The sequence below is a fragment of the Serinus canaria genome, chromosome 17 (assembly GCF_022539315.1).
Source record: "Serinus canaria isolate serCan28SL12 chromosome 17, serCan2020, whole genome shotgun sequence".
Taxonomy (NCBI): Eukaryota; Metazoa; Chordata; class Aves; order Passeriformes; family Fringillidae; genus Serinus; species Serinus canaria.
The window spans coordinates 9309920-9568809 of record NC_066330.1 but is presented as its reverse complement, the minus strand read 5'-3'; the positions used below and the strand labels follow the sequence as shown (position 1 = coordinate 9568809).

The window sequence follows — 258890 nt, the reverse complement described above, 5'->3', positions numbered from 1 at the left end:
CTCCTCCTCACCACCTCTTTCTACCTCCTGTGAGCGTCAGTTCATTTCAATAAACAGGAATTCATCTTTAGGCTGGGGGTGTGACTTGGATCTCAGGTAAGCTTTCTTTTTAAAGGGGCTCTTTGTGTACCTTACAACACAGCTTTTAAGCTTTTAAATTTTCATGTGAGTTTCCCCTTTCACTTCATCAGACCATCAGGTCTTGAAGGAGGTCGAGGAAACATCTCCAGCTTCATCTGAAAAGTGATTGCCAGGGGAAAGCACTGACTTTGGGAGAGGAAGAGAAGCTGAAACAGTAATTGGTCACATTCAAAATGCAAATGGGAGAAGAATTTAGGCAGCAGCTAATAGGGAAAAGGTGTTTCTGACACAAACTCTGCCTGGGCACCATGAGAAGGAAGACTGTCACTTATCTGAAAAGAGGCTGGGAAGATCTTTTTTTAAAGAAATAAAAGCTGTTGGTGTGTAATACAGAAGTGACTTCAGCTGTAGCCCTCTCTGTGGGGATCAAGCAGTCCCTGCCTGGCAGTAACACACACAGGGGAATGGATAGAGCTGTCTCAGGAACCAAAATAACAGTGCCAGCCCTCATGCTGTTTGTCTCCTTCCCACCCTTTACTGCCCCAACAATTTGATACTTTTAATGACATTGTTCCATTAAAGATTAAAGCAACTACACTAAATATTGGGCTGGCAGAGTTTGCCCAAGCCCAAGCAGCACCAAAATAACCCCCAACCCAACCCTCTCATGATGGGGTCTGTGTGCCAGAGCTGCATCCCAGGCCCGGGAAGTTGTTCTGGCCGCAGGGCTACAACCGAGGGAGGAGTGGTGGTTCATCGAGGTGCTCCCAACCGACCCTCAGGTAAGTACAGACCGAGTTCACACGTACATATATACATATATGTAAGTACATATATCTATATCCCAAACCTCCCCTGACACACCGTTAGGTTGGAGCTCAGGGAAAGGTTCTTCCCCCAGAGGGTGCTGGGCACTGCCCCGAGGCTGCCAGAGCTCCAGGAGCCTTTGGACAGCGCTGCCAGGGATGCCCAGGGTGGGGTTGGTGGGGGTCTGGACAGGGCCAGGGGCTGGGCTGGGCTGATCCTTGTCCACCTCAGGTTATTCTGACTCAGTGATTTCCTCGGGCCCTGTCCCTGGTCAGAGATCAATGCCGTCCCTCCTCCTCCCGTCACGAGGAAGCTGCACAAGGCCATGTCCCTCGCTGGCAGTACCTCCCCGGAGGCTAGGTCCATCTCGGCGATGGTGCGGTCGATGTGGGCTCGGGTGGACCGGAGCCCCGCCAGGCTCTCGCTGGTGTCGGACAAGCGCCGGGAGAGCGTCGCGATCCGCGCCTGCAGCCGGCCCCGCTCCGCCTCCTCGGCCTGGATCCGCCCGCTCAGCTCGTCCCGCCGGGCGCGGAGCTCCGACAGCCCTGCGGGGCGGCACCGTCAGACGGCCACGGCCACGGCCACGGCCCCGGCCACGGCCACGGCCACGGCCCCGGCCCCGGCCCCGGCCCCGGCCGCCCCCCGGCCCCCTCACCCTCCTGCAGCGCCACTTGGTGCCCCCGCAGCGCGGCTCCGGTGCCGCTCATCGCTGCGGCCGGCGGTGCTCCGCCCCTTCCTGCGGCCCGAATGGAGCTCTCGGCCGCCTGGCACACGCTCAGCACCGCGCTGGTGCCGCCCGCCGCGCTGGGGCTGGTGAGCGGGGACTGCGCGGGGACCGCTGCGCTCCGCCGGGCCCGGGGCAGGCCCGACCTGCTGCCCCCGGGATGCTCCGGCCTCGGCTCCTCCCCGGCCGGGCCTCCGGCTCTGGGTCCGCGGGGCGGAGTGAGAGCTGCCGAGGCCGGGGTGAAACGGCCGGAGCTGAGGGAGGAGCGGCCGGGGCGGCCGGAGGAACGGCCGGGGCTGCCGGAGGAACGGCCGGGGCTGAGGGAGGATAGGTGGGGGCTGGGGGAGGAACGGCCGGGGCGGGGAGGAGGGCAAGGGCTCCTGGGTGTGCGGGGATGGTGTCCACTGGGGGCTGTCGGGGAAGGGCCGCGGGCACAGCCGCCCTCTCTCCGTCACCCCAACCAGGAGCAGGTCCAAAAGGCCCCAGCTTGCCCGGCCGTGCTGTGGCTCTGCTCCCGCTCCATCTGAGGCGGCTGGGCTGCCAAGGGTGGCTCGCAGCATTTCCAGCAGCTCCTGTGTCCCGCAGCAGCCACCCGCAGGGACAGCAATGATGTGTGCGGGTGCGAGCCCTGGGAGGGGGCGCTGGGCATCCAGCGGTGGGCTGAGACCCCGGCAGATCGCCATGGAGTAGCAGCATCCCCCCCGGTGCAGTTTGACAGCAGAGTCCCTATGTGCTCCATCAAATGCTTAACTTATGTTCCCTCTGCTTTCCAGGCATCCCCGAGGCCCGAAGCTGCCGGGCCGCTGCAGGATGCCGAGCTCCGGGCAGCCCTGGACGTGCTGCAGTGCTACGACTTGCACTCCATCGTGGAGGAGTGGTTCATCGAGGTGCTGCAGACTGACCTGCAGGCGAATATCGCCCCCGAGTTCTGGAACTGCATTGGCCAGTATGAGAACACGGCCGGAGAGCCCCAGTGTGCTGCGCTGCTCCTGGATGCCTTCAGTCTGCTCAAGTGCCGCCTGGAGCCCTACCTGAACAGCCTGGAGCTCCTGGAGCGGTGGACCAAGGCAGGCCTGCTCCTGGGCACAGGTGCTCAGACGCTGCAGGAAAAGGTCTATACCATGTTCAAAGCTATCCTCTTCTTCTCCACGACCAAGTCCTTCCAGTCGATGATCCAGCAGTTCTACAGCTGCACGTTCAGGATATACATGCGGCAGTGGAAGAAAGGAGAGGATGGAACGAACGAGTGTGAGAGCAGCATGAGTGAGACCGAGGAGAGTGACCCAGAGGAGGGTGGAGGAGAGGGTCAGCTCTGTGCAGGCTGCAGCAGCAAGAGGGAGCAGTGCTGGTGCCCTGAAGCCATGGAGCAGTTCCAGCAGCTCAATGACATTCTGTAGGTATCTCACGGAGTGGTGGCTGTCACTCGGTGCAAGGGGGGATATGGATGGGGAGAAGCAGCAGGTTTTATTGATCCCTGAGAACAGGAGGAGCTGTGTGAGGTCAGGCTGTGTCATGGTGGTGGGTAGGGAACTCAACATGGTCTTTCTGCTTTCAACTGGTGGTTGAAGAAGAGCATATCTTTAGACAGAAAGTTTCTCTCCCTGGATATGAGAACATCGTCCTCTTGCTCTGAGGCCTCTGACCACAAAGAAGCAAACCAGTGCAAGGTGTCCCTGCCCATGTCAGGGGTTGGGACTGGATGATCTTGAAGGTCTTTTCCAACCCAAACCATTCTCTGATTCTATGAAACTCTTCTAAATGAAAAAGCTTTTGATGGCTTTAAATAATGTCTGTAAGGAAGATGTGATAGCAGTAGTGCCATGTGTTACATATGTAGTGCATCTATGTGGGCTATCTGAGCACGTGGCCTGAGCTGGGCCTGCCTCTGTGGAATGTACAGGGAGGGTGGTGCCTTCAGGTATAAGATTTTCTTGATTTGCTGGTGCCTTTTCTCCCCCACGCTCCTGATGTGTCCCCGTGCCCGCAGCCGCCGGCTGAACCTGCTGGAGAGGGTCAGTGCTGAGGCTGTCACCACCATCCTGCACAGGATGATTGAGGAGAGGATGGAGCAGCGCTGCCGCGGGGAGTATGAGCACTCCTTCCTCAACGAGTTCCAGGAGGTGAGGCTGGTGTGGGGGCAGTGAGGGTCCTCCTTGGGAAATCACAGAATTCACAGAATCACTGTGTTGGAAGATACCTTATGAGGGTGTGTTCTTCAGCTCAGGCTACAGCCAACACCTGAGGTCACCATTTGTGGTATTTTCAGGGTCCCCAGGACGAAGGAGGAATTGAGAATCTGACTCCATGTTCTTAGAAAGCTAATTTATTATTTTATGTACTTATATTATATTAAAGAATGCTATACTAAAACTATACTAAAGAATAGAGGAAGGATACAGACAGAAGGCTTAACAAGAATGGAAACTCATGACTGCTTCCAGAGTCCTGACACAGCTGGACCATGGTTGGTCATGAAGTCAAAACAATTCACATGAAAGCAATCATACAATGACCAGTTGGTAAACAATCTCCAAACACATTCCAAAGCAACAAACACAGGAGAAGCAATCAGATAATTATTATTTTCATTTTTCTCTGAGGCTTCTCAGCTTCCCAGGAGAAGAAATCCTAGTGAAGGGATTTTTCAGAAAATATCACAGTGACAACCTTAAACATCATTGAGTCCAACCCAGCCTCAACACCTCAAATAAACCCTGGCACCAAGTGCCACATCCAGGCTTTTCTTAAACACATCCAGGGATGGTGATTCCACTACCTCCCTGGGCAGCCATACCAGAACTTTATCACCCTTTCTGTAAAAAACTTCTCCCTAATATCCAGCCTGTATTTCCCTTGACACAGCTTGAGACTATGTCCTCTAATTCTGTCAGTGCTGCCTGGAGAAAGAGACCAACCCCACCTGAGCACAGTCACCTTTCAGGGAGTTGTAGGGGTGATAAAGGTGTGCAGATGTTGGTTTTTAGCAGCTCAGGCTAAAAGCAGATTCTAACTTAAAACACCTGGTCCAGGGCTATGACTTCCACCATATCTGGCAGGAGAAGTGGCCGAAACTCCCCATTTTGGCTGATGCTGGAGGGGAAGGTTTGCTCTGACCTGTGCATGAAGGACTGTCACATTTCACCTCATGATGTGTGTAGTAATGAGGGAATTTCTGTGGTTCCAGTTTACAAACCACAAGATCAACAAGTGTCACCTGGCTTGCAGAGGGTCTTCCCTCTGTGTAAGTGAGCCCATAATTAGAATTTCTGTGGCTGTTTTCAGTCCTCTTTCCAATTCCCCTGTAAAATTGGAAGCAAGGATGAGAGAGGATACTCTGGTATTGGTCTCATCAGTGGCCACACAGAGAATTAAAATCATTCTTTGCAGCTGTCCAGTTGCTTTGCTGCTATTTCAGCTAAGTTTGTGTTGAGCTGTTTACCCACCATGACTTTAAAACAAAATTCTTCTCCAGGTTATGCCTCCTCCAGGACACAATCCTGAGCTCAGTGTTCCTTGCCCATGATTTTCCCTTTGCCTGTGCTGGAGAACCAGGCCTGCAGCCAGGTTCCCATGCAATCCAGACACCCTGGATCCCTCACTCTTTGCCATGCCAACTGTTTTACTTGCCTGCAAACATCAGGAATCTTTTTGTGTTTACTTCCTATTGGTTGTTGTGCAACACTTTCTTTGCTGCACCTCGTGTGAAATGCTTTTGGATGACCTGGAGATTGTTTAAGGATATTTGGATATTTTCAGGGCACCACAGAAAATACAGCTGCATTCTGCTCCTCAGATGCTGCCCTTGCTTCCACCTCTTGTTTGGCCATAGAATATTGGAGGGTGTCAGGATGAGGAAGAGATAATTTTAAGGGAAAAAAACCCCAAAACACAGGCCTGGAAATCTAAAGGTTAAATCGAGAAGTCTGAGAAACAGCTCACTTAAAATTACAGGTGCTGAGGGCAAAGCTTCTTTGCCAGCACAGCAGCAGCTGCCTGGAGTGTTGGGTCACAATCAGGCTGTAACAGGAGCACTCAGGGAAGATAAACTCAAGGAAAGAATGAGTTGGTTTGATAATAATTCCTTAAAATCGTGTTGCTTTGCATCAGTTATAGTCCTGTCCTTTTGTCCCTTAGAGGAATTCTTTTTTTCTTCAGCTTCTTCAGTTTTGCCCAGAAGTTTGTAGTAGTCAGGTTTGTCCTGGCAAAACTTGTGCATTTCTTCAGTGTTTCCTCAGTCGAGTAATTAAAAATAAACATCAGCAAACCTTGACTTAGCATTTTTGTTTCAGGCTGTGAGAATATATCAAAATATACTAATATCTAGTATTAGAGTGGTAATAGAATGTCTTGTAGCATATTGGTACTCCCAGGAAGTAGCATGTATTTGCTAATTGATGGGGGGAAAAAAGGCAGTTATTTTAAACATCTGGATGTTGTAATTGGATACATTTGAAATTTGGCAATTACATATTTCTCACTAAAGCTCAAATAGAAAAAAAAAAAACCTTTTTATGCTCTGTGTTCAGGTTTTTATTTTATGATTCAGTGACAAGGCTGGTATTTGGATTTCAAATGCCTGAGTTGTGTTGGGTGTCTGTGTCTTCTTGGGATATCTTGTTTGCTTTTCACTGCTTTCAGGAACCAGAGAAATTTTGGGCCAAGGATGGTGTAATGGGCAATTTGCCTGTTTTCTTATGAATGGGACAGTTTTGCAGGTATAGAATGGGATGAAACTCTGCAAGAATGAAATAGACTGCAAGTTTCAGAGCAAACCCTGTCCTTTTTGGAGCCCAGTGCCTGCACACAGTCTATGGTCACCCCTTATCTTCTCACACCCAGCTGCACAGTCCATATCCTGTCTCTTTAGTTAAAGTTCCAGTTCTTTCAGCTGAGCTTTCCCCAGCTATAGCCCAGGCTGGAGCACATTTGAGGAGCAGCTGGGGGTGATGCTGTCCTAGTCCAGCTGCCCCTTTCTGCCAGCTGTGGTGGCTGCCTGGGGTGGGTTGGGATGTGGCTGTGCATCCAGCTCTGTGTTCGCATCTGTTTCTCCCTCTTGTGCAGTGGATAGAGAAGGTGATTGGGTGGCTCAGCAGGGTGTTCCTGCAGGATGGCCCCTTGGCACAGTCCTCCCCAGAAGCCAGCAGCACCCTGAAACGCTGGCGCTGCCACGTCCAGAGGTTCTTCTACCGCATCTACGCCAGCATGCGCATCGAGGAGCTCTTCAGCATCATCCGAGGTTCTTCACCCTTGGGCTGGGACTGGGGGGGGGACAGAGCTCTCTGATGTGCCACACTACCTCCCCCTGCCTCCCCTCAGAGCCTGGCACTGCTCCTGATCACTGCTTGGTTTTCAGATTTCCCAGAGTCAAAGCCTGCTGTGGAGGACCTCAAGTTCTGCTTGGAAAGGACTAACCAGAGGCAGCAGCTGCTCAGCTCCCTGAAAAGTGCTCTGGAAATGAGACTTCTGCACCCTGGTGGGTTTTACATCCTTGTCTGTGTCCTGACACTGTGAGGAGCCTGGGCACAAGTGGGGATCTACTTGGAGCTGGTTTGGTTTCCTGTTTGAGGACTCAGGGGCAGTCACCGTGCCCCATCACACATTATTTGTGTTCCAGTGGGCATGGCAGCAGCAGCTGATCCCAGCCCCCTTTGGCCTCACTTTTGCACTGTGGTCAGGAGCACAAAGTTTATCTTTGGTCCAGGTGGGCAAAGGCTTCTTTGCACTGTTAGGGCTCAGCTCTAAGCCTCTGTTCATGCTCAAAACTGGTTTCTCAGGCACATGGATCTGATCTGCCCCATTGCCTTGGGCAGTAGGGCAGCAAGCCCTCCTCCTCCTGCACCACAGCTAGAACAGAGGGTTTGGACCATCCAAACCCCTTCTATCCAAGCCATTATTTTGTGCTGCTGTGCTCTGACTCCCTCTGCTCCTCTCCTGCAGGAGTCAACACCTCCGACATCATCACTCTGTATATCTCAGCCATCAAAGCCCTGCGGGAGCTGGACCCTTCCATGGTGATCCTGGAGGTTGCCTGTGAGCCCATCAGGAAGTATCTGAGGTAGGAGGTGTGTGGGGCAGTCTGGCACATCCCCTTTCCCTCCCCTTCCTTCACTCACTCTTCCCCTTCCCCTGCACTCTGTTTCCGTGCCACTGGCAGGACTCGGGAGGACACGGTGCGGCAGATCGTGGCCGGTCTCACGGGGGATGCTGAGGGCTCAGGGGACCTGGCAAATGAGCTCTCCAAAGCTGACCCAGTGACCCTGGAGAACGGCCAGGAGAGTGATGATGACATCTCGGAGCCAGGGGACTGGGTTCCTGACCCAGTTGATGCAGATCCAGGTGAGATGCCAAGCCCAGCAGTCCTGGCAGCCAGCTGGTTTCCCTGGTGGGCTGTAGCCTTGAGCAGCTCATTTGCTGGTCCTCTGGGGCTGGGCTGGGGCAGGTCCATGTTAATCTCACACTGTTGTCTGTTGGATTCCACCAGGGAAATCGAGCTCCAAGCGTCGCTCCTCAGACATCATCAGCCTCCTGGTGAGCATCTACGGCAGCAAGGACCTGTTCATCAATGAGTACCGCACGCTGCTGGCTGACCGTCTGCTGCACCAGTTCAACTACAGTGCTGAGAGGTGAGGCCCAGACCCAGGGCTTCCATGGCCAAATCACCTGAGTTTCCTTTTACCTGCTGTCTGAAGGGTAGAGCCTTCAGGCTCGGTCCTGTCAATGCCTGTTTGTGGAGCCAGGCATGCCTTTGGCTATTTCCTTTGCAGCTTTGAGTTTGCCTCTAGAATTCCATGCTCAGTCCTGCCCTTGGCTTGTGCTGTAGAGCAGCTCATAGGAATTTGGAGGCCCTGACACACTCTTAGCTCCATCCCACATGTTGTGATGGTCCCCCAGATAGAAGAGATGGAAGATGTGTGTTTCTGAAACACAGAAAGTTCCACCTGAACGTGAGGAAGAACTTCTTTGCTCTAAGGTGACTGAGTAGTGGAACAGGAACCCAGAGAGGCTGTGGGGTCTCCTTCCCTGGAGATATTCCAAACCCAACTGGACACAACCCTGAGTGACTGCTCCAGGGGACCCTGTCTGAGCAGGGAGGTGGGACTTGATGAGCTCCAATGGTCCCTTCCAGCCTGAACCATTCTGGGATTCTGTCTTCAAAAAGCTGCTGGCCTAGAGGAGGTGGCTGTTCCTCACCTGGGTACCAGGAGCCATCCTGGCCAGACACTGTGCCTTGCAAGGTTTCCTAGGAAGAGCACCTTGTGCCAGGGACTTCTTTTCTTTGGCTGTGTGGTGAGGGGTGGAGGCCAAGCCAGGTTGGTCCATCCAAGGGCCCCATCCCTGACCTGCTGTGTCTCTTTCCAGGGAAATCCGTAATGTGGAGCTGCTGAAGCTGAGGTTTGGTGAAGCTCAGATGCACTACTGTGAAGTCATGTTAAAAGTAACTCCTTTTGTTTTTTAAATTTAAGTGCTGGGTGTTTGAGCCCATTGGGAAAGGGGAGGGACTTGAGGAGTGACCCCAAAAAGGTCTTTTAGGAAAGTGGGGGTTCCAGTATGCCAGTGAGGGGCTGATTTGTGACAGGCAGAAGTGCATTTAAATCATGTCTGTTTTTAAGCCCTGTGGGTTGGATTATCAGCTCTGGGGAATAGTTGCTCTGGAGCTGCTGTCTGTCCTGTCCTTCCTGCAGTACCCTGGCATTGAGGCGCTGGGCTCGTCCAGCTCCTCTGGGGTTGGAACTCTGGAGTTTGATTCTTTTGGAACACTCTAGGGAAAACACAGGTGTGAAGGGCTTCCAGTGAAGGCAGTGTTGAGGTGTAACCCATTCCTCTAACATCCCAGAAATCTTTCTGAGTATGTAGCAGACTTCCAAGTAGACACACATGGTCGTGTCCTTTCCAGTGTCCCCATCATCATTTGGAGAGAATGCTCTTCACCTTGTTTAAGCCTCTCCTTCACTAATGGCTGGCACTGGCTCTGGAGGGAAGGAGCCAGCTCAGCTCCTGTGCCTGTTGCAGGACATGGCCGACTCGCGGCGCATTAACGCCAACATTCGGGATGAGGAAGAGAAGCTCCCTGAGGAGGAGAGGCCTCCCTTCAGCCTTGTGGCCATTATCCTGTCCAGTGAGTTCTGGCCACCACTCAAAGAGGAGAAACTGGAGCTTCCAGAGCAGGTCAAGGAAGCCATGGAAGCATATTCCAAGAAATATGAGAAATTAAAGGTGAGGCCACCTTAACCACCCTTATGAAAGCTTTATGCAGTCCCCTTTAGCTGCTGGTTGGCCCACGCTGTTACAGTGGGGTTTGCAATAACCCAGCACTCAGTGGTTCCTGCTGGGAGATCTGCTGTGAGCAGCTGCCTCCCCCTTTTCCCAGGCCATGAGGACCCTGAACTGGAAGTACCACCTGGGGCTGGTGAGCCTGGATGTGGAGCTGGCTGACCGCACACTCTCCCTGTCTGTGTCTCCTGTGCACGCTGCCATCATCCTGCACTTCCAGACCAAGAGTGAGTGCTGTGGAACCCCTGTCTGTGCTTCCACGGGTGGGAAAGCCACATTCCTTGGGCAGCTGGAGGCTCTGAGAGCTCTGGCAGGAGGACCAAGACGTGGTGCATGGGTTTGGATCTCCCACAGCGTCTCCAGCACCCAGCAGGGCCACAGCTCTGCACTCCTCTGCTTGTTCCTGGCAGTGCCTCCCTGCCTTACCCAGCTTCCTACCAAACCCTGGCAGGCTTGGGGGTGGGAACTTCTCCATCTCCTCTCTGTTCTCCATCTCCTCTCTGATCTCCATGGTCTCTGCAGGCACCTGGACACTGACAGAGCTGAGTGAAGTGCTCAAGGTGCCTGTGACTTCACTGAAGAGGAAGATGACTCTGTGGCTGCAGCAAGGAGTCCTGCGGGAAGAGCCCGAGGGCACCTTCACTGTCATTGAGGAGGAGCAGAAGGACCAGGTGGAGAAGGTTGTTCTGATTGACAGTGATGAGGAGGGGGACTCTGCCATGGCCTCACAGGCTGACCAGAAGGAGGAGGAGCTGCAGGTACATGTCCCTGTAGTGGTGCCAACATCCTGTATTTTGAGTTTGGGCAATCTGATCAAGATGATGGATTCAGTTTGCACTATGAATTCACATTTTCCACTGCAAGTGGCTGAGTCCAGCACAAACATTTGGGTTTTGAAGTGGGTATCTTGTGGTCAGTCTCTCGGTGCTGGATCACAGCCTTCCCTCCAGACAAGTGCTGGATCACAGCCTTCCCTCCAGACAAGTGCCCAGCTGCTGAGTCAGGGAACCTTTTGGAAATCTCCAAATTTGGTTTTTTTTCAGTTTAAAAAAAGAAAAAGTCTGAGACATGATTTCATATTTGAAAATAGTCATAACTTATTTGGATGCACCCGAGCAACACTTTTTTGGCACTTCTGACTGCCCAAAAGACTGACCCAGCACTAACAACTGGATCTCTGCCTTCTCTCTGTTGTGGTTCCTGGACATTTCCAGTGCCTTTCCTGCCTGTGAGTCACATTGTTGTGCCTGTGTGCTGTGCAACACAGCATTGTCATGCTGGTGTTCATCCACAGAGGGTCATGAGTGTGCTGCACGTCAGATCCCACTGTCTAGCTCTGTGTCCCAGCACTTAGCTCTGTTCCTGGATATGCCCTGTTTAGAGACCCCACAGCCATGGCTGAGAGAGAACTTGGTGCCAGCTGCATCCCTGCCTTGTTTCTGGGCTATTTGCTGTATGCTCTAGTGTCAGTCACTCACTGTGGCCTGTGTCCCTCTGCAGCTCTTCTGGACGTATATCCAGGCCATGCTGACCAACCTGGAGAGCCTGTCCCTGGAGAGGATCCACAGCATGCTCAAGATGTTTGTGATGACCGGGCCCGTGGTCACCGAGATCGATATCCAGGAGCTGCAGGGATTCCTCCAGAAGAAGGTCCGGGACCAGCAGCTCATCTACTCAGGGGGAGTCTATCGCCTGCCCAAGAACTGCAACTGATCTGGCAGTGTCCCTGCCCCCCCTGGGCACTGCTGCCTGTGCCTGAGCCCTGCTCCAGAGTGCCACCAGCTCTCAGTGTCCTGCTGGGGGTTCTCTGCCCTGGGCTTTTGCTGTACCCCCTTCCTCAAGCGGGTGTCACTTTCCACATGGAGGCAGCTCAGCAGCAGCCTGGACACCCCACAATGTCTGGGTCTGCTTCCCACATTCCTTCCTCCCCTACATGAGTGCCTGGGCCCACCTCCCTGGTTAATAAATAACAGTAGGCTCCTTTTTCCAATGGTGCCAACTCTATTCTTTCCTCTTGGCCCCTCCCCATGCTGGAAGGGCAGGCAGGAAACTCCCCAGTCTGCCATGCACTGTCCCCCTTTCCTTGGGTCTCTGTGTGCAGCCCCAGGAGGTTTTGGGAGGGGGCTGCTGGCTCCAGCTGCTGTCTGGGGCTCTGTGTGTGGCTAAAGCAGCTGGATGTGATGAGTGAGACCCTGCCCAAAAAGAAGGCTTGGTGCTGTCTCTGACAGGGAGGGAACAACTCCAGGGTGCCCTTGTTTGGGACTCGTAAATTGTGTGGAATAATTTTATTGTGGGATGAAGAATGCTTGAGAGGGATGAGATGCAGCAGTTCTTCAGGGCAAGCTGGTTAGTCCTGGAGGGGATCCAGTAGGTTATCTAGGCCCTGGTGGGATTGCTTTGTCCTGGCACGGGTCTGTGTCCCACCAGCATGGGGTTGCTGTCAGGGACAGCGTCCTGGGGAGCTTCAGAGTTGTTGGCAGCATACAAGGAAATGGGATGGGATAATCCCAGAGCTCCTGGTTAAACACTGTGCCCCCCACCCAGCTATGGAGCAGTTTCACATCACATCACATCCCCCCTCCAGGGTGTTCAGGCTCCCTCAGTCCTGCTTTCTACATGGGTTTTGCTCATCAGGAGGAATATGCTGGGAAAATCTGGCTTTTACTGAAAAGATGTTTCCTGTGAAGCACCCAATGAGTTTCCTCAGCCCAAGGAGTCTTCTCCTCTGCTGAATCTTCAATCCCAGCCTGTGAGTGCTGTGGCAGCTGGAATTGAGCCTTAACGGAGCCACAGGTAAGACACAGGAGCAGCTGTGAATGTAGCCTTCCATCCAGGTGTGTGAGACACCTGTGGAACACAGAAATCACCCCCTGTTTAACACAGCCTTGTTTTCCAGTGCCTAAAGCCCACGAGTCCCTGGGGCATCCCTCCTGCAGCTGCAGACAGCAGGGTGCAGCAGTTCTGTCCCCCTTGGGCACGTTGGTGTTTTCCTCTGTGGATAAAGCACAATTTCTTGATCCCCTGGAGCACTGTGCTCCAGGCTGGCAGGGCTGTGCCACTGGGAACCTGGTGCATCCTGTTGTGAAAGTTCCTTGTGCTGAAGAGGATCTGGTTGATAGCTGAATAAACCCCAGTCTGTGACTACTTCAGGTAAAGCCAAAAAACCCCAAAGGGCAGCAAATCCATGATGGCATCAGCAGGGAAGGGATGGACATCCGTGCCTGAGTGCCCAAGGAACTTTTCCCTTTCCTTCTCCCTCCTCTGACCTCTCTCCACTTTTTTCTTTACATTTTTTCATGAAAGAACACTGAGCACGTGGGAGGATGTGGAAGGGCTGGCAGGGAGGGTAAGTGGGGTCAGTGCCTGCCAGCCCAGGGCGTGCCAGCCCCATCCCACAGAGTGTCCCATGGAGTGTCTGGGTGTGCTGTGGCTGTGATGGGGCAGGGAAAAGGCTCCTTTTGATGTGGAGAGATCAAAGTAGCTGCCAGCTGGGAGCAGAGCTGGCAGCAGGGCTGTGCCCACTCACCACAGAGCCACTGCTGGGACGTGGCCCAGGGTGACTCAAGGCCTTGGCTGCGTCTGCTTTGCTCATGGATGCAAAAATATTGATTTATTTACGTGTTGTGCAGGTGGATTTATTGCTCTGTGGTGCTTCCTCACCCCCAGTGCAGGGACTGTGGGGCAGTGAGTGTGTGTGTCCTGTACCCCATTCCAGCAGCATTCCCAGACTGGGATGAGATGAGGGCACTCCCTGCCCTTCCCAAAGCCATGGCTGTGCCCTGGAAGGGCAGGGGATGGGCATCACTCCCATCCTGGCTTTTCCCAGTTCCCTCATGCTGCCCCAAGGGCTGGACCCATGGGGTGTGATGAGTTTGTCCATCCTGAGCCAGAGGATGAGCAAAGCCACCACTGAGGGGACCTGGAGTCACCTCCTTGCCCATGGGAGGTCCTGGCCTGGCAGAGCCAGAGCCACCAGCTGAGCTGTGGTGTGGTTGTTTCAAAGTGTTACAACAGGAAAAATTCGGGTTTAATGACTGCCTCAGCCTTCATGGAATATAAAAGTCTTAAAGTTAATTGAAACAAGCTGGAAATGTGATTTTTTTTCAAAGTGAACAGAGGAAGCTTGGGGGGAAAAAAAGGCTTTGTGCTGTTCCCTGTGCCACTTGCTGTGCAGCACTGTTGCTTCAGGCTGGAGCTGTGTCTGCTGGCCAGGGCAGTCCCTGTCCCACGGGTGTCACTCCCACTCCAGAGGAAAGGAAGAGAGAGAGAGAGAGAGAGAGAGAGAGAGAGAGAGAGAGAGAGAGAGAGAGAGAGAAAGAGAGAAAGAGAGAAAGAGAGAGAGAGAGGAAGAAAGAAAGAAAGAAAGAAAGAAAGAAAGAAGAAAGAAGAAAAAAAGAAAGAAAGAAAGAAAGAAAGAAAGAAAGAAAGAAAGAAAGAAAGAAAGAAAGAAAGAGAAAGAAAATCAAGATCTTTATAGCTCAAAAAAGCACATAAAATCATAGAACCATAGACTCACAGAATGGCCTGGGTTGGAAAGGACCTTAAAGCTCATCTCATTTCACCCCCTTCCATGGACAGGGACACCTTCCACTAGCCCATGGTTGCTCTAAGCCCTGTCCAACCTGGCCTTGGACACTTCTTTACTCCTTGGATGCTTGGGAATGGCTCCAGTTCCTTGGAGCTGTTTTACAGAGCCCTGCTGGGGACCTTGGGAAGGTGTAACAGTGATTTTCTCCAGCCACCACTTGTGACACGATGGCCCTGGGGGATGCTGGTGGTGGGACACTGTTGGTGACAGGAGGAGTGCTGCAGGCACTCACTGCTGTCCATATTTTCCATATTATTTCCCAAATTTCCCATTGTTTCCCCAGATGTACCCTTTCTGTTTTCCAAAGCAGTGGGAACCACAACTTCCCAGGTGCAGCAGTGCTGGTCCCTGCCCTCTCCCACTGCCTGGTGCTGGGCCTGGATGGTTCCCCATGGCAAGGCCATGGCCTTCCCTTTGGTCAATGCCAAACCCATTTTTCTTAGCTTTTACCTCTTTTTTACTGTTTTAGTGAGGTAGGGGTGGAGCTCAACTGGAGGAGAAAGAAGCAGCAGATTCAACTTGAGTTTTAGGAGTGATCATCTGACCCAGCACTCCTTGAATGGCTTGAAAACAAGAAATGAGATAAAAACCCTGAGCCAGAGCACTCCCCTCATTTACCTTGGTCTATTTATAAACTGTTTGGAAGGGTCATGATAACCCAGGCAGGATGCGGCGTCCCTGCGAGGGACATTCCCAGCCCAGGATAAACTGTTTGGGTTATTCAGGATGTGTTAGAGCTGCTCACACAGGCTGGAAAGTTTTGCTAAGAATAAGATTGGGAAGAGTGAGGGGTCTGGTCTGATGGCCCCAAGAATGTATCCAGGAAATTTACACTGGATTTAGGATTTAGGAGGGGTGACGCTTCAGGGGGAGCCCAGGGATCAGCAGCAGCAACTCAGGGCAGATCAGCACAAGGTGGGTGATGTAAAAGGGAAAAAATCCACCCACCAGCCCAGTGCAGAGCTGATGTGGCCATGGAGCTGGGGGATCACACTGCAAAAGTGCAAATCCGTGCTTGGAACAAAGATCTTTTGGTCTGGGAATGACCCTCCAGGGCTGGATTCTGCACCCCTGCCAGGGGCTGCTGAACCTCCTGTGGGAATCCTGCCCACCGTGGAGCAGATTATTTTATGATATTCTTTTATTCTTCCCTGTCTGTGGCTGCAGGAGGGGCTGGCTCCAAGGTCAGGGCCTGTGGGGGTCCTCCTGTGTCCCATCCCCAGCCCCATTTCCCCTTCTCCACTTGCAGCCTCTCACTTTAATTTCAGGGCTCCCTGCCCACTGCAGGGTTTACATCCTTGGGCCATATTTCTGATCTCTACATCCATTTTCCTGCTGCCTCCAAGCCCGTGACCTCTTCAGCTGCTTTCATTTTCTTTTTTTGCTAGTTTTCCTCTTTTATTGCAGTTTCTGTGGGCAAGGCCAGTGCTGCAAGCGTGGTACACTCCATCCTGGAGCTGCTGGGTCTCACTCTGGTCCCATTCTGAGGGGGATTTGCCCACATTTGGGATGCAGCTGCTGCTCCTCAGCCCTAAAAATGTTCTGACTCAACAGGCACTGTGCAAAACCTTGAAGAAAAACCCTAAAATCATCTCATAAGTTGGTGCCACCTGAGCTCCAGCGATGCCTCCCGGTGGGTGCCAAGCCCAGGGTGCCCAAAGCAGTGGGTACTAGTCAGAGGCTGGCACCAAAATCACAGCTCAGGGCACATCCCCCTCTCCCTGGGACGTTCTCTGGCCTCTCTCCGTGTGAGAGAGGCTGTGTTTGTGCAGGATTTGCATCCGTGGCCGCAGGAGGGGCTGTGTCACCTCTCGTCCCCATTCTGGCCCCGCACCTGCTTCCTCCCCGCGGGGCCCCGCCGGGGGACCCGGCCTCGGCACCCGCAGGGACCCGGGGGACAGGGCAGGTGGCCCCAAGGCCCCGGGGGTCAGGGCAGGTGGCCCCAATTTCCTCCCACATGGCCCCCCCGTGCCCTGCCCCGATGCCCCCGTGTGCCCCCCAAGGCACAGCTCCCCCAGGTACACCCCACACCCCATGGCTCTGCCCCCCCGAAAAACACCCCCCAAAAAAACATTACCTCTGTGCCTGCATGTTCCCCCAGTGTGTCCCCTCCCTACAGGACACAGCAGCTTGTCTCCTCCACTTTGGAGTCCTGGAGGTCCCCAAAGCCCCGTGGGGAGGGGGGACACAGCCCCCACACCAGGGCCAGGAGCAGATCAAGGGGATGTTTGGGCTGGGAACACAAGCAGGTTTTCCATTGACCTGTCCTCCTTGCCCCCACATGGGACAGGCACCTCCTGGTGCCATCGATGCCCCTGCCCTCCCCAGGTGGTCCCCAGCATTTTTTGGCAGCCCCTCCAGACCCAACCTCTGATTTTGGAGTTGGCAGCAACACCAGGACAGTGTCCCCAGCCCTGCATCACCGTGTCCCCTGTGTGGTCACTCCAGTGGCTGGCAGTGGCCCAGCTGCCCCTGCAGATCCTCATCCCCACGTGCCATCCAGCCCCACCAGCACCACGGGGGTCCCAGGCAGGTCAGTCCCACGTCCCCACTGTCACCAGGATCTTGTCACCCTCTGTCTCCAGCTCAGGAGGGGTTTAGAATCCCCCTTTCCAGGGCAGGCTGTCCATTTTCCACTCTCCCTGGGTTTCCTGCTCTGTCCCAAGGGTTTTCTGTCCCCCCTTTACCCCCAGCAGCCCTTGGGGTGCTGAAATGGCTCAAGCTCCTTCCCAGTTAGAGCAGAACAGTTTTTGTTGGGCTGCTGATGTCCAGTGGCAGCCCTTGAGGGGGGTGGCAGCTTCTTGCTTCTCTAATGTTGAATCTTTCAGAGCTTTGGGGGTCACTGTGTTGGGGGGTTTTTAATGGTCACCAACCACTCTGCTTGGGGGAAGCTCCTCCTTCCAAAAACCTGAATTAGCCAGAAGAGCATCTTCCTTCATGGCTGCTGCCAAACCACCGGCCAAGCTCCTCTTAATGGGATTTCTGCTTTGGGTCAGCCCTGCCTGGCTTCCCAACCCCGAGGGCAGCTCCCAGCTGCTGAGTGTCAGCTCCAGCTGGGCCACTGTGCCTTCCTGACACAGAAATCCCCACATTTGCAAGGATTTGTTAGGCAAATCCTGCTGGCCACAGCAGAGGCACATGCAGCTGCCTGGCACAGGGCTGGGGAGACTTGCTCAGAGAATCCCCTCCCCTGAAGTGGGGAGAATAGGGAGCATCACATAGTGCAGCCTCATCAAATTTGGGGGATTTTCCCCCTTATTTTTGGTCCTGTGCAGCTGGGCTTGCAGGGTGCAGGTTCCATCAAAAAAGAGGAGCTTGAAATACCAGCAAGAGCTCACTATGGGCTTCTCTGGCTTTACCAAATGGGCTTGATTTGGGGGAAAAGCCTTGGCCAGGTTGTGTGAGTGCAGGTGAGAGCTGGGACATGCCAGGGCGTTCACTCACCAGGGCTGAAGGAAAGAGGAGCGCAGGTGAGGAGGAGCCCCGTGGTGAACTTTTGCACTGCTGGGTGAGGAAAACCCCGCTGCTTCCTGCTCTGGAGGCAGGCACGAAGTGGTTTTCCCCGGGGAGTTTTTGTGCCCGCACCAGACCTGGTCCCACGGCCGCCTGCAGCCTTGGCCTGGCTGTCCCCATGTCCCCGGGCTGCTTGGACAGACAGCCAAGGGGCCAGGAGCTGCGGCAGCGCCGGGGCAGCCGAGCAGGAGCGGCTGCAGCCAGGACCTGCCCAGGGTCCAACCAACCACTCCGGACTTGCTGCTTTTTCCAGACTCGTTATTTTTTATGGGCTCACTCCTTCCCCGCAGACCGACTGCCTGTTTCTGCTGCTGGCCGGGGGAAGCACCAAGCGCCGCGTCAGCCCCAATTAACCCGGCTGGCAGCGTCACCAGTGTGACCTTTAGGGCGAGGGTTCCGGGCGAGTGACTAACGAGCGACAGCGCCGAGGGTGGGGATGCTCAGCCGGGCTCCGGGGCTGTCCGGACGATGAGCTCAGCCCGCTGCCCGTGCTCGCTCTCACGGTGCCGGCAGCGGCCGGGGAGGGCTCTGGGCAGGAGGGGGACACGGAACCAGCCGGAGCGGCCATCCCATGGCAGGCGAGAAGGAAGTGCCGCCCAGGGCCACTCCTCCTCACCATTTCCTCCCCGGGGCTGGTTTCTGTACGGATGAGAGCGGCGACAGAGGAGCTGCCGGCCCGTCCGAGGCCGGAGGCTGCGCTCGGCGGGCGGAGGGAAGCGCCCGTGACCGGCGCCGAGGGGACACCGCGGGTAACTGCGCTGGCATCGGCTCCCCGTCCTGCTCCCCAGCCCTCAGGGGTCACCAAGGCACCCCAGGGCTGCTTCCAGCTCCATCCCTGCCACCGCCTTCTGCTCGCTGCTTTCCACCAAAAGCCGCCTCGGTTTTCCAGGGATGCTCTTGCTCCCGATGGTTTGGGATACTCCAGGCTCTTCCCCCCCGCTTGCTGTCCTTCCCTTCGGACTTGGCTTCGGGGCCTGGCAAAACCTGGGGCTAGGCTGGTGGGGTTTGGTGGCGAACAGGCTGTCTGGGGGGGCTGCTGGCTGTCCCCGCTGTCACCCTGTGCCGTGCTTGGGAGGGTGGGTGCCGAGCTCCGGCCGCGGATCAAACCGCCCTGCTCGGCTTCTTCCCAGACGGGGCCCCCGGCCAGCTGCGGTTCGGGATGCCGGGCCCGTGCTGGCCTCTGCCGGCATTCCGGGTTTCTCCTCCCAGCCATTGACCCCTTTATCTGCAGCTCCCACAGCAAGGGGCTGCTTTGTGCCACCTTCCCCACGGAAATGCTCATTTTCGGATGGAGGGTTTGGCTGGGCGTGGGGGATATCAATCTTTAGAATTTCCCAGGCGTTCCCTTTTCCCAGCAGCTTTGCTCATCCACAGAGGCTGAGTTTGGGTGCAGCCTCCCCAGCCGGGGGTGCTTTAACCCGGACCGCGGTTCTCCGCTGGCCTCTCCTGCCCCCAGGGCCTTTGCCGCCTGCCCGGGGCTGTCCCCGTCCTGCTCCCCTGTCCCAGGCTGCCTCCAGCTGCCCACACAGGCTCCTCTGTTGTGGAAACGTTGTTTTGGAGCAGCAGGGTGCACGAATGCAAACACTGCAAGAGCTACAGCAGGAGAGCTGGAGGCTTCCCAGGAGTGCTTCCAAGTGCAAGTTTTCCTGCGGTGTCCTGGCTCCGCTCAGGACAGAGATCAGCAGTGTTTACACGAGCACTGGGATGCTGCAGACCGAATTCCTGCCTTCTCTCTCCTGTTGTTTTTACCAAATATGAAATTAAGCTGTCAAAAGTGCACCATTGCAGGCTGGCACAGCCTCCTGCCCAGCCCTGACCCGGCACGGAGTGTGCGAGGGCTGCTCTTAGAAACTTCCAGTGCTGTGTAAATACCAGCAGGTATTAGGGACTGAGTCATGGCATTAACAGTGTTATTATAATCATGAGTCGACAGATTCCTTGCTCAGGATGGGGTTTTGTCCTTCTACCCTGCCTTGCTTGGTTCGTCTGGAGGGCTGGGCATCCCACACTGGTGGGATGGATGGCTGTGCTGGTGGGAAGAGGATGTTGAGCACCTCCAGCTGGTGAGCACTTGGTTCTCACCATTCCCCACGGGTCTTGTGGGGGCTCTGAGCTCTCTGCATGGGCATGGCAGTGGGAGAGCAGGCTCTGGGCTGTGAGCAGCCACATCACTCCATGTTTCAGCTGCAGCAGCACCTGGCTGTGTCTATGGGGAGTGCTTGGGGTGTCCTGTGTTTCCCTGCCAGGAGCAGCCTCCCAGGCCTTGAAGGGAGCCAATGAAAAAGAGAAAAAAATTTAAGCAGGTCCTGTAATGACAGGACAAGAGGTGATGGTTTTAAACTAGAAGAGAGTGGCTTAAGATTAGAGATAAGGAAGTTTCTGAGAATGAGGCTCGTGAGGCCCTGGCACGGGTGCCCAGGGTGGCTGCCCCGCTACAGACCAGGTTGGATGAGGCTTGGAGCAGCCTGGGCTAGTGGGAGGTGTCCCTGCCCGTGGCAGGTGTTTGGAACCAGATTGTATTCCACAATTTTGTGATCCTTCTGTTCTCTAAAACTTCTCCTGTAAATTTCCATAGCCTCTGCCCTGGCATTTAACCAACCCCCTCTTCACCTGCAAGGGCTTGGGGCTGAGAAAACATCACCCTGTGCTTCTGAAGATACTTGTCAGTGCCTGGGGGGTTTTCTGTTCCCTGGCTGAGCTCTGTGGTGTCCCTGATCCCTTGAGCCCAGGCTGGTCTGAGCTCCAGGGGCTGCTCCCCAGAGGCTTTGGGGACAGCTGTCCCTTTGGGGACCTGCAGGCACTGTGTGAGCAAGGTGATGCAGGATGGAGAGGAGCAAGGCTGTGACTGCAGGGGGGTGTGGGGACAGCCCAGGGCTCTCAGTGGCGTCCTTTGGGTGGCATCGCAGTGATGGTGGCATCCAGCCCTTCTTCCTGGTGCTGCCTCAGGGCCTCCTTGCCAGATCCCGTCTGGCTGGTTTTACCTTTGCACACCAAACCCTGCTCAGGGTCAGGAACTAGGTCAGCAATTAGCACTCGGGGTTAATTGCTGCCAGCAGTGGCAGCTCCAGCGGTGGTGGCTGGGCTCACTGGGTGCCCTCACACGGTCCCAAAATCAGCTTGTGCACGGAATGGCAGTGAAGCTTTGCATTTCAGAGTAGCCAGGACAGGTGTGGGGTTTAGCAAGGGGGCATTTCCAGGGCCCGTGGCTCCCCCAGAGCCCGTGGCTCCCCCAGAGCCCCCGGGTGCCCTCGGGCTCGGCGGGAGCCGCTTTGCGCAGGGGAAGTAAAACCTGGCCCAGAGCGTGACTTGGTGCAGGTTGGTGCTTCCTGCTGAGCTGCAGGGAGTTAATAACAAACTCCCCGACCTCCCTGCTCCCCCCGGAGTCCTGGTGCCTTTGGCCAGAGCTGCTGTTGACGTTTTAAGGATGGCTGATGAAAGTGGCATTTCCTGACACTGCCTGTGCTGGCTCCGTGCCCGGGGCTGGCAGTGCCACAGCAGCCAACTGTCCCTTGTGTCAGCACAGCAGACTGTCCCCTGTGTCAGCACAGCAAACTGCCCCTTGTGTCCACACTGCTGCAGCCCAGGGGTGTCAGAAAAATGCCCTCCCACCATGACACAGCTTCTGCCACCTCCAACCTTGTGCCAGGCAGGGCCAGAGCAGCACATGACGCTGCATCCAACCCTGCAGAGCTGTGTTCTCCCAGGGGTTCCCTGCTGGCTCTGTGCCTCTTGTCACATCCCTCTGGCCTCTCCTTCTTGTTTTCCAGCTGAGGTTTGTCCATTCAGATGGTTATCCCAGGATGGCCATGTCCCTGAGCTCTCCTGTGCAGCTCCAGGGTCTCATGTGGCAGCCCCTGTGTCCCTCCTGCATGCCCAGGGGTGTGTGTGGGCACACAGGGCATGGAGGGACCGTAGGGATGGCAGGGTTGGGGTTCTGCTGCCCTGCTCCTCTCCCCACAGCCAGGTGCTGCTGGCAGGCTCAGGCACAGCCATGCTGGCTCTCTGCGGCTCCTCTGAGCCTTCCCATCAGGGCAGCTCTCATCTGAGCTCCCTGCCAGGCACATCCATCAGCACAGCCAGGAAAATACTCCCTGGGAGGTGCCACCACAGGCACGATGGCAACCACAGCAAGTCACTCCCACAGCCCCAGAGGTGTCTGTGGGTGGACAGTGACTTCCCACAGGGTGTGTACGTGCCTGTGTGCATGTGCTGGCACAGAGGTGGGGCTTTGTGTCTTCCTTGAATTTAGCAGGTGTAGAGAAAGAGGACTGGGCAGCTGTGGTTCAGAGTATGGGTCAGTCTGTCCTGCTGTCCTGCCTCCTTTTCACAGCAGAGCCTTTGGCTTTGGCCCCAGCCAGCACTGACCTTCCCTTCTGCATCTGAAGGCAGCGTTGGGTTTGTGTTTTAATATCAATTTGCATTAATTGACATTGAGGAACCCCCGAGGGAGCTGGGGGTGCTCAGCCTGGAGAAAAGGAGACTCAGGGGTGTCCTCATCACTCTCACAGCTCCTGAAAGGTGCCTGTGCTCAGCTGGGCTGGGCTCTGTCTCCAGCAGCACTGACAGAACCAGAGCCCACAGCCTCAGGCTGCCCCAAGGGAAATTCAGGCTGGATATCAGGAAAAAGTTTTTTACAGAAAGAGTGATAAAGTTGTGGAATGGCTGCCCAGGGAGGTGTGGAGTCCCCATCCCTGGGTGTGTTTAACAAAGCCTGGATGTGGCACTGGGTGCCAGGGTTGAGTTGGGGTGTTGGGGCTGGGTTGGACTCGATGATCTTGAAGGTCTCTTCCAACCTGGTGATTCTGTGAATTTCATCTGTAGTTTTGCACATCTGTCCCATCTTCCAGAATGTCAGCTTAGGTCTGAAAGTCTCTGCCACCATTGCTGATTGCTGCAGGTTTCTGCCCATTAGAAAGGGATATCTGTCTAATTCCAGTGTTATTGGTCACTTCCTGATGTTAGGAAGGTTGATTTTGCATCATTCCTTTTCTTTTTAGAAAGAAGATGATGTGAATGGGCTGTAAGAATCAGAAGAGATGGAGGACGAGCTGCCCTGTTCTGAGGTGGATGGAAAAAGTGTTCTCAGGGATCTGGGGGTGGAGGTGCCCTGCATGGAGAGCAATCCCACGGGAGACACATCTGGAGCAGAGGAGGATGCAGGAGAGGTGCCCTGTGCTGAGAGCAGCACAAAAGAAGAGGCTCCTTGTGACCCAGGAATTGTCTTCACTGAGGGCAGAGTGGGAGGAGAGACAGAGGGCAGTGGCAGTGACAGGGAAGGGGACATTCCTGGCAGTGGCAGTGGCAGTGACAGGGAAGGGGACATTCCTGCCAGTGGCAGTGGCAGTGACAGGGAAGGGGAGATTGCCATCACTGACAGCGATGGGGAAGGGGAGATTCCTGTCACTGATAGTGACAGGGAAGGGGAAGTGCCCTGTGATGCAAAAGAAGAGGCCTCTTGCTCTGGCAGTGACGCAGAGGAAGTGCCAGATGCTGTGATCCCTGCTGCTTCCAAGAAAATCACTTCCATTTCCTCTCCCCTGCGGGCCATCGTCCGCCTGCGCCGGCGCTACCAGAGGCTGAAGAAAAGCCGTCTGCATTTAGAGCTGCCTCGGGAAAAGTCTGCTGAGTTTGTCCACACCAGGCTGCTCCAGAGGCAGCTGTCCCTGAAGAGAACTTCCCTGTACAGCCCTTCCATGTCCTTCTTTAATCAGTCTGGCTTTGAGAGCTCCCAGTACTTCACCTTTGACACGTCTGTGGAACATTACTCCGTGAAAAAGTGCAGGCGGAAAAAGAGCCGGAGGAAATCCAGGATGGTTCTCTACCCGGATAAAACAAAAAAATACCTCCCAGCAGAGGAGAAGAGCAAGGCAAAGCGCTGCCTCTTCTTGCTCATTGCCATTATCTTCTTCCAGATTCTCAATGCAATAGAGAACCTGGATGATAACCTCCAAAAATATGACCTGGATGCTTTGGAGAAAACCATGCACCGGGAAGTGTTTGGGCAGAAGGTTGCTGTGGAAAGTATTGTGGAATTACTGAAAGACTATCTGGCTACCCATGTCCACAACAAGCCTCTGGTGATCTCTCTGAATGGCCCCACAGGGGTGGGGAAGAGCCACGTTGGCTGGGTGCTGGCCAAGCACTTTCGCTCTGTCATGGACAATGACTTTGTGCTCCAGTACTTTGTGATGCATCACTGCCCCAGCGGGGTGGCTCCCCTCACCTGTGAAATAGATCTGTCCAAGAAGATTTCTGACATGGTTACCAGAGCTGAAATAGAGGAAAAGACCCCACTGTTTATACTGGATGAGGTTGAGCTCATGTCCCCCGTCCTGCTGGACACTCTCAGCCGATTCTTTGAACCCAATCAAACCAACGAGTTCCTCAATGCCATCTACATTTTAATCAGCAACCTGGGAGGTGCTGAAATCACCAAGTTCGTTATCCAGAACGCATCCACTGAGCTCCTGCATCAGCAACGGGGAGCTGAAGAGCTGCTGAGCATCATCCAGCCAGTCCTGGCCAGTGTGCACCCTCTGTGGAAGGCTGCAGACATCATCCCCTTCGTCCTCCTGGAGAAGTCTCATGTCATAAACTGCTTCCTGGAGCAGATGAGGAGGGAGGGGCTCTATCCTGACCAGAAGCACATTGAAAATTTGGCAAATCAGCTCAGTTACTACACTACAGGGGACAAGCAGTACTCCATTATGGGCTGCAAGCAGGTTGTGGCCAAAGTCAACCTCCTGTAGGGATTTACTGCAGAGAGCAAGCCCTGCTCTCGGGGTTTGCAGACTTCTGTGCTCATGAGGAGTGTGTTCCACCAGGCTGGGCTCAAGGTGTCCTTTCTCAGCCCTGCACTGGCTCTGGCCTGGTCCAGGCAGAGTGGTGGCAGCCTGGACAACCTGTCCCTGTTCACCTCCAGAAACTTCACTTTTTCCTGGTGTTCTGTGGAAAAGGAAGGGCAAGGAAGCTGGAGCCACCTCCCAATAAGTGCAAGACACTTTGTTCCTCATTCTCATTTGGGATTCTTGTCATTAAGGAGTTTTGAGGTGGCATCAAAAGCTGCAGGATAGAAATAGGATGGAACAATCCCTGGGTCACTGCCCCTGCACAGTGTGTCACCTCATGTGTCTCACTCTCTCCAGGCTCACAGCTCTTTGCTTTCCTGGGTCCTGGCTGGTGTGTGCAGAGCAGAGGCAGGGCTGGACACCTGGCCCTGAGGCAGTTTGTGGCTCCTGCCCCCCAGATGTGCAGGCCTGCCTTCCCCAGCTCCTACGTGACCACATCCTCAGGAGAACACTTTTTGGACCTGTTCCTGAGCTGTTGCTCTTCTGAGCTCATCCCTGAGCTCACCTTTGGCACCTGCAGTGAGATTTCTGCCCTGCAGGTGTGTTTGGGCTGGCCTCAAAGACTGCTCAGCTGTGCCAGATGGTGCAGAAATAACTCTGGATTGTTTCAGGTCTGGTGGTGACACCTCATCCTCACAGCTCTTCTGCTTTTTGCCTCTGAGGACAAGTCACTGTGGGCAGTCATTGTCTAGAAAGCCCAAAGCAGCAATGGATGGATATTAAGCAACACACACTGGAAAAGACAGTTTGGGCTGATGGAGTGGGAATCCTGGGCTTGTTCCCAGTCCTGAGAGGCCAAGAAGAGGCTTTGCCATTGAGCCCCAGGTGAGATGTGGCCTGGGAGCAACTTGGGAAGAGCACACAGCCATGTTTTGAGCAAAACTGAGCAGGTATTTATGACATTGTTTTCTCAGGTTGTGGTTTTGTACAAGATTTCTACAGCTTGCTGTGAATTCCCAGACAAGAAACCCTGTGGATGTTTGCACTGGGGTTTTGATTCACCTCTCTGTAATTGTTGGTCTCCAAAGACTCTGTCACATACTCCAGCTTCCAGAGCTATTGTCAGGAATAAACCCAAACTATCCTGAATAAAATAATTGAAAGTGCATTTCTTTCATGTGACTGAAATTTGGATTTCCTCCAGAATTTCCCTTCTGGAGCCATGTACCCCTGGTAAACCCAATCCCAACCCCACACAGTGCAGCAGTGCCAAAAGCTGGGTGCTGCACAGCTCCTCCATCCAAGCTACCTCCTAAATTCATGTGTCCTCAAAAACCAAGGTGTGGGAGCTGGTTTCCACAGCTCAGAGAGCTTCAGCACTAAGCTGAGCTTACTGCTAAGACATTTGGGATGCTTCTATCCTGGATGAGAAACAACTCAAGGACCAGGATTCCCCTGCTCCTCCAGGTGGGAGAAGAGCAGATGTTAGTTCTGATTGTCTCAACAATGTTTTGTTTATAAATGCCACCCACGGGGTGTTTGGTTGTGCCAGAGGTCCCTGGTGCCTCCGCACCAGCCATCAGCCTGTGCAAAAGGGGAGGGTGACCCGAGTGAGCATCTCAGAGTTTGTTCCCACCCCTCTAAGGCTCTCCTGCCCTAAATCAGAGCTCCTGGCCATTCCCTGAGCCTGAGTTTTCCTGGGTGCTCTGAGCACCTTGAAGCCCTGCTGGAGTCTTTGTGTCTCACAAAGCTCCTCAGTGCACACAGGTGGGGCTCAGCTTCCTGCTGCCTGAGCACCACCCCATCCCTCAGCTTCTGTAGGCTCTGGTCAGATAGCACAGGAATCCCCAGGCTGTGGAGAGGACTTTTCCTGCCAGAAGACAGGATGCAGGACTCAAATGGCTCTTTAGGTTGTCCCCAAAGGCTTCCTCAGTTGGCAAAAGCTCTTCCTGAGTCAGGACACCTCTGTGTTGTGCTTGGAGCAGTGGCTGGGGCAGGCTGCTCCCTCCCTGCTGCAGAGCCTGTGTTTGATCCCTGTCCAGCAGCACTGGGGTGGCTGTTCCCTGTCACTGCTGGCTCTGGGGACACGTGCAGGTTCTCTGCACCCTGCAGCTGCATCCCAGAGCCACGCTGGGGTTTGGGCCAAGCTCCCTTTTTGCATTTGCCCTGGGAAAGTGCAGGGTGATTCCCAGCAGCTGTGCAGTGAGGAGGGTGCTGTTACTGCCCAGGGGAGCAGGCAGTGAGGGAGAAGGGCAGGAGGGGATAGGAAATAATTCATGTCTTGGGGGCACAGACTGTGAACCCCTGGCCACTCTGGGCTGCAGCTTTCCCAGGGCTGGTTCAGGACAGGGGGTCCTGTGGGCAGGAGCTCCAATTGCTCTGGTGTGTGAGCTGGGAGGGTTTATTTCATACAATGATTATGAACTGCTCTCCCCAGGCCTTGGAGCACTCCAGGCAGGAGCTGGAACTGGGGTTCCCAGGACACTCCTGGATGGGCCCTGTGCCTCTCCATGGACGTGGCCCAGCTCCAGCCACAGGAAGGTGGGTGGGTGCACATTCTGCAGGAGCTCTGGATAACCTCAACTGCCTCAGGGAAAAGAACTTTGGATTTAAATATTCCTAAAAAGGACCTAATCCCCAGGAGCCTCCCTTAATCAAGGCAGCCTGTCTGAAGCTGAGGTGAGTGCTGGCTAGTGGGGCCAGCCTGGCTGCCAGGCTGAGTCCCCCTGGGATTTCCCTCACCTTGGGAAGGTGTGATGGCCCAGGAGCAGAGCTCTCTGTAACACAGCATCACCCCAGCCTTGCTGGGCTTACCTGGTCCCTGAGCTCCCTGGGTGCTGCTGGGCCTGCTGCCAGTGCTGTGGGCCCACCCAGCAGGACCTTGTCCTCTCTCCTGAGGCTTCTGGCTGTCCCTGAGGATCTGTGATGTTGGCCCAGGGCACCTGAACCGTGTTTGCAGAGAGAGGCAGACAGAGGTGTGCAGAGGGATCTCGTCTCCACATGCAGCAGTGACTTGTCCCTGTGCTAAGGGCAAGAAAAGCTGCTGCCACTCCCTAGAAGGGATTTGTTGCTTTCTTTCCAACTCCTGTGGCTGTCACTGAACAGGTGAGGTGCCACCAGGAAAGCAGATTTTGATCCCAGTGATGGCAGGGAAGATCGGGGCTGCAGCAGAGGAGGAAAGAGCAAGGACAGCCCAGGTAGGTCAGGCTGCAGATCCTGCCAGGTGCAGAGGGAATGTCTGCAGGGGCTTCTGAGACCTTGCAGTGCTGGGGTGAGTCCTGGAAAGGTGGAGGGAGGACAAGGACTCCCTCTCCTTGGGAAGGAGGAGGAGGGACAGGCGGATACAGGAGTGAATGCATTACCTGTGAGCATCCTGGAGAGACAGGAGAAATTACATCCAAGGTTTATCAAAAACAGCCTTAACCACAGAATCTAGTTTCTTCCTCTCACAGGATATTCAGAGAGGAGCTGTTAATAGTTACTGAGATGAACTGGAAAGAGTTTTCCAGAACTGGGGAAATGAAATATTCCATAAATGGTGGGAGAACAGAGTCAGGCTGAGACAGACACGGTTTGTCTGCCCATGGAATTTGGAGGGGAAGGGGAGCTGAGAGGCACCCAAACACTGCAGGAGACAGGCCTGGGATGGAAATCATAAACTGGGGGAAAGGTCTGAAAGAAGGTGCTGCAGAGGAGGGTGTGAGTGAGCAAATGCACGTTCCAGGGTGGGGAAGGTGAACGGCTGAAAGAAAAACAAGCCCGGGGGCATCACAGCACTCACCCTCCACAGGAGGGATAACACCCCGGGGTGAGAACTGCAAACATCTCATTAAAATGTATAAATAGGTGTGTTGCATATGCCAGGGGTGAAGTAATGCCGGGCCCTGCTGGAGCAGTGTGGCACCATATTTGGGCACCTTTTGGGCAGGAGGGAGGGAGAGCTGGGTGCTGTGTCCCAGGCAGCAGGGAGGGAGAGCTGGGTGCTGTGCCCTGGGCAGGAGGGAGGGAGAGCTGGGTGCTGTGCCCTGGGCAGGAGGGAGGGAGAGCTGGGTGCTGTGTCCCTGGGCAGGAGGGAGGGAGAGCTGGGTGCTGTGCCCTGGGCAGGAGGGAGGGAGAGCTGGGTGCTGTGTCCCAGGCACCAGGGAGGGAGAGCTGGGTGCTGTGCCCTGGGCAGGAGGGAGGGAGAGCTGGGTGCTGTGCCCTGGGCAGGAGGGAGGGAGAGCTGGGTGCTGTGCCCTGGGCAGGAGGGAGGGAGAGCTGGGTGCTCTGCCCCCCCAGCATCCTGCCGGGAGCTGGAGAGCAGGACGGGGCAACGGAGCCTGGGGAGAAGTTCCAGGTTGTCTTGGTTTAGGGTAAATTTGGGAGAAAACTTCCAAAAGATGCCTCTCCAGAAAGCAAACCCACACAGCCTCTCCCCCTATCTGGTTCAGGAAGGATTCCTTGGAGAAAAGTGGAAAGAACCTGTTTATTTAACAGGCACAGCACGTCCAGGACACAAAATGAACAATACCAGGTGACAGCACTCTGTCACTGCTCTGAAAAGGATGACAAATTCAGAAAGTCTCTCCTGGGGTGGTCGCTCTGTTATCAGTCCCTCCAGCACTGGGGCAGCTGCTGCAGCCACAAGGTGCAAACTCTGGGTGTTCCTAGGTCCCAGTCTGGATCAGGCTCGAGTGGGTCCAAAAAAGGGAAAGGAAAAACAGTCCAGGGAAAAATTCGGACTGCTCAGCTAAACTAACTAATGAGCAGAAGCAAAAAGCAAGAGCAAAGCAGAAGCAAGAGCAAAGCAAAAAGCCAGAGCTGCACTAGGTACTGCCCCATGTCTGTGTCCCACCAGCCGTGGGGGAGCAGCTGATAACAAAACCAAACCAAAACATTTGCTCTCCAGAGCCAGTCTTGAAGGCACAGAACACAATATCCAGCATGAACAGAACACAGGAATGGGGATACAAGCATCATAACATCACCCTAGAACAGAGGTGAAGCACGATAGAAGCTTTCAAACATGCAAAACACGGGCAGAAAGGAGACAGCAGTGCTTGGTTCTCCCAGCCCTCCTTGGGCAGGGTGTGGAGCTGGCTCTGGAGAGGGAGGTTTATGTAACACTTTGGGGAAACTGCTGCAGCTCTGGAAGTGCAGCATGTTAGGAAAATTAATGCACAAACACCAGAGGTTTATGTCCAAAAAGGAGACAGAGGAGTCCTTTTACTTTATTTCAATAAAGAGAGAGGCCATGAGGCATCCCCTGGGGTCTCTCACAGTTTTGGGGGACACAGCCTCCTTTTAATCCCAATTTCCCAGCACTGGGAGAGAAAAGAAACAATGGGAAGGATTCCACTGATTGATGAATGGAAAAAGAGATTTGCTTTTACAAATCAACTTTAGGTTTGCTGATAAATGAAATTAGACATTGAAAGCTGAAAGAAACAATGGGGAAGAAAAAACCCTAAATTCCATAAGAATTAAAACTTAAAAGGGAGGGTTGTACATTAGAGGGCAATCTCTGCTGTCAGGTGTTTTGGGAAGTCTGAACCTCTCAAGTACCTCAGCCAGTGGGGAAAGAGAGAAGGGAAATGTGGCTGGAAATTGGGATAAAAAGGAGGCTGTGTCCTCCAAAACTGTGAGAGACCCCAGGGGATGCCCCATGGCCTCTCCCTTTATGGGAATAAAGCAAAAGGACTCCTCTGTCTCCTTTTTGGACATAAACCTCTGGTGTTTGTGGATTAATTTTCCTGACACTTACAACTACCCTTTTAACCCCTTTTACAATATGATAACCAAACTAACAGTACAGGCTTAATGACCTATCAACTATTTTACCACAGTTTTAACTTATTTTTAACACCAGGACTGAGGGTGGTTTGGGCAGAGACACAGGGCTCTGCTCAGGGGGCTCAGGAGTTCCCACTGCCTGTTCTCTGTCACCCCTCCAGCTGGAACTCCCCCCTGCCCAGCCCTGAGCAGCTCAGCCAGCAGTGCTCAGCTGGCAAACTGCACTAATTTAACATCATTCCCCTGTAAGAGATGTGCTCAGTGCCTAAAACATCTGCACTGGGTGCAAAGTTTCGGGCAGCTGCATCTGAGAGCTGCCAGGGTGCTGAGCTCAGCGAGTCAGAGCTCAGATGGGATGGTTTCCAGGTGGGATGGCTGAGAGGGAAAGCAGCCAGCACTGAAACCAGAGTGTGCACATTCATGATGTCATAAACTAATCTGGAAACTTCTTCCCCTTGACACTTTCCCCTCATCAATTCAGTTTATTGGTATGTATTAGGTGTTATTTTAGGGTGTGTATCCAGAGCTGCCTCAGGGGGCTTGGAGCCACCCCCAGGAAGTGCCTGCAGAAGGAGCAGCCCTCCCCAGCACAGTTTGTGTTCTCCAGTTGCAGATGTGGAGCTGGTGTGGTCTCTCCCTGGGCAGTGTGGGATGTGACATTAGCTCCTGCTGCTTCTCCAGCTCTGGGGGTCACAGCAGAGCCCCTCACAGCTCCCTGCAGGACACAAACAGCCCAGGATCTTCCCTGGATGCTAATTTGAGTTTTGTGCTTCCTGTGATGTCTTATCAGTTGATCCCTGAGGCTGGAATTCAGCTGCTCTAATTTTGGTAACTTGAGGAAGCCTGAGTAAGTCTGCCTGGGATTTCCCCATCCCTGCCTCCTGCAAAAAGCCTGTCCAGGAACCCAGGCCTGGGAAAAGACCACCTGGAAAACCTCCCCTGAGGTGAGTGGACATTTTTGTGGCCAAAAAGAGACATGTGAAAGAATGTAAAGCATTAATTGCAGCCAAACCTTCTGTTTTTACCTGTACCTTTGCCCCTCTCCTGCTCCTAGCAAATGTTCCTCACTGTCCAAATGCTCTTACTCAAAGCAGACCCATGTGGTATCTTCCCTGTTCTGAGAAAAAAAAGTTAAGAAAATTCAAAATCCTGCAAAAAGACATTCCCAGAATTCATGGTTTCCTTTTAAACTCTCTGAGCCACCCAACACAATTTTTGTGCAGCAGTAGTGGCAGGCTGAAGTCAGGTGCACTCCCACCCAGCCATGCCCAGTGCCAGGCTCTCCAAAGCTGTGGCTGCAGGAGTTTGTGCCCTCTCAGCTGGCACCACCTGGTGTTTCTATCCTGTGCTTTTCCTGACACATCAAACCTACTGCCCAGTTCTTCCTGAGATGATTTCATGTGGGATCAAGGTCCCTGAACCTTGCTCTGCCTTCTCTGAGGGCCTGAATCTCCTGGCTGCCATGGGGGCCTTGGAAAGTCACCTCTGAGCTTCTCCTTCCAGGATAAGCTGGTCCTTGGCTTCAAGGTTGTTTCTGCTCTGTCCAAGTGAAGAAGTGCCTTGGGTGTGCTCCAGCTGTTCTGGATGATGGAATGAGCATTTCTGCCCCTCCCTGCAGATCCTGCAGCACAGACAGCACAAACAGCTCTGCATTCCTGGGAGGCTCGAGGTCAGAACACGATGCTGAGTGTTGCAGAACTCCCTGGCCTGACGCGACCTGGTGTACTCAGCTCCATCTGTGCGTGGCCTCCACCACTTCCAGCTGCAAAAGGCACTCCTTGGTGCTTCCTTCTGCCAAACATCCAGCACTCCCAGCTCTGAGCCCTGCTCCCAATGCAGCCACAGCTCCGTTTTTGTCTTTGGTGGCCAGTGAAAAGCACTGAGGTGTCTGGCTGAGAAAGGGTGGGTGAAATTCAATGCTTTGGATCCAGCTCAACAGGTGTTTTTGTTTCTCCTTGCTCCTGGTGGGCAGATCTGCTGCTTGCAGGGCTGATTCATCTCCTCACCTGAAGAGGATCCAGTGACCTGCTTGGACAAGCTCAGCTGGGAGTTATAAATGCATCCCTGTGTTACACTGGCATGGCAAGAGTGGGTAACAGGGGGTGGAAATAGCAACAGGATTTGTCACTGCAGGTCACCCCCCTCTTCCTGGGGCTCCCTCTGAGGCTGGGTCTGTACTTGCCTCCCTCCAGCTGGGAGTTGGGCAATGCTGGGACATGGATTAGGGGGGTGGGGGGTGGAACTTCACTGGAAACCTCTACGTGATGAACAGCAGGTGATGCCACTGGTGCCAGAGCTGGAGGCACCCCCTGGGTGCTGTGCCTCAGGAGCTGCCTGTTTCCTGCACCAGGGTGACACAGCCCAGGTGATGGGACAGCTGGAAGAAGCTGATTTGATCTGTCTTCCTCCTTGGATATGATCCTGATTGAAATAAAGAGAGATGAATGTAAGACCAAATCTTTGGGTGTAGTCTTTAACATCCACCCAACCCCCAGGTGAGCATTTGGGGCAGTGCCTGTGGCACTTTCTCCTGGCCTGAAACCCCATGGGCTGGGAGGATGTGACCAATCCCCAGGCTGACTCACTCAGGTGCTGGGCCCAGGGTGGCTGTGAGGGCTCAGACACCACAGCAAAGCAGCAGCAATGCACCTGAGTTATTCCTTAACCGTGTGCTCCTTTTAAACCACTGGTGTGCCCTGGCTGCTGCCTGACAACGTTTCACTAGTCCAGACAGGGCTGGGCAGTGCCTGGGCCGTGGTCACTGAGACCAGTGTTTGTCACCAGGGTTAAGGGATGAGCCATTCCACCCCTCTCTAAGCAGACTGTGACCCCTGAGGCTGCCTGGGCCAATTTTTTACATCTTAGGAGCTGCCTTGCCATGAGTGGGGGATTTTGGAAGCAGCAGTTGTTTTCTCCCAGCCCTCTGGACTTTGCTTTGTAGAGGAGAGGGGGAAAAAGATTACCCAAACCCACTGGAGTGCTGTCTGTGAGCCTGGCTGTGCCTCAGGTTTGAGCACTCACCTGGGCAGCAGCAGGGAGAGCCCTGAGGGAGGATTTTTCAGCAGCAAGTGCCTTGAGGGGAGCCCTGGGCTCCAGCTCCAGGTTTGAGTGGGGATTGGGGGTGATGGCAAAAGCCACCAGCAGTGCTGCCACATGGAATTAATGTCCCATCACCTTGGATGTGCTGGATGGCACATTCCCACAAAAGGGATCCCAGGTACTGCAGTCAGTGTTAGTTGTTTTATTTTGGCCTGAGTTTCCAGTGGAATAAGCCCGAAGGGTGAGAGTTCTGCTGCTGTGACAGCAGGTGACAGAGTGGTGATTTACAGTGCTGGGAGCACAGGGGGTTGTGCCTTGTGACTCAAAGCCAGCATCACTTTGGTCTTCCCAGAAGAAAGCAAGAAATGTTAGGGAGCCCAAAGGGCAAGAGGAGATGTCAAAGAATGATTGTTAAATTGTCAAAAGATAGTTTTAAAATTGGAATTTTTGTCCTTTGCTGCTTTGTGGTGGCTAAAGGCTGCCTAAAAAGACTTGGGAGTGATCAAGTTCTATTTATATGATCTGGTGGAAGGTGTCTCTGCCCATGGCACTGGGGTTGGAACCAGGTGATCTTTAAGGCCCCTTCCAACCCAAACCATTCTGGGATTTTATTAAATCTCTGTTGTTTGATTTTGCAGTAGCCATCCAGAGATGATTGCCCAGGGTATTTTTACAGAAATCTTTCATTCCCTCCTGCTCGAGGTGGCCCACAATGACCAAGACACAGGAAGTTTGCAGCTGAATCTTCCAAACTCAGTTCAAAGACCTGAGAGAGCTGTTGCCCTTTGCAGCAGGTTTGTGGGCACTCAGCCCTTTCAGGCTCTGTTTAGTCAGTATAAGGCACAAAGAATCCGAACGTGAGTGCTGTTTTTTTCCTTTTCTGGGCATATCTGAGCTGGAGCTTGCCAGAGCAAGTGCTGAGGTTGCTCATTTTTCTGGGGCAGAGTGCTGAGATTGCACAGGGTCAGAACAGAAACTGCAGTCTCCCCTCTCCATCCCTCCAGCTCAAGGCCGGGTTGCTGGTGGATGGGGTGGGAAGGCAGGGGACAACACAGCCACTCTCAGATTCTGTTCTTTACAGCAAATATGTGAATTTCAATGAAGGACACACTCCCAAAAGCGCTGAAACATCTCGAGGCAAAGCCTTGTGGTAGACAGTGGTAATAAAGGAGAGCAGAACTGGGGAGGAGAAAACTTGGAGCGTGCCCTTCCACTGCTGTTAGCAGAGTGCCCCTGGGCAGATAGAGGCTGCTGGGGTACAGACATTCCAGAGTGATTTCCCAGCCGGCTGAGCTCCTCCCATCAGCACTTCACTCATCAAAGTAAGTATTTATAGCACAGGTATAGCAGGGAAGAGTCAAAGAGGAGCTCCCTAGAAAGATGCATAAATCACTCCAAGAGTTCAGCTCTGGGGCTCTGCATTTTTTGCTTTAATGAGAGTGAATAAAAACTCTGGTGTTATCATTAATATTTCTTAATATTATTATCATTAATATTTCTTAATATTATTTCAGCAATCTGCTTTTTGCATTAAAAAACTCTTTGAGGTATTTCCATAGAGTTCTCCCAGCTCTCAGAGCTACACCTGCAGACTGCTGAGGACATGCTGCCTTACACCAGAGAAAACATTTTCTCCAGCACAGGTCTGCTGAAAAACAATTCAGAAAATCTGTCTGGGCTGATCTTTGCTGCCCAAGCTGTCAGGAGACCTTCAGGCCTCTCAACAAAGCGCAGGAAAGCCAGGAAGGTGCTCTACCCAGCCCACGTGAGAAAATACTTGCCACGTCAGAAGAAAGATCCAGTCAAGCGGTGGCTGCTCTTCTGTGCTGGCATCATCCTCATCCAGGTGTTAACTGAGGCTCCTGAGCAGGAGAGGCTGGCTGGGGGGCAAAGTCCCGCTGAGAAGCTTCCCTGTGCAGCAGCAGCATCACCCCCACGAGCTGCTGGGCTGGCACAGAACTGTTCCAGAGAGCACCCAGCTCCTGCAGGAACCAGCTCAGAGAGCACCCAGCTCCTGCAGGAACCATCTCAGAGAGCACCCAGCTCCTGCAGGAACCATCTCAGAGAGCACCCAGCTCCTGCAGGAACCATCCCAGAGAGCACCCAGCTCCTGCAGGAACACTCAGAGAGCACCCAGCTCCTGCAGGAACCATCCCAGAGAGCACCCAGCTCCTGCAGGAACCATCCCAGAGAGCACCCAGCTCCTGCAGGAACCATCCCAGAGAGCACCCAGCTCCTGCAGGAACCATCCCAGAGAGCACCCAGCTCCTGCAGGAACCATCCCAGAGAGCACCCAGCTCCTGCAGGAACCAGCTCAGAGAGCACCCAGCTCCTGCAGGAACCATCTCAGAGAGCACCCAGCTCCTGCAGGAACCATCTCAGAGAGCACCCAGCTCCTGCAGGAACCATCTCAGAGAGCACCCAGCTCCTGCAGGAACCATCCCAGAGAGCACCCAGCTCCTGCAGGAACCATCTCAGAGAGCACCCAGCTCCTGCAGGAACCATCCCAGAGAGCACCCAGCTCCTGCAGGAACCATCCCAGAGAGCACCCAGCTCCTGCAGGAACCAGCTCAGAGAGCACCCAGCTCCTGCAGGAACCAGCTCAGAGAGCACCCAGCTCCTGCAGGAACCAGCTCAGAGAGCACCCAGCTCCTGCAGGAACCATCCCAGAGAGCACCCAGCTCCTGCAGGAACCATCTCAGAGAGCACCCAGCTCCTGCAGGAACCATCCCAGAGAGCACCCAGCTCCTGCAGGAACCATCTCCCCCACAGCTCCAGGCTCCCAGGCATGGCTGCTGTGCCACAGCAAGCCTGGAGCCATCCCAGCGCTGCCTGCAGGGCCAGCTCCTCCCGGGCACAGATCTGAGCTGCCCTGGCCCTGCATATCATCTGTGAGCTCCTGCACATCATCTGGGGACTCCTGCACATTGGCTGGTGGCTCCTGCACATCAGTTTCAGGTTCCTGCACATCAGCTGGTGGCTCCTGCAGCCCTTCCTGGGGACACTGTGACTCTGCTCGGTGCCACGGGCTGGCAGTGGCCACCAGAGGTGTTGATGAAAGCCCAGCAGCAAGAGCTGGACAGTTTTCCCTGCTGATTTGGTGGTGACTGTGATTAGAGACTGTGGTTTCCACCAGCTGCAACAGAAGTCTGCAAAATTAGAGTTACCCTCCTGGATGGGTTTGTGCTGTGTTGACTTGCCTGTCCCTGCTGCATGACCTGTCTCAGTGCTGTATTTTGGTGTTGTAATTTAGTGTCAGCTCTCAGGAGTTAAAACAGAGTAGCTGAGCTCTCAAACAGAGAGTAAAGCTCCTGCATGCTGCTCTGCCTCAGTAACACTAAGAATAAACTGCTGAGTTCTGATTTTCACAGTGTGTTTTACAATCTAGATTTTAAAATCAAGATTTTCAAAGCTCCCCCATGCTGCTCTGCCTTGGTAACACTAAGAATAAACTGCTGAGTTCTGATTTTCAGAGTGTGTTTTACAACTTAGATTTTAAAACTAAGATTTTCTGTCCATCCTAGGGAAATAAATTTGTCCTAGCAGCAAGGACAGTGAGGTTGGAGCCATGGCATGGCCTGGACTAAGGCACTGGGAGAGGTCCATCAGCCTGGGGTGAATGATATCTCTCTAGTTGGGGAGTTGGGGCAGCAGATGAACCCAGCATTGAGATATCTTCTTGGGAGAACCCTGGGAGATCCCTAAAACCCTGGGACATGCTGAGAGAAAGGGTTGATTGAGGGGTGGTTGAACTAGAAATGACCAGTGGTCCCTTCTCACCCAGATCCACCATTTATTTGTTGGGCAGGGGGTTCTGGGTGGTTCTGTGCACAAAACACAGGAGTGCCCCAGCTCCAGGGCAGTGCAGGTGTGGGTTTTTGGGAGACAGGGATGATGTGTGGGGGCTGCACAGCAAGGGCAGCTCAGGCTGGGGCAACAGCCTCAGGAGTGAAGAAATCTGGGAAGGAAAAGAAAGAAATGGAGCCAGGAGTGAAGAAATCTGGCTCAGGAGCTGCTTCTGCTCCTCAGGGCTCCATGCAGGAAATGCAGAGTGCAGGATTTCCAGTGGATGGTAATTTCAGCTTACTGAGCTTGCTGGGCTGTGTTATCAGACAGCCTCTGAGGCTGGGATTCACTGCCTTGATTTAGGCATCCTGAGGAATGGCTGAGTAAGGCCTCCTGGGATTTTCCCAGCCCAGGCTCCTGGGAAGAGGCTGCCTGGGGAAAGGCACATGAAACCCCCTCTCCAAGCCATGCCAGACTCATGTCTCTCATGTATCAGGGCTTCCCCCATGAAGTTCATCCCCAAAACACCACGTTATGTCTGTGCAGCCCAGGCTTTGCCCTCCAGCTCTGCAGCCCAACCATCCACTCTGCAGAACAGCCCCAAACCTTTGCCAGGTTGCTCAGAGCTGCGTCCAGCCCAGCTTTTAAAATCTCCAAGCATGGAATCTCACCACCTCCTTGGCCAATCTCTTACACTTGCCTGGGACTTAATTCCAATTGACTCCATGCCACATGGGAACAGAGCTGGTGAGCCTCACACAGCTGTTCACAAAGCAGTGTCCCAGAAGGAGGTGTTTTCTTGGGAAAAAGCAGTTATTTCCTCAGGTCTGGATAAACCAGGACTCAGAGGTTTTGTAGTGCCCCACAGCAGGCAGGTGTGACCCAGGGATGGAGGAAGCTGGTGGCACAGGCAGTGATTGCACAGGAGGGGTGGCAAAGCTGAGTGCAGCACTGCAGACCAAGGCAGAGGAGAGCAGGGAGCTGCTGCAGCCCATGGTGAACAAAGAGACCTGTTTGCCTAAAACCAAAACAAAACAAAAAACCCAAACCAAACAAAACCAACCCCCCCCCAAAAAAAAAAATAGAAAGAGCTGCATCACTATGAGATTTTAGCTGCTTAATTTCTACTGGGGAAAAAAAACAAAAGCCAAGGCACTGTCTGGATTAAGGAGCAGCTGGTACACAACTTCTGCAAGTGGTGATTGAGGGGGAGCCCTTCAGAGGATCTCCCCTGTGTAACAAGGGGAGCACACAAACACAAGGAAGGCTTGTGAAGTTTTGTAAAATTCAGGAATTATAAGTGTTTTTGGAAACTGGAAGAACTTTTAACAATGGTACTGGTGATGACATCTCAGAGTCGATGGGGGAGGCAAGGTCTTCCTCCAAGCCCAGCACATGCAGAGGCATCACGAGAGGGCAGCAGAGACAGGAGCTGAGCAGGACACACAGGCAATGGCCTGCAGTGCTCCAGACAGCAAATCTGAGACGCCACGGCGCAGGTACAAAGCATTGCTGAGGATGCTGCAGAGGAAACCAGAATCTGTCAAAATAAATGAGTGTGCTGGGGCATAACACAGCAGAATAGACACAGATCCCTTAAAGAGAACAGCCCCCATCCCTGGGTTCTATAGGTGGGAGGTTTCATTGTTCAAACATCGTGAGATGGTGAGCTGAGGTAAAGCACAGGCTGCCTTCACCAGCTGGCAGACACTGAGAGCTGAACACAACCTCCAAAAATCCATTTCAGACCTGGTAACTTGGATGAGCTCGATAAAAATGGCATGTTTACAGTCAGTCAATTGCATGAAGTCTGGTGGTTTCTGTCATGGCCAGCCCCTCCTCCGGGCTGTGACATCCCTGTTTGCTACAAGATTTGCTTTTGGCAGGGTGCAGCAGGGCCAGGACAGCTCAGGTGAGGGCAGGGGTGAAGGAACTGCTGGGAGCTCACATCCCTCTCCCCAGCTCGGAGCTGGCAGTGAGCCCAGCCCTGCCCAGCCCTGCCCAGCCCTGCTGTAGCTTCTCCCAGGCCTGTGCATCACCAAGGCCATTCAGAGCTGTGTCCCAGCTCCAGCTGCCTGCACAGGGGCCGAGACAGCCCCAGGTTGGCTTTGGGAGCCATGGGATGCCCTGGAAGGATAAGGCATCTGTGCTACACCCCGGATGGCAAAGCCCTGTATCCAAACAGGCTCTGTGGCAGGGACATGCCAGGACTCATTCCCAGCCTTGCTCAAGGCTTGTGGCTCCTGTCCCTTCTCTGTGTCCCTTGTACCCCAGTGGCCTCCACTCCCACATTGGCTCAAAACTTGTTTCTTTTCTTCCTCTCCAGAGCTCCCAGTTCCCTGTTCTGTGCTCCAGCCCCTTTCCAATCTGTGCCACAACCCCTTCTTTCCTCACACAACCCTTCCCTCCAACCTCTTTCCACACCCAAGTCTCCTTAGGCCATCTCAGACCCCCCATCCTGCTGCCCCAGAGCCCCCCAGCCCTGCACCTGGGCACAGAGACCTTGGCTCCAGCACACATCCCTGCTGCTAAAACCCCTTGGCCTTTAGGCAAACAGCATCCAGATGTGTGCTGGGAGCAGCCCTGGGACATTCCCACCTGGAACCACCCCTGGGGAGGGCGAGGGAAGCAATACCCCAAAGGCAGGCCAGGGACCATTCTGGGAGATTGCCATGTGATCACCTTTGCGACCCAGCAGTGTCCCCAGGTGTGGCTTAATTTAGTACTAAAGATGTGTCCTACAGTGGAGATCCTAATATTGGCTTAGATTGGATATCAGGAAAAATTTCTTCTTCTCTTAAAGGATGGTCAGGAATTCAAACAGGCTGCCCAGAGCTGATGTCACCATCCCTGTTCAAAAAATGTGTAGGTGTGGCACTTGGGGACATAGTTTAGTGGTGAACACAGTGCTGGGTTAATGGTTGATTTTGGAAGGCTTTTCCACCCTTAATGATTGTATGATTCTATGCAGCACCCCAGAGATGCTCCTAAAGAGGCACCTTGCTCCATATTTCCCTAATCCTACAACATGAACCCTTGACTGCCCCTGTGCCCATCCAGACCGGACCTGGAGCTGCTCAGTAGTTTTTCCCAGGGAGATGTGAGAAGATTTTTCACACCCTAATTCACATAGGAAGCTCTGAGGCAGCTTCTTGAGTCTCCATCAAATGCAGGAGCTGGGCCCCTTCCCCTCCTGCCACACAAGGGCACCTGCTCCCTGTGGGGGTGTGCCATGGGATTATAAACACAGCTGTTTTTTTCAGGTGTGTGTTTCACCCCCTGGCTCCCTCCCAGCTGCACTGGTGATGTCTCAGGAGCATCATGGAGAACATATTAAAGTGGTTTTTCGTTGCTTTGCCTCACCTAGATATTACATGCTGCTGTACTCCATTGCACAGCTGGCTGTCTGAAAGGAGAGGCTGAAAATGCTGCTGTAAATAAGGCTTAGAGAGGAGACAACAGCCAGGGGAAATGACAAGAATGCAATAAATCAATGAGCAACCCAGTGAAGACATTGCAGAATCTGTGCCTCTCTTTGCCTCTTAGCGACAAAGAGCCACTTGACTTGGACTTAAAAGACATGGTATTGAAAACTAGTTTGTGTACACTTATATAGGAAAAAAGGAGTTACAATTCTTTATGGGAGACAGAAAGTTTGGTTGTTATGACCACAAGATTACCTGAAAACCCAGGGTTTCTGCTTCCAGGAGCAAAACAATGTTCTTCAATGTTATTTGCTATCAAATAGTACCTTCAAAAAGTCCATCTACATCTACTCTACACCCAGAGGGTGTGTAGCTCCATCCAGCTGGTTGCTGGCCCAATGTTTTGGCTCTGTTTTCACCTGGTGTACTGGAAACCTCTGAGCACACCTATTCCCTGGTAACTAGAATTTCTTTCCTTCCCTTTCTCCTGCTTGGGAGAGTTTCCCTCTGCTTCTGCTCTCTTTGGTTTGTTCTTGGCCACATGTCTGGACAGCTCCAGGGAAGGGCCCATCTCCACTGGCAGCAGCACAGAAAGAGGATGGAACCCCATAATTTGATGAGAGGCTGCTGTAATGGAGCCCCTGGGCATCCTCAGGGGCCACCACCAGCACGTGCCAGTGGTGGCCAACAACACCAAGTGCCACCATGGCTTTGGTGATGGGACCCTTGCTGGGCTGGGTGGCAGGGACTGGGCAGCAAGGGGGACTCAGGGACATGGCAGTGACCTGACGTATAAGGGTAAATAGGGAGACATGGCAGGGCTGAAAAATACAGGAGATAACCTGAGAATGTGGCAGGGCCATGGAGGGGGACAGGGGACACAGCCCAGCCCTGGGGCAGGGGGGTCACCTGGGAACATGGAGGCACACAGGGGCCACAGTTCAGCCCTGAGGCACCTGGGACACAGCAGAGCCCTGAGAATTTGGCTGGGGAGTAAACAGAGTGACAGTGAGACACATGGGGACATGGAGGGACCCTGAGAAACGTGGGGACACAGAGAGACAGTGAGGCACATGGGGACATGGAGGGACCCTGAGAAACGTGGGGACACAGAAGGGCTGTGAGCACACAGGGACATGGAGGGACCCTGACAAAGATGGGACACAGAAGGGCTGTGAGCACACAGGGACATGGTCCAGCCCCAAGGCATATGGGGGCACAGCTCCTTAGGCAGCCCTGAGGCACACAGGGACATGGAATCATCAGGCTTGGAAAAGACCCAGAAGAACATCCAGCCCAACTGTGCACCCAGCAGTACCAGTGTAACCCTGGAGCACTAAACCAGCTCACCCAGATCCCATGGAGGCACTGTGAGGCACAGGGGGACACAGCTCAGCCCTGAGGCACAGGGCATGCAGAGGGGCTGTGAGGCAGACGGGGGCATGCAGAGGGGACATGGAGGAGCCATGAGGCACATGGGGGGACAGTGAGGCACATGGGGGGACAGCCATCCCACAGGGTGCAGTGAGCGTGAGTGCACAGCCGTGATGCACAGGGCACATGGAGGGACTGCGATGCACAAGGGCCACGGATGCACAGCCCCTGTCCCCGGGGTACCTGAAAGGACTTTGGGGCACAGGGGACATGGGTGCTCAGCCCTGGGGCACAGGGAGCATGGAAGGACTCTGGGGCACAGGGGACGCGGGTGCTCAGTCCTTCAGCACAGGGCACATGGCTGGCAGTGCTGGTAGCTCACAGTCCTGGCCCTCGGGGGACATGGAAGGACTCTGATGCACAAGGACACACACGGGTGCCCAGCCCGGCGCTCAGGGGACACGGAAGGGCTCGAAGGCCCAAGGCACCGGCGTGTGCCCGGCCGGCCCCGCCGCGCTCCCGCCCCGCTGTCCCGTTGCCGTAGCGACTCCTCCCGGCGGCCCCGGCCCGGCGCGGCCGCTTTAAGAGCGCGGCGCCCGCGGCCGCCCCCGCCCGCCCGCCCGCCGGAAGGGGCCGCGAGCCCGCGCCGCCGCCGCCCGGCCTGCCCTGCCCCAGGTAAGCGCCGGGGCCGCCCCGCCCTGCCCGGCTCCCAGCCCGGCTCCCGGCCCGGCTCCCCGCGGGACGGAGCAGGGGCGGCGCGGCCGCTGCGGTCCCGCCGCGGTCGGAGCGCGGGGCCGCCCCCGGGGCGCCGCTCGCTGAAGCCCCGCGGGGCTCCCGGTGTGCCGAGGGTACCGCGGACCCGCTCCGGGGTTCGGTGGGTGCCGGGGCGGTGTCCCCGCTGGGCCGGGAGGGGCCGGGCCGGGGTCCCCGGGGTGCCCCGGGCTGTGGGCGGCCGCCCCGGGCTCGGTCCCCGCGGAGCCCCCGAAGCTGTGGGGGCGCTGCCCGGGACAGTGCGGGGCTCAGGGCAGGAACGTGCCCGGGAGCCCCGCGAAGAAAAGCGAGTGCGGGGCTTTGTTCGGCCTCTCCGCCCCTCCCGGGGGTTCCCGGCGGGGTGCGGGTCCCCCCGCCCCGCTCCGTCCTGCCCTTCCCGCCGGTGCTTTTGGGTCCCGCAGCCGGTACCGCGCCCGGGCCGGTTCCGCTGCCCCGCCGGCGGCTGCTGGAGCTGTGCGCGCTGCGATGAAACCTCGGTGCGGGGCGGGCGGGTTTGTTAGACTCGGGTCCCGGCATCTGGTTCTTCCTCGCAACTTTGAGTTGGGCTCTTGTGCTGCCTCATGGCTCGTTTGCCTGGGGTTTTTCTCCATGTGAAAAAAAGAGCTTTCCATTTTTCTATTCCTTAAGCAGAGCTCTGTGTGAATACTTTGCTTTTAAAATTTTATTGTAGCCTTTGTTGGTTTATGCCACTGCTTGTTTGTTGGTGTGTTTCTCCATCCATTTTTTTGTGTTGGATGCACTGTTCCTTTGGCTGCTCTGCCTTCTAAATACTCTTTAATGGAGAAATAAGATGCGGAAAAGATAAAATAAGAGAATTCGGGACTGTTTTGTGTCAGCTTCTCTAACTGAAATGTTTTAACCCAAAGGGGAAAGAAAAGAAAAAGTGATCAAGTGGAGCTCAGGGCACTTTGCTTTGTTGGAGGCAGAGAGGAAAAACTTAAGAGGGTATGACTGAGATTTTGTTTCACTTTATTTCTCTTCTTTTGAGGCTGAAAGATAAACAAGCATTTTGAAATGCTTTGGTTTAAAATGCCGAGCTCTTCATTTTCTCTTCAGCTGACTCCATTAAAAAAAAAAATCTTTAAAAAAAAAGTAGAAGCAGCTCTTCAGTTGCAGAGCCAGCAGCAGTGGTGTGTGTGGGCAGAGGCCTTGCTGCTCTTCCATCAGCCGTCCCTGCCTTGTCTCTGTGGACTATAAAATTAGAAAGGCTCCAATGTCCATTCAGGCTGATGTCTGGGTAATGTGGGCTGTGGAAATCAAGAGGAGCTCTCTGTGAATTAACTGCTGTGCTGTTCATGGCTTGCTCAGCCTGTGGGTTCTGGCCTCTGGTGTATAATTAGGAAAGTAATTGTATTTTAAGAAGCCCTAAATCTATTATCCAGGTGTGTGCTTGTCCCCTGGGCAGGTATCAGGTGGTGTGAGCTTTCTTTTGCTGTGAGCAAATGATCTCTATCCTTCTGATGGTTGCAGGCTGCAGTCTGACATTTGCAGCATCTTAGAACCACTGAGTTTGAGTTGGAAAGGATCTTTGAAGCTCTTCTAGTCCAACTCTCTTGCAGTGAGTAGGAATATATTCAATAGTCCCAGGTTTCTCCAAGCCCTGTCCAACCTGGCTTGGAGGTAAGGGGCAGCCACAGCTTCTCTGGGCAACCTGTGCCAGGGCTTCAGCACCCTCATTTCAAATAAAAACCTGCTTTCTCATATCTAATGTGCATTAGAAGCTTTACCCCTTGTCCCACCAAGAGCGAGACCTGAGGCTCCCTGTGCTTTTCCTCCTCTGGAAATGGCTCAGGTCATCTTTTCCTTCCCAAAGCTCTCTCCTTGCCTGTTCTAGGAGTTTTTGTCTTTCCAATTTCAGTCAGTGTCCAGGAAGGCTTTTATTTGTTTCATCTTTCCTGAATTTGCTTTATGTGCACATTGAGAAGCCCGGCCATGGAGAGCACAGGTCTGTGGTGAGGGATGGAGAGCCAAGAACAACTCCAACTGGCTGTAACTGAAAACTGTCAGCTCTGCAGTGAAGGAGGATGTTCAAAGCATGTGGCTCCTTGGATAACACTGAATGGAGAATTGGATCTTTAGTTCTAAAGAAAGTCAGAATGTCCAAATCCTGGGGAGTTCTGCTGGGGAGCTCAAAGGTGAGATGTCAGTAGAGCTCTGGATGGATTTTCTTCAGAGGTGCTGCTTGGTGCTGTCCTTCTGCACCATCTGCTGTGGTTGCTGTTCTGGAGATGTCCTAAAGTGACTTAGAATATCCAGGTCATGGTGCCTTGGAGAAGTCTGCTTGTTCCAGGTTTCTTGCTCTTCCTTCCCTTCAAGCTGGCTGTTTCCTGGGGAGGTTTGGTGCAGTGGGTGTCTGTGCCCTGAGGGACCAGCAGGAGGTTTTTGGGTGACAGGAGAGCAGTGTGCCCACCCAGGTGTCAGGTGCATTGGGAAACTCCTGGCTGGGCTGAGGCAGCATGGGGCAGAAGCCAAGAGGAGGTTGGAATTTGGGAGAGAGGCAGTTCTAACAGGGAGCAAATGCTCACCATAGCAGTAAACAGCACAGAATAGCTGCTTCTGCCCAGTGTGGGTGAACTTCGTGCAGTTCCTCGATGAGCTTTGGGTGAAATTCCGTGTTTCAAACCCCAGTGTGCTGCCATCCTCCTGGGCTGTTGTATCTGCTGGTGTTTGCCAGACATTGCCTAAACTCTGCTCTTAAACTGCAGCTGGTTTTGCAGGTTCCCAGTTACTGCACAGTTGTTCTTACTGTGTTTATTTTAGTGGTTATAAACTGATTTTTAAAAAGGACTTGGAACTTGAGCTGGAAAGTCTCCTTTTTCTTCTTTCATGATTTGGTTGAGGAGCTGCACCAGAGGAGCCAGCAGCTGAGCCCTTCAGTATTACCCCCCTTCCTTGAATTTTCTAGGAATTTGGGGGCAGTTGTCCTGTACCTTGATTTTAGCAGTGGACATCAGTTTGGGGTTGGGGTGAAGGGGGTGTCTGCTCTTAATTTGGTAAAATTAGGAATTTGGCCGGGGAATAAAAAGCTTGAAGAACACTTTTTTTTTTCCTCATAACATTTTGTTTAGCCTGAATGTTTGCAGTCAGAGCTATGTATTTCTTAAAGACACAGAAAGCATAAAGCTTTTTCAAGGCAGTTATTTCAAATTGCTGTGAGTGTCACAGTGTCATTTGGAGCTAGAAGGTGCCACCATTGACCAAAAAAGTTGCAGCCTGTGATCCTGCATTGTCCAGGGCTCACCCTGATTTGCACAGCAGCTTCAACAACTATGGGCTGAGGGATTCCTGATCCTTATATAAAGTAAATTCTTTACAGAAGCTACTTTATGTATATAAAGTAGCTTTTGTAAGCCTACAAAGTGAGGGAGAACCCAGTGTGATTTAACTTTTCTCTCAGCACTCGTGTTAATAAATATGTATTGCCTGATCTTTGTTGCCTTCTGTTTGTTTCAGAGAAGTTACTTCTGCAAGTTGCACTGAAAATAGGTGCTGGAAGTGGTGAATAATCACTTCATTTGGAATAATCCACAGCTGTGAAGAGCCAAGGGCTCAGTCCTGCAGATCTCCTTTGTTAGACACAGGCTGGCTTTCCCCCCTGCCTCCTGTGTTCGTGCTGAACATTAAACAGTGATTTCTATGCAAGAATTTTAAGGAAAGTCTTTCAAAGCACTTGAATGACCAGCGAGGGGCAGCTGGGAAAGGGTTGCCTGGGAGATGCTGCTGGGAGCAGCTGAGCAGGGTGTGACAGCATGGAAGGAAGTGAAGAAGGCAGGATGCTGCTTTGATCTTCCCTCCCTCCCTGCTGAGTGCGAGCGGTGATCCTGCTTCTGGGAGCTCAAGGGATGCAAATGTGACTGAGTGTGTGAGCACAGGACTCATTCTGCTCACCACAGTGCCCTGGAGAGCCAAACTGGGAGTGCAGCTGGGAGCCTAATGCTGTGCTTTGTCCTACACTCTGCAGTGCTGTTTCCTCGGGCTTTTCATTGGGCAGTAAAAGGTGTTGCCATCTGGGCATGTTGTAGCACAGGGAGCGTGTAGGGCTCCTGCAGCACCTCCAGACTCTGGTAAAATTCTGTTACATCACTTTGAACAATCTCAGGACAAAGCTGGCATTCCAGGGAGTTTATTGCTTGTTCCTTACTCCTCTGCAGAGCTCACACTGTACTGGTTATTCCTGTCTTCTGGTGCATGTCTTAGGTCCCTGTGAGAACTGTGAGGAAATGCTGAAATACACATCCAGAAATTCAGAGGATATTCTGGTTTACACATTGAGATGATCACTGTTGCATGTTTAATGAATTGCTTTTCTGGATGCTGCTCAGCTTGCAGCTCTGAGTTTGTCCTTGCACTCTTTCAGTGCCTGCTTGCAATGAGTTTTGCTTGAAAATGTGAGTGTTTTCAGGCTGTGGACAATGCAAATAGGATGCTGCAGTTAGTTGTTGGCAAACTGTCCTGTCTGGAGTTGTGGAGGAGAAATGGTTCCTTGGTTGTGTGACCCCAATGGGGAGAAGAGCAGCTGGGGTTTAACAGAGTGGTTAAAATCATATAGGCCCCCAAATGCTCCAGAGACTTCTCTCCTTTCCTAGAAGCTTCCTTTAACAAGCTGATTTCTCAGGCTGATTGCTTGCAGATGAGATCATGCAGTGTGTTTTGCAGGGAAAGAATCTGAACTGGTGAGCCAGAAAGTTTTAACACGCGAGTCACATGCCCGGTGTCCTCATGGCACACACAGAGCCCCAGAGGCTGTGACAGGGCCAGCTCAGGGTGGCTTTGTGCTCCACCAGGAGCTTTCTGAGCACACAGAATACCCAGGGATGCTCCCAAGTGCTGGGGCTTGCTGCTTGGACAGCAACGGGAGATGATGGCAAGGAAGTATTTCATCTTTCCTGAGCTCTGTTTCTCTCTTTAGTGTGTGTGGGGTTGGGATAAGCCCAAGTGAGGGAAGGCTCTCATCTGCCTTAATTCCACAGACGTTTTGCTGCTGGCTTCAGCAAAGGAATTTATGTAGAATTGATGGTGTTTTTTCTGTTGATGCATGAGAACATTCTGAACAGGGAAGGCTTGATGGTAGTGTTCTGCTGCAGAGGATCCCAGCAATCTTTGCTCTCACTCTCAGGAGGGATGCTGGTTTCCATTCTTCTTGATGGCAACTGGGTTACTCTTCCAAAATAATCACAGCCATCATTTGAGAGTGTTGAAAATTAAGCAAAGCTGTTCTGAGGTGATGTTGGGTGGTGTTCCCAGCGTAGGGAACTTTTGCTGCCAGTAGCTTTAAAGTACAACCTCTTCTCACAGGCAAGGTAGGAAGGTGCCTTTTTGATGCCAGAGCCTCTTTGTGCCCAAAATCACTTCTTGCCAATCACAAAGGCATTAATTATGCACAAATGGATTGGGGGTGGGTGGAGTTTTTATTGGCTATAGAAGTAGGAGCCAGAGCCACTTGATCCAAATCTCTAAAAAAATTAACAATGGAGTCAGACTGGAAAGGGAAAGCTTCAAATCCCAACCTTTAAATCTGTCAGAGTTTTATGCAACTTGAAGACAGGAATGCATAAGACATGTTAAAACCTCTTACTACTCCATAGCCATGTTGTACTTGTAGTGTCCTCTCAGTCACTCCTGTGAGCTTTCCTTTTGAAACAAATAACTGCAAGTAGACTTTACAGATCAGCACAGGCTTCGTGGTATTTTTTTTCTGTCATCTAAACATGTTTGTTCCATGGGAGTTTATCAGAAGCTTCTTCCAGCATTTAATTTCACACAGGTATAAAGTCAAGCATGTGAAAGTGGAAAACTCCTGTTTGTAGATTATCAAACTTCATTTGGCTTCCTTGAGAACACTAAATATCTGCTTTTTATGTGGTATTATTTTATACTTTAGGTAAAATAGTTGTGAACACAAGTTGCTTTGGTTCCATGCCCTTACTGGCTAATAATCCCTTTTTTTTGATGGAAAGGCCTGGTAGAACATTTGTTGCTCTGATGGATGGCAGTGAGGCTGTATATTTTTTTGTAGCAGCTCAACTGTTTCACCCTTCACTCTGCTTCTGGATGGGATCCTGCTGGGTCTGTCCTCCTGGAGCCTGGCTGATGGTCATCCCAGACCTGGCAGGGTACATGTGGGAGGTGATGATGTGTACTCTGAAAAGTGCTGCCTAAACCTTGTTTTGTCCATGAAGCTTCAAGTGTGGAGCTGTTAGAACCCCAGCCCACTCAGAGCTAATGCTTGCAGAATGCATGACCAAGGAATTAAACTGGGTGGAGTCATTCCAAAATTTGGATTTGGGGCCTGTCTTGTCCTAATGCAGCAGCTTTGGGTGTTTGCTTGGAAGTGCTCCCAGCGTGGATGATGCTCTCCTGACCTGATGTGACTTTTCTTTCTTGATGTTCGGGTGCTGTGCCCAAATCTGTCTGCAGAGCTCTGCAATGCAGAACTGTGGTGAGAAATGAACCTGGAACAAGTCAGCTCCTGTCAGGAGGTGGCACGGAGATGATCAGCTCCTGTGTGCCCGGGGGGAGGGAGGAGGGACAGACAAACACAGTAAACAGTTGTGTTTCTTCCCCAGGACTGTCCTGTGTCCTGAGGCTGCCAGCTGCAGTTTGGAGGCCAGAGGAATAGGGTGGGGTATTTTCTTCCAACCAGATGAATTTGTGCTGTGAAAATGAGGAGTTAGTTCAGTTTCTCTGGGAATAGCATTTAAGGTGTTAAAATGTCCCACCCATCAGTAAGGAAGAGCTGCTCAAGAACAAGCAAATACAGAGATGGAGCATGCAGAGCACAGTGCCTTTGCAGCTCTTATTTTCCCTTGAAGAATGAGACTGGGCTTGTTTTTATTGCATTTGTCATTTGGTCGTGGTGTCCCTCATTTGTGTTACCCTCCTATGGAGAGCTAAGCTAGCCAAGTGTCAGGTTTTGCTGTCCATCTCGATTACTGTTATGTTATTTCACTTGTGCTTGTTTGTTTCTGCCTGTCAAAAGGTAAAAAAAAAAAAAAACAAACTGTAGCAGAAATAGCTGGAGTATCAGTATTCTCCAATAGGAAGATGTCAGCCTGTGATGACTCCTTCCATTGAGCTCAGCCTGTTTCTGCTGCTCCTGACAAGCTGTCATCTCTTCATGCTGGGTAATGTGATCTTCCAGGAATGTTTATCTTTCATTTCTGCATTTGTAGTGGAGATGAGCTGGTGGTGCTGGGAATGTGCCTCCAATGCCCTTTTGTTGTTTAGGCTGAGGTGCTGCCCCTGTGCTGCTGAGGGCAACAAATCAGACCAGCAGAGCTGCCATACAGAGCTCCCTCCCTTTTCCCTGAGTGAAGGTCTCAATGCTGTGAATTCATCCTGTGGAGTTTTTAAGTGTATGTGTTTTGCATTTCTCTGGATTGTGATGGATGTTATTCCAGTAACTTCACAAAGTGTCCTTCCTCTTTCCATGGGTTTGATGCCTTCTGTCTGCATACTTGGCTAGCAGCAGTCATATGTTTCTTTTATGTTCTGGGGCAACCTGGACAGGGCTTTACTCTTTACATTAAGAAAATGAGCTTTGCTGGCCAGTGTCATGTGTGGATACCATGGGTGGACATCTAGAAGGAACAGCACTGATGGCAGTTCCTCTGCTGACCAGCAACCCTCTTTCATCTCAGTGCCAGCAGCTGCTTCCCCATCACCCTCCAGACTGCACTTCATGTAGACACTCTGCCTTCTTCCCAAGGACTGAACCCACCCAGTAGTGTGGTTCAGTCTCTGCTACGGCATTTTTTGGCCTTTTCCCAGCACTGGAAGGACACCAAATAGCAGCAGTACTGTTGAGACCTCCCTAGAGTAAAGACTTATAGTGGGAAATGAATTTTCTAGTTGCGTCTAATGTCTTGAGAGCTATTGGCTGTCTGGCTTTTAATCTGTGCTCTTGGATTATTGCAGACTATTATATTTGAATGCATGGCTGAAGTTAAGTTTCCAAAAAGGCCTCTCTTGTGGTGGGTGTTAATTTGTGCAAGGATGGTGTGACGCAGTGTGCTGACCCTGTTTGAGACCTGTGCAGTACATCAAGGCTCAGGTCCTGGCACTCAGTACTCCTGCCAGGACAGAATTAGCCCTCATTGTGTCAGTGCTGACATCTCTGCTAACCGAGCTTTTAATATTATCTAGAAGGATTACTCCAGAGAAACTTGATGCAAGCCTTCCTTGCTGGCAGTAATTACTCTGCCTCTTCTCATTTGCTCCCATAGAATGATGGAAGCACTGGGTGAAAGCATATCTGGAGGGCTCTGGCCTGACCTCCTGCTTGAAGTGGGACTCTCTCCAGCATGTGAGTGATCAGCTCAGCCATGGTTTTGTCTGGCCAAGTCTTGAACATGTTGGGGATGGAGCAGGGTATCACACCAGATCAGCTTTTGTTTGCTTTTGCTTGGAAGTTATACCTAGTCAACCACCTTGGAGAGTGGGTTATGCATTTAGGTTGGAATGACCTCATCCTGCAGGTTTGAAAACATTTGAGTGAGCTGTGGGAAATGTCCCAGTAGGGTTAATGTAATGCGTAATGGATCTGAATCCTGTTCTGTGCTTACATGGGAAACATGAGCAGACCCTCGTGCTGTTTCTGAGGAACCGGCAGGGGTGCTGTCAGGTGGTTTTCCTGTGTTTGCATGGGGAATTGCAGGTGGAACAGTGCCTGGAGGACCTGTCCTGTTGCTACAATGAGCTCATGGGTGTTTTCCCATTGGAATTCTGTTTGTCAGGAGGCAGAGGATGAGCACCCCTGAGCATCCTTTGCCCCAAGGCAGAGTGTGGGATCAGTGCTGTCCAGACGGAGGCCACACATGCACAAAGCACACAGTTGCCTTTTATCCACCCTCCTCTGCCTCTTGCCATGGGAGGGAGAGGATTTTCCCCAGAGTCTGCTGCATTTACTTCAGAAAAGGTCCCATGAGATGAGTGTGTGCACATCTGAGTTACCCATCGTGGTCCTGTATTTTAAAGGGAGCAGAACAGCTATCTACATCCGAAGAGCAAACTTGCCTTCCAGCATGGCACGAGCTTCTGGACACAGTGGGTGTCCAGGGATGGCACATAGGCCAGACCAGGCCTGCTGCTGTGGCTGGGCTGGGCTGGATTTCTTCAGACAGAACTGTGGATTGCAACACCCCTCGTGCTTGCTCGGGCCAGGAAACCTTGCTTGGAAGGGAAATGGCTGAGATGGAAAGAGCTGCTGAGGAGGTGGGAGCTTCCTTAGCCAAGGCCTCTTTTCTAGACTCAGCTCTGGATCCCTGGACTGTGCATCCCCTTGTGCCACAGGAATTATATGAATGCTTCATGGGCACTGAAAAGGAGAGCTCCTGTGGTCTGGTCCTGATGTTGGCACTGCCATCTGCTCTGCAGATTTGCGTTGTGTTCCTGTTGGAGTGCAGACCAGTCCTTGTGTAGGATGAATCTGGTGTTGTGAGTGAGCAGCAGTGTCCTTGGGTAGGTTACAAATTCTCACTTGCTATGGGGCCCTTTGGTATCTTGCACATCTGAACTGCTCCTGCCTTTTGTTTCCATGCCAGAAAGGGCAGCCAGAAGGGCTGGGAGCATGGGCTTCTGCGTGCTCTGTTATTTGAAGATGAGGGTCCTTGCTGAGGAATCACAGAAATGTGGGGATCACTGTTGTCAGCTGCTCTCCATGTGCTCACTCTGGTCCAAAGTGCAGAGGTCAGGTTTGGGGTTGTGTGGCCCGAGGGTCGTGGAGTAGCAGCTGTAAAGGGCTGCAGGGGCGTTGGTGACAGGCTGACGTTGGCTGACAGCTCTATTCTTACCGCCAGTTCTTCCATGCACCACTTGTTTTTGCAGAGGTCTCTCCCTGTGCTTCAGGGGAGGAGCTGTAGTGGCATTGCTGCCATGAGCTGAGCTCTGCCCATTCCATGGTTCAGCTGGGTTGGTGTCCCTTGCTGGGAAAATCACAAGGCTGGTGCTGAATCTCCCTTCCCTGGGGCTGTTCCTCCTCAATGAAGCTTACAGCCAGTGCTTATGGTTTGCTTTGATTTTTCTGCTGGTGTTTTCCATGTGTCTGCAATAAAATCTCTGGTGAAGGATGCTGATTAGCTTTTCTCTGAGCTGGATCTGGAATCACTACTCACACATTGGTCTCCTCAGATCCTCACAGCTTGTAGTTTTGAGATGTGATATGACAACACAGATTTATCTGGGAAACTTCTGGGAGAGAGATGTGGGGAAGTATCACTGTAAGAGAGACAGCAGGACTTTGTCCCCAGCAGTCCCAGGACCTGTGTAGCTCTGCTTGTCAGAACACCTTACACCATGTCCTTGATCCAAACTCCTGATAGGGGTGATGGGCAGAAAGAGCTGCCTGCTGCCGTGGTGGGGAGGAGCATGTGAAGGACAATGCTCAGGATGTTAGATACTAGTGCTTCAAGAAGAAAAGCCAGCTTTGAAAGAGGCCATGTGCCTGCTGAATATACCAACTGCTTCCAGGGATTAGGGGTCAAAACCCCAGAGCTTTTTTTCTGGTTTATGGGAGTTGAGCCCTTCCTTGTTGTGGCAGTGATTCTCATCTGCAGCAGGACGCCTGAGGGTTTTTGGCTCCACAGGCAGACAAGAGAAAGGCTGGAGATGTCCTGCTTGGGCTGGTCCTGGTGTCCAGGGATAGGGAGGGATGTCTGTTTGCACATAATGGTTTTCTCTGCCCCTTTCCCGTTGCTGCGTCAGCGCTGATGGCCAGGGAGTGCTTACAAGTGCGTCCTTGCAGAGCACTGCTCTGTGCCAGCAGCTCCGTGCTCTGGGTGACGTGTGCTCTGGGCCTTTGTCACTGCAGCACCTGAGGCTGAGCTGAGCTCACTGCCCTGCTTCTGACCTGGGCTTACCCCTCCTCACCCTCACCTTTGGGGCAGCCCACGATGGGGACCCTGTTGTTTAAACAGGGCAAATGGGAGGCTGCTCCTGTTGGGAGCTTTCCTGGTAACATTAAAGCTCTGAGAGAGATTTTTGGAGCTGGGGAACAGTTGTCATTCCTCTGTTGCCACCTCCTCAGCCATTCTGGCTCATGGGAGAGGGAGCTGTGGTGGCATGAGGCCTCTGTTCCCGAGTCCCAGCAGGACAGGCCTTTGCTGGGCAGCTGCCTGTGTGCCCAGAAAGAGGGAGCTTGGCACAGCTGCAGAACTTTATCATTTGGGGATATGAGGAGGTGTCTGTCCCATGCCTGGGTCAGAGGTTGTCCTGGTGATTTGGGAAGTGACTGAGAGGTAAAGAAGTTCTGCTCTGGTACTTGCCCACTTGAGGACTCCGCTAATCTCCCTTCAGAGCAGGAAATCTCCCTTGGCACAGGGAGGGCGGAATGTGGTGGAAGGTAAGTGCTCCCCTTGGAGCCCTTGTTTTGCACCCTTTGGGATGGGTGTGTCCCACCTCAGGTGTCTGTAATGTTACCACATGCTCTGTCTTGTCAGCTCTGAGCCTTCTGGTACCCTGCAGAGCAGCTCTAGTCAGCACCTGGTGTGTGGAGGTGGTTTGTCAGTACTTCTTGGAAGATGTCATGTCTCAAACTTGCCCTCCTCATCATGCCAAGCTGTGCCCCACTTCCCTCTTTTCCCAGGTTTATGGCTGGAAGTGGGTTTCTTTGCAGTGGAAGGATGATTCCAGCAGAGCCAGAGCTGGGCTGAGCAGATGTTTCATGGGGTAGTGGGAGTGAACACACTCCCTCTGGGTAAAGACAGGACAGGGCTGCAGGGTGTAAACAGAGCACTTTCACAGCAGGCTTCTGTGTTCCATCAAAAGTTCCTGGAAAGGTGAAGGCAGGAGTTGGTTTTCACCGCCTCTCACTGAAAGATTAAAAACCTTTAACACTGTGCAGGTCCAGCCTCCATAGTGGGGCTGTCCTGTGTTCCTCAGTTGTGTCTGTGTTTAGCCCAAGGCCACTTGGGTGATGTCCTGGTCCTGTGTGACAAGAGCTGTTGGTGCTCACAGGATTACCAGCTCCTGCTGGAGCCTTCCTGGGATAAGGCAGGTGGAGGTCCTGCCATAGCTGGGCTGGGTGGGAAGCAGAGAGTGTAAGGCCCATGGAGCAGAGCCCCTGGGCAGGGACAGGAGGTTTTGTGGACCTGTTGTACTGCTGCTACTGCTGCAGGAGAGACCTGGCAGAGGAAGCTCTTGGGTGCTGTTTGATGATGTTCCTTATTCTTGCTTGGATGTGTGTTCCCATATTACTGTTGGTACTGGGGAAGTTGTCTGGTGCAGGTCTCCTGACATCTCCACAGTGGGATTTTGTCACTTTTCCTCTGCAGGAGCCTTGTGCTGGGAACAGAGGGGGGAATCTCCCCAGGTGTTCAAGGCCATCAGTCTGGCTTGAGCTCTTTGTGTAGTTGCCTTCACCTAGGTATAACATAATTACCTAGGTATAACATAATTCACCTAGGTGTTAACATAATCACTCATTTATTTTTCCCAGTGCCACCTGACTGGGGGTGGCTTGGGGTCAGCAAAAAAGCAACTTCCCCATCCCAATGTGATCAGCTCAGCAGTTCATCACCCACAAATTCCTAATTCCCGCTCTGCTGCTCAGCATAGCGGGTTATTTTTAAGCACTGGGACAAAAAAAAAATTGGAAACCCTTTCAAGTCATTATTTCATGTTTTGTGAGTTCACCTCTTATCTCTTGGAATGTGTTTGGAATACTTCTGGGATTTACATTATCGTATAGATGCCTTAAACCCTATGAATTTGGCCTGCACTGGGGTAAACAAGCTTTTGTGTCTAAATTAGTATGTGGAATTTAGTATGTGCTAATGGGTCTCCATCTGTTAATTGGATGGATCTTTTCCAAGGACAGACAGAATCTTTTGGAGAAACAATCACGATGCCAGCTCTGGCCTGAGCTGGGTCCGGCTCTTTTCTGCTCCCGTGCTGTTCAGGAACCTGCTTGTGCTGAGGAAAGCTGTCCTGTGCACAACCAAAACAGGGTCTGTTGATGTTATTCCTGGTCCTTTGAGAAGATGACTTAGTGGTCACATGTGCTGCTATGAGGTCATTAGGAAGTCTCTCAAATACCCAATTTGAGAAGCAATGATGCTATTGCAGAAATATGCTCCCTTTGCGATGTGAGATGCAAAACTCTCCCAAGCACTTGAGTTTGCAATAGCTCTGAGTGGGATCTGTTATTGTGCATATTTGGGCTCATTCCAGTAAAAAAAAAAAAAAGACTTTTTCTGCTTTGCTTTATCCCTCAATTGATTAGTGGATGTGTACTGTGGGATCATGTTACATCTCAGAGGGCATCCAGCAGAGAGCCTTTTTCTGTGCTGAACAGCTCAAGTGAGTCTGACTGCAAGCTCAGCAGTTTTCCAGCAGTGTTTTGTGCCTCCACAGCAATGTCCTTCCCCAGGGAAAGGAGCTCCTCAGATCTGTTTGTGAGTTGAGCCATTGCTCTTCCCAGCACCACAGGGAAATCGGGAGCTTTTTCTAAACCCTTGATGTAGTATGTGTGATATGCATCTGCTTTGATGCTTTTATTGATGCCACTCCTGGGCTCCCTGTTCCTGGATGTCCAGCGTTTCCTGCTGCCATAATCTGCCCTCTGTCTTGCAAAGGGAATTGTTTGGTCCCAGTTTACCCCAGGGGCCTGTATCCAGCTTGGTCCCCATGTACCATTGTGTCCTCAGGGCAGGGATCCTTGTTTTGGGAGGAGAGTGCCTTGGAAGGGCATTATCAGAATGAGTAACACCCCTTTGGAGTAGGCAGAAAGGGATCTGATGTCTTCCCACATCCACCCTACTGCTGGTCATGTCCCAACCATCTAGGAGCCTTAGGGACTGTCCCATCCCTCTGTTAACTCACTGATGCATGGAAAAATTACATTGGGGGAAAAAAATAAGAGTTTTCTGTTCTCAGACCAGAGGTGGGTTGTGTGGCTGGGATGGGGTAGGGAGGGAAATGGGAGCAAGGTTGCATCTGACTGCATCTTCTTGCTGGGATTTAGTGTGGGCACAGTTGTGCTTCATGTCTGCTTCCTTTCTTCCTTTGGGATACCCAAAATCCCGATACCCAAAATGCTGATCTGTTGAGGCTTTGCTGGGATTCCTGCTGGAAGCTGATGTAGCCTGGGGGGTTCTGCAGGATGGGCTGGGTGGCTGCTGACCCCTCTTCACCCTCCTGCTGTGCAGTCCCTGTGAGTCCTGTACAATGCTGGCATCACTTCCCAGCCCTGCTCTGCTGGCCCTGGGAGGAGTCCTAGCCCTGCCAGGTGTGTGAGAGAGACATTGCAGCCCTTCCCTTGCGGAGCAGCTCCCTCTCAGCAGACAGGCTGGCACCTGCATTTCCCAGCAGGCAGGGTCAGCACATTCCTGCTGCTCTCTGCTCATCCTGTGCTGCCATGGATCCCGCTGGGGCTGTACCCCAGTGCCCTCAGGGTTCCTCTCCAGCCCCAGTGCCCTTCTCAGCTACATGAGTGTGTCCCCATCCTGCTGTGCCCCCCAGGGCTCTCCAGTGGCCGGGGCAGCAGAGCCCTTGTGGGCAGGGATGGCTTGGGGTGGAAGGGCTGTGGAGGGCTGTGCAACCCAGGAGCAGCTCTGTAGCCCCTGTGCTGGGTTTGGGTGGTCTCATAGAGACCTGCTGGCCCTGTTCCCAGCTGCAGTCCTGCTTGTCCTGCCACCACGGAGCCACCTGCTCATGACATTCCCACTGTCACCCTTGGTAATTATCTCCCCTGAAATGCCACAGCTTGGTTAGAGTTCATTATTTTCCCTCAGTTTCTGTATTTTTAGAGAAAGGGTACTGAATGTGATGTGCTGTTCTCAGACAGCTGCAGTGGTGACCTGCACTCCTGTGAGGCCCTGACCTGAGGACAGCAATGGGGTGAGCAGTTGTGATGAGCACACAGAGAGCCTTGCTGTCGCAGCTGGGCTCTCCCTCTTCCAGGAAAGGCTTTGGAAGCAGAAGTCCAAATGTCTGAGAAGTGCCTGAGGTTATAATAATTCTGTTGGCTGGACTTGCTAATAAATGACTGGTTCTGCCTTTTTTTACCTTTCCTCGTGGATGGCACAGACTGGGGGAGGATGAGGATGAGCAGAGGTGATGTTCCTGCCGGGATCCTCCTGCCCAGGACGGGCAGCTGTGCTCAAGCAGAAGGTGCAGGCTGGCTCTGCAGCCTGGCCTGCCCCTGGGACTACACGGGCCCTGCTTCCTGAGCAGGAGAGCTGCTTTATGTTGTGGTTTTACTAAATGAATTCAAAGCTTGGCCTTCCTCCAGGCAAAGTCTGGGCCAGGTGCCAGCGGAGCAGCCCCCAGGGAGAGCACTGGAGCAAGGAGGGGCCAACAGCAGGGAAGAGCAGAGGAATCCAAGAAGGCAGATTTGCCTAGAAAACAGCTCTGTTTCCATCTGCTGGGTCAGGAGTTGCTATAGGAACTGGGATGATAGAGGCAGGGCCATCTCCTGGGCCTGTCTGTGTGCGCGGAGGGAGGGAGGAGGGAGGAGTTACTCAAGTTTGAACATATCATGTGTGTGCTGGTGGAAAGTTGCAAGGAATGTCGAAACTACAGCCTGGCTCAACCTGTGGAGCTCCAGAGAGCCGTAGCAGTTGTTCCCTGTGCTCAGCAGGCCCTGGCAGAGGCAGGTAGGGTCATTGCAGCTTAACCTGGCTCTCAGCTTGCTGTCAGCTCTCTCCCTTCTCTCCCCTCCTGTTTCTGTCCTTGGACAAAGCCTTTGGAGGCTTGCTGGGAGTGGTGGAGGAGGATTTTGCTGCGAGGTGAAGGCTTTTCTGCCCGGTAGGGAGAGGGTGGCTCTTTGCAGCCTGTTTTCCCTCCCACAGCTCCGGGAGGGTTCCCAAATCGTGGGCATTCCCTCAGGGATGTGCCTGGGCACCCCTGGGGCACACAGGCTGTTCTGTGGGCACAGAGGTGCTGCTGGCTGGGTTCTGGGCAGCACTGGTCTCTGGGGCTCTCGGGGGGTGTGGGCAGCCTTCCAGCTCTGAGCTGTGCCAGGGCTGAGGCTGGGACAGATGTGCAAAGCTGGAGCTGGCAGCGCGGTTTTGTGGGCAGTGGCAAAGTGAGGGAAGGTGCTCCTGTGCCCTGAGCCCAGCAGCTCCTGCCCCACGGGTTCTGTGGGGGAGCATTCCTCTGTTCTCACCTCTTGTCCCACGGAGAGGCAGACCCTGTTCCCTCCTGAAGCACCTACTGCAGTTTTGGTCACTGTTAAACTTTCTCAGGCTCCCACTTACCCTGAAACATGGGAGTGTGAATATGCAGGAAGGTGCTCCTGAGAATCCTCATTGTTAGGGTTAGCCATTGGGCTCTCTGGTAGCAGCCCTTCCAGATAAAATCTTATTTCCTCAGTAAACCCACTTCTTCAGGTGTGGAGAACTTTCCAAAATAGTTGTGTTTCCACCAAGAGTGTTCAAGGTCGCTCACTGTTCCACAGGTATTTCTTTAATAGGTTTGGCTGAAATTTCATCTGCTCTTTTTGTGTCACAGAGTATAATCTCTTTAAAAAAAAGGGGGGGGGGGGGTAGTGTTGTTTCTCTTTTTGAGAAGCTGCACAATAAGCTGCTGAAAACTGAAATGTGATCTCTGTCCACAAAAGCAGAGCTTGCCAAAACTGGCTGGGATCACAGCCCACCTACTCAGGCACCCATCTTATCAAAGGCCCAGGAAAGCCCCAGAGCCTGAGTGCAGCCAGCTCTGGAATAACCTGCCCGTGCAGGAGATAACCCCTGCTCACATCACTGACTGCTTTGCTTATGCCTGGCTAGAGGAAAATTTATCTCCAGTGTGCTTTCAATCTGTTAATGGAATTGCAGATGTTCTTATTATGGAGATCTACTTCCAATATTTTATTGAATTACTCCCACATTGCTCTGTGGCAATATGTCCCAGAGGCTCAATGTACATGGTACGCTGTGGAATTTCATTTCCTCTGTTTTAATTTGTTGTTTTTTAATTTCAGTTCATTTTCAATGTGGAAAAGAGGTAAATGGGGTCCTTTTTTTTTGGTTTAGGCATCATTGTTTTACATGTTTCTTTTCCCCCTTCTCATCTCTCCTGTTTCTCTTGCCTTTGCCTCCAACAACACCATGATTTTTCCTACTGCTACCTGCCTTATGCATAATTGCTAAATCTTATTACATCTCTGTGGGCTTTTGTTTTTTGTTGTCTCGAGAAAATTTAATCAGAATTGGTCATTCCGCCTTGCCAAAGCTGTGAAATGCTGCTCGAGATTTTTTCTGTGTTCTTGGCTTTTCCTTTGTTTATAAGCAGAACATTTGCTTTGATTGCTTGAAATACATTGTGGTAAGCAAAGATGTTCTCTGAGCTGTCTCTAGTCATGGTGGATATTTTGCTGGAATGTTTAATTAAATGGTACATTTGTCTCTGTACATGGGAAGTTAAATGTTATCTTGCAGAGCTGTACCAGTAAATAGCAAACCCAGTGCAACATGGCTGGAGCTGCCTGGAAATCCTCCCTGGAGTCTCCAGGGTTGATGCTGTGTTTCAGGTGATGTGTGAGTGTTGCCACTCACTGCTCCCATCTCTGCCAGGCACTTCATAAATTAAACTTTAAAACCACTTTGGGTCGTAAACAAAGTTTGCTGAAGCCAAATGCAACAGCTGTGTGTACCCAGACAGGGCTGCCTTGGCTGGAGGCTGTGCTCAGCCTCTGGAGAAATGGTACCCACTGAGGTCACAGCCAGAATTGTCCCTTCTGGCTCCTGGGGTGCTGTGGGAGGGCTGGAGCACTTCCCACTCATTGCATGTTGGTATTCGGAGTTATTGCAGTCTGTGGAATGCAGTGAAGGATGGTAAGTTATGCTTCTTTCTGATATTGGAAAAGCTTCTTCAAATCTGGTATCTTCCTGTGGCCGTAGGGCATGGCTCTTCATTTTTATTAACATTTTTGGTGCCACTGGAGCAGAGCCCATAGTGCTCCTCAGGCAAAGGGGAGGGGCTTTTTGCCAGCTACAGGTGCTCTGAGTTTTGTTTTTACAAATATGAAGAGAAATTGCAATAATAATATTGATAATACCAGCATTTGTGGTGGTTTGAGGGAGGCTCAATTAGCAGACGTTCGAAAATCCTGTTTCTGGTTTGATTTTCACTGAAGTGTCTCAGAATTTGGCTTTCACCCTTGCAAAAATCAGCAGTTTTCAGGTACTACTAGTGCAGCTCTATGCAAGGGTTTGCTTCTCTTCTGGTTTTGCAAAGAGCTTCCCTCAGTAATCATGTTTTCGCTTTTAAATAGGCTCAACTGTGAGCAATTTGCAAAACAAAGGTTGTAGATAAGAAGCTGTTACTGGTATTTTTGAAGGTAGCCAGTTGATAAGGAAAGCTAAAGATGACTGGAAAAGCACAGCAAATATATAATGGGGCAGTGAGAAATATTTTAATATCTGTAAAACAAAATAAATTTCGTCAGTGGTGCTTAAATTGTTGGGAAGGGTTAAACTCAACTGATTGCTGATAACAATACAGAGAAGTAAAACATTTCTTTTCCATTTTTGTGGAGAAGCTGGATGATGTTCTCTCAGAATACCTCCCATTGCACTGGTAACCAGGGAGGGTGTTAAACCCAAGATAACATTTCAGAGTATTTTGAAACTTGAGCAACACTGGAACCTGTTTGTTTAAAACAAATTGCTAAAGCAGCTTTCTGAATCCTGGCTGCCAATTTGTAATAAATCTGGGAAGACCAAAGGAGTTCCAGAAGTTTGGGAAAACATAAATGTTGTAGCAGTGTTTTAAGATGGAGAAGGGAGCAGGTAACCAGCAGGCAGTGCAGACCAGCCTCTGCCACGTTAAAGAAGGAGCATGCTCAGCAATCCCTGTGCTCTGATGGAAAGCAGATCATGTCCAAAAAAACCAGCTCAAATTGTGGGTTTAATGAGATTCTTGCACTGGTTGCCAAGGATAGCTGCACTGGCACCATAAACCTGGATCCTGAGGGATGCAACTCTGCTGTGGACCAAAGGCTGCTGCTCCCAGGAAGCAGAGGAGGCTTTGCTATGGGAGCAGGGCTGTGTTGGATCCCCTGGGCAGGGGGCTGATCCCTGGCGTGTCCTTCATTCTTTCCTGCTTGCCTCAGCACTGCTGGTGGGCTCTGAGCTGAGAAACACCCACTGGGCATTGTGGGGGGCTCTGATCCTTGTCCCCAGCCCTGCCCTGTGCCAGGGTGGCAGTCTCAGTCTCCCTGTTGCTGGTCAGTGCTGTGTTCAATGAGCTGATTTAGAAAGTGCCACCTGATACCCCTCAAAAATAGGCGCCAGTGGGGGAATGTGATCCCTGCTCTCTGTAAGCACAGGGTGAGGAGCTGTGCTCTGACATCAGTGTGGGACAAACTCAGCTATTCCCTGGTTTCCCTGTGAACAAGCCAGTGGGAATCATGGCAAAATCTGCCTGGAGCTGCCTCACTGCCTGGAGGGAGCCTCTGTCTCACTAGGAAGGAACTTGGGAGAAAATATTAAGTAAATTAATACTGAATCTTGGTTCTCTGAGCAGGCTGGTGGAGTTAGGGGGGGTTCAGCTAGAGTAGGCTCTGGAATACCCAAGCCTCCTCAAGAGGAGTCTCTGGAATACCCAAGATTATCAAGGAGGTGCATAGCAGGAGGATTGACAGTGATGGTCAATGAGATAACAGGAGTTTCTGCCTTGGGATAAAGAGGGATAAAGTTTTCCTTCTTCAGACAGCTGAGCAGTGGGAGAGGTTGTCCAGAGAGGTGGGGGGAACCTCCATCATTGGGGGATTTTAAGACACAGCTGGACAAAGCCCTGTGCAGGCTGCTCTGAAATTGGTGCTAACCCTGCTTGGAGTAGGAGCTGGGATTAGATGCTCTCCTGGGGATCTCCTCCAGCCCAAATAATTCTGCAGCTCAGCAACCTGATCTCCTTCTGAGTGCAAGTTAGAGCACAGTTAAGTAAAAGGTTATGGTGGAGCCTCCTGAGAACAGGGAGGGAGGAAGGTGGTTTAGATTGAGTGCTCTTAATACCCCATCTGTCATCTCTGTGGTTAACATGTCCTGGGGATGGTTGCTATGTGAGACTTTGCAGTGCAAGATTGCAGGTCTTGAGAGAACTATTGCTGACTTTTAGTTGATGTATTTTAAGGATTGTTAAAAAAAAAAAAGAAAAAAGCTGGAGAGAGATGCCAGTGTTTAGGAGCAGTGAAAATGTCAGTGTGCTGGGTGTTCTTTGGGCCTGTCAGGGTGGGAAGGAAGCTCTGGAAAGGGACAGTAAGGGACACTGCTGCTTGGGGCAGGGACAAGGGAGGTACTTGGAACTGCTGGCTTGTGCACAATCTTGTTTTCCTGCCACTTCTGTCCTACAGAAACAGTGGTACTGGAGCCTGGAGCTGGGAACTGGATCCTCTGCAGTTGAGGGGATGTGTATTTTGGAGGGATGCTGGAGGCTCCCCTGCCCCTGATGCTGGGTGGGGGGCTCCTGGGAAATGGCCATGTCCTGAGCAGGGCCCTGGCAGGCCTGGCTGGGTCATGGGAAGAGCTTCCAGGTTCCTTGGTTGAGATGAGCACAGAGTTTTCCTGTGCCTTGGTCTGGGGGGAAACTTTGGTTTTGGTTTAGCTGAGCTAAAACCCACTTTGTAGTGCAGTGAATTTACATTTCCTTATCTTTGGCTTTATCTTTCTAATGGTTTCTAATTTTGGCATTGTTACTTGGATGGATTAAATTACATTTTCATGTTAAATTACATGTTCATTTATCCCCAAGTCTGGTTGTGTGACAGAAGTGCTCTGGGCAGTTTCACAAACTGAGGACATCCCACTCCTGTAGGACTGCCTGACAAGCAGTGGGAAAATGCTGGAGGATTAATTGGTCTTAGGCAGAAATAGCAGCATCTCTCTGGGCTGTGGGTGAGGCACTGCCTCATGTTTGAGTCCATGGGCAGAAGCTCCTCCCAGTGCTAAATGCTGTGGTGTGGGTGACTGCAATGCTGTTTTTCTCCTAAAATCCAGCAGGAGTGAGGTGTCACTGTCTTCATAACCCCATTAAGATGTTTGGCTACAACATGGAAAACAAGGCTCAAACCCTCCTCAGCCTCAGGGCAGGCCTATATCCCTGTCTCAGGAGCGTGAACCACGAAGTACACCCAGTCCTTGGTGTTCCCATTCTTCTGCCACTCCTCAGACTCAGCTCTGTGGTGTCCCTGTCCCACCCCAAGTGCCACTCCTGAATGTTGTCCTTTTGGTCCCACACTTGTGTCTGTTGTGACAGGTTTCCCAATGCCTCCTCAAAGATGATGCTGGAGCCTATTCCTGTCTCAATTTCCCTGTTCCTGTTACTTACTTCTCACGTGTATCTTGATTAACCCAACCTTTTCACCTAAAATTTGTTTGCTTTTATCTGTCAGCCTTGTTGCTGCTCTGGACATCACTTAGAGGTGTCACTATTTCTGCCCAATGTCCCCCACCGTGTTCCAAACATTGCAATGGGTTTTTCCTCTTTCTAACCACCTCTGTTGGTGCCTAAACCCCAAATCTCCTTTTGCAGCCTTGCACTTCATGCCAGGATCTTGCTGGCCCTGTCCAGCTCCCCGGTTACTCTGACACAATGAATTTTGGTGTCACTGTTGGCACTTGGTTTGTCCAGGTGCCATCCACGTGTCACATAGAGACCTCTCCACTGCTGCCTGGCTGACTGAATCCAGGGAGGGAGACACCACACTCAGAGCTCCCTTAAGGGGAAATTTGTTGCCCTATTTTCATGAGGCTCCTGCACAAGCAGCATGGCTTGATCCATCCTTCACCCTCCAGTGGTTCTGCTGGAGTGGGTGGCCATGTTCTCTGGCCAGCAGCCCTGCTCTGTTTTTTCAGTCTTGTGCCAGTATTTGAATTGTAAACTAAGCAGAACATTTTAAAAAGTGATCAGAATTCTTTCTGCAAAACGTTTTCATCACCAAATCCTGTTTGGTCCAAACCAGAGCTGCATGTGCTCCCGGGGAAGGCTTCTGGGGCTGAGGTCTCTCAGATTAACTCTGAGGCAAAGAGAAAAGCTCTACCATTGTTTTGGAGCCAGAAAAATGGAAATCACACTTCGCAGCCTCTTATTTCTTCAAGCATCAGATATTGCCCCCATTATTGGCTTTGCTTCTTCCCCACTGAATTCCTTTAGGAATGCTAGGAGATGCCATCCACTCCTCCTGCTTGTTCCTGGACCTCATCTGAGGATGCTTTGATTCAGGATAGTCCCTCCTGTTGTACACAGAGCTCTGTGTGTGATACTCTCTGTGTCTTGAGGAGTTTCTTGGCGTGGCTCTGGGCATCTGGAATGGGATTCCTGCAGCAAACCCTCAGGTCCCACTCTGGGATAATGATCTGCAAAGGAACCAGTTAAAACAAATGCCTGTTTCAGTTGGGATCTAGAGAGGCTTGCAAACATGCCAGACCTCTGTAATGGATCTCTGGAGGGAGAGCAGGGCCTGGAGGAGCTCCAAGTCCCACCTTCCTCATGCACATCACTGAAGAACAGCTCCCTCCTGTGCTTGCTGAGCCTTTGCTGTGCCCTGAGTCACAGCCAGCTGCTCCTCTGTGGAGGCATGGACTGGCTTTTCAGGCATGGTATCTGCTGGGTTTATTGGGGAAAAGTGCCCTCTTTTGCATTTCTCGGTGAGTTTTTCAACAAGTAGATTTTTTTTTTTCCACTCTCCCAATGATTGTAACAGGATTTTATTCTCCTGCAGCCAGCTGTTAGCAATTAGCAACTTGATCCAGTCGGGCCTGGGAACAGAGTTTAACACTTTCTTGCCTCTCAGAGGATGTTGCTAATCCTGTTTTTACTGGTTTCAGTCTTGTGCTGTAGTTTTGGCACTTTTGGTGTGTATGTGTGTGGGGGGGAGTGGGAAGATAGGCATGAGTACAACAAAGGACTAATGGAGCTGAAAGATTTACACAGGAAAAGTCCTTACTAAGATGATTCCCGAGCAGTCCTTCACAGGGCTCCTGCACAAGCAGCATGGCTTGGTTGTATTTAGTAGTAGAGGGTTATATTTAGTAGTAATTCCAGTGTGTCCTAGCTCTGAGAAGTGTGCAACTTGGCAATCCAGTCTACTCCTGGATGAGATTGAGACTCAGCACCAACCAACATCAGTAGTTCTTCAAACAGTGATTTCTGCAGCTGGAGCTCCTGAGTGGGGCTGAACCTGCTCCTAAATGTTTCACCCTCTAGAGGATGAAAACCACTCTTGCTGACCCTGCTTAGCACTACAGCTGCTGTGGGGAGAGCTGAGAAATGGCATTGTTTGCTCCCTCTGTACATCTCCTCTCCCAGGACTCACTGACAGGCACTTTGGTGATTCAGCACTGGGAACCAAGTGTGTGGGAAAAACAAACCCAGCAGAGCCTGAACCAGCTGCTGAGGTGCCTGGGCAGGGCTGCACTGCTGGAAATAGTTCACCTCTGCCACACACAAAGGTGAGAATTCATGATACCAAACTGGGGAAGACAGGACTAGTCCAGACCAGCCTTTTCTTCTGTCAGCAATGGAGACACATCCAGAGAGGATTCATCCTGCTTGTCTTGGATACCCTTGAGGCAAGGGCCCAATTCAAAGCCAGCTTTTTTAGGCACAGAGCTGCTGACAGGTGAGCTCTAGATCAGCTCTGGAGCTTTCCTTTCCTCTCCTGGAGGCCAGGCTGGCCTCTATGACTGCATCTTCCAATTCTGGCTTGCAGTTCCCCCAAGCCATGCTATTTTTGTGGACCTGCAGAGGTCCATGTGCCCATCAGGTCCTGAGAAACCCCTGGTTCTCAGGGTGGCACTGCTCCTGTCTGTGCCCCCCAGTTTGCACCTTTTCTCCAGCACTGGTTGCTGGCTGGGTGGCAGGAGCTGAAGTGGTGCTTGGGCATTGCTGTGTGACTTCCCTGGTCACCACACCTCATTCCTTCTTTCCTCCTGATGTTTTACATCCTTATTTAACCACCTGAATGTGGTGATGATGTGACTGGCTCTGTGGCAGTACAAAAGGTGTCATAAAACAAATGGGTTCTTACCTTGTGGTGCTTGTTCAGATGAGACAGTGGAGCTGTTTGTGGTGTATTTATTCAGCTGCTGTGACACTGGTGGCTGCTGTCATTTTGAGAGGACGGGGCACAGCACAACTACTCTGTCAAAGGAAACTCCTCCTGTTAAGTGTCAAGGTGAGCTCCTGACAGGGCTTGCAGCCGATCCCAGCTGGGCTGTGAGTGCTGTGCTGATGCAGAGTGGGGATGATGCCTGCTCTTGATCCTTCTTTGCTGGGCTTTTGGACCAGATGGGAGATGGAGGCATTTGAACACTTACTGCTGTCTGGGGCTGCTCTCATTTCTGTCTTGTTCCAGCAGTGGGGCTTGGGCCCTCAACCGAACCACAGTCCCTGTTTCAGTGCTTCCCAGGCATCCTTCTCCTTCTTCCTGGACAAGTTAGAGAGAAATCCCTGTGTGCTTTGGTGGAGCCAGCCTGAAGCTCACACAGTTTGCCAGGCTCTGGAGGGAGGATGGGGGTGTGCAGTCTGTATGTGGTGTCATTGGCCATTTGAGGGCTCCTTGTTGGGAAGTTTTAAACATGCAGCTCAGAAGTCACCTGGGACATGTCTCCAAGCTGCTGTTCTCCTTCCAGGGCCTCCTCAACAAGTTGCAGCTCTGGTCAGTGGCAAATGAATTTGTTGAAAATTCTTAAAACCTGATAGAAAGTTTACATAGTATGTAGACTTTGAGATAAGAAATATTAACTTAAAAATACTATAGAATAAGACAGACACTGTTGAGAGAGAAACGGAACTAGAAACAAGTTGCAAAGGGTGGCTTTGTAAATAAGATTAGACACTTTAGAGAAATAGAAATATGAAATATGTATTGTAGGACTCACTAGTAGGGGTCATTTTAGATGATTGGTTTTTAAGGTATTTATAGCATAGTGTGATTAAAACTGATAGGTTAAGAAATGTTAATAATATAATTACAAAATAATTAGCTTCTGATTGTTATGGCGTGACTTATAACATCTGTATTGTATCACCCTTCACATGAGACTAAAAATAGAATAAAAGTTTTTAAAACACCTCTCAGTTGCCCCATCTCTAGGCCAAAAAAGCCCTTAATCCAACAAGAGTCTGGTTCAGCTTGGGTACCCACAGGAAGGATCTATCCCAGACTTCACGCCTGTGGTGCAGCTGATCTGGGTCATGGCCAGGGCACCACCACAAGTCTCTGCTGAGCTCCCATCACCTCCTGCAGGAAGGTGGCTCAAGTTAAAGCCTTGGTGTTGGTGACATGTCCCTTTTATCAGGTCCTGTGGCAGGTCTGTCTCCCCCAGTGCTGAATTCCCTGCAGTTCCCTTTGCAGGCCCTGCTTTGGGAGCTCCCAGGACACCTGAGCAAATCACCTGCATAAATTAACACCCACCAAGACTGTCTTCAAACTTTGCCCCAAAACTTCTCTACAAAGTCTCCTTCCAGCTGAGTACACAAAGTCTCTTCTCTGGGGGAGTTGCAGTCTGCCCTGGGACAGTAGGAATCAGTGTGTTTTCAGCAGCAATTCTTTCTGCTAAGTGGTTTCATCACCAAATTCTGTTTGGTCCAAACCAGAGCTGCGTGTGCTCCTGGGGAAGGCTGCTGGGGCTGAGATCTCTCAGATTAACTCTGAGGCAAAGAGAAAAGCTCTACCATTGTTTTGGAGCCAGAAAAATGAAATCACGCTTCCCAGCCTCTTATTTCTTCAAGCATCAGATATTGCCCCCATTATTGGCTTTGCATCTTCCCCATTGAATTCCTTTGGGAATGCTAGGAGATGCCATCCACTCCTCCTGCTTGTTCCTGGACCTCATCTGAGGATGCTTTGATTCACCTCCTTCCATTCCAGGAGGAAAGGGTGGCCTGGGATGCACAAACAGCTGCAGAGTGTTTGGTCAAAACCTCTTCTGTGGTCACCAGACCCTCCTGCTGAGAGCTGGGCTTGTGCTTTGCTTTTGCAGGCTCCCCACAGGGGAGGCCACAGGATCACAGCCCTGGCCAGGGTGCTCGTGCAGGGAGCCAGGAGGAGGCTGGAGCAGGAGGGACCTGGTGATTTTAAGGAGTTTTTTGGTTGCCTGGCTGGGCACAGCCACCCAGCATTAACTCCCCCTCCTGCCTGCGTGTTTGGCTCCCTTCCCAAGAAGGCCCTCAGTTGTTTTTCAGGCTCAAAGCCATCTTTTCTGATGGAATCCAGCAGGGACAATGGCCAATAGCATATCCTTAGGAAAGAGAATAAAAACAGGGCAAGCTCCAGTGATTCTAACCCCAATTTAGCTTCTGGGTGTCCAGCAATCTGCAGCTGGGGGATTTCCCAAGCCAAAGGTTTTACCTTTGGGTATAAGGAGCTGTGTTCCTTGGGTATCCACGGCAGCTCAGGGCTGTGACTTGTACGGTTTAATTATGTTGGGTGGAAAAAGAGCCTTTTGTTACCAGTCTCTGAGCTAATGGCATCCGATGCTCCTGCATGCATGCATGCGTGCACTGGCACAATGGTGGGCCCTTTTACAGCCTCTCCTTCTTCACTAACAAATCCCAATATTCAGTGTTGCCTTTTTACTAAAACTCTGAGGATTCTTGAGCAAACAGCTTCGGGTCCTGGCAACTTTACATTTATTGATTTGTTCTGTTTTCTTTTCTCCTGGCATTCCATTATGAGACAGAGCCTCTAACCTGCCTTCTGTAAAATTATCCTGCAGGATGGAGCCTCCCAAGGCTCTTTGTAGTGAATGTGGGCACAAAGAATTCAGAAAACTGCTGATCTGTCCTCCTGTTCCTTTAGGTGTTATCGTGGCTTTCCAATGAAGTTGCCAGTGTTTAGGCCTTTGCTATTTTCCTTGTTTCCAAACAGGAAATGAAGTGTGCTCACCTGTGGGAGTGCACCTGCACTTTTGGCAGCAGTGTGGACGTGCAGGGAGAGATTTTCACCCTGCTGTGGACCTTTGTGTGTCAAGTTCCAAGGTGCCCACTTGGCTACTTGGTGCCAAGGTTTAGGTGAATAAAGCCTGCTTGGGAAACCTGGTTGGGCTGCCCAGGTTCATTTGTAGCTGCAGTTTCACTATTTGTTCATTTAATAAGGAAAGTGAAGTGTTGATGAGGGTGGAATTACTTTGCATTGGACTTGTTTAATTGCAGTTAAAAGGGTGCATCCATCCCCCCAGGAGCTGTGGCAGCTGAGGGCCTGGAAGATGGATTGCACTGGGAGCTTTAGGGGTGGTGTGGACAGTCAAGTGATCATTGGTTCCTCTCTGAGCCTCTGATCTGGTGATGAGCAGAGCAGGGCTGAGGTCAAAGGCACTCTTGAAGGCAGGGAAGATTGCCCAGCCCATCACGAGGCAATGACACAGAGCAACCCTGCAGCACAGAGCAGTCCTGTCTCTGGAGGACTCACCCTCTCTCTTTGCTTTGTCTTTCAGAGATGTAGATGGCAGCTGCTGCCTTTGAAGGACTCGTCTGACCCTGTGCAGCACCTCCAGTTGCTACCATGATCTTCTGCATGCTGCTGCTGGCCTCCCTGCCTGAGCCCTCTGGCTCCGAAGTCAACCCTGGTAGGAGCTGCCAGGCTGGGAGGGGACTCCTCTCCCACCTTCTGTGTGCTCCTTCTCTCCCTTCTTTGCCTCTCCTGGGGAGTGAGTGTGAGGGCTGCATGTAGAGATAATCACTGACATATTTCCCAAATGTCTTCTGGACTGAGATATTCCTGGGCAGCTGTGCTGGACTGGGATACTCCTGCCAGTCCCAGGAAGGTCCAGACACATGGACATCCTCCTTTCTCTGCCCACCCAGGCCTGTCTTGGGCTCTGAATTTCCCCCAGCACGTTGGCTGTGTGGCCTGCAGAGCAAACCTCACTCCAGACTGGCTCAGAGGTTCTGTGCTCGCTGTGGAAAACAAATTTCCAGTTAGCAAAGCATCAGCCCCAGCTGTCCTGCCAGCAAGGGGCATTCTGGAGAGAGAAGTGTGGAAGGACAGATGTGAACCTTACCTGGCACAAAGACGGGGTAGAGACAGGGATATGAGCCTGAGTCCCTATGGAGGGCAGGATCTCTTTTCCTACAGCACTTGGCAGGAGACAGTCATGATGGAGATGAGTAAGATAATGGTCTGCAATTTGTTGCAAAAATTCCTGTAATGAGGTGTTTTAAACAAATGAGTTTCATCCTTTTCCAGCTTGGCTGAAGGTGTGGAGGCAGCAGTGCTGCCCTGAGGGCCTGTGCTGGCTCTGCTGGGGCTGGCTCTGTTTGTCTGGAGCCCTTTGTGGCTGGCTCTGACCCTGCTCTGGCCTGTGGATGTTTGCAGAGGTTTGAGGTTGTGCTGCAAGCAGCCAGAAGTGAAGTGAGGGTTGTGTGGGAGCTCAGCAGCATTCCTGTGCTCCCTGTTGCACGGCATTCCCTGCACCACACACCCAGCCTGGGACTGGGGCTGTCATCTGCTTCTGGTGTCAAACCTCACAGAGGAGAGGGAAGGCAGCAGGGCCAGCCCTGTGCAGGTTCCTTTGGATGGTGGTTGGTGCAGGAGCAGCTCTTCCACACCAGCTCCAGGGAGGTGGCTGGGCTCTTGAGCACAGCTCTATGATTGTGCAGGAATGACAACAAGAAATAACCCCCCCACACCTCTCAGCTCTGCCTGTGACATCCTCAGGCAGCTTTGCTTCCTCAGCTCCCCCAGCTGCTCTGCTGCCTCTGCCTGGGGCTGGCCCTGAATTTCCCCCAGCACGTTGGTTCCAGACAGGTTCCAGCCCCGTGGCCCAGCTGGTGGCTCTGATGCCACAGGCTCCATGGCTTATCCTGACCTCCTGGTCTGCTCCAGGATCAGCCTGAAGCATGTCCTCATTGCTTCAAAACCCACAGGAGCTGCTTGGGGGCTGATTTCAGACCTGTGCAGCAGGGTCCTGCTGAGTCCTCTTGTCTTGCTTCCCTGACAGACAGGCTGGGCCACCTCTCTGGGTCTCCTGAGTACCCAGTAAATGGTCCTGGTGGCACCTGAACAGAACCTAGGATGGTTTTGCTCAAAATAGGTGCATTTGGTGAGAGCCTCGTGCTGCTGGTTTTGGTGAGAGCTGTGGCCACCCTCAGAGTACATCCCTCAATGCCAAAGACACTCGGGGTTCTGCTGCCAGCCCTGGGGCTGTGAACAAATGGGTTTTGTGCAGGTTTGCACGAAGACTCTGTCCCCCAGAGTCCTCCCCAAGCAGCTCTGCATCTGGCATTGCTGGCCAGTGTGTGTCTGACCTTTAAATAAGGTGTGACCAAAAAGCACTTTCTGCTCTCAGTGCTGACCCCACCCTTCTGGAACATCTCTGTGCATTTACCCATAGCATCAGGGTGTGCTGGGCTGTGGTGGGACAGGTGAGATGAAGACAGCCAGGGCAGGTTTGGCTCCCCAGATAAGCTGGTTGTGCAGTGTGGGAGCAGTGCCTGGGGCTCCTGGCTGCCTTTCAGCAGGCACCAGTTTCCTGCAGGGAATTCAGGCCCCTTGACCAACCCCAGGCTGAATGTTGGTTTGTCCAGGTGCCATCCATGTGTCACGTAGAGACCTCTCCACTGCTGTCTGGCTGATTGAATCCAGGGAGGGACACACCACACTCAGAGCTCCCCTGAGGGGAAGCTGCTTGTCACCCTGTGGTACCAGGGCCCCTCAGCTCAGTGGTCTGGCCCCATCCCTCTGGCTCTGGCTGGGCTGGCACTCAGCAGAGCTTTACCCCAGGGATACCCTCAGCTCATTGCAGCTTCCAGAGCCACCTCTTGGGCATTTATTTGCTTGTGGTGGCCGTGAGTTTCTTCAGCTGGTTTGTTGAACTCATGGAAAACTGTGGCATTGGAGTGTTTAATAGGTTAAGGATTTATATTCTTTTTTTGAACTCATACCTGACCTTTTGAATCATCCTGGTTCTGGTGTTCTGAGAGACAGCAAGGATATCTATTGTTCAATATAAATTATCTTCGTCATATTTCAGTAATCCCTTTTGTAAAGATGAAGCTGCAGATCTTTCCTTCATCATCTGTGTTGCCTTCTCTGCCTTTTGATGATGGAAGGAAGGAGCAAGAGCTCTATTCCTTATCTACCTGGCATCTGGCCATGAGTACAGGCAGTGTTGTAATGCTAATTCTAGTTTGTTTTGTAGGTCTTCCCACTATTTAAAAATAATAAAATATATTAAAGCATTAAAAGATAATAATTTAAATATTTTATATGTAACAATATTAAATACTAAATTCATTAAATACATATTTAATATTTATTACTATTTAAATATTGAATTTTGAAAATATTGAATATTTCAAATATGAAATAACCTGATATCATTAGTGAATGCTGTCACCTCACTAGCCAACTCCTTTACCCAATGATTTAGGAATACTTAGCACATCAAACATTCACTGATCCAGTGCCCAACAGCTGCAGGCACCCCCTGTTGAAGCCCCACTCTCTGTTTGCAAACATTTCTACATCAGATCTGTCAGGCAGTGATTCAGCCTGAGGTGCTCTATTCTGTGTAGTGATAACAGCAAGGTGGTTTTCATGCCTCTGTCTTGTCTTGTAGCTTCTGAGCCTGCTTAATGGATTTCATGGAATCCCAGAATCTCCTGAGTTGGAAGGGACCCAGGAGGACCCTTGAAGTGCAGCTTCTGTTGAGCTGTATCCAGGTGTGGTATGAGGGTGGCAGGAGATCATCTCCAAGTCCCTTCCAACCCAGCCCAGCTGGGATTTTGGGAACCCAGGAGGACACCCAGGGCAGCCCTGCCTGAGGGAGAGGCAGCCAGAACTGTTCCTGTGGCTGGCAGGGAATACATTCAGATTGAGAGTTTTCCCAGACATCTCTGATATTCCAGGACATATTTGAAGACTTCTGTCAGGAGAGAGAACCTCGAGCCAGCTGGGATTTGTCAGCTGCATCTGCAGGGAACTGGTGTGGGGAGCTTTTGGAGATGCATGGCCTGAGCCAGGTGTGACTGTGCTCCCTGGAGGCACCAGGTTTGAGAGCATTCCCATGCTGGGTGAAATGCTGGCTCCCGTTGAGGCTGGAGGCTGGAGCAGGCTGGGATGAGGCAGGATGGATGGAAAGGGGCTCAGGGTCAGATGGGAACTGCAGCCTGCAGTGGCAGGACAGAGCAAATGTTGCCATGACTTCTCTCATTTGTAATAGAGGTTTAACTTCTCCCCTGTATCTGAACTGGTGAGGGTAATAACTGTTCCCATTTGAGCACAAGTCAAGCATCCACTTTGTTCCAGGGGAAGAAAAATCTTGAACAAAAGCTTCCTTTTTATGTCACATCATTATTGATGAGTAATTTGCCATTGTAAAATGGGCCCATTCCACAGTAACAATAATATAGTTTGGGATTTCATGCTCTTAAAATATTTCTTTGTAAAGCTTTTGCTTTGCTGGGCTCTGCTGAATGATACTGTTAGTGTCGTGCATCACTTATAATTTCAATTTGTGATAATTATGATGTATTTAATCCTTTTTTTTTTTTTGCATTCTTCTTGCATTTTAGCATTACCATGTTTATTCTCTGGGCGTGATAGCCTTTTAATTAAACTTGCCTGGTGATTTTAAAAGGGATGAGTGCTGACCTTTGCTTGCCTGTGTTGCCCTTTGCAGCCATCTGTCGTTACCCCCTGGGGATGCACGAGGGCACCATCAGGGACGAGGACATCACTGCTTCCAGCCAGTGGTACGACTCCACAGGGCCCCAGTATGCACGGTGGGTTCACCTCTGACTGCAAATTTCTTCCTTTTATGATATAAGGGTCTCCTCCAGCCAGGGATTATAAGCTTTTTGAGATCTATATCACACTTAAGATAGCTCAGCTGCTTTAGAAGGCATGAAATTAGCAGGATGGCTTTTTTGGTAGTGTTTGAAACAAAAGTTTTAGTAAAAGGCAAAATAACAAAACTGTTTACAGAGAAAAACTAAGCTAGGTGCAAGAGATTTTTGTTCATAGTAAAACACTTCACAAAAGTGATTAGTTTTTTTGTTCTCTTTTTTTCCCTAGTAAATTGCTCAGGTGAAACTTTTTAGCTCCTGCCTAATTAGCAATCCTGAAGTTTGAAGTGAAGTCCCTTAAGTCCTATGAGGTGTCTTTTTTGCTAATTAAAGAGAAAAACTTTTGAGCTTTTTTCCCTTTTAAAAAGACAAAAGACAGTTTTGTCACTCTGTCAACAAAGAGCACATTCTTACACTTTTTTCCCCTAGATACCCCATGTGTGGTGGAGGAAGAAGATCCCCCACCCTTAAAACCTTGTTTGCTGCTGTTGTATTCAGTCTGGGTAGTGCACAGTGAAAGGCCAGGAGGCCATGGCAATAGGCACAGCTGTGATACAGGAAATTCTGGTTAAATATTAAAGGAAAAAATCCTTCTCCATGAGGATGAGGTGGTGGGAGGGGGACGCAGAGAGGTGGTGATGATGTCTCAGTGTTTGGGGACTTGGCTGTACCAGGCCTTGAGGAACACAGGGCAGTCTTGGAGCAGGCCCTGCTGTGAGCAGGGGATGGCACTGCAGACTCAGGGCTTGCCTCTGAGCCCATCTTTCAGTCAGTCTGTGAATAAATCTCCAAAGGATTTGTGACTTACAGGTCAGCCAGGGACAGGGCCCCTGGGATTCTTGTGGAGTGCTTTAAACTAAATCATAGGAAATCCTTTACAAGGGTGAACATTTCAACAGCGTCTATTGAGGAAATGGGCTGTGCTCACCCTGTCTCAAAACCCTTGGAAATGCAGAGTTAAGGAATTGTTAAGCAAGCAGCTCAGTTATTTTCTTCACTGTCAACGAGACCTACAGTTTTTAATATAAGCTTTTATTTTCATTTTTTTGGTCATTTAATTTCTCTCAAAGCTATTAACTGATGTTTCATAAAGGAGTTATAAATGTCAGCTTCCTTGGAATGGTTTGTAGTGGTGATATCAGACATTCCTACAGCTTTGGTGCAAGTGAGACAGAAATTTCAGGTTGATTATGATACAGTTCAGGCACTCCAAAATCATAAAATTCTCCTAATGCTCAAATATTATTTTTTCTTAGTCTGTGGTAGAGCAGTGATGCTGTGTGCTGTGTTTTTAATAGTGTTTGAGCAGGCCTGTGGGTGTGAAAGCTGGGAGATTTTTCCTCTGAGTGTGGCTTATGTCCAGTGCTGCAAGCACTTTGGGCATCACTTGCCATCTGTTACCATCCTCTCCTTGCTGGATGTCCACAGGGTGAAGGCATGAAGCTGACCTCATGTGTTCAGAGGTCAGAGCTGTCCCATGCAGATGTCTGTCCCTGTCACTTCAGTCACCCTTCCTGCCTTTTTAGAGCTTTACTTGTTATTCCAGTGTAAGAAAGTCTTGCACAAACAGCTGACCAGCCAGAGGTTAAGATCTTCTCTGGCCTGAGCCTTGGCCTTCAGTGTCTCCTCCTGGGTACCACCTTCCCTGCTGCCCTCACTGATCCCCTCAGTTGGAGATGGGGTCGCTTTCTGAAAGCCAAGGGCAATTCATGGGCTTGCTGTTGGCTAAGAAATCCCTGTTGCTAAAAAACCCACACATTTTTGGTGTGCAGATATATTTGTCACAACTACAGCTCTCAAAATGTTCAGCTTAGGAGCAGAGACCTTCCCCCCACTCTCCTAGCAACATCCTACACCAGCAGCTCTGATGACTGCAGGAAATGGGAAATATGCATTGGAATGACCCAGAAAAATTCCAAACAGATCTTTCCTTGCTAAAATGTATTTTTAAGATGGCTCATCTTTGAGCTTTGTAGAGCTGCAGGAGGTGGTCAAGCAGAAGTTCAAGCCTTACCATGTGGGGTTTAGGAGCAGTGAGGATGCACTTGAGCAGCAAGGTGCTACAGAGCAGCCAGCAGTTCCCTGCTGAGCAGCAGGGTTGTTTCTGATCAATGTGGAAATTCATGTCTGAGGGAAAAACTGCTCCAAGTAGTTAATGAAAGGTATCTAGGGCTGGGGAGCTGTTCTGTATAGGGCAAACCTGTAGGATTTGAGTCTCAGCTGACCTCATCCCAAAGGGCAGAGGTATTTGGTAGCCACTGCTGGTTTTGTTGCTTCCTCCCAGTCCTCAAAGTTCCGCGTGTTCCCTCAATTAATCATGGGAAACCTGACTCCTTTTAACGTGTGCCATTTTCCCCTCAGGTTACAGAGGGAAGAGGGGGATGGAGCCTGGTGCCCAGCTGGTTTGCTGGAGCCTGAAGATGTGCAGTTCCTGCAGATTGACCTGCACAAGCTGTTCTTCATCACCCTGGTGGGCACCCAGGGCCGGCACGCTCGCGCCACAGGCAAGGAGTTTGCGCGCGCGTACCGCATCGACTACAGCCGGAACGGGGAGCGCTGGATCTCCTGGAGGAACCGCCAGGGAGGGAGGGTGAGTGAGCCTGGGGCACCTGGGGCTGCAGGGCACATCCTCCCATCCTGCTTAATTGTCTGGTTTGCAAAGACACGTTTGGAAAGCCAGGTGTCTGCTAAGGAAGGAGGAGCCTCCCTTGAAATGGAAAATGCAAACCCCCTCCCTCTGAATTGTTATCATTTGGAAATTAAGGGGCTTTCAGGCAAAGATATGGGAATAGGAATAACAGTTCTTTACTAGGGAAATTAAAATAAAAATGCAGTAATACAAAGCAACAAAAAAACCCCACTGCCAGAGTCAGAGCATGCCCTGACCCCCTGTGTGTCAGGGTGGTGGCACAGTCCCATCCCAGGGGGCTCAGGGTGGTGGCACAGTCCCATCCCAGGGGGGCTCAGGGTGGTGGCACAGTCCCATCCCAGGGGGGCTCAGGGTGGTGGCACAGTCCCATCCCAGGGGGGCTCAGCCCTCCTGCAGTGCCAGCTGTGGTTCTGCTGGAGCAGGGATCCTGCACAAGGGGGGAGTTTTCCTCTGCAGCTCCAGGGCTGCTGGAGATGGGCCTGCTCTCCCTCTGGGAATGCAGGGCAGCAGAAAGCTGCTCCTCTGGGAATGCAGGGGGCAAAGGCTGCTGGGCTGTTCCCAGGGCAGATTGGATCCAGGTAGGAATGCTTGGCTCCTCCCCTGGGCGGAGCATCTCCCCATGGGATGGTGGAATTTGATCAGCCCTGCAGGGACACTCCCTGGCCATGGACAGCAGAGATCTCCTGGAGGGAGGGTTGGCTGTGGGAGAGATAAAGAAAACTGCCCAGTGAAGAGAGGATAACTGCCCCAGCTCTGACAGACGGGGATAGAACACACACCCAGCTACACCTTGCAACCTGAGACATTAATGCATCCTACTCCATCCTAGCTCTGCTGGAGCAGTGGGTTCTGCCTCAGTTCTGTGCTTGCTGTGCATCATCTGGTCTCATCCAGCAGCACTGTTCCTGCATTGTTCCTGACGTGGGGAGCACTGGGGTCAGCAGTGGCCAGGACTGGAAACTGCTGCTGGGTTTGTCTCTCACACAGTTTGGGTTTTCTGGCCCTGTGTAAGGGCATGCTCAGGAACAGCAGCTGCAGGATGTGGAGGTGCTACTCAAGGTGCATCACCTTTGCTCCTCTCAGAAGATGGGCAGGATTCTCAGCTCTTCTACTGGGGAGCTGGTGCAAGGATGCTTTTTTTCTGAGGGGATGTTTGATGTTTTCTTCCTTTGTCCACATCCCCTGACCTGATCCCCCAAATCAGGAGAACTGTGGCTTTTTACTACTTGCCTGTGCAAGTCCCAAACATCACGTGGGTGTTCTTCTCTTAGATACTAAATTGGAAGCTGCCAAACAGATGGCCTGCTTTGGGATTTAAAATTTGAGAGGATGGCAGGGAATTAAGGAGTTTCTGGGTGTCTAATGGCAGCGTTTGGTGTGTGGATGTTGAGGAGGAAGGAGTTTAGAGAGTAGGAAATGTGCTGAGCCCACATTCAGAGGCTTCCCTGCTCACCACAGCTCTCTTGCTGTCTCCAGACCTGAGCACAGAGCTGGGGTTGTGTTCATAACCTTTGTTAAACTTGCCCTGGGACTCTCACCTGCCGCTCCTCTGACCTGGTCACCCTGCCTCAGGCTGCCTTGTGGTGCCTGAAGACCTAAGCCAGACTAGAGAGGTACTGGGTGTGGTGTTTTCTTGCACTGAAGGTGCTTTGGAAGTCCCAGCAGGGTCTGCAGTGCAGTATTGCTCACAGCTTTTATCTTGTTAATGAATTATTTGCTCACCCAGAGCTTTGATCAGCTGTTTGCCGTTACCATTATATTGGCCATCCCTCACATTTTGGTGTGTGCTACAAAAGCTGTTTGTGGGATGGGAGGGGAAGTTAGAGTAGACAGTGGAGAGTTCCCAGGACAATGGTGGCACTGAGGGGAAGGCTGAGGGTCCCTGCTGTCACTGCACTGCAGCATAGGGTAGCTGAGATGATGCTGAGCACCTCAGTCCAAGATGCCTCCTGTGCAGCACCAAACACTGCAGCACCTCTGGAACTGTGTTGGCTTGTGCAGAAAGGACATCAGGATCCTCCACCAGGTGACGAGGGCAAGCTCTACTCCTGCTGCTGGAACCTGTGGGTCCCTTGAAGGAAGGGGTTTCATCCAGTGACTGGAACTCTCTGCAACATCCACTCACACCTTCACCCCCAGCTGCCTCTCTCTTCTCCCTCAGTGCTGCTTGGGGGGGTCTGCAGTGGGCAGGAGGTGAAGTGGCAGCACCCCTCACACCCCAGCAGCCACGGGAGGAGCAGCAGCAGCTCCCCCCAGATTCCACCTGGGGAACTCCCCAGTCCCAAACAAGGGGGTACAGGAGCACCACTCTGCTGCCCAGCACCACAACAGGGCGTGTGGGAAATGGAAAGGTAGAAACTTCCACAGACCCTGAAGGGTTTGACCTGCAGCCTTGGAAGAAGCTTGGATTGATGTAAAATAAAGTACAGCGACAGTAAGTAGACAAACTTATGTTTTTATAGTTATGACTGTAGTTATAGTAAGTAAGAATATGCCTTAAGTAAGTGAGCAGCTGTATTGATAAGATGGTGAAGGGTTTATAAGGTAGGAAACTGTATTGATAAGATGGAGAAGGGTTTATAATGTAGGGGTGTAATTGTGTAGAGCAAGCAAGCTAAGGGTTTAGAAGTTGTAATAGAAGCATATCTGTGGACATGTGATAATAGCCCACTAGATAAAAAGTATCCACAGTGCAGTAGAAGTAAATAAAGGTGATAGCTTAGAAAAGCAAAATAAACTTTGTGGCAGCTGTCCGTTGGATTAGAAAGTTACATATTGTCGTGTAATGAAGAAGTTGTGACTGCTCTTGAGCTGTGGCCAACTGCTTGCTCTTGTAAGTCTCACAGCCTCTGAGACTGAAGTTTATCTGAGCACTAAATCATTCTTAACCTGACTGTGGTGCCATCCCTTCGATAATAAAAAGGGAGAGGTCTCGGAGTCTCTGTGGTTGCGAAGACCCCGAGGTGTTGGAAAGTCTCTTTTTCCCAGCCCTGCAATCAAAGAAAGAGTCAGGATTCCTCTGCTATGGTTTTCAAGGTTGTTTATTTTCTGTTACCTATACAGAAAATAAACATAATAAAATATTCTGTTTCTGACCTGCTGAGGTCTGTCTGGCAGGTCAGTTTGTGGCACACGATTGCCTTCAGGGTGGTTTTAGTTTTTTATACTGAGAACTATGTGTACTTTATTTACAATAATTTTCCAATACCTATCACCTATGTTAGACAGTCTGTCTCTACTCCATCTCTACTCCAAACCAATCCAAAAGTGCCACCATCATAGCAGAAGATGGAGGACAAGAAGAAAAAGAAGAAGGACGAGGCACACCCAAATCCCTCCATCTTGGCTTCTGAACCCCCATTCTAAAAACCCCAAAATTCTACTTTTCCATCCTGTGACAAACTATTATTGGAATAATTACCAATGGGATGGTAATTACTGGGATAAAAGCCAGATGGGACGTGCCTGAGCTTGTCTGGCCCTTGCTGCTTGACCAAAAGGCGGCAACGGTGGTGTTTTCACCTCAGAGACACTTTTGGCTGGCTGGATGCTGCAGCTAGGCAAGTGGGGACAAGTCCAGGCATGCAGGAGCTCAGAAGCACCTTGGCAGAGAAGGTTTAAAGTGATGGGGAAGGAAAGGAGTCAGTTCTGATGGAGGGTTTGGATCCAGAGCTTTGTTCTGGCCCACAGCCTCTGAACCCAGTACCAGCTCCAACAGAACTCCTGAACCCCATGGATGCTGCTCCTCTTAACCCCGGGGAGAGGGGAGGGAAGGAACATGGGGGACAACCAACCAGGGTGGGAGGTCTCAAGGGGCAAAGGACACCTGGATGGCCCAATGTCCCTCCAGGGGTGGAGGGCATCTTTTGAATTTTGCCAATCACTCGATGCCCTTCTGGAATGCCAGGATTGACAGACAGTGCTCAGCAGGGGTCAGGGTGTGGGAAGGAGAGGTGATTGACACACCTGGGGAAGAAATCTTCAGAGAGAAATCCAGGGTATCTGAAGCAAACCATGGCATCACACCACAACAAACTATCATTCTACTTAAATGTGGATGCCATGGGACAGGGAGAGAGAAATGGCAAGCGTTTCTCACAGTGGCTTGTGAGAAGTTTTAAAGAGCTAGAAAGATGTGATAACTTGTTGACTATAAACAATTTGCAGGTAGTGTTTTTTACTTTATTTTTCTGTTCCTCTCAAAGACAGTGTGTGAGGAAGATGTTTCTGTTAGTTAGCCAATAGAATAGAACCTATCATACCACTCTATAAAAACCACATGGTTCTTTTGATTAAAGCCTTCTTTGCCTTTGCTACGATCCTGCCTCTCACCTGTTCCTGCCCCGACCCCGGTGCAAAAGTGACAATTCAACTCTCATAAATCTTCACGTAAAGTAAATCTGCACATAAAGTAAATCTTCACATAAAGTTGGTGATTTTCTCCATGGGTTAAAATCAAAAGCACAGGTGTCTTTAGCTCTGTGCCAAGGTCTCTGAGCCCCCTGACAGAGGCTCAAGCCATCCATGGCAGCCAGAGGGATGTCGTGGGCTCTGACAGAGAGGTTGCAGCTCAGGCTCTGTCTCCTGCAGGTGATTGAAGGGAACACTGACACCTACGACGTGGTGCTGAAGGACCTGCGGCCGCCCATCATCGCGCGCTTCGTGCGCCTCATCCCCGTCACCAAGGCGCCCATGACCGTGTGCATGAGGGTGGAGCTCTATGGCTGTGTCTGGCACGGTGAGCCCCCTCCCTGCTGCCACGTTTCTCTTCACAGAGAAAAGCAAGGCACAGTTCTTCCCAAGGATTTCTGAGATTCGCATTCTCTGAACCTCAGAGAAAGGGAAAACACAATTGTTATCACTTGCTGTGCCTGTGTTGTGCCAAACTAGAATGCAATATGGAGATTGTTTATCCAAAGTGAAGATGTTTTGTTTCTTTGGCCTATCAGGGCCAGCTGTGTGTGTGTGTATGTGTGTGTGTGTTTGTGTCAGGACTGTCGGTGACAGCCACGAGATTCAGTGCAGTGTGAGCAGCTGTGTGCAGAGTGAGTGCTTGGCAGATTCAGTTTAGATGAAATGTGTATAGTATAATGAAGTAATTAATTAGCCTTCTGATATCTGTGGAGTCCTCTTCATCATTCTCTCCCCTTCATCAGAGTTGCCTTTGATTTAGAATACCCCCTCCCCCCCCAGCCTGGCAGAGCACAGCAGCCCTGCCTGGGGCTCCCCTGCCCCCCAGGTGTGCAGAGGGCACCCCTGGAACTGCTGCTGTATTTCTGAAGTGCATGGCCTTCTTTTTCAGATGGTTTGGCATCTTACAGCATCCCTGAAGGAGGGACAATAGCAGCTCCTGGCTTCCCCATCGTTTATCTGAATGACTCGACCTACGATGGCTACCAGGAACGCAGGTGGGAGAAGTTGTCCTGTTCTCTCTCTGTCACTGTGCAGATTCTTTCCTACTCACTGGAAAGAATTTGTCACTGGAACCTTGTATCCCAAATATTGGAATAAATCACAAGGGACTCCATATTTTTCATGGTGGCAAAAGCCCATTCTTTATTCACAGAACTCCTTTTTATTCAGTTTTACAGCCCTTGTGTGTGACTCCCATTGGTCAGGAGCTTTCTTGCCAATCACTTTATTGGTCAGTAACAAGTTGTTATTCTGTATGGATTGGTCACACAAACCCCTGGTGTATATGTGCAGGAAGAGTTTGTGAGAGATAGTTTCCATTTTTCTATCGAACAGTGTAAAAGCATTTTATACAGGTGTAAGTTGTTTTCCACCCAGGAACAGATTGTTACGCTAATGAACTGCTCTCACTAAGATTGCTTTCACATAGGGACTTACAAAGGGCTAGCCTGACAAGGAGAGCAGGTTTGATTTTATGAAGCCTTTCTTTATGATTTTCCTACCTTATGGCAACACCCAAACACTTCTTCATGCTTGTAGGACGTTGGAAAATGCTGGGTAATCATGTCTTGATGTATTAACATCTGTTGGCTTCAAGCTGGGCTGGCACAGTAGAGCTTGGATGTTTTAAAAAAAAAGGTTTTTATGTACAGAATAGGTGTTGCATGTAGCTGTCCAGCACTGACTTAGGAACCTGGATCTGGTGGACAGCTGGTCCCTGGGAGCATCAGGGAGCTGCAGATGTAGGCACAAAACCCAACCTGCTAAACCAGGACTCTTTGAAACTACTTAACCTCTAGTTCACATGCCTAACTGGCTTGGAAGTAGGAATCTGCCTCTTCCAGCTATTAATCCTGGCTTGGAGTTCAAAGGCACCTGTACCTGTGACAGGAGGTACACCTGCTCTAGTGACAGGAGGGCTCACCTGGGCACCTGGGGTGGACTTGCAGAAGGGTCAGAATTGTGCCACACTGGCATTTTCTACTCTGGAACAGTGCTGGGAAACTGTGTGAGGGGCTCTGCACCCCTCAGGAGTGGGGTGAGGCAGGGTCCTGGCAAAGAGTCCAGTCAGCCTTGAAAAGAGCCAATAACTCTTCTCAGGGGCCGTGCCAGAAATGATCCTGGTTAGACCTGGCTGTGGCTCATGAGCTGCCCATGGTCTCACTTCCCACTTTCCTGCCTTTCTGTGCCTCCCTTCAGGATGTTCCCCACAGCTTCCCCCAGCAGAGGATGGAGCAGTGTTCCTGCCATGCATGGTGAGATGCTGCACCTCCAGCTCTGTTGGCAGAACACACAGTGTCATTTTCCATAGGGTCTGTTTTTGTTCTCCAGGGCTCTGCCTGTAGCTCAGCTTTGCTGTTGGTCCTTCACAGCAGTGCAAAAACTTCTGCCTTTTCCCAAGCTGGGAATGATGCTAAAATCCCAGCTCAATCAACATGCAGGTGGTGGATGCATAAGAACATAAACAACATCCAGGTGGTGCTGCTTAAGAACAGTGAGCGAGTTCTTGCCCAGGATGGGTCAGGAGCAGGAAAATGGAAGTTTTGCTGGTACCAGTTGAAAGATGCATGTGGTTTTCCACTGGAGCTCTGGCTGACTGTTGGTTCTCCCTGGCCAGGCACCTGTATGGAGGGCTGGGCCAGCTCACAGATGGAGTGCTGGGGCTGGATGACTTCACCCAGAGCCACCAGTACCGCGTGTGGCCGGGCTATGACTACGTGGGCTGGAGGAACGAGAGCTTCAGCACGGGCGCGGTGCAGATGGAGTTCCAGTTTGACCGCCCACGGAACTTCACCTCCATGAAGGTAACTCAGCCTGTCCCCTCTCCAGGGGACAGCCTCCGGGTCTGGGGGCTCCCAGGTTGTCCATTTGGAGCATTGAATGTGTTGGAAAGGACTTTGAAGCTCCACCCTCTTCCACAGGCAGGGACACCTTCCAGTAGAGCAGGTTGCTCCAAGCCCCATCCAACCTGGCCTTGAGAACTCTTCCCAAAGCAGGAGGATACAGGAAGTGCCTGTATCCTCCTCAATCCAGAATCTGAGCAGGAGAGATCCCAAGTTTTCCAGTGTAGACAGGTGAAGCAGGTGAGCACTTTCTTCTTCAGAGCTCAGACTCTCCTCCCAGTATTTGGCTTGAAGGAATAAAAAGCAGGCACCTGAAGCAGTTTTTAGGCAGCTGAGATGGATTTAGGATGTAGGATTTACTTACCGTGGCAGTAAAGGAATGTGGCTGTGCTTCCATTTTGACCAAACATTTCTCTGGATGCCTCAGCCTGTGCTTGTGCTGTGGGAAATTATTTAAACACACAGGAAAAGCACGAGTTGAACTTTGAGTCTGTAGTAAACAGCAGGATCTTTTAAAAAGGATTGGTGGCTTTTCTTGTAGAGATTTCAAATGAAGGAGAACCCACCACATCCTTAAGTAAATTGTTTTGGTGGTTACTTACTCTGGTTTTATTTTGTCTATTTTTAACTTGCAACCCTTGGCTGTTTGCCTGCTTTTGCTGGCAAAAAAAAAAAAAAAAAAAAAGAGGCCTGCCTTCTCAGGAACCTTGTGCTTCTAAACCATGATTAAACTACTCCTTTAATCTTTGCTTCAGTAAACTAAGTTGGCAGACTTCTCAATGCCTTCCTGGTGAGACCAAGGGTCATTTTTGGAGCAGTCACCCAGTCCTTTCTTTCTTTGCTGATTACTCTTTTTGGTACAGATTCTGGATCTGGATGCAGGCTTTCCATCAAATTGCATAAAAGAATGGTACCAATTTCCTGCTTTTGGACCATTCCTCTTTGTTTGTGAATCTTGTGATGATATTAATCCTCCAAGCCAAGAGAGAGGGAGCCAGTGGTCATTAAGGCTTTGGGATCATGCTAAAAATCAGTTCCAAGTTATTAGTGTCCAGGATAAAAGTCCAGTGTGGAAAGCATCACTTAGATTTTGTCCCTGAGTTCACTACCCTGACATGAGTCAGTCCTTGAGATTATTTTAGGAAACTCCTTCCCTTCTATTTAGTTTGTTATATTGCTGGTGATTCTGCTGTCTCCCTCAGGTCATTGAAAAAAGCAGCAAATAATTTTGATTTAGAAATGCATTCCTCTTAGAAAAACAGAGAAGAATTTGTACCTTAAAATTTGTAAGACTTTACTAGTTGATAATGTTTAATCAAATTAATATAATACACAAGTCCACATTATGCTAACTGGGGGCAGATGCCTTCCAAAAATCTGTCTTGTACACACAAACATCTTGATAAATCAAACACATCAGATCATAAGAACAGCTACTTCATCTAGCATCTAATTAAAAAGCTGTTCTGATTAGCATGAATTAATCTTCATTATTTATTGAATGTTGTCTCCTTCAGCTTTGCATTTCTTTTGTAGAGGCCAAGTGGTCTGTGGATAATTTTTGCATCTTCTTATCTGATAGCTTTATCCCAGTCCTCTGGGCTTTCCCAGTATCCAAGAAACTATTAAAAATAAATGTTAGTAACATTGCAACTGCATTGCATAGGCTTGCATGCTGTAAAATTGGACTTTAGTAGGAGATGTTTGTTATAGAAAATGTCTCTGTATCAGTCCAAGGTGGAAACACGTCCAACTCCTGTCCAAATATGGCACAAATTGTATATTCCAGGCATCAGGCTTTCCTGCCTGCTTATGAATGACTGTTCCTCCTTATTGAATAATGTTGTTTAAGCTTCATCTGGTCTTAATTATATGCAAATACCCTTCTTTTGTCTTTTTGCTGCTCATCAGGCCTGTTGTCCTCATTAGTGCTTCACTGCAGGACCTTGCAGAGGCCAAGCAATTAATAGGGTTCAAGGCTGTAGGGGATTTGGGAACTGCTGCTGTCACAGTGGCAAATACTCCCCAGTCACTAGGAAATCATTCCTGGGCTCTCTGGGAGGGGTTGGACCACTGTGGCTGTGGGAATGGAACAGGCTGAGGGAAACTGAAGGCTTTGAGTCACCTTATTTCTTCTGGTTCCTGGTCAGTGGTCACAGTGCTGAGATCTCGTGGTCCTGGGCATAACAGAACTCAATCTGATGCTGAGCCACCAGGAGAATGGGATGGATGCAGGCTTAGGTGATGGTTTCCCTAAAACTCAGATGCTTAGTTGTCTTCAAGGTGTGCAACCAGAGCTGGGGTGTGTCAGGGGAATATCTGCTTGGGTTTGTCCTGGTTTGTGCCTTTTGGAAGGAGTTAGCTTAGGCTGCAGCTGCTAAAAGTTTCTAAATGCAAAGAAATTTGGGACACAATTCTCATCTAATGGCAGAGCTCAATTGTGATATGTCATAGCTCGAGCTGGTTCCTCAAAAGAGGGACCAAGGACAAAGAAATCCCTGGGACCCCTCATGCCAGGAGGGACAGAAGAGTCCAAGAGCAGTATCAGGGTCTGGATTCTCCATGCTCTTCTCTGTTTCATTACCAAATGGCTCCTGTGCCATTGTTTCCACACTGGCCCCTGAGACTGGTTTCTGTGGGGGATTTGGTGGGTTTAGTAGTTCATTTTTTTTAACATGCTTGTTCCAGTTCACAGACCAGGATCTATGGGCTGTCCACCCCAGCTATTGATCTTTGAGTAATATTTAAGCTGCAGCTTTGTCTATTCTAACTATTATTAATGATCAGATTGTTACATGCAAGTTTCACTGCAATCCATCTTTACTATTATTAATGATCAGGTTATTAGCTCCAAGGCTCATTCAAATCCATCTTTGACTTGCAGAACAGAGCCATGTAGTTCAGATAAATTTCAGCTTGTGGCCTAACAATTCCAGCTGCTCATGTCAAGCAATTCAAATAATACCAACATTTTAACACTAAGAGTTTAGGTGTGGTTTTTATTTCCCTTCTTGGTTTAAATGTTCAAAGAGAATTGGTCTGCAAGGCTTTAGATTAGTATGACTAATCAACTTTGAGTAACCCTTGATTAAGGGTTACCCAAAATTGGTTAATCATATTAATCTAAAGCTGACCAGTGATTAATCAATCAGAGGTTTGCTTGATTGATTTTTATATGGGCCTTTTGAAGAGCCTGCCAGGATCTGGCCATTAATGTAGCTTTTGCAGGTAAAATTCAGAGCTGTTTCAGAGCATAGTTCTCATTGCACACTGGAAGAAGTCACTCATTCTGCATTCATACAGGGAGATACTGGGAATGGCAGATTTTCATGAGTGAACACCCTTGGGGCTTGATTTAAGTGCCAGTAAATCTCCTCTCTGATGGATCCCTTCTCCTCTTCCCAGGTGCACTGCAACAACATGTTCTCCAAGGGGGTGAAGATCTTCCAGAGGGTGGAGTGTCTGTTCAAGCCCCGGCTGATCGCAGACTGGGAGCCCGAGCCCGTGGGGGTGGCCACAGTGCTGGATGACAAAAACCCCAGTGCCAGGTTTGTCACCGTGCCCCTGCAGCAGCGCGTGGGCAAGGCCATCCTGTGCCGCTTCTACTTCGCTGACACCTGGATGATGATGAGCGAGATTTCCTTCCAGTCAGGTGAGGGCTCCACAGGCAGGCACAGCTGGAGTGCACAGGGAGCAGAGAAGCTGCTGTGGCACTGCAGGACGCTGGGGGGTGGCACTGTGGGCTGCTCAGGGGGCAGGAGGAGCTTGTACAACACTGAAAGGTGCAGTGGCTGCTTTCCAGGCTGATGCACGTGAGCAGAAGCACGGCCAGGGCAACCAAAACTTGGACTGTAGAGCAGTTGTTTTATTTTAAACAGATCATAGAATCATGGGGAATTTGCAGGTAACTTCAACAAGGGAAGAGATGAGAACCTTGACTCTATGTTTCAGAAGGCTGATTTATTATTTTATGATATATATTATATTAAAAGAAAATTATATATTAAACTATACTAAAGAAAGAGAAAGGAGACATCAGAAAGCTAGAAAGGAAGGATAATAAAATCTTGTGATTGCTCACAGCCTCGACACAGCTGGCTGTCATTGGTCATCAAGTAAAAACAATTCACATGCTGGGTAAACAATTCTCTACATCACATTCTAAAGTAGCAAAACATGGAGAAGCTGAAGCTTCCCAGCTTCTCAGGAGAAAAGATCCTAACAAAAGGATTTTTCAGAAAATATGTCTGTGAGAGAATCACAGAGTATCCCGAGCTGGAAGGGACCCACCAGGATCATCCAGTCCAGGCCCTGTCCCCCACAAACCAAAGGAAAAGGAAACTTAGGTTGTTCTGTACTTGAGAAATCCATGTGAGCTCCTTTTTATGGCCCTGGGGTTGGCAAACTGATTGATTCTGAAAGGCTGCACAGTGGAGCACAAAATGAAAAGCCAGGAGAGCACAGAGCTTCTGATTTGAGCAAACATCCACATTGTCAGGTCAGGTTCCTGGGGAGTGGCTGCCTGCACAGCTGGCCTGTGCCCCAAGCAGTGGCAGCCTGGATGATGGATAATTCAGCACATCCCTGGCTGATCTCATGGAATCACAGAATATCCTGAGCTGGAGGGACCACCAGGCTCCCCCAGCCCAGCCCCTGTCCCTGCCCAGACCCCCCACCAACCCCACCCTGGGCATCCCTGGCAGCGCTGTCCAAAGGCTCCTGGAGCTCTGGCAGCCTCGGGGCCGTGCCCATTCCCTGGGGAGCCTGGGCAGTGCCAGCACCCTCTGGGGGAAGAACCTTGCCCTGAGCTCCAGCCTGAGCTGCCCTGGCCCAGCCCCAGCCATGCCCTTGAGTGCTGTCACCAGAGGGAAGAGACCAGTACCTGCCTCCACTTCCCCAGCTGCCTGCTGGCTATGACATTGATTTTTTTCTTCTTCTTTTTACCAAATATTTGTTAGGAATAATTCAAGTGTATCTAGAGATTACAAGATCAAGTTTGGTAGATTAAAAAAATTATTTTTAAAAAAAATTATTATTAAAAAATAGAGGCTTACTTTTTTTTTCCTTAAGTCTTTACTGTGATGCAGAAGTGAATGCTGTGAGGTGCTTTAAAAGGCTCTGGAGGGAAAAGGACAAAAATTTTGGAGAAAACCACCAGTACTGACAGGGAAAGGTGTGGCTGTAGCTTTCTACTCCAAAGTCTTTAATCAGCTGTAGTGAGAGGACATTCCTGAGGGAGGAATTCCCTGGGTGCTGCTTATTGCTTATCTTGCAGACAGCAGCCCCTGCTGTTCCTGCTCTGCTGCCTGAACAGCAGCCCTCTCCTGCTGCGGCTGGGATTGCAGGGGCTGCTGGCAGGAGCAGGGAGGGTTTGTTGGGCTGACACTCTGCCCTTCCTTCCACAGATATGGAGAGTGTGAATCCCAGTTTTGTCACGGCAGCCACAAGCACCACGGAGCTCCTGGAAACGGAGCACAACGCTACTGAGGGCACCTGGGGTAAGGACTTCTGCCCCTTGGCCATGCCAAGGGCTCAGGGGTTGGGGAATTCCACAGGAGCATCCCAGTTAATGTGCTCTTTCCCTCCATTTCTGGAGATCTGGGCATGGCCTGATCAGTGCCTGGTGCACAGGGCAGCATGTGACAGTCCCCTGAGCCTCAGCTCGCCAGGGCTGCCTCAGAACATGGGCTGGGGACTTGTGTGGAGCCAGTGAAACTCTGATTTGTCTGCTCTAGGACAGATCCACTGCAGGAATCTGTTCTGCTCACAGCAATCTTTGATTGCAGAGGTTCTCTGCACACTTCTTAGCTCTTTGAGCCTCCAAAATGAGAATTTCTGCTAAGAGCAAAATGTGAACACTGCTGGTGTTAATGTTCAGGGAGCTGCCCAAGATCTTTCCTCTAGCAGGCTGTAGGAAGTTGCCTGGCACAGAAAACCTCTGGTGCTTTCACCCCAGATTCTCCTTCTCTGTGATTGCAGGAACCACATCTTCTGTAACCAGCACCTGGATAGGGGAGAAGGCAGATGACTCCAACACCTCCATCCTCGTGGGCTGCCTTGTGGCTATTATTCTGCTGCTCCTGATGATTATAATCATCATTCTTTGGAAGCAATATGTTCAAAAAAGGTTGGAAAAGGTAATACAGTGGAGCTATTTTGTAGACACAAGCTCAGAACTAATCATTAACCCTAGTGAGCTCAGAACTGTGTGAAAAGCACAGCTCCATGGAGTAGCTAAAGCTGCTCTCACAGCAGGGGAGGATGCCAGCCCTGTCCAAGATATTACTGGAAGCTGCTGTGGTTGCAGCCAAGGCATTACTTAACAGCTGAGCATTGCCTCAGTGTTTTAGTTTGGTTTTCCCCTCTCCTCTGCAGGCCCCACGTCGAATCCTGGAGGAGGATGCCACTGTTCGCCTCTCCTTCTACAGCTACACCATTGCCAACAACCAGACCCAGATCCACCAGTCAAATCCCACCTATGAACGTGCTTTCCCACTGGATTTGGAATACCACCAGCCAGCTACACTGCTCCAGAAGCTTCCAGAGCTCTCCCAAAGTGCAGAGGATTCAGGTAACATCATCATCAGTCTCTGGAAGCTGCATGTTTCTTCTTTTATTATTTCTGTCAGATTGTAAATGTGCCACTTGTCAGTGTCCAAGTTGCCATCTTTGGCTCCTGTGCATTGCAATAACCCAGGGAGCTCAGGCAGTGTTGTGGAACACTGGCACTTCTTGGCATGGAGCTGTGACAGCTGGGGCAGCAGTCCCACTAGAGGGTCTGGCCTTTTATTGTTTTATTTGAAGGCTGTTTATTTATTACCCAGGTCATCTTTGAGCAGCTGCTTTGGGCAGTCAGAGCAATCACACATCATTTGTGGAGATGCTGCCTGCAGCACTCTTGGGAGAAGACCTTTAACACCTTTTCCTGCAGCCAGGGCTCTGAGATTCCTTTAGGAACACCAGAAGGAAATAGAGCAGTGAATTGTCTGTGGTGTCCTGGCTTCCAGCCCCGGGGGAGCTTTTGGAGCCCCACAGAAGGGAATGCTTCCAACAGTGTTTAGTACTCAGTGAATGGAAGGGCAGTGCTGCATTCCTCACACTGACAAGTTGCTAAGATCCAGCATTATTCTACCCAGGGAGACTGATTGGGTTGAGCCAGGGTGTGAATATGAAGCAGAACAAATGTTCTGTGTAAATACTGACCCTGCAGGGAGTTAATTCTAAAGCTTTACCCCATATTTATGGGAATAAGCTGTAAGAGGGAGAGCAGTTTGCTACCAGGGGACATGGGAACTGGAAACCTCCATCAGTTTGTGTTGCAGGAGGGAATCCAGAGCAAGTTCGATGTTGCAAACACCATCCCTGCACCAGCTAATGGGAACTGATTGTACTTAGGATAAATCAGAAACAGAAAATCACTTCAGACTGGCCTACCTGTCTGGGCAGGACCTGTAGCTCCCATGGCTGGCTAGAACAGGCTGTGTTGAGCAGGAATTTGTTGGCAGCTCACAGGTATTGTTCTGGGTAAAACAGAGCAGTGTGTCCCTGTTGGATTAAGCCCTTTTTTTGCCTAGAGATGGGGCAACTGAGGTGTTTTAAAAACTTTTATTTTATCTTTAGCTTTATGTGAAGGGTGAGACAATATAGATGTTATAATTAAAATTAGAAGGTAACTATGTCCTAATTACAATGCATTATAAGCATTTTTTTGGGGTTTATTAGCCTTTGCTATACTACATTGTAAATGCTTTAAAGCTAATAATTTAAAGTGACTCTTGGTGGGTCTCAGTACAATGTATCTTTTTTATTTCTCTAAAGTATCTAGTTTTATTTGTAATATTATCTTTTAAAACTTGTTTCTAGTTCTATTTTTCTTTTAATAGTGTCTGTTTTATTGTATGGTATTTTTAAGTTACTATTTTTTATTTCAAAGTTTCCATACAGCTGCATACTGTGTGAGTCTTCTGTTAGGCTTTGAGAATTCTCTATCAATTTGTTTCCCACATGTCCCGTGTAGGTGTCCCTCAGCAAGAGGCAGCAAATTCCCAGAGCTGTGGGGTTGGGAGGAGTGGAAACTGGGCCATACTGGTTCTGAGGGAGCGAGGTGTGACTGCCCTGTCTCTGGCTCCCCTCAGTGTGCAGCGGGGACTACGCTGAGCCCGACCTGACCAAGTCCACCCCTCACCAAGGCTTCCAGAACAACGTGCCCCACTATGCAGAGACCGACATCGTGCACCTGCAGGGGGTCACCGGCAACAACATGTACGCAGTGCCCGCCCTGACCGTGGACTCCCTGACCAAGAAGGACATCTCCGTGGGGGAGTTCCCCCGGCAGCAGCTGCGCCTCAAGGAGAAGCTGGGGGAAGGACAGTTTGGAGAGGTACAGCCACTCTGCTGCTCGTCCTCCCCTGGCACAGGGGAGTCTGCTGAGGTGTTGCTCAGTGGGACCAAGGGTTCTGCATCCCAGTGTTATAGTTAAAATGAAAATGTGTGTTTGCCTGTTGTCATCTGATCACAGGGGTTCCACACTGGTGTCTCCTTATTGCAAAGGTTCCACACCTTCTTGGTGTTTGTTGTGGGCAGCTCCTCAGAGCACTGACTCTTTCTTCTTCACAAAGCAGCCAGCTGACTCCAGTTCCCTTCTTAACCACCCACCCCACTCTTTTATAGCACTCTTCTTCTCATTGCTTACAGCTGTGGCCTGTTAAAGTCAGGCCTGCTCCTAATCTTTGATAATTGGCCCAGCTGCAGCTCCTTAGGGGTGAGATTACTTTCTACACTATCTTTATTTTCTTATGTTCTATCCCCCTACATACAGCCACTCTGCTGCTCGTCCTCCTGCAGGGAGGAGGTGCCTGGCACAGGGGAGTCTGCTGAGGTGTTGCTCAGTGGGACCGAGGGTTCTGCATTCCAGTGTTTTACTTAAAATGAAAATGTGTGTTTGCCCTTTTAGTTAAAATTACAATCACTCTTGGGGAAAGCTGAGATCCCCCAGGCCAAGCCACTGAGCAGCTGTGAGGCTCTGCCTGATACCACTGGGGTCTTCATCAATAGAGGAACTTGCAAACTTTTTCTGTTTGCTATCTACATCTCTGTAAATTCCCACCTAGGGCTGGGAATTCAAACTTTCACATCTTTTATGGACATCTGATGGCTGCCACCCACCTTTAGACATGTGGATTTGGAAACTCTCCACAGTCCAGCTAGCTGGATCCTGGCTGCTGAAACAGCTCTCCCAAGTGCAGCTGTGAGGCTCTGCTCAGTACTACTGGAGTCTTCATCAATAGAGGAACTTGCAAACTTTTTCTGTAAATTCCCACTTTGGGTTGGGAATTAGACTTTAACATCTTCCATGATGATGGCTGCCACCCACCTTTAGACATGTGGGCTTGGAGACTCTCCACAGTCCAGCTAGCTGGATCCTGGCTGCTGAAACAGCTCTCCCAAGTGCAGCTGTGAGGCTCTGCTCAGTACTACTGGAGTCTTCATCAATAGAGGAACTTGCAAACTTTTTCTGTAAATTCCCACTTTGGGTTGGGAATTAGACTTTAACATCTTCCATGATGATGGCTGCCACCCACCTTTAGACATGTGGGCTTGGAGACTCTCCACAGTCCAGCTAGCACTGATCCTGGCTGCTGAAACAGCTCTCCCAGTCACAGGTGGAAGTTCTGGGGGTGCTCTGCACACTGACCTGAGCAAAGACAGACACTTCCCAAGCACTGTGGCACCCTCATGTTTTGTGGCATTGCTGCTTGCTCCAGCCCCAGTTTGTCAGCAGCCTCAGGCAGAATGATGCACACATCTGTCATCTGCCAAACTTTCCCTTGGCTCCTTCAGCTCCTTTCAAGCTGTTAATGTTTTCACCTCGCCTTTTCTTCTCTCTCTGCTTCATTTTCACACCATCTGTAGCTCCTTCCTGTGCAGGTCTTTCCCTCTCCTGCTCTCACTTTTCCACTGCCTTTTTTCTTCCCAGCTTTTGTTCACTCACAGCCCTAAATTCTGCTTCTCTATTACACTTTGGGAAGCACAGCCCTTCTCTGACTGCCTCCTGCTCTGTGATGTGCCCATCTTTGTGGTTCCTCCATTCTGACACCCCATCTTCCCTACCCCAGCCTCTTTCCTGTCCCCTCACTTCTTCCTGGCTCACTGTTTTCTGGGGAGGTGCTGACATCTTCATCCTCCTCACCTGGCTGTTGCCCTTTCTGCTGTTGCCTCCATCCTGCTCTGTGCTCCAAAAGTGGGACAGAGAGGATTTTCTCATTGGTCTGTTTCTGGTTTCTCCTTCCCTCTCATGCTGTCCTTCTAATAACTGTAATAACTCCTCCTCTCTAGTGACTGGACATGGCTCTCCCATCTCCATTTTTCTTGAGGATGGATTCAGAGCCTGTTCCTTTCCATGTATCACAGGCTCTTCTGCACCACATTTTCCTGTCTCTTCTCCATAGTCTTCCCCCAACTGGCCATTATGTGCTTTGCTCCACTGCTCTGGCTCTGTGTGCTCCTACAAACAGGGCTCATTGCTTCTTTCAGGTCTCCACTTTTCCTTCTTCTCAGTCTTTTGTTTTCCCTGCTCCCAAGGAAGCAGCACCACCCCTCCCTGGTGACACATCACCTTGGAATTACCTGTGCTTATTCCTGTGGCTCTTCCTGTCCCAGGTCTCATGATTGTGCTTTCCCACAGCAGACTCATTCTCTGCAGCAGCATCTTTATACCCTCATTCCTGTTCTGCAGGTTTGTCCCATTTTCTCTGCTGTCTCATTTTCCCCCTCACCATGCTGATGGCATCAGTTCTTGCTGCTCTCTTCATACAAAATTCATCATGCTCCCATTACATTCCCTCACTGCTGCAAGTCTCTGACTAACACATCCAGTCTGCTCCTCTTTTCCAGTCCTTTTTCCTGTCCACACCCTCAGGTCAGTCTGCTTTCCCCACCCAGCTCTCCATTTGGATGCACATTCTGGTAACTTCTTAAGAAAGTGTCTTGTCACCCCTTCTTGTACAACCCTGCCAGTAACTTTATAACACTAACCATTAATTTATTGGAAGAAATTTGGAATTGTGTGTAGTCATTAGAGTATTTATCTGTTTATCTGTGGGTGTACCTACAGGTGAGGTGTTCATATCAGGGATACATACGCACATACTTTTCTCCTTTTTTTTTTTTTTTTTTTTTTCCCTCTGGAATTTGAGGATTTTGGATAACTGGCTGTAGTTCTTGGATGCTCCTCAGTGAAGTCTGAGCAGTGCCTCCAGCCAGGCCATGGTTTGATGGTTCTGGGGTTGTGTGAGGTGCTTTAGTGCAGAGCAGACACATCCACGCTCAGGGGCCTTCCTGAACATCCCCAGTGGGTGCTGGCTGAACTGGGCTGGCCCAGGCTGCTGCAGCAGTGCAGTAAACCCAGGCTGTGGGGACTCACCTGGCTTTGGTCCCTGTGGGCTCCTAGGCCATGGGCTATGTTATATCAGGATCTAGGGCCAGCCCTTGGATCATTTCTGATCGCAGCTGTGTCACCATCCCCAGATCATTCCTGGTTCATTCTGCCAGCAGTGACCCACCAGTGACCTGGCTGTGATGCTGTTTTCCTCTGGATTTCTGCCTGTGTGTGCTCTTACAGCTGCCTTTGCCCTGCAGGTGCACCTCTGTGAAGCTGATGGCCTGCTGGAATTCCTGGGAGTCTCATCCTCAGAATTCACTCACCAGCCCGTTCTTGTGGCAGTGAAAATGCTGAGATCAGATGTCAACAAAACAGCCAGGTGAGTGCAGTGCCAACAGCTGGGGAGGAAAGCAAACACCCCCCAGGCACAGGGCAACCCTGAGCACTGCTGAGGGAGGGTGTCTGGGGTGTGTATTCCCCGTGTTCCTGGAAGGAGCAGGACACAGCAGGGAGTGGGGGGGAGGGGAAGCTGCAAGGTCAGCCTGCAGTGCTGCGTTAATGCTGAGCTGGGAGAGCTCAGAACCAGTTTCACACCCGTGCAAAGTGTCAATTACTCTGAACTCAGAACGCAGCCCTTGTGCTGTCCTCAGACAAAGGGACAGTGTCAGGTGTTTTCAAGGTGATTCAGAGGTGTTTTCTGTTTTACAAGGAATGATTTCCTGAAGGAGATCAAGATCATGTCCAGGCTGAAGAACCCCAACATCATCCGGCTGCTGGGCGTGTGCGTGCGGGAGGACCCGCTGTGCATGATCACAGAGTACATGGAGAACGGGGACCTCAACCAGTTCCTGTCCCACAGGGAGATCTACAGCAAATTTGCCATTTCAAACAACATCCCCTGTGTCACGTAAGAGAAGCTGCTTGGCTTGTTGGGAGAACTCAGCAAAGCAGAGCTGTCACTTTTATCTGCTGTGCCTTCCCAGCAGGGACCCTCCTGCAGCCTGGCCATTGCCATGGTGTGGGGTTGGTCCTGAGGCCTCTGGAGGTCTGTGTTCCCCTGAAGTGCCCCTGACAGAGCTGTTCTGGTCACAAAGACCACCTTAGATGTATTTATTGAGCTGACCATCTCTATGTTAGTGGATATTTCATTGATTTGAAAATCAATTGCATTACAACAAGAATTTTGGGATGAAAATCAAGAATCTCTCTTAGGCTTTTAAGAAGGTTCATATGTTTTCTGGTGTCCAAAAAATATTGCATGAGAGGAGCTGAGTATGGAGCTTCAGCAAGAAGATTTCACCAGCAACAGAAGAAGAATATTTGGCAAAGAAAATCACATTTTGTCAGCAGTGGCACTGGTCTCCCTCCTCAATGGAAGGACTAAATCTCTGCTGTTGCAGAAGTGCTTTCCCCAGAGGAGAATCATGTAGGACTAATATATTGTGCTTGATAAGGAGCCCTGCACTGAGCAGGAGCTGCAGCATTTGGTGTGCTCCTCCCCAAAGGAGTACTGGGATTTGTGGTTCAGACACAAAGTAAGGCAGAGCCAGCTCTGAGTGCTGGGCAGTAGGTGGCTGGGTTTTACCCTGGCCAGACAACTCCAGCCTTGCTGCCAGGACCTGTCAGTGGTTCTGTCAGGAGTGTTAACCTGGTGTCCTGCAGGCAGGAGCTGTAGGAGGAGAGAGGATTTGTGTCTGAGAAGAAATAGATTCCAGCTCTCTCCAGTCTCCTGCCCTTTCTGCCTATCTGAAACCTCATTCACCTTTACATTTGTGGCTTTTTTTTCCTGGCCAAAGCCTCAAAATGTTCTTTCTTTATCACCTCTTTGCTTCTCATTTGACTTCAGCACTGTCACTCAGGTTGTTCTTCCTTGCTTTCCATTACCTGGCTCTACATCTAGTTTTTCATTGTCTCCCACTGATCCTTCAGCCTCTCCTTTTGTCCCTGCCAGGCAGAGAGTGTCACCCAGAGCTCTGAAGGGGTTGTGTCCTGGCAGTGACAGGAATGCCCCTGCCCCAGGAGCAGCTTGGCTCTGCTGGTGCCTGAGGGCATCTGATGGATGTGACAAGGTGCAGCCACCCCACCCAGCTCCAGACCCAGGGTTTGGTGCAGCAGAGGTGGGATGGGACCAGCCCTTTCATGCACAGGGATTCTTCAGTCCTTATGGCTCTCTGGTATTTGAAATGCATCTCCCTGCTGTCTCTGGCTGTCAGGTCACAGAATCATTTAGGTTGGAAAGATCATTGATGTTCTAAGATCATAAGAAATGCTTTAAGATCATTGATGTTCTCCCAGCACTGCCAAGGCCACCATGTCCCAAAAGTGCCACATCTGTATGGTTTCTAAATGGTGAATGGTGAGTCCAGCACTGCCCTGGGCAGCCTGTGCTAAGACCTGACAACATTTTGGTGAAGAAATTTTCCCCAATATCCAACCCAAACTTGCCCTGGCCCAGCCTGAGCTGTTCCCTCTCCTCCTGTCCCTGTTCCCTGGAGCACAGTCTGAATCCCCCGGCTGTCCCCTCCTGTCAGGAGCTGGGCAGAGCCACAAGGGCCCCCCTGAGCCTCCTTTGCTCCAGGCTGAGCCCCGCCCCCCCCCCCCCAGCTTCTTCTCCATCATCTTTGCTGCTCTTCCAAAGGCAGCTCTGCTTCTCTGCCTTTGGGGTGCTGCCCTGAGGCACCACCCTGACTCTGCTGAGGGGTCTGTCCCACCCAGCCCCATCCCCTCCTGGCCCTCTGCTCATGGAGCTGCCTGTGTGGAGCCTTGGGAGCTGCCTGAGCAGGGGGCAGGAGCCAGGAAGAAGCTGCTGATGGACCCTGCCAGGGTTCAGGTGGGACAGGGAGGATGGGGAGAGCAGCCCCAGGCTGGGAGGGAATCACAGCAGAGCAGGGGAAGGGAAAACCTGGGATCTTGGAGGCCATTCCTGTGCCACAGGCCAACAGCCAGGTTATCAGGGCACAGGAGGGTGGGAGAGTTACTACTCTGGAACCTCTAAAAAGTAGGAAGAAGAACTTTTTATACAGACAGATAGTGACAGGGTAGGGAGAATGGTTTTACACTGCCAGAGAACAGGGTTAGATTAGATTTTAGGAAGAAAGTCTCTATTCAGAGGATGGTGAGGCCCTGGCACTGGGTGCCCAGAGAAGTTGTGGCTGTCCCAGCCCTGGAAGTGTCCAAAGCCAGGTTGGAAGGGTCTTGGAGTAACCTGGGATAGTGGGAGGTGTCCCTGCCCATGGCAGGGGGTGGAACAAAACAATCTTTTAAGTCTCTTCCAATTGAAACCATTCCATGATTCTGTGATAGTCTCATTTTTCTTAGTGTTCTGGTGGCAAAGATCTCATTTTCTGACCTTTACTGAAAAAATACAAACTGTGAGCAGTTTATCAGATGTGTTCTTGGTCGTGTGAAGCATTTGGGCATCAGCAGTGGGAAACAGGCTGAGCGGCACAGAGCAGTAGTGTGGGAAGAATGCTGAGAGTCTGCTGGTCCAAACTCTGTCTGTGTGTCCTGCAGCTTTATTAATTCTAGATTCATTTAGCTCATGGACGAATTAAAATTAAATTAGATGGAAAATGCATCGCTTTCTATTTTCAGTAATGTTTAGCATATTTAAAACCAAGTTAACTCTCTTTAATGTGAAGTGGCACACTTATGTTAATATAAGCATTCAGTAGTGGTGTTGTTTGAAATACAGGCTGAGTGGTTTTTAAGATATGAGATTCTGAGCTCAATTTTTCATGTCTCTCTGCAAAAAATTGGTGCTTTGATGCACAAACTCTTTGAAAATCTCGAGATTAATGTTTGATATAGAAAAAAAAAAATAAAATCTCAAGGATGTCAGGTGAAGGCCTGAATTTCAGGGAGAGCCTGTCTGTTCCTGCTTAGCCAGCTCAGGATCCTGGCTGGAATGAGACAGTTTGGTTCCACTGTTATGGCAGAAAATAAAACAACAGGTCACTAAGACATCAAATACAATGAAGTCCTGAGTGTGGGGGAGCCCCAGTGATTTTTCTTTGTTGTGTTTTCCTTTGCTGCAGCCACTCCAACCTGCTGTACATGGCCACCCAGATTGCCTCGGGGATGAAGTACCTGGCATCCCTGAACTTTGTGCACAGGGACCTGGCAACTCGTAACTGCCTGGTGGGGAACAACCACACCATCAAGATTGCAGACTTTGGCATGAGCAGGAACCTCTACAGTGGGGATTACTACAGGATCCAGGGCAGAGCTGTGCTGCCCATCCGCTGGATGGCCTGGGAGAGCATCCTGCTGGTAGGTACTGCACAAACCCTTCCCTCTTCCCTAAAGCAGTGCCAGGCAATCACCACCAATACCTGTGCTACACATGGTGAGAAACCCATGGGGTTGTGTTGGACATAACTGATGTCCTGGGGAAGGAGCCTGGCCTTGGAAATACAGAATGTCATGGAATGTTTGGGTTGGAAGGAGCTTAAAGCCCATCCAGTGCCACCCCTGCCATGGCAGGGACACCTCCCACTGTCCCAGGCTGCTCCCAGCCCTGTCCAGCCTGGCCTTGGGCACTGCCAGGGATCCAGGGGCAGCCCCAGCTGGTCTGGGCACCCTGTGCCAGGGCCTGCCCACCCTGCCATGGAACAATTCCTAATTCCCAATATCCCATCTGTCCCTGCCCTCTGGCAATGGGAGCCATTCACTGTGTCCTGGTACTCCAGACCCCTGTAAATTGTCTCTCCATGTTTCTTGCCAGCCCCTTCAGGCCCTGCAAGGCCACACTGAGGTCCCCTCAGAGCTTCTCCTCTCCAGGTGAGCAATCCCAGCTGTGCCAGCCTCTCCTCCCAGCAGAGCTGCTCCATCCCTCTGATCCCCCTGGAGCCTCCTCTGGATCTCTGCAGCAGCTCCAGCTCCTCCCTGGGCTGGGCCAGGCCTGGGGCAGCTCTGCAGGTGGGCTCTCACCTGGGCACAGGGGCACAATCCCCCCTGCCCTGCTGCCCACGCTGGGCTCAGCCCAGGGCAGGGGCTCAGGGCTGGGGCAGCTCCAGCTCTCACCCCCAGCACCCCCAGGTCCCTCTCCAGGGCTGCTCCAGCTGCTCATCCCAGCCTGGGTTGGTCCTGGGGGTTCTCCTGACCCAGGGGCAGCTCCAGCACTCCTGGAACCTCCTGAGGTTCCTGTGGGTCATTGCTTGAGCTTCTCCAGGTCTGTCTGGATGGCATCACATCCCTCAGGCCTCATCTGGGCATGAGTGCCTGGCATTCCTACTGGAATTTTAAGGAAGTTGCCTTGCTCTGCTTATCCCCCCAGCTGGGAAGCTGAGAGGGGCAGGGACAAAACTTCTTGAGTTTCAAGTGTCTGGTTTGAGGCTGTGAGATTTTTTTCACATTTAAGGGTCCTGCTGTCTCTCCTCAGGAGACCCAAATACTTCCAGTTCCACAGCCCAAATACATCCAGTCTGGAGAATATGAAACTTTTTTTTTCTTGTAGTAGTTGGTGAGTTACTTTCTTACAACATGCTCTCCAAGTACCCAGAAAAATTGTAATTACCTCTGCTCTGCAGGCTGCCAGGGCCAAGCTCTCTGAAATCCACCCTCTTTTCCTGCTTATGGCTGCATCTAAACCGTAAATCACTGCCATCCTCCCCGTGTGAACATCTTCCAAACCTCGACAGACTGCAGGGGTTGCCAGATAAGCCTGGGTGAAGTGGGACTGGGATGTTTTCTGCCCAAACAGGCCCTCCAGCCCCTCAAGTGTTTTGTGTTATTTTCTGAGCAATCTTCTTTTTACTTCTCCAGAAACACATTGTTCCAAACACAGCCAGTTTGGGCACATTTTTTGAAGACGGAAAACAGTGACAGCAAGAATATTGTCACTGGCTTCTTACATGTGCAAAAATTAAAATTATCCTGGGCTTTTCTCTAAGAGTCTGGAGTCTGCTCTGGCTCTGCTTTCACCCTGAGGGCTTTGCTTCCCTTTCAAAGGCTTTTCTGTGAGCTCTGCTCTTTTGGGTAGAGGTAGGCAGTGACTATCCCCCCTCCCTCAGTTTATTTTATTCTGCTGCAAACAGACTGTCTCAGGAGGGACAGGAGTCTCTGGCCTTCTCTGGGACCTGCTCCCTATTGCAGAGCTTTGTCCCTGTGACAACTGCACCTTCTTAGGGCTTCTGGGGCCCCCAGGTGCTGCTGCTGCCCTGCAAAGAGCCCTGGCATGCCCATGGGTATGGCTGGGGGCAGCTCAGCTGCTGTGCTGCCTCTGTTTGCAGCATTTCCCCAGGTGCACCCAGGTGTAGGGCTGCACAGGGTGCAGGCTGGGAGGGTTTTATAAAATGGGTTTTGCTGAGCTTAGCAGATCCTCTGTGGCAGCAGAAGCAGGGAGGTAATCCTTGCCCTGTACTCAGTGCTGCTGAGGGCACACCTGGAGTCCTGTGCCCAGCTCTGGCCCCTTAGGTCGGGAAGGATGTTGAGATGCTGGAGCACATCCAGAGGAGGCAACGAGGCTGGTGAGGGGCTGGGAACACAAACCCTAAGAGGAATGTTTGAGGGAGCTGGGGGTGCTCAGCCTGGAGAAAAGCAGGCTCAGAGGTGCCCTTATTGCCCTCTACAGCTCCCTGAAGGGAGGCTACAGACAAGTGGGGTTGGACTCTTCCCCTGGGCAGCACTGACAGAACCAGAGGACACAGTCTCAGGCTACGTCAGGGAAGGGATAGGTTGGATATTAGGAAGAAATTTTTCACCAAAAGGATAATAAAGTACAGGAATGCTCTTCCCAGGGAGATGGTGGAATCACCATCTCTGGATGTGTTTAAAAAAAGACTGGACATGGTACCTGGTGCTGTTGTCTGGTTGAGGTGTTAGGGCACAGGTTGGACTGGATGATCTTAGAGGTCTCTGCCAACCCCATTATTCTGTGATTCTGTCCACAGGGCAAGTTCACCACAGCCAGTGATGTGTGGGCCTTTGGGGTGACCCTGTGGGAGATGTTTGTGCTGTGCAAGGAGCAGCCCTACAGCCTCCTGACGGACGAGCAGGTCATCGAGAACACGGGCGAGTTCTTCCGCAGCCAGGGCAGGCAGGTGAGCAGCAAACAGCTCTTCCCTCCTTCCCTCAGCCACCCCTTCCTGCTGGCTGTTCCTCCCTGCTGCCCTCACCTCAGCTGCAGCAGTTTGTGCTTCTTCTCACCTGTGTCCTGAGTTCTGCTCAGCTTCTCACCTGTGTCCTCCCGCTCCCCTCCTTTTTCTGGGCTCACTGTACCTTGGAGTGTACCTTCTCTTGGAGTCCCACTGGAAGAACCTCTTGGCCCTGTCCTGCTTATTTTCTGTTCTTCAGCTTTTCCAGGCTCTCCCACACAGTCCTGTTGCTCCTTTCCTCTGCCAGCACTCTCCCACCAGCATTGCCTCTGGAAGATGAGGGAGCAGGAGGGATTTGTGGTGGGAAGGAGCAGTTGGTGGTTCCCAGGGATTGGATTCTCCCTGTAGTATCTCCATACATGACAAGAAGCCTTTGGCCATCTCCAGCTGCTGAAGGGCTTTTCTGTCATTTTGTCCCCACTGCTGCTGCCCTCAGTAGATGCCAGTGATGGTGCAGGACACTCCATCTCCTCAGTACCCAAAGCTGTGGAGAACAGTTCTCCCCCAAATTCACCTTTAGCACCAGAGAATTAAGGGAAATAAAATGATATGGGGTTTATTCACCATCTCCTAAATACTAATGATTAGCCAAGAGCCTACAAGAAGTAAGCCTAAAAAATGAGAGGGTGAAATAAAATGATTCTGCCAAGCTGTGCTGTAGATAAGCTCTAAAAGGTTTTTTTTCTGTCCCTGTAACAAGCTGTCACGATGCTTAGAAAGCCTCATGGGCTGTCTACGGTGAGTTGCAAGTACTTGGATTTTATTGTGGTAAATTTGGTTTTGGTTTGTGTTTTGCTGTCTCTTGGAGGACAAATGCCCCAGAAGCATTCATGTTTTCTGGGGGACAAAGGCCTTTTGTGTGAGCAGCTCATCAGACAAGTTGGCAAAGTGTCCGTGGTGCTGTTTGAGAGGCTCTGTCCAGACTCCGCTGCCAGACTGGAGCTGGAGGGATTCCAAACACTGCATGGTGGCTGTGTCTTGTAACCCTGAAATGAAACTGTCTTTTGGTGTTACTTGAGTAAAGGTTCATTTCTTTTGTCAGAGCCCCACTGAAGCACTGTGACTCTTCCTTTCAGATCTATCTGTCCCAGACTCCTCTGTGTCCTAACCCTGTGTTCGACCTGATGCTGAAATGCTGGAGCAGGGATATCAAAGATCGTCCCACTTTTGACATGATCCACCAGTTCCTGCTAGAACAAATGGAATCAAACATCTGACTCCAGGAAAGAGGCAAGCTCGAGCACAGAGTGACTTTGGGGTCCCTTTGCCTGTCCCTCACAGTCAGGCCACCTCGCTCCCCTCTCTGACTATTTCAGTTGGGATGTCCATGGCAGCTGCTCGTTCTCTTGGCCATGGTCTGACACACAGGACCAGAGGATCTCATTTGGTTGAAAAATCATCTCCTCTTCTGAATCATTTCCTGGGAATACTGTGAGAGGGGGTTTTATTGGATACCCATACAGCTTTGGGCAGAAGGAATGAGTAGAACTTGGAGGGACTTGGAGCTCTCTCCTGCCTGGGAGAGAAGGTGAGAGTGCTGCCACTTGAGAACAGGTTTCTGGAAGGAAAGGCTGCAGCCTTCCAGAGCTCTTCCATGGAATCTGATGGAAGTCTTGTGCACATGAGCAAGTGTTTCTGTGTGCTCTTGCTACAGACAATGGTGAGAGGCCAGAAACATCTGGAGCTGGGAAATGGTTTAATGGACTTGGGAACTGACGGAGCATTGAGGATCCCTTTGGGAGTGACACTGCCAGGGTCCACAGAAGATGCTGAAACAAGAGTCCAAGATGATGTTCTGTTTTCCTGTGGTTGTTAAGCACTGCTTTGGTTATATATGTGCGTTTTCCCCACACTGGATTTTTTTTGTTGTTGTTGTTTTCTAGAAAAAAGATTTTAAAATGAATGTTAAAGGTTATTGGGAGGTCACTGTGTTAGAAGGTCTTCCTCTGACCTACCAATTAAGGTTAGGGTAGGGAGTTTGTATTGGGAAGTAGCTGATACTGTACTACTGTCACTATGTAGAGTTATTAACCTAATGAACTTGTAGCCACAATGGACTGATGTGCAATTAATCCTGTATAATTACCCATCAATATGAGATCTCTAGATCAATGCTGTTACGTGTGAGAGGGAACTGAGATTGGGTGGGACCGAATGGCTGAGAGCAGAGCCCTCTTTGTCACTTGTCACAGCTCCCACGAGGGACAGGAGGAGCAAACAGCTCACACCTGAGGTTCCTCTCCAGGTGTGCTGCAGGTTGGTGCCACGGCCAGGCTGTCACTGCCCTGTCACAGGGGCTGGGCTGGCACGTCCTCTGTCCTTTTTCTCAGTCACTCATTGAACTTGGGGTTGCTTTTTGTGTGTCCTGTCACAAACAGCTCATTCTCTGGAGGGTCTTAGAGGGCTCTGAAATCCATTTGGAGGGAGTTAGAGAATTTAGTGTGTTTCTACAATAAATCCATTGTGGATTTACCAGGTGCCTGGGGAATACTCTGCTATTCCCTCTCTAATCATTTAGCAAGATACTTAGGACCAAACCAAATATTTCATAAGCTGGGAGAAGATGAAAGCTCAGCACTTGGCGCTTTTTTTTTTTTTTTAAGTAGAATCCAGCATAAAATGTATTTCCAGTAAAGATTATAAAGATAATTTTCATCATAGCCACAAGCATGGATGACAGGCTGGCTGTGCGGAGAGAGGGCACTGCTGAGAGGGGAATGTCTGAGTGGTTACAACACAGGGATAGTTGTGCTAAAAGAAAAACCCTGAACGGCTTCTGAATGGGCAGATGCCAGGCTGGAGCATGGCATGGCTGTGTCTGCTCCTTGGGAAGGCTCCAGCCATGCCTGGGCTGTCCTGCTGGGGATGTGTCCCCACCCCAGCTGCTCCTCTGAGCCCCCCAGAGGGCCCAAGTGCTCTCATCTCCCTGCAGGGATTCTTAGAATCCCTGCAGGAGTCAGAGCCAGCAGGTCCCTGCTGGGTGCTGCAGTCTGGTAAACCACTCAGCCCAGGTGTTTCTGGAACATTCCTGCCCCAGGAAATGTTCCCAGTGCCACCCAGCTGGGTGTGTGGTCTCCTGTGCTCCAGAGCTGGGAGCTCCCAGGGCAGGGAGAGTCCCTGGAGGGGCTCTGTGACATCTGGACATGCTGTTCCTCCATTGACATGGTGACATACAAAGTTTGCCTCATATCAATAAATTCTAATGATAACCTTGACAAAAGTGAATTTCCACTTCTTGTTTTGTACCCGGGTGTCTGCCCTGAGAACTGACACTTGGGTGGGGTTGTTCAGTAGCTCTCTGGGGAGAATGTGACCCCTGGGTTTGGAGGGAGCAGCCACAGACCATTAAAGGAAGAGAGTTTTGAAGGGAATTTCTGGAAATGCTGGAAAAGTGCTGGCCCAAATCCCCTTGTGCTGGTGGGACCTCCATGGCCTGGGGGTTGTTGGTTGGTGCTGCATTTCAATAAACAGCTTCTTCATCTCAGTGGTAAAATCTGATGCTTTAGGCTGGGAGGAGCCTTTATAGGTCCCTTACCAACCTGATCACTTAAGGCTGAGCTAATTTCAACGTTCCCTTGGGGTGCTCTGGGCTTTGAAAATTTCCAAGGTTGGAAATGTCATCCCTGACCCTGTCCCAGAGCTCTTCTGTGCCCATGAAGAACTTTTTCCTTGTGCCTGATGGGCCCTTCCCTTGCATCCTGTGCCTTTGCCTCTTGGTCTGTCACTGCCCCTGGCAGAGCCACCACCCTGCAGCCCTGGCACTGCTGGGCAGGGCTGCCCCTGGTCAGAGCTCGGGTATTTGGGCAAACCCAAACGCATTTTAGGCTGAAAATACCAGATCTCTCAATTTAGACACCAAGGGCAGGAGTCAAAGCAGCATTTTGATCTTGTCAGACATAAGTTGGAGGGAAATTAGGCACCTTAACAGGTAAGAACAACCTTCAAATATTCAACAGGTGGCCCAGAGAATCTATGGATGCCCCATCCCAAGGCCAGGTTGGATGGGGCTTGGAGCAATCTGGGATAGTGGAACAAGATGATCTTTAAGGTCACTTTCAACTCAAACCAGTTTGGGATTATGGGACATTTAATCAATTCCATATTCCTGAAAGAGGAAAGGTCTTGCCAGAAAGAGAAGCTGCTGCTGCTCCATCAGCAATGCAGCCAGTACTGCAGGAGCTCTGAAACATCCACAACATCCCAGGGAGATTCATAGGTTGAAGGCCCTGGGCCAGGCTCAGCCAGTGAAGTGTTTCTAATTTCACACCTCCCAAACTGGATTTTAATCTTTCCTTCCCTCCCCTGTGCCAGGTGCCCTCACCTTCCTCATGATCTTCCTCCCGTAGAACATCACTTTGTCCCTCTTGCGAAACCTGTACTGAGGCACGTGGGGCTGAGCTTGTTCTGCAACAGAAGCATCACATCAGAAACCACCTGCAGCAGCTGAGAGAACACCTGAGCACAGCCTCCAGAGCAGCTCCTGTGGGCAGGGTTTGGGATTTAAACCACCCTGGGATCCCTCATTCCCCAGCTCTGGCCGAGCCAGACCCAGGCAGGGCTGCCCTGAGGCTCCACCTCAGCCCCAGAGGGGATAAAGAGCTCTCTAAACAGACTGAAGGCTTGGACAGTTTTCATCTCCTCAAGGAAACCTCTAATTCAATCATTTCTCCATCTGTGACAGTGAAATCACTGCAGGGTTGAATTCCTCTGCAGAATTCCCAACTGGTCCTGAGGCTGGCACTGCTCACCCCAAAGAAATAAAACCTGCAGGTCCTGCACGTGACAGTTCTGGGCCTGGGGAAGGGAACCAACACTAAGTTCTCATCCTTTAAAGCTGCTGTCCTGCAAGAACCACACCTCTACAGCAAACAACTACCACAGAAAATTACAAACAGACTCAAGATTGATGGAAAAACTGGGTTTAAAACTTACATGGTAAGTACTTGATAATTAGTCTCCTTATCCCATACATGACATACAGAACAACTACTTCAAGTAGCAGCATGGCTGCAGCTCCAATTGCAATTCCAGTCAGCTGGGAGAGGAATTTAGGGAGAAAAATTAATAATTTCCAACTTCAGAAGTTACTACATACTTTTTGAAGGGCTGAAGAACACTCAGCTCAGTGAGATGTCTAAAAGCCAAGCACATTCATAAATACTTAATTCTTAATTCAAACATCTCATATGCAAGAAGTTTAAACTGCACCAGTGACCTGTCCTATATTACATGGAAAATATTCCATGTTTTTCTCCCTAAAGATCTGGGAGCTGATCAATTCAATGCACAGGGGGTGTATGAGGGCATGGAGGGACAGGACAAAGGGGAATGGCCTCAAGATGAAGGAGGGGAGGGTTAGATGGGATATTGGGAAATCTTTCCCTGGCAGGGTGCGCAGGCCCTGGCACAGGGTGCCCAGAGCAGTTGGGGCTGCCCCTGGATCCCTGGCAGTGCCCAAGGCCAGGCTGGACAGGCTTGGAGCAGCCTGGGACAGTGGAGGTGTCCCTGCCATGGCAGGGGTGGAACAAGGTGATTTTTGTGGTCCCTTCCAGCCCAAACCATGCCTGCAAACAGGAGCCCCTGTTCTGGGCCTGCCTTTAGCTGGGCAGGGAGAGACCCAGCAAGGCACCAGTGCCACATGGGGAATGAGAATGGGCACAACCTTCATCCTGCAGGAGCCAGCAGGGAATCCTCAAACAGCCAGGGCAGAGGGGAGCAGGTGGGGGGGGGGGGTCTGAACTTCCACTGCAGCCCAGGGACCCCTGAGCCCCTGCCCCAATGTCCCTCGATGTCTCTGGTGGCCTGGGGGAGAGGGCACCATGAGTTGACCATGGAGTTGTGACCATGGAGTTGTGTGTGTGTGAACAGGGACCTGTGTATGTTTGTAAGCATGGAGCTGTGTATGTGACTAGGGAGCTCTGTGTGTGACCATGGAGCTGTGTGTGTGACCAGCTGTGAGTGTGACCATGGAGCTGTGTGTGTGATCTTGGAGCTCTGTGTGTGTGACCAGGAGCTGTGAGTGTGACCATGGAGCTGTGTGTGAACAGGGAGCTGTGTGTGTGACCATGGACTGTGTTTGTTTGTGAACAGGGAGCTGTGTTTGTGCTGGGGCCACTCCCAGGGAGCCCCTGGCACTGCTGGCTCCAGGGCTGGGAGCCTTCAGGAATTCTGACAAATGCTGTAAAATTCCTGTGCTCCTCCAAAACGTCCAGGTGGGGAAGGAAAGAGCTGTGTTCAGGAGAAGCCGAGGGGTTTTGTGCTGCAGGTGGAACCTGTTGGGGGCTGACATCACAGAGGCTCCCCTGGTGATTGCATTGAGCTGTGTCTCCTTCCCCCCCTGCCCAGCACGAGCTGTAACATCATCATGGCAGGCTCCAGGGGAAACAGCATCTTCCCTCAAAACCCCTACCACATCCCTGGGTGAGTTCATCCAAAACATCCATCTCCAAGGCACATGGCTCTGGTTGGGATCAGGGAGTGTTTTTATGACTCAGGATGTTTTGGGGGTTTTTTAAAGACATTATTCAATATTCCATGTATCCATGGTCTGAAGGAGACAGAGCTCAGGGGAAACAGCACCTTACAGAGGGGTAGAGCTGCAGACCACGCCATGGCACATGGACAGCAAAGCCAACGTGGTTCTTTTCCCCCCTTTTTCCCCATTTCCTTTAAGCTGCCAAATGCCAGCAGAGCGACTGTGCAGGGCTTGGCTCCAAACAGTCTTAATGTTTGCATCATGGATTTTTGGAAATCTCCTTTGACTAAGGGGTTGTAGAGATGTGACACCCTCTGGTCACTGGGCTGGAGCCCAGTCCTGCTGCTGGGTCAGAGACTGGGAAGTTTTGTGATCTCCTCCATGAGTAGTTGGATTTCTTCCCAAAGCTTTTTGTGGCACTCTCCTCTAAAGGTTTGGAAGGAAGAAAGCCTGGATATGAGGCAGTGAGTTACAGGGGAGAAGGTAAGATGGGGATGGGAGGAACTTGGGATTTGCTGTGAATTTGTGTGTGGGGTCCTGTGCTGAGACCTGGGCTGGGATGTGCAAAGGGGGTGGGAAGGGCTGGGTGGCCCCAGGGGAAAAGCAGCTGCTGTGGGTGGGAAATCCCTGGGATTAGCCCAGGCTGAGGTGAGCCCAGGCACAGGGAGAGGGTGGAGCACATGTCCTTAGGGCTGCTCCTGCCGTGGTGACCCAGCCAGCCCTTCCCCTCGGAGTGACAGGCAGGATTTTCCATTACTGATCTCTCTGCCTTCCCACTTACACAGGCTCTGAGCCTGGGGTTTTTTCTCTCATTTTTGCACTGCTGTGGCCATCTGATGTGACATTCCCTGTGTGCCATCAAAGCTGTGCTGGCAGCGGCTTGGGACAGACGAGGGACAGCAAGGAGGGAGCTGCGGCTGGAACTGCAGCCGCAAAAGCCCCAACTCCTTCCCTTGCTCACCCCTGCCCGCCTGCAGCTCCCTCAGGAGCAGCTCCAAGCCCCGGGATGGACACAGCAGCTGGGGCTGCTCCTCTCCGGAGCTGCTTTGGCCTCTGGAGGCAGGAGGAGGAGGAGGAGGAGGCAAACCCTGCTGCTGCTCCTGTTGGTGCCGTGCAGGCTCGGGGCACCCCTGAGCCGCCGCGGGTGCTGAGGGTGAGGAGGAGCTGCCTGAAGGGCATCACCAGCAGAGCCCTGCCCTGCGGTGTCACACGAGGAGGGTTTGTGTCCAGGATGTCCCCAGGTGTCCCCTGTGCTGCATCCCCTGTGCCAGCCAAGCTACAAACACCCCAGGAGATCACCACAGGAGGTCGTTGTCACCCAGGGCAGGCAATGGTCACAGCAGGAGTCTGGAAAGCCACCACAGTGCTCAAGGGGACTGGGGAGCCTAAACCCAGCAAGTGGCATGGCTTGGGAAGGTCTGGGTGGGCACAGCAGGGGTCAGCCCATGAATGCTGGGCACAGCCTGGCTCTGCAGAGCTGGGAAGGGTTGGAGACAGCGAGGATGGCCCAGGGCCAAGGCTGTGCTGGCGGCCAGGGAGGCAGAGCAGGTTTGGTGGCAGCCTGGAGTGGTGATGGAGGAGATAGGGCTGAGCCAGGGAGGGTGAGAGGGCTCAGCCTTGGGCCACAGGGGCTTCACTGCTCACCAGCCCGAGCCCAGACAGGGCTCCCCAAAAGGGGATCCTTCACCAACCCCCAGCACGGGGGCACAACCAGCCCTGCTGAGGCTGATCCCTGCCCCAGGTTTTCCCTGCAGCACTTGATCTCCCTCCTGGCAGATCCCAACTGGCTCAGGTGACCTCGTGATTCATTGCAGGGGAACAGAGCCCTTTCTCAGCCCAGCCATTATTTTGTCCAGGATCAAAATCCCTGCAGCCATCCTGTAATTATTTGGGCTGTGTCATTTGTGCCCTTGCTTAGTTTATCATCCGTGTTGCAAGAGTCACTGAGAACCCCTGGGGATGAGGCACCGAGCTGCTCCAGGAGGAATCCTGCATGCAGAGTGGGGAAACCTGCCCAGAGTAAATGCACAGCTCTGCTGGCTGCTGTGCAAACTATTTGGAAGGGAAAGGACTTACTCATCATCTTATGATCCTCATGCATCATCTGGCTTTATCCCCGGATCCACGCTGGGCTCATTGATGGAATATTTCTGCCCATTGCAACTGGCTGCTCTACCTTTCTTCAGTGCTGGAATAGCATCAGCACTAGGAAATCTGAGACTGGAACAGCTCGAGTTTCTGATGGTGGCTCGGAGCAGAGCCAGAGCTCCAGCACCTGCCCTGCCCTTGGCCACAAGTCACAGTGCCCAGCCCAGGGATTGGGCTCTGGAGAGATCCCAAAAAAACTGAGCTGTGTTTGTTCCTCGGGCTGACCACATTCCCTGTGCCCACCCTGTGCCAGGCAGTGCCTGGTGGGCTCATCAGCCTGGGCCACCCCTCACTGTGAGCAGAGAGAGGGGTGCAAGAGAGGAATTATTCTGATTTTTGAGTTTCGATACTGAACGAGAGACACTGGGACAGTTACAGTGTGTCAGAGCAGAGGCACTGCAAAGTTAAACTGGAGCACGTTGAACTGGAAATGGTGTTTGGGAGATTGTGGATGTTGGTGCTGCCAAAGCCCAGGCTGGGCTGGGAGTTTTCCCATCCACAGGTGCTGCTCCCTGACCTCACCCATGTTTCTCCATGAACCAGGGGCCTGTGCCTGTACATGCCTGAGAACTGATGAGCCAGTTTGTGCTGCCAGAGGAGAACATGCATGTGAAACACAGACACTCCCTGCTGGCTCCTGTGTGACCACACGTGGTCTTGGTTCTCCCCCCCTGTGCTGCTCCCCCGGGCTCATCCCATCCTTCCCTGGGCACTGGACAGGGCCTGTCCCGGGTACAGATCTGCAGCAGATCTGCACTGCCAGAGGGCAGGGACAGATGGGATATTGGGAATTAGGAATTGTTCCCTGGCAGGGTAGGCAGGCCCTGGCACAGGGTGCCCAGAGCAGCTGGGGCTGCCCCTGGATCCCTGGCAGTGCCCAAGGCCAGGCTGGAAAGGGCTGGAGCAGCCTGGGACAGTGGGAGGTGTCCCTGCCCATGGCAAGGGTGGCACTGGATGGGTTTTGAGGTCCCTTCCAGCCCAAACCAGTCTGGGGTTCCACAGGTAACCCCAGCAGTGCACATCCCCCGCTGCCATCTCACTGATGGCTCCTCTCTGGTTTCCTCCTCAGCTACGGGGGCTACGTCCCTCAGTTCACCTTCAGCTTTGGGGACACCTATGGCAGAACCACCCACGAGCTGCTGACAGATCCCAGCGTCAGGAAGAGCCCTCGCTCCCTGCTGGCACCACTGGACTACAGGGAAAACCTCCTCCAGTACCATTACCACATTGACCACCCAGGTGAGCAAATGGCCCCTGCTGAGGAGCACTGTGGTAATTGCCAGCAGTGGGTCTGTGCCCACCTGTCCTTGGATGAAATGGGATGTTTTCCTTGGAGCAATCACAGCTGGTGCAGGAGCTCTGACAGCTGGAGAGCAGCAAAGTGAGGTGCTGCAGCTCTTGGCTTCAGCTGATGGGGATGGGGATTCTGGTGCTGTGGAGAGGAGAGTTTCAGTTCCCAGGTTACCTTCAGTCAGATGAAGATAAGTGACTTTATGGCATATCATTAACTCACTTCTTCCAGAATTCCTGCTGTGGTTTAACCCTGGCTGGCAACTAAACCCCCTACAGCTGCCTGCTCACAAATCCAAACCATGGCCTGTACTAGCTTCTGTGAAGAAAATCACCCCTATCCCAGTGAAACCCAGCACAATTCCACAGGCTAAAATCCATCTTTCTGGGGAAGGCCTGGTCTCCTACCTCAGACTCTTTTCTGGCTCACCTGCCTGGTGCACAACTCACTCTGCGCCAGCTCGGACAGCTTGGCCTTGATTCTGCTTCTTGCTGCTCCTCCTCAGCTCAGCAGAAGGGCTCCTGTGCTTTCCTTTTCCCTCTTTTCTCTCTTTTCCCTTTTTTCCCCCCTCTTCCCCCTTTTTTTCCCTTCTTTCCCCCCCCTCTTTCCCCTCTTTTCCCTTTCCACTTTGATAACAGGCCCCATCTCCTCCACCAAGCACAGACAGGCTCATGTGGATTCCCAGCCCTGGGAATTTGCAGGAATTTCCTTCCAAGTCCCAGCCCTTTGTGCAGAGTGCTGGGTCCCTGCTGTGCAGCCCCCAGCAGGCACTCAGGGGACGTGCCACCCTTTGGGGACACATTTGCCACGTCCCATCCCGTGGCTGTTTGGATGCCCTGTGAGGAGGGGAGTGAGTTTCCTCCAGGCTGAACACAGGGACAGTGTGTCCCTGAGGGATCTGGGTCTTTATTTCCCCGGGGATGGCCACACCCACGTGCTGCTCTCTCAGTTCCCACTGGGAATTTGTGTCGTGCCGCTTCTTGCAAACCTGTGGCCTCTCTGCTGCTCCTGGCCCTGGTTTCCAGGATCCAGGCCTGCACTACACAGGTGGTGTTTACAGGCTTCATTCCTGGAGATCTGAATTTGCATTTCCTTGGTCTCAAACACGGCTGGGACAGACCCAACTAACCAGTTGACCGAGTTGCTCTCTCATTATTTTGGTTCTCGTTGCCAATGCTGGTGCTCATGTTTGCTGCTCCTTGGTGAGGCCCTGAGGAGCCAGCCCTGTCTGTGCCGAGGGGGACAGCACCAGCTCCTGCTGCCAGCTGGCCCTGTGCAATCCCTAAACCCTGCCCAGGAGCTGCCTGGTGTGTGATGGGATGGTGATCAAAGAGCTCAGGGCAGTGTGGGGCCTGTGGCTCCTTCAGCAAACTTGGTCTCAAGATTTTTTCTCAAGGTGAGCTTTGATAAATTCTCCTTGATGGCCACCAAGCACTTTGCTGTTTCTATCAGTTCAATCCCATTTGTTTTCTTGCTGGAACTGCAATCAGGCTCTGCTGTTGGGGATCTCTTCCTTCTGGTGACCAGGGCATGGCTGGGGCTGGGCAGGGCAGCTCAGGCTGGAGCTCAGGGCAAGGTTCTTCCCCCAGAGGGTGCTGGCACTGCCCAGGCTCCCCAGGGAATGGGCACGGCCCCGAGGCTGCCAGAGCTCCAGGAGCCTTTGGACAGCGCTGCCAGGGATGCCCAGGGTGGGGTTGGTGGGGGGTCTGGGCAGGGACAGGGGCTGGGCTGGGGGAGCCTGGTGGTCCCTCCAGCTCAGGATATTCTGTGATTCCATGAGATCAGCCAGGGATGTGCTGAATTATCCATCATCCAGGCTGCCACTGCTTGGGGCACAGGCCAGCTGTGCAGGCAGCCACTCCCCAGGAACCTGACCTGACAATGTGGATGTTTGCTCAAATCAGAAGCTCTGTGCTCTCCTGGCTTTTCATTTTGTGCTCCACTGTGCAGCCTTTCAGAATCAATCAGTTTGCCAACCCCAGGGCCATAAAAAGGAGCTCACATGGATTTCTCAAGTACAGAACAACCTAAGTTTCCTTTTCCTTTGGTTTGTGGGAGAGAGTAGATTCCACATTCTTCTTAATAATGAAGTAAAAAAATAAACCTGCTTTAAAATTTGCACATTGGATTGAAAAAATAATTTTAATCAAGGATTTTTCTTTATTTTGGTGCCAGCCTGGACACTTGATAATTCAGTTGCATACAGCATATTATATATATTTCCAAAGTTGTATACAGAATATATACACATTATTATGTAATTATGGGCAGATTGCACACCTAAATGCTTACCAGAAATTTATAGTCGTGCAGAAGAGGACAGATTTTGCTGATTTCTGCAGATTTGCAGAAATCATGGAATCACTCAGCTTGGACAAAACCTCCAAGAGTGAGTCCAACACTAATCCAGCACTGCAGATGGACAGACTGTCTGCAGATGGAGCCTCTGCTGGAAGACAGCTCCTCATTCCCTGGGCTCAGCCCTGGGATGCAGATGTGCTCCCAAGGGGAGCTCACAGGAAGGCTGTAATGACCTGGAAAAAAATAGCCTGTGAGCACAAAAATGGAAGGAATTTGGTTTGTTTTAAAAAGACAAGGCTGACAGAGTAACAGTTTTCCAAGGAGGAAAAAGTGGCTGTGGGGTGGAGGAGTGATTCTCCTCTGGAACTACAGAGGAGGGGAAAATGGGTTTCACTGCTGGCTCAGAGGAAGTGCCTGAGCCAGGGGCTCACACGGGGCTGGGGCACCTGGGGAGCCACGTCAGGGGGCATTTTTAAGGGGAAGTCTGACAAAAGTTACCCAGCTCAGCTGTCCCTGCAGAATCTCAAATGGCAGGGCTCTGTCCCTGGTTCACAGTGGGGATATTTAGCATTTGCTGGATGTGAGATAATGTTTTTCCAGGCAGTGCTACAGCAGATCCATTCCTCGATGAGCAGCAATAGTGCCAGAGCAAGAATTCCTTGGAGGAGGCTCTGTTTGGGGTGAGCTGACACAGCCATGTGTCAGCTGAGGGGTTTTTCCCCCTTTACCAGATTTTAACTTGGCTGGTGATATTTGGCTGTTTTGGTGACAGTTGGAATAAATGTTCTTTAGCTGGGATTTGTGCTGGATTTCTGTGCAGGCTGGATTATTGATGGGGCTGATGACACAGCCATGGCAGGTGCATGGAGTGGATCTTGGTGGTCTCTTCCAGCTTGAGCTGTTCTGGTTCTACCCCGCTGCCCTTCCATGGCACGGGGGTAATGGGAATGCCTCATCCTCTTGGGGCCTGTCCCCTAACTCACTGTCTGTCCCTCAGGTTATGTCACCTACCAGCCCATCACGAGCCCTCCCGAGATCCCCCTGGGGCCGCAGCCCGTGCCCACGGTGCTGGAGGAGCCGGTGCAGACCCCCGTGGATGCCCAGGCTGGGCAGTGCCCCCCGGCCGTGCCTGGAGCCCAGCAGGGCTGGCAGCTCCCGGGGCTGGCCCCGCACCCCGCGGCCGAGCAGCTGCAGAGGGAGCTGGCCCTGGCACCCCTGGCACGGTTCCTGGGCAAAGGCACTGGGCCGTGCCAGTGCCAATGTGCAGGGAGCCCGACGGTGAGTGGGGCTGGGGGTTGGGGGGGATGGCACACGGGTGGGAGTGCCTCTGGGATGATGCCCTTTTCTGACCCAGATTATACCCTTTTCTGACCCAGGGATGGGGTAACTGAGAGGTGTTTTAAAAACTTTTATTCCATTTTCAGTCTCATGTGAAGGGTGAGATAATACAGATGTTATAATTTATGCTGTTACAATTAGAAGCTATTTCTTAATTACAATACAATATGAGTGTTTTCTGGCTTATTAGCTTTAGCCACACTATGCTGTAAATTCTTTAGAGCTTCTGATTTATGCTATTACAATTAGAAGCTAACTATTTCTTAATTACAGTACACTTTCTTAATTGCAATACACCATGTGTTTTTTGGCTTATTAGCTTTAGCCACACTATGCTGTAAATGCTTTAAAGATTCTGATTGTGATGGTGTGAATTATAACATCTGTATTGTCTCACCCTTCACATAAAACACCTCTCAGTTGCCACATGTCTGGGTTAGAAAAGGGGTTAATCCAACAAATGCCAAGGGCAAAAAGTTAGGAGTTTGTGTAGAGAAAGATCAGACACACAAATGTTTCCAGCAGCAGCAAATCTCCTCCATCTTCAGGAAATGGTTTTGATCATTAATTACACTTTCCAATCAAAAGGGCTTAATTTCTCCTTCGGGTGGGCTTGGCTTCAATCCCAGTCCCTAAAGTTGTGTTATGCTGTGCTGGGCAGCCAGGCTTGTGCTTCCTTAGGGTGTCCTTGGAGCCCTGATGATGCCTTCCTCTTCTTCCTCTTCCTCCTCTTCCTCCTCTTCCTCCTCTCCCTCTTCCTCCTCCTCCTCCTCCTCCTCCCCCCTCCCCCCCAAAACCAGAGCAGTCCCAGCACCTTTGGTTGGGTTTCTGACCCTGTATCTGCCCCCACCTGAATTTCCCACCATCGTTACCTCTCCTTCGAACACCAGTACTGGGGTTTGCCTGTTGAGCTGGGGGCTGTTGAGCACAGCACAGCCAAATATCCCTCCAGACCAACATGTTTTATGGTGTTCTTTTTGTTTGTTTTTTCCTTTATTGTTTGTTTGTTTGTTTTTTGGGTTTGTTTTGGGGTTTTTGTTTGTTTTGTTTTGTTTGTTTAAAAATTATTAGTTTTTAAATTATTTTTTTAATAAACCATTTATTTTCTCTGGAGCCAGCAACAGCCTCTGTCACGTTCCTGCAGCCCTGGCTCTGCAAATCCTCTGAAGGCAGAGATTAGAGGTTTGACGTATGGAGTCAAAAGCTGGCTTGGATGTAAATCCCAAGAAGGGGAACTCCTGCTCCTTGCCCTCAGAAACAGATTTGTGCAGGAGCTCAGTGCCCAAAGCTCCCCCTGTTCTCCATGGGGGTTTTGCAAACCCTTTCTAGGTCTGCTGCTCGCTCATCTCATAATTTGGCTTTCCCAGAAATGGCAGGGGAACTCTCGAAGTGAAGCTGTGAAGAACTGGAAATGGGAGCTGCCATTCCCAGTCCTGGCAGTGATTTAAGCAGTGCAGCCAAGGGGAGAAGCAGGTTTTACTGGTGTTTGATTTTATTTCTCTTTTTCTTTGAAGCAGCTGGAAACCGGAGGTGTGGCACTGCCAGGAGGGGTTGCAACAGCAGATTACACCTTGCCAGTGCTGCCAGTCCCCAATGCCATCCGACAGAAAGCCACCTTAGGTAAAGCACTGCCAGGGCACCTGCAGCCCTCTGAGGAAGTGATGTGAGCCTTCTCCCCAGGGGAAATCTCAGTGGCACTGCCCAGTGGCTCCAGTTGGTTTGGGATGGAAAATATCCCTGCTGCTCTCCCTGCAAGGGCCTTTCTTTGGGATGCTGTCACCCTTTGGGATGCTGTCACCCTTTGGGATGCTGTCACCCTGTGGATGCTGTCACCCTGGGGATGCTGTCACTCTTTGGGATGCTGTCACCCTTTTGGATGCTGTCACCCTGTGCCCATGGGCAGTGGAAGGGATTCAGGAACCACCTCGGTCCCCTGCAGCTGTGGTGAGGAGAGCTGGTCCTTGGGCTCTGCCCCACCCTGCCAGGGTGGTTTTCCATCTCCTAGAAATCAGATGTTTTCCTGAATCACCAAATCCACACCCAGGGGGGTATGGCACCACCATAAAGGTGTAAACTGTGTCCTACAAGGGGTGTCCTGCATCCTGCCCCTTGCTCTGGGGGAACATTCTTGTGCAGCAGGAGAGCTGCAATGGGTGATGGGCTGATCCTCCCTCAAGGATCCAGCTGCAGCAGGTGGGATCCTTCACTCTGCACTGCACCACAGGATCACAGGGATCACAATATTCCTGTTGAAATGAGATAGTGTCCAGGCTTTAAGGTGAAGAAGACAAATTTCCCTCTCCAAAACATTCCTTTGGAAAGAGGGAGTTTGGGCTGCTTTTAGGTTCTGCCTTGCTAGGTTTTGTGTAGGTTTAGACTTTATAAAGTTTCTCTTGTGGGAATTTGTTGGATGGGCAGAAGAGCTGAGGAAAAAAGGTTGGACATCCCGTTGTTAGCCCCTGAATGTGTATTAAATTGGGAGAAAACATGAAAGAGCTGTAGATGTAAAAAAAAGGACTAAGAAAATGAACTGGTTCTTCCATACCACACGCAGACCAACAAAAATCAGTTCAGGCTATTGTGGTCTCCTTGGGAATCATAGGGCAAAAATCCTCTTTCAGAGAAGATACCTCACATGTAAGAGTTAATTTTACAATTTAAACAGATTCATTTTTCCTTCCTATACTTTAAGGTTTTATATTCATCCCAGGCTCCTCTACTCTCAGAGTGGTTGATCTTTAAATGAACCCTGTATGTTCTCAAGCAGAAAATGTTCTCCTTTGCCTCCACCCAAAGGGTACACTGGCTACATCCCCTGCTCCCTGGACAATGTTGGCATGACCTACCTGCTGTCTGTGAAGAAAGCCATGCAGGAATTTGACCGTCGCCAGGTAGATTAATATGATATATATATATATATATATATATATATATATATATATATATAATGAAATGAGAATGTGCATAATGCTGATGCTGAATTTTCAGGAGTAGGATTAGAACTGGGGTACAAGTACAAGCAAAATCAAATGCAGTTAGTTAATATTGAAAAAAACACTGCCAATTAAATTTTGTAACTTGTTTCCTTGAGACATTAAGGGATGGTAAATGAGTTCATAAAAGGATTAAGGAAATACATTGAGGGCTGGGTCAAGAGTGGCTGTTAAAAATGTTGCTCTGGGTGCAGAAATACAGGATGCAACTATCTGCACTTCCTTTATAGAATACATCTCCTCTGGTTGGCAGTGCTGGTGACTTCCTGTGATATATCAGTATTTGGTTGTAAAGCTTTTTCCTTTCCTAACACAATTTGTCTTAAAGGCATCTTGACCTTCTTTCTCCTCCGTTTGGGAAGGATGCAGAAATATCCCTCCTGAAAAACTGTTGACCCCTTGCTGTAAGAGCTCCCATACAATGACACATAATCCTCGGGCACGGCAAGCGAGATCCCTCCCGCAGCAGTTGATAGTTTGCATTCAGAGCTGCACGTCCCTCCCTGCCCCCAGCATGGCGTGAGATCCTGGGATGCAGTGTGATTCCTGGGGTGCAGAGGGATGCCCGGGGTGCAGTGTGATTCCCGGGGTGCAGTGTGATTCCCGGGGTGCAGAGGGATGCCCGGGGTGCAGTGTGATTCCCGGGATGCAGATTCCCGGGGGGCAGAGGGATCCCTGGGATGCAGTGTGATTCCCGGGATGCAGATTCCCGGGGGACAGAGGGATGCCCGGGGTGCAGCAGCCTCGCTGCTCCAGCGGATCAGCGCATTAAACCCAGGCTGGCTGACACCCCCCAGCCCTGCTGCTCCCCGGGACACACGGCCGTGCCTCCAGCCCCGAGCACCTGGGGCTGATGTAGGAAAAGCGTCCCGGGCTGAGGGTCAGCTGGGCAGAACTGAGCAGGGAGAGCAGGCAGCGCCGTGCTTGGGATGAGCTGCATTTCCCAGCGCTGGCTGCCGTCTCCTTCCCTGCTGCCGTGATTAGGAATTGAAATGGAGCAAACAGAACAAAACCCGGGTATTTATCCCTGAGTGTGCTGTGTGCCGCCCTTCCTGCCCCGGTGCCCTCTGACACGCCTGCCATGCCCTGGATCAGCCGGGGAGGATCCGTCCGTCCGTCCGTGCGGGATTCAGCGCTCCGGGCTCGGCAGCAGCGAGGAGCAGAAGCGCTGAAGGGAGATCACACCACATTTCTAGCTAAGATGGCTTCTGACTTCGAGCCACTAATCTGCTGCCCTAAATCTTTGTTGTCCTCGGTTACAGATGTGCCATGGATCGCTGCTCACAGCCTGCAGCAGGCACAGCAAAACCGCCCTGGAGGAGCCGCAGCCTGGGCTCCATCCCAGCACAAAGGCTCGCTGGCCCCGCGGTGGGCTGGGCTCCGTGACCCACATCCCCGTTCCACATCCCAAGCACAGCTCCAGGGACACCTTTAGGGCTTCTGTGGCTGCAGAGCTGTGACACCAGCTCTGACACCCATCCTGCTACCCAGCCCCTCACCCGTGTCCGGCCTCAGAGGGCAGGAGATGATTTGCACTCTTCCTTCAGTTAATGCTCCCTAAGCCTTCCTGTTCCTCCTGGCCTGGGAATTCCAGGCTATTCCCATTGGTGGGACTCATGGAAACACAAAGGGGGTCAAGGCCAAACACAGCCACAGCACAGGAACACCAACTCCAGGGACAGCAGAGCAGGAGCTTTGGGACTTGGGGATGATCCCCAAGGGAATAAATCTCTGCAGCCTAGCTTGCAGGGATGCCAAGGACAGCACCTGGGCCATGCTGTGGGCATGGGGGATGAGCTGGCAGGGACTGCTGCCAGCACCTGCCAGGAGAAAAATTTATGGAGTGGAAAAAGGGACAATGCAATGGGCTCCTAATTAGAAGAAAGCAGGACTGGAAGGAGAATTGCTTTATGTTGGCTTAAATATTTTATATAATGCAGAGTCAAAGCACATGACTTTGGTAAAAATAGTGTGTTTTAAAATAAACTGTTCCATGTTGTCGTGGGGTCTTTTTTGTTTTGTTTTCCAGCTTTTGGAGAGAAATCCACCTTACACGTTGGGCACGAGATTCCCCCTGACACACTGGCCAGACACCAAAATTTACAGCCGTGCTGGACTCGTACCCAACTACATGGGCTTTGTACCACGTGAGTTCATCAGCTGAGTAAAAACGAAAGTCACTAATTACTGGGTTAAGTAGGGCTGTTACTGGCTGGAGTGGCATAGCAGTGAGCAATCACTGAGGTGTTCCACATGGGTTTTTTCTGGTCTGTGCTGAGGTGCTGGAACTTTGCCATGCCCTGGCTGCAGGAGGGCCCAGCATTCCCACTGCCAGCCTCTCCCAGGCTTCACATTTCCAGCCACTATCCCCACCCAGGCTCAGTGACATCCCACCTGTCACGTGGCAGGAAGGGGGTTTGTTCTAAAAAGCTTGAAGTCTGATAAAAAGGAAAAGGTAGATGGTGTGAAGGGGTTGAGGAAGCACACAACACGTAGGGAAATGGTATTTGCCATCAGGACAGGTCCCTGCCTGAGCCCTGTCTTGGGCTGACTAAAAGGAGAGGTCTGAAGGAATTTTGTGTGTAAGGGGAAGGTGTGTCCATGCACCTGAAAGCATTAACGTACCAGGTTAAAAAATCTCAACAAATCAGCAACCAGTGCTTTGCTGTGTTAGGTCACAGCTTAGTAATGTGGGTGGGAAATCATGGAGCTCAGCTGGGAAGAACTGGACTCACTGCTCATCCTTGCTGCAGTGCAGAGGGGGAAGAGGCGAGAAGATATGAAATATGGCAGGATTGAAAGCAAAGAGTGAGAAAACAACTCTCCAGGCAGGGCTGGGCTGTGGCTGACGGGGAGGTTGAGCCCAGAGAGGAGAATGTTGAGTGCAGGTCTGACACTGGGCCCTGTTCTGCAGACATTCCCACTTCCCTGCCTCTGGAGCCACCAGTCAGCAGTTTTAACTGCTCCAACCAGTCTGGCTCTGGGTGGAGAAAATTAATTAAGGCAGAAAACCTTTAAACAAAAGCAGTTATAATTTAGAACACTGAATAGAATTTTTTCAGCAGGGAAGGAGCCTGCTCTCTCCTGTCCAGCTCCTTGGTTGACAGCTTTGTCAGTTGAAGTGGCACCAAACATATGAATTGGTTCCATTGTAAAAACCTGCTGTTAATACAGGGTTTTCATGAGAAACCAGAGCCTGACACATGTCAGGTGTTCAGCTCACCCAGAAAGCAAAGGCTGCATCAACATCTGATTATCAAAACCTCTGTGATTTCTGAAATCACTGCAGAAGGGCTGTGTGCATGGAACAGCTTGGTGTCACTTGTGACAGTGTGCCCAGCACCCTTGGGTGAGGCCAGGGCTCCCTGCTGGGTTTGCAGGGCTGAGGAGCTGCAGTGGAGCAGCTCAGCTGCTGCAGGAACACCCAGTGCTGGGTGGCAGCTCTGTGGCACCATTTTGTGCCCAGGGAGCTCAAAAGCTCCTGTGACCCCTGCTCAGCTCCTACCAGGCCAGGCAAGTACCTAAATTTAGATACAGCTTGGAGTTAATTCCACCCTCCCTGTTATATGTGCCCCCCTCTAGCGGTACCTGATTGTAAGAGAACACCAGGGAACATCTCCAGTCCCCACACCAGACTGAGAGCGTGCCAGTGACACGGCAGGCGGCACCTGGCTGAGGGCAGGACAAAAGGGGGGTTACCATGGACAGGGTGGCAGTGCTCAGTGCTAAGCCCAATGTTTTACTGTTTTTCTGTTCCAGACTTGCAGGACATCTGTGGGCTCACCTATGGGGACGGCACGCGGGAATCGTACCGCTGGGAACAGAGGAGACGGGGACTTGCACTGTGAAAACTGCTTTAATGGTGCCTGTACAGCATTGGGAGTGACTCGGAAACAGCAATAATAACACAACACAAACAGAACTTTTGAATGAGAGAGTTCATACAACTTTAAACAAAATTTACAGGTGTTCAACTGCATAGCTTTACTCTGCCTCCTCCTCAGCCTCCTCCTCGAACTCTCCCTCCTCCTCAGCTGTGGCATCCTGGTACTGCTGGTACTCAGACACCAGGTCGTTCATGTTGCTCTCAGCCTCTGTGAACTCCATCTCGTCCATGCCCTCGCCCGTGTACCAGTGCAGGAAGGCCTTTCTGCGGAACATCGCAGTGAACTGCTCAGAAATGCGTTTGAACAGCTCCTGGATGGCCGTGCTGTTGCCAATGAAGGTGGCAGACATTTTGAGGCCACGAGGTGGAATGTCACAGACTGCTGTCTTAACGTTATTAGGGATCCATTCAACAAAATAGCTGCTATTTTTGTTCTGAACGTTTAGCATCTGCTCATCCACCTCTTTCATGGACATGCGGCCCCTGAAGACAGCAGCCACAGTCAGATAGCGGCCGTGACGGGGGTCACACGCCGCCATCATGTTCTTGGCATCGAACATCTGCTGGGTGAGCTCTGGCACGGTTAGAGCCCGGTACTGCTGGCTCCCACGGCTGGTGAGAGGGGCAAAACCAGGCATGAAAAAGTGCAGACGTGGGAAGGGAACCATGTTCACCGCCAGCTTCCGCAGGTCAGCATTGAGCTGGCCTGGGAACCGCAGGCAGGTGGTGACACCGCTCATGGTGGCTGACACGAGGTGGTTCAGATCACCGTAGGTAGGGGTCGTTAACTTCAGTGTTCTGAAGCAAATGTCGTACAGCGCCTCATTATCGATACAGTATGTCTCGTCCGTGTTCTCCACCAGCTGGTGCACCGACAGCGTGGCGTTGTAGGGCTCTACTACAGTATCTGACACTTTAGGGGAGGGCACCACACTGAAAGTATTCATAATTCGGTCTGGGTACTCCTCACGGATTTTGCTGATGAGAAGGGTACCCATGCCAGAGCCTGTGCCACCACCCAGGGAGTGAGTAAGCTGAAAGCCTTGGAGACAATCACAGCTTTCTGCCTCCTTTCTTACAACATCTAACACCGAATCGACTAATTCAGCACCTTCCGTATAATGGCCCTTTGCCCAGTTGTTTCCTGCTCCGCTCTGACCTGGAAAAGAGCCATTATCATATTAGATTACGGTCACTGCTTCCTGCTTATTGCTTGCAAGCAAAGCCTAAGAGCATCAGGCTCTATGTAAGCTTTCATCTTATCGAGCGCAGGGCTGTGGTTTCACACAGGCACCTCTGCAGTGGCTCGCCAGACACAGGCAAACATTAATTATCAATGATACAGCAGCCACTCCATTTCTCCCGGTGGCACGCACGGAGGTGGTAACGAAAAACCGAAAAGCAACGACCTCTGGTGCCACCTCGGAGCTGCTCCCAGCCGCAATCCCGGTATTCCGCGCCAGGATTAGCCCCGTCCAGTCCCTCGGAGCATGTGCGGCGGGGCAGCCCCGCAGTGCCCTGCCCGCCCCACCCCGCGGTTCCTCCCGCCCCCGCGCACTCACCGAACACGAAGTTGTCTGGCCTGAATATCTGCCCGAAAGGCCCGGAGCGCACCGAGTCCATGGTGCCGGGCTCCAGGTCCACTAGCACGGCGCGGGGCACGTACTTGCCACCTGCAACACAGGGAGAGCCATGACTACCGCGCCGGGGGGGGGGGCTGGGGGGAGCACGGGGGGGGGGGGGCGGGTACGGGCCTTACCTGTGGCCTCATTGTAGTAGACATTGATGCGTTCCAGCTGCAGGTCGCTGTCCCCGTGGTAGGTGCCGGTGGGGTCGATACCATGTTCGTCGCTGATCACCTCCCAGAACTGCCGAAGAGAAGCGCGTCAGCGGCGGCCGCGCCGGACCGGGTGCGCTCCCCTCCCGCCCCCACGCCCTCTTTCCCCGCCCGGACCTTGGCTCCGATCTGGTTCCCGCATTGCCCGGCCTGCAGGTGCACAATCTCTCTCATGATGGCGGCAGCTCCGAGCGTTCACCACAACCCCAGGTTTTCCCCAACCGACTCTGGCTGCGTGAGGCAACTGCCAGCCGTTATATAGCAGCGGAATGCGCGCGCAGCCTTCTTCTCCCCGCCCAGGCGGCCACTCGTAGCAACGATTGGATGTTTATAGCGAGGCTCTAAAAATGAGAGGATCTAATTGGCTGCGCTGCTGTCACTCAAACCGACGGCTCCTATTCGCCCCTCCCTCCTGTCTGTTGGCTTTACAGTTAGGCAACCGGGAGCCACGAGTGCCCGCCTCAGCTCGCTCACGGCGTTTCTGATTGGCTCAATTGAATGATTGATGTCGAAGCCGATTGGCTGTCGGCCGTGGGGGATGAGCTAACGCCGTTTGATTGGCGGAGAACGAAGTGCCCTGGTAACCGTCGCAGTGACTCCGCAGCGGACTCTGGGCGGTGGCCGCCGCAGCCGCCCATTCACGGACCCAAGTGCGCGCTTTGCGCAGCAGAGGCGCGGCTCCTCCTCACTGCGGGACAGGGCGGGTTCCCCGCGGGTCTCTAGCGCTTCCCCCCCCCGCCCCTTGCCTTCGCTCCTCCAGGCAGGTCTCCCTCCCTCCTTCCTTCCCCGCCCGTCCCCCCGTCCCGCTTCAGCCGGCGCCGCAGCGCCGCGGCGAGTGGGGGAAGGACCCCGCGTGCGCACGCGCGGGCTGCAGCGACATTCCAGCACTTTCTGGCGCGCGGCCCCGGCCCGAGGGTGGCGGGGCCGCGCGCTGGCGTTGTCATGGCGACAGCGCGCGCGGGTGGCGGGAAGGGGCTGGGGCGGGCGGTGTGAGGGCAGTGTGAGGCTGAGAGGGGCTCTGAGAGCTCAGGGAGCCTGGACTCCTGTGAGAGGGCTCGGGGGACACCAAAGGCTCAGAGGGTCTGGCAGCTGTGAGAAGACTGTGGGGGCCCGAGGATCTGTGAGGGCTTGGGGGCGCCATAAGGGCTTGGAGGGCTGTGAGGGAAGTGTGAGGGCTTGAGGGGCTGTGGGAGTATGGGGAGCAGTGACAGGGCTGTGAGAGCAGAGGGGTGTCCTGGCAGCTGTGAGGGGAGTGTGGAGGTTCGGGGAGTCCGGCTGCTGTGAGGGGCTGTGAGGGCTTAGGGCTGCTCTGTGCCTTGCATTGGCAGCTCTGTAGAGCCCCAAGTGAGGTGAGGGGAAGGCCCCAGTGAGGGCCTCCCACCTGCAAGGGGATCTGAGGAAGGCATTGCTTACCTATCAAGGCTTCCCCACATGGGCGCCTCCATCCTGGGCTGTGTGTGGGTGCTGCAGCCCTGTCATGACGCAGCCAGACACCCTGTGCTGGATAAATACCACCCTCGCCTTTCCTTGTCCCTTATTCTACCTCTCAGCTTTGTGAGCACATTCTTGCCCAGACAGTGCATCCACTGGTCACAGTTTTATTAAGCATATTTGATTATTGTTTCAGCAGAATCTTTTTATGGTTGTATGTATTCATTGTGATGCCAGCTTGGTCTACAAGTCCCAGCATCTCTTCTTGTTTCATACTGGAGCAAAAACTTGAAGAAGGCTCCTAATGGAGCTCCCAAGGCAGGGAGTCTCACCCTGCTGCCTTGCCGTGGGGTGGGCTGAGGCAAACACAGCCATGACCTCAATTCTGCTGACACAGGCCAGCTCTGTGTGACACACAAACAGCTCGCACACATCCTGGAATCTGTGCCTGGATAACAATAATCCACTCCTGTGCCTGGGTCAGGTGAGGAGGAAGTGGCAGGATATAGAAGCCCCAAGAAGGCTTTGGCTGGAGGCTGAATGGCCTCTGGTAGGTTGCTTAATACAAAGATTATGATGATCAGTATTTCTGGCATATAAACAACATATTCCTGCAGAGGTGCTGGAAGGAGTCCAGGAACATTTGGAGCAGCCCCAGGGCATCAGGAGGGACTGAGCAGGTCCTGGAAAAGGCCTGTGTCTGCCTCTGGGGTGTCTGTGAGGCTCATCCCTCACATCCACAGCCAGAATGCAGGAGGTTCATGCAGCTCCCTTTGAGATAGCTCAGTAATGCAGAGGCATTAGGGTCCAGATTTGTCCTGCTAATTACGGGGATCTATTAAATAGCATTCACACTGGAATCAGTGAAAGGGATGGCTCAGCCCACTCCAGCTTGGAGCAGTCCTCTGACATCACCTTTCTGTTCTTTGTGATGGTGTTTGAGGTGACCAATTCCAAAAACTGCAGCATCATTTAGGTACTAAAGGCAGCCAGGATGATTCTGGATAAGACTTGCTCAAGGTTTCACACAAGGCTGTGCTAATCAGTCAAGACAGCTTTTCCTGCAGGATGTGATGCCATCTCTTCAGAGTAATGTACAAAAAGAATCCTGGCTTCTTTCTGATTAAAACCAGGGAAAGTGGAGTGTGCTGCCTGTGTGGTGCTGTCTGGGGAGGCACATTCAGCATCAATTCTCTTCAGGTGTGCTCAGCACAGCGTTCAGAGGCACGTGTGCTTGGGAAACCCTGGAAAACCTGCCCTGAGATGGAGTGGGGGAGCCACTGCAGGGCTTGGGGGAGGTGTTCTGCTACAAGTACTACTGTATTTAATACAGGTACAGGTTTGGGTTTTTTCAGCCAGGGCCAGAAAGCAAAGGCCTGTGCATTAGTGCCGTCCATGTCCTCACTGTGTGAGCAATCCCGAGCCTTTGTGCTTCCCACAGCCTCTACTCCAGCCTGCACTGCCTTTCATGTTTGGGAAGCTGCTCTGTAATGTGTGGAGTGAGCAATTGTTGCCACCCCCAGCATTCCCAGAGGGAGTGTGAGAGTGGAAATGCTCTGCTTGGTTAAGGCTCCCATACCTGTCTGCAGAACCCAGTGGAGCAGGGCTAGGATCCTATGGAGCAGCTCAGCTTTGCTCTCTGAGCTTCTAGAGGTTTCCCCAGGAGATTCAGCCACCTGAATATCTAAGGAAGAGGCATTTCAAATTATTTGTGCAACAGTAATTTTTGCTAATTTTAGCCAAGTCAGTGAATATTTTTGTTCTTAGCTACCTGCACATCCTCAGGAAAGGACAATTCTATCTTAAATATTTTTCAAATTTTTTAAATGAAATTAAGATGCCAGTACTTTTCTCTGAGAAGGAGCACAGTCAGGAATCTCCATGGAGAGTTGCTGGAGCTGCTGACCATGGTAGCCCTGGTATTTCTAACGCTGTGGCAGGCCAGCATTAATTAGTGTGTGCCAGGAGGTGAGCTGGTAAGTGCCACGCAGGTCTGTGCCAGAACCCTGGCTCACATGGAGCATTCCTCCCAGGGTGAACCTCTCTATGGAATACTGAGTGTGAGGCAAATTCTGGGATGAAAAGCTGCACATTCCATGGTCCTCCCTGAGCCAAATGCTGAAGTGTATTTCTAGTGGCCCTTGGTTTAGTGGAGAGGCTGCAGCTTGCCAGAGCAGGGAATGCTGGAAGGCAGCTGGGAGGGCAGAGAAAGGAACAGCACTGAGGTGGGATGTTTGTGGCTCCCACGTTGTGTTTTCATTGCAGACATCTGTCTCGGCTGGTATTTGATTACTTTGAAAGCTCTTCTCAAACTCTGCTGCAAGTGACAAGCAGGGAGGTTCCACCTCATTTAGGGGCAGATCCCATCTGTAAGCGCTGCATAAATTAATGCTGTAAGAGGGGTCCTAGAAGACATCAGGGCAGTGTTACATGGCCAAAGACCCTGGGTATAACCCAAAGAGAGACACAGGGAAGTTAAAACAAATTGGAAATCACATTTCTGTTTTGCTGAATTAGATATTAGGGTTTTAAAAAACTTTTCATTGCAATTGTTTTGGTTTTGTAACTACCTGTATTGCTTTTGGCTTGGAAACAGATTTTACAGTAAACACAACTGGTTTGGACAGAGTAGGGAAGGACTTTCTTTTCACTTTTGCATATTACCTTCCCCTTTTACTGAACAAGTGTTGTCTTGTGTGTGTACAGAGCTGATCCCTCCCCTCAGCAGGCAGGCACACAGCGCCTGTCATTCCTCTCTTGGTGCTTAACCAGTGAGATTGCAGCCAGTGTCTGAAACAGGATCCACTCTAAACTGAGCCTCTACCTGGGGCTGGCAGGAGCCCAGACAGGAATCACAGAACTAATTCTGTTTCTGTAGGTAAAATCCTGAAGCTCTGAGTTAAGGGAGGGATGCTGGAGGTTGAGTGTGGGTGGGAGCTGCCTCCAGAACCAGAGGGTTTTTGGTGTTGGGGTTGTTCCAGGTTTGTGGTAACACTGAAGTGAGATGTGGGTATGTGCAGGTGTTTTCTTATTCTTGTCTGATTGTTACTTCTATGGATAAAAAGTCTTGTCTTACAGAAATTACTGCTCCTATGATATTGAAGTTAAGGAGGTGAGAGGCTGCTTCCAGAGACCAGTGAGTGAGAGGTTCAGTTGTGGCGTTCGTGCCTGAGGGAAATCAGAACAGCTGAATGGGATCAAGCCACAGACCCACCCAGGCCACTGTGTTGTCTCTAATGCTCTGCAGCAGTCACCAAAGAGGAACAGGGCAAACAGATATGGATGTGGCAGGTGGTGGTTGGGGCAATTCTTTAGCCACAATAAAGTAACTTTTTGTTTAATAGCCCCAATGGGTTATGAATTTATCTAATCACCTTTAGCAGCCATATAAACTTATAGCATAAACAGCTTCCTGTCCTTATGAGTCCTGTGGTTTAACTGCGATTGGTGTGGAAGAAGAGCTTCTTCCATTTGGTTTGATGATTTCTGCTGAGTAACTCCATTCATAAGGCTCTGAAAGTGAAACAGTCCTGGAGTGAAAGCTCTGAAGGTATGTCCCTTTAGAGCTTTCACTCCAGGACTGTTTCACATTTTCTGTGATACTGTGAGAAAAGGTAATGCTAAACCAGCTTTTACTTTGTGTAATGTTCAGCATTAATTGGCCATTTACATCTCCTTCTTGGTTTTGGAACCTGTGAACTTTGAACATTGTTCCCATGAACGTTACACAGTTCTGCTGCTGTTCCTTGTCCAGTGATAAGCCTGATAGCTGTTGCCTTCTTCCACGTGGAGGACCTGTTTCTCCTGGGACTTTCCACCAAGAAGTGGTGACTAATTCGGTCATGAGGTGCACATATGGTGACACCCCTGCTGTGAACAAAAATAAGCTTTCCTTCACACAAAGTTGATTTTGTCATTCCTCTGTCTCTCTCAAACCTCCTCTTCATTCCCAGGGCACTTCTCTTCCTGGTAAGGGATTATTCTTTCTCCCTCTTGTTTCCAAAAGAGCCTTCATCCATGCTCCATGCCAGTGCCTGTCTCCCTGCATAGAGGACTTCTTCCAGTGCCATGGCTTCTTAAATCCCTGGTCAAAGTGGCTTTCACATCCCACACACAGAGTTCCCATACTGCAGTGTCTTTCCCCTGCATCCCCGAGGTGTTCCTGGAGAAGCCTCCTTGCTAACTGATGTCATTTGTGGTGGGAGAAGCTTCTGGCTGTGTCAGAGATTTCCTCAGGCTTTCAAGGGGTGCTCTGCCAGCCTCCCTCTCGTGACTGATTCCTGGCATTGCACACTACTACTGCAGCAGTTCCTGTTCTGTGTTTGTGACTTGAACAGGGATCTGACAGCATCCCACTGCAGGAGGGCTGTGAGTATCTCATATGGGGGGAACCTGGTCACCTCAGTGTACACTGATGTCTGCACTAAGAAAACACCAAAACACTGGGACTTGCCTGGATTTGATGGCATTGTGAGAGGACTTTTATATTAAGAAAGCTGTGGCAAAAATTGCAGGTTTTTTGATCCCAATATTCCTTTAGGCATGTTTTTCTTCAGTGTGTTCAGAATTAGCTCTTGAAGTAGGAGTGACAGTCCATGAGGTAGGATATAAACATCATATGGTTTCCTGCTTCTCTGGAAAGACACTCAGATACAGCATCAGAAGCAGGGTAGAAGAACAACATGAAAATATACTAAATCCAGCCATCCATGAAAGGCATTCCTCTCATCTTCTGCTGGGTTTGCTCCATAAGAGGTTGTGGATTCTAAGGCCTCAGCTTGGGTCTCTCCTACCACAGGGAGCCTGGGTCTGTCAGAATGGGAAGAAAGAAACAGCTCAGGCCCTGTGGGTACTGCAGGCAACAAACTATTTCCCTCAGCATTCATGGGAATTCATTGGGAGAACTCAGATGGGATGTACTGGTGAGCATCCATGGTGCTTTGGGATGCCTAAGGGACAGTTAAGCCCTGATAGCCAGGGTCAGATCAGTCACCCTGTTGTGTGTCTGAAGCTAAAATAGAGAAAGTGCTTTCTGGTGTGAATTTTTTTATCTAATACTTTTATCTCCTTCTTATTGGTATTTGCTGACAGCAGCAGAACTGCAGTTGCACATGAGCAGACTTTATTATCTGCCAGAAGATCTCTGCCATGGTTCAGCCTGAGTGGGAAGTGGGGGCCCTGTATATAAACATAAAGAATTTACAGACAGTTAGAAAATCCTCATTATTTATCATTTCCACTGTTGAATTGTAACCAAAAGCCTGCAAGCATCTTTGTTTCAAAGTGAGTGAGTTCATCTAGAATCTCCTTTTAAGTAGATTTTGGCTGTCCAGGCAATCTGGGAATTTATTCTACAAGCTTATTGCGGGGCTGACATGAACAAGCTGTTCTATAGAGGGCTGGGAGGAAGTATTACCAGTATTAATCTCCATTCTTCTCATGGCTTCCCCATTTTGTTCTTTTATACCTTTTTTTATAACCAAAACACCAGTGTAAAAATCCCAATCTATCTTATCATACAGTAAAAACATCTCTAAATATTTTTATCTGTCAGAAAAAGAAGTGGTTGTGGGTTTCTGCATGGCAGAGCAGTGTTCATTGTCAGGGTGGCTCAAGGGGCAGGGATTTAATTCAGTGCCATGTGCAAGGCAAAAGTGAAGTGTCAGGAGGCCATGCTGAGCTCATTGCCTAATTACTCACTTATTATCTGTGTGGAAGTCCCAAAGCTTCTAAACAAGAGCTTGGGGAAGGTCTGGCTGACATCCTTTTCTCTTGGACCCTGTGCTCTATTCCAGTTCAAGAAGGTGCAGTGACTGACAGGCCAGAGCACCCGGAGTCCAGGAGTTCCTGGCATCTCACTGGCATCTTTCCATTTCTGACAGTAGTGCAATTCTTCCTCAGCAGGTTCCAAATCTGAGCCAGGAATCCCAGAGCTCACCCCTGTGCTGTCAGGTCACTGAGCCAGAGCCCTGTTAAAGGATTCCATTTCCAGGTGCAGGATGAATGAAGTCTCAGGAATTTCTCTGATATTGCTGACTCCATGATAACCTCTTTATTTTTTCTATGCCACCTTGCCTGGATGCCTCCTACCTTCTTCAGATGGTTTGAGCAAAGAACACATCAAAAGGTGTAGGCATGTCTCTCATCAGCTAAATACCAGCAGTCAGGTTATCTGAAATCTTTTTCTTTCACTGGAAAGAAAGTGCCTTCAGGTGTTCTCATTGTGTACCCCAAAAGTACACAGCAAAACAGCTCTCGAGTAGAGGCAGCAGCAGCACCCCCATCCTGCTCCCTGAAATACTCTGTGTTCACAATAACCCCCCTGCTTTGATCTCTTGCCAAGAATAACACAGACAGTCTATTAAAACATCTTTAATGACATGATACAATTAAAAATATCTAACGTGCAACTCAAAGAAATGAATATGAAGCTTAAGTCTGTTTCCACAGCCCTCTAAACTTGACTGGCGGGTTCCAAATCTTCATTAACCTGAAAATGCATGAATACCCCAATATTAAGGGGTGTGCATGTCCTGTATTATCAGTTGGGAGCACAAGGGACGAATAATCAGATTTGAAAGGATTTAGGTGCCATGTTAGCTTTAAAAATCCTGCAAGGCTCACCACTGCATCTGTGAGCATTTACATTTCTGTTTAAAGTGGTCTGAAAAGCCTTGGAGACACTCATCCCTGAGGCTCTTGACAGTCTGTGTGTTTTAAGTCTCTGAAGCAGTTGAGAAGAGAGCTCTAAATGCCTTAGTCAAAGGACAGTGCTTGTGAATCGATCCCTTTTCTTCACAGTAACTCAGAATTTGTACAGCACCTCATCTTTCAGATGTGCAGAACAGACCAGATGAGCTGGAATGACAGCCAGGTCCCAGGGAATCCTGATTATTAGATCATAAAGTAACTCTGGTCATGGTGAAATATGAAAGTGACATTTAGGAAAGCTTCTGTTCCTGAGTCTGCTCTGGTCTAAAGGGCATGTCAGCTGAGACACTTCCAGAGTCAGCAAGAGAAACAGGTCAGTGCAAATGAACAAACAGGTGAGCCTCAGCCCAGCATGAGCCCAGCTTTAGCAAATGTGAAATTAAATGTGTTCATTTGAGTCCTTGCTAAAGAGTTTAAATGCAATTTTAACCCTGTGTGGCCATGACTCAGCTAAGAGACAAAAACTCAGCTGTGCGTCTGTGCCCTTTGTTTCTCCTTTGATCCTCTGCACATTTTGTAGAGGCCAAGACTAAGAAGGATTGGTTTTGAAGGATTCCTGGTCAGCAAGGAGCGTTCATTGGAAGGGACACGTGGCCATCATCACTGACATGAAGGCACAAACAGACCAGTCAGAAAATACCTGCATTTTCCCTAGAGCACGGAAGCAGTTGGCTCTTACATTCTGGCTGTGTTTTAATGCCCCTTCAGTCTTCAGTAATGGCAATACTGCAGGTATCATCTCTTGAGAGGCCACAGAAGAGGACAGAGCACATTTTTCAGACACCACCTCTTCTAATCTGACAGGATTATACAGTATTAGCTTCACAACAGCTCAGGGCCTGGCTGCTCAAAGGCATCATTTCATGTCTGACATGAGTAATCCCAGCTGTAGCCCAAGGAAGAGCCATGCAGGCTGTTCTTGTTTGGAGAATGAATAGCTTGCCATCCACCAGGAATCACAGACTTCCTGTGGAGCAGGATCCATTGCCTCAAAGTACAGCAGTGCAAGTACCAGCAAGTTGCTGGGAGCCCTGCAGGAAAATCACTGCATCCTCCAGTGACTTACACCTCTATGATATCTGTCTGGACCCTGTTAACTGTGCTCTGACAAGAGTTTTGAGTCACAGAAAACCATCAGTCATCGAAAACGCTGCTGTTCCTGTGGCTGGAGCTGCTCTCCTTGGCCATCACTCGGTACGAGATGCGCAGGAAGGAGCCCATGAGCAGCACCACGAAGAGGATCAGGAGCAAGGACCAGACCCCTGGCTCAATGCCCTTGAGGAAGCTTGGGCTGTCCTGGGGGATGGTGCTGGTCAGACTCAGCAGGTACCCAAGAGTCCAGCCAGATGATCTGTCACCCATCTATTAAAATAAAAAGGAGAGGTCAGAAGAAAAGGAGATGGCCTGGACCCCAGTTGTGTTCTTGTGCACGGGCCCAAGGCTTTGTATGTATTATCTGAGACTGATCCAAGGATTTGGCTTGCAATGGGGAACTGTCCCACTCAGACTGCCCTGAGTACACCAACAGGCCTTAATGGCACTTCCACCCACACCTCTGCCCATGGGCATGGACACTCCATGTAAGCTCTGGCCTGGGCAGCCCCCTCCCTCCTGGGCTGTACTGTAGAGGAGTGTTGTTCTCTGCTTACTGACGGGTTTTCCTAGTGGATTATAAGTCTGCATTGTGGATAGTTGTCTCTCTGGCCCTGGCTGAACCTCAGACTCATGGTTTAGGTTGCTTGTCTCTGTCTTTCCAGGCTGGGCTCCCTGGGGGTCCTGGACCTACCTCATTAGCTTGCCTTTTCTGATGGTCACTACTTGGCCCTGCTCAGTGGGACCATGGCTGTGATTTTCAGTTGGGAAGAGGTCTGGGAACAGGCTTTCTTTTCTTTTGTGATTTGACCTGAATCAAATCCCCCTGTCCTTAGGGCCTCCTGATCCTGGAGCAATTTCAGACCTTATTAGAGATTAGGTTAGATTATTAGATATTAGGAAGAAATACTTCTCTGAGAGGGTGATGAGGCCTTGCACAGGTTGTCCAGAGAAGCTGTGGCTACCCCTGCATCCCTGGAAGTGTCCAAGGCCAGGTTGGATGGGGCTTGGAGATAGTGGAAGGTGTCCCTGGCCATGGCAGGGGTGGAATGAGAGGAGCTTTAAGATTCCTTCAATCCAAAACCAGTCTAGGATTCTGTGATGATGAGGTATTTATCAACCCTCATGAGTATAAAGGTGGTTGCAAAAAGGTAGGGAAGCACCTTTTGGCTCAGGAAATGTTACCAGCAACTTGGCTTAGCATTCAGTGGAGATCAAGCTGTACTTCCTTTCCTGTCAACACAGGTTTCTAAAGATAGTGCTGATCCAGAGAAGATTTTTGACCCATGTGTTTTTCAGAGAGTACAAGTGTTATCTCTGGCTGGTTTTCTTGTTAATCACAACTGTGAATCCATTTTTCAAAACTGCCCTGCTGGGGAAGCCCAGCTGGTTAGGGCCTGTCAGTGTGGGAACAGGCTGGCTGTGCTAAGACCAGCCCTCCTGGTCACTGGCAGCACTGTGCTGTAGGAACTGACCTTCTGGAATGCAGTCCAAGCAGGCCAGTCAAAGTCAAGTGTGTATCCTCTTGTACTGAGATGGAAGATGAATGCAGACACAGTGCAATAATCAACAAGTGTATCCAGGCTTGCTTGGGACTCCCTTATCAGCTGGTGCCATTTCCAGAACAAAACAAAACAAAAAGATGGGGAGAAAAGTAAAAGAAGTAAATACTCAATAGCTGAATTTCAGGCCTGCTACAGCATCTCCTTTCCTGTTCTGAAACTGACTCTGGGACTGGAGGAGGGGTTTGTGTCTTGTGCAGACTGAAACCACATTTCCTGCACTCACTGGGCTGTGGGGTAGAAATCCATGTCATCTCTTACTTTGCTCCCATCTTACTAAGCCAGATCCAAGAGCAGCAGGACTGACAGCCAGATTGCCTTGCTGGTGAGTTGCTTGGTAGGATTGATTCCCTGCTCTCTAATTAGGTTCAGCTGATGCTGCAGCCTTTCTCCCAACTAGAACATGGGGATCTTTCTCCTCCTTCTGGAAGAGAATGCTTTAGGGGACTGCTTATGGCTCATTAACAAACCTGGATAAATTGCCCCATTTGAATGCTCCATCAGTGTAAATGCAAATGAGGGTGACCTCTTAAACACCAACTCAGGGAAAGAAGTGACATAGTCCCTCTGGCTTGGGCTCAGTGGGCCCAGGTGAAATGGGAGCAACCCTGGAGTCTGAGTGTCCCTTGCACTTAAGGACAGAAGGATAACAGACCAAGGTGATGTGCAGGAGTGAGTACACAACCTTCCTGTTTACTCCTTAAAATACTCTAAAAGGTATTTGTGGCTTTTCATTTAATTAGGTCCAGGTGTTACCAGCAGCAGCTGGGATTTGAGAGGAAAATAAGTGGAGCCTGTTTCCTCAAAGTAAAAAAAAAAAAAAACAAAAAAAAAATCAAAAAAAACAAACCCAAAGAAAAGCCCCACAAAAAACCAAAACCCACAAAATCCAGAGAAATCCAAATTTTTCCCTGAGGGAGCCAGTAAGTTACAGCTCTGACAGTCTGACCCCTAAGGGCTTTTGCAGCAAACTCTTCCTTGCTTCCCACCCTCCCTGCCCACCAAGTTACTCCACAGTTACCTCTTTGACAGACATCCCACACAGCCTCTGGACAGCCTGACCCAAGTCAGGAGAAGGTGCAGCTCCTCTCAGGAAGTCCATGGCCTCAGAAACCACCTGCAACAGCAGCAGAAATAATCATCAGGTGGAACTATGCCCTGTGTCCTTGCACTGCACACCAGAAACTGCCCCTAGGAAGTGAGGGGCAGTGGTTGAGCATTGCCAGGGTGCCCTTGGTGTGCAGGGCTGGTTCCAGTGCCTTGGAAGGGCTCAAGGGACATGAGCAGAGCTGTTGCTGTCTGGAGATGGAAACAGGTCTGTTCCCAGCGTGCATCCAGTAGCCTTCCTGGCCCTAGCTGGATAAGTAGACTGGTCATAGAATAAAAAAATCACATTAGTTGCAGAAGATGTCTCAAATCAAGTTCAACCATTAACCCAGCACTGCCAAACCCACCACTAAACAATGTCCCCAAGTGCCACATCCTACACAGCTTTTAAATCCCTCCAGGGATGGTGATTCCACCACTGCCCTGGGCAGCTCATGCCAGGGCTTGACAACCCTTTTGGTGAAGGAATTTTCCCTAATATCCAGTCTAAACCTCTTCTAGCACAGCTTGAGACTGTTCCCTCTCCTCCTGTCCCTGGGAGCACAGCCTGACCCTCCTGGTGGTCCCCTCCTGTCAGGAGCTGTGCAGAGCCACAAGGTCCCCCATGAGCCTCCTTTGCTCCAGGCTGAGCCCCTTCCCAGCTCCCTCAGCCTCTCCTGGGGATCCAACCCCTTCCCTGGGCATGCTCCTGCCCCTCAATGTCCTTCTTGCAGCAAGGGGCCCAAAACTGAGCACAATATTGATGGTGTAACCTCACCAGTGCTGAGGACTGGGGGGTGATCCCAATGCTCCTCAGCACCATGTCCATGGGAGACTCAGGAGCAGGGAGCTGGGGAAATTTCCAGTTACCCTCCCTAGAAGTGCCTTCAGCTTGTCCTAGGATCTTGAGCTGCTCCTGACTTAATCCAATGACTTTGGCCACTAAGCCCAGGTTCTCAGGTAGAAGGGTGCTTGTGGTGGTGCAGCATGAGCAGAAGTTTGTAAGAGAGGGGTAGAGGATCTCCAGCTTTACCACAGACCTGCTCAGCACACAGCTCCTGACTGTTCCATCCCTGCTGGCTCCATGGAGCCCTAGAGTTGGTCTCAGCAGCAGACACTGAGAGACACTGATGAAAAAAGCTCCCCCACAGTCCCTGTGGGAAGCCAGTGGTCCGTGTTTGAACAGCTGTGTGGCAATGAGGGGGAGAGGGCAGGAGTGTCATGGTCTGGATGTATTCTCACTGTACTGATTAATGGTCAAAGTGGTCCCATTTCATGGGTTCCTCATGCCAGTTGCTTACCCCAGTGTAAATGAGAACTCACCAGAAGCCTGGTCTGAAGGGGCTTGAGACCACTGCTGAGGGAATGCTTGAAGAAGCTGCAGGAAGAGGAAGAGTTGAGCAGGCTTTGCACGAGGTTCATGCAGGCTGTGGGATTGCTGGAGCCCGTGATGTTGAAGACCTCCTTGGGGCCAGGGATGTCCTGTGTGTCATCACTGGCAGCACAAGGCCCAGCATGCACCGATTGCCACTGCACCTCCTGGGAGTAGGTGAGGGGCCAGCAGGGATTGGACACGGTTTTAGCACTTCTCTGATCCTGGAGGCAGAATAAAACAAGGACAGAGGCAGCAAGACAGGACAGTGGCATCACAGGGCTTCACACAGGAAGACAGAATGTAACATGGTGAGGAACAGCTCTCCCCAAGCACCACAGCCTGTGAAAGCTTTGCCTGTCCAAAAGCTTTTGCCTTTGCCAAATCTTATGGCATTGAGTCAGCCACGAGGCCCAGACAGGTCCCAGCTCCTGCTGAGCTCAGAGCCAGTGACTGGACCTGCTGAGAGGTGATGAGTCCCAGCCCTACCACCTTCCCTTAGAGCACAAATACAATTTCATGCATCCTGTGCTCTTTCCAGTTGCAAGAAGGAGGCTGTTCTGATCTGCCTTCCAGATGGTTCTGCCCCACAAGAATCAGTGGTTCTCATCACCTGGATGAGCAGAGAGAGCAGGCACTCACACTTACCTGGATGAGCAGAGAGAGCAGGCACTCACACTCACCTGGATGAGTAGAGAGAGCAGACACTCACACTCACCTGGATGAGCACAGAGAACAGGCATTCACACTCACACTCCCACTCACCTGGATGATCACAGAGAGCAGACACTCACACTCACACTCACACTCACCTGGATGAGCACAGAGAGCAGGCACTCACACTCACACTCCCACTCACCTGGATGAGCACAGAGAGCAGGCACTCACACTCACACTCACCTGGATGAGCACAGAGAGCAGACACTCCCAGTCCCACTCACCTGGATGAGCACAGAGAGCAGACACTCCCAGTCCCACTCACCTGGATGAGCACAGAGAGCAGACACTCACACTCACACTCACCTGGATGAGCACAGAGAGCAGGCACTCACACTCACACTCACCTGGATGAGCACAGAGAGCAGGCACTCACACTCACACTCACCTGGATGAGCACAGAGAGCAGGCACTCACACTCACACTCACCTGGATGAGCACAGAGAGCAGGCACTCACACTCACACTCACCTGGATGAGCACAGAGAGCAGGCACTCACACTCACCTGGATGAGCACAGAGAGCAGACACTCACACTCACACTCACCTGGATGAGCACAGAGAGCAGCCTGCTGCGGAGCTGTTCCATGCCGTGGCAGGGACACTGGTGGGTGTGCACCCTGTGTGTCTTCCCATAGAGCTGCAGCCTCACTCCCTCCTCTGGGGCCTGCTTCTCTTTTTCCAGCTCAGAAGTGAGCTGTGCTGAGGTTCTTCCCACAGACAGGACTCCTGCCATCCCCTTCCTGGAGGGGACCAACTGTCCTTGCCAGTCATACTGACCCAAAAAGAACAAGAGAGGTCATTCCTTAAGACTTCTGCATCTCAGTCACAGGCAAGTGGCAGCATTAGTGCACAAAGAGAGAAAGCAGCTCGATGGTGCCCACAGCCCAACACTTTTTTGCCCACAGGACATGAATGCTGAACCAATGGCTTTGGAGGGAACAGAGGAGCCAGTGTACAGACACTGCCACCTGCACAGAGCCTTCCCACAGCCTGTGGGGACAAACAGGGCTGCCCAGCCTGGCTGGCTGCACTAAGCAGTGGTCCCAGCAGGCAGAGCAAGGGAACGCTGGAGAGGGTGGTGGGGAGTGGCAGGGACGTTTCCAAGAGGGCAGATGCAGGTTTCAAGTGCTGCCCTGATACTAAAGTGATCCTTCTGTCAGAAGAATCCTGTGGTATCATCTCCTGCAGTCCTGCAGAACTGACTTTGGCAATGCTGAAGTTTGTAGCACAGGCAGGAGACTTTACATGGGATAAACACTCTGTGCTGTGCTGGAGGAGGCTGTCAACAGGTCTGACAATTCCCTAACCAGTGGGTGCTTGCTGCTGGTTATCAGAGCTGCTTTTCACATCCCTAATGAGGAATAAGTCAGTCTAACCCACCTTTCTCTTGCCCTCTGAGTTCTTTTTGAGACCCTTTGGCTTGAGAAGTGATGGGTGAAACAGGAAAACTGAAATTATTTTCTTTTTGTTTAACAAGTGCCTTCTAAATACAGAGCAGGCCTCCCTGGTGTCTCATTGAGAGAGGTTTTGTTTTGGCAGCAACAGAATCTGCTTCTCTACCATCCATAAGACTCCCCACAGGCCAGCTGGACTTCAGTGGGAATCCCACAGCACAAACAGCAACTCCTGTTTGACAGAGGCACTGAGCTACAGCTGCAGTGGAGTTCTTGGTGATGCCCCATGGCCAGGCTATGTAAGGTCATCCACGTGAGCATCCTGGATGTGCTGGCCAGGAAGCCCCCTGTCTGATAGGGCAACTGCATGGATGTGTTCATGGAAGGCCAGAGCAGAGATTTGGTTCTTCAGCCTAGTTATGGAACCACAGAATGGTTTGGGCTGGGAGGAATATTAAAGCTCACTTCATTCCAACCCCCTGCCATGGGCAGGGACACCCTCCACTATCCCAGACTGCTCCAAGCCCTGTCCAAGTGACTTTGGACACTTCATGGGATGGGGGGATGGAGCAGCCACAGCTGCTCTGGGCACCCTGTGCCAGGGCCTCACCTCCTCACCTCAACCAGCTGGTGCTGGATCTAAGCTGCCTCCTCTGAAAGGCAGTGGAAGTTGTGCTGAAGCACTGTTTTAAGTAGAGGGGGTCACCCATCCCACCACTTGTCTCTGTGGCTGTCTCTTAACAGGAGCTGCTCAGCCCAGCTCTGTGTGCCCCAGGGACAATCATCCTTTACCTTGAAGAAGTTCTCCAGGACGTAGTTGACAGCAACCCAATTGAATGCTTCTTCCTCTGGGCTGGACAGGATCTGTGCCCCTTGAAAGCTGAAGGGGGATGACTTCAGGGTGCCAGTCAGAGCTGCAAGGAGACTGTCAGAGAGGATGGGATGGGTGAGGCTAAACACAAAAGAAAAAGAAGGCACATTTGATGTTACAGGACTCTGCCAGGCGCTGCCTGCAGGGGGGGCACACTGCAGGGCTTCTGCTGTGCTCCCTACTTGGGTAGTAGCCCAGAGACACAGTGACAATCCCATGCCTGCTGCTGCTTCCCTCTCCCCTCGCATGGCACTGGGGGCAAGAAAAGCAGAGGGCTGGTTTGAACAATTGTGCCACTGTTTAAGAGTTTAAGACCTTAATACCCTCTGTCACTGAGGAAATCCTCTGGCCCTATCGCACTGGCCTGGTCCCCTCCAGACCTTACTTTTCCCCAGTTTCTAAAAGGAGGTAAATGTCCCAGTAATGTGGTGACTGAGAAGAGGGTCCACAAGATTGTGTGATAAGGGGAACCTTCCCACCACCATTTCAGTGTGCTGACAAGAAGCACTCCTGCAAGCCCACGTGGGCTGTCACACAAACTGAAACCACTTGAGCTTCCAGACTGATGGGTGTTTCCCCAAGCACTAATTGTGAAAGTGTAATTGTGAAGGAGACACTGCCAGCCTGGCAGCACTTGCAGGACTGTCATCTTCATGGCTGCCTGGGGCGACACATGGAGACACAGCCATGCCATGCTCCTCTCCTCAGGGCCTGAGGAAGGTTTACCTGGCTAGCACATTAGGGATGGCTCACCCTGCAGAGCAGCCAGGGTGAGATACCTGTTACAGAATGATCCCGTGATGTGTGCTGATCCCTGGGTGTGGGTTTGCAACATTCACTTACTTCATCTGCCTCATGCTGGCTGTGGCTCCCAAGTACAGGGGGGTTTGGCTGTGCTGCTCTGCTGGGATCTCCTTCTGGGCCCAGTTCAAACATGCCTCCAAACTCTTCCCAGCTTTCTGAGGAGAATCTGAGTAGCTGGAGACTCCTGGACCTGAGGAACAGAATGGAATTTCAAGGGAAGTTATGGGAGAACTGTGAGAGCTGTTACCCCAGAGATTGCTATCCTAGGACATGGTTAAGACAGAACCTGTCACAGATGGAATGAAGGAGGTCTTCCAGGTATCCATCCTGCTAAAATATGGAACTGGGACCAAAATGTGCATAGAAATCCCAAATTACACTAAGACTACCTTAGCTCTGCAGCTGAGACATCTATGCCAGCCACATGACTGCTGCAACAGCTGAGGCTGTCTCAGCCCACAGAGGAAGAAATGTGTCTTTAGTTGCTATAGAAATAAGCAAAGGACACACAGAGGCTGATGGGTCACCTCTGTCCTCCAGCCACCGAGCCCCTGCTGGCAAGCAAGACACCCCTGCCCTAGAGGAAGCCAGGGCTCTGCAAAGGGAAGCTGTGTGCCAGCCTTGACTCATTCTTCCAGCAAGTCAGTGGGGTATTAAATGTTGGTTTTGAACTACTACCCAGGAGGAGTCTCCCTTCCCCATTCTCCTGATTCCCTCAGCAGGTGCTTTGCTCTCTGTGGCTGTGCTGCCATGCAGGCAGGGCCACTCACACCTGGGCTCCAGACCTGCCTGGGCCTCTTGTGCTGCTGCTGGCAGCAAACTGCCTCACAGAGCTGCTGCTTAACCCAGCCACTGAATGAGGCACACAAACAAGGTTTCAAGGAGCCCTTCTTGCACCTTCTGTGTGTGATTTGTGTTGTTTACAGCCTGCAAGGGGCACAAACCCTGTTCCCTGCTTGCTGTGCAGCTGCCCTCCCACAGCACACTGCTGCTGAGGGCTCAGTCCTTCCCATCCCACTACAACCAGGCTTTAACATCAAAGCAAGATTAGGAGATAGGGAAGGAAAACCCCATGCATTAATGCATGAAACCCTCTCAGCTGGCATTGGCAGGGCCAAACTGATTCAAATTTGTGAGGAAAACCCCCAAATTCTCTGAAATGGGACACCTAAAGGCAAGGTGAACTCATACTTGTGCTATCAAATGCCATATAGGGGATTGGAGTCTTTTCAGCTCTGTTGTCCTGGAGCTGCCCCACTCACTGCCCAGGGCAGAGTCAGGAAGAGGCAGAAGATACCAGGACTCATCCTGCAGTCAGATTTGTCTCCATTGCTGTTCACTGCCTCTTCTGGGTGAGAAGGTCCAGCAACCTTGGCTCTACCACTGATCCATGTGGGCATGAGGACAAGCCACATCTTCTCTGCATGCTTCCCTGCCTGCAGCAGCCCCAAAATCATGACACTGCTACTGCCAAGTGCCTGATGTCCAGCTGTGTGTGCCTAAATCTGCCCAGTGGAGAAGAGCCATGCTGAAAATAAGCAACTTGTGCTTCACCATTTCTGTGCAAGCTGGGTGGTGCAGGAGCCAAGGAATTTATGGCACTGGTCCATGCACAGGTCTCTGTTTTTCCATCCATCCCATGGCAGTCTCACAGACCACTGAGCAGGAAATGGGCACCTTACCTTGCACAGGACAGGAACTGCATCCTCTGATCACCCCAGTCTTGTTTGCCTTGGTGGTTGTCCACTGGTAGATGAAGAGGATGGTGCGGGATGGGCCAGCATCCAGAACAATGCCATACTGGAAAAAAACCCCAGAACATTGTAGTGAATGCATGCTGACTGGTACTGTAGGGTTACCCAGCGCATACAGGTATTCTGGGTGACCCCTGGGCCTGCACTGCAGTGTTTGCTTGTTACATTCAAAGAGCAGGCGAAGCCAGAAGATTATGAGGATTTGCAGGGAACCATCTGCATTTCTGAATATATATGAGGAACAGCAGGAGTGGAGAAACGCCCAGAAATACATCAGCCCTGCAGTGGCATGTGCTGGAGCTGCTCCTGAAACCAGGCAGAGGGCTTCCCCTGAGAGCTGAGCCACCTGGAGCTCAGGAAAAACAGGTCCTAAAGCAGTGGGAGATGGCACTGTACGAGTTCTCCACTGATTCTGGGTCTCAAACTGCTGCTGATTGGTTTGCTCAAGCTTTTGTGCAGGGATTGGAGGGCTGAAGCTCACTTGTCACAGGAGCCCAGGACTCCTGTGTCTCTTTGATGTCCCATTGCAGTGATGGTGTGACACAGGCTAGGTTTGCCCTGATGTGTGCAGAGCTGTGGGAGCTGCAGCAACCAGCACAGACACTGTACAGCACAGCAGCCCTCAGAGACAGAAATGATGTCTTGGCAGGAAGAGCAGCAGCAGTGGACATGACCAGCTCAGACCCTTGTCCCCTGGCAGCTCATTGCCCAAGCCAAGGGCTCTCTGTCTCTTTGTCCCCAGTGTTTTCTGTTTGCTGCTGACCCAGCCTTGCTGCTCCCAGTATATGGGGATGAGCAAGTGAGCCACTGGACTACCCTGCAGCACACCTCTGGATGTCCCCACACCCAAAATAGCCCCAGAGCTAGCTTAGGGCTCCTCTGCTCCTATTACATGACCCCAGTTTGGGATATCTCCTACCCAGACAGGAAGGAAACTCATGAGCTGCATGGTAGTGCGTGGTCGAAGATGGATCTCACACACAAATAGAGCTGTGACTGAGTGGGAGGAGAAACCTCCTGAGAGATTGATGTTAATGCCACCAGAAGGGTTTCAGCACCAGACTGAGCTGGCTGCAGTTTCTCAGTGAGGCTGGCTGCCTGCTGCCCTCCTGGAGCTCCCAGTTGCACCAGTCCTGGCACCCAGGCCAGGGGCTGGCAGGGCTAGGCTGGAGCAGCAATGCGGAAGGAACTGGAACACCCTGCCCGAGCCTGCTGGCACCCTCCCACACCAGTGACAGCTTGGATTTCTAGCAGGGACATGTTGGCTGCTGCAGAAGAGGAAGAAAGGAATGGCATTGGTGGAGAAACATGGGGTTTTTTTCCTCCCTCAGAAAATTAGAGGCTGCTGCTGGGAGCGCAAGAGAGAAGGGGAGGGATCACCACATTTATGCCCAGCTCAACATGAGGAAAGGACACAACAAGGAGCAATAAGGGGGTTTTAATCCACTTTTGGTTTTGAGAGGAACATGGAGGAGGGGTGCTATCTCTAAACATGCAGGATAGCCCCCTTCTGTTGGGTGAAACCATGGTGTGCCACTGAACTCAGCAACCGGAGCATCAAGAGACAGAGCAGGTGGGCATTAATCCCCCCCCAGACCCCACCCAGCTGCAAGGAGCCCACTGGCTCTTTGATTGAAATCAAGATAGGACTGAAGAGAAGAAGGTATGAAAGCCAATTTGTTTTTAGGACAGAAACAGCAGTTCAGGGGCACATTCCTACTGACGTTTGAGAGGGACCTAGCACTTCCCTGCACTGACACCACTGGCTCCTTGTTGCTCTGGGACAGCTCCTGCCATGGGCTGTCTCCCCTCAGCCTGCCCTGAGCATGTCCACTGATCCGTGGACCATATCCAGCCTGTATTCCCTGGCCAATCAAAGGGATGGGCTTGTTTCTCGTTTGAAAACCTAGAGCATGTTAAAAGATGCCAACCTGTCCTGACAGTCTTGTCCCAGTTCTCTCCTCGGTTTGTAAGCAGCTCAATAATAAAATAATGTCAAAAGCAACAAACCAGCCCAGCTTAGCTGGCTGTCTCCCCCCTTGGAGAGCTCTTGGAGAGCCCTTACCTTGGTCCTGAGCGGGGCCAGGGGCACATCTTTGGTGGAGACACAGAGCAGCACGATGCCCGTCAGTCCCGCTACGATCACCAGCCAGGGGGGCAGCAGCTCACGCCAAGACATGAAGAGCGTTCTCCTCTCCCCAAAGAGGAAGCAGAGCAGCAGCAAACCGGCTGCTTCTACAACCTTTAAAAAGAGCAGAAAGGCGTGGCCGGGGCCAGGCTCAGAGTTCAGCCCAGCCCCAAGCCACAGGGACCACAGGGAGCGTGGGCCTGGCTGTGATGTGTCAGGCTGCTCTGCTTTCCCTTCCATCCCTGCTGCCCAGAAATAACAGGAGGGCTCCGTGCCCATCCCAGGCGAGCTGTGCAACGGCACCGCTGCAACCTCGAAACTGCCCCAGGCAGCGGGGCTGAGGTAAACACAAATGTGGGCTTAACTCAGCTGGGTAATAAGCAGAAAGCAGCCAAAACTCATCCCTTTGGTATATGAGTATTCATATACTCATTCCTGGCAGTGTGAGCTTCTACATTAGAAGTGGGGAAACTGCTTGTCACTGGATTTACTTTATTTCTGAGGGCTTGAGCCCCCCTTCCTGACAGCATCCCTATGGAAAATAACCAAGGCTCAGGCTTTATGAAATACACGCCTGCTTTCTCCTGACGGTGCCACAAAGTCTCATCCCTGCAAATGGAAATTGTGAAGACAACTCTGTGGCTGCTCACACTGAGGCATTTGGCTGATTGCTCATGTCCACAGACTGGTCATGGATCTGAAAAATCAAACCAGGAATGGGGAAATTCCACTTCTCTGTTTTTGGTGACGTTTCCTCTTTTCATTGCTATCTGCCCATGATCATCCCAGAGGGAAGCCTCAGACACCCCCAGGAACCCCGAGTTTTGCTGCACAGGAACATGGAATCACAGAATCTTCTGAGCTGGAAGTGACCCACAAGGATTGAGTCCAGCCCCTGGCCCTGCACAGGACACCCAATGAGTCCCACCATTGGGACCCAGTGGAAGCTGCTGGAGCAGGTCCTGTGGAGAGCTGCTCAAGGTTCTGGAACATTTCTCTTGCAAGGAAAGGCTGAGGGAGCTGGGCCTGTTCAGCCTGGAGAAGAGACAGCCCAGATAGCCCATACACTGATGTGTATGAGTATCTAAAGGGCGGTGTCAGAGCATGGACCAGACTCTGCTGTCCCAGCAGTGGACAAGAGGCAGCCACTGACACACAGGGAGTTCCACCTGAACATGGGGAAGAATTTCTTTCCTGTGTGGGTGACCAAGCACTAGGCAGCCCAGCGAGGGTGTGGAGTGTCCCTCGCTGGAGATATCCCAGAACCGTCTGGACACGACCCTGTGCCGTGTGCTCTGGGATGACCCTGCTTGGAAAGGAAGGTGGGTCCGGATGACCCACTGTAATCCCTTCCAACCCAAACCAGTCCGTCCTTCTGCGATTCCATGTGCCTGAGAGCGCTGTCCGAAGGCTCCTTGAGCCCCGTCCGCCCTGCCCGGCGCTCAGCCGAGCCGCTCCGAGCTCCTCGGGCCGCGGGCAGCCGGGGACAGCCGGGGACAGCCGGGGCAGCGGCCGCGGAACCTTCGTGCGGCGGAACCTTGGTGCTGCGGCGCGGGGCCGCGCGCGGCGGGGGCAGGCTGGGGCGGACCGCGCGGAGCCGGGGCGGGAGCTGAGGCGGGACCGGGGCCGGGACCGGGACCGGGACCGGGACCGGGAACGGGAACGGGAACGGGATCGGGGCCGGGACCGGGAACGGGAACGGGAACGGGAACGGGAGCTGAGCCGGGAGCGGCCCCGTGGGCCCGGCCCGGCCAGGCCGACATGTACGCGGGGCTGCAGGAGCTGGGAGTGGCCAACGGCGAGGATCTCAAGGAGACCCTCACGAACTGCACGGAGCCGCTGAAGGCCATCGAGCAGTTCCAGGTGCGTTAGGGACCGTGCGGTGCCGGGCCGTGCGGGACAGGGAGCACTGGACGGCCCCCCTGCTGTCTGGGCTTTTCCTGGCTTTATTTGTTATCCCGAGTGCCGCTGTCAGTTCCCTCTGGTTGCGTTGCAGACGGAGAACGGGGTGCTGCTGCCATCGCTGCAGTATGCCCTGCCCTTCCTGGACCTGCACGGCACCCCCCGGCTCGAGTTCCACCAGTCCGTGTTCGATGAGCTGCGGGAGAAGCTGCTGGAGAGAGTGTCTGCCATCGCTTTGGAGGGGAAGGTCGAGGAGAGGTTTGTCGGCAGTGTCCTTGGTTCCTTGGAGTGAGCTGGGAGTTCTGTGTGAAAATGCAGTGCATGGGTGACTTCTCTAAAGGAGAGCTGGCTTCCTCAGGGACTGAGTTCCAGTGGCTTTGAGGTGGCCACTTCGTTCCTTTACTGCTGCATGGTACCTAGTCTCGTGTTTTTCCATGATTTCAGATACAAGAAGCTGGAAGATCTCCTAGAGAAGAGCTTTTCCCTGGTCAAGATGCCCTCGATACAGCCTGTGGTCATGTGTGTCATGAAGCACTTGCCCAAGGTAGGAGCACTGCACTAGTTGGCCTGGTGTGATCTGGTGTGTCACTGGTGTGTCACTGCTGTCACATCTCTGGTGTGCCTCTGGCAGGTGGGCTCTGCTCCCTCTGCACCTTCTGCACGTGTGTTGTTCAGTGTCAGGGACTGACTGAGGATTCAATACGTTCTTGTGTCTGCTAATAGCTCAGTGGACTAATTCAAAAAGCATTTCACTTTTTTATAATGACACAAGACTACTGACCTATTTCCTTCAATCCATGCAGCTTCCTAAAAAAACAAGTTTGCTGATAGGAGAATTTTTCCACAGCTGATTTACAAATCTCTGACAAGGGGAAGGTAAGACTTGAAGAGTGCAATTAAAAGTAGGCAAAAGGGAGAATAGATCTGTGAAACAAAAATCTCTAGGAGCATCATGTTGCACTCAAGGTACTGGACTCAAAACACTGCTGGAACTCAGTAAATTACTGAGTTTGGAAATATCACCTCAAATATCAGCACTGGAGATTTAAAGTAGATCTTTTTTCTTTCTTGAAAGAATTAAGGGTGTATGATGTGGTTGTTAAAGTCTCTTAGGGCTGGTCTACTGTTGCATCAGGTGGGTGAATGCCCAGACTGCCTGAGGTGGGGATCAGGGCATGGAGAGGATTGTCCTGCTCTGCTCTATGCTGGGGCAGCCTCACCTCGAGTCCTGGGGCTGTTTGGGCACAAGATAAAAAAACATCTAAAGGTGTTAGAAAATGCTAAAAGGATGGGGAAGGGTCTGGAGGGGCTGTGAGGAGCAGCTGAGGGCTCTGGGATTGTTCAGCTGGAGCAGAGTGAGGGCAGAGCTCCCCGGGGCTGCAGCTCCTCCCGAGGGGCAGCTCCCATCTCTGCTCTGGGACAGGGACAGGAGCCAGGGCATGGCTGGGGCTGGGCCAGGGCAGCTCAGGCTGGAGCTCAGGGCAAGGTTCTTCCCCCAGAGGGTGCTGGCACTGCCCAGGCTCCCCAGGGAATGGGCACGGCCCCGAGGCTGCCAGAGCTCCAGGAGCCTTTGGACAGCGCTGCCAGGGATGCCCAGGGTGGGGTTGGTGGGGGGTCTGGGCAGGGACAGAGGCTGGGCTGGGGGAGCCTGGTGGGTCCCTCCAGCTCAGGAAGGTCTGTGATTCCATGATTTGGATGGTTCCATGGGCAGGCAGGCAGGTGAGGTGCTGCTTAGTGTGTAACTGCTCTGGGGATTGCAGGTCCCTGAGAAGAAGCTGAAGCTGGTGATGGCTGATAAGGACCTGTACAAGGCCTGTGCTGTGGAGGTGAAGAGACAGATCTGGCAGGACAACCAGGCTCTCTTTGGGGATGAGGTGTCACCCCTGCTGAAGCAATACATCCTGGAGAAGGAGAACATTCTCTTCAGCAATGATATTTCCTTCTTGCAAAATTTCTTCAGTCCATCTCCCAAAACAAGACGTCAAGGAGAGGTAAGGACAAGGAAACCCTCACAGTGTGCTGGTGAGAGGAATTTATCAGCTTTCAGTCAACCATCACATAACCTGGGCTGGTTTTCCCCTGATGACCTTTGCTGCTGAAGTTGTTTACCTGGACAAACTCTTTGCAACCAGCACCAGGTCATTTTCTCCTACACATATTTATGAAAACAGCATGAATTATTTTGGTTGTTGTGTAATAATAGATGAATGTTCTAAGCTGTTTATGCACTTCATAAAAAGCAAGAGCAGATTTTTTTCTCTGTTGGTCAGTCTGGTTTTAATTCACTTCAGCTGTTCTTAAGGCTGAACATCTCTTATCACATCAGTTTGAGTATGCTGATATGTTAAATTTTCTTTCCTGGGAACTTTTTTAGTGGACATAGCTTACCTGAAGTTGCTTTTTTTTAAAAAAAAGGATGTAGAAAGTTGTAGCTAATTGGCATCTAGAAAAGTTGAATTAAATTAAGGCAGTGTAAAGCTTTAATTTCAAAGAGGGCAGCACATCTATTACATGAGGGGTTGTTTCAGGCCTGCTTTGCTTTCAGTATCATTTGGTGAAAGTGCCCTGGTCTAATTTACTCCAGGTTTGCCCTGCAGAGTTGTGCTTTAACCCCAGCTGGACCCTCAGCACCACACATCCACTTGGTCACTTCCCCAAGGAGATGGGGGGAGAATCAGAAGGGTGGAAGAAAGAAACTAGTGGTTGGGACAAAAAAATGTTATGGCTGTTAAGATTTGGTGAACCTCTCTTGAACAAATGCTCTTGGAAATCTTGGGCTAAACAGTTCCTCTTCAGGACCTCATGTCCCTGCAGGTGCTTCAATCTTGGTAAATCACATAAGAGAATCAATTTGCATTTGTGTGTGTGTAGAATGAGAGCACCTCTTGGTGCTGAGCCCACGTTTCCCCCTGAGCTCAGGTGGTGCAGAAGCTGACGCAGATGATCGGGAAGAACGTGAAGCTCTATGACATGGTGCTGCAGTTCCTCAGGACGCTCTTCCTGCGCACCAGGAACGTCCACTACTGCACGCTCCGGGCAGAGCTCCTCATGTCACTGCATGACCTGGAGATCAGTGAGATCTGCACTGTTGATCCCTGCCACAAGGTACCAGTCACGTGGGGCACATGAGGGTATTTGTGGAGAATTTGCTGGAAAAAGCCCAGAGAAAATGAGTCCTTTCTGTAAAGAGAGTTCACACCTTGAACCTGAATGTCATCTTATATTCCTTGCACCTTCAGGTGAAAAATTCATCTTGGCCAACCAGCAATTAGCTTTCATTTCATAACCCACGTGTCATTCAAATTTAGGGTACTTTGGCAGTGTTAAAAGCAATGTCTAATCTGACATCTGTTCTATGTAGGTGCTGCAAAAATAATAAAAAACATCAGCTGACCCCAGGTTCTTACTCCAGGCTTCCCTCCCAGTTGTGGATTTGCTCCATCTGTCAGTAAACTGTGTGTGTAACAGTAAATACTTTGAATATTGAATGAAAACATGAAAATGAAAACATGAAACTATTCAAATATTGGGAAGTGACAGATGTGGTAATGTCACAGCAGGATCTTGTTATTGGTCCCTTGTTCATGGTAGCATCACTCTGACCTGGAACAAGGCCTTTTCTCTGCAGTAGTTGTTAGATTATACATGTATTTTGCTTAAATAATAGTCCCGTAATACAGCTCTAAAGCAGGAACACCTCCACTGTCAATATTCCTTTATTTAGAGAGTGGGAGTGCTATTGCAATGGCCAAAATAAACCACATTTTTGTTTCTAAGTAATGCTGCTTCTTTCTCAGTCTCCTACTTGTGTAAATCCACAGGTGTGCAGGGCAGTGATGAATTTAATAAATGCCTGCTCCTTAATTGCCAGGGCATGCCTTCCCTGGAAGTGAGAAAGTGACCCCAGGTTAACTTCCCTGAGCATTCCTAACCTCCTTTTGGGCTGTTGGCCTTTCTGACCTCTGTGTTTGTCACCAGTGTGGTACTGTGCCTAGGTGCATTAATGAAGCATCTCAATTACAGATATTTTGAGGTCATTCTGAGCCTGTTTTCTCTGACATCATGTGTTTTATTGCTGGTTTAATGAGTTCATAAAGCTCCCTCCATTTGCTGGCAGTTCACCTGGTGCCTCGACGCCTGCATTCGGGAGAAGTTTGTGGACAACAAGAGAGCTCGGGAATTGCAAGGATTCCTGGATGGGGTGAAGAAAGGACAAGAACAAGTGTTGGGGTAAGGCACTTGAGCTGTTTATTGGGAAACTGAAATTGGCTTCCTAGCACTCACAACATCTGACAGGTGTTAATTCTTCCCTAAAGCCAGCAAACCTCCAGCAGCCCCTCTGTGCAGTCACAGAGTCACAGCCAAGCATGGCCTGGTGGCAGAGCTTGCACTGCTTCACTTGCCACCCTTGAGTCTCCCCTGTGGCCTCATAACAAAATTTAGGAGCCTTTCTTAAGGAGCCAGAATAACTTATTATGAATGACTTGTCTGGCTTTAAACCCAGAGAAAATGGGCTGGTGATGTTTGTCAGTTAAAGTACTTCATTAGCTTCAAATGACAACCCCGCTGTGATCTGGTACGCTTACATTTCCTAGAAGGTTGCTCTCATAGTATTTTATTTAGCTGATACTTTCAGATTTTGTCCATTGGTATTTTCTACTATTTAAAAATTCACTTTTACTTGTTTTTTAAAAGCCTCTGAGACCTTTCTGTCTTCAGCACTCTGGAGATGGTTAAAACCTGCCAGCTCGAAGAGCTGGGGCCACGAGAGCTCCACTGCCTGTGGGCTGTCTCCCAGCAGACCTTCAGCTGGCTGTGGGGGATTTTGTGCTTGATCTCAGTGCAGAAGACTTTCAGCAATTGTATTTGTGCTCTTTCACATCAAAACCACCCATGAGTGTTATTTCTTTACAAGGCAGGACAAGGTTCATCAGGTGCACACAGCTGGGTTTGGACCTCTACAATGGGGTTGTTGGTTATGTATGACAATGTTTGCTTTTTACTTCTTCTCAGGGACTTATCAATGATCCTGTGTGATCCCTTTGCCATTAACACCTTAGCCTTGAGCACCATAAGGCACCTGCAAGACCTGGTTGGGCAGGACACCTTACCCAGGGTAAGCATTGCAGCTTGTGTAGCTAACCTGACCTGTGCTCTAGGCTGACTGACAGCCGTCAGGGAAGGAGTGGCACCGTCCAAGTCTCATTAAGTTACCAAATGTGGCAGTTGGAACAAGGGAAACGTGATTCCTGTCCATTTGCAGCACCTGCTGCAGAGCTCTGCAGGAGCTCTTTGGACATGGTGGGCATTTTGGAACTCTCCAAACTGACCATGAATTCTTTGCATGGCTCATTTTGGCTGGCAGCTGTGCAAATACAGAATAATGTGTAGAATCTGTGCCTCCCTGCTTTGTCCCTCCATCAGTTTGTCTTGACAGCAGCACCTTTCTCCTGCCACCGTGAATGCCATGGGTTTGTTTGAACAGTTCTTTTCTGGTGGCTGAGATAAAACACAGTTCCTGCAAGTGGAATGACTTGTTCAGAAGGTGCTGAAGGGTTAAAAAAGGGCACCCTGACAGGTGTCTGAACAATGGGAGCCACTTGCTGTTTTATCCCTGAGTTGTTAAATGTTCTTGCATGGAGAAACTTCCTTGTGGCAGTTTAAGACTGAAAGTCCTTTGGGTTTTGGGACACAAACAATCCATTCTTACACACCCTTTCTCCTCCCTTCTTCTGCTGAGATGACTTGGTTTATCCTCTCACACATTATATTCCAGTGCACTAATTGGGCTGGACATTTTAAAAAGATGTGCTCAGATGACTGCAAACTTCCTGGTGCATTATAAATTTACAACCCCCCCCCTTCAAACCCTGAGGTGTGGCAGTTATTTGATGCCCTTTTGAGGATCAGTTTTCAATTAACTTGAACTGAATGCCTTTAGCAGTCTTGAACAAAGCTGCTAATCCAGAACAGTTTTGAATAGAAACGACTTCTTCCAAATAAATATCTCATGTGAAGATCAAAATAGCTGTTTTTCTTCTCCCCTTAAAATTGGAGGAAAGCCCGGATCTGCTGCTGCTCCTTCGAATGCTGTCTTTGGGACAGGGGGCCTGGGACATGATTGACAGCCAAGTCTTCAAGGAACCAAAAATGGTGAGCCCTTTTGATGTTAAGAATTTAACACAATTAATCAAATTTAGACTTGTTTATTATTTTATTGCATTCCTGATTAAATATTTGTTCTCCAAATGTCTCATCAGAGCTTTCTTGGGGAAAAACAGTGGTCACAGAGCAGCTGTTCTGGACATGCTGAGAGCTTCCATTACCCACCTTTTTATTTCCATGGGTACCTGGTCCTTACTATTCTAAAATCAGCCTGTACCTCTGTTAAATACTCCACTGGTTGTTCATTGTGCTCTCATTTTTCCTGGAGTCTTGCACACGACTGATGGTTTTGTAGGTCACATCTTGCATGAAGAAAGCAGGATTTCCAGGACTGGTCTCAAACTCTGGTAGCAGTTCAGAAGCTTTTAATTGACAAGAAAAATGATTTTTCCCCTCCTAGCTCTCTGTTACAGCAGTTTAATGTAGTGCCACATTGAGCTGTAATCTTTCCATGCTTTGGAAATCCTGTCCCAGTGTTACAGGAATCCCTGGTGTAGCTCAGCTGAGGGCAGGAGGGCCAGCCCTGGTGTTGCACAGCAGGGCTGTTCCTTAGGAGGAATTTGCTGTTTCTGTTCTGAACTATAAAGCAGTAAATGTTTTATAAACACCTAGGAGCACATTGGAAGTCTCCAAAATGCATCCAGTCCTGGCTGCTAGGATGTTCAAATTCACCCAGGAAGGGTGTGCATAGCACTGGGACTGTAGCAGTGAGCGTGATCAGTAATTCTGAAGGTAGTGCTGCCATTTGTGCTCTCTCATGAACCTATAAGGGAGAATGCTCAGTTTCTTTCCAAAGGGAGTCTCTGAATCAGTCTTTAAAATCTGATTTATTTGTGGTTGTGTTACCACAAATAAGCCTGGGCCTTGCTGAGAGTCAGTGATTGTTGACATCAGCAGTTTGATGTCATCCTGAACACATGCCATGCCTGCAGTAGTGCTGGGGAGGGCCTCTCAGAAGAAATGCTACACAATTGTCCCAAGAAAGGGTTTGAGCAGGAGTGTTTCTGTGGTGAGATGAAGTAGGGTTTTTTCCTAATTACCATGGAACGTGTGGAAGTGAATGATTCAGGAATTTTGACTGGAACTGGATGTCTGTAATCTGGTTTTCCTCACTGTAGGATGAGGCTCCTCCCACTGCCTTGCTTTTGTCACAGCACTTCAGGACCATCAGGTGGCATGAAGTGACTGATGATGGCTTTGTTCTCTTCCCTCTGTCCTTCCCTCCCTCCAAGGAAGCCGAGCTGATCACCAGGTTCCTGCCCTTGCTGATGTCCTTTGTGGTGGATGACCACACCTTCACTGTGGATCAGAAGCTGCCCTCGGAGGAGAAGGGACCAATCCCCTACCCCAGTGCCATTCCCGAGGCTTTCACCAAGTAGGTGCCTGGCCCCACCCACTGCAGGGTCTGCCCCCAAAGCAGCAGGGAGCCAGCCAGACTTGGCAGGGGAAAACTGCCTGTGCTGAAGGCAGGGCTTCCTGGGATGAGATTCAGTGCTAATTAATTGAGTTTGAACTTTCCTTTTAACAAAACAGCTTTTCCTTGTGCTCCCTCAAATATAAAGTACTATTTCCTATAAATGACCATTCTCTCATTGAGTATGTGACTATTTGGTGTTTCTGTTCAGCTTCCCAGGCAGTGGATGCTGAGTTTGGGGTGATATTTGGGTGCAGCTGGATGAGTGCCCATGTTGAAGAGCACTATTGGAAATCATAAAGTTGGCATTTTTGACACCCACACTCTTTCTCTGTGGATAACCTGTCACTTCAGGGACATCAGAAAGATAATAAAAACCTCTCTCTGCTCTTTTCTGTTCAGATCTTCTGATTTCTAGCACAATTCTTGTCTGTGGGCCAGAATCTGGGATACTGGGTCCTGGTAGTTGTGCTCTCCTCTATCACAGTGTTATGTTTGACTTTTGAGAGACTAAAACATTTTTTGACTTTGTGTAATTTTTGACTATTTGGGCTTCTTCTAAAGTCCATTTTGAACAGCACTTTTATCAGGAATACATTGTAAATGTTGACAGTTAAACGCAGCTGTTTGCTGAATGTTCAGTTTTTCTGGAGTGTGGTAGTGAACATAGGGATGATCCATCTGCTCACTCACTGAATAGCTGCTCTTCAATGGGTTTGAGATTAGCCACTGTTGTGCCTGCTTGATAACCATCCCAAAAGTACTTTAAACCTCTTAAAAATTTTTTAAAAATTGCTTTATTTATGAATAAACTCTACTTGTGCCATAACAGGTTCCTGCAGGAGAACAGAATAGCTTGTGAGATTGGGCTGTATTACATCCTTCACATCACCAAACAGAGGAACAAGAATGCTTTTCTGAGACTCCTGCCAGCACTGAGTAAGTTTTTGTCTCATCTTCTGTTTGCCTTGTACTTGGACACCCAGGAGGCCACTAAACCTGGAGTGACAGGGATGTCAGACCAGGGACATATGTTCTGCCTTTGGCTCTTCTGGTGACAAGTTGGGAGTCCTTGCAGGAGTGTTTGGGTTCTGCAGTTTTCTGCTGATGTGAGAGTTTAGGGGCAGTGCTGAGGGCAGTGGTTCCTTACATCAAGGCCTCTATTAACAGTGAGATCAGGTGAGAACTGTTTGGAATGAATCTGGAGGATAACAGAGCAGGTGCCCCAATTCTGCTGCTGCCCACAGTGATTGCAGGTGGCCAGAAGTTGCTGGCACTTGGCTTTGTATGGTGGAAAAACTGGTAACAAAATAGGAATGAACACAGCAGTAGTTTTTTCACCAGTATTATCTTATTCACTGACTCCTCTGGGATGGGTTGCAGGAGAGCTCTGGAGCAATCTGCTCAGAATCTTTTGTGTCTGAAGGATCAAAGCCACCTGCCTGGGCTGCCTGTTAGTAAAGGAAATGAGAAAAAAATGACTGAAAGGAAGTAGGCTTACATTAGATATTGGGAAGAAATTCTTCCCTGTGAGAATGGGCAGGCCCTGGCACAGGGTTGCAGAGAAGCTGTGGCTGCCCCTGGATCCCTGGCAGTGCCCAAGACGAGGCTGGACAGGGCTGGGAGCAGCCTGGGGCAGTGGAAGGTGTCCCTGATGATGCCAGGGGGTAGCACTGGATGAGTTTTAAGATCCTTTCCAATCCAAATCATTCCACGATGAAACCTCACTGCAGGTGTTCAGCAGGAGCTGTGTGGACATGTGTTGGCACATCCTTGTCAATCTGTGTCTCTTTCCTTTCCATGTTTCATAGTTGAGACCTTCAGTGACTTGGCCTTCAGTGACATTTTCCTGCACCTGCTCACTGGTAACCTCACCCTGCTCAGTGATGAGTTTGCACTCGAGGAGTTCTGCACCAGTCTCTTTGATGGCTTCTTCCTCACTGCCTGTTCCAGGTAAAGCAGATTTTTCTCACTGGAGAGAGGGAGTTTACAGAATGCCTGACAGAGCTTTTACTGCTTTGAACAATAGTTTAACAGTTCACCAAATTCTTCACAAGCAGTGGTAATATCAGCCTGATGCTGTTTTCCTTTAAGAAAAGGTGTGTGTTTGGGGATGAAGTTTTTATCAGCCAAATGGTTATGTCTTGACTGTGAATTATTATCTAAACTGCTATTCATTATCCCTAAGGTGGAGTTGCAAAGGAGAATATCCTTCAGGCTTTGCAGTAACTCTGGCTGTGTAGAGTTAACTTCAGCTCTTTGCAGTATCAGCAGCACACAAAAATCTATTGTTACCTCTGGTCACTCACTCTGGTTTAGCTGTGGCCTGCAGACAAGTTCAGCCTCCAGAAAGCTTCTCTAAAAGTGGCTGAAATTCCTGCTGGAGCATAGCAGCATCTGTTGCTGCTTCTGCTGCTTCCTCCACACACTGTGCTTAAAATCTCCCCCTCCCTCCTCATGGTTGTGCAGGTAATCCACTACTATTGAGCAATTCCTTGAATCCTTGAAGGTCTAAGGCAGCGTTAGTGCTTACACTAAGTTAGCCCCTTCCAGAAGCTCCAATTCTCAGGGGTTTTGGGTAATTATAACAAAGACTGTAGTGGAGTGAATTATTCTGTTGCTCTGGTTTCCTTGTTCTCAAGATGTTTGTTTGTCTTGTTTACTGTGCTTTCAAATGGCTCTTGCAGGAAGGAGAACGTGCACAGACATGTGCTCAGGCTGCTGCTGCATCTGCATCACAAAGTGGCCCCAGCCAAACTGGAGTCTCTCCAGAAAGCTTTGGAGCCCACCAAGCAGGTAGGAAGGGAAGCAGGAGAAAGGGAATACTGATTGCAAGTGAAAGCAGCTGCCTTCCCAGACACTGTTTAATAGAGCACAAGCTCTGCTTTCCAAGGCTACCAAGCTGTGGCCTAATTAATTACCTTGTGTCTTCCTCCTCTCTTGGTTTGTGTTAAACACACAGGGCAAAGCACACTTGGTGCTCTGGCTAGAATGGAGTGTGACTGTCCTGTTTCCCTGTCCCTGGTTCTCATCCTGCAGAGTGGGGAAGCTGTGAAGGAGCTTTACAACCAGCTCAGCGAGAAACTGGAGCTGCGCAAGCCCAGCCCGGCTGAAGTGACGGAGACTCCCTCCATGGAGCTGCCCCTGCCCACTGTGCCCACCCCAGCCTCACGCTGAGCTGGGCTGCAGGGCAGGCCTGAGGGGAGAGGAGTGAGCCTGTGCTGCCTTCTGAGTGTCTCTGCCCAAGTGGTGGAGACAAAAACAAAGCCACTGAAGCTCCTTCAGGAATCGCTGCAGTTCACCCAACTCGCTGGCTCTGGCTGGTTAGAAAACTGTATGCAGTGCATTGCAAGGTTTACTTTTCTTAAAGATAGCTGAGTGTCTTCTTGTAGATCCACTTCAAATCTGACTGTACATTTTTAAAAGAAAAAAAGAAAATGCATATTTTTAAGCTTAGCATTCTGTGTTTTTAAACTCTGCTCAGTGAGTGTGGAGCCCTGCTGTGGCTGAGCAGGTGATGTGGGCTCTTGGGGCTGATCTGGCTTCCTTTGGCCTTGGTCTGGACAAGATGCTCAAGAGAAGGAAGACTCAGAGGAGATGAGCTCCACTGAAATCAGTTCCTGTTTGAGGTTCCAGCTCTTGTGGCACATGGTAAGATGTGCTGCACTATCAGAGGTGTTCAGTGCTGCCACCAACCCGGGCAGCAGTCAACAGCCTCTTCTCAGATGGGCTTTCACAAAGAGAGCCAGAAATTGAACCAGTCTCTCCCCTTTCCTCCCAGCTTTTCTCCAAAGGAGTAGCTTGAAGTGAGTCCTGGAGCCAGGTTTGAAGAGCAAGACTGGGATGTTTCTCAGTGACAGTAGGGCTTGAGTGTAGCTGGAGTGAGATTCAGTTTGTGAAAAAATAGAATCATAGAAATTTCCTGGGTTGGAATGGACCTTTCAGACCATCCAGTTCCACCCCTGCCATGGGCAGGGACACCTCCCACTGTCCCAGGCTGCTCCCAGCCCTGCCCCACCTGGCCTTGGGCACTGCCAGGGATCCAGAGGCAGCCACAGCTGCTCTGGGCCCCCTGTGCCAGGGCCTGCCATCCCTCCCAGGGAACAATCCCTCCCCAGTATCCCATGTAACCCTGCAATCTGACAGTGGGAAGCCATCCCCTGTGTCCTCTCACTCCAGGCCCTTGTAAAGAGTCTCTCCACCTTCCTCGAAGGCTCCCTTCAGGCCCTGGAAGGTTGCAGTTGTGTCACCCAGAACTTCTCCAGGCTGGCAGGCCTGTTCTTCATGGCTCTCTTGTGTCACTGTTTCTGTTCCATTTCTGCTTTTGCTTCTGCCTCAGCTGGAGTGTGCAGGGACCTGTTCAGTGCCGAACCACCCTCTGAGGAAAGAACCTTGTCCTGATACCCAACCTAAACCTCCTTCATTTTTTTCCCCCCCATCAGATCTTGTTTCCTGGGATTTGAGCTCTGTGAGTGCCCAGTCATGCTCAGGAGACTCTTCTGTTTCCTGAAGCTGTGTCCAAAACACCCTAACAAACACAGTAGTTAAGTGGAGGGGTGGAACTCCCTCCCCAGTGCTGCTCCCTCCCCCGTCTGTGTGGTTTTCTTCCTCCTGAGCTCAGAAATGCTCTGTGAGGGCAGTGACGCCCTCCCTTCACCACCTTGGTGCTTTATTTCTCCTTCAGTGCAGGAACTCGTGATACCCAGTGGGGGAACAGGAAAGGTTGGAGATGTTTGTGTTTGACACAGGGGCACTGTCCTGTATCCCACATTTCCTGTGTTCCTCTTGTCTCCACTGCAGCTCCTTTGGGAGCTGCAGTGGAGACAAGAGGGGTCAGGGCTGCCTTTGGGAGCCTCTCAGCAGTTCTGATACTGCATTTGTTGGAAACAAGACCTGGGTGTAACAATTTCCTGCAGTTTTGGTTTCAAACTGTTTAAACTGTCCAAATAACATTCCACCCTGCTGCCAAACCTGGCCATGAACCTGCTCAGGCCCGTGCTCTGCTCAGACTTATTGGTGGTTTTAGGATTGTTTTGGGGGTTCTCCTGGTCATTTGAGGTCTCCCATATCCCAAAGCTAACATTGTGCAGCAGGAATTTGTCATCCAGGATTATTATTTTTTTTACTGCTTGGTACAGAGGCAGAACTATCACACACAATGGTGATTTTTCCCAGTTTTTTACATGCATGAAGAAACTGAATCCCAGAATATGAACTGGCCATTCCCAGTGCTGGTGGCAAGTTTGGCTGAGGAGGGGAGATCTGGGCAGCTGAGAGAGAGAGGCTGCCAGTCTGTGCTCTCCTGGCCTGGTGCTGCTCAAGAGTGTGAGAAGAGAGACAATTTCCAGAAAACAGCTTTAGTAGTGAACTTCTCCTGCTTGCACGTTTTGGTAGTGAAAATCTTCCATGTTTTGAGATGAGAAAGGTTTCACTCCTGTGCCAGGAATTACACAGACTCCTGTTGTGCAGGTAAGCCCTGCATGGCAGGAGCTGAGCTGGCTGCACTGGGCTGCAGGAGCTGGGATTCCAGGGGTACAGGGATATAGGGGGCAGGGTCTGGGATTCCAGGGGTACAGGGATATGGGGTGCAGGAGCTGGGATTCCAGGGGTACAGGGATATGGGGTGCAGGAGCTGGGATTCCAGGGGTACAGGGATATGGGGTGCAGGAGCTGGGATTCCAGGGGTACAGGGATATAGGGGGCAGGAGCTGGGATTCCAGGGGTACAGGGATATAGGGGGCAGGGTCTGGGATTCCAGGGGTACAGGGATATGGGTGCAGGAGCTGGGATTCCAGGGTTACAGAGATATGGGGTGCAGGATCTGGGATTCCAGGGTACAGGGATATAGGGGGCAGGGTCTGGGATTCCAGGGGTACAGGGATATAGGGGGCAGGGTCTGGGATTCCAGGGGTACAGGGATATGGGGTGCAGGAGCTGGGATTCCAGGGGTACAGGGATATGGGGTGCAGGATTTGGGATTTCAGAGGTACAGGGGTGTAGGGTGCAGGATCTGGGATTCCAGGGGTACAGGGATATGGGGTGCAGGATCTGGGATTCCAGGGGTACAGGGATATGGGGTGCAGGGTCTGGGATTCCAGGGTTACAGGGGTGTGGGTGCAGGGTCTGGGATTCCAGGGGTACAGGGATATGAGGTGCAGGGGCTGGGGTTACAGGGGTGTGGGGTGCAGGAGCTGGGATTCCAGGGGTACAGGGATATAGGGGGCAGGGTCTGGGATTCCAGGGGTACAGGGGTGTAGGGTGCAGGAGCTGGGATTCCAGGGATCTGGGCTGCTAGGGATCCAGGAGTGTAGGGTGCAGGGTGCTGGATGTGCAGGGTCTGGGGTCCCAGGCGTCCAGGAGTGTGGTGTGTGGAGTGCCAGATGTGCAGGGTCTGGAATTCCAGGGATCCAGGGATATGGGGTGCAGGATCTGGGATTCCAGGGTCTTGGCTGCCAGGGATCCAGGAGTGTGGGGTGTGGAGTGCTAGATGTGCAGAGTCTGGGGTCCCATGGATCCCAGGGGTGTGGGGTGCAGGGTGCTGGATGTGCAGGGCCTAGGATTCCAGGGATTTGAGGGTGGGGGGTCTGGGATACCAGGGATGTGGGCTGCCAGGGATCTGGGGTGCAGGGTGCTGCATGTGCAGAGTCTGGAATTACAGGGATCCAGGGATCTGAGGTGCAGGGTGCTGCATGTGCAGAGTCTGGAGTTACAGGGATCCAGGGATCTGAGGTGCAGGGTGCTGCATGTGCAGAGTCTGGAGTTACAGGGATCCAGGGATCTGAGGTGCAGGGTGCTGCATGTGCAGAGTCTGGAGTTACAGGGATCCAGGGATCTGAGGTGCAGGGTGCTGCATGTGCAGAGTCTGGAGTTACAGGGATCCAGGGATCTGGGGTGCAGGGTGCTGCATGTGCACAGGGCTGGGGTGCAGGGCAGTGGCTTTTCCCTGTGCCAAGGCCAGGACAGCCCTTGGTTCTGCTCTGGGGTTCCCTCTTAGAGAAGTTCTCTCCCTTCTGCTCCCAGCTGCTCTTGCAGGGCTGATGCTGGCCCAGCTCCGGGGAGGTTCAACCGGGCTGGATTAGGGAGTTTTTTCCCAGTCTTTCAGCAGAGGCGCTGCTGTGGGTGTGCACTAGAGGGTGGTGCAGCCTTGTGTGCCCTGAAATCCTCCCGGGCCGGCACAGGGGGAGCTGGAATCTCTCCCTGCTCACACTCAGAGGTGATGGTTTATCTTTGCAGCACGGGTGGGATGCCTGTGGCACAAACTAATCATGAATTCTCTCCAAACCCACTGAGCCTGACTGCAGAGAGAATTTTTACAAAGAATTCAGGTCTGCGGGCTTTCCTGAGGGATCAGAGGAACTCAGTGAGGCTCTTCAGGCTCAGCTGGGCTGTGGTTTACAGGATAACAAGAGGTGAGCAACTGAAGCCATTGTCAGGTATCCTCACACTCCTGGATGCTCCAGAGCATCTGCTCCTGGGCAGAACACCCTGTCCCTGGTGCTGTGGGTGCTGCACCCACGGGAAAATGGTTGGCAACAATGAATGGGAAGTGGTGCAGGTGGCTGGAGGGAAGATGGACATTGAAAGGAGTGTCTGATAAAAGCTGGAGCAGATGCTGCACAGCAAAAAACTGAGTTATCTCTCTCCAAGGGATCTTTTTGGCTGAGCTGCTGCTCAGACTTTGCAGTCTCCTTTAGGTTAATTCTGGTGAGTTGTGCATGGTGGGGAATTTGGTTTGTGACTTCCCATGTAAAAGAGGAGAAGTTCTCCTTATCCAGCTCCTTGGGATGAATGTCTGTCTTCGACTTTGGAAGAGCTGCATCTAGCCCAGAAAATGAAGTGACATGAAAAATCTTGTTAACTCCTGTCCTGGTTTCAGCTGGGAGAGAGATAATTTTTTCTTAGTTATTTAATTACTTTTTCAGTTTAATTCAACCATTTGAGGGTAGAGAACATCCCTGATTTTGCCTGTAGGTGAATTAAAGGTGTTTCTATCTGCTCTAAAGGCTATTTGAGCTCTCCTCAGGCTGGGGCTGTCTCAGGAGGTGTGTTTGGAGGTGCCCAGCAGCAGGGCTGTGCCACAGTCTGGGCCAGGGTGCTCTGAGTCTCTCTGGAGGCAGAGGCAGAGCACACGGGGCTCTCCAGGGTCTCCAGCCTTTATTCCAGTTTTGATGGTGACACACAGATGCCAGAACTCTATGTTCTCTTTTGTACAGCACTGAGAAGCCTGTCCTGGCACACAAGTGCCACTGTTCCTCCAGCTGTGTCTGTGGATGGGGGTCTTGATGGAGCAGCTGTGCAGGAGGAAGATGTATTTTTGCACTTTCTGTCCTTGCAGCTCTGGCAGAACCTTCTGTGACCTCTCTGCTCTCTCCATTTGCCTTTCTCACCTTTATTTTCCCTCCTGTTTTGTTAACAAGGACCAAGCTCCTTCCCCATGGCTCTGAACCCCAGGCATGCTCTGGATGACCTTGCCAGCACCCCCCTTCCACCAGGGTGAGGCTCAGCATGAAAAACAAGGGGCAAATCAGCATCTCAGAGCTTCAGGTGGGTGTAAAACCTGGATGGAGGGCAGCTCCACCCAGGGCCACTCAGTGCTGAGGGCACATCAGACAGGGTGGCTGCCACATGGGTGCTCCAATTCATGGGCATCCTCTGCATTCCCTGCTCTTTCCCAAGTCCCTTCCCTTTTCTTGCCCTCTGTGATGCAAAAAGGACCAGCAGCAAATTGAGGAGAGCCCACACCAAAGATAAGGAGGTCAGTCCAGCTGGAAGGAGAATTCACCAAAGCAGCTGAACCATCTGAGTGGGTGGATTTCAGCCTGCTGGACCTGCCAGGGGAGTTTGAGGGGGAGGACGAGGCTGAACAACTGGAGGCAGTGAAACCTGCTTCCTTTTCTAGCAAAACAATTGCACAAGGGGCAAAGGTGTCTCAGCTGGGCTGCCAGAGCTGCCTTGGGGTGAGTCTGTGCTCTGCTTCTCCTCATCAGCAGGGTCTGGGCCCAGGCAAGGGGAAAACATCCCTGGGAAGATCACAGCCTCACATCTGCTGTGCTGGAGAGAGCAGCCCAGGAGTGAGAATCAGGGTCTGTCCTTCTTCAACAGCTTCTGTCAATATCATTCTGTGGCAAGAAAGGGAGAAAGAATCAGCAGGGTTTGGGTTGGAAGGGACCTTAAATCCCACCCAGTGCCACCCCTGCCATGGCAGGGACACCTCCCACTGTCCCAGGCTGCTCCAGCTCTGTCCAGCCTGGCCTTGGGCACTGCCAGGGATCCAGGGGCAGCCACAGCTGCTCTGTGCCAGGGCCTGCCCACCCCCCAATATTCCTATAACATTTGCAATTCCTGTAACCAGCCCTCCAGCCTGAGCCGTGCTGGTTCTTGTGCTATTGTCGTAAAAAAACAGTCCAGGACTCAGGAGACAATTGTTATTGTAATTTTAATATTAATTTTTTCCCTCAGGCCAGCATCAGTTTGCTATGCCAAAGCTGAGTTGCCTGATGAGGGTTAAGAGAAGAAAGAAGTGGTGAAATGTGTACAAAACCCTGGTAATGAATCATTAGCAATCTGATACAAAGCAACCCAGTGATTAGGAATGCAGTTTCATGTTACCACTTCTTCAGGCACAGTTGTAGGTAGAAGCAAGTAAATACCCTCAGAAGAAATGTGTCTCATAGCATCTGTTCTTTCTGCTGTTAATTATTGACTCATGTGAGCCTGTGGAAGGAGCTGACACATTCTGCAAAACCCCTTGTTCTTTTTAACTCTGAAACTCCATTTTCCTGCCTGCTCTGCAGGCTGAGAGCTGCTCTGGCAGTTTGTGTCCACTCTGCTCTCTGCTTCCAGCCATGGAAGGAAGGGAGCCCTGGTGTGCTGAGAGAGCAGAGGGAGGGCTGGGGCTGTGCTCTTTATTCCCCTGAGCTCACCCCTTGGACAAGGTGTCACCAGTGACTTGTGAAGCCAGGCCTGGGTGCCAGCAACAACAAAACTTCTGCTCCAGTGGGACACAGGTTTGTTCCCAGCCCATGTTCTCCAAACCAGCACTGTGGTCTCTGCTCAGTCCCCACTGAATAATCACACAATTCCAGAGAGGTTTTTACAGGTTCCTTGAAGGGCAGCCAAAGGGCAAGGAAGGGAATCAGTTTTTCATCCCACCCACACCCAGCAGGACAACATCCATGGGCTTTGGCTATGGAGATGCAGGAAAGAGCCCTGCAACCAACAGGGCCCTGCTGGGGGAACTTGGGGACACCAGGACCTCCAATCCACCTTGGCCAGTGCTGTGTCTAAGCAGGGGGACTTGCACTTGCAGGTGTTTGTGGCCTGGCTCTGCCTTGGCGGGGGGACTGGACCTTTTGGATGCCAGGAATTTTGGGCCATGACCTCATGGCCTCTTGCAAGAGCTCCTTGTCCTGATGTTTCACTTTGACCTGTGTGTGGGAGGTTTGGTGTTTCCAAAACTTGTCTGCCCTGGTAGCTGGAGGCATCCTGCAGCCTTTGGGCTCCAAAAGGGAAATGCAGATCATTGTCTTGACAGTGAAACTCAGGAATTCCTTCTAAAAAGCCAAAAATTGCAGCAAGGTTCAGGTCAATCCTGATTTACTGTAAAGAAACCCAGTTGTTGCTGCCTTTTTTGTGATTCACCTTGGGGGCTGTGAAAGTTCTGGGTCAATGGTGAGCCTCAGGAAGGTGGGTTTTCCCTTTGTGACTCAGCCACACCACATTCCAGGTGCAAGAATGGGATGCTGGATGCTTCCCAGGAGCCTGGAGGAATGTGATTGTTGGTGTTGCAGGGTGCCCTTGGGGCTGCAATGAATATAAATATTAACTGGCACCTAGCAGCTCTGGTTGTTAAAATCTCTTTAGGAGTGAGGAGGCTCAGATTGACACCCAAAGTGAGGGAAATGGGCCCTGGGGAGCAGAGGGACACAGTCCTGTTCCTCAGGGCCTTTGCTCCAACAATGCCCAGCCCAAGCAGTGGGAATGCTGCAGCAGCTGGGCTTGCAAGGGGTGAAGGGCTGGTGAATTAGTCTGGGTTTTAATTCCAGCCCAACCAGCTGGACCCAGCCTTGGACAAAGAAGCTTGGCCTCATGTCCACCCTGGTTTTACAAAGGAATTTCAAACCTGCCCCTGCTGCTGCTTAGGAATGAGATGTTGTCATTGCTGAGGAGCCCAGCTCATCCCTTGTGTCTGCTTCAACCTCCTCTGCTTGGCTTTGTGCCCCCCCAGAGCTGGGCAGACTGCTTGTCTCCCCACTTTGATTTCATTCCCTGCTCTCCAAAGCCTGCCTGAGTTCCAGCCCCTCTGATGTAGGAATGTGCCCCTGTTGAGGGAGTGACAAAACTCTCCTTTCTCCCCTTAAAAAGGAAAGAAGCCCAGAAGTTTCTCTCCTAGATCAGGTGAAAAAGGCATCTCACAGGCCTGGGGGACTTCACCTCAAAATTAAGGATAGCCAATTGGACAGGAGCCAAAAAAGGCCTGCCTGGGCAATTTACTAGAAAAAGAAGAGAATAAAGAAACTAATTGCTTTTGTGAGGTGTTTTACCAGGCCCAGGAGGGCCTCTTGCACCTAAATCAGTTTTTCTCTATAAAGAGTTTTGTTATTTTGCCTTTTATTAAAACCTTTTTGTTTCCAACACTACCACAGAAGCCATCCTGCTGATTTTATGCCTTCTAAGGTAGCTGGGCTATCTTGGGTGTGAAATAGATCTCCAAAAGCTTTGGAGACCTGGCTCAAAGAAGCTCCTGTTTCACTCTGACACCACCCCAGGTCCTGCTTCCCTCTCACTTTCTCCTTTCCCAGAGCCTCTCCCAGGAGGTGTCATTGCTGTGGGACTGTGTGAAAGCAGCAGCAGCAGCAGAGACAGGGTGAGGAGTGCTGGCTCTTCATCAGAGCTCTGGAGAGCTGGGGAGCAGCTCAGGGCTCTGCAGGTGAGCTCTGTTTGGTGCCTGTGTTATGTGATAAGGCTGAACACACATTTTATTGGCTTATCTCTGGGTACTGGTGATTATCAAACAGGGCAAGAGCCCAGCTGATAATTGCTCCCAACCCTTAGGAATCCCCAGGGAGCTTGCAGACACCTGCTGGGCTCTGCTGACAGTGGTTGGACACATGGAGGATCCTCACAGGGGCTTCTGCTCCCACCAGGCTTCTTCAGGAGAACACTGAGGCTCTGCCCTTGGGCTGAAGTTGTGGAATCACACAATCCCAGACTGGTTTGGGTTAAAATGGACCTTAAAGCCCATCCCATCCCAGCCCTGCCATGGCAGGGACACCTCCCACTGTCCCAGGCTGCTCCCAGCCCTGTCCAGCCTGGCCTGGGGCACTGCCAGGGATCCAGGGGCAGCCCCAGCTGCTCTGGGCACCCTGTGCCAGGGCCTGCCCACCCTCCCAGGGAACAATTCCTTCCCAATATCTCAAATCTTCCTTCAGGCTGAGGCCAGAGAGGAAACACCAACATGCCAGGGCTCCCCACTGCTCTGAGGGGAGTCCTGTACCCCCTGTGCCCTGTGGCCACCTCAGGGGTCCCTCAGCAGCACCCTGCCCTCCCAAACTGGGCTTTAATCACTCTGAAATTGAAATACTTTTTTACTCATTTGTCCAAGAACTTGCTGCTCCTGGCTAGGCACAGTTTGGGAATCAGCTGCTGTGCTCTCAGCTCACGAGTTGTTGGCTTTTCTACCTTATGTAGTGTTAAGTATTATTTTTGTTCAGATGATGGAGCATCTCTTACAGATCTGAGTGAGTTGTTAGGAGTTATTCCACTGCTCCTGCCCTGGTAATGTCTCTCCCTGTGGGAAAAGCTTCCCTCCCCTGGAACAAAGGAGTCACGTTGGGTTTGCTCATCAAAACTTGCACATGTATGAAATACCAGCTTGTCCTTGGTCTCCAGCCCCTCCCCACGTCTGACTCGTGCCATACCTTGGAACCCATCACCCACAGCCTGGCAACTCTCTCTGTTGCCATGGGAACAGCTCCACTATCCTTTCAGGGAGAACCTCAAATATTCCCATTGTCAGAGCTGCTAGAACACCTCCAGTCCTGGCTGCTTTCATTCACTTGCTCACTCCCTCCCTGAGCTCCTCTCCTCCCAGTTTAGAGTTACTCAGCACTTCTGGGCTCCTCATCAGCTGCCTGAGGGGAAGCCCCACAGCCCCTGGAGGTGCACCTTCCTCTGGGGACCCTGGGGTCGATTTCCTGTGCAGATCTAGCAAGGAATTAGCATTCCTTAAATTGGTACTTCACAGAAAATTGCCAAAGCCCTGGCTGCTGCACACTTGTCTGCACTTACACACCCAAGGATAAAAGTTTCTGAGGAACCTCTGGCTCAGGTGGGTGAGGTGAGCTGGGCTGGGTGGGCAGCAGCTTCCCCAAGGTGAGTTTATGGTGGGAGTGTTGTGATGGGTTTGTCACACCTGAATTGCACTGCCCAGCTCTCCCTGTCCGTGTTGGAGCTGTGGGATGGAGGATCCTGGGGGTCCCTGGGTTTGCCCCTCTCTGGGCCCCCTTTTCTGCAGCTCCCCAGCTCCACTGGGCACAGGTCTGGTTCTGGATAACCATAAATAGTTATTGAGGGCTTCTTGTTTCACTTATGGAAATATTGCACTGGAAGAAGGTGATTTTTGACTAAGATGGTTTTAAAAACAAGCCTTGGGGGAGTTTTGGTGGGGTTTTTTTGATTCATATAAGTGCCATAGCAAGACAATTTGTGCTTTTATCCTGCTAAAAACTCCAGGCACAAGTATTGCATTGTGTCCATGGAGGAAAAAAGGGAGAGGCTGAGGGCATCTCAGGGTGTTCACCCTGGCACAGGGTGCTCAGAGCAGCTGTGGCTGCCCCTGGATCCCTGGCAGTGCCCAAGGCCAGGCTGGACAGGGCTGGGAGCACCTGGGATGGTGGAAGGTGTCCCTGCCCTGGCAGGGGTGGGATGGGATGAGTTTTATGGTGTCTTCCAATCCAAACCAGTCTGGGATTTTGTGATCTGATGACACAACCAGATCTCAGCTGGATCCTCCACTCTAAGGGAAGGAGGTCCAGGGGCTGGGAGAGGAGCTGAGCTTTGGGAAGCCTGGATGCTGTGGCCACAGCTCTCCTGCACACCAGGAGCCTGTCAGAGCCTCACACTGGGAAAACAGCAGCTGAAGGTTCAGGTAAGGGATAACAGCGAGGAAAACAATAAATAAGAGAATGAGAGAACAGCAGGAGAAAAAAATTCTCAGCTGCAAAATACTCAGTAACACTCCTGAACAAGATCGGCTCCGTGCAGCCCCAAGTCCTGGGAAGAGCCAGCTCGGAGGATCCCCAGGCACTGCCCGGGCTTTGATTTATTCCTGGCAGCAGGCAGTGCTCCCTGCCCGTGCCGCTGCTCGGGCACGGCAGCCCCGGCTCCCCTGCAGCCCCACGGGGCGGCTGCTGCTGCTGCTGCTGCTCCTGCTGCTGCTCTTGCCCCTGCCCCTGCCCCTGCCCCTGGTCCTGCTGCTGCTGCCCCTGCTCCTGCCCCTGCCCCTGCTCTGCTCTTGCTGCTGCTGCTGCTGCTCCTGCCCCTGCCCCTGCCCCTGCCCCTGCCCCTGCTGCTGCTCCTCTCCTGCCCCTGCTGTTGCTCCTGCTCTGCTGCTGCTGCTGCTGCTTCTCCTGCTCTGCTCCTGCTGCTTCTGCTGCTGCTGCTCCTCTCCTGCTCCTCTCCTGCTGCTGCTGCCTGCGGAGCGCTGCGGACACAGCCGGGAGCCAGGGGGGCTCCGGGGGCTGGATGTGACCCAGCCCAGGCTCCGAGCTCTGATCCCCCGGGATTTCCCCAGCGCTCCTCACTCCGCACAGAGCCCAGCCTGCCCTCAGCAGCCTCCCTCGCATCCCTGCGGCTCCGGAGCCCTGCCCGCAGCAGCGGCTCCCCACGAGCCAATGTCACCCGTGCCCAATGAAGCAGACCCCGAGGTGCCGCGAATGGATCCCAGGATTCTCATTTTCCTTCTCTACGTGATGATCCTGCACGAGCTGGTGAGCGGCTGGATGGAGTACCAGAAGCAGATGGCCAAGCCCAAGAAGCAGGCGGGTCCGGTGTGGTCCTCCAGGTGAGCTGCCGCCCGTGCTGTTCCCAAAGGGGATGCTCGGATGGGGAGGATTGTTTTTGTGTGCATCCACCGGTCCCCATGGATGTGTCTGTGTCTGTCTCATCTGCTGGGCATTATGCACTGAGGGGGATTAAGGTCTGTTAATCCTTTGAGCCTGCATTGTCTGAGCATCCCGTGCATTGACACACTTGCAGATAAACACGCCTGTCGTTTGCCTGGGGTTTTTTGGGTTTTTTTCCCAGTGGAAATGTGCTGTAACTCAGCATATTTGCTGTGACTCAGGTTCCAAATCACCAGACCTGGAAGAGAAAAATGTGGGTAGCACAAGGAGCTACGCTTCATGCATGATATTCATCAATGAGGCACAAACCTCCAGAGACTGCCTGCTTGCAATCAGAGTATTTCATGTTAAACCACTACCGTGCATGTCACTATCTCTCCGTCTCCTCCCACTCCCTGGGCTGTGCCCACTACACCAATCCCTCGTTTTCTGCCCAACAACAAAAATGAGCTGGAGAAACAAGGGAAATTAATGAAAAATGCTGCAAATCTTTAAAATTCAGATCTGCTCCTGCAAGCATTTTTTACGTGTTGTTCACATGTAACAGTGTTTGGGGTTGTAGTCAGCTTGGTTGGGGTCAGATATTCCTTATCTTCCATCAGCCCTGGGATTAGGGAATCACACCCCCAAATCCAGCTCCTGCCAGATCTCAGGCCATGGCACATCAATCCCTCAGAGCTTTGGACCTAAAAATGTGCCTGTGACCCAGTTTGCTCCAGGTCTGGCTGCTGCAGCTCGAGTGCACAGAGCTGTCAGCTCAGTCCTGATCCTAATCCTGTGATGTGCATCATTCCAGCCCCACTTCCAGCCCTGCTGTGTCTGTGCTGCACAAACACCCCCAGAGGTGGCTCCAGCAATGAAACCTCAGAGAAGGCAGTGCTGTGAAGATGCACCTATGGTTGGCTGGAAATCAGCAGCTTCAGCCCTTCATCCACAGCTCAGGAACACCATCTCTGGCTGGATCTCCAGACCAGCAGAGCTCAGCTGCACCTTGTGCAAGTGAAATGATCAGCACTGGGAACACTGCCATGGGTGGAGACAGCACAGAAATAGCTCGAAAGGGATGGGGCTGGCTGGGTTCTGATCGAGGTCAGAGGCAGATTTCCTTGCTGTCTCCAAGGCAGAGTGCAGGGAGGAACTGGGACACAACTTGCACTGAGCTCGGGGCACCCTGCTGCCAGAGAGAAAACCTAATGGAGTTATTTGGGTTACTCAAAGCCACCAAACAACCTGGATCAAGCATGCAGAATAATGTGCCAGGACTGGGGGTTTTTAAAGAGAATTAGGTACCCCATCAAAACCAAAAATCCCCAAGAGCTGCCACCTCACCCAGCCTTGTTTTGGGATGTGGGACCAAGCTGGATGATCTGTGCAGGGCTCCACATCCTGGAGCCATCCCAGCCCTCTCCATCGAGCTGCGTGTGCAGCCCAGACTGTCACAGCCCTGCCCCTGCTGCTCCTCCAGCTGCTCCCAGCTTGGAAAGCAGAGCCACCAGGTCTGTGTGGATCACCTGGATAATTCACAGGTTGCACCACAAGCAGGTGAAGCTCTATGACCTGGAGAACTGCAGAATCACAAGAGGAATTGGGATCCTTTCAGAGGAATTAAGACTGTCCCATGTCAGGCTGTCCTCGCTGGTTCTGCTGTAGCCTGGGCTCGCACACCCTGCTGCAATAATGTGAGGTGTTCTTGACTGATGAGCCCACGAGGTTTCCAGTGCCCAGAGAGCACAGCTGGAACCAGATGTTCATCCTTCAGTTGGTCCTGGGCTCAGAAGATGCTCAGAAACATCTGCCACATCTCTAGCCTGTCCATGGAGTCCAAGCCATGGCTCAGCAGTGGGGAAAGCTTCCTCATGCCTTGCACTGGGCCAGGAGCAGCACAGCACCTGCTCCAGAGAGGGATCAGGGACTGGGACACGCAGCCAGCCCAGCCCAGCCCAGCCCAGCCAGCCCAGCCCTGTGGCAGTGGCAGTCTGTTTTTGGGGGGTTCTGTGTACAAATCACAAACAGGATGGGACTGCTGTGGAACGTGTCTCAAACTGTTTATTTTCCAGCATCAGTCTCAGTACGTGGGTATGACAATGTGAAGAAGGCAGCAGCTCACATCCCTGGCAGCAAAGAGCTCAATGTTAACTCAAGTGTTAATACACAAACCATTATTTTATTTGTCCTTGCTTTCTACTTTCTCATCTAATTTTTTTACTAACAAATCTTATAGCTACTGCTTAACTCTAATTACAGTTCTACTGTTTCTAAAGCCTACCTTTTACAACTTTCCTAAACCCCTCTAATTTTAAAGGTTCCCACAGCAGGGCAGCCTCGGCAGGGCTGGTGCCATCTCCAGCCAGGAGAGGGGCAGTGAGGGGCTGCTGTGCTCTGGGGCTCCAGGGTTACAGGATTTTAGGAAGGATTTGCAGACACTGCCAAGGCAGACACCCAAAACCTTCCTGTAAGAGCTTAACCCTGAGGTGAGAGCAAGACAGAGCTCCCTGGATGGGCTGGGTGTGAGGGCACTGCTTCCCAGCACAGCCTGGAGCTGGGCCAGAGCCTGGGAGCCAAGCCTCCATCTCCTGCCACTGGTAAAGGTAATTAACATCAAAACCAATTAGGAAATTCAGTTATAAACAGCGAGCTAATTAGGAGTTAGGACAGGAGGGTGCTCTGTCTCGACTGTAGCCTCAGCCCAGGCAGATTTCGGGGCTCTTTCTCCTTTCGTGGCTGTTGAATAGTAAGAGGCTCTGTTGTGAGGCAGCTTTTTCTCACGTTCACAGCTTTTCCTCAGCTCGGCTTCCCCCGCTCCTGGCGTGGCTGGCGGCTCCCGCCCCTGCTCCATTCACCGCCGCTCCCGGCGCGCTCCCGGTCCCGGCGCGCTCCCGGTCCCTGCGCGCTCCCGGTCCCTGCGCGCTCCCGGTCCCTGCGCGCTCCTTCCTCCGGGGCTGCGGGCAGGGGAGCCCAGCCCAGAACCCCGGACTGGAAGGGACCATAAAGACAATTTCACTACCCCCCCAGTGTCACTCGGACAGGCTGCTCCCAGCCCTGTCCAGCCTGGCCTTGGGCACTGCCAGGGATCCAGGGGCAGCCCCAGCTGCTCTGGGCACCCTGTGCCAGGGCCTGCCCACCCTCCCAGGGAACAATTCCTAACTCCCAATCTCCCATCCAGCCCTGCCCTCTGGCAGTGGGAGCCATTCCCTGTGTCCTGTCCCTCCATCCCTTGTCCCCAGTCCCTCTCCAGCTCTCCTGGAGCCCCTTCAGGCCCTGGCAGGGGCTCTGAGCTCTCCCTGGAGCCTTCTCCTCTCCAGGTGAGCACCCCCAGCTCTCCCAGCCTGGCTCCAGCCCTGGAGCAGCTCCGTGGCCCCCTCTGGACAGTGTTTGTTGATGAAGCCACTGGGGATCACAGGACTGAGCAGGATCTGGAAAGGAGAGAGGTCTCTGTCACCAGAGATGCCATGGACAGCCCTCTTGGCAGGAACTGTGGAGGGGCTGTGCTTCACTCTGAGTGCTTCACCCCAAATTCCTACAGCCCCTGCTGTGCCCATGCCACCCTCTGCCCTGGCAGCACAAGGTGCATGTCTGCTGGGCCAGTCTTTTGCCAGCTTTGCAAATCTAGATGTGAAAATAGGCCTGAAGGCGTTAGCCAGGAGGGAGGGGAGAAAAACCTGGGCACAGTGCCCAGGGAGAGGAGAAATGCCCAGGGCAAGTGGGTCTGAGTGTTCAGCTGTCCCAGAGGGGCTCCAGGGGAACACAACCCCACTGCTCCTACAGCTGTGACACTGTTCCCTCTGCATGGAGTGTGTCTGGCTCATGGAATGCTGGCTCACCCTCAGGATCACCCCCTGAGGGAACCTGGGGTGGCAAAAATCCCAAAGAAATGCCAGGAGTGCACATGGTTTGGGTTCGTGGTTTTAAGGAAAGCTGCTCAGAGATACTGGAGGTTTTTTGAAGGGGGTTGGTTTCAGTGGCCTCCGGCCAGAGGGGAAGGTCCTGGGGGCTCTGGGGTTTGTGGGGTTCTGTTCAGGGGGTTTATGGAGTTCTTTTTGTGGGGTTTATGGGGTTTTGTTTAGGGGGTTTATGGGGTTTTGTTTAGGGGGTTTATGGAGTTTTTTTTGTGGGGTTTATGGGGTTTTGTTTAGGGGGTTCTGAGCTGCACCTGTAGTTCAGCAGCCCTTTCCAGGACCTCCAGTAGCCGGGGCAGGGGAGGTTCCCCTCAGCCAGCAGGGGCGCAGCCCTGGGCGAGGCTCAGCCCCGATCTCTGCCCCCCTGAGCACCAGGGCGGGATCCAGCTCTCCATCCCTTGGCAGCAGCGGCGGGAACCAGAATTCCCTGTCCTTTAGGAGCCTGCAGCGGGTGCGGCCGTGGCCCGGGCAGTAACCATGTCTTCTCTCGGTGTTCCCGAGCAGCAGCCCCAGGGCAGCGCCGTGCAGCTTCTCCCGGCCCCTGGTGCACTCGGCGCGCCGGGAGCGCTGCCGCGACTGGAGGAAGCCGGGCAGGATCATCCGCAAAGCCTGAGCGGGAGCTCGGGGGGCACGGAGAGGCTGCTGAGCCACAGACAGCCCCCTCGGGGTCTGCAGTACCCCCACACGGACAGCATCCATCCTCCGGGCATCTGCTGAGAGGGAACGAGCCCCTTCCTGCCGGGAACCCATCCCTGCCTGCGGAGGAGCCGCCAGGAGCAGCGGGATGGCCCGAGGTGGGACAAGGATTCTGCCAGCCAACACCACTTTTGGAGTGACTTTTCTCTCTTCTTCCCCAAGGGCTGAGTGGATGGAGAGCAGATTTCCCAGGGGAAAAATGGGATTTGCTCCTGCATGGGCAGCCCTGGGAAGACTCCCGGTGGTTTCAGGCTCCTCTTTCACTCCAGGACTGCTTGGCCACTCAGCAGCATCTCCCCAAGGGGCTGGAAAACCTTCGGCGCCCAGTTTGCCACCACTCCCAGGAGGAGCTGCCTCCCCTGGGACACCCAGAAGTCGCAGCTCTTCGGGAATGCTGGCTCCATGATAGTCTCATGCACTAAGAGCCTGCCAGTTATTTTCTGCTTTTCCTCACCTTTGCTAAATGAGTTGCTCCAGGGAAGAGGAGGGAAAATATCCTGAACCAGTGACTCAGAGTTATGTCATCAAATGCAATTTACTGCAATGGTCTTACTGCAATTAGCATTTTTGCAGCCTTCCCAGCAGCCGAGGCAAATAAATGTAAGAGCCACTTTCTAATGAGCAGATAGGTGGGGAAGGAATACAATCGTGCTCTTTAGATTCTGCTGTTCAGGCATAAAATCAGATTTTAGAGGCAAAAGTCGGCAGCTCACAGAGCTGGAATAGTGGACCATGGAAGGATTCTGAGATTCTGACACTGGGCTCTAACAGTAGCTGCCCATGGCAAAACTGCTCCTTATTTGCTGAACATAATGTTTGGCTCAAACACAGCCTGTTTTCCTCATTGCCAGCCATTTGTGAGCCTGACTCAGGCTCCCAGACACATTATCCAGAAGCAGATAGGAAGGGGAATAGGAATAGATTATGCATTCATTACCCAGAAGTAGCCACCAGATACATTTGCACATTTGTCTGCTGCTCAGTTGTTTGCAAATGGTTCCTGGTGGTTGGTGCTGTGTTTGTTCAGTCACCCAGGGCTGGAATCACCCAATCCTCTCTCCCAGGCAGGCTGGACCAGTGATTTGTGTATAAATCTCTGCTTTCACCTCCAGGAGATGAAGTTTCCACCTAGAAGTTCTTACCTTGGGTTGAGATGTTTTTTAAAAAGGAGGCAGAAATAGCTGTGAACAGTTTCTGCACATTTCAAAGCATAAACTCTGTGAAATTGCATTAAAAAATTATGAAATTCAGCATAAAAACTGAAATTGTGCCTCAGCTCTGGGACTCTGGGGCTGTTCCCCTGTCTGACCCATGCAGGTACAAGTGGCAGCAGCAGATGGAGATGTCAGGAGGGAAAATGCTCAGGAAATATTCCTGTGTGCTGGGGGAGTTTGCTTCCCTGGAGCTGTGTGTTTGGGGAATGTTCTCCCCACTCTTCTGTCAGAGCCTGGGTGAGTTTGGGAGCTCTGGCTGTGGAAAAAGGGTTTGAATGAATTCCTGCAGTGGGGCAGGGTAGGGCTGGGACCATGCTGGGCTCCCAGCCTCAGCAGGACAGACAGACTGAGCAGGGACAGAGATGCACCTTTAAGGAAGGGTGAGGGGCCAGGACTGCCTTGCCCTGATGATCCCATGCTGGATTTATCGCTGTCAATAGAAGGTTGTTTATTCCCAATAAACTCTTTTGCATACACAGGACTCAGCCTGTCTCTGTTCCCATTCAGCCTTCGTGTCTCTCTGCTGGGACAGGGGAGGTGCTGGCTGGAATCTGGTGCTGATCCAGTCTGGACAAAAGCTGCATTTACAGCACAAATGTCCATGTTCTCATCCTTTATGCAGAGGAACCCAGGACTGCCAACCAGAGCCTGGTTTTGGGTGGTTGTAGGTTTGGTTTGGGGTCAGGTCACTCTGCAGCTCTGTTGGAGAAAGCCCTGCCCAAGGAATGTTCCCTGGGGTGGGAGCTGGTGGTGGGGGAGAGCCCAGGACCCACCAGCCTGCAGTGGTGTGGACCCCAGAGCCCTGAGGAGTGGTGAAACCCAAAGCTGCTCCAGACCCTGCAGGGACTCACCCTCCCCTTGGCACCTGGGCTGACCAATGGTCCAGGGTGAGGGGACACAGCCAGGGGTGGCCAGGGGGCACCTTCAGCCCCCTGAGGGCTGGGGGTCTGGCTCTGCACCCCTCAGCAGCCCTGGGCACACATTTCCCCTGGGCAGGAGAGGGGGGGACTCAGCAAGGAGAGGCTGTGCTGTGACATCACAGCACACAAGGAATGCCTCTGCACAGGAATTCCCAAAATCCCCCTCATGTGCTGTAACCAGCTGTGCCTCTACCCCAAAGCCAGCACAGGCACTGCTCTGAGCTGGGATGTTTGGTCCAAAACCCCCAAGAAGCAGCACTTAATGGATGGGCAGGTCACAATGTGCAGCCGAGGGGAACAGGGGAAGTCACCTCCTGTGGCTTCAGCTGGGCCCGTTGGCTCTGCTCAAAATAGACTCTGTGGGCTGCACCCCAAACCACACTTTTGTCAGAAACTTCCTTTTTAGCTTGAATTTCAGTTTGCAGCCCTTTCACAGTGAGTCGGTGAAAGCTCTGCTCACCCTGGAGCTGCTCAGGGAGGCTTCAAATCATCGAGTTTGGACCATCCATGGATTAACCTTCCTGCAGGGTCTGTTTCCAGTTCAGGTCCCAAAGAGTTCATCAGGATGGAGCACTGGGATTCCACTCTCTGGGCTCCCAGCCTCAGCTGTGGATGCCTCACAGAGCAGAGCTGGGGTCAGTGAAGGTGGAGCAGTTTCACAGCCTGGCCTTGGATCTGCTGGAGTCACTGGAGATCATCTTCTGAACATCTCAGCAAAGCCCTCTCAGGATTTCTTTTGGCCTAGGAAGGCATTTTCAGAAATTCCCATTTTGTGACCCACCACATGGTGCTTGTTTGGGGCATTTGGTGTCACCTGGAGACACAGCCCTGCATGCACAGCTCATGGTGTCACCTCTGCAGCTTGTCCTGGGCCAACTGCACCCACAGCTGCTGGGTTTCAGTGCTGCAGCTGAGGTCAAGCCAGGCAAACCCCTGTTGGTGTCAAATTCTGCCCTGCAGGGCAGAGCTGCTCCCATCCATGGGTGTCTGCAGCACCTGGCAGCCCTGAGTGCCCAGCTCAGCTGCTGGGAGCAGCTCAGCTCACAGTGCTTCTGTGTGGGGGGAGAGAACAGAAGGAAATAAAGACGGTGTAGAAAGTGATCTCACCCTGAGGAGCTGCAGCTGGGCCAATTATCAAAGATTAGGAGCAGGCCTGACTTTAACAGGCACAGCTGTAAGCAATGAGAAGAAGAGTGCTATAAAAGAGTGGGGTGGGTGGTTAAGAAGGGAACTGGAGTCAGCTGGCTGCTTTGTGAAGAAGAAAGAGTCAGTGCTCTGAGGAGCTGCCCACAAACACCAAGAAGGTGTGGAACCCCTGTGATCAGATGACACCACTGCTGCAGTTTGAGAAGTGATGTCACCCCAGCCCTGCTGAGCTCTGCCCCCTCTCTGATGTTTCCTCTGTGGCTGGACCTGGCTCTCAGCAGGGCCAACAACCCCTCACCTCCATCCCCAGCTGGACTGTGGTGTCTCCAGGCCCAGAGCTCCTGCTTTGGGGGCAGTCTGAGCAAAGCCCAGCTGCTGCTTTTGCTGCAGTTTGACTGCTGAGATCTCCCATCCCCTGCTGCCCGTCCCTTCTGCAGGAGCTGCTGCTGCTCTGCCTCAGCCTGGCCCTCTGGAGGACAGAGTAAGTGTCCCTGGGGCTCTGGGTGTGCTTTGGTCACACTCTGCCTTAACAAGGCAAAGCTTTCCGTGGGTGTCACCCCAAGGCTGCTGGGCTTTGTAAGGGCTGCAGCAGGGGAAGGGGTTTTCCATAAATGGTGGGAAAATCTCTGTCCTGCTCAGAGCTGGAGGGCTGGATGTGGGTCCTGATTCCTCCCCTTCGCATCCAGATCAGCTCTGATTAAAACAGTCACAGAATTCCTGACTGGTTTGGGTTGGAAGGGACCTTAAAGCTCCTGTTCCACGCCTGCCATGGCAGGGACACCTTCCACTGTCCCAGGCTGCTCCAAGCCCTGTCCAGCCTGGCCTTGGACACTGCCAGGGATCCTGGGGCATTTCTTCTGCTGCTCTCCAGGCAGGTTTGTGGCCAATGGTTTGGAGATTCCTCTACAAATTAAATAACAATTAACTTTTTTTTTCTGCTTTGCCTTGTTAAGTTCAATCCCATTTCAAATTCTGCAGTAATTCCTCGGTGTTTTCATCTTACCACTCAAAATTCTTCCTTTCACTCAGGGTACAGATCCTCTGCCTCTTGCACTAAGAAATAACTGCATCTATTAAAGCTAGCTTTGTACAGAGTAGGCATTGAAGCCAGGCCGTGGCTGTGGGGGGACATAAAGTCCATGACTTTGGGGATTTTTGTCACCCTGAGCTGGTTGCTGTCACAGTTTTGGGTAGAAAAGCAAGGACCCACTTGCTGCCAGCTCTCTGCTGTGGGCTGGGATTCTGCAGCTTTGTGGGTGATGGTGCCAGAAGCAGCAACAAAAACACTATGAAAAAGCCCTTGGTTTAGAAAGGTTCCTTTTTTGGAAGGGCAGTGAAAGGCAGAGGAAAGCAAAGGGTTAAAGGCTGCCTGTGTCCTCAGCAAATAATAATCAGCATTCCCTGAGCCTTGGGCTCCCAAGTTACCCAAGTGGGGGTAAAAGCTGCTCTGAGGAAATGCCACCCTGCCTCAGCCAGGCTCCAGGAGCCCTGCTGGGCACAGAGGGGTTCTCAGCCCCTCCTGGGCTGTTCCAGCCACCTTCTGTCCCCAAGGCAGGGGCACAAGGATGGGGCAGGTCCATTTTGGGTACCTCTGGCTGCCCAAGCCAAGAGAGAGCAAAGGTGCCCCTGTCTGCAAACGCTGAGGGCAGAGTGAGATGCTCTCAGGCTGTTCCCTGTTGGGGATGTGTCCCTCACCCCTGGGGATGTGGTGCAGGGCAGGCTGAGAGCCCCAACCCCACAGAGCCTTTTGGGGAGGTGCTGGGGTGTGCCACGGCGAGCAGCAATGGGCACAGGGGCCAGGCTGCAAATCCAAGTGCTCAAACACAACCAGAGTGTGATTTCAGCACCAGCCACAGGTGAAGCTGAGGCTGCCAAAGTGTTTCACAGCTGGGCTGACAATCTGCCTCCCAAAGAGGGGCAGCTGGGTCCCTGCCAGCAGTGCCAGCCTCACTCCTCACCCACTGCCCTGCTGCCAGCCTGGCACAGCCTGGTCCCCCGGGGTCAGGAGTGTCCTCAGTGCAGAGAGCAGCTTGGGGGGGCTGTGCCCCCAGCCAGCCCCCCCAAGCTGCTGGTGCAGACACTCTGCAGCCAAGTTCAGCTCTTTGATCCTCCTCCCTCGCAGGGAGTGCTGGGGAGCAGCTCCTGGGCAGCCCTTTCTCCTTCCTGTGTGGCACAACTGTGCTCTGGGGTGGGGCAGCCTCACCTCCAGTGCTGGGGCAGTCTGGGGCACCACAGGAGAGAAAAGATTTAAACTATTGTAAGAAAGATGTTGAACCATCAGAGAGTGTCCAAAGGAGGTGGTGAAGGGCCTGGAGGGGAACTCTGTGAGGGGCAGCTGAGGGCACTGAGGGGACACTCAGCACAGTTAGAATTTCCTCACGAGAGGAAGAGGAGGGGCAGGCACTGAGCTCTGCTCTAGGCCAGGGCAGCTCAGGCTGGAGCTCAGGGCAAGGTTCTTCCCCCAGAGGGTGCTGGCACTGCCCAGGCTCCCCAGGGAATGGGCACGGCCCCGAGGCTGCCAGAGCTCCAGGAGCCTTTGGACAGCGCTGCCAGGGATGCCCAGGGTGGGGTTGGTGGGGGGTCTGGGCAGGGACAGAGGCTGGGTTGGGGGATCCTGGTGGGTCCCTCCAGCTCAGGAGGGTCTGTGATGCCAAGCTGAGCACAGCAGGTGTGACAGTGACTCCCACCAGTTTTGTATTTGCACATGAAAAGCAAAATTCAAGATCTGGCCCCTTGCAGCTGCAGGCAGAGTGCAGAGTGACCAGCTTGGCCACAGGTCCTCGGGGTCAGGGGGCTTTGGAAGGATGGTGAATGCATTCCTGGTGCTTTCTCCTGTCTGTTGTGACCTCCTGCTGTCCTCTGGGGTCCTGGGCCATGTCCTGGCCCCTCTGGCACTGAGCCACTGCCCCCAGCATTGCCCTCCCTGCTCTCTGGGTTTGCTGATGACAGCTCTGGGCAGCTCTGCTGGCTCATTTCCCACCTGCTGGGCACCAGCTGAGTGTGGAAGCCCAGCAGCAAGCCCAGACACTCCTGGGAGATCCTGTGGGGCACCTGAGGGAGATCCAGACCCCGAGGTTCCTGCTCTGTGCCAGAGCTCCTGGCAGCAGCACTGCAGGGCTTTGGGGTTTCTCTCTGCTCCTCCAGTGCTACTGAGGGTGGTTCCTGGAAGGAAGCTCTGACCAGGCACCTTTCCTGCCTGTTCTGGAGGCTGGACCTCCCACATGTGGGACTTTTTACACTGCTGAAGACCCAGACCTCATGGGGTGCAAGAAGTGAGCAGGGGAAGAATTTGCAATTAAAGTTATAAATCATGGGAAGTTCCTGTAAAAATTGCCATGGATCTCCTGCCTGTGAATATTTTGTGTTTTTTCTCATCCCTCAGGATGAGGGTCTGTGCAGGGGTGAACCCAGCACCCCACACAAGGGAAACACCCCACATTCAGATCCCTGGCTGGCCCTTGACCACCCAGAGCTGCTGAGGCTGTAGAGATCCAGACTGGGAGGGAAGGGCATGAAATGAGGACTAGAACAGGAGATAGAGAGAGGAAATGCTCCCTAGGCAAGGCAGCAGCTTGGAAATTGGGGTTGGTTTTTAGGATTTGCTGTAAACTCATGAGCATGAGACAGGAGCCACATTTCTCCAGCCCTCAAACCTGTCTGAATTATCCTTCCCTTCCCATCTTGCCTCTTTCAATGGAACACCTGCAGGTAACAGAGGAACCTTGGGATTTGCTTTTTGCATCAGCAGAGCTGGGCACAGAGAGCTGGCTTTGCTCTGGGTGTCAGTGCAGTGGGTGCTGCTGTGAGAGGATGGGAGGAAGCAATTCCACATCTCCCAAGAGGAGCTGGGCAATGTTGGGATTTTCATCAAGGTTTTGGTTCCCAGTGCCCCACTTTGGGTTTGGGGTCTGCTCTAAGGTAACCCCCCAAATAACCTGCTAATCCCAGAGCCTGGTATCGAGGGCAGGGCAGAAGTGACTGATGGCAGACTTGTTTTCTAACTTGGCTTCTCTGTACTCATTAATTCCTTGATTAATCCCCACCTGCCTGCCTCACTGGGGGTGCTGTGAAGCTTAATTGAATTTGTGTCTCTCATGCACCTGGCAAGCCCAGAGGGGTTCCCTGCTGTCAGAACCCTCCTGCTGCATAAATCCAGCCACCAGCAAACTGCACCTTGGTCTGGGCTCTTCCTGAGGTGAGGAAATACTTTTGGATTAGTGATTTGATGAATAAATAAGAGGACATTTGTACATATCTATGGGGAAGGTTTCTGCCCATGTGCCCACATTTGCTGAAGTGGCAGCACACAAATGGAGCCTCAAATTTCAACATTCAGCTGAGCAAGAGATGGGCAGGAGCTGACCCAGGATAATCCCTTTTTGTTCCACCAGGGAGCATAACTCTAATGATTCTGGTACTAAACACTTCTGCAGGCCAGCAGTCACCTTTTGATTCTTAACCAACTGCTCTTTGGGGATTCCCTTGGGACAGGCAGCTCTGAAACCCAGAATTGTTCCCAGGTGTGGCAAAGAACAAGGAATTAAAACATATCCACAGTCCTGCAAGCAGTGCTAGCTCCTGTAAACCCCAAGCCCTACCCTAAGCACCCTCCAAACCCTGTTGTTTCTCCTCAGCTGGAGCAGAAACTCCAGGACAATCCTTCCATTCCAGACATGTTTGGTTTAAAGGAGTTTTGGGGAATATGGTCCCTATTAACTTAGAGGAAAATGGTTTTGAGCCTGCAGTATTTGAAGGTGATTTCCTTATGCCTTTCTGAGATGGATTTGTGTCTGTAGGGAGCATGGCCAGCCCATTCCTTGGTTAATCCAGGTTATCACTGCTGGTGGGGAATCAGGGGATCCTACAGCCAGAGCTCAGGGTTCCAGTAGGAAATTACAGGTGCAAACGCTTCCTCTGCACATTCCCTGGCTGTCCCACAGCCCTTCCTGCCCAGAAACATCGGCTATTTGCATCTTAGCACCGCTAATGAGCACTGGGAGGCTTTTCCTGATGTCAGAGCCCGGTGGTCACCGGGGGAGGGCTCGGGGCTGCTGCCCCGGGGCTGGGGATGCTCAGGGTCGGTCCCAGCCTGGCTGTGGGATGCCAGCCGTGCCAGCCTGGTGTGTGTGGGCAGCCCGGGCTGCCAGACACTCCTGCCCAGCAGGAACCGTGGCCATCGACCCTCATTTTTAGGTGGTGACTTGCAAAGGAGCTTCCTGTGGCTGAGCTGGCAGAGCCCCAGCAGGGCAGGGATGATGTGCCCTGCCAGAACTCACCCCAGGCTCGGGGAAATGAATCTGTGGGACATTTTTAAAGCTTGATAGGAGGTTTATATAGTGTGTATTTGTATGTAAACGTTGAGACCAGAAATACTGACTTAGAAATGCCTCTCAGGTGCCCCATCTACAGGTCAGAGGAGAGCATAATGTATATATTATTGTATGTATAGATAACACCAGGCTGGCTGCACCCACGGGCTGCTGCCCTGCCTGGGGGCCCTTGGGAAAGATTTATTCCTACTCCACAGGGCTGTGGAGGTGGAAGGGACCTCATGAGGCCACCCAGTGCAAACTCCTGCTCAAGCAGGCTCAGCCAGAGAGGATTGTCACATCCAGGTGGCTTTTGAGCATCTCCAAGGATGGAGCATCACCTCCCACAGCCCTCAGGCAGCACCTGCCAGCTCAGGTGCCATCATCTCCTTTGTTGGTGGCTCATGTTCAGCTCAATGTCCTCCAGGACCCCCAGGTTCTTTCCTGCCTTTCCCTGGTCCCTCTCTGAAGCAGAACTTTTTGTTTCCTCGCTGTTGGACTTTATCAAATTCCTGCCTCCCCCTTCCCAGCCTGTCCAGGTCCCTCTGGCACATCACCCATCCCTCCCAGTTTGGTGCCAACAGCAAAACTGTCAAAGGGCCATTCTGCCCCATCACCCAGATCACTAAATGTTAATCAGGACTGGAGCCAGGATTAACCCTGGGATACAGCATCAGCCACTGGCTGCCAACTAAATTTTGTGCCACCCAACCACTCCCCCAGTTTTCAATCCACTCACTCCCTACTCCTCCAGCCCCAACAGCTCAGACCCCAGGAGTCAGGGCTCCAAATCACCAAATCACTTTTGCAGTGCTGGAGGGGATGAGCTGCATTTTCAAGTTCATTTTGTACCCAAAACAGCTGGAAAATTGGGGTGGGAAGATCTGCAGGTCAGTCAGTCATCAAGGGTGACTTGCAGGGAGCAGAGACTGGAAACTGAAAGGCCACATCCCCTGTGAGCTGCCAGCCAGGACCTTGGTGGCTTTTCCTGCTCTGAGCACACACAAGAGAAGTTTTAAAGCTCCTGTCCTGACAAGAGGCCACTGGAGTCTGCCAGCACCCCCAGGGCTGCTCGCTGATGCAGGTGGGAGCAGGATAAATATTTACAGGATGGATTTGTATGAAAAGGTGCCTTTGGACATCCCAGGCATGAGTTTCAGTTAAAACCCTCCATATTCACAGAAATCTGCCCCACTGGGCTGTGTTCAGCCCCATGCTGTGCTGGCTTGTGGCCCCTGCTAGGGTCAGTCCCCCCAAAACCAGCAAAAACTGTCCCAAATCCATTTCTGCTGGAACTGGGGTGATCAGTGGCTGCTTTACACCTCAGTTTACCCCCAGAAGGTCACAATGTTCATTTGGCCCAGCACCTCCCTGCCCCAAGGGGGTACCAGCTTTTCCAAGCCCAGCTAAAAAATGACGAGCCAAGAAAACCAGTGAGCTTGTCCAGAGAAACTCCTGGTTTCTCACAGAATTCACAGAATCCCTGGGTTGGAAGAGACCTTCAAGATCATTGAGTTCAGCCCAGCCCCAACACCTCAACTCAACTCTGGCACCCAGTGCCACATCCAGGCTTTGTTAAACACACCCAGGGATGGGGACTCCACACCTCCCTGGGCAGCCATTCCACAACTTTATCACTCTTTACCTCCTCCAGCTGGCTGGCAAGGGCCCATCCTTGTGCCTCAGTTTCCCCCAAACCCTACCCTAAGCACCCTCCAAACCCTGTTGTTTCTCCTCAGCTGGAGCAGAAACTCCAGGACAATCCTTCCATTCCAGACATGTTTGGTTTAAAGGAGTTTTGGGGAATATGGTCCCTATTAACTTAGAGGAAAATGGTTTTGAGCTTGCAGTATTTGAAGGTGATTTCCTTATGCCTTTCTGAGATGGATTTGTGTCTGTAAGGAGCATGGCCAGCCCATTCCTTGGTTAATCCAGGTTATCACTGCTGGTGGGGAATCAGGGGATCCTACAGCCAGAGCTCAGGGTTCCAGTAGGAAATTACAGGTGCAAACGCTTCCTCTGCACATTCCCTGGCTGTCCCAGGCAATCATCCCCCATCCTGAGCAGGGGCAGCTGCACCAGGGGTTTCTCCCTCTGCTCAGGGGTTGGGGGTGATCCCATCCCGCTGCTGGGCCAGGGCACAGAGGGTGACCACAGCTGAGCTGGGAGGGAGCAGCCCTGGCCAGCCCCAGGATGCTGCTGGAGCTTTGCTGGGAGCACTGGGACCTGCCTGGAAAGGGCCAAACTCGGGGTTATTTTGTCTTTCTGCAGAGGGGAGTGATGGGGTGCTGTGACAATGATCACTGGGGTCCCAGGATGAGGGAAGAGATGAGGATCTGACTCCATGTTCAGAGGGCTGATTTATTATTTTATGATATATATTATGTTAAAACTATACTAAAAGAATAGAAGAAAGGATTTCATCAGAAGGCTGGCTAAGAATAGAAAAGGAATGAATAACAAAGGTTTGTCTGTGACCCAGACAGTCTGGACAGCTGGGCTGGGATTGGCCATTAATTAGAAACAACCACAGAGACCAATCCCAGATCCCCCTGCTGCATCCCACAGCAGCAGAGAATCATTGTTTGCATTTTGTTCCTGAGGCCTCTCAGCTCCTCAGGAGGAAAAATCCTAAGGAAAGGATTTTTCATAGAACATGTGGGTGACAGGGTACCTGTTGCTGATTTCCTGACTCTAAGACTTAGACTAAGCCCTCCCAAGGGACTCCCCTGTCGGGGGAGACCCTCCTGGAGTGGTCTTGTGTCAGGAAAGAGAGACATACTGGATCTTTCCAGTCTTCAGGTTCCTGTTTATTGTTATCTTATCCAGAGTTTTGCACACTGTCCACACCAGGCTCAGCACGCTCGAAAAGCACCACAAAAATGCCAACAATCTCTTGTTCCAAGGTCTTTTACAGCTAAACTATCCAATTAAGGGCTGACACCCAGATTATTTCCCCTTTTGACCCCATAACTGATCCCCAAAAACCTGCAATGTGGACTCCTCTACAATTACAAAATCCACCCAGACCCATGGAGAAGGAAGGAGAAGCAGCCCAAGATGACACCCTGTGCCTTCCATCCACACCTAAAGGCAGTGATGGGGACAGGGTGCCCAGGGGGGCTGGCAGTGTCCCAGCAGCAGCTCCGGGTGCCCCCAGGGCCCAGCACAGGCACTGCTCCCTGGCTCAGCCCTGGTTCTCTTCCAGGTCCTCTCCCAGGTGAGGCAGGTGGTGCCACCAGGGTGGGAGTGGTGTTGTTACAGATGGACTATGAGATGGTTGGCTCTCACAATTAAAAGATAACTATTGTGTGACTATTAAGAGAAGCTCCAGTGATGTACAGTTATGTTATTGTAGTTTAGATCTCCTCTGTCCTCCCCACAGTTCCCCTTTTCCCCCCTGTACTGTGACCATCAGACAGCCTGGGCTGTCCAGGACAGGTAAAAGAAGGGGTGCACAGGTGCCCCTTGCATGGGGCAGGTGGGAATGGAAAATCTTGGGGGTGCTCAGGGGGTGGGCATGGCAACACCTGACCTCCCATGCAGTTACAAGAAAGCAGTCTGCACTGATAAATGGCACAGAAGAGCTGCCTGACAGACTCTGGGAGGGGCCAGGGCTGGTAGATACAACCCCCAGGGGTACAAAAGCCTGAGCATCCAGCTTGAAGATGAACTGGCCATGTGGTGTGCATGAGGGGCAGTTCCCAGTGCTGCAGCTTTTTCCTTATGCAGTCCTTTGTTGTGTTTTTGTTAAGGTTTAATAAACCTCTTGAAATTTTGAAAGTGAGCAGATGTCTCTCACAGTATTGTTGTAGGGGGCCCCCGATGCAGGGAGTCACGAGCTCTGACTCTGTGGTTTAGAAAGTTGAACAAGTGTTTTATTAAAACTATATTACACTAATACTATATTAAAACCATACTAAAGAGATACTATTCTATTTTATACTATACCATACTGTACAAAAGACACTAAAGAAAAACTTTAGTGACTAAGACAATTAAAACACAACTCTGACTTAATTAACTTAAGAAACAACACAATCTTCAGTCCAATAATAAAATCACTTTGAACAAACAATCTCTGTAATGCTTCCCACAAATGTAAAACAAGAGCAATGAATAGAAATCAGAGTTGTTCTCTTCTCTGAAGTTTCTTATTTTCCCAGGAAAAATCCTGGGAGAGAGAATTCTGTCTCTCTCTGTTCAGAGTGAACCCCACGGAGTGGGGGCACCTGGGTGAGGGACCAGGAGCAGGTTCCTGTCCAGGGCTCCCCTGCTGCCTCACAGGGTTGGGAGAGCATGGGAATGGCTCCTCCCTGCTGTGCCCAGGTGTGGTGGCACCTGTGGACGGCCAGGAGTGTCCCTCCCCCAGCAGGACACCTGGGCAGTGTCACTGGGGCTGATGGAGGGATGCCATTCCTGCCTGGAGATCCCATGGTGGCACAGCACAATTCCCGGGGTTATGGCCCCTGTTCCTGGCCTCTCCCAGCTGGCTGCTCCCTTCCTCCCTTCCCCATCCCTCTCCCTCCTGCCCAAAGCTCAGGTGTGAGCCAGGGGCAGTGCCCAGGGCAGGTTCCTGCCCTGCCAGGCTGGGATGGGTGGCACCAGCCCCAGGCTGGGTGTGGGGGGCCCACGAACCTCCCCTGGCTCTGGGGGGGGGGGGTCCCCAGTGCTGTCCCCTCCCTCCAGGCTGGGTTTGTTGTGTCTTGGGGGGTTGAGTGGGCCCCAGGGAGCCCAGGGACACCTCTCTGAGGGGTGGGGGTGCTGGCCTCCCTCACTGCCCTGGCTCCTGCACCATCCCCTGGGGCAGACTCCTCTTCCTCCTGCCTGGCCCTGGGAGGATGAGGAGGGCCTGGGGCTGCAGTGGGGCTGTTCCCTGCACAGGGACCCTCTGTCCCCTCACTGCCACCACCCAGCCTGGTCACTGCAGCCAGGACAGCTGAGCCTGTCTTTACTGACTCAGTGAGGAGCTGTGTCCTTCTCCTCCCCTGGGCAGGACCAGAGCCAGGGGGGCTGGAGCCACCTCTGCTGTCCCCAGCCAAGAGGGACACAGCTCTGCCAGCTGGGGCTGTGTCAGGGCAGGGCTGTCCCCACTGTGCCACTGGCTGGGGACCAGCAGGGAGATCCCACATGCCCTGAGGTGCCAGTGACATTTGTGTCCTTGGGCTGGTCCCTGTGCCAGTGACATTTGTGTCCTTGGGCTGGCCCCTGTGCCAGTGACATCTGTGCCCATGGGCTGGCCCCTGTGCCAGTGACATCTGTGCCCATGGGCTGGCCCCTGTGCCAGTGACATTTGTGTCCTTGGGCTGGTCCCTGTGCCAGTGACATCTGTGTCCTTGGGCTGGCCCCTGTGCCAGTGACATCTGTGTCCTTGGGCTGGCCCCTGTGCCAGTGACATTTGTGTCCTTGGGCTGGCCCCTGTGCCAGTGACATCTGTGTCCTTGGGCTGGCCCCTGTGCCAGTGACATCTGTGTCCTTGGGCTGGCCCCTGTGCCAGTGACATCTGTGTCCTTGGGCTGGCCCCTGGGGCTGCTCCCTGGCTGCTCTCCAGGCAGCTGGGGCTGCTGGAAGTCTGCCCCCTCCAGGAGCAGTCAGGGTGGCCCTGGTCTGGAGCAGGGGCTGTCCCAGGCTGGCTGCTGTGGGGGGAGATGTGGCCCCCACCCCATGTCCCCTGTGCCACCAGCCAGAGCGGGGCTGGGGCAGCAGGGAGGGCTCAGTGCAGTGACTGTGGGCAGGAACAGGGGGGCAGGGAAGCACCCCAGGGTTTGCCCAGAGCTGGAACAGGCTCCTGGTGCCACAGAGCAGTAAATGAGACTCTCCTTTGTGACTTTTCCTGACTTGTCCTGTGGTCACTTGAGCCAAGAGGGCAGCAGAGCCTTCAGCAGCACCTTGGGTGATGGAGTATGGATCACACTCTTCTCTGACCCAGGGGTGGGGCAGCTGAGAGGTGTTTTAAAAACTTTTATTCCGTTTTCAGTCTCATGTGAAGGGTGAGACAATACAGATGTTCTAATTCACACCATCACAATCAGAAGCTGTTTCTTAATTACAATTCTCTATAAGTGTTTCTTAACCTGTCAGCTTTAGTCACACCATGCTGCAAATGCCACCAAGTCAATCATGTCAGCCCCTCTGTCACCCTGTGGGAGCCTTCTGTCACGTTTTGAGAATTTTCTACAAATCCATTTCCCACCTTGGAAATGACACCTGGAAGAGACTGAGCCCATCAGGGACGTCCCAGAGCTCTCAGTGCTGATTACCAAGGGGTAATTAGTGACTTTGCAGCGTGGGGAGGTGGGAGAGGGGGTGATCCGAGGTGTGAGAGCCATGCCCTGGCTGTGTGGGAGCAGTGCAGGAGCTGTGGAGATGCAGGTGAGAGGGGAGCAGAGACAAAGCTGCTCCTTGCAGGGGGATTTCACTGCCAGAATTTGGGCAGCTGAAGAGGGAGGTGTGGAGGGGCTGTGCTCCATCCTAGGGAGGAAAACAGGGAAGGGGATGAGGGCATTGGCTGGGCTGCTGCTCCAGCTGCACACAGAGGCTCCCAGGGAGCAGCTCGGGGGGTGCTGGGATGTCTCCAGCCTTGCTGGGGTGCTGGACCCCCCTGGCCATGCTGGGGACTCAGATTTGGGGGTGCAGAGGGGGCTGCTGTGCATGGCTGTGCCCCTCAGGGCTCATCAGCCCCATGTCACCAGTCTGGTGTGTTGGGTTTGGCCGCTGAGCCAGGGTAAATCCACAGGAGCAGGGAGGTCCCTGCTCTTGCTGGGCAGCCAAGGAGGGGCAGGGGAGGCTGAGGTCAGTTGAGGATGAGGATGAGGATGAGGATGAGGATGAGGATGAGGATGAGGATGAGGATGAGGATGAGGATGAGGATGAGGATGAGGATGAGGTGAGGTGAGGATGGGGGGCTGCAGCAGCAGCTCACCCCAGCCAGTGCTGGGAGAGCACCCCAGGATTGGGGCAGTGCAGAAGCTGCATTTGGGGCTCTGCTGTCCAGAGGGGATTGTGTTGGGAGCTCGGGATGAGCATCCAGGGGGAGATAACTCTGCAGTGGCTGTGGCAGGAAAACAAACCTGTGCCAGCTTAATCCCAGCTGGGAAAGGGATGGGAACCAGCATGGATGGGGATATCCTGCTGGAGAGCAAAAGGAATTAAACCAGGCCAAAATGAAGAGCTGAGAGAGCATTTCCACCCAGAACAAGGGATTTTCTAGGGCTCTGGTTTGGTTTAAATTCACATTAAAGCCCCACCAAGGGGAGTTTCTGGTTCTACCTGTGTAGGAGCTGGGTTGAGTTACAGCCTCTGAGGCTCAAGCCCAGTGCCCAGAGTGCTGCAGCACATTTGGCTGCTTTGCTCTGCAGGAACCTGCCAGAATTTACCTTTCCTTTGGGAAGAGGCCTGCAATAAGCTGGCAGTAAGGAGGTTTTCCCTAGAAAACAAACACTTTGCCCCCAAAACGCCCACCCAGCTGCACCAGAGGTCTCAGACACGGCCCCTCTTCAGGGCAGCCTTGTTCTCTGTAGCAAAGGCCAAACCCTGCAAGCTCTAAAGTTGCCTTAAAAGTGCTTAATTCACTTTTTTACCAGTCCCAGCTCCTGAAATCATGTGATTGCAAGGAGATGACATTGCTGAGGAAAGCACAGGGTTTGGGTAAGCACTGAGAAAACAAACACCACCAGCAAGGAGCCTCCTCCTGTTTTCTTCAGAGAAATCCCCTGATGACTGGGGCAAACACGGTAGTGCTGGCTCTGCTGGCAGCAGCCAGGCTCAGTGTGGGCAGGGAGGGAAGTGAAAGAGCTTTGCATTTGTGTAAGGCTGCAAAGTGGGGTTGCCAAACAGGATCCAGGCTGGGAAACCAGCTGGGCAAGGAGGCTGTGGCTGCCTGGGTGCTGGTGCTGATAATTGTATTTACTTTAAAAGGAGTTGATCTTTTTGGTGGCTCACTGTTTAGACTCTGCTCTGAGCACTCTGCTGCTGTGGCAGCTTTGGTGCACTGATTTGATATTCAGTTTTGGTGAAATAAATGCTGCTGGTTAAAATTGGCATGCCAGGATTCTGGCTGGAGCCAGGGGAAGGATGTCACAGGGCAGCAATCACTGAATTGTAGAATCATTCAGGCTGGAAAAGACCTCCAAGAGCATCAAGTCCAACTGTGAGCCCAGCACCACCACTGCTCACCACTGAGCCTCAGGAGCAGATTCTCACATTTCTTTGGGCACTTCCAGGGATGGGTGACTCCATCAGCTCCTGGGGCAGCCTGTGCCAGTGCTTTACAAGCTTTTAAATGAATTATTTTTTCTTAATATACAACCTCAGTCTCCCCTGGTGCAACTTTCCTCTCCTTCTGTCACTTGTCCTCTCCCTGAAGCCAAGAGCTGGGTGGGAGCCCATGGGACAGAGCTCCTGCTCCAGTGTGGGGAGCTCCAGCTCGTGGTTCCTCTCTCAGAAGAGATGAGAAGGGAGCTCCCCCTGTGAGTCAGAGCCAGCTGGGGCCTCCTCTGCAGAGATCCCAGGGAAATGGGTCCCTTTTGCTGCCCAGGAAGCCCTGGGGTGCCCTGGCCCCAGTGCCTGCTCCCCTGGGAGCTGGGGCAGCCCTGCTCTGTGCCCCACAGCAGCTTGTCCTGCCTGGCTGTGGGTGATCCCAGGGCAGCTTTGGGTGCAATTCAGCCCACCCAGTGGGTTTTGTGTTCCTTGCCTGCCCTGGCAATCAGCTTTTTGGCTGGAGGTTCTCCCCTGGCACTTTGGTTTCCTGGGGTCAGGCATGTGCCACGTGCCCCCTCCTTTTCCCCCAATTTATTTTCCTGCAGCCTGAAGTGACTGTCCCAGGATTACAAAGGAAATTTGTCAGAGGGAGCTGTTTGGGGTTTATTCTGTCTGTGGACTGCACAGGGATGCTCAGAGATGCTCAGGGCATCTCTGCTGAGCCCTTTCTGCTGCCTTGAACAGAAAAGCCTCACCCTTACAAATGTACACACACCCCTGAGGCTGAAAATAACCCCCAAATGTTGTTCAGGCTGGAGAAAAGGAGGCTCAGTCTGGTTCTGTGAGTCTGTGGAAATGATTTACAGGAGCTTTCTGCAACCAGCTCTGATGCAGCTCTGTGCTGGGAGGGAGCCTGGCCTGCTCTGGAGCTCACCCAGAGCTGGGAGGCTGCAGAGGAATCCCTGCAGGGGAGGAGGGCTCCTAATCCTGCCTGGGTGGAAGGATTTCAGCTTCCCAGGGTTGGTGCTGGGCACTGTTTGGGTTGGGACTGTGGCTTTCCCAGGCATATTCAAGTATGACATAAATAATGATGTGTATGTGCATATATATCTATATATATATATATTTACATATTTATAGGTCATATATATGTGTATTTATATGCCATATATAAGCTTATTTATATGTCATATTTATGTATTTATGTCATATATATGTATTTATATGTAATGTATATGTATTTGTCTCATGTATATGTCATATGTATTTAAATGTCATATATATGTATTTATACATCATATATACGCATTTATGTCATATGTATGTATTTGTCATATATATGTATTAAATGTAATGTATATGTATTTGTCATGTGCATATGTATTTATATGTCATATATATGTATTTATATGTAATATATGTGTATTCATATATCTCATATATATGTATTTATATGTCACATAAATGTATTTATAGGCCATGTATGGGCATTTATATGCCATATATATGTATTTATATGCCATATATATATATGTATTTATATGTGTGTGCACAGAAGAATGTATGGCAGCCCTATTTGAATGAAGGCAAAGTGGTTTGGGTGCAACTCTGAGGAGATTTGCTGTTAGCTAAATGTGTTGTAAAGGAAAGCCTTCAGTTCAGCAGTTTTGCAGGAAAGTGACAAAGTGGCTGTGAACTGGGGACAGGGGGATGCCAGCACAGCCCCCCTGGCACAGGGTGGTCTCTGCTGGGCCCTCAGAGTGGCTCTGACCTAGCTTGGCCACCCCCTGCCCCATCCCAGCCCTGCCCCATTCTCCCCATCCAGCCCCCTGCCCCATCCCAGCCCTGCTGGGGCACCCACCTTCCCCCCGGGGTCCCTCAGCTGCAGGAATCCCCCTCTCCCAGCACAGTGCACACAGCACAATCCCCCCCAGCCCCTCTAATCCCTTTATGGTGTTTGTGCCGGGCTCCTCCTGCCCATCCTGCTCTTTGCCTTTCCTCTAATCTCCCCAGGGAACTGTGGGGCAGGACAAAAACCAGCCCGGGTTGGTCACAGCGATCCCGGCGGGAGGGAATGCTCTCCCCGGGGGCTCCGGGGCTCTGGGAGGTGCTGGGGGGGGTTTAACAGCCAGGGAGGGATTCCCTCAGTTCTGAGCAGCATCCTGAATCCTGGAGGATGATTTAGAGTAAAACCAGAACTCTCCATCCCAAAATCCCTGCTTTGTGCCCAGGGATGTTCCTTCTTGGGCAAGTGGATGGAGGGATGAGACAGCCAAGGCCCAGCCCCCTGCCCTGCTGCAGCACCAGGGGAAGGTGTCAAAAATCACCCCAAGAAGTAAATTTGTCCATCTTTAACCACTTTGTGGTGAAACATATTGTGTTACTGAAGATTTTCAATCTGAGAAATTTCTTAATGTTTTATTACTCTCCTATCTAAGCAAGAAATATCTTTGGTGTGTTTTGGCAAGGCTGGAAAATGCTCAGGCTGATAAAGCCTTGAAGTCAGAGAGCTAAAAACTGGAAGAATTTAGGGCTTGGCCAGGTCTCCCTAGGCTGGGTCTCCAGACTGATCCAAATAAAGACACTGGGAAGGGGAGCAGCCCTGCTGCATCCTGCATCGCTGTGGGCAAGGGGGTGACATCCCAGGTGGCACCAGAAGTGATGGATGGTCCAGGCTGGAGCAGCACAGCAGAATCAGCTTCTCTCCCTGCTGTGCTCCATGTGGGGAAACCCCTCTGCTGCAGCTCTGAACGGGCTTCACAAAGTCCTCTGGAGATTTAATCTGTGACATTTTACTTCTCCAAGGACACTCCTGCTCCCTTTCCTGCCCTCGGCTCCGACCTTGGGCCAGTGACTGATTCTGGGAGCTGCTGGAGGTTAATATTTACTGTACCTGCCGTGGAGGGGAGCAGGCAGGAGCCGGCTGATTGCAGAGCCCCGGCTTGTTTGGGGGAAATGTTTTTGCAGAGCCTCGAGGAGCCAGGTGTGAATTGTGCTCGCTGTTGTTGGTGGAACAGGGTTGTTGCTATGGAAATGGCTGGAATTAGGCTTGGGGAGGTGAGGCTGGATCCCAGGAAAAACTGACTAAGCAGGTGCCCAACCTTACATGGCAGAAACGCTTTTTCCTGCTGACCAAAATCCTTTTTGGAGTGCAATAATTGTGTATATTTGGTGAGCTGCCTCGGGAGTGCCATTTGGGCAGGGATGGCACCGTGGCACTCGGGGACCTGGTGTAGTGGTGGCCTTGGCAGCGCTGGGGTAACAGCTGGGCTCAGTGACCTTTTCCACCCTTAGGAATTCTGTGATTGCACTTCTGTGCCCCCACAGGCTGCTGCTGTCCCTGCTTCCCAAACACCACAAACCCACCGTGTCTGCCCTCCTGGGGCAGGGGGGCTCTGACCAGGTGAGGGATTATTGGTGTTTGTTCTATCTTCCCCTTTTGGGTGTTTTAGGCTCAGTGATTCCAGCTGCTCACAGAGGAGCTTCCCAGTCCAGGTTACTGGGTTAACTCAGCCTGGATTTTGTTCCATTTCTCCCTGGGCTTGAGCCCACTCAAGCTCCGGGGTGTTTCTGCACAGGTGGGCACATCCAGGAGGGAAGCCAGAGGGATAAAATGAGCCTCTCCCTCACCCAGCTGAGTCAGGAAGGTGCAGGGTCTTGGCAGAACCCTCCTATCACACTGAGCACGCCCCTGCTGGTCCTGCTGGCTCTGCAGGATGCAGTTCCCCTCTCCGCGGTGGGGTTTGCGATCCTTCCCGAGGGAGGCAGATCCATCTCTGTGCTTCCTGCTCAGCATCAGCCGCTGCTTCTCCAGCCCTGAGGCTGGTCCGCGGGCTCCAGCTCCCCAGGCGGGATGGAGATGGAGATGGAGATGATGGAGGTGGGACAGGGAGCCGAGGACGCGGCGGAGCCTCTGACGCCTCCCCGGCACGGTGTTGCTCGGTGTTGCAACGCCTCCGGGAAAGGGCTGCCCAGCTAGGGGTGCATTTCCTCCTGCCCTGGGACGATTTCCAAACAAAGAATGAGGAAATGCTGAGCTTTGCAGCCACATTCATGGATGTGTCCCTAAAATACCCCGCAGAGGGAGGCGGCTGCTTTCGAGCTGCACCCCCGCTTCAGTTGCAGCAGACCCTGAATGTCACCGGGGCGGCGACAAGGACACGGGGGAGACCTGCGTGGCTCTGCCACCGCTGCTCCAGGGACCTTGGGCACATGCCCGTGTGCCAGCCTCCTTCCCAGGCGCTCTGCTCGGGCACCACCCACGAGCTGTGGGGTGGGTGACGTCTGGCCCGCCCGCAGCCCGCTGCCACTGATGTCACCGCCCGGTCACCGAAATTGCTAATTAAGTTTTGTTTCTGTGGCTGCCAATCTCATTTCCTGGTTCTTGTGCAATCCCAAGTGCTTTCGGGTTTCTTCCCGATTCTTTATCTGCCTGCGGGACCAAAACACCTTGAGAAGAAAAACAGAGCTGATGTCTTGGGTCAGTGCCCGGGGAGGAGATGTCCTGTGGGGGGAAATCAACCGTGAAGCAGTTTTTTTTTTAGCTGCCCCGGTGTTTTGCAGAAAAAACATTCCTGGTGGTGAGTCAGGCAGCCACAAACATGAGGCTGTCTTAAGAACCGGGGGAATTAGCAAAACCTCAACTGCTTTAGAGCCCAGTCATGCCTTAAAGCCTTTTCTCCTTTTGTAACATCGGAAAACTGCTTGAAACCCGAGGCTGCAGAGTCGAGGTGCGCTCACCCCGCCGGGTTCGCTTGGGGGGGTTGTTTGGAATCTTGCCCTCCTCCCAGAAAAAAATTCGGGAGTATTTGAGATAACCCCCGGAGGCGCCGGCACGGGCTGTGCCCGTGCTGGCTGTGCCCGTGCTGGCTGTGCCCGTGCTGGCTGTGCCCTGGCACGTTTAGGGTCTGTCTGCTCCGACACGTGGGAGCCTCTCACGCAGGATCTCTGGAAAACTGGGAAGCCAACGATGCGTTTAATTCGCCTAATTGGATCTGCGTTCGGCTCAATAGCTGGAAATTGCTGCTATATTGAAATAATCGACTCAAATTCACACCTGTTGGCTGAGGATTTTTAGCTGACTGTAAATCACAGCAGAGCCTGTGCTGAGCGTGGAGAGTTTGGGGGTTCAAAGAGACTCTGCTACGCTGGTGCTTGAAAATTGTGCTTTAACTCAGCGGTTTATAGATGGGAAGGGCTGAAGTAGGAGATTGCGGTGTTTTCCCAGCAGCTCTCAGCCTTTCCTCCCTTGCTTTCCAAGGAAAGCCTTGGGGCCAAACCCAGCCCTGCAGCCACGGGGGGGGCTGAAGCCGGGTGGGAAGCGGTCGTTCCTGGGTGGCCAGGGCAGGATGGGGGGAGAGAGGTGGCGGTAGGGCTGCCAGGCACCTGGCTGCCCCTGTCCTCGGGAATCTGGCTGCCCCTGTCCCCAGGGACTGGGCTGCCACTGATGTCCCCAGGACCTCCCAGGCACCCAGATCCATTCCATCACACATTCACACGATCCCAGCCAGGTTTTGGGGTGCTGGGGGAGCACAACCCAGCAGCCTCCCCAGCTCCCTCCCGGCAGTAACTTAGCAGCCCTGGGAGAAAAACTCCTGCACGCGTGTACGAGGGCAACCCTACACAAATAAGGGGCCAAAAGGGATGACACACGCAGAGAGGGGACCGGAGGTGGTGAATAAAATTTTCAATGAGTAACACCTGTTTATTTAAATAAACAATAAGTTATTTAGCCAGTAACTCACCGCATTAAATAAATAAATCGATGCTTTAGCCGTGAGATAGCTGTCGTTTTTAATAAGTAATATTTTAATAAGAAAAGAAAACAACACTAAACGCCCTCAGTGGGTGTCCCGGAGGTGGAAGGTGGGGGCCAGGGCCCAGCGCCGCCGTCCCGGGGCGGAGCCGCCTTCGCACCGCCCCCCGGCCGCGGGCGCCTTTAAAGCGCGGGCGGAGCGGGCGCGGAGAGCGCTGGGGTCGGTGAGCGCGGGGTGACGGGTTCGAGTCCCGCCGGGGGAGGCAGCCGGGGGGGAGTCGGGGTGACTCGTTATGGGCTGGGAGGTTGGTTTGTAACATACCCCTGGGGAGATGGGCCGGAGGTGATGTGCACTCACCTGTGCGCCCCCGCAGGGCCGTCGCCATGTCGGTGTCGCACAGTTCCAGGCTGAACAAGCTGGTGCGGGAGCAGTACATGAGGCTGCCCCAGGATGGGAGGGTTCAGGTCACCTACGTCTGGATCGACGGCAGTGGCGAGGGCGTGCGCTGCAAGAGCAGGACCCTCGATAAGGAGCCCAAGAGCATCGAAGGTAATGCTGTTGCATGTCCTTCGGGTGATGGGTGTGCAAGAGGGCCCTGAGCATCGCCTGGGAAAAGTTCTGGGGTGCTTCGGGCGGTGGGAGCTGGGACGAGCCCTCCTGGGTTGTGTGGCACCAGTGATACCTGTTGCAGCTGGCTGGTGGGCTTGTACCAAGCAGCACGGTGAATATCCAACCTGCGTCCCTGCGGTTTGCTTAATCCGCTAATCTCTGCTATTAGTGCTGGGCGGGAAGGGGAGGATGAGTTCCTTGCCCCTTTCCCCCAGGCAAACAGGCATGGAGACGTGTCGGCATCTGGATGGGGTTTGGCAGAGGGAGGTGGAGTGGCTGGGACTGATCCTGCCCGTGCCTGATGGTGCTGGGGTGGGATGAACGCACTGATGATGCTCAGGGAGCACCGAAGGGCGCCGGGGATGTGCGAGAAAACCTTTGTGGCTGACATCCCATGAAACTCGGCACCCTTTGGGTGCTCCATCGTGGATCTGAGCCATCAGCACTTGGCACAATCCGTATGGGGCCTTTTCCCAACCTCCGTCCCCCTCCTGCCCCGCAGATGTCCCCGAGTGGAATTTCGATGGCTCCAGCACGGCACAGGCAGAGGGCTCCAACAGTGACATGTTCCTGGTGCCGGTCTGCATGTTCAGGGACCCTTTTTGCCTGGACCCCAACAAGCTGGTGCTCTGCGAAGTGCTGAAGTACAACAGGAAGCCCGCAGGTGAGGACCCCCAGCTCCCGAGGGTCACCCCCTTATTATTTAGGGTGTCACCTCCCCAGGGACCGCCTGCTCGGGACCGCCGGCTCTGGGGCGCAGCTGAGAGCCGAGCCCTCTGCCCGAGGCTCCGAAATCCAAGTGCTGGCGGCGGTGGGTGTTTGCAGGATGCTGTGTTAGTGGCACGGGGCGAGGAGAACAGCAGCGAGACGCGGAGTTCACTCCCGGCACTCGCCAAAGGCGCCTCCCGGCTCGTGAGCCCGAGCTCGCCCAGCCCCGGGGGGAGCGGGAGCTGGAAGTGCGGGGTTCTGACGTGCCGGGGTTGTGGTGGCTCTTCTCGCTGGTGGGAGGCTGCAGAAAAGGAAGGAGAAGATGCTGAGCCGGCGTGTGCTCGCTCAGTGACCTTTTGCAAACTGCCCCAGAACGAGCGGCTCTCGCCCTTATCTCCGAGGCTGCCGTCGCAGGAGCCTGCGGTCCGTCTTGTCCCTGTGATAAAGCTCCAGACACAGGAAAAGGAGCCTGTTTGCAGGGACGCGCTGAGGGGCTCCCGGAGGGGTTATTTGCAGGCAAACAACCGGATATTTGCCACTCAAGCAGGGCTGAGCCCCGCTGGGTTTGCGGAGGAGGGAGAGGGCATCTGCGACTGATTCAGCTCTGCCGGGAGAGCAGCGGGCAGGGATGGTGAAAGACGGGGTTGATTCCTCCTGCAGCAGCGTCCAGACACGGGTGGGGGAAGTGTCTTGGTTGAGATTCCTGCCTGGCAGCTCCTCCACTGCAGGAGTTTGTAAAGAGATCCTCTGATCCTGGGGCTCCCGAGGCACAGAGAGCTCAGCCCAGAGCCCTGATGGTGAGAGGGGTGCACCCTCCAGCCCTCCCCGTGGTGGGTTTCCGTGGACCTTAAGGGCTCTGTGGGCTCAGGGGAAGCAATTGTCTTAACCTTGCTCCCCATCTGCCACTGCTTCCCTTCAGCCCCACGTGCCATTGCAGCTGCTCTGGGTTTTTTTTTTTGCAAGTTAGGGCAGAATGTGCAGCCTGGAGCCTGCCTGTCCCTGTCACAGCAGTTTTTCAGCCTTTTTCGCTGATGTCTTGGTCCAAGCTCTGTTCCCCTTGCCTGGCTCGTTCTCTGCTATCTCTGCTTTCCTGGCAAAGCTCCAGTTGCCTTGAGCATCTCAAAAGGCCAAGGCAGGGCCAGCCAGTCTGGATGCTAACCAAAACCATGGAGCTGCAGAAAGATAAGGATAATTAAGATGAGGCTGGTAGGATGGGGGTGAAGGAGTAATGGAAGTCCCTGTTCCCAGGTCTGCTGAATGCCTGTAGGATGGGGCTGGGGTAAGGCTCCCTGTCTCTCACTGAGTAAGAGGAGGAGGATGGAGGAGGAGGAGGATCAGCAGTGGTTTGGAGAACAGGGTAATTAAACCCTTTTGACCTGTGGCCTGATGCTCCCGTGATGGAGTAACTGTGAGGAGGAATTTGGTGAACAGGAAGGGGGATTCACTCATGATTTCCTTAAGGCTTCTGTGGGAAACCCTTGGCAGTGGTGGAGCCTTGGTCTCAGGGTGGGATGGAGCAGAGTGTGGTGAGTGCTGGCTCACAGCACGGATCAAACCCGGACCTCTCTGCCCGCAGAGACCAATCTGAGACACACGTGCAAGAAAGTCATGGACCTGGTGAAGGACAGCCACCCCTGGTTCGGGATGGAGCAGGAGTACACTCTGCTGGGCATCAACGGGCACCCCTACGGCTGGCCCGACAACGGCTTCCCCGGCCCGCAGGGTAAGAGCTCCCTCCAGCCCAGAATTCCCCCTCAGCTCCCACCCTGCTGCCTGTGGGGTGCTGGGAGGTGGCAGTGAGCCCATCCGCAGCCTCGGTGCAGCTCTGGATGACCCCAGGTAGGGGCTGTTTGCCGAGAGCACCTGGTGCCCCGTGGCTCACGTGAGCCGCTCCCGCCGGACCCTGCTTGCACAAACAGCTCAGCTGCACGACTTGTTTGGCAAGGGCTGGAGAACTGGGCTGGAAAAACCTCCTCCCCTTGGCTGTTGGGGAAAGGGCTTGGCATGGTGCATTGTGCCCTCCTGCAGCAGCGAGCCAGCTCCTCAGCTGCCTCCTGGGACAGAGCCAGAGGTTTCCCAAGCTGATTTTTGTGTGAACCGGCTGCTTGCAACATCCCCCTTCCCCCAGGTGGGGAGAAGATCTTTGCCTTACCTGCTTGAATGAGGAAGATATCGAACCCCAGCAAATTGGATTTTCTAGCTGTGAACAAAGCCAGCTGTTGTCAGAACAATCTCGGAAGCTTGATGTGCTCAGAGGGTGAGGGAGGTGCCCCAGGGCAGACCAAACTTTGCTTATCTCGAGGCCACCTCCCAATTGATGTGTTACAAGTATTGAACTGCCCAGATAAGGCTGAGGTTGCACAGATGAACTGCTCATGCTGCTAGTCCTGGAGCTGGGGTCGGTGGCTTGATGTTGTGTGGAGAGAAACATCCTTTTAATTCCCATAAATCCTCTGCCCGTGGCAGCAGGTACCTGGGAGGGTGGGATTATGTTACAATGCTGTTGTGGCTCCCCGAAGTTTTCCTTGGGTGGTGACTCCTTGTTCTTCCCAGGCCCCTATTACTGCGGGGTCGGAGCAGATAAGGTGTACGGGCGTGATATCGTGGAGTCCCACTACAAGGCTTGTCTCTATGCGGGGGTGAAGATCTGTGGCACCAATGCCGAGGTGATGCCCTCCCAGGTATGTGTGGATGGCCCCAGGCAGCCCATTCCCAGGGATGGATACTACTGTGAGGCTGGAGTAACCCAGCAACTCCCAATTCCTCTGGAACTCCAAATCCAGTGACTCCTCACATCGGTTTTGCTTAGGTGGGAGCAGTTGCATTGCTGGAATGGAAATGTCCATTTGATGTTCTCCTAATTCACCCCTAGCTCCTTGCACAGCTCAGCCTGAGCTCTGACTGCCAGAGCAGAGCTGAGAGCTCCCCCGTGGGAGCAGGGATGTGGGGGATGGGAGCTGGGATGGGCTGCAGGAGCACCATGTGGAGTGATGGGGTCTGAGCCCTGTTCTGGAACTGGGAAGCTCGGGTGGGACATGGCCTTGGGGAGCAGTTGGGAGGATTTGGGTTTATCTAGGAGTGAGCAGCAGGGAGCCCCTGATTGCATTAGGCGGGTGGCCAGACTGACCGGCTGTGGGTCCCTCAGCCACTGACTGTCCTGCTGCTGATGTGGCACTGATAAGCAGGGGCTTATCAGCAGTGGAGCTGAGGCAGGACTTTTACCCACCCCTCTGTTTGCCCCAAATTCTTAAGGGTCCTTCTTGGCTGCCTTCCACATCCTGGGCTCAGACTCTTCCATGCCAGCAGCCACAAAGACGTCACCCTGTGCTTAGTAACCATGGGTGGTGCAACCCTGGCTCCAGCCAGGCAGGGAGCAGCCCTGGGAAGGACTAACAGGCTCCTCATTAATCCTCTGCCCTGTTTGCAGTGTGGGCTGGGGGTCCTGCTCACAGCAGCTCCAGCCTCAGTCAGATGTGTTTATTTACCTCTGTTTTGATAAAACCCTTCTGATTTGCTCTACATAGTGATGAGCGGTTTCTTCCCTTTCTTTTTGCATGCCAAAGTTGTCCTGTTGCTTGCCTCAGTGCTCCCCATCCTTGTTGCTGATTCCCAAGGGTAGCATTCAGCCACAGCCCAGGCTGGGGGTGGCAGGGATGTGTGACTGGGGAGGCGCCCACCTGCCCATCCTTACCTGAGCATCTGCTCCCCCTTCCAGTGGGAATTCCAGGTGGGCCCGTGTGAAGGCATTGAGATGGGGGATCACCTCTGGATGGCTCGGTTCATCCTGCACCGTGTCTGTGAAGACTTTGGGGTTGTGGCCACCCTGGACCCCAAACCGATGACCGGCAACTGGAACGGCGCCGGGTGTCACACCAACTACAGCACCGAGGAGATGCGCAGAGAGGGGGGTCTCAAGTGAGTCCTGGGGGGTCTCAAGGGGAGTCTCAGGATTCAGGTGAGTCCTTGGGGGCTCCCTGGGATGTACCTGGAGCTTGGGGGTGTCCTGGGCAATACGGAAGTGTCTCCCTACCTGATGTGGCTGCACCAGGCAGGGTTGGGGTGTTCCCAGCTCATTATTTTAAGAGCATCTTGATGAAGGATCCCTTGGGCTGTCCTTGTCCCTGCACAGGAGGAGGGGGTGACACCCCCCAAGTGGACCTGCTGAACCCCCTCTGCTCTCCCACAGGCACATCGAAGCTGCCATCGAGAAGCTGAGCAAGCGGCACGATTACCACATTTGCGTGTACGACCCGCGGGGCGGCAGGGACAACTCCCGGCGCCTCACCGGCCACCACGAGACCTCCAACATCTTCGAGTTCTCCGCCGGCGTGGCCAACCGAGGCGCCAGCATCCGCATCCCACGCCAGGTGGGCCAGGATGGCTACGGCTACTTCGAGGACCGGCGGCCGGCAGCCAACTGCGACCCCTACGCAGTCACCGAGGCCATCATGAGGACGACGGTGCTCAACGAGACCGGGGTGGAGACCAAGGACTACGCTGAGCACTGAGGCACCAGGGTGGGTGGAGGTCCTGGTGCCTACAGTAACTTCTCACGTGGGATTTGTGCCTGTGCGGTGTCTTCAGCTGCAAGCTCAGACTCTTTAGGAACCTCGCTTCTGGTCTTGTGAAACTTCGCCTTAGAAATATGTATTTTATAGCAAGAGGGAGGGGCCCAACCTATTTTCTCAACTACTTTGTTTGTTCTGGTTCCTGGTTTTAGGTCATGAGGTTGTTGTTTTTTTTAAAACTTGGATTGAATTTTTTTTTCCTTGATGGACTTTACACTGTGATGTACATAGATTCCAATGTGGATGCTGCAGCTGCTGCTGTTTGCACCTGTGGAGGGTGGATGCTTTTTTTTTTTCCATATCTCTGTTGCAAGGAAATGATAATAAATAATTTTCCTGGCTGCGTGGCAGCTGGGTTATGCTGTAGTGAGTGTATTTTCCTGTAGCTCCTAGAGCTCACTGGAGTTTTTCATTTGGGTGGTGCTGGTGGGTTGCAGCTACTGAGTGCTTGGACAGGAGCTGGAGGGGCGGAGATGCTGGAGGATCCTTGAGGCAGGTGCCTGGAGCTACCTTGCCTCATTTTCTGGACCAAAGGCCATCTCCTTCCATCGTGATCCCAAAGGCAAACAGAGCAGTGTGGGCTGAGCAAACAGTGGCCGGAGCAGCAGCTGGCGGGCGTTTACACAGGGTGTGTGCTGCTGAGTCAGCACTGCCAGCCCGGCCCCGAGCACTGCCAGCACAGCCCTCCCCTCTGGGGACACCTCCGGCTGCAGCAGGGGACCCTGGGGACTTCCTCCCTGCTGCCTTCCTCCCTGCTGCCACAGGGTCGTGGTGCAGCTCCCTGGGTTGGAGTCTCTTCACAAGGTGGAGGTCGTGGATTTATTGATAGAATCACAGAAGGGTTGGGTTGGAAGGATCCTTAAAGCCCATCCATCTCCACTCCCTGCACTGGGCAGGGACACTTTCCACTGTCCCAGGCTGTTCCCAGCCCTGTCCAGCCTGGCCTTGGACACTTCCAGGGGTCTGGGGGCAGCCACAGCTGCTCTGGGCACCCTGTGCCAGGGCTTGCCCACCCTCACAGGGAGGGATTTATCCCTGATATGTAATCTAAACCTCCTCTCCTTCAGTTTGAGGCCATGCACCCACACCCTATCAAATTCCTGTAGTAAAACCTCCAGGAAGGGCATTTCCATGTAGATGGGATGTTGACAGCATCTCCACTCCAAGATCCTTGGGTCCCTCTGTAAACGTTCAGAAACACATAATCATGAGAAATAATTATATGCAGGTGCTTTTATTGAAGAGCTCTGGGTGTCAGGGGTACAAACCCAAATCTGACTCTGACATGGGTTTGGGATGAACATGTTTTTATATTCTACCATTATATAACTTTCATGTTTGTCACCGACATAGTTTATGAAAAATCCTTTACTTAGGATTTTTCCTCTCCTCAGAACTGAGAGGCCTTGGAACAAACTGTAAACAATTCTTATCTGCTGCTGTGGAATGCAATGGGGAGAAATCTGTGATTGGCCCCGTCAAACTGTTTGCAATTAAGAGCCAATCACAATTCACCTGTTCGGCCCGTCTCGGGCTGAGAAGACTTCAGTTTACACATTCTTTTCGATTCTTAGCTTAGCTTTGTAGTGAAATCCTTCTCTTTATTCTTTTAGTATAGTTTTTATATCTTATATATCATATCATAATAAATCAAGCCTTCTGATGCATGGAGTCAACTGTCTCGTCTCTTCCCTCATCCTGGGACCCCAGAAAACCATGTAACACCTGTTAATTATTAAACTTATATTGTTCTATTGTATACATAGATTGCAGCCAAGCATAGCCCCCCTTAGATTTCCAACATAGTTTCTCATGATTCTTCTTATGATTATACAATAATTATATTTAATTACTAAACAATCATCACATCTAACAATTATATTATTTATCATACTGCTTACGCAGGTGCAACACAAGGCCTGACATTTCAGAGTCTATTTTAGCATTTTCCCAGGGCCCCACTATCACCTCCACAATGCAGCTGTGGGGGGATGGATACAAGCACAGGGGACATTCCTCTAATCCCAGGGACATCTCAGACAGGTCAGGCCTCTGGGACTGACCTGCAGGATGTGACCCAGCTGCAGTCACCAGCAGGGAGTCACTGTAGGTAAAAGGAAGCAGCATGTGGACAGAGGACATCCAGTGCAGTCATGTGGATTTTGGAATTGGATTTATGTTTACCCTTGAATCTGACATAGGTGACAAGCTGGGCTGGAGGGAGGCCCCTGAGTCCCTCCTGCAGGGCACAGTGCTGCTGTGGCACAGGGAATAAGGGCCGTGGGAGATAGTCAAGCCCCAGACCACAAGCAGCCAACAGCCCTCAGTGCCTCTGAGCTGTTCAAGGATACATGTGACCCAGTCCCCACCCTAAAAAGAAGGATTTTCCTTCCAGAAGTTGTTGTTTGGGATGTTTAGCATTTTTCATCAAAACCACAAGCCTGTCTTGTTTTCCTCTTATTTCTATTGTATCACTAATGGGTAATTTGAGCACTGGGACAATGACTGAGGGATGCAGCTGGAAAATCAATAAAGAGCTAAATCTGGAGTGGGGAGACTCCTGTTTGCTTCCCTGGCTGTACCAGTGGCTGAAGTACTTCAGCTTTCATCACACTGTGCTCTACAGACACTGTCAAATTTGGGAATCATGTGAGTTCACATTCCCAACATGGGAACGTCTGTGGCTGGACACAGCACCGTGGGACAGCCAGTCATTTGTGTCTCTGGCTCTCACCCTGGGCTTCCCCTGCAACCAAGCACCATTCTCTCCAGGGTGGGCTGGTGAGGCTCCAGGGGCTAGCCAGGAGCTCTCCCAAAGCCACTTCTGGAGCTTTTCTCTGAGCTGGGATCAGTCCTGTCCCCACATGCCAGGAGCCACTGCGTGCTTGGAGGCATTCATGCTATCCTCTGCCAAAACACAGATCTTCTCACTGATACTTTTTTGAGGTCAAACTGGGCCAGAAAACACATGTCAGGGTTTTGGTTTTTTCCTAAAGCAGAAGTGATTCCCACCCACAAGGCCCATAGCACAGAGGAAACAAGGACGACAACACATTCCCACAAGAATTTTTCCAATAGTTTTGCTGTGTTTGCCACTGTTGGAAGTGGAGTTTTGGGTTCAGTGAGATGCTGGGGATGGAGCCAGCCATGGGGCTGAGACTTGAGGCTGTGACAGGGGTTAAAGTGTCCCCAGCCCCATCCAAGGGTTGGACAATGCTGACAGGAGATGCAGCCAACATCACCTGGTGCTCTGTGCCAGACTGCAGGGGTGGGAGCAGTGCTGGAATCCCAGCTGGAATCCAGCCTGGAATGGGGCTGCTGAGGCTGGGTCACTGTCACCCAGGGCTCTCCTGAAGGACAGTCCTGGGTGGACGGGTCACTGTCACCCAGGGCTCTCCTGAAGCAGCATCCCGAGGTGGATAGGTCGTTGTCACCCGGAGCATTCCCCAGGAACATCCCAAGGTGGCTGGTGATGTTCCTGGTGATGTTCCCCCGGTGACCCATCCGGGTCGGTGTCACCCGGAGCATTCCTCAGAGCAGCCCGGCTGTCCCGGCCGTGTCACCGCCCGGCCCGGGGGTGACAGGGACATTTGAGGGGCTGGTGCCCTCTGCAGACCCGGACAGGGATCGCAGGGAGCAGAGCCCGGTTTGTGCTGGGAAAATCCGCCGGGATCACCGAGTCCCTCCGTCCCCCAGCACTGCTAAGGCCACCACTGATCCATGTCCCAGGTCCCCATGTCCCCACATCCACACGGCTTTAAAAACCCTCCAGGGACGGGGGAGGCATCCTCCTGGGCATAGCTGGACAATCCTTTTGGTGTGGGAATTTTCCTTAATATCCAACTTAAACCTCCCCTGTCGCGACTTGAGGCTGTTTCCTGTCATCCTTGTTATCTGGGAGACGAGCCCGACCCCTGCGTGGCTCCACCCTCCTTTCAGGCGGCTGTAGAAGGCATTATATAAAACATGGATCCCTGCCTCACAAATTTTTACTCGAATAAAGATATTTGATAGTCAGAAATCCAGCTGCCATAATGCCAAGAGAAGTGACTATGACTAAAAGACAATCTGATCCCAGATTTGATTTGGATTTCTTACACCTTACAGAAGTACAGTGAAACACTAGGAGGTGAGGGAAAATAAATCTGCTTGGCACACTCCAAATAATTTCTTGCTGCTGTGAAACAAAATTCAAGTTAGTTCGATGGGAGGAGATTGCAACAGAACCTTTGCCTGCACCAACCAGAACTGTCAGCAGAAATTTAAGGGGGAAAAGCACCACAGCAAACCAGAACATCAAGGCTCTGACCATGCCCACCTGCCCCCAGGACTACCCTCACTCATGGGGAAAATACAAATCTTCTATTTCCACACAGATAGTGGCAAATAAAGACCCCCTGGGGCTGTACCCATTCCCCATGCCAGCCCTGGGCTGCAGGAACTGAGCTGGGTGCTGCTGAGGGACATGTCACCCCTCAGGAAGGGTTGTCCCCAGGGCTGTGACCCTGCAGGTGGATAAGAGACTCTGAGATGTGGCTCCAGTGGGTGACCAAGCTGGGACACATCCTCACATCCTCATCCAGGCATTCCTGGGGTCCCTTCCTTCACCAAGCACCCAGGAAGGTGCTGCAGAGAAGCTGCCCAGGGTGGGTGAGCACTGTGGCCACCCCATGACAAGGAGCAACAGCGCAGGGGTTTGCACATTTCTCCCTTTTCAAGTCTCTTTTTACCACTATAGATTCCATTACTTTGAATCTAGTGAAAGCCTTCAGGATTTATCTTTTTTCCAAGCCAGTTATAAAAAGGACATTGGAATTACAGTTCCAGTGCTAACAATAGCATTACTCAAAGCTGCTGCAGAGAAGCAGGGAGCTCTGGATAGAATAAAGACCTAAACTAAAATGTCAATAATAACTCCTTTTTTTCTCTCCCTGTCTTCCAGCCCACACAATCTGCCTGGGTCCCTCTATCTTAATGAGCATTAAAATGGTTTCAAATTAGATCCACAGAAAATTGAATTTTTTTCCCCTCAGAAGCTTAGTCTGGCCTTTAAAGGCCACTGATGATATTTTGGTTTTGTGTAAGAGCATCTTTGATCTCCAAGGCTCTCAGCTCACAGAGAGACACGACTCATTACCAGCAATTTGTTGCTGTTGAAATGTGAGTGGAGGGGGATAAATCCCATGGGGAGAGAGAGACAGGGAGAGGTTTGGCTGGGGGCTCCTTGGCCCCAGACCCCACTAGCCCCTTGTGGCTCTCCTGGCTTGAGCCTGGCCCCCAGGCTGGCAGGTGAATGGTCACCAGGCTGGTGCTGGACTTGCAGACAGCTGCCCTCAGCTTGGTTTTATCCCCAAAAATGTGGGATTAAAGAGCCCCTGAGCCCGACCTGAGCTCCAGGTGGCTCTTTGGAGAGTCCTTGGGGATATCCTGAGTGACAGCAGTGTGTTGCTGAGATGCAGCAGTGACCTGGCAATGCACAGTGGCTTTTTTATTTTTTGTACTGCTTGTGCTGAATCCCTCTCCACATACTCAGTCCTGCGGGCTCTGGGGAAGGGGTCAGGCTGTCTGAGACCTGCTGCTTCCTCACTGCTGGGAAGATGCAGCAATCAGACCTTCCAGGAAAGCCTGTTACCATGGCAGGGCCTGGCTGCTCCTGCTGCTGCTGCAAAAAGAATAAATCTAGATGGTGCAAAGCTGAGCAGTCCTGAGCACTGCAGTGCCCTGGGGCAGCACTCACTGTCTGGGGGACATTTGTATGGCACAAATGGCCTCAGGGTGAGCAGCCTGGGTTAAGCTGGGGCTTGTACCTGGGTGTAAGAGGAGCCACCAGGCCTGTACTCCTGCTCCTGGGACAGAAGGCAGCAGAGGCTGTGACAGTGCAGGGCAGACCAGGCGTGTCCCTGCTTGGCTCAGTCACACTGGGATGGGCAGAGTCCCTGTGGGGTCACAGCAGCACTTGGTCATTGGCTTGAGAAAATTCTGAAAAGAACAGAACTGCCAAAGGGGTTTCTAGAGCAGCCTCATCAAAGGAGCACTTAATGACCTGCAGTAGCTCCCTCTGCTCACCCCAGCACTCTCCCGAGCCGTCAGTCCTGCTGCTGGGGGAAGGGCCAGGAAAGCCAGCACAAGCACCCACCAGCTGCAGGCTGAGAGCTGCACAGGGTGTCAGGACAAGCAGGCATTGATGGCTGTGAGCATCCTCAACTGGATTCCAGCCCCACCTGGATCCCAGCCCCCCCTGGATCCCAGCCCCCCCTGGATCCCAGCCCATGGGCCCTGAGATGTTTATTTGAGCTCTGCCAGAGCCATCACTCCCTGCTCCAGTTGAACTGGGGAGTGTGGGTCTCCTGTGTTGGCCCCCCAGACCTTCACGCAAGGATTGCAGAGCTGCCAGGAGATCTCCAGGCTGGGTCTCACCCTGGCTGCCCTCACCAAGCCTCACCCTGACCTGGCTTCATTTCAGACCTGTCTTGTTGTAGGGAACTTTCCTGATGATCTGGACTCCTGGATGAACAATCCTACCCTCCTGGATGGGTTCCTTGGGGACAGAGGGACAGGCCTTTGCTGGTGAGACTCTGCCCTGGAGCTGAGGGGTCTCTTCTGATTTCCTGGACCTCTGGGAGCCCCTGGCCTTTGCTGTGCCCTGATGGGTGGGAGAGGGGGTTGTACAAAGGCTTACAGGAGAAAATCAAGTGTTGGGTGTGGGGAATTAAATGTCTTCCTCAATCCTTACTTCCTGCAGCTGCTGAGGAGCAATGCCAGTGATGGAATGTGAGAGGATGATGAGATGCCACAATGCCTTTCTCTTTTTCCTTTAAGCTCTTTGCAGCTTCTGCAGGTGCTTGGGTTGCAGCAAGGGAGGCCAGCAGTGAAATTACACCAGCAGAGCTGCCCAAGAGAAGGAGGGAGAGGCTCCACACCAGCTGGGCTGTAGCTGCAGCCAGGCAGGTGTCTAGTGGAGAGATGATCCAAACCCAAATGAAGCTTTCTCCTGGTATTTAGAGATGAAGCTATTCCTCCTGGTGCTGCTCTAGCCTGGTAACTGTAATAACAGAAATTGAATGCATTTGTTGGCCTTGACTCCCATCAGGGCAGGTGTTTTCAGTGGTTGAAATGTTTAAGCAAGGCAGGTTCCAGAAGGACTCTGTAAAAATAGCTGTAAGAAGGCTGGGATTGTGATATTTGCCCATGGCAGCAGTGGGCAAAGGTGGCGGGTGCTGTTGGGAAATAGCTACTAGTAAAAGAACTGGTTTAATTCCAAACTATCTTCAGCTCCCAGCATAAAAAAAGCGGGGGAAATAGAACCCCCTCATTGTAGTTCAGGGAAAGTAAAAGTTTGAGAGATTGGGCAGTAGCTGATCTATAAGGAAACCCCAACCCTGAGGGATAAAATCAGTCTGGGGAGATGTAGCTGGGGTGATTGTCCTGTCCTGGACTGAGCTCCATGGAGATGGACCCAAGCTGTGCCTGGGATGTTTTCACTCACCCACGTGCTCTCAGGGAGCTGAAGCATGCTGTTAGCAGTGATCCAGGCTATATTAATTCAGGCATACCAAGTTCTTTCCCCTCCTTGTCCTCAGACCAAGGTCCCAAGGTTTATTAACCAGCCTTTCAGTGCTCAGCATTTGTTTTCTCACTGCCACAAAATTTGGGGAAGGGAAAGGCTGTTTGGGTCTTGTACATCCCTCACTGCTTCTCTGTCCTCCTTTGCCTTCTGACTCACGCTGCTGGAACAAGCTGACCTGCTCTTGGCTTTCAGTTGAATAGATGAACCTCTCAGATGTCTGTATGTGGTCTGCAAGGCTCTGCCCTCCTGGCTGCACCCACTGGGTGTTTCTCTGCCAGGCTGTACCCTCGTACCTGCCCTGGGTGCTGGAGGCTCTCACTGTTGCCCCTGATGGGCTGCTTTGGGATCTTGTGTCAGGACAGGTTCCTGGGGCAGGACAGTGACTTCAGCTCCCATTTTCCTGTGGGAAAACTGGGTGGTGGTGCCTTGGCATAGTTGGGGTACTGGACAGGGATGTGTAGAAGCTCATCTTGCTCTGCTCCCACCCGTGTGGGAGAAGTGGAGGCTGGCAGAGCACTGAGGATGATCTGGGGGCTCTTTCCATCACTGTGCCATTGGTGGCAGATGCTGGCTGCCTCCCCAGGGCCAGCCCTGGGCCACACCAAAATCACTTGTATTTCAATTGTCACCATCCTGCAGTCCCAATGGACCTGTGAAGGTGGGATCAGCAGTTCTCCTCCGTGCAGAGATCTGGGGCTTGCTGGCAGGAGCAGTGTCCAGGGGCTGCTGACAGAACCCGTCACAAGGTGCTCCATCCTGTGGGGACAGTGGGTTTGATTTTTGGCAATTGGCCCAGTGCAAGGGGCACAAAGCAAGTGGCTGCATAGGTGTCATTGCTGCCTGGTCACTGAGTGAGAGCACATTGTAGAGCTCAGCTGCTTTACCTGCCACCAGCTCAGCTGGCTGTGGCACGGGCTGGGGGTTCTGGCATGGGCAGGGACTCACCTCCTGTAAGCAGCACTGTGCCAGGCTGTGCAAGGAGGGGGGCATCGCTCCTGTCCTGGCACTGGAGGATGTTTCAGTGCTGCCTCCTGCTCTGGCCAGGGCGGGTTTGCCAGGTGTGACTCACCTGCCACATGATGGCTCTGGCTGGCCCCGGTGACCTTTGAGTCTGGTGTATTAGCTCACGGAAACCCAAATAATGGCTTGGGAAAGGGAAAGATCTGGTGAGGGACTATCCCCGGGCAGCCCCAATGAGCAGGGATAGGAGCAGCAGGGTGTGGTGGGGAGAACACCTCTGCTCTCCCAGCTTTTTCCCCCAGCATCCCTCCCTGATGCAGCCAGCCAGCAAACTCCTTTGGAAAGCATTACTTCACAAAGAGAAATGTGCCGTGGCTGAGGTGCCCTCGGGCAGAGCCACAGCGCTGCTTCAGCAGCAGCTTGGGCTGAGGCATTAACTCCTTCCCCTGCATGCGTGGCTCGGGTGGTTTTCTGGTCCTTGTGTCAGCACTGCTGGGGTGCCATCCTGTCCCCTACCTGGGCCCTGGGTGATGGGGAGGGCTCTGCATGTAGCCTAACACCATGAAGGGGTGGTTTTGTTTGGAAGGGGACCCCTGGCTGTGTCACCAGGTGTTGGTTGGGCTGTTCACTCCACTGGAGCCACTCACCTCAGCAGGTGGAGGGGGATCAGTGTCACCCTGAGCCTCGCTCCTCTGGGTGCATCTGCTCCTGCACCAAGCCACGTTTGGCTCACACATCCTGCTCCAGGATGTGCCTGAGGGATGCTCAGGGGGAAGGATGCTCTCTGCATTCCTGCAGGAGCAGCTGCTGGGACATGTTCCTCCATGCTGGGGATTGCTGTATTTTGCACTGGACACATGGAGTAACTGGTGAGGAGCAGGAAAATGAAGTGTTTTTCTCAGGTGAGGAGATGTGAGCTGAGAGAGGGAGTGGGATTGTCTCTGAGCTGTCACAGGCAACCAGGTGTGGGTGAGGAGGAAGGGTGTTTGTGGGGACCCTGCACCCCAGGAGTCTGCAGCTGTGTCACTGATGTGACCCTTGGTGTACCATCTCCCATCCCCAGACACCTCCTCCTGGGTTGTGTGGAGAGTTGAGGGATTTCTGAGGGATTTCTTGGGGACTTTTGTCTCTGGCATGTGGGTCAGGGGCCATGCCACAGCTTTTTATCTCCTAGAATTGGGACAGCTGGGCTGCTGAGTGAATTAATCCTAGCAGGGGGCTGCTGAGCCACAAAGAGATCCAATCCTCTGGCTGGCAGCAGTGGTGGTCTCATGTCACCACTATTGTCACTGGCTCTCTGTCACAGGTTTCTTCCCTACTGCCGACAATGTGGGAGTGTTCCTCAGCCATTTCTGGGAAGAATTCAGTGGATTTAGGTGAAAGTGCTGCAGGAAGTATGATTGTGAACCTTGCCTGGGAGTGGCTAATGAGATGTCCCTTCCCTGATTATGAGTCTGTGGTGGAGAAGTGAGCTCCCCCCTGGGAGGGATGGGATCAAACATCAGGAGTGTGGGAAGAGCTGTTGGCTGGGGCTGTAGTGGATCACTGTCCTGGCCAGCCATGCTGAGATATTGTTACTGGAGAAAAGGGAAGTAGAAAAACGGGGCAGTGAAGGGGAGGAAGGCATGAGAGCCAAGTCAAATACAGCATCCAAATCTCTTGCACCTCAAGTGGTGTCAGTGATCTTGTGCTGCTGGACCTCCTGCCTGCCCAGGACATTTCTTGGGATGGCAGACAACTAGGGATGGGGCTCCCCTGCTCCCACAGCACAGCATTTCCCTGGAGGAAATCTCATGATCCTTTGACCTCAGCCTGCTCCTACACGTGGAAAAGCAACTGCTGCTTTCCTTGGCCCTCATAAACATTGTGTCATTCTTGGTGTGGTCCTGTGCAGGGCCAGGAGTTGGACTTTGATAGTCCTTGTAGATCCCTTCCAATTCAGGATATTCCATGAGTGTGTGAAATGTCATTTTGCAGTGACGGAGAAATTCAAAATCCTGAGTGGTGCTGGAGTATGAGAGTTCAGCCTGTGATTTCAATTTTTTTCTCAGGCAAGGTCCCACTGGGATCACTGAGGTCGAGTGAATCCTCATATTCCCACACCCTGTAAATTGTGCAAACAATCTGCCATCCCTGCAGATGCTGAACTCCCCAGGGAAGGGAGGACAAGCATCCCACCACCCAATCCTTCTCCCCAGGCTCACGCTGAGCAACGTGAGCCTGGGAAATCTTCCAGCAAAGGAGAGCAGAAATCTAGGCAGTGCAATTAGAATTATAATAATAGTAATTAATGCCTTGTCTCTCTCTAAGGATTTGCTAGTGAGGCTTGCCAGGTCCTGGCTGGGCATTAACTGATCAAAGCCACAGCACCCACGTGGAGGGGATGGGTGCCAGCTGGGCCTCAGGACCTCAGTGCCTCTGCTGGGGACTTGGTCTTCCTGCCCTCATCTTTCTACATGGTTTGGAGGGGAAGATTAGGAGGAGCTGCTTTAAGAATCCCGGGGATGAGGGTTAATGGGTGGGGGAGAAGACCAGGTCTGGAGCACCTGTGTTTTAGCTAGGGGTGCTCATCTGGCCCCAGTGCTGTGAGCTGAAGGGCCTGTGTGTGTTCCTGAGTGCAGGGGCACAAACGAGCTCTACTGCATCTCTCCTGTCTGTGCACGTGTCTGTATGTGGGAGGCTGCTCCTGCACACACATTTCAGTCGACACACAAATGCCAGTCTGTGGGCTTGCACAGACACAAGCCAGCAAATAACATGAGGGCTGGAGAAAATGCTTTACAGAGAGAGGCTTGAAGAGCTGAAATTGCTCTGTTTACCACAGACATTGAGAGGTGTGTTTATTCTGGTGTGTAAACACTGTCACAAGGAGAAAGGATGTGACACCAAAGGACTCTTTAACACCAGAGAGCAGCAGAACAAGAAACAAGGAAAGAAGCTGCCAAAGTTGGCCTGAAGAGCAGGTGTGCATGCTGGCACAAAGGGGATGAGCATTGGAAACAAACTGCTGGGGGATGGTATGGCAGGGTTTCTCTTGCCTGGTGAAGGGCAGTTCCTCTGGTGGTGTCTCAGCCAAGTTATTGGATCATCAGGCTCTCAGTGTGAGGGTAAGCGACTGTTATTTGTCATGCTGTTATAGCCACTCATGTTTCAACCTCTTTCTTACTCTTTGGGTGAGGCCTGGGGCATGGTCTCGGGGTACAGGTTGGTGGAGCATCTGTGGGATAGAGCCCAAAGCAGCTGTCTGGCCTCCCTGCAGAGCCCCTGAGCAGTGATGGCTCCTGGCTCTGTGCTGTGGGTGGTTTCTGGTTGCTTCCTGCTCTCCTCTCATCCTCCCAAGGGTTGGGCTGTGGTCAGCTGGTGGCCCTTGTGAGACCAATAGGCTGGTGGAGTTTCAGCAGCAGTGGGGAGCTGCTGCAGGGTCCCAGCACATTGTGCTGGAATTGCCCAGAGAATCTGTGGCTGCCCCATGCCTGGAAGTGTCCAAGGACAGGGCTTGGAGCACCCTGGTGTGGAGAAAAAGGTGGAATGGGGAGAGGAATGAGATGGTCTTTAAGGTCCCTCCCAACCCAAACCAGTCTATAATTCTATCACATGTTGATCCCAGAGATTTGTACACCACTGGTGGGACATCCGACTCCACCCTTGGGGAAGCTGGCTGGGAGTTGCCTTGTAGATGAGCCCACAGAAGGGGGACAGGGGACTTTGGCTGTGGCCTCCTGCGAGGAGAGAGGTGGTGTGCAAGGAGGTGTGACTGAACGGTACCACCTCTGCCTGAACTGCTGGAAGGCATCAGCCTGAGACAAATGAGTAATTGTTGTTGCTCTTGGTATCAGATGACGTAGTTTACCCGCCAGCAAATCAGCTGAGAAGCAGTGAGGCACTGAGTGAAGCAGGGAAATTATTTAGAAAGGTAATAAACCTAAGTGTAATATAAATATATTAGGGTAATGGATTTTATGTACACAGGAATACAGAATGGCTGTCAGCGGTGTAGGTAGCACAGGAAACCCTCATGGCAGTTCACATCTGTGTATTTTACTTCAAGGGAAAGAACTAAGAAACCTAAAGGTCAACTTCCACAAAGCTCCGCTGCTTTACTTCCCCCTCCATCGCAGCCGCTCCGGCGCTTGCCCTTATGGGGTGTGGTGGGCTCCCGCAAGTCACGCCCTCGCCAAATCCAGTAGGAGCCGGGGGAAGAGGTTGGAAACGCAAAAAGCAAGAGAATTTGAGGGCGGAGAGATAGACTGGTCTTGTAACAAGAGAGCAGGAGAGGCTCTGGGCGTCCCCGCGGTGCCGGGCAGCATCTGCCGGGCTCGCCCTTCTCCTCTGCAGCCACCGCGGAGCTCCGGGCAGGGGGAGACGAGCCCGAGGCACGAACTGCCCCGGGTACCGCGCTGCTGCCTCAGCCCCCCGCGCTCCCGTCCGGAACGCGGCAGCAGTCACGGCCCAGCTATGCCCTGGCATTTCCGCGCTGCCGCTCCCTGAGCAGCCCCAGCGCAGGGGAAACTGAGGCACGGTCAGGTGGGGCTGCGCCTCCTCCGTGTCAGCATGCACAGCTGGAAACTCCTGGAAAGACAAGAGGGGAACAAATTCAAGTCACAAGCCAATGCCTGTGTCTTAATGATGGAGGCTCCTGTGTCTCGCACTTGCAGCCACAGCTGAGCCCTCCGTGGGCACATTTTTCCCACATGTGACACCACTCACAGCTGCTCTCCCAGCTCCTCTGCTTGAAGCTCGTCTGTACTGCTGGCAAAGCATGGCTCAGGTGCTCCTGAAGGGGGGTTTATTGATAATTTTTTCCTTTTAATAACTACTATGTTCTTTGTCAGAAAATTTCATGTTCCTTGAAGTTAGGGGTATGTGGTGACATCTGAAAGGAAAATTTTATTCTAGAGCTTGTCTTGACATTTTTCTTCTCTCTTTTTAATTTTCCCTTTTAATAAGGGGAAAAGGAGGAAGGGAGAGTGCACAGAATGCAGAGGAAGTGAGATTTCCCACCACAACAACAAAACTCTTCAAAACATTTTTTTTTAAACCAAAACAATAGTCAAAAATATCAGAAAGCAAACCATGGCAGTTTACCAAACATCCTTAGCTTACTTTTTAAAAAAATTGCTCTGAGTTTTAACTCCAATGACTCCTCACACAAGTAGATAAGAGGAATGACTGTGGGGTGAGCAGGAAGGCGGGAATGTAAATACACGTTTTGAGTGCAATGAGTAAAATCCTCCTGAATCTGGCATTACCGGGGAATGATGGGTGCCCTGGCACTGCAGGCATTGAATACATTGAATTATAGCATTACAAACTGGTTTGGGAACTTAAAGATCATCTCATTGCCCTCCCTGCCATGGGCAGGGACACCTTCCGCTATCTCCTAGCATACTTCAAGCCCTGTCCAGCCTGGTCTTGGACACTTTCAGGGGTCTAGGGGCAGCCACAGCTTCTCTGTGCCAGAGCCTCACCTCCTTCTAAGTAAAGATTTTTCTTCCTAACATCCAATCTGACCCTTCTGTCAGTTTAAAACCACTGCCCCTTCTCTTGTCACTATCTACCCATATAAAAAGTCGCCCTCTTTCCATTTCTAAAGCCTCCTTAAGGTACTAGAAGGCTCTAATGGGGTCTTTCTGAAGCTTTCTCTTCTCCATGCTTCAATTATATCCATGCAGTTACATTTTACAGACTGCTCTACCCAGTGTAGCTGTGATCCAGGGGATGGATCAGTGCTGTGGGGTCACTGCTGGCCGTGACATGACAAGGGACCCTGTGTATCTTGGCACAAACCTTTGCAGTACTGTAGCTGGCCTGGCTGCTTTTGTTCAGCTCCTGGTGCAGGAATCCTTTTTACTCACATTGTGACCTTGGGCGAGCAACTTTACTGTGCTTAAAATTAACTTCTCTGCAAACAAGGCGCATAAATCTCCATGTCAGGAGAAGCTGTGGCATGGCAACAGTGGCTTGGGTTTGGTGAAGGGTTTTTCTACCCTGAGTTGTCACATGTGTGGTTTCCCTCTGGGGCAAGGGTGCCAGGGTTGCCCCAGAGATGGGGTGGCCCTGATTGTGCCTCAAATCATGAGTCTTTGGCCACTTTCCATCGGGGAAGAGGGTTCAGTAAAATCTGCTATAGCTCAGGGTGTTTTCACCCCCCCCCCCTTCTCCTAATTTGTTTGGTTTTGCTGGCAGAGCTAAATAGGGGCTGCAGAGACTGATGAAAGAGGCTGCAGGCTCGTCTTACAAAATAAAAAGGCTGGAGCAAATTGGCGTGCCTAGCTTGGGAAAATAGAAGCTAAGGGCAGCACAAGGAGAGCGGTGTGCAGACGGATCCCAGGGTACACCCTGCGGGAGGAGATGAGCTGCAGAAAGCCTTGGCACAAGGCTGTTGTGTGCCTGTAGCCTGTGACTACATGCAGCCTGGAGACGAGAGGTAGCTCTTTAGCACCGGAGGAGGGAGGGCCTCGAAAGGCTTCCCAGCAGGAGCCCTGTGTGCCCAGAGCACACAAACTCCTCTGGTGCCCTGTGAGGGGTTTCAGGTTGCCACGGCCACTGTTAAAGGAGCACGAGGGGTCCCACAGCCCCGCATACCCAGGCTGGTGCCACTGCGGGGCCGTGGGAGGATGTCTGTATGTCCAGCCAGGTCCGGGCTGGGTGTGCTCTGCAGATAAACAGCTCCTTTTACACTTATTCATTCTGCCTGTGTACACAGCCTGCTCGCCAGAGGCCGGGAGGTGCCTTTTCCCGGCGCTGCCTTTGGTGTGGGTTTTACAGACGGTTTTTATTCAATCAGGCAGAGATGAGGGAGGAACATGGCAAATGCCTGAAGTGTGCTTGTCATTGCTGGCTTCCTGGGACACCCTGATCTTCACCCACTGATCTACAGAGAGCATGGGGTCATCTCTGACTCCTCACTCCCAGGTGGCTGTCAGATCCCTTGTATTTGCCTCTTACAGGACACTTGAAGTGACTGGGGTTATAAAAACAGGAGCAGGGAGAGGTGACAGCTGGGCCTGGAGAATTACAGGGAGGAAATGAGATTAGACGGAGCAAGGATCACCAGGAGGCAAGATGGCCCCATGCTGGGCAGTCAGCTCCTTTCTCTCACAGCCCGACCCCACAACCAGTCCTATCCCACAACCCGACCCCAGAAGTGGTTCCTTCCCTCACAGCCTGATCCCACAACCTGCTCCTTCTCTCAAAGCAGTCAGGGATCCACCTGCTTCTCTTTCCCTCACAGTTCAGCCCCACAATCTGCTCCTTCCCTTTCAGCACAGCTCAACTCTTGAAGCTGCCCTTTCCTCCACAACTCCCTCCCTTATAGTAGTCAGGGATATATTAGCTACCCCTTAGTTCATCACCTGACCCTATAGCAATGAGGGATCCATTGCTACCCCTTCCGTCACAGCCCAGCCCCACAGCCTGCTCCTTTCCCTCAGCCTGGCCGCACAACTGGCCCCTTCCCTCGGCACTCAGGGACCCACCCGCAGCCCCCGGCCCGGTCTGGACGCCGCCGCTGCCCCGCGGCTCGGGCCCGCCCCGCTCCCTCAGCGCGGCCGGGGGCGGGGCGGGCGCGGGGCGGTCCCGCCCGCCGGGGCAGGCACAGCGCGGGCCGCAGGTACGAGCGGAGCCGGCGAGTGGAGCGGAGGAGAGCGGCCGGGCCGGCGCGGCCATGGGGAAGGTGCAGCTCTTCGAGATCCGCCTGAGCGACAGCCGCGTCGTCTACAGCCCCGGCGAGCCGCTGGCCGGCACCGTCACCGTGCGGCTCTCGGGCTCGCTGCAGTACCGAGGTGAGCCCGCGGCCTGCCGTGCCCTGCCGTGCCCGCCGCCCGCGGGGGCCACACGGCGGGGCGGATATCCTGGGGAGGGGTTCGCGGGCTGCCCTGGCCCGCGGGGCGCCCCGGGGATGGTGCCGGCGAGCGGCCGGGCTCCCTCTCCCGGCTCTGGGCACCGGCGGCTCCGGGGCTGCCCCATCGCTGCTGCCCCCGCTGCCATGCGGCGGCCGGGAGGGGCCGATGGGAGCAACCTGCTGGATTATTCCGTCCTCCGCTTCCTCCTCTTACTTTTTGCTCCTATCCCGTAAATAAGGAAACATCCTCCCAACCCCCTTCCCAAAACAGCCCAGCGCCGGGCTGTGCCACTGCAGCCTCCGGAGCTGGCGAGTGCCCAGGGTGGCAGCGGGAGGTGGTGGAGGGGCTTGCCCGTCTCGTTCTGCTTTCCCTGGGAGTCCTGCGGCTTCCCAGGGCTGCCGGCATCGCCCGAACCCCGAGCCTGGTGCCCCTGGGTCGGACGGAGCCCGAATGTGTTAGGGTAGGGTGATGGGAGGAGGTGTGCGATGCCATGTCCTGGTGGGCAGCAGCCCTGCCTCGGCAGGAGGGAGGAGATGGGCGATGCTGTCTCCTGGCAGGAGCGGCACCCACCCACCGGCTCGCAGGCAGCGTCCGCAGCGAGCAGCCGTGTTGTAACATCTCGAATGAACTCGGGCGCTTGAGTTGTGGCTCTGCTAGTGTGGGAGATGTCCGCGGTGTGTACGAGGTCCTGTGAGTGCCAGGGCAGAGAGTGCCCGCTGGGCAGCAGTGGTCTGGAGCAGGAGGTGTTGGGCTACGGGGTTGTTGTTGCTCCACGCGAGGCTCAGGCCATGCTCGTGGCTGGTGCAGTCCGTCAGGGCAGAGGGATGGGGCTGGACTGCAGGGAAATGAGCTGCTGGGCTCGGATCGTCCAAACTGGGAGCTTCCTCCCCCGCCTCAGAGAAGTCATTCGCATTTGCAAGTCAGCTTTGTGCTCAGTGCTGTGGAAATGTGAACCAATTTGCTGTTTTCCCTGAGGTCTTGCTTGCTTCTTGTGTGTGCATGCTGCTTCCTTTGTAACAAATTATTGGAGGGGGAAAAAAGGACCAAGTAATGTGAAATGCGAAGTCTCTGTTCAAGAGCTGTCAGCCTGGATGATGGTGCCTATGCTTGCCTGTGCCTTGCTTTTGAGAGCACCTCTCCCAGTTGTCTGCAATAGCTTTTGGAAGCTTCTTGTGGAAAAAAAAAGTACCTAGGACAAGTGTAAACTTGTAGTCTGTTTAACTCCTGTCAAAGCAAAACAGTTGCAGATCCAGCGTTTATCTCAGTGGAGAGTATTCCCAGATGCCCTTCCAGCAAAGATGTTCTTAATGAAGTCTGGCTGACTTCCCTCCTCGGCCCATCCCATTGACTTCCACCCATTCCTGCAGGTGCTTCTTGGGAGGGACAAGAGTTTGGCCTTGGAGGGTTTGGTGTGCTGGCCCCTTGTGCTGCCAGCTGGCCAAAGTTACTTGCTGCTGCCTCTACACCTCCCATTTGGGGAGGACCTGCCAGGTTCTGCTCTACACCAGCTCTCCTCTGCTTCCTGGTGTTGTTGTAGGGAAGGAAAAAAGTGTATCTTTGTTCTAGACATTCTTTCTGCTTCCATATTGCTTTGATTCTGAGAAGCATCAGGGTCTGCTGTTAAGTGCAGGTCCTGAACTCAGGAGGGGTTTTGCTGTGGGATCTGTTGTTTGGGGCTAGTGCAGAGCTGGGGCAGCTGAGCTCTAGGAAAGCTGTCAGGAGCATCTAGCCAAAATCTGAGGTGGTCTCCATGTGATTGATGCTTCTGTTGTGCTTAGGTCACTGAGCAGCTCTTCTAGGCTGTTTCCTGTACAGTGGCTTCATGAGCTGGGGTAGAAACTTTCCATTACTGGTGTCAGAACTCACCCAGTTAAGTCACATTTGGATGTGAAAACAACTTCTGCCAAGCACAAGGTCACTGTTGTGTGTTCTCCCTCCTGCTGTGTATCTCATGGTCTCTGGTGCTCAAACCCTCCACACTTGATCTCTTGGGCACCCTCTCCTTTCTGAATGAAGGAAATGTCTCACCCTTGGAGGAAGAGTCTCATGTAGCTGCTGAAACATCCTTTTGGTGTTACAGTGGGTGACTCTCTGCTGTAAGAGATCTTAAAGGGACATGTGAGCCCTGTTGAGCTCTCAGCACTGGAGAGATCAGCCTGACATGCTCTGGCTTCCTGCTGGGCTGTGGGGAGAGCTGTGTGGCATCAACTCATCTTACATTGTATATACCCCTCCACACCTTCTTTGGCCAGCTGTGACTTTCCAGGCTAAAAAAATGCTTCCAGGAATTTAGTCCTCAGCCCTGGCAGGTCTGGCCCACAGCTCCACAACTTGGTGCTTTCCATTTCCTGAGCCAGGCGAGCCCAGCGCGGTGACTTCTCAGTGCTGTGGTGTGTGAGATCACAGCCGGAACCAGCCTGTAGGTGACTCCTCACACGGTGACTTCTGGCTCGTGAAAATTACACCTTCTGAAAGGTGACAGTGCAAACAAACACAGCTCCTTGTGCCTTGCTAAACGCAGGAGAAATCTTGGGTCATGGGACAGCGTAGCTGGGGACACACCTTTTGGGATCATTAACGTTTCCACTTAGACTGGCGTCAGTGCCAGCCCTGGTGACTGGCAATGAGGGCTCTGCAGGAGCACATCTTCTTCAGCTGACCTTGCAGCAGCATCACAACTACTGACTGGTCCTTGGTGACCCACGTGGACCTTCTGAGGAGTCACACTTCCTCCTGTGCTTTTGCCAGGGTGAATGACCTGCCCAGAAAACTTTTGAGCCTCAGGGGAGAGCGCTAATGGAAATGGAGAATTCCTGATCATTGTGCCTGGTTTGCTGGGTAAATCATCAAACGTGTGTGTACAAAGAATAATTAATCTTACAGGAAGCTTGTGCAGGGACAGCTGGAGATGGAGTTAATTTGTGGGGAAGGAGGAGGGAAGGCAGTTCATTTGGAGCAGGGCAGGCAGTCCTGGTTGCCGGCAGGAGAATGTGGGAACAAAGGCTTGTGCTGCCTGGAGATGCTGGAGCACTTTCCTCTCAACTCTGTGGCTTCCAGGGGCCATGTGGATTATTCTGGTCCCGCCTGCCATTCAGTGAGGCTTCAACAAGTGTAATGTTAAAATAACAGCCCTCTCTGCCAGGTCACCAAGAGCAAAGAAACAGCAAGTGCTTTCCAGAACAGATTTCAGCACTTTGCTATTCTCCACTTTGTTATTTGACTGTCCAGGTTTATGCAGGGATGAGTTGACTTTAAAATCACTCCCTTAAACTATAAAGCTATAGACACAAGTACTCATGTTTGTTCATGCTCTATAAATACAGATACAAAATTCCCATTTCCACAGAGCAGAGAGCCCATGAATCATAATTTTCTTCTCTGATCTTAAATGTTGTAAATATTCTCATATGGAGGACAGAGAAAGCTGGTGGTGAAGGGGGATGAAGAGCAGGGCTCTGAAATCCTGGGTCAGGTGTCCAAACTAAAAGGTAACTTCTGTTCCCCAGAAGGGCAGCAGGGAGAAATTCGGGTTTGGTGGTTCTGACGTGTGTGTAACCTGTGCCCTTCCTGAGGGGAAGGGATGACACCAAAGGACTTTGTTGGCCGCAGTTCTCCTACCACTTGACCTCTGGTACAGTGGAAAACATTGTTCCTGCAGGAAGGCTGTGGCTTGGGAAAGTGCTGGGGAAAAGGTAGATTCAGTCCCTCTGAATCTACAAACTCAGAAGTTTGTCTGTAAAGGAGGATTGGAAATCCCTGTGCTGGCAGCATGGGTCACCTACTCACCATGGGGGCAGCAGGGGCCCCATGGCTGGTCCCTGCTTTGGGGGACAGTGTGTGGAGGGAGCGTGGTACCTGCAGAGCTGAGCTAGGCCTGGGAGTTTGGAGGGCACTGTCCCTGGTGATCCTGGCAATGGCCCATGAGGTCCTTGAGCTGTCTGGTATCCACCAGCAATGGTGGGTGCCAGGATGAGGCCAGGCTCAGGAATGCTCACGGATGGCTCCGCAGCATCACTCCCTCAGGCTGGATGGCTCCTGCTGTAGGGGAGCTGGATTAACTTTCTTTTCTCATTGTGTGAAGCGAGACAGCGGGGAGCTGTGTGGCCAAGTCTGTCTGAGGCTGGGGAACAAAAGAGGGATTTTTGCTCTCCTGGCTGGCTTGCTGCTAGAGCTCCAACTCCTCTGGAGTCAATAACTAATCACGAGATGAGTTTGTGTCTCTGTCGCTGCAGTGAGCCGCTCTGCACAGCTCCCCCCGCCCGCGCACTGCTCGTGCTCTGCTGAAAAACTGCTTGCTGCTTTCCTTGGCGAGGAGACATGCCACGGCCTCCCATCCCTTGTTTAACAAAATGGGAGGACAAGTGGAGTGGAGTTCTGTCTGTCTGATTTGCTTCCAAGTGTGACAAACGGGGTGTGAGTGCTTATCCCTTCCCTGGAGCGGCGCAGAGCTGTCAGAGATGTAGCTTGTCTTTCTGGGCTGGAGTCAGGTAGGCGGCAGGGAGGCTCCCTGGCTGGGAGGAAGAAGCCTGTGGGTTTCCATCCCTCTTGTCCAGAGGCAGCTCCCTATCCCTGGCTGTGCTGGGAGAGGAGGAGAAGCCAGGGAGGTGCGTGGACGGGCGTGTTGCACTCAGAGCGTGTTGCGGAATACTTTGTGCTGTAAGTCATCCCCAGGGAAGAAGTAGGTGTGTAAAAGACACAGAGCTATCACTTGGCTTGGTGAAGTCTTGCTAGAGGCTCTCATGGCCATTAAGAGGAGGACAGACATGTGAATCATCCTCTGCTATCCAGAGAGGGGATGCTCAGGCCCTTCCAAGAGATGAAGGGAGTGGGGTGGTTGGGTTGTGCTGCAGGGCTGCTGCAGACCTGACCTGTGCCATAGCATAGAGAAAGGTGCTCTGCTAGGCACTGGGGAAGGTCTTTTCCTTCTCCTGCTCAGGGCAGCTCCTCCTGAAATGGCCTGGTAAACATATCAGGGGCTGAGCTTTGATTTGGTGCATCTTTTCTTGAGGGCTGATTGCTGAGGTATCCAACGTACAGCCTTTAGGCTACTGGTGTGACCTCTGGAGTCTGGCACAGGAATTGCTGTGGAAGTGAAATGCCTCTTTGTTCTGCTCTTAAAATCTGTCGCTCTTCAAATCTCTCATGGAGAAATGCAAAGTGCTTAGGAGAGGAGAAAATCAGCAAAGGACCAGACTGTTGCCAGTCAGCCTATTATTTGCCTTGTGCACAGTTGTGCCTGCATGTGCTCAGAGTCCCCCTGGCTGTGCTCAGGATCCAAAACAGAGGTGAAATGGATCCATACCAGAAAGGTGTTCACGCTTCTGTCTGCTTGTGATGTCTTTTAAGCAGCAAATCCACATTCCGCACTCTCTCTATGGCAAATTAAAAGTAAGTGATGGAGTGCACAAGTCAGCTGGGAGTGAGGTGTTTTGCTGTCCCTAAGTTTGTGGGTAGAGGCCTTTCATCCCAACATGGCTGAGTATTGCTCTGTGCAGAGGGGTGGCCATGGCTTAAGTAAATTCTCACAGGTGTATTGGGATCTTGAGATGCTGCATGGTGGCAGTGGAGAGAATATGGGGTGTCCTAAGGTAAGTCTTGAGCTGCTTTTGACCCCCTCAACAAGATGAAGGTAGCAAGCTACTGCCAACTTGGAATTATTCAGAGATGTAGTTTAAAAACACCCTGATCTCTGAGGACCTTAATCTTCGTTAAAAACCAGAGTTTGTCAGATATCTGTAGCAAAAGCTGTTTCCAAGAAGCATGAATCATTTCTGGAGCACTAATGCTTATGACTTCCACTCCTTTGTTCTTGCTGACGGCACTCTGCTCTCTGATAGTTGTTCTGGCTCAGGCAGCTCAGACCAGAGGTAACAATGCTGCAGTAATTCACTGTTCATCCCTCTCAAAAACACCCTCCTGAATCCCAAATATTCCCTGCAATAAGAGTGGGATAAAACTGGCTTGGAAAGTAACAACTCTAGAGTGGAATGCTCAGTGTATGGGTAGAAATTGGAGCCTCCTGGATGGAGTTTATTAGCAGGGGTCTGAATGTCAGGGCCAAAGGTTCAGCTCAGGTCCTAGATGTTCCTTTTCTGTCTGCTTGGAACTCTGAGGAGCCCAGCCTGACCTGAGGACTGTCTTACCAACTTGTAGCACTCCCAGCACAGTGAGGATTTGTTATGTATCTGGTGCTCTGGTGATAACAAGAACATAAGTCGTCTTTCCAAACTGATGATCTTGCTATAAATAGAGAATCCAGCTGCTTGTGTTGAATGGCATCAAAGAAAATCATAGGAGCAGCTCTTATGCTTAGTGAAGTGGATTCTGGCTGTTTTCTCCAAAGATGCTGGGGTTGGGAGATTTCTTGACAACTGAGATGTGCAAAAGCAGTGCAGGAGAGCTCAATGGGGAATCTTCAGCAGGGAGCAGGTGAGGCTGGGATCTCTCATTCTGTGCTGGGATCTTCAGCAGGGAGCAGGTGAGGCTGAGATCTCTCATCCCATGCTGTGCCTTCCTGCCTCCCCAGCAAGAACCTGCCTGTGCTGGTACCCGGCCAAGATGAGGAGGCACTAAATGCAGGCTTGCTTTACTGCTTGTAAATAAGGCTCTTCAGGAAAAAGCCCTTGAAACCTCCCCTTCTAGGAGGAGGGGAGCTGGCTCCTGGCTCATGCTTGGGAGCTGCAGCAGCACTAAATCATTTGGAGGTGTCTCAGCAGTTCTGTGTGCTGAGTTGTGAGTTCAGTGCCTGGAGCAGCAGGAGGATAGACCCTGATGTGGTTCCACTTGGTTGCCTGACTCCTTGCTCCTGCATCCTCTCCCTGTAAGTGGGCTCCAACCCCTCCCACCAAAACTCCTGTTTCCAGGATGGCTGAGCAGTCCTGAGTGTGCTGCCTTTGTCCTTCCCTTGCTGTGGAGGCAGGGGCTTGCTCAGGACACTGGTCCTTGCAGCCCCAGGGGTGTCCAGACAGACCTCCTGCCCCACCAGGTGCTGGGCTGACTTTGCATGTGCTCCTCATCTGGAGAGTGGGTGATGGGGAATGTGCGCCCAGGAGCATCCCTTGAGCCCCAGGAGGGGATGGAGAAGTGTCATCTCTCCTGAAACTTACATCTGCAGGGCTGTCTGTTGCTGAGGCCAGGAGAGCTGTGTCTGGCTGCGTAGTGGGTGGCAGTGAGGGTCTCCCAAAATGAGCATCAGCCAACAGGATTTGTAGCCTTACCTCTTAGAAAAGGGTATCTGAGAGTCTCAGAAGAAAATGAACGTGACTCAGTCCCACAGCAGAGCCTAGCCCATAGGAGCCCTGGTGCTCTGGTATTACAGTAAGCCTGTTAAGCATGAATTTCCAGAAGTCTTTGAAGCATTTATTTAGAAAGAGTCTGAAAAGGGAGTAGGCTCTGGTGAATCAACCTCTTTGTGGTGAGTAGGGAAACCTGATTAGTCGGCTGTTTATCTTCTTCAGTGGCTTCTGCAGCCAGCGTGGAGGGAGATGCTCCTGTGGCGGGGGCAGAGGGGCTGTCAGGGCAAAGAGCTCGTCAGACCTGCTCAGGCTGTGGGAAGAGTGGAGCAGGGCTGCTGGGGGTCACAGGCAGAGGTGTGTTCCCAGCACATCAGAGAGCTCAGCCTCCCTGGCTGCTCCTTTTCCACGGGAATCTCAGTTCTGCCAGCAAGGTGGGAAAAGGTGCCAGGCTTTGCACTTGCTGGGAAAGAACAATTGAGTTTGTTAATGAGTTTAAAGGGGTGTTTTCTTACACCAGCATCCAGCACATCACCCTGGGGACCTGCAGGGCTCTGTGGTAGGTTGTGGTGGAGTTTCTTGCTCTGTTCTTCCTTTTTTTAGACAGCCAAGTCAATTGTACCAGAATATCTTAACTCTTCTGGCCTAAAGTAGTGTTAAGTGCTGGGTGGAAACCTATTTCACTTTGAGCAAGCTATAAAAAAATGACATTCCTCACTTCTGTTTTAGCACTGCTGAATCTGAGGAAGGGTGGCTGTGGTCCCTGTCTGGCTGAAGTGCTGAGTGCTGGCAGGTCCTGGCATCCATCAGCATTCCTGTGAGCCAGGGTGAGCTGCTGATTCTGTTCCACTTGTCTGGCTGCATGTTGGGCATCTGGGACTTGCATTCCCTTCCCACGGGGCTGCACTAGGAGCCAAGTGCTGAAGATTGAGATGCCCTGCCTGCTTTTGTATGTACAGCCTTATTTCACTTTGAAGAGCATAGCTTACCTAAATTCAGGGTTCACAAAATCCAGCTTATTACCCAGGTCCCATGAGAAGGATGGAGTAAATTAAATCTACATTAAATTTATTAAAATAAATCTGTCTTGTGCAGGGGATCATGAGTAAAACTTTTCTGGGCCCTGCTGAGATCCTAAGTATGGGACATTCCTGTGCCAGGCTGGCAGCTGCAGGCCCTGCCTGGAGCTTGGTCCCATCCCAGTCCATCCCTGAGAGCAACAGAGGCTGCTTCCTCATGGCATGAACAGAAGTGAGCCTCAAATGCAGTTCTAGGAGGAGGCCAGGCACTGCAGTCTCCAAAACAGGTCACAGTTTCCCACTCTGAATTTCTGTCCAGAGTAGCAGAAAGGAAAGAAATCTTTTGAGATAAAAGTTGGCTTCACACCCTGGAGCAGTTGAAGCTCTACAGGAGATGTTGCCTCCATCTCTCCTCCAGCCTTCTGCTCTTCTGCAACCTTTCTGCTTTTCCCCTCCAATACTTGAAGGATGGATGCTGAGAGAGGAGGAGGCTGTGAGTGTGGCTCAGGTGGGTGGCTGGCATGGAGATATTCCTGGGGAGCTGTGAGATCTGCCTCTCTCTGCCAAGTAGTTTCTCACTGCTGTTTGATCTGGCTGTTCCCAGCACGTAGGGGTGCCTGTGTCTGCCAGCCTGGCCTGGGAGGAAGAGGATGGTCCTTCAGCATGAAGGGGTGGGCCACAGGTGCTCTCCTTGCAGGAGTACCCAAGGAATGGCATCACTGACCTCTGCCCTGGGTGTGGCACTGTGTGGAGCAGCTCTGCTGGACTGTGCCACCTGTTTGGGGTGGGATGAAAGTCTGGGCTCCCAAAACTGGTCTGAGGCACTGCCAGGACATGTCCAGCCTCTGCTCTGCCTGGTTGTTATGGTAAAACCACCTCTGCCATTGTGGGCTCTCGAGCAGAGCAAGCCCACTTCTCCCCACCTCTTCCCAGTCTGTGTGCCTCAGCACTGGGGCCTACATCAGTCTGAAGCTTAAAAAAAGTCCCAAACTTGTCCTGGTTTTGCAAGAGGCAGTACTGGAGAAAGGAATAGTCCAGCATCCCCTTCTGGAGCATGTCTGGGGAGCAGTGAGGAGGTTGTAGCAGCAAGTAGCATGGTGGGATTGGGCTGAGGGGCTGGATGGGGTGAAGCCCCTCAGTCAGGCCCTGAGTGTGGGTGCTGTGGTGTTTCATGCCCTGTTGCTAAGGAGCTGCCTCTGGCCAATCCAAGGCACAGACTTTGGGGCACGTGTTTATCCCCCTGCCACAGCCTGTGTGGCCTTGTTCACTGGTGAGTTTTCCCCTTGCAGCCCATCATGTGCAGAGCCAGGCTTGTTAAGTGTGCTCAGCTGAGGATTTAATTCCAGATGTTTGAGATGACCCCCTTACTCCGAGGGCAGCCAGCGTGCTGATAAAACACTGTGATGCTATAAATAAACCTGTCTGCTCCACAAGAGAGAAAAGCCTTTGGTTTGAGCAGGAGTTTGTTCTAAACACGAGCCCAAGAGGTGGCTTTTTTGTCTCAGGATTTATGTTGACCCTTGGTTTTGGGGAGGAGCTGGAAAATGTAGGTTTTCCTGCTGCTCTCAGCCTGATGGAAGAAAATGCTTGCAATGGGGGGAAGGATTGACCTACCTGGGAAAGGACTTAGAAGATTTGTTCTCCTGTTTTTCTGCAGGTACACACCTGCCCAGCCTCCCTTTGGAGGCTTCTGCATTGCTGGAATGAGGGCATCCTTGTGTGTCCATACTGCCTGCCCCTCCTCATGCTGGCTGGACTCTGGCTGAAATAATTCATGCATAGCTGAAATAATGACTGTGGGTCACTTTGCCCCTGTGGCAGAGCTGTCACTCCCCTGGGGTTGCTACAGGTGGAGTTTTTTCAGGCTGTCTTGATGAGCTGCTTCAGCCTTCCTACAGTATTCTTTTGGAGGGTCTGGGCTTTTGGATTCTTTTGGAGGGTCTGGGCTTCCTGCAGGTTGGGTGGGACATCCAGGTGGGTCCTCCTGCCTCAGCCTGGCAGTGGACACGTACAGCACTGTTGCCACAGCCAGGGTAACAGGCACTGCTGGGATCACATTTGCTGAGCTTGGATTTGCAGGGCTGGCTCTGGTGCCCTGGAAATCAGCACACTGAAAGGCCAGGGAGGGAGGGACTGTCCCTTGCATTGCTGTGAGGGGTTTGGCTGGTCCAACCCCTTGTAGGTGTAGAAGGCAAGTGCCAGCCTGGGGAAGGAATGGATGAACAGCAGAGGTTGCTCTTGCTCCTGGGGGCTAAATGATGCTGAAGTTTGTGGCACTGCAGAGGGGCTGCAGCTGGGCTCATGTGTGGCAGGAGCATTAACACAACGACAGAGAGGGATCAGACATAGCAACCACTCAGAATTTCACTGGGAGCCTGCCTGAGCCTCTGAGCAGAGAGCTCCACTGGCTGTGTGCTTGTGATGGCTGTGGGAGGTGGGATGAAACCCTGGGGCATGGGGAGCAGCAGCCAAGTCCTCCAGGAGCTGCAGGCTGCTGGTGCTGTGGGAGATGCTGCTCCCTGTGTGTCAGCTCCAGACAAGTCACCTCCCAGGGCCTGGCTACAGGCTTGGATTTGATTTGAGATGGAAAGCATAGACTACTCTTCTAGACAACTCCTCTCCTTCCACATTAGAGGCCAGATCTCTTTTTTTCCCCTGTGATGGGTTCTTGTGAAGGAAGAAGATAAAAACCTCCCCAGACAATCCTTAACCTTGTGCCAAACCTGCTGCTGCCTCTAGCACTTGTTGTAAGCTCTGCTCTTGCCTCACTGGCTTGTGAAATGCTCAAGACTATTTGTGTCTCAAGAACTGACACGATGGACCCAGAAGGATGGGGACAGCTGAGATTTAATTAGGAGCTGTTGGTTTAATTAGTAATGTCTCAGTATATTCATGCATGAGGGACTTGTGTATCTACTGAGTTTCCAGCCTTCCTGCTGAGTCCATTCTGTCTGAAACTCTATGGGTGTGTTTCTGTGAAAAGACCATCAGTAGAAAGACCTCATCCTGCTCCTCTTGGTGTCCACTTCCCATGGAACTTTTCTAGGAATTTCCCAGTCTCTACAAACTGGGAGTAACTTGCTCTGCCTATAGGTCTTGCTCTCTCCCAGGCTTTCCATTTTCCCAGTCTTGTCCAGCTTTGCTGGCAGGGTGGGAACCTCAAACCCCTCATCTTCACACAGATGTAGGGTTGGAGGATCTCAGGGTGTACCCAAATTCATGATCTTTGCTGAACCCAGAGGTGTCACTCCAAGGTGGAGCTGTGGTGCTGTGTGAGGTGACCTCCTGCTGCCCATCCTATGACAGCCCATCCTTCTGGTAGGTCCCTACTTCCATGCTTTGGGGAGGGATTGGGGCTCTGGGGGATCCTTCACCCCCTTCTCCCAAGGCTGCTCCTGGTCCCTGAGATGGAAATTGGCTCATTCCTAGCTCATGGATGCTCAGGGTTCGTGCAGCTCTGGAGAGTCCCTGGCAGCTTGAGAGAATTTGTTAAAATGAGGTGATCACTGTCTGCCATGACTCTGATGGAGAGGGATGAGGGAAGGGGTTCTGCCTTCCTGTGGCTGGTTTCCATGAAATGAAGATTTTGATGCACACTCACTTGACTCCCACAACTCCCACAGCACTTTCTCCTCCTCTGCTCCCTTGTTAGCTGCATGCAGGCATTCAGGAGTTTTCCAGAGGGTATCTGAGTCCCTGGGTGCCCTCTGATTCTGTCACTAAAGCATGCCCTGGTCCCTTGTGCTGTGTGGGGTCACTGCAGGCACAGTGGCTCTGCCATCCATCACATCCCACGTGTGCAGGGCCGGGCCCCTCCTTCCCTGCAGCAGGGACAGCTGGAGCCTCTGGGTCCAGCAGACATGGCTGAGGCCATGTGGTGACCTGGGTCAGCTGGCAAAATCCCAGGCTGTTTGTAAGTGCCATTTCAGTGCCATTTCAGAGCTCTGTTGCCAGCTCTTCATCCGTCCTCATAGAGGAAAGGGTCTGTTTGTCCTGCCTGAGCTGCTGCCAACTGCAACAGCTAGCACCTCCAGCTGCGTCAGGTTGTGTAAGGGGCCAGGGCAGGTCAGGCTGGAGATCAGGGAAGGGTTCTTCCCCCAGAGGGTGCTGGCACTGCCCAGGCTCCCCAGGGAATGGGCACGGCCCCGAGGCTGCCAGAGCTCCAGGAGCCTTTGGACAGCACTGCCAGGGATGCCCAGGGTAGGGGGCTGGGCAGGGCAGGAACTGCACTGGATGATCTCTGTGGGTCCATTGCAGCTCAGGATATTGAACTCAGGACTCTAGAAACTGGTTTTGCTGCTTCCCCTGCCCAACCTAGAAAATCCAAACTGACCAAGATGCCTCTTCCCTCCCCCTCTGCCCATACCTGTTGTAGCAGGTGTGTGAAGGGACTTGAAGTCAGAGGCATTCATTTGGGACTGGAGCTGAGTGCAGGGTGACCATTGAGCCTCTGCTTGCTCAGCACGTGCCTGGATTTTGGAAGGAGGGATGTGCACACACAACCTGCCCCTGGCAGAGGAGGGGATGTGTGTGCTGTCCTTTCCTCATGCCCGAGGTGCCACACCAGCTCCCCCGAGGAGGGCAACTCACTGGGTCAGGAGAAAAAGCAGTTTGAAATCTACGGCTGCTCTCCTTAAATCACCTTGGAATGAGGCAGACGTGCCCAGCTCCTGGCATCTCTATTTTTACTTTGTGCAGAGATGGATATGGCTGAGCTGTCTCCTTTTATTTCCAGCACTTGGCACATGCTGCAGCGCATTGCTAAAGATGTGTCTGGCTGGATGTGGAGCTGCCCGCTTCCCTGAGTCCCTGAGGGACTCTGGGGGTGAAGGGCTCTTGCCTTCTGCACGGCTTCATCATTCATTTCTTCCCTTCACCTCCCCCTTCCCCTCCCTTTACAGTTTTTGGACTTTGTTTTTTTCCTGTATTTATTCAAATCAACCTGGGTAAACAGGGAGCAGGAGGGAGGTGACTGGGGCCACTGGTAGCACTGGATTCCAAAGGCATTTTTAGTGGGTCTCTAATAACTGGAACTGGCCTATTCTGAGGCAGAAACCATTCTTATTTCCTCTGTCTGCAGCTTGGAATTTCCAAGATTTCCTTGGAAAGGCTCAGGCTGTGCATTTTGCTTCTTGACAGGCAGCCTGACAAGCTCTGTGCTCAGGTGGCTCTGTTGCAGCAGCTGTGATGGTGCTGGTTTTGCCAGGTCCATCCTGACAATGCCATTTTTGGGTTCCAGCTCCCCCAAGAGCCACATGCCTGAGCTGTGCTTGTTGCACATCTGTGTCCCTCCTCCTGCTTGTGGGCAGGAGCCTGTAGAAGAGAGAGCCAGGCAAGTCCCCAGTATCTCCCTTTGCTCATGGGTTGCTCGTGGAGAGGCTGATTTTATGGTCCACTGTTCCAAAACCTGGTTAGGAGTGAGATGAATGGTTTGGTCTGTTGAACCAGGCACCTCTGAAACCTCCCAAATAACCTGGACCTTTAGCTACCAGTGTTTCTTGCTCTGGCCATGAAACTGGAGGGCTTTTTGGCTGTCCTGGGCCTGCTGCCCCCAGCATCACCCACCCTGCTGGGGCCTGGGGATCTGCTGGCTCCTCCAGGAGCCTGGGGCATGAGGTGGGTTATGCAATCCCTGTGTCCAGCCACACTGTCAGCTGTGGGGCAATAGCTCAGAGCTATTGTCCACCCCATTTTTCCCCAATGAGGTGTGGGTTACTCATGTGTCTGGAGCAGGTTGGAGAAGATGCTCTGTAACAAATCTCTGCCCCCTGAACTGCTCCAAGGCTTGTCCCAAGTGTGGTGACTTGGTGTGCCTGGTGAGGGGATACTGGGAGCTTTGGGGAGCAGAGAGGGAAGGGCAGAGTGAAATTTCTTCAAACTTTTCAGCCTGAAATGTTGCTTTCTGTTTCTTGGGGGTGGAATGGCAACCCCAGGGTGTGTGATGGTCAGGGAATGTGGCTGGAGAGGGCTTGGTGGGGCTGAAGGACTGGAACCCCTCAGAACCCCAGAGCAATCCCTCTGGGGACTGTCCCTCATCTCTAGGCACAAGCTGGCTGTGACCATGCACTTTGGGATATCAGTGGTTAATTGGGAAGCCTTGGAGCTGACAGATCCTGTGCTGGAAAACTACTTAGCAAGCTGTAGAAGGATTTTTGGACATGGTCTGACTTTAGCCCTCGTGCTTGACCATGGCAGCAGGGCCCCAGCCACAGGCTGGCTCTGGGTGTCAGACTGCAAACCCACTGCCTCTGCTTGCTGAGCCTGTCTGCTGTGGGAAGGGAGCTGTGCCACAGCCTGTGTTCCTGAGCATCCCCACCCACCTGCCTCCCTGGAACAGGAGAGCTTCCTCACCACAGTGCAGCATCGGGCTGCAATCAGAGCCTGTGGGCCCCTTATCTGGGCATTGAACAGATGGTGGTGATCTGTAAACTCCTGCTGTGCAGGGGGGCTGAGGGGGAGCCTGCTCAGGGGCTGTTGTTCCTGAAGGATGTGAACGTTCTCCAGTTTCTGATTGGGCTTTTCTTGCTCACATCTCCTGTGTGAAAATGAGGGAACGGAGTGGGTGAGTCTGGGCTGGATTTGTCTGGATCCATCTGTGTTATGTGGGCTAATTCAGAGTGGGACAGGCTGGTTGTGAGCCCAGAGATGTGGCAGTATGTCCGAGGTAGGGGCTTGGCACCAGGGTGTAGATACACAGGACACCACCCTGCTAAAACCTTTCCTGCTCCTGATGCTGAGGTGCCTCCATGGCTTTGGCTCTGCCACCTGGCAAAAGAGAGTATTGGATGTCACCTGGGGATGTGGGGAGGGTTCATTGTGATAGTTCACCTTGGGAGGGCACCTGTATCAGCTCAGGTGTGCTGTGGTGGGGGAGTTCCCATCCCAGGCCATGCTATCCTGTTCTTTCCCTGCCTTGCAAATGCTGAAGCACATCACAGACACAAGGCAGTGATGTGTCAGCCTCGCTGCTGTATTGATGTTTGGATAATGAGAGTTGGCATCTGGAGCTGCTTATCCTTTGTCCTTGAGTGTAGAACAACACTTGGACTGCAAGGGGCTCTTCATCTCACAGTCATGATCAGCTGTAGGGGTATGGCAGGAGATCTGATGGAGGAGGCTGTTCTTCCCTCTGGGATTACAGACTTTAAGCCCTGAGGAGCTCATTCCGCCTGTCTGCATGACTGCCCTGGCTGTGAGTGGGGTATGAGCTATGTGTTGCCCCTGCAGGGAGGGCTGGATTTGGGGTTCTTTCCACCCTGGCTCGAGTCAGTCACTTTGGCCAGGCAGGTGCTCAGGAGAGCTGTTTGAGGTGGTTGCAAGCAGCAATAAATGCAGCCCTCGGTGTTTGGGTAGGTAGGTGGAGGTGTTACCAACAGGGCTGAGGACACTTGGGGAGGGGAAGGGAGAGCTCCTAAGCCACAGCAAACTGGCTACCTGCTTCCCAGGGAGATACTTCCTGTGGATACAGCTGGAATACAGGGGAGCAGATGGGTCAAACAGGGAAAGAATTTGTCTGGTGGATCCTGTCACCTTTCTGCCAGCAGAACTATTCACCTGGCCAATGGGGTAAGGGAGTTCTGTGGGCTCCAATTAAGCTCTTGCAAAACCTGATGGGATTCAGGTGAGAGATGGTCAGGCTGGGACAGCCCTGAAGGCTCTGTTTGTGCCATGATAGGTCTGCCTGTGTCCTCCCTGTGTGGGGGTAGCAGTGCAGATCATCTCTTGCTGTGCAGCAAGGCCAGTCTGTCACGTTTGTCTGTCTCTGTGGTCCAGTGTCAACATCAGAATCTAATTTCAGCCTGCTGAGTATTGGCCAAGACTCCCTGAAGATGTCTGTGGGGAGCTCCTCTGAGAGCCAGGCTGCAGGCTGAGCTCTTGGGATGACTTTCTCCAGGCAAGGCACAAAGATAGCTCAAATTACTGTCCTTGCTTTTGGAAGGGTCAGATGGCACCTCTGATGCTTCCAGACCTTGCTGTGTGGCTTTGCTGAGTGCTGTCTCTAACAGAGGAGGAAGCCACTCCCTTGGAACTGCTGTCTGGCTGGGAAGTGGCGTGTAGATGGACATTTTGGAGGTCCTGATGCAGGACAAGTGTTAATGGCAAAGTGTTTTTGCTGCAAGCCATTGAAGCTGAGGCTGAGCCCACGAGCAGGGAGCAGGCTTCCAGGGGCTGGGAATGTCCTCTGAGGGTGACAGGGCTGTCACAAGCAGAGAGCTTGTTCAGGCTGCACTGGGGGGTCCAGCTCTCTGCTGCTGCTTCAGACAGGGCTGTTTGAACCCCTTGTTCAGCTGGTGAATGGGCTTGTGCCAAACATGTCTCTCCTCCCAGGGATGGTGAGACACTCAGTGGGATGCCTGGCTCCTCGTGGGGTGGGAGCAGCAGATTCCTTGGCTGCTCATCCCTGTCTGGACAGTGACACTCAAGGCTTCTGCTCTCAGCCAGAGTGCCATAGCTGGTGCATGTTTTGGGAGGGAACACTCCTCCATTTGGGATAGAGGTTTACCTGTCAGGGAGCTGCAATCACTGCTGCTAAGGGCTTCCACAGTGCAAGGAACCCAGCTTGAGGGTTTCAAAGGTGATAATATCTAGGAATAGCACTGTGGTAGCAGGAAGTGCTCAGTTGTGCTGGGAGTGCTGGAAAACTTACTTTTGGAATGAAAGCATGGCCTGAGTCCTCTGCTCTGTTTTCCCACCCTGTGTATGTTTTCATGAGGCACTGCTCCTGCACAGTACAGTATCTGAGGCAGGTCTGAACCTGAGGTTTTGCTTTCTCCCAGTGCTGATGTGTGTCCTGTCTCTCCACAGCCATCAAGGTGAGCTGCATTGGATCCTGTGGGGTGTCCAACAAGATCAATGACACAGCATGGACTGTGGAGGAGCAGTACTTCAACAGCACGCTGTCCCTGGCAGACAAAGGTATGGTCCACAAAGGCCTGGTGCAGATCTGTGTTCAGAGAAGCTTTACAGAAACGTATCACCAAGACTTCAGCATCCCCTCGATGTGAAATACCCCTCACAGGCTGCCTTGGCCTGTGCACAGAGGATGGGAGCCAGGATTAGACACTACAAGAGCTTAGCAGGAGCTGTGCAGGGAAGGATCCTGAGCAGAACTTGGCAGCCACCCTGCAAACACTGCTGGCATCCTCTGGCCCTGGTCTGCCTGAAGCAGAGCTGTCACAGGGACTGCTCCCTGTTTCACAGCTCTGTGAATTCACCCTGCTCTGCTTCCCACATGTGTTTATGGTGGTCACAAAACACTGATCAAAGCTGGTCAGCGGAAGCCAGTGGTTTGCTGTGAAAGGGGATGTGGATGTGTCACTTGTGCTCCAGGAGAAGCTCTGGGAGTGTGGCAGGATCAGCCTAGGGCAGTTACCCCTGCTCCCAGGGAGATGGACAGAGATAGTGATGGGGTTGTATTGTCCTGTGGGTAAAGTGACACCAGCAGCCTCTGGAGGATCTGGGCCTGAATGAATGCTGTCTTTCTGCTGTTAAATAGGTCAGCCTTACCACAAATAATTCATGCTGTGCTCTGGCTCCTGTTGAAATCAAGAGGTGCCTGTATTCACCTGCTGAAGGCAGTGGCTGTAACAGGAACATGGCAAAAGCCAGGGTGGTCAGGTGCTCAGCCCTCTGATACTTTTGTCAAGTAACAGGAAATGGGTAAAACTGAAATGGCAATTTCTGCTAGCTCAGCAATTTTCCCAAGCAGAGCTTTTAGCATCAAGGGCAGACTGAGCTCATTCTTGCAGCAAGTGGTGAGAGGGCTGCTTGCTCTCAGGTCCCTGCCAGGGGAGACAGTTGGCTGGCTGGCTCTTGGCTCACAGCCTGGGGGCTGCAGTCAGAGATAAACTGCCTGGGAGGGCAATGGGAAACATTTCTGCCTGATTCTGGATGTGCTGAGCACAGAGAGCCCAGCTATGGGTGTTGGGCTGGGGACACAGTCACAGGGGATCTGTAAGGTGCTGCAGACCATTGGGCTTAGATGAGTTGGGAGTTGAAGGCTGCAGGTGAGTGTGGACTCGTGGAGAGGTTTAAACCTGCAACTGCACTGAAAAATGCTCCTTCCAACTTTTGTTTCTAATATTTAATGATTCCAGGGAGAGCTGTGATCTTGTGGTCAGATATGTGTGCTGGGCAAGCTGGGCAGTGGCAAAAGCCAGGCAGGAAGGTGGAGGGGGAAGAGGTGGGTGTGCTGTTTGTGGAGCTTGTAGCCTCTGGAAAACTTTGATAGCTGCTTTGGCAGTCATTTCTTGTGAGGTAGCCCTTGGGAGCCATCCCCTTGATAACTAGGATTAGAGTGAATTGGGAAGGATGGAAAGAAAAGCCATGTGCTGAAGTGTGCCCTTTGAAGGCCTGATATCCAAATGTGGCCAAAATTTGGTAGTCCCAGTTCTTCAAGTGTTTATGGAAAATCCTGATCTTTTGGCTGTTGGTTTTCTGGGACCCAGACTCCTGTATACCTTCCAGGGCAGTGCTGCTGTCTGTCACCCACTGGTATCAGAGGCTCTGCCAGCCTTGAGTGGGTGCCTGGGGCTGGCAGCAGGGCTGGGCTGCTGGCTCTGCACCGGAGCTGGTCACAGAGCCACGAGCCTGGGCTGTGACTGGGACTGAAGGGGCCGGCTGATGTCTCCCAGAGCTGCCACAGCTGCAGGCAGGCGAGGCAAGAAACAGCATGATTTACCTTAGGTGTAGGGAATTGAAGGGAAAATCTGTGCCTGTGGAGTTGTGTGACTGGAAACTGAGGTGTTGTGATGTTGTTCCTGTCTTGCCCTGCAGAGCTGCAGTGAGATTATGAGGAAAGCCCAGCCCAGGTATCAGCAGCTGGTCTGGAACAGTGTGCTGGGTACTCACAGTCACTGACCTCTGCTCTTCAGCTTTTTGTGTCCAAAAAGTTGTGTGGACCCAACTGCTGGGAGCTCTCAGCCTGATTCCCAGCCGCAGGGAAGCAGAGGGGGAGGGGGTGGGCAGTCCCTGTGTGTGTGGGATTGCAGCCACGGGGGATTTGCCCTTCATGCTCAGGAATTATTGCCCTGGACTTGCAGGTTTGTCCCATGTCTGCATCCAGACAGGACAGCTGGGCCCCTGGGAGGATGGAAGGGGAGCAGTGGGATGGAGGTAGAAGGGACAATGTCAATGCTGCCTTTAGACCCGAGTCCACCAGCAGAGATGGCTTTGAACCTGACCCTTGCATTTGCTGTGCTGGCTTGCAGGGATGTGGAACAAAAGCCCTGGGGGCTGGCACTGCTCCAGCCTGCAGCACAGGGACAGAGAGAGCTGTCTGCTGTCACAGCCCTTCCTGTGACATTGATGCATGTCTGGGCTGCTCCTCCACGTCCCTGCCTCTGTGTCTGCCTGTCTGTCTGCCTCCTTTGAGGGGCTGCTGGCAGCAGTGTCCTGGCACAGCTCAGCCCTGCAGGGCTGTGCTGGGGGAGCCCTCAATGGCCTTGTGCAGGCAGAGCCTCAGTGCTGACTCAGCCGTGGCATTTTTAAGCTTTCCAGGAATAGCTCTCAGCTGTCCTGGCCTTTCCTGAAAAAAGCATGAAGGAGCTCCAGACAGATGGAGTGTCCCATGTGGGTGTTCCCTGGGTGCCTCCCTGCAGGGCTGACCCGGCTGGGAGGGGAAACTGAGGCAGGCTGGCCTGCTGGCTCTTGGGGCGTGGGGTGGGGAGGTCACTGATGGTGATGGCAGGAGCCCAGGGTGAGTTAGGGGAGTGGGAAGCATTTCCAAGCAAGGGCTCCTAAAGGAGCATGAGGCCAGCCCAGCTGCTGGCCCACACTGCCAGCACACAGCTCCTGCCCTGGCCAGCACCAGCAGTCACCTGTGACAGAGCACCACAAGCAAAGGTTCCTGGTGGCATCTGGTATGGTCCTGCAGAGAAATAAAAACCATGCAAAAGCCTCAGGGTGAATCTGTGCCTGTTACTGCAGCGGTGGGTTGGCTGTGCCCACCTTCTCCTACCAAAAAGCAAAGAGCAGAAGGGAGGGTGGGACTGTGGGAGGTTGTGGTGTCAGGTGGAGGGGCTGCCTTCCTGCCCTGCCCCCAGAGGCCTTATCCACACAGGGGATGGCACTGTCTGAAAATGAGTTGAGGAAGGGAGGAATTTGCTTCTGCCTCAGAGAACTCTTCTGTTCCTGCCTGGCCCCCACTACAGCAATTCTGTTACCTCCTCTTTTTGAACAAGTGCATTAAATAAAAAAAAGGTAAGGAGGAGCAGCATGTCCCTGCTGGGAAGAAACTGGCAGCCAGGCTGTGCCCTGGGGCAGAGGATGGATTCAGGATGTCCTCTGACACCATCCCCAGCTCTCTTGAAAGGGGCTCATCCAGTTTGATGGCATTGGCCTGGATTGAGGAGGATCCCAGGTGTCCCCAAGGCCACACAGAGAATGGGGCTCTGTCTTGCCCATCCTTGGTGAGTGGCTCAGCTCCTGTGGTGCCGCCGCTGTGCTGGCACCTGTGGAGGTGGTGCAGGCAGGCAGGCTCAGCCTGACAAACAGCCTGCCTCGCTCTATCCCTTCCCACATCCTGAGCAGTAACTTTCAAAAACACTGATCTGTGCTCTTTGAGGACACGTGGGGGGAAGGGGAGAGGAGGTTTGCAAAACTGTTGAGGCTCAGATTGCTCTTTAAGCCTCCAAGAGTGACTCCACATTTCTCCTCCCACACACCTTTGCATTGGAATAAGTGAGGGGGCAGCTCGTCCTCTGGCATCAGCTGCTGCTTGTATTAAACACGGCTCTGGGTTTTTTTTAAGGCTGTATGAAAAAGGAGGCAGGCCCTGAGATAACCCAGATGCCCAGTTTGGCACTTAAGGCACTTTTCCGTTCTCTCCCCACCTTGGAACAGGGTGTGCAGGACCTGGCTGTGCCACCGGAGCAGGTTGGTGACAAGTGCTGCTGCAGAGGACCCTGCTCCCCTCAGGGCTTGTCCCCCCTTAAGCAGGGTGTCCTCTGTGCTCTGGGAAAGCCTCTGGTGGGGCTGGGCAGGAGCTGCATGCAGCAGGCAGCCGTGAGGAGCAGGGGATTGTGCTGTAGCCTTGGCAATCACACACAGGCCAACAGTTTAATGAACTCAGGCTCTTTACATCAAAGCTGCTGGGAAGTGTGGAGTGTGCCAGCTGCTGCAGAGCCTCTCACTGCTCTGTTTGCTGCTGTGCCACAGAGGTCACTCAGCCACCAAGGGCTCCCGGGGGGAAGTTGTTACTTGCCTCCTGGAGGATATTTACTTTTCCCACTTGGACTTTGATTGCTCACTGGTGTTGATTTTTCCTTTTGCAAAGAAAGGCAAGAGGGGTGGGGGCTGCTGGGTTTCTGTAGGTGTCAGCAGCACAGGGGATCAAGTGGCAACGAGCACAGAATGGCACCGCTTGTACCCGCTGCTCTGGGACACAGAGCTGCCTCTCTTGGTCCAATATAATGGAGTGATTCAGCTCTGCAGAGCCTCCTGCTCCTCTCCCCCTCCCTGCTGTGGCTCTGCCCTTGTTCAGCCAGAGAGGAGCAGGTCCATCATGTGCCTGTACCCCCATGGGGCTGTTCCTTCCCTGCATCTCCAGCTGCACACACAGCTCTTGCCCTGTGGAAGGGTTGTGCATTCAAAGGTAGACTTCTGGTTTTTTTCATTCCCTCCTTGTACCTGAGTTGAACTCATGCAGGGAGCTGGCTGTAATTTCCAGCTGACCTTTCTTTTGGCAGCTTGTTAGTTAGCTTGAAGGCACTGCAGGGATTTCCTGGCAGCTCCACATGCTTCCTCTGCTGGCAGATTTCTTGCACAGAGCTAAAAAGGGGCAGCTGTGCATCACCTCTTCCCTGGGGTGGTTCTCTGCCAGCCTGGCACAACACCTTCATGTCCAGCTGCTGGCACAGGGTAACAATCCTGGCTCCCAGCTGAATTTAAAAATCTTGGTGACCTGACCAAAAGAATTGTGAGATTTGTGCAGCTTGTTCTGTGTGAGCAGGAGGTCTCAGAGCAGGAGGTGATGCTCCTGGACAGCCCCTGCCCAGGTGAGAGCAGCAGGGTGTCCATGGACAGCGGTGAGTCACTAAAGATGTTCTGCCAGCTCCTGGCCACACTCTGCTGCTGGGTTCAGGAGCAGGAGCTGCAGGTTCAGCCCAGGAAAGCCACACTGAGGGATCTGCAGTTGCCTTGGGTCACAGCCGCTTCCTCAGCACTTCCCAATTTCTTGCCTCAGTAGACCAGTTAATCCTCTGGGGGTTTTGCAGCATTGCCATACTGCCAGTTCCTGCTAATTCATTGAGAATGTCTCTGGAAGCTGCCAACACAGGGGTTTGTGAGCAGTGGAGCCCTTGTCTCAGTGCTGGGCATTCTGCTGCACCTCCTGTGTTACAGAAAGGTTGATCTCAGCAGCATTACCCATGGAGGGGTAAATCCTGCTGTGTGTTTGTGTGTGGAACAAGAGAGTTGCTGCCTTGAAAGGGAGCATGGAGCCTGCTGGGGCTGTGCTCCATCACTGCCATACAGAGCAGGAGAGCTCTCCTCAGAGCTGAACACCAAAGCTTTCCTGGCTGCTTTGCCTGTGCTTGCTGGCAGGTTGCTCTTCTGGCTCTTGGCTGCTCCCTCTGTGGCACCTGTGCCTGCTGATGGCACGAGCAAATGTGTGCATTTCCCCTCCTTTGTTGCAGTTTGTAATCCCCTGTATTAACTCCATTCACCAGAGGCTGAGTTGAGTCCTCTGCTAAAGCTGCAATGGCTCAGCATCACCTCAAGTGCCCTGGCACAGATGTAATGCTTCCCTTCTGACAGCCCTGACAGAGCCTCCTGAGAGCTAAAGAGCTCTGGCCCCTTGCTTATATCTAATATTCAGTTTTCTGGCTGCAAAAGTGGATGAGGAGAGAGGGCAGGACAGGGGGGAGTGGGTGCTGACTGCTGGGACTGCAGTGAGACTGACATCTCTGCTTGTAGCTGGGGACTTGGGGTCCTGTGGCACAGTGCAGAGTTAGGGCTGCTCATTTCTCTACCCCAAACTGGAAAACACAAACCTGCTTTCCTGCTCTCTTCCGGGAGAGCCTGGAGAGGAGAGTACTCAAGCTGTGCATCAGCAACACCAGAATCAGTCTAACTCAGCACCTTTGGAAGAGCTTGCCTTCCCCAGGGGTGACTTCAGGCAGCAGGAGGAAAGAGACATATTGCTACAAGTGATGGCTCAGGGACCAGCAGGTACCAGCTACCTTTCTCTACTCCTTGAATTGGCCAACACAGTTAATGCATCACTTGTTAAATAGCCAGGGAGAAACTGCCATATGGTCTGGCCTGCTGTTCCTCTGCTAGAAGAACCAAAAAATCTGTGTACTCCAAAGGTGCAGCCTGTTTCCTGTTCTAGCATCCAGGAGGAGCAGAGCCTGGCAGGGACTGGTGGGGAGGGACAGGGCGTGGGGTAGGAGCCCCATTTCATCCACTCCCTGTCTCCTGTGCCTGGGGTATGGGGACACTTTCCAGGCTCCTAGTGGGGGCTACAGAGCTGATATAATCCTTCTCTTTGGGGGCTGGAGGGAGAATAAACAGGATTATTCACCTCTTCTGCTGTGTGTAGCTGTGGGTGGAGCCTGGTGAGGCAGAGGTGTGTGCTGTGCCACATGCCATGGTTCATGGCCTGCTGTGTGACACACATCTGGGCTGGCTGTCCCAGCACCCCTCAGTGTGAGCCTTCAGAGGAAAGGAATGAGCCTCACCTGAGTCTGTTGTGTGACCAAAGCACCTCCTGACTCCCTTCTGCTACCCTGGAGGTCCTGGTTTTGTCATGGTGGCCGTGACCCTTGTGCAGGGTTGGCTGTGACCACCTGTGACTTCCAGACAGAGACCCTGGGGCTGGGGCTACCAGCCTGGGAGGAGGATTTGGCAAGTGTCCCCACAGTGACACTGGTTGGAACATGCAGCCCAGCAGAGGTGGCCCCACCAGTGCTGTCAGACCGGGCTGTTTGCACAGAAAGCTGCCAGACAGCCCTGGGAAGGTGGGTGGGACACAGCAGGTAGGGCTGTGTCCTTATTCCTGTGGGGCTGGCTCCTCCTGAGCCCCAGCCCTGTTCTTGAGCCAGGCAGAGGCTGCTGGAGGACATTTCCCAGCCCTTGGCCAGCTGCAGGCAAGCAGGGTGTGGGCAGGGAGCTTTCCCTCGATCTGGAGGGATGATGGCTTTGAAGGGCTGGGAATTTCTCTGGCTGCCAGCTCTGCCTGTGCAGGTCAGGGAAGGTGCACTGCTCAGACCAGAGCCCAGACACTTTCAGCAGCTGTGGAGGAGTAAACTTGACTTGGATCATTTGTTTCACACTGTAAATACAAACATGTGGTCATTTCAGCCCCAGTGGGTATGATGGTGGCAGCTTTCCCATGCAGTGGTGCAGCACTGTGCTGGTTTGCAGTGAGTGCAGGGAAACCTTTGGGTGGGAAGGGACCTGAAAGATCACCTTATTCTACTCCATGCCGTGGGCAGGGACATGTCCCTCTATGCCAGGTTGCTCCAAGACCCATCCAGCCTTGCCTTGGGCACTGCCAGGGATCCAGTGGCAGTGGATCCCTGGCAGTTGGGAATGGGGGATTCCTTCCCAATATCCCATCCATCCCTGCCCTCTGGCAGTGGGAGCCATTCCCTGGGTCCTGTCCCTCCATCCCTGTCTCCAGTCTCTCTCCAGCTCTTCTGGAGCCCCTTTATGCCCTGCAAGGGGCTCTGAGCTCTCCCTGGAGCCTTCTCTTCTCCAGGTGAGCACCCTCAGCTCTTCCAGCCTGGCTCTGGAGCAGAGGGGCTCCAGCCCTTGGAGCAGCTCCATGGCCTCTTCTGGATGTCTGCAGCAGCTCCAGCTCCTTCCTGTGCTGGGCCCCAAGGCTGAGGCAGCTCTGCAGGTGGGGTCTCACCTGAGCAGGGCAGAGGGGCTGAGCCCCCCCTTTCCTGCTGCTCACACTGGGATCAGCCCAGGGCAGCACACAGGGCTGGGGCACACTGAGCTTCTCATCTACCACCATTCCAAAGCCCTTCTCCTCAGGGCTTTCCTCCACCCATTCCCTGCCCAGCCTGTGTTTGTGCTTGGGACTGCTCTGACCCAGGTGCAGCACCTTGCATTTAACGTTGTCAAACTTCCCAAGGCCCCTTCAGCCTCTCTGGGTGGCAGGGTCTCTCTGGGTGGCAACCCGATGTCACCAGGGGATCCAGAAGACTTGGCATCAGCTCTCTGGATCAAGGCATTTCTTTTCTGTAAATGAAATGTTCCAGGACTCCTCCACATCCAGTGGTACAAGTGAACAGCCCCAGCCCCAGTGTGGAACTGAGGGGAGCAGCTGAGCCATGAATGAGAGACACCAGACCTATCTCTGCTGGGGTCAGGGACATCTCCAAGGTTCTTCTGCACTATGAGTGTGTTGTTACTGCTCCTGCTATCTGGACTTGAGTTTTTCTCCAGGCTCTGTGGGGCAGCAGCTTCTTTCCCTCCAGGAATTTTCTGGGAGGAAGTTTCCCAAGGCTGTGCGGGGGTGGCCAATCTCTGCTGGCTTGACTCCTATCAGGGGACAGGCTGCTGCAGGTATGGCCCCACAGCAGAACCCTGCTAAGCCTGCTGCCTCTGCTGCCTAATGACTTTCTCAGAGTATTTTTAGCTGCACATAAACTTCAGGAAAAGCTTTTTTGCATCCGAGGACACTGTGGCCTTTGTTCTGGCTACAGGGAATGAGGAGGTGCTGGCTCAGTGTGGCTGCAGTGGCTGGCACAGCCCTGTCCCCTCACAGGGGTCTGTGAGCTGCCCAGGAGCCCCTGTTTGAGGGGTCTTAGTGCCCCCTGGAGCAGTACTGAACCCCTGCTGACCTGCTGTGCCCTGCCCAGGCTGGGGAGTGCTTTGGCAAAGTCTCTGGTGCTGGAGGAGCATGGAAAGGGCAGCTCTTCCCAGGTATTGGGATGGCCATGGGCCCCCACCATGGTTGGAAACCAGCTCACCTCTGCCTGCTGCCAACAATAGGCTCTGTTGCAAAGTCCACTTGCAGATGGAATTAGCACATTAAATGTGCTGGAGTGTTGAAGCTCTCTGGGCTGGAGGGACAGGGGTGATGGACTGTGTGTTCCCCTCACTGCTGGGATGCTGGAATTGGACAGTGGATACAGCTGTGGGATGGCTCTGGACACTCTTCCTGATGCTGCATCTCCCCTGCTGTGATCTGGGGATCTGTTCAGGGTCTGGTGAGACACACATTGCCCTGTGTCACCAGCACAGTGGCTGTGCTGGACTACACTGCAAGTGTCCCTTGCTGAGGTGACATTTGCTCCTGTTTTCCATGGCAGAAGTACCTGGGTGTTGGCTCAAGGTCAGTCAGTGCCCTGCCCATGCTCACAGGGAAGCTGGGACAAGGGAAATTGCAGATTTCCCCTATTACAGCAAGATTAGTCAGCGTTTGGAAATGGAAGCTCAGCCTCTTGGAGCAAAGTTGCCAGCTGGAGAGTTTAGAAGCAGTTGCCACCTCCCTTCCCATTGTAAGGGTGCTTGATTTGGGATTTGCCAACTTTCCACCAGGCAGAAGACAGAAATGGTTTTGTAATTCCAAGCTGCAAATGGAGCCTTTGCTGTGCCCGTGCTGGAGGAGCCTCTGCCAGGAGAATCAAGAAGGAGCCCAGATTGCTGCTAAATATCTGCCTTTCCTCCTGGTGCAGTGGGAGGCAGGCAGGACCTGAGCTCACCTGTGGGCTCTGCTGCCTTCTCACTCTGCCAGGCACTCTGGATCATGCCTGTGCTTTCACAGGAGTCTCCTGTCTCGGTCAGGACCACCGGCTTTTCTTCATCTTAGTTTTGTTAACCCTTGCCTGTGAAATAGCCCTGGCACTGAACTCCTTTCTGCACCAGTGGGTGCCTTGGAATGTCCCCTCTGGGGTAATGAGGATGCCTAAAGATTCTTCTCCCTCTTGGGGGAAGGAGAGACTGGGCTGGAAGGAGCAGGTCTGCAAACAAGAGTTGTTCTTAGTCACCTGTAGCATGTCCCTGCTCCATGGAGTGGAGAGCAGGGCTCACTGTGCTTCCCTGCTCAGCTCAGGACTGGGTCAGGGCTCTGTGGCCATGAGCCAGGCACTGCTGTGATGCCCTTGGTCTGTGTGAACTGTGGCAGGACACAGCTTCAGTCTGGGGTGGCTGCTCTGGGAGCTCCTCTGTCTACAAAGAGCAGGAAGGGCCTTTTCCAGCCCTCATGGGCAGCTTGCTGCAGGCAGGAGCTGCAGGAGGGATTTGCAGGCTGTTCAGGGGGTCACAGCCAACAGAACATTGGGCACTTGGGCTGGGTCAGGACCATCAGGCTGGTCTAGCCTGACCTGTGGGCAGTTCCCATCTGGGGACCTGCTCAGAACTTGGGCTACCTGTGCAGAAACTGCCTCAGTGCCAGCGAGTCACATGGTGGCTCTGAGAGCCAAACCACCTCCTCTGTGGGTGATGCTGCCCACACGTGATCCTGGGAGAGTTCATGGCCTTGCTCAGTGATGCTGGGGGAGTTAGAAACTGTGAAAGTGCTCACAGGTTCACTTCCAGCCCAACTTTTTGTTGGTGCACCTGAGCTGGGCAGGACTTGGACAGAAATGACTTCTTGGATGGTACTGCCTGTAATGTAGAATAGAGACTTTTACTTGGTGGAGTCTGTGGGCTCATCCTAAAGGTCCTGGAAAGGCTGTGAACTTTCATGCTCCTACTAGGAGACTCAGAATTGCTGCCTGCACCTTCATGTGGGGCTCTGCATGTCACCCAGCTGGGAATTTTCCTGGTGAAAACTCTCAGTGGAATTCTCCCAGTGACCACTACCCTCTGGAACTCCCACCTCCCTCCCTTCTGCAGGGCAGGAACAGCACTTGCTCCCACTCCTTGTCAGGTGGAGAGAGTCCCTGTAATGCAATGCAGAAGCTGCACAGGACAGTCGATGTATTCCAGTTACCCATTTGCTTTCTAAAAGGGATAATGGGTAGAAGATCAATGCTGAATGGTGCCTGTTAAAAGACAGAAGCCCTCAGGGCAGCAAACGAGGGCTGGGTTCATCGAGTCGTTCCCATTAACCAGGCTTTATCCTGGACCCAAGCAGCCAAGGCACCTGCTGCACCTCACCTGGCACCTTTACTGAGCCAGGCTGCCGAAGAGGGAGCAGGAGAGGCTCTCCCGCTGCTGCCTCGGGGCCTGCCCAGCTCTGAGCACCAGCCCTGGCAGCGAGGGCAGAGCCTGGCTTGGTGCCTCCACCTGGTGACAGCACCGGGTGCTGCATTTTAGCCTACATAGCTCGGGTTGGTTTGGGGGACAGGAGGGGAATCTGCAGGGAGGTGATGGCAATGGGCAAATCCTGCTCCTCTCTGTGAGGCCAAAGTGTACAAATAGCCATCTCTGCTGTTCTCCCTTTGCAGGGATCCATGATGTGTTGGATTGTTTATCCCTCTGTCCCTGCACTGTGGGGACACACTCATTGTGCCTCGTCCCCATGGGGTGGCTGAGTGAGCAGAGAGGCAGAGATCTAGCTTTTCACAGCATGAATGATGCACCAAGTCCTGCCTGGGCTGCTGTGTCAGTGGGGGGATTTACTCTGCTCTTCCCCACCTCCTCCTTCCATGTAATCCACTTTATCCCCTGACGACAGGACTCGATTTCTGTCAGCTCTGCAGAGCCAGCGTTGCTAACGGGCAAGCTGCCTCCCCCTGTCTTGCAACAACAAAAGCACCAGCCAGAGCTGGGCTTTGGTAGCTCCAGCAATGATCCTACAAAGCAGAACAAACACAGCTCCATTTACTGGGCATCCAGGTCTCCCTCTCAGCTCTGCCACTCTGAAAACAAAACCTCTTGTGTATGCATGGATTTAATAAATATGGATAAGCCTTAGTGATTTTCTTACTGAAGGCAACCTTAGGAGCTGCTGGAACACACTGTGGGGTCAGTTCAGCTGTCACACTGCCCTGGAGGGAATCTGGGAGTGTTGGAGGGTGGATGGAGTTGGGGAGTAGGAATCTGTTGTTTCAGCCATGCACTGGATCTTGGCTCTGCCCTGTGCCCTCGAGGCTGTTGCAGAGCAGTGGTTGAAGAAAACAAGTGCTGAGGTTTTAATGTTGTGGCAATATTTTTCTGAGCTCCTGTTGTCTCAGCAGCCAAGCTGAGGTATTTCAGGTCCCTTCTTGGGTCCAAGGATGAGTGGACCTCTGGTTCCAGCTCCTGAACCCTGTGCAGTCTGTGAAGGGTTTGGTATGTGGCTGTGGGTGGAGTGGCTTGATGCCCACCAGAACCCCCTACCACCCTCAGACAGTGCCTGTGATTTCTCACATTACCCCTGACTGCCTGGCAGGGGGAAGACTTGAGGAAAAATAAACCCACAGCAGCCCTGCTCTGTGTCCTGTGTCAATAGCCTGGGATAACCACCTGCTCTGGCACTGGGATCACTAAGAGCCTACCATAAACGACCTTATTTACAGGATATCTTCCTACAGAACCTCTCCTGTCCCAAGGAGGGGTGGGTGGCAGCAGGTGCTCCTGTTGGCTCAAGCACTGCCCATGGGATCTGGAGCTGTCAAGTGGCTGCAGGCAGCAGAGCAGGTGGTGTGTGATTCCCTGGGTGGTGACCTCTCTCCCTCAGAAGATCACACATTCCAAGGTCCTGTTCCATGTACATTTCACTCTTGTTTCCACAGGGGTCCTGACTGCTGGAGAGCACAACTTTCCCTTCCAGTTCCTGCTGCCAGGTAAGACATGGCTGAAGGCCCTTCCCTGTAAGCCTTGGATTTTGCATATATTTCCAGTTCAGAAACTGGCCTGGCTCAGCCTTATGACCTCTTCTTTCTCTCTCAACTCCAGCTTCTGCTCCTACATCATTTGAAGGCCCTTTTGGCAAGGTCCTGCATCAGGTGAAAGCTGTGATAGACACACCTCGCTTCTCCAAGGACTACAAATGCAACAAGATCTTCTACGTTCTCTGCCCTCTCAACCTGAACGACATCCCTGACATCGAGGTAAGAACAAGGAGGGGCACGGCTGGAAATGCCAACACTTCAGCACTTGGCCTTGTCCTGCTGTCTGAGGAGTCACTGAGTGGCTGGACAGTTCTGACTGCGTGCTGTGACTATGCAAGAGCAGGACAAGGACTCCTCATCTCTCCTGCCTTGCTGTCAGTACCTACTCCAGGTGATTTCTGACCCTTGTGTGTGTTGCTCTGAAAGATTTGTCTGAATTTTCAGCATGCAGAGAGACATGCTGACCAACAGCTTCAGGTGCTTGGAGACACTTGAGTTTGGGGAATTTGCTTTGGAGGGGAAAGCAACTAATAGGACAGCAGAGCTGGGGCTGGAGGAGTGAGACCTGTTGTCTATGGCATTGCCATGTTGCTGGTTCTTTGCATCCTCTTAGAAGCAAATATTTTTGCTTGCTTGTTTTGAATCTCTTGAGTGTTTTCCCGGAGGCTCTCAGACTCTCTTGAGCCAACACCTCTGTCTCTGCCCATCCTGCAGCAGCCCAACACCATGTCCATCACCAAGAAGTTCAACTACAAGCTTGTGAAAAGTGGCAACATCGTCCTGACAGCCACGTCTGACCTGAAGGGCTACATCGTGGGCCAGGCCATCCAGCTCCGCACGGACATTGAGAACAAGTCCGGCCGCGACACCGGCGCTGTGGTGGCCAGTCTGCTCCAGGTGGGTGCCCAGTGGGGCCATTCTCTGCCTTGTGCTGCTGCTCCACCCCAGGGAGGCCTCTGTGAAACTAGGGCAGCGAGGAGCCAAATCTCCACCTCTGGTCCTCTCTACCTTCCTGGGGAAAGAGGATGTAGAACTTGTCTTGCTTATCCCTGCTGAGTCTGTCACACAACTGTGGGTATTCCTGCTCTGGAACATGCCCCTTAGGTCTGTGCTTGTGCCTGTCTGACAAAGCAGTTGGGTAGGGTTGTGTCCTTTCTTACATTTGTGGGAGACAGAAGACCACCTGCAGCCTCTGAGCCAGCCGTGTTTTCTCCTGTCTGTGCAGAAAGTGGCCTACAAATCCAAGCGCTGGATTTACGACCTGAGGACCATCGCTGAGGTGGAAGGCTCAGGGGTGAAAGCCTGGAAACATGCAGAATGGAAGGAGCAGATCCTGGTTCCAGCACTGCCCCAGTCCATTCTGCAGGGCTGCAGCCTCATCCACATTGACTACTATATCCAGGTGAGTTTATCTGGAGTATCCCTGGGCTGGGCCGTGGCTCTGTGCCCACTCCCAGGCTGAGCAGTGTGGTCTGGGTGGTCCAGGCATCAGGTGAACCTTCCCACTGCCATGTATCACGAGGATGCCACTGTTTTCCCTTCTCTTCCAGGTTTCCCTCAAGTCTCCAGAGGTTTCTGTCACTCTCCCCATCTACATTGGAAACATTGCTGTGAACAGGGTCCCGCTGAGCCCCTCCCGCTCCATCCAGCACATCCCATCTGTGGTGGTCCCCAGTGCCCCCCCAGAGGAAGAGGAGGCTGCCAGTGGCTATCACCCCATGGACAATGTCTCCATCCCCACCAAAAGCCATTCCCAGCAGCAGCCCTTTAGCTACGCCCCAGGACTGAGCTTCCAGGAGATTCGAGCGGACTCGGAGCAGACGGGCTCCCCAAACCACCCCACACTCTGCCTGTCCACGGGAGCCACTGTCCCCTACTACGCTGACGGGAACGTGGTGCCTGTCCCCACAGCCAGCTCACTCATCCTGCCCCCGGAGTACAGCACGTGGGGATACCCCTATGGTGAGCAGCACTCCTGGGATCTGCAGCTGGGGGAAACAGCTCCTACCAGCAGTCTCTGCTAGCTGTGAACTGCTGGGAATCTGGGGATTCAGTCAGTCTGCTGCAGGCTGCTGTCAGAGGGGATTGTGACATCTCTCTGCCTGCTTTAGCCTCTGGAGGAGTCCCCTTCCAGCTGTAAAAGCCAGCTGTCCTTCCCACATCCACGCCCAGGCCTGCCCTTGGCTTGTCGTGAGAGGATCTCCCTGTTCTTAAAAGAGCTTTCAGCCTCCCACTGATACAAAAACTTCTTGGCTTGTGGTGAGGCTGGTGGGAGCACAGCCAGGAAAATGATGTCACTGAAATCTTCTGTCTGACTTGGAGTGGGCCTGCAGCTGGTCTGAAGCTGTGGGGGTGGGAGCTGAGAAAGTGTCCAGGGTGGAACAGCTCGGGGAAATCCCAGCGTGCTGGATTCCTGCAGCCATGCTGGGCTGGCAGGGCCAGCAGGGTGTGCTGGGTTCCTGCAGCCATGCTGGGCTGGCAGGGCCAGCAGGGTGTGCTGGGTTCCTGCAGCCATGCTGGGCTGGCAGGGCCAGCAGGGTGTGCTGGGTTCCTGCAGCCATGCTGGGCTGGCAGGGTATGTTAGCACATTTGAACCCAAATCAGCCCCTCTATTTACACTGGGGTAATAGAATACTCCATCTGTTTCTTCAGCCCTGGGTTGGGGCACATGAAGCATGAGTGATCTGGAGGTGCTGGAAGACAGGAGGATGCTTGGGAAAGAAAGGGAGGAACAGAACAGGACTGTGAGCTGGTGATTTTAACCTCCATGGGCATTAGGGCAGGGATGGGACTGGCTGACTCAAATTCTACAAACCCCCTGTACCTTAGCTGGGCAGGCTGTGGGGCCCTGGCAGGAAGTGTGTGTTGGTGGGTTGCTTCACTCTGCACTGGGTTACACAGACTAGGGTGAAGGGAAGCTCCCAAACACCCACCATAACCTCTCTCATTCTTCCTTTTCCCCACAGAGGCACCTCCATCCTACGAGCAGAGCTGCAGCAGTGCCAACTCCAGCATCAGCAATGGCAATTAGCCCTCCCCTGCTCCACCCCGCCGGCACTGCCCACCCTGGCACCACGGGGCACCTGCCTGTGGCACAGTCTGGTACAGCACAAGACGTCTTCTTGTCTCTCTGGCTGCTTTGGGGGGGAACTGCCACATCCCAGCCCGGGCTTTTGAAGTTTCTTTCTAGGGAGGGGGTAAAAAACCAAAACGGGCAGCCAGAGCAGCCTGAATGCATGTAGGAGAGGTCTGGGAAACAGAACAATCTCCTGCTGCTGCACCAAGTGCTGGAGAGCTGGATGTGCCCCTGGTGCCCTGGGCAGCAGCCTGTTCCAGTACTGTAGTCAACACTAACTGCTTTACTATCAAAGCACCTGTGATGCCTTATCTGAAACGCTCCTGACTTGGCTCAGCTCCACTCTGAGGGAAGGCTGGGCTGTGTGGACTTGCTCTCCTCTTTTAGGGGCTGTGTGCTCTCCACCAATGGTTTTGACAGCCTTTCCTCCTTGTCCGCAGACGTCCTAAGGGTAGCAGGAGGTTTCTTGGAGTAAGCAGGTTCAGAAGGTCAGGGACTTTAAAAAAGCCAAAAGCACAAGCTCTCACTGTACCTGAGCTGTGGGGGGAGTGATGGCAGTGTGAGTGGCCATGGGCACAGGGTGGGGCTCATGGGGGCACTTGCTGATAAGCCTTGGTGAGCTCTGGGAAGATTCTGCTGTGGGATGGGGTGTCCTTTTCCAGCACGGGTGGCTTTTCCCCACAGAGCCCTGTGGGACACAGCCCACCCTTGCTCACTGCTGGGCCCTGGCACACAGGACAACAGCACTGCTCACTCTGGAGCAGGGGGACCACTCCATGTCATGTCCCTGCAGGGTGCCCTCTCCTCCCAGGCTGCAGTTAAGTGACCATCAATCACAAAAGTCTGTCTGATGCTACCTCTGAGTCTGCCCAGGGGCGCTGCCTGTGGGATCCCTCCCCTCTCTGTGGGCTGTCCCTGGGAATGGCTGTCCCAGCCCAGGAAGCCCACAAGGGTGCTGCACCAGGGGCCTGTGGTGGCACTGGTTTGCTGTGTGTCCCCTGGGCCTGAGCAGAATGTGACAATGAACACAACCCTTGGGGAGCTGCAGCCTCTGCTGCATCTGGCAGCTGGGGGAACAAGCTGGGTTTTCTTGCAATTTTTCTTTTGTGCTTTTTCCTCCCACACACCTTGTTTAACTTGTTTAGCATCGACTGCCCAAGCTGAGGAAACCACAAGCCACATCCCTCAGAGCCACAGGTGCCCAGCCCAGCCAGGCTGGAGTTGTGGCCTCCAGACCTTTGGCACCTCGGAGCTGGTCCCCACATGGCCCCAGGCTGGGCAGGCAATACCTGACAGACCTTTAGGAGCATTTCCAGCTGCTGCCTCCTTGCTCAGCCACCTCTGCACACCCTTCAGGCAGCTGGGACAGGCCCTGCTTTGCACTCTTTCTTTGCAAATCCTTTTCATTTTATTTTTTTTAAGCATTGAACTGCTTTAAGGGTAGTGTAGCAAAGGTGCCGTTCTGAGCAGTGCTGGCACAACATGCACGGATGATGATAGAGTGATTGTCATTGTCCCTGAATATATATAAATATATATATATATATATATATGAGATGAAGTTGTTTTTAATGATTGAATTCAGAAATACAAATTTTAATGCTGTATTTAATAAATTATTCTATGAGAAATGCTGTGCTTTTTCATCCATTTCTGATGCTGATCCATGTGCCTGTTCATGCCAAATCAGGAATGCACCTTGCTGATTTCTTATGAAGTTTTTTTTGCTCTCACCCGGGTGGTGAACTCTGCCAAGGCAGCCTGGGGAAAACAAACACGGTGTGGCCTGACCACAGTGCCAGGCTCATCATTCCACATGGCTGGAGGGAATTTGGCACCATGTGGGCTTGGCTCTGCAGACAGCAGCCACTGCACTGCTGCTGCTATCCAGGCCCTTTCCTGAAGCCAGGATTTGTCCAAGTGGCCCAGGAGTCCTGGGCAGTGCTCACTGTGGGCAGGGGAGGAGGGGGAGAGCAGACTCTGCCTTTAGGAGGATGGAGATGGCATAGCCAAGGTCTGGCTGGAAGGGCTGGAGACCATCAGCCCCAGCCCTCTCCTAAAGAGCCATTTGGAATAAACTTATTGAAAGTGGAAGAAGGCTCCTCCCCATCCCACTTTGGTCATCCCATGTCTGAAGCATGCAAATGTTACCTAAATGTTGTCAGTGCAGGTAGCCTGGGGTGTTATCTGTGTCTCAGACACAAAGATCCTTCTTCATTCTCTTCTCAGCCTATGCTTCTGCCCAGCTTCCATGGTTCAGACTCTCCTTTGTCAGGTGGTCCAGCCTGCCATGAGCAGCATTCTTCATCCACAATGGGCCAAAAGCAGTACAGCTCTTCCCCGGTGCTCTTCCTCCCACTTGGCAGAACCTGTCTTGCCTGGCTCAGTCTGCAGCTCGTGTGGCCTTCCATGCTGTTGGCTGTGCAAATCCTTGAACCCAAATCTCTTCCACACCCCTGGAAAAATTCCTGTGAGCTGTGAATGCTTCTGGACCTGCTGGGTTGGGCTGCAGGCTCCTGACCCAGCCAGGCTCTGGGAGAGGCAGGAAGGGCTGAGAGCCTGACTGGTCTCCCAGCTCCTTCTCCATCCCTGGGGCTGAGCTGCTGCTGATGTGTCCAGCCCATGTTCCTTGGCTGGGAAGTGGGATTTCTCTTTGATTGCTGTGGCCAGAGCCACTGGGCTGTTTTTCCAGACTCCCAGCCAGCAGCTGTCTTCCTTGTTCCACCTTTCTTTGGGAATGCTCCACCTTTGTTTTGGGAATGGCCCATCCATGGTGGAGGCTGTGGAGGAGGGAGCCCCCCCCAGCCCGTGCCGTGCCCTGTCTCTGCAGTGCTCCTGTGCACCTCAGCTTGCTCTCCCCAGTTCTATTTGCTACAAACTGGTCTTTGGGACCTCTTGCTGTGCACTTTGCAAAGCAGGGAGCAGATGAGGACTCTCTTGTCTGGTGAGGAGTGTCCATCACCAACAGCTGCTGTGGAGGGAGCAGGAAGGAGCTGGAGCTACACCTCAGGGTGGTCTTCATCATTTTGGAAGCCAGGGCTGCTCCCCAGCCCAGCTGCTGTGCAGGGGCCCCTCTCAGCCCTGGGAGGTGGCTCTGGCCAGGGTGCAGCAGGCCATCACCCAGGGCTGTCCCTGAGCAGCCTCATTGTGCAGGACAATTGACATAACAAGTGACAATCAGTGCTTTGCAACCCTCCTGCCCTGCCTTGGCTGTGCAGGGAAGTGAAGCCTGACACAAAGAAGCTGGCGGATGTTTTATGGAGCCCTTTGAAATGGGCCAGGACTGCAGGATGGAGAGGTCAGTCCAGCTCTCCTTGAACCCCCCTGCAGGGTGGCCCCAGGGCACTGTCAGCAGATCCTTGGGGAGGGCTTTGGATGAGCACAGTGGGGCAAACCCAGAATTTGGGTTTGGATTTGGGATTGACTTTGGACTCACCCTCTCCAGAGAGGATCACCCCCTCTGTTCTCTGTCCACAGCCTCTCTGGCTTCCACCTCTTGGGGAGCTCCTTCAGGCCCTAGGTCATCCCACCCTCCTCTTGCTGAACACTGAAATAAAGAGGAAAAAAACCCATTTTTCTGATCACAGCTCTGGGGAAAGAACTTCGGCACATAGGGATTCATTTTAATTCCTGGCTCAGTTTTTTATAGCAATTGGTTTTGAGTTTGTTTGAAATGGGGAAAAGGAGAAGTGGGGCACGAGAGAAGCTTGTGAGTTAATTGTTTCCAAACTCAGTGTCCAAAAAACACCAAAAAAATCATCAGTTCTTTTTTTTTTTTCCCTGCAGCTTTTATGTCCTTCATGGTTTTGTTCTTTACCTGCTCTCCACGTGTTCCACCTCCATACCTTTGGTTTTCTCAATGTTGTTTGTGTCCTAAACTAAACTGTGCTTTGGCATCTGCTGTCCCACTGCCTGCAGGAGATGGGGAAAGGGGAATTGGGGGATGCAAAGGCTCTTCTTTCTTTTTGACAATGATTATTTTAGCTTTCCACTGAACTTCCAGGAGTTTTGTAAAAATAAATATTTTCTGCTAGGACGTTTTTCTGTTGAGCCAGCACATGTCAGGAGATACAGGGTGTTCTAGGCTCCATTTGGGTTTTATTCTATATTTTAAAATATTTGCAACTATCTGCAACAGGAATGTCCCATCCCTCCTCCCCAAGAGAGACTGGCAGGGTAAAACCCACAAAACTTGTGCCCTTTCTTGTACCACTGCTTGTGGCTGTAATTCTTTATTCCTGTGGTTCTCTTTACAGATTTTGGGGTTTTATACAACAATTTGTGATGGCTCTGTACAACCTAAGACTTCTGTGCAATTTATAACTGGGTTTTGAAATGTAAACTCGCAGTTTTCCATGTTTACCACGGCTTCTGGGGAGTATTTTTGTCCTGGGTTTTAACACCCAAATGTAAAGAACTGGAAAAATGTAAATAAAAATGATCTTTTTTAAGACCAAGGATGCTTTGCTCTGGGTATGTGATGATCATAAATGATACCTCAGCTGAGACCTGACGGTGAGAAGTGGTTCATGGCTGTCAGTGGAAGCATCCCCGCTGGAGCTGGAGCTTGGAACCCGGTTTAGAGTTGGGGTTAAATCAAAGCCACGGCTCCTGCAGCTCGGCAGGGGAATGGCTGGGGTGGGAATGCCCTGCTGGGCTGAAGGAGCTGTTGCTCGTTCCCATGGTGAATCACAGAATCATGGAATATCCTGAGCTGGAACGGACCCACAAAGATCATCCGTCCCTATCCTACCCAGACCCCCCCCCCACCAACCCCACCCTGAGCATCCCTGGCAGCGCTGTCCAAAGGCTCCTGGAGCTCTGGCAGCCTCGGGGCCGTGCCCATTCCCTGGGGAGCCTGGGCAGTGCCAGCACCCTTTGGGGGAAGAACCTTGCCCTGAGCTCCAGCCTAAAATCCCCCCCGCCACAGCTCCGTGGGCAGGTGCCGCTGGAAGGACGCGGCTGCGGCCGGAGGAAGGGCCGGGCGCTGGGCTTGAGCTCTTCCTGCCGCCCGGAGTCCCAGGATGTGCAGCTGCGGCTCCGCTCGCCCGGCTCGGGCGGGAGAGGGCGATGTCCGCCCGGCTGGAGCTCGGCGCGGCTGCCAGGCGGCTCCGGCTGCCCGGCCCTGCCCCGGCCGAGCCTCCGGCCCTGCCCCGGCTCCCAGCAGCTGCTCCAGGAAAGCAGGGAGAGCTGGCACAGCACGGCCCGTCCTCGCCCCGCTGCCCTTCGCTCAGGATGGGTTTGAGGCGGACAAGAGCCGTGGCTGGTGGTGATGGGCTGAAAAAACTCTGTGTACTCCTGGTTATTTCGGCTTCTTTTGGGAGCCTCTCCCCTCCCTGATGGCTTGGGGAGGTTTGTCCCAGTGGCCGCTGCGTGCGTGCGTCCATCTGGGAAAGACAGAGCTGCAGCAAACGCTGGAGAGGAGTCACCAGAGCCCGTCCCAATGCGCGTCAGGCCTCAGCCACCGCCCTCATCCCCGTCCCGGTGCCACCCCGGCGTGCTGGGTCTGGTTTGTAAGAGCAGGGATGAAGGCAGCCGATTCCCAACATCCCACGTGGGGCACCCCCAGTGCGGGATGGGCGATGTTGGTATCCCCAGTA

General features: G+C 52.3%; 9 protein-coding genes and 1 long non-coding RNA gene across 16 annotated transcripts; 8 read left to right on the top strand and 2 right to left on the bottom strand.

The window, feature by feature from the left end:
• Positions 1–1590: 1590 nt before the first annotated feature.
• Positions 1591–11868, top strand: ANAPC2 (anaphase promoting complex subunit 2). Its single transcript, XM_050980888.1, has 13 exons — positions 1591–1701; positions 2386–3005; positions 3600–3732; positions 6674–6848; positions 6966–7085; positions 7550–7667; positions 7767–7948; positions 8094–8235; positions 8972–9047; positions 9623–9826; positions 9981–10110; positions 10406–10641; positions 11384–11868. Exons 1-13 carry the CDS (start codon positions 1636–1638, stop codon positions 11594–11596), a joined length of 2415 nt encoding a protein of 804 aa, XP_050836845.1. The 5' UTR covers positions 1591–1635; the 3' UTR covers positions 11597–11868.
• A 6491-nt stretch (positions 11869–18359) lies between these two features.
• Positions 18360–25940, top strand: TOR4A (torsin family 4 member A). The gene is made up of 2 exons (XM_030233312.2): positions 18360–18733; positions 22982–25940. Exon 2 carries the CDS (start codon positions 23021–23023, stop codon positions 24731–24733), a length of 1713 nt encoding a protein of 570 aa, XP_030089172.1. The 5' UTR covers positions 18360–18733; positions 22982–23020; the 3' UTR covers positions 24734–25940.
• Positions 25941–27351: 1411 nt separating this feature from the next.
• Positions 27352–32974, top strand: LOC108962494 (uncharacterized). Of its 2 annotated transcripts, none has more exons than XR_003945253.2 (3): positions 27352–27451; positions 31335–31488; positions 32048–32974. It is a non-coding gene; the product is annotated as an uncharacterized LOC108962494 (long non-coding RNA). The 2 variants fall into 2 exon arrangements; XR_001991125.3 differs by lacking the exon at positions 27352–27451 and adding an exon at positions 27804–27969.
• Positions 32975–42783: 9809 nt separating this feature from the next.
• On the top strand, positions 42784–106537 carry LOC103819066 (discoidin domain-containing receptor 2-like). 3 transcript variants are annotated; one of them, XM_050980885.1, is made up of 17 exons: positions 42784–42843; positions 70317–70448; positions 74505–74607; positions 77032–77260; positions 81911–82058; positions 82623–82728; positions 84351–84537; positions 87982–88228; positions 89982–90074; positions 90556–90713; positions 90952–91147; positions 92712–92956; positions 96214–96335; positions 96666–96863; positions 99994–100228; positions 102850–102999; positions 104130–106537. In XM_050980885.1, the coding sequence occupies exons 2-17, from the start codon at positions 70385–70387 to the stop codon at positions 104268–104270; spliced, it is 2622 nt and encodes an 873-aa protein (XP_050836842.1). In that variant the 5' UTR covers positions 42784–42843; positions 70317–70384; the 3' UTR covers positions 104271–106537. The 3 variants fall into 3 exon arrangements, with proteins under 3 accessions (XP_050836842.1, XP_050836843.1, XP_009091771.1); XM_050980886.1 differs by lacking the exon at positions 42784–42843 and adding an exon at positions 43020–43042; XM_009093523.4 differs by lacking the exon at positions 42784–42843 and adding an exon at positions 58368–58532.
• Positions 106538–109417: 2880 nt separating this feature from the next.
• Positions 109418–123499, top strand: FAM166A (family with sequence similarity 166 member A). The gene is made up of 7 exons (XM_050981042.1): positions 109418–109473; positions 112746–112915; positions 116266–116546; positions 118121–118226; positions 119403–119497; positions 121629–121746; positions 123359–123499. Exons 1-7 carry the CDS (start codon positions 109418–109420, stop codon positions 123445–123447), a joined length of 915 nt encoding a protein of 304 aa, XP_050836999.1. The 3' UTR covers positions 123448–123499.
• Positions 123437–125602, bottom strand: TUBB4B (tubulin beta 4B class IVb). The gene is made up of 4 exons (XM_030230789.2): positions 125440–125602; positions 125245–125353; positions 125048–125158; positions 123437–124644 (listed from the first exon to the last, which is right to left on the bottom strand). Exons 1-4 carry the CDS (start codon positions 125494–125496, stop codon positions 123584–123586), a joined length of 1338 nt encoding a protein of 445 aa, XP_030086649.1. The 5' UTR covers positions 125497–125602; the 3' UTR covers positions 123437–123583.
• Positions 125603–133110: 7508 nt separating this feature from the next.
• Positions 133111–146382, bottom strand: LOC103819062 (ectonucleoside triphosphate diphosphohydrolase 2-like). Of its 2 annotated transcripts, none has more exons than XM_009093517.4 (9): positions 146184–146382; positions 144047–144164; positions 142404–142554; positions 141482–141641; positions 139840–140067; positions 138528–138800; positions 137140–137235; positions 136032–136163; positions 133111–134826 (listed from the first exon to the last, which is right to left on the bottom strand). In XM_009093517.4, exons 1-9 carry the CDS (start codon positions 146295–146297, stop codon positions 134599–134601), a joined length of 1500 nt encoding a protein of 499 aa, XP_009091765.3. In that variant the 5' UTR covers positions 146298–146382; the 3' UTR covers positions 133111–134598. The 2 variants fall into 2 exon arrangements, with proteins under 2 accessions (XP_009091765.3, XP_050837065.1); XM_050981108.1 differs by having other exon boundaries at positions 141482–141614.
• A 1441-nt stretch (positions 146383–147823) lies between these two features.
• Positions 147824–159183, top strand: NELFB (negative elongation factor complex member B). Of its 2 annotated transcripts, XM_050981100.1 has the most exons (14): positions 147840–147896; positions 147945–148109; positions 148243–148406; positions 148593–148692; positions 149909–150139; positions 151068–151253; positions 152266–152378; positions 153162–153264; positions 154206–154301; positions 155546–155688; positions 156560–156666; positions 157539–157680; positions 158415–158523; positions 158767–159183. In XM_050981100.1, exons 2-14 carry the CDS (start codon positions 148008–148010, stop codon positions 158902–158904), a joined length of 1734 nt encoding a protein of 577 aa, XP_050837057.1. In that variant the 5' UTR covers positions 147840–147896; positions 147945–148007; the 3' UTR covers positions 158905–159183. The 2 variants fall into 2 exon arrangements, with proteins under 2 accessions (XP_009091764.1, XP_050837057.1); XM_009093516.4 differs by having other exon boundaries at positions 147824–148109.
• Positions 159184–198145: 38962 nt separating this feature from the next.
• Positions 198146–204239, top strand: LOC103819060 (glutamine synthetase). 2 transcript variants are annotated; one of them, XM_018917837.2, is made up of 7 exons: positions 198146–198211; positions 198362–198537; positions 199100–199261; positions 200882–201028; positions 201859–201986; positions 203021–203220; positions 203492–204239. In XM_018917837.2, the coding sequence occupies exons 2-7, from the start codon at positions 198372–198374 to the stop codon at positions 203811–203813; spliced, it is 1125 nt and encodes a 374-aa protein (XP_018773382.1). In that variant the 5' UTR covers positions 198146–198211; positions 198362–198371; the 3' UTR covers positions 203814–204239. The 2 variants fall into 2 exon arrangements, with proteins under 2 accessions (XP_018773382.1, XP_009091763.1); XM_009093515.4 differs by having other exon boundaries at positions 198198–198229.
• A 15752-nt stretch (positions 204240–219991) lies between these two features.
• On the top strand, positions 219992–257747 carry ARRDC1 (arrestin domain containing 1). Its single transcript, XM_009093514.4, has 8 exons — positions 219992–220184; positions 237301–237411; positions 250116–250166; positions 250279–250433; positions 250929–251111; positions 251440–251616; positions 251765–252176; positions 253181–257747. The coding sequence occupies exons 1-8, from the start codon at positions 220067–220069 to the stop codon at positions 253243–253245; spliced, it is 1272 nt and encodes a 423-aa protein (XP_009091762.2). The 5' UTR covers positions 219992–220066; the 3' UTR covers positions 253246–257747.
• Positions 257748–258890: the final 1143 nt, after the last annotated feature.

Bases quoted from the DNA above. Each gene is read 5' to 3' on its own strand.
- ANAPC2 (XM_050980888.1), top strand. From the start codon at position 1,636: ATGGAGCTCTCGGCCGCCTGGCACACGCTCAGCACCGCGCTGGTGCCG. The intron at 7,086-7,549 runs GTGGGTTTTACA...CCTCTCCTGCAG, and splicing joins AATGAGACTTCTGCACCCTG to GAGTCAACACCTCCGACATC. The intron at 9,827-9,980 runs GTGAGGCCACCT...CCCTTTTCCCAG, and splicing joins AGAAATATGAGAAATTAAAG to GCCATGAGGACCCTGAACTG.
- TOR4A (XM_030233312.2), top strand. From the start codon at position 23,021: ATGGAGGACGAGCTGCCCTGTTCTGAGGTGGATGGAAAAAGTGTTCTC.
- LOC103819066 (XM_050980885.1), top strand. From the start codon at position 70,385: ATGATCTTCTGCATGCTGCTGCTGGCCTCCCTGCCTGAGCCCTCTGGC. The intron at 90,714-90,951 runs GTAATACAGTGG...TCTCCTCTGCAG, and splicing joins TTCAAAAAAGGTTGGAAAAG to GCCCCACGTCGAATCCTGGA. The intron at 103,000-104,129 runs GTGAGCAGCAAA...TCTTCCTTTCAG, and splicing joins TCCGCAGCCAGGGCAGGCAG to ATCTATCTGTCCCAGACTCC.
- FAM166A (XM_050981042.1), top strand. From the start codon at position 109,418: ATGGCAGGCTCCAGGGGAAACAGCATCTTCCCTCAAAACCCCTACCAC. The intron at 112,916-116,265 runs GTGAGCAAATGG...TCTGTCCCTCAG, and splicing joins TTACCACATTGACCACCCAG to GTTATGTCACCTACCAGCCC. The intron at 118,227-119,402 runs GTAAAGCACTGC...CTCCACCCAAAG, and splicing joins CCGACAGAAAGCCACCTTAG to GGTACACTGGCTACATCCCC.
- TUBB4B (XM_030230789.2), bottom strand. From the start codon at position 125,496: ATGAGAGAGATTGTGCACCTGCAGGCCGGGCAATGCGGGAACCAGATC. The intron at 125,159-125,244 runs GTAAGGCCCGTA...CCTGTGTTGCAG, and splicing joins CTACTACAATGAGGCCACAG to GTGGCAAGTACGTGCCCCGC. The intron at 124,645-125,047 runs GTGAGTGCGCGG...GCTCTTTTCCAG, and splicing joins GCCAGACAACTTCGTGTTCG to GTCAGAGCGGAGCAGGAAAC.
- LOC103819062 (XM_009093517.4), bottom strand. From the start codon at position 146,297: ATGTCTTGGCGTGAGCTGCTGCCCCCCTGGCTGGTGATCGTAGCGGGA. The intron at 141,642-142,403 runs GTAAGTGAATGT...TTTTGTGTTTAG, and splicing joins GCCAGCATGAGGCAGATGAA to CCTCACCCATCCCATCCTCT. The intron at 140,068-141,481 runs GTAAAGGATGAT...TTTTTGGGTCAG, and splicing joins TCCTGGAGAACTTCTTCAAG to TATGACTGGCAAGGACAGTT.
- NELFB (XM_009093516.4), top strand. From the start codon at position 148,008: ATGTACGCGGGGCTGCAGGAGCTGGGAGTGGCCAACGGCGAGGATCTC. The intron at 154,302-155,545 runs GTGAGCCCTTTT...CCTCCCTCCAAG, and splicing joins TCTTCAAGGAACCAAAAATG to GAAGCCGAGCTGATCACCAG. The intron at 158,524-158,766 runs GTAGGAAGGGAA...CTCATCCTGCAG, and splicing joins CTTTGGAGCCCACCAAGCAG to AGTGGGGAAGCTGTGAAGGA.
- LOC103819060 (XM_018917837.2), top strand. From the start codon at position 198,372: ATGTCGGTGTCGCACAGTTCCAGGCTGAACAAGCTGGTGCGGGAGCAG. The intron at 201,029-201,858 runs GTAAGAGCTCCC...TGTTCTTCCCAG, and splicing joins CGGCTTCCCCGGCCCGCAGG to GCCCCTATTACTGCGGGGTC. The intron at 201,987-203,020 runs GTATGTGTGGAT...TCCCCCTTCCAG, and splicing joins CCGAGGTGATGCCCTCCCAG to TGGGAATTCCAGGTGGGCCC.
- ARRDC1 (XM_009093514.4), top strand. From the start codon at position 220,067: ATGGGGAAGGTGCAGCTCTTCGAGATCCGCCTGAGCGACAGCCGCGTC. The intron at 220,185-237,300 runs GTGAGCCCGCGG...GTCTCTCCACAG, and splicing joins GGGCTCGCTGCAGTACCGAG to CCATCAAGGTGAGCTGCATT. The intron at 251,112-251,439 runs GTGGGTGCCCAG...CTGTCTGTGCAG, and splicing joins TGGTGGCCAGTCTGCTCCAG to AAAGTGGCCTACAAATCCAA.